Raw genomic sequence first — 279,481 nt, 5'->3', positions numbered from 1 at the left:
GCTCTTTCCTCCTGGGCCTTCTCAGTTCTGCTCTGCGGCCCTGCACACTCAGGTTGTGTCCAAATGTTCCTGCTTCTTCTGCCATATCATAGTGTAGCTCTGTCCTCTCCTTTCTGTCCAAACAGCCCAATTCTTGTCCAGATCTTTATCATCTCTTATTTACTCTTCCTTTTCAGCCTCTATAACACCAACATTCCCCCATGCCCATCCCAAGGTCCATACAGAACACAACTGCTGCGATCACCTTCCTTGGCTGTCAGTATAATCACATCACTGTCTCCTTGTTTCGCTGCTTCAAGTTCAAAATTCTTTTCTTTACCTTCCAGGGCCATCATAGTTCTGCCCCTCCCTCATCTCTTATCACAAGACCCTGCCTCTTCCAATGTGCCTATAATGTCAGCCTCCTTCACCTACTTTTCAATTTATGCAAATATCTCTGCTCTTCTTTAATGTCGCTCCTTATGCATGGAACATGGAAGTGATCGTTAAGGTCACTACCTTCTTTTCCTTCAAATTTCTGCTCAGGACCCACCTCTGGCACAACACCCATAAGAAATCCACAACATAACATTGGCTAGATTGAGCAGTGGGGGAGGGGGAGACAGCTGGTACTTACTGTAACTTTTTACAATAATTACACAAAGATAGTGCCAATGTAAATACATAAAGATTTTACATTTGATTTCCTTACTGGCTCACATTTGATTCCCTCACCCTCCTATATGGCTTGTCCTCTTCATTATTATTCTGATTCATAGTATAGTAGAGTCTACAGCTTCCAGCCAAGATCAGGGCCCCATTATTATGAATCATCATTATTTTTTTCATTGCTGTATCACTTAGGAGCTGTAGTCATGGATCAGGGTCCCACTGTGCTAGGTGCTGTACAAACAGTGAACCAATAGACAGTCCCTGCCCACCCTACAGAGCATGTGCTAGGCACTGTGCTATCAGCTAATGAGAGAGAAGAGGTTACCGTGTAAATAGACAAGACAGACACAAGGAGGGAAAGGAAGTGGGAGTACAGAGAGGTGAAAAGACTCTGCTACAATCACAGAGAAATGTAGTATCAGAACCCATATCTCCCAGCAGCTAGTCCAGACAGGACAGGTACTGTATATGGTGCCTAATACAATTGGACAACTATCCGGACAGGGGTGCCTGTGCCCGATGGAAATATAAATAGTAAAATAATCCCACTGTGTCCATCTGAATGTGGCGTTTTAAGAAAGAGCAAACACATTATTCAATGTTATTTACTCGGTAAAGTAAGTGAACATTTATTAAGTTACTCAGGGCAATATGTAACCAAAATCAGCTGAATCAATTTGAAAGAAAAAAATTATATAAACCCAAATAATTATACAACACAGTACTTAATATTATGTGTCCTTCATAGACCTGTCTCACAATGCACACAGACGCGGATCCTGAAGTCCATAGCCTTTATTTAGGCCATGTTCCTATTGAAGTAAATAGGAAAGAATAGATCTCAGTACTAGACCCAGTGTTTCGAACAATGGAAATGTTAAACTAAGGGGTCAAGGTGAATGGGGATAGCTGACAAGGAGAGGTGTGAAGAACTGATAATAGTGCTGGGGAAGGAATCTGTCCAATGAGAAAGAACAATAAATAGTTACTTTATAAATTTACATTTTCAGCTATTTTTTATTGTAAGTATTCAGCTTATGTATACTAGGCAAAATAATGTACATTTCATTTATTTTACACTGGTGAAACTGTAAATAAAGCCAACAAAACTCAAGAAAAGCATTTTGAAATGAAAACCAAACAAAATTTGAGGACAGATATATACTTGATGAGAATTACAGACTTTTGGAGTCGTTTTTACCATTAGTTCATGCACAGATCAGGACCCCATCCATTCAAATTCCCAGCATAGAATGGTAGTGCCTCAAGTTAAGGAAACTAAATGATCTGCGATATTATTATGCACTTTTTTAAAAGCATAGATTTGATATCAGTTACAAACATCAGAAGATCTGAAAACTAGGATGGCATTATTTCTAATAATCCAACTGTCTCAGAGAAATCTTACAACATACACATGCCAAAGTACAAACTCAACCATACATTACTCTGTCTAGGCTTGCAACCTCAGCAGGTAGAGCATGTAAGAAGCCTTTTAATTCAGAGTCTCAGAGGTAATATGCAAGTTAAACCTTCATTAACATTATCCAAGAATATCAAATGTAATAAGCTTTTAGAAAACAAAAAGCATTTCCCCTGTTTGCCTCCACTTTTTATGAAGCCCTTGTGTCCTGTGCTGCCACTGGTAGCCTGCTAACTATTTAACATCGCTGCTTCAGCTAAACTAATTAGAGTTTATATTTTGCAAATTACAACATGGGATTAATACGAAGCAACAGGAGCCCTGTTCACCAACAGCCTGATCCGGAGCAGTGCTGAACATCTGCAATTCCCATTAACATCAATGGGAACTGTGGGTCAGCACTTCTGAGGATCAGGCTATAAACCACTCCAGTTTTTCTATTTTTAAATTTCCCCATGGTAATTTCTCAATAAGGTTTCAGACTGGGAGAAAGGCTCTAGTCTGCTACTTAAATCATACACTGGAAAAATTGCTGTGTATCATAAGACTATATTTGAAATCTGCAGGAAATCCACTGCAGGGTAGAGTGAATTGCACAATAAAGTATCATTTTAAAATGTCCACCAAGTTAAATCTAGGAGGAGGTTTTGCCAACATGCAGCATTGTTTTTATACAAACATTTTGTAATTTGACAAGTTACTCACATGCTTAAAGTACAGCTACTTCTGCCGTTTACTAGTATTATTATTTTATTACAGGAGCACCTACAGGGCCCAGACAAGCATTGCAGTCCCACAGTACTAGGCACTATGTAAACATGCAGTTCCCACCCTATAGAGTTAAGCATGTGCTTAATTTATAAATATGTGTAGTCCCTTTGACTTCATTGCATTACTCACATGTCAAATTAAACACAATGTATAAGTGTTTGCAGGATTGGGGTCTACTTTAATTAGAAGACGCAACAAGTGCATGTACAAACAGTAATAGGAGTAGGTTTAGATGTACATTTAGGGGTGTGCAGGATGCACTCTTGCCACTTTTTAATAACCTGCTATTATACACTGGTTGCTTTCTTATATGAAGAATAGACAATGTGTACTAAGGTTTCAGTGAAACATTGACCTGGGTACGCATAGGTAGTTGAAGGGATGGTAGATACGATTATCGGGCACAGACCTGGCAAGGTTGCAAGCCATTTTCATTGCAAGCAGGACATCGGAGAGCCCGGTAGGACTCTCTAAATCTGTTAGCCAACATTGAAAACTTGCTTCCGTGGCACAGAGAGCAGGGGGCTGAGCCTGATCCTTTGCACTGAGAGCAATTGTGCTCAGTGTCGCCTTCCTGAAAGAAAAGAATCAAACAAATATCCTTTCTTTAACACCAGAAATCTAATTAGTAACACACAAAGTAGCAGAGAACTGTCACCAGAAGAGCCCAATTTAGGGAGAAATTCTCCTCAAATCAGTACAACAGCTCATGGCTTTGATACACTGCTCTCCCTCCTGCTACCTGCTTGGGTCTCCTATCCTTGTTCTGCCTATAGGGAGCTCTCCAAGGCAGGGACTGTGTCTTCCCATGTTTGTGGGACATGCCTGGCATATTATGATGCTACCACAAATAATAATTATGGGCTGTGTGGAATGCAATGAAGTTCAAGCTTCTTTCCTTCTCCCTCAAGGCTCTGCATAGCTCTCCATCTGTTTCTGCTGGCATTCCGCACCACTCCTCTTTCCTCTGTCTCTCCACCAGTGAATCTTGCCTCATCTGTTCTTTCATCTCCTTCTTTATCTTCCCCCCTCCACACACACCATCATGCCATCTTCCATGTTGCCCCATGCACCTGCAACTGCCTCTCCATCTGTGTGTGCCAGGCACACTCTTTCAAATCCCTCTCAAAATTCCCTGCGTCTGCAGATCCCAGAAGTTATTACATATCTTCACTGGGAAAATGCCTTACTGCAAAAAGGATGTCAATTTCAGGTATTTGCATCATTCATGGACTTCTACTTTGCATAGCATTACAGAGCAAATGGTGAAATTTGAGGGCCTAAGTTAAGGTGTAGTTTGGTGCCAGATACATGTTTTAGGTGCCTACCTGCTGAAAGTCCAAACTGGTGTATTTCAACTTGTAATGATAATACTAATAGGCACCTTCCAGGGCTCTGAGGTTGCACAATATCAAATACAATCTATCTATTCAAATAGACTGGCCCACAGTTACCCTCCAAAAAGAACCAGTCCTAATCATGGAAACCTCACCTTTTACCATATTCTCTTCATTCCAGGTGACCAGGAAAATTGATGGGCTTCGCTGAGCTTCTGCAAGGTTAGACTATTCAAGGACAACACCTTATGACAGCTCCCTCTGTCTGCATTGAGGGAGCTCCACCTTGAGCACCTCCACGGATTGCAACTATGAGAGTATCTTGTAGGGAAGGAGGTAGCCTCCCAAGTAATGAGATCCCAAACCCATTCAGAGCTTTGGAGGTTAAATGTTGGATTTGGATCCCTAAATTAGGTGACCACATTCAAAAACTGGTCTCCCCTTACCTGTTTTTAACCAAACCAAGATCCATGTTACTGTACATGCTACTGATTTGGATGATCAATTTTGGGTGATGATTTTGAGACACCTTAAGGACGCCCTGGTTTTGAGCACTCGCCCTCTGAAACTCAAGCCACTTTTAGGTGCCTCAAATTCAGCACTCAAAAACTGAGGCACCTGAATCCACGAGTCACTTTGGAAAACCTCTGCCATAAAACTTTCCAGAGAAGGTACAGCATTCAGTTTCCCTGTACATCATACATCTGAGCCACAAGCAGATTTTGTGTTTGGAGAATTTCTGTAAATAAAACTACACCAAGCATAAAAGGTCAGTTATTGATTTGCAAAAGTTGTAATTCTCAGGAGTGTCACTGCACAGCGGCACTACATTCTGGCAGCCCATTAAGGTCAGACTAATTGGAATCCTGATGAGGAAAGAATGACCTGTGCAAAAAAATGGAGGACCTGAATCAGAAATATTTCTGCTGATATTAAAGGACTTCTGTTACAACCTCAGGGCTGGCTCAGCCATTTAGTAATAGTGCTCTGCATGGGGAGATTCAAAGTCAGCTCTAAGGCCTGTTCTCTCGTTCTTCTGGGAGACAGGGACCAAGGGCCTGGTCTAACAGCCATAAAAGTCAATGGAAGACCGACTGACTTCACTAGGGAGAAGATTCAGGACAAACTAGCACTACAGAAGTATAGCCCCTATCCCCTGGGTGTCAGGGATGCCTTGCTGCATAAATAGTGATCTCCCACAGTCGATATAAGAACAACATTGATGCCAATTTCAGCTGAAGTAACTGGTGACCTTGCAGATGGGTGAGCTTTGAAGTGGGGCTGATGTGGGAATTCTCAGGGCCCTGACCAGGCTAGGAGGACACAGCAGGAGTGGGGACGAAGCACTGCAGCCCATCTTGCCTTACCTGCACATACTGGTTGTCAGCAAGTTGGTTTTCTGCATCTTTCACACGCCCATTGATTTGATGACCATCCCCTTCCTTCCCATCCTGGCACATGAAGGACCAGTCATCCGTGCCCTCGTTCTGGATGATTTTTCTCATCAGCTCTTTCTTGTCCATTGGTGTGCGGATGATTTTCAGGTTGCTCGTGTAGATGACAATCTTGCCAAAATCTAAAATGGGGGAGGGCTGTAAAAGGGACACATGAGTACCTCAGCTGTACAAAACCATCACACAGTACAAGGCTGAGGCAGCAGCAAACTCTGCTGCCCTGGTGATTTCCAGAGGAATAAGGCCCATAACGCTCACTGCAGTTCACCCAATAGGCTTGCTCTGCAGATTTTAAGAAGAGCTCAACACACTGAGTGCACACTGGGTGCTGAGCGCTGTTAAAAACTTGGGCCTCAATTCTGGCTGCTGAGCCCTTGAAAATCTAGCCCTGAACTCCTTTGAAAATCTGGTCCTATGGGCCTGATTCAAAACTCACTGAAGTCAATGAGAATCTTTCATTGACTTCAGTGGGCATTGGACAAGGCCCTATAAGCCTCATACACGAATTGCATCTTTGGGCAGGACAGCATCCTGGAGTCCATCTGTTTGTTTCAGCCCCACAGAAATAAAAATACCATGGTTTGAAATCAGCAGGGGAGGATTAGGGAGGAAAACCATCTCTGCATTAGGAAATGACCTGCACCTTTTGGCAGTTGAGAAGTTTGCAGAAATGTATCTCCCCATGATTTTTCATATTTCCAGGCGTGTCTTCACTTTCTGATCCTGCCCCAAAATGGAAGTGCCGAATGATGTCAGGAGAGTCCATAACATTTCCTAACTTAATTTTGCAGATTTAAAAAGGTACAGATGAGTAGACTAGAGTTTGGGGGCAGTCATCCAAACAAAGGCAAATGTCTTAGAAACTCACCCAGGAATAACTCGAGTCCTAGACAATACTCCCTCTCTTCAATGTAAATTCCAATATCTAAGGCTGTGCATGAACTATTACAGTTTGCATAATGGCTGCCATGTTTGCCTATACAGTTGATGCATTGCCAGAATCCAATTCATTATTGAACATTAAAGGTGCTAGAAAAGGGGCATAGTGTAGTGGATAAAGCGCAGGTTAGGCCACAAAGAGATCTAGGTTCCACCCCAACTTCGTGTGTGACTGTAGCTAAGTCACCTTGGGCCTCATTCTCAGATCTGCTGAGCACCTGCAATGCCCACTGAAGTCAAAGTTGATGTTTTCATTGCAGCCAGCAGGTATGCAACACCTTTGGAAATTGAGTATCAACCTTGCTATGCCTCACTTTCTCTATTTGTAAATGGGCATAAAAATACTTACCTCCCTCTTGGGGGAAGGAGGGGCTTCATTTATTAATGTTCGTAAAGTGTTTTGAGATCCTTGGATGGAAAAGAAACAAAACCAACTAAATCCAGAGTCTGTTGTATTCTATACCTAACAATGAAGAGAAGGACTAAACAAATGTTCTTGTGTTCCTTGAATTTATATTCTTTTCTACCAATTTTAAAGCTCACCTGGGGGCTGTCAAGCACTTCTAGTAAAACAGTAAGTTTGCTCACTTGGCCCAGTTCCTCTTCTCTCTCTACAAGTATCATGCAGTAGTTTCCATATCCTGTTATTTTACACATTGTGTTGACATTTTGCTCTATGCAAGTATTTGTGTCTTAATATCAAGCAATAGGAAATGTTACATTTTTAAGAGATACCATCTCAGGCCTTCAGCTGATGCAAATTGGCCAATGGAGCTACACTGATTCACAGCAGCCGATGTCCCGGCCCATCTTCTCCACTTCCAATAGAAGCACAACATTTTCAGATTAGTTTAAGCCCTTTCGTTTAGGTGAGGGATTTTTAAAGCTGCATATTTATGATGCAAGCATGGTAACTATATATTGAATGGATGTTGATAGAATACCAGTTGCATTTTGGATAGGAAGATTACTAATACTACTACTAATACTTACAGATGGGGAAACTGAGGCACGGACTTGCCTAAAGTTAGGTGACTTGCCTAAAGACACAGACCAAGGTAGTGGTTGCGATGGGTAGTACCCAAGTCTCCCAATACTCGTTCCAGTGCCCTATCCATTGGTCAAATATTCATGGTGGTTTGGCAATTATGCATTAGCTAAACACCTAGTACCTAGGTTAGTGGTTTTACACTGCTAGCCCTCTGGGGTTATACTGTGCTTATCTCACGGGTTTAGTTAGCAATGAGTGTTAATAGGTTCTTCTCTGAAGTATTCCTGATGGTGCATAGGAAACCATTTTACAATTTTCAACATCCTTAGAACATTTTTCCCACTGGTCCTCCGTTCCTTGTTAAATAGATTGTCAGCTCTGTAGTCAGACACTCCCCATTTATTCACAGAACAGCACAGGCAGCAACACAAGTTTCCCCCTACTGCAACTGTCTGTCAGAGTACCTCAGCTACCTCGAAGGGGTGACAAGGTATCTCTGTCTTGGGATCCACCAAATCCTTTGTTTCTCTGCTTGTATCTAAGGCTCAGATGCTAGTTACGTTGGGTTTGTGATGTCAGTCCAGTTTTTAGCAAGGAGTGCACACTGCCAAATCCCACCAGATACCCAACACTTGTCTGAGGTCAGTAACAGCTGGTTACCATCAACCTGAGCTGTATTTGAATCAGTAACCTACCAGTGAAAGGCTCTATATCATAATAGCAAACCATCAAATTAGATAGTCCCATTCACCTTTTCTGGTTATTCTTTTTTCTCCCCAGGGAATATACATCTTACTTTTTAGATATTTACTTGTTGTATCAAATACTCTACTCAGTCTTAGCATGCTTATTAGCTTAACATAGCTATGATATTACAAGTGTAACTACAGCATGATTCCTCATGTATTATTCATTAGTAGGCTTATCAGAATATGACAATATTTAGTTGCTAATAAAAATTAAGGAAAACAAACTGGTAATGAAAAGTTTGGCACATAAATAATTCATCAAGAGGAGATGTTTAACATAATCCCTGTATATTATTAATGAGTGTGTGTGTGTGTGTGTGTGTTCATTGTAATATTTAAAGGGACACATCTCTAGTAATTGCTTCATCCAGTCATATGCAGGGGTCAGGACACAGTATCCCCCAATCCCTCCCCATGCACAATTGGCCAGATGTAGTTTGGTTATGAAGTATCAGAGATTGGCCACAGCTGGAGATGGGACACCGACACAGTGAACCAGTGCTTTGTGGTGGTACAGAGAATCCTCGTTCTAGATGCTTGGCGGGGGTGTCTTGCTCACTTGCTCAGGGTCTAGCTGATCCCTAGATTTGGAGTAGGGAAGAAATTTTCCCCCAGATCAGATTGCCTGGGACCTAAGGGTTTTTTTGCCTTCCTCTGCAGCATGGGGCATTGTTTGCCTGCTTGGATCATCTGGGCATATCTCATCTAATCAATTCCCTGTCATTGCAGAGCCCTCGGGCATTGATGGCACCTTGGTCTCTCTCATTCTCTCTCTGTTGTACACAACAGTTTAGTTTCCTTAAGACTGAAATGTTTTTATCTAACTAAAGCCTTTGGACCTAATGTAGGAGTATTTGGGTTGTTCTGACCTTAAACTCTACAAAATGATGTTAATTAAATAGCTGGTGCAAACTAAGCCTGGGATTTTTAAAATAGCCTAAGAGAGTTTTAGGTTTCCAAAGCCTATTGAAATTCAACTCCCTTAGGTTCTTTGGAAAAGCTCAGTCTACACAGTTGTTAAACTTCCCCAAATCTATCAATCATTTGCTAATTAATTCATACACTGTTTTAAAAAGGGTTTCAATTTAGCCCAGTGTCACCTGCCATTTGCACCTAGTCACTTGGGCCTGCAATTTGGGTAGATAAACACACACTACCATGTAAATATTTATATAGTACCTTACCAAAACACACACAATTTCCCCACTGGAAAGAGGAGGAGAGAGAAAAGGAATCGCACATAACACACACAACAGATGTTAGTCACTACTGCAAGATCTGCAGACACTGTGGTGTAGAACCTTACCTATATGGAATGAAATAGGATAGAATAACTGGTACATATAACTTCTGTGTGCTAAACCAATCCTGCAAAGTTCGATGCAAATTTGTGAAAGCTATGGACAGTGTGACTTTATTTATTACATTTTGATTTGAGACACTTCAGGCAAAGACCCAGACTCCATAGTCTAAAAGTGGACCCATTTTAAAACCACTTTGCAGCCAGTGTGAAAACCTAGCGTGGACATTACTTACCCTGTGATGACTATCACTTGCTTGGTAATCACTGAAGAGTGGAGGGTTACTTGCTAGATTGTACTTGCTACCCTCTTTGAATACACTGATCCTTTGGGCAGTCAGTTTGGCTGATGAATAAAACCTGGATTCTGGTGCCTCTCCAACCCTGTTGAAATGGTCCCCTGACTCAAAGCTGTGGTGAAGAAAACGGTGAGGGGATTCTTCCTCTGGAGGCTCCAGTTCCTGGCCATCTTCATAGACCTGCTTTAACACCCGGCCACTGTATCCCGAAGAGATTTTGAACCTCACTTTGCGGGGTCTTGCCTCATACCTCTGGCTTAGTTTCTTCTGAACCTCGTCCATTGATATGGATTTCATGCAGTGTCTCCCAGAAATCGACTCAGCAAGGAGATCTTTGGGTTTACAAGAAAAGCCTCTTTATTTTCTCCTACCATGCAATGTATAATTCAGGGTTCCTATTAGGTCCTCTTGTGTTACAGTCAAGCTGACACCACTGTATTAAATATTGATTGATGCTCATGAAATGGAATGTAATTGTGGTGGTGAAATATAAGGAAAGTTTCACTGAGCTCCCCTGAATGATGGATGAGCTGGTTCACAAACACGAACAGGCGTTAACTTGGGAAGCATGAAATTAAACTGGGACACACCACACTCGGTCTATAGCCATGGGAACCCTCTCTCTGTATATTGTGATCAGAATCATCCCAAATATACCACACGAGCAGCTTTTAGTAGTTTTCTGAAAAGGCTGAAAGTTATGAGGACAAGTTCTCAGGAAAAGCAATCCATCTACTCAAATAGCATATGTAAATAGTTCTCCTCCCCATTCCTGCTCTGAAACCCTAGGAGTAAAAAGCTCTATTTCATTTTAATCCAAATGTGTTTCTCTACAGTTTGGTGGAGATCTAATTAAGATTGTCGCTTTCTTTAGCTTTAAATCCCTATTTGTAATTCTCGCTGACTTGCTGGGCTTTTTAACCATTCTGGTTTTGCTAGTCTATTTTTAAAGGCAACCTCCCCCCACCACAAGAAACCCAGGAGGCCTGATTCTCCACTGCCCTGCACCTTGTGTAGTCATTTATGCCTGTACAGTGGGTCTGATTTGGTGCACTCACTTTACGCTACACAAGGTGCAAGGCATTGGAGGATCAGGCCCAAGATCCTCACTGCCTGAACTTTTTTCTTCAATGCAGAAAAACAGCAATTACTACAGCTGTTATGCAGCTATTTTTTTACATGGCAGCTCCAACTGCAAGGCACTGGTAACTGTAGCAAATATCTACAGTATCTGATAGGAGTCCTAGTTTAGTCTCCAACTGAAGCACCTTAAATGTCCTGACACTCACAATGCCCCCCATCCATATTGCAGCTAGCAGCTCCTCAAGTCTCTTGCCTTTCAATACTAGGGCACTGTCAAGGATCTCTGCCTGTCTTAGTGGCATGCACTTTGCTGCCCTTGTAAAGTAGGTATTAGGCCTTACTGTTCCCATTCCCAGCTGTGCACTTCAGGCTTTTCTTTCATGTCCAGGGAGATGTACGCTAAGTAGCATAATGCATCAGCAGAATTACTGTCACCTGGCATTTAAAGATCCTATAACAATCTACTTACATGAAGTACATGGAGCAATAGCTGCAATCTCTGCCTTTTTGCTTAGAATCCCTGATATTACAGTAAACGGTCTTCATAATTAAATGTGATTTCATTGAGTGGTGCTTAAACTAAGCTTTCTGTCTGCATCCTTCCCAGACTATCTTCCTATGGCTGAAAAATAGAGCTTTTTACAGCAACATGTTCTCAATAGAGTCATTATATTATCATGACTACTTTATGAAACATTAGGAAGACAACCCAGGAGCCTACATATTAATGAATTACTAAGCATTCAAATGGTGCCTGGAGAAAAAATGTGCAGTAGAGACCTCCTAAAAGTATAACCCAGATGTATAGAAAGTGTCTTCCATTTTGACAAGTGCTGCTTTAGTGAGTTCCTTTGCACTTCTGGAGCATTGCAATAAGCAAATATCACCTTCACTAGAGGTTTAAATGGCAAGTATTCTGCCCACCGAATGTATGCATACACCCCATCCATTTCAAAGACACACCAAAAAGATTGTAATATTCATCTTCATCCCAACCTCCTACTTCACACAAAAATTAAAAATCCAACCTTTCTGCCTGGAATGAATGTGCTTTGTAATCATGAAGCTCAGAGCTTAGTGCATTTCTATTTCAAATTAGATGTCATCACCTACGTTTAAAACACATACCATATAAACTGAGCCTCAGTATTGTTCCATTTCTTTATACACAAAGACCAACTTACATTAATTTGATATGAATCTTACTTTACAAAGGCACTTTAGTCTGATGATTTTTATTTTAGATTAAGAGAACAGGAAACAAAAGTAAAGAATCCATGACTCAGTGCAGTGTGACCATCCCTTCTGTAACAATCTGTACTTGAACATAAAATGGTTGTTGATAAACTCCATAGTCATTTATAGGTGCTATCTGATTCATGACAGAGTCATCATTATTGTCTAGCTAAATACACCACATATTCATTTTGGCCCTATTATTTTAGGAATGGAATTATAACCTCATCCTCTCCATTACTACAGTTGTTCTCAAAAACCCCAATGAGGATCAGGGCCCTGTTGCACTTCGCATTTTATCCTATGCATAGCGGGTGCTATGAAGAAAGGCCTAAGATGGTTATGGGAGACGAGACAAATGGGGTATCTAGGCTGGCATCACTGACCCAGCAGAGGGGATAAAGGGTAATGTGATAAGAGACTAGGTCAGATACGTAGGAAGCAGCAAAGCTAGCTTGTAAGCAAGAACAAGAACGTTTAACTTGCCGCAGTGGGGAAGGAGGGACTAAAAGTGTTCAGATCAGGAAGTGCTCTGGAAGCTAATTTTAGCAGTCACCTGTCTGATGGATTGAAGGGCAGGAGGCTAGTGGGGGCATTGAGGAGGCCAGAAAGGAAAAGTTTAGAGTAACTGAGATAGAAGACACCATATCAAGGCATACATGAGAGTTTTAGCTGTCAGGCTCAAGAGGAAAGGATGAATCTTTGAAATGTGGAGAAAAAATGTCAATGTTTGGGTATAACCTGAATGTGTGGGGAGAAGGAAAGGAAGGAGTCAATGATTGGTTATGAGGCTGAAGGATAGGGTGGATGGGGTATTAACAGTGGCAGAGAATGTGGGAAATGCAAATACATTTGGGAAGAAATAGAAGGCACTCAGGTTTAACCACAGGAAATTTAAATTGTCAGTGGAGGAGGAGATGTAAGAGAAAGAGAGAGATTCCTCTACTGTTAGCTACCCCTCCGGGGTCCTCTGCCGTAGGGGACAATCCAGCCTAAGTTAGGGAAAGGTGTTTACTCAGCGAGGTGAAATTCACCCCTTAAGGTATAAGTGGGACATACAGTAGCAAACACAAGAAGAACGAGTGGATAACATTTCCAAATGCACCTAAGTGACTTTAAATGAGATTTTAGCTCCTAATTCACTTAGGTGCTTTTGAAAATTTTCCTTGAGCACTTTTGAAAACTCTACCCACTAAGCATATTTTAATACCCTACACTTAGATTTCAAATGCAATTCATTGATCGTACGTTATAAGAAATTTATTTTTATTGCCCTGCGTGGACTTTGTATACTTTGCTGAGCAAATTGGGTGCAGTTTCCCTCTATCATCCTTTTATTGTATTTGCTGTGTATTTAAGAACCTTCTAACAGTTAGGGTTTGAATTCTCAGAATTGGCCTTTTCAAATCACTCAGCTATCCTCACACTGGAACAATGGTGCATTATTCCATTTTATTCCTAGGATAATGTGCTTCCAAAAAGTGGTGTCAGAATGAAGATGAGCAAATTTGGGATGCTTTTAGTTTTGCACAATCAAAACGATGGTGATGTGTCTGGATCTGGGTCCCATCTTACCTAAAATCTCCAAGTTTGAAGGATGGAGGGTTGAATAAATGACACTGATTTTTGCCCAATTCTAGCCCTAGATACCTTATACTTAGCGTTCTCCCCAAACCCCAGGACTTTCTCACCATCACCACCTTTGCTTCTATGCCTGGTGGATACTAACCAACTTTTTAAGAGGCTTTTCTCTGCAGTCACTAAATTTTAAAGCATCTGATCTCTACCTCTTTCTGAATCCTTACCCTGTAAAAAGAAAATTCTCCAGCATTTCTGATCCCACAGGGATGACGACAAGAATTCAAGAAGAAACTTACTTCCTTTTTAAAGACAGCTACTGGCAAAATCTGACATCCTTAAACTGACCCCACTATTCAGCCCACGATGGCTGGCCTGTTGAGCCTGTGGACTATCAGATTTGACCATGTCATTATTTTGACACTCAGTGAATCAGAAACAGGAAAAGGTGACTTGTCTTTCAAACAGGAGGAGACAGTTTCACTTTATCCATTGAAGCTAATTTTGCTGAAGATATGCTGATTACAAGAATTTTGTATGATCTCATAATACCAGAGCATGTACTTAGGGAATGACTCATCTCAGACTTCCCTATACCCACCTGCCCGAGGAAGGCATAAGTGCAGCAGATGTCCGGGAACCATCTTCTCTGCCGAGGAAGGGGGTCTCCCATTATTATAGATGGGCTCAGACTTGAACCAGAAATCCAGCACATGTGCCAAAATGCTATACCAAGGAAAGTCATTTCCTAAACACAGTTTTCAGAGTGGTAGCCATGTTAGTCTGTATCAGCAAAAACAACGAGAAGTCTTTCCTAGGGCTCCTCATTGTTTTTCCTAAAACACAGTGATTCAGCATATTACATCTCTCTTTGGCGTCAGGGAAAACCCTGTAAAACATTTTCCCATTTCAGGCTAACCCAACAGACATTGTTCTGCGTTTTTTAGTAGTAGTTGAAGAAGCAAAATGTTCACTCTGGCTCCGGTTCTGCTTCCATTAGTCAATGGGAGCACTGCCATTGTTTTAATGGGTCGGATTTTACTCACGCTGAGTAGTGTTACTCTGCATTTATTTATATTGAAGAAAATGAGCCAACTGGGAGAGTACAGTACTCCTCTAAGTAAGGGTGGGCAACAGTTGGCCCAAAGAGAGATGGATCAGACCCTTTTTTTAGCTAAAGTAAAATGAACCAGAAGAAATTTGGATATTCATTATTAATTTCAGCAAACCTCAAACTGAGCCGGAACTCCACCACATGCTCCAGGAATGAGGCCCCATCAGCCTAGGTAGGTGAAACAATGTACATAATTTGTACACAATGTATCACAACTCAGACATCCTCCTAGTGCAATGAGATTGTGATGTTTACAGAATAAGCGCTGAACCTAAATCGTAATGTTAAATTGGGGTTTTTCCTACGTGAATACAACTGCTTTGAGTGGACTAGGTCTTCCTCTTAAAACATTTGGCCAGTGCTAGATTAGAGAGATGAGATGATAAATCAGCTTTGTTTCTATGGATCAGCTTATAGAATGCTGAATATAATCACTAACCCCACCAAGGCACACTTAGCTGTAGCCCCATGAAAATCACCTTTTAAATGTAGATAATGCCTTTCATCCAAATATGCTCCCCAAATAATATAGTATCAGTGAAATGCAGCCACTTCTGCCCTAGGAAGGAGGCGTGAAACAGTGCAAAGTACAGTGCAGAAGAGTGCAGGGAGAGGACATTTAGGCTAAGAACATCACTGCAAGCTTTACCCTTACACAGAGTGTCATGGGACCTTTAAATGTTCACACATCATGACTATAGATGAGCAAATAATTTATTCAAAAATTATTATTACTACTATTAAAGTAGCAACCAAGATCTGCATCCCTTTGTGCTAGGTGTTTTGCAGAGTCAAAGGGTATGTCTGTTTAAATCAAAGGGGTGATTGCAGCATATGTAGACATGCCTGAGCTACCAACAACATTGGCAGTGAAGCCAGGGCATGATGTGTGAACATTTAAAGATCCCATGACACTCTGTGTTAGGTCACAGCTGGAGTACATACCCAGGTTTCCAGGTCTGATGGTATAGCCCAGGCTCCTTGCTGTTTCTACTTCCTGCCTGGATAATTCCTTACGTCTTGGAATGAGTTTTCCCATGTGAATACTTAGACCTTCAACAGCTGGTGTCCCTGAATAGTCTCTAATATTTTGTTGGTTCCACAAACGTTCCTGCCAGCGAACTTATTCATTATCATTAACGGAGAGGGCGCACAAAAGTTGTGTGACTGGGTTGAAGTGAATTGATAATTGTGACACTGGTAAACCACATGCCAGCTCTGGCCAAGGCCATAGGCATTAGCTAAGAATTGACAAACTCATAGCTGGAAATCTAACCAGCTCACCTGTATGTTAGTTTTATTCAAAATAGGTATGAGTCTTATAAGAATATATGTAGTGTTTAGAGCAGTGGTGCCCAAACTTTTCCTATCACTCCCCTTCTTACTAGTAATGAAATCTGTCTGCACTCCCCCCAGCCCCCGCATTACTGCACAGTTGGCTCAGCAGAGGAGCCTGGGCTGAAGATGGAGTTGGAGGCAGAATTGGGGATGGGGGAGGAGCTGGGGCTTGAGGCAGAGCTGGCCTGGGGGCAGAGAGGGAATGAGGGCAGAGCTGTGCTGGGGGTGGAGCGGAGCTGCAGCTGTGGCTGGGGCCAGGACCAGAGTGGAGCTGGGGGCAGAGCAGAGCCACCTCTTTTGCGGGCTGGCCCGGACCCTGTCACATACCCCTCCTGAATGCTCCTTCCCACCCCCTTGGGGGGCACACCCTACAGTTTGGGGACCACTGGTTTAGACTCTCAGAAATGCTTGTATGTTGCTGCATGCATTAATCTCACTTGTCATGCTGGTATTCCATGCTATAAGGAAATAGGGAAGTTTTGCTTTATAACAACTTTGAACATGTTTGCTCTGATCTTGTGAACCCAGGCAGAGGAATCGTCCCCCCGCACTCACCCATTAAGGAGACCTATCCAGATTAAACGGGCCATTAAGAAACAGCACAGAACAAGGCTTGGTGAATGGGCCTATCGCACCTTGGAAATGCTACATGCAAGGAAGCTCATCTTGTGGCCTGGAAGGCCGAATGCAAACATAAAACAGAGTCACAAGACAGTGTGTTGTCTCTTTGCTGTTTGAACTCTCATAGGGGCAGAGACATTGAATGACGGCAGAGATCCCCCGAGGTTAGCCCTGGGTCTCCCCAGAAAGACATTCTGAATTGACAGATTGCCACCTATGTCATCTTTAGGAGTAATAGATGGTAACTCATTTGTGTGCGTATGTTTGCTTGCTTTAACCTGTAAATGATTCTCTTATTCCTGTTTCCTAGTTAATAAATCTTTAGGTAGTTTATTGCAGAATTGGCTGCAGGCATTGTCTTGGTTGTGTGATCTAAGACACAAACTGATCTGAGGTAAGTGACTGATCTCTTGGGACTGGAAGCAACCTGAATAGTTGTGATTTTTGGTTTAAGTGACCATTTATCACTAAGTCCAGCTTGCCGGGGTGGCAAGATAGACTGGAGAGTCTGTGACTCCATAGTAAGACTGTTATGTGATCCAGGAATTCACATTTGTTACTGGCTTGGTGAAATCTAATTATAGAACATATCACCAGTTTGGGGTGTCTGCCCTGTTTTTGACAGTCTGCCTGAGGTAGGCACTCACAGGTGTGAGTCACTCCAGACAGCGTGACAATAATTTTCCTGGAAAATTTGTTGCAGTATTTGCGCTGCTCCAGAAAGGAACTTGAGCCCAAATTTTCAAACCTGGGTGCTTAAAGTTAGGCACCTAAAGGTAGGCAGTGTGATTTTTGGATGCCCTGTCCCTAGGGAGGCGCGGGGCCCGGGACATAGGCGCTGAGTTTCTAATCTGCCGGGGGGAGCACCCAGGCCCTGCCCCCATTCCACCCCTTCCCCCAAGGCCCCACCCCTGCCCGGCTTCTTCCCATCCCTGCCCCGCCCCACCTCTTCCCGCCCCCACCCTGCCTCTTCCCCGCCCAGTTCTGTACCCCTCCCCCGAGCATGCTGTGCCCTTGCTCCTCTCACCTCCCTCCCCCCAGCATCTCCTGACACTGCAGGCAAAACATCTGATCCATGGTAGGCGCTGAGAGGGAGGGGGAGGCACTGATCCGGCAGGTGGGGCCCGCCGGTGGGCAGGAGACATTGGGGGAGGATCTGGTAGGGGGGGCTCCTCCTCACCCCCCCTGCCTGCCTGCCCCTCACCACCCCCCCTTCGCCTCCTCACCTCACTCGCTTGCCAGCCTCACCTCCCTGTCCGCCTCCTGCGGGCCCCCCCAAAGCACGGGGTGCCGTGATTCGCTGTACCCTAGGGACAGCTCTGTCCAAAGTCAATGGGAGATGCAGGCACTCTGCCCCTTTTGCAGACAGAAAATTGATCACTCTTCATAGTGCATTTCCGCACCTTTTCCCTATAAAAAGGGGGCTTCCCCCCTTTAAAGAAAAACATTATGTGGAATTTCAGAAGAGTAATTGCAAAAGGTCCAAAGCAGTGCACAAGAACCAAGGAAAACTGCGCAGAAAGTGGCACTTCAAAAAGGACACATTACACTTTTCTTTCTCCTGCATTAACGCCTAATAGCAATTGTATGTACTGCTGAAATTGACAGTCCACCCAAGCAAAAATATACATGCGCACCTCATGCTCCAACCAAAGCTTCCTAAAGAGCTAAAGGGGAGAGGGATAGCTCAGGGGTTTGAGCAGTGGCCTGCTAAACCCAGGGTTGTGAGTTCAATCCTTGAAGGGGATCCTGCTAGTGAAGGCAAGGGTCTGGACTCAATGACCTTTCAAGGTCCCTTCCAGCTCTAGGAGACAGGATCTCTTTATTTATTTTAGCACCTTCTGCTAAGATTTTTGAAAGTGTGGCTATTAGTCTCCTATTTTCCTGCCAAGTTTTTATGAAAACGTCTTACTATCTAGTGGTAGCTACTGATTAGATATATTCAGTTTCTCAAGAAATGCCCAATGAGTCCTGATGTCAATGAAAAAAAAAATCACTAAATGATTATCACTAGCTTTTTCTTTGATTTGCTTAAACACCTCAGATCCTTAGTATTCAAACTTTTTGTTCATGTCTGTTAGAAAAAGGGCCACATTCTGTTCCCATTATCCCCATGCAGCTTTATTAAAGGGCACGGGTGTAATCAAACGCAGAATCTGATCCAGTGAGACAACCAGAAAATAACTCCTTATCCTTGCTTGCTCATTGCCCTGGTTATGCATGTACAACAAGGGAACTGCAAGATGCTACCTGACATCAAAGGGAGTTGAGGGCACTCAGCAGCTAGCAGAATCAACCCCCTGATGAGAGACTCCAGTTCCCTCCGCAGAAACTGAAGGTATCTCTGGTGAAAATGAAACCCATCATGGTCTGAGAGGTCATGCTCATGACAGCAGAGAAGGGAGGAAAAAAAACACATTTGCAACTACAGCACATAGGCTTAAAGCCACTAAGAAACAGAAATCAGTGAAAATTACTTCAAAGTGGCAAGAAACCTAACTCAGAAAACACATCAGAGCTAGTTAAACAATAGTCAGAGAGATGAGGAAGTGTTGGGTCCTATTTGGGTGTTTCTGAGAACATGTCAATTCCTTTAGTGTACACAAGGAGGAGCAATGGAAGGAAAATGTAAACTGCTTCAGAGTTCAGCAATGACCAGCATGCAAGCATAGGGAGAATGTTGCCAGCTGGCTAGCAAGAGAAAATTCTGACATTCTTTATCTTTAAAAGAAATGCCTATAAAGAGACCTACCGTTCCCTCAGCATGAGAGTGGGCAGCTGTGAAAACCAAAATAAGCTCCATCCTTTGCAAACTGCTCCGTTTGTGTGTGAACTGAATGCACACTCCTGGGCTTTGATTGACCCTCCAGCATGATGGACCCTCTCCACCCTCTTGAGTAACTCTCTGCTTTTTCTATTTCTCTCCCCCCTGAACTCCTGATTCCAATAGCCTGGGGCAGCTGATTAGAGTAGCCAAACAAATAGTGTTTCTGCTGCTCTCTCAGCCATGCTATAAAAACCTGCCTTCCCTTTGTGTGCCTTTCAAGCTTAATTTTAATTTTGTTCTCACAATTTAGTTTTTAATGCAATCCTCAATCAGGGAGATGGACATCAAAGGGTATGTCTACCCCTTGCTATCAGAGGTGTCATTGCAGCTCAGGAAGGCATACCCACACTAGCTTTAATCTAGCTTGATATATTTAGCTATTCTAGCCAATAGTAATGAAACTGTGGTGGCACAGGCTTTGGTGTGGGCTGTACAAGGGAACTCTGGGTAGGTGGCTGAAGCCGACACCATCACATCTACACTGCTATTTTTAGCTATGCCAGATGAAAGCTAGCACAGAAAGGCCTACAATCACACTTCCGATTGCACAGATCCTGAGTGACATCAGTTGTGTTGGCATGTTACTGCAGCCACAAAAACAGGCATTAGGCTGAGGCCTGCTTTCAAAATCAGATACTCCAACCAATCATTTTCTCGATTTCCACGATCAGTAAATTGTGCTAGCAGAACAACCTGTTGTTAACAAGGTTCTAGAGCAGTTTCCCTTACCAGCCTGGACATCGATTTTTTTTCCAAGGACCAAGCCATGATATAGCCTAGCCCTTACATGGTGTGGGTTTAGGGCATGATTATCACATGATGTCCAGAAAATGTAACCTGTCTATGCCAGTCAGGGAAACTATGTTACAATCTTGCCAAATACAGTATATTTTTCAACCATATGAAAATCTCTCTCTCTCTCTCTCCTGTTTTTATTTATTAAACTGATATAAGATCATTTGTATCTAATTCTCCAAGACTCCCTAATTTGTAAGGATCAATTGTTGGAAAATTGAACTCAGACTCTGTCACTGTCCATAACAGTAGCAGGTTAAAAGAAACACTTAGGAAACAGATAGCTGAATCTCTGGTCTCTTAATGCAGTGGAATAAGGATACATTTGAGTCAGTTTAACTCCCATTATACTATAAACTGTACCTCAATGCTGATTTAGGGGGCTTTACCCTATTACAACACTCCCACTCAGAGCTTTTCCACTATGGGGTCAGGAACTGTACTTTTTCAGTCAACTTTTAAAAATATGCTTCCTTCAGTGGCCAATCTTCCATTTTAGACAGAAGCCTGAGCCATTAATATAAGAATTGTTGTGCTCCTGTTAGCTAGAAACACCTGGGAACCATAAGCGGTGATATATTGTTGCAAATAATGCTCTCATTTGCATCTGGGTTTAATTAGGTAACTGAAGTCTGTGGTCAGACCTGTGCAAAGAATTGCTGAGGAGAGCGGAGACCAGCTTGCAGAAGCTGGTTAGACAGCTGCTCGTGTCTGTTGCTGCTTGGAAACCTGTTCTTTTCCTAATAAAGGTTATTGGTATAGGTTAAGGCTTTGTTAGGCAATTCCAGAGGGATATTTTGTAATTCTTCTGTGCACAAAGGGGAAAAAATGACTGGAGGCAGAAAATAGAGAAAGAAATGGGGCCTTAACAGACAGGAAAAGGAAGAGGCTGGCAAGAAGAAAATCTAACAAGCCCCCTCATCTCTACTTCCTATCCCAAGCTTTGGGTATTAGTGCAATTAGTACAACCCATCCCCAGGCCTGATGGAAGGGCTGCAGTTCTGAAGATGACGTCCGAGAAAAGTTCACAACACAGCTGAAAACTGGACTGGGCGTGGGGGACAATAGGCACCTATATAAGAAAAAAACCCGAATATTGGGACTGTGCCTATAAAATTGGGACATCTGGTCACCCTATGCACAGAGCAGCAATGGCTTCAGTATAGTGTAAGAAATGTGAGGTAGACAGTTATGGACTACGCCAGAGATGTTTGCAGTGGATTGAGTTTAGACTGGGTTTACAGCCTAGGTGTGAGGCCAAATGACAGAGAGATTTCAGGGTTTGGGTTCAACAGTGAATAAACCTCATGAGCTGGTCTCTCTACATTTTAATTTAAATCACATTCAATCCCCTTCTTGACTGCGACAAGACTTTTAGGGATGGGAGAATGCATTGTGGCCCAGATCCCCAGAATTATGTGAGCAGTAGGGTTGCCAACTTTCTAATTGCACAAAACCGAACACACTTGCCCCACCCGTTTCTCTGCCTCTTCCCCGAGACCCTGGCTTTGCCCCGCCCCTTTCCTGAGGCTCCACCCCTACTCACTCCATCCCCCCTCCTTCTGTTGCTCACTCTCCCCACCCTCACTCACTCGCTCATTTTCACCAGGCTGGGAAAGGGGGTTGGAGTGCACGAGGGGGTGAGGGTGTCAATTGGGGGTGCAGGCTCTGGGGTAGGGCCAGGGATGAGGTGTTTGAGGTGTAGGAAGGGGCTCTGGGGTGGGCGAGTGGGGCCGAGGGGTTCGGAGTATGGGAAGGAGCTCCGGGCTGAGGCAGGGGATTGGGATGTGGGAGGAGGTATTGACTTTGGGCCGGGGTGTGGACTCTGGGGTTGGGCTGGGGCCAAGGAGTTTGGGGTGCAGGAGGAGGCTCCAGGCTGGGGCCGAGGGGTTTGAGTATGGGAGGGGGCTCCAGGCTGAGGCAGGGGGTTGGAGTGTGGGAGGGGTACAGGCTCTGAGCTGAGGGTGCAGGCTCTGGAATGGGGCCAGAATTGAGTGGTTTGGGTGCAGGAGGGTGCTCAGGGCTGGGGCAGAGGGTTGGGGCATGGGAGGGGGTGCAGGGTGCAGGCTCTGGGAGGGAGTTTGGATGTGGGACAGGGCTTGAGGCAGGGAGTTGGGTCATGGGAGGGGGTGCAGGCTCCAGGAGAGAGTTTGGGTGTGGGAGGGGACTCAGGGCTGGGGCGGGGAGGTGACATGAACCTCGGCTCCTAGGCAGAGGCACAGCCAGGAGGCTCTGTGCGCTGCCTCCACCCACAGGCACTGCCCCTGCAGCTCCCATTGGCTGTTGTTCCCAGACAATGGGAGCTGTGGAGCTGGCATTTGGGGCAGGGGCAGCGCACGGAGCCCCAGTGGTCATCCCTCTGCCTGGGACCCAAGAGACACATCAATGCTTCCGGAAGCCTCACAGAGCCAGGTAGGGAGCCTGCCAACCCCACGCCAACTGGACTTTTAACGCCCAGTCAGTGGTGCTGACCAGAGCTTCCAGGGTCCCTTTTCGAGCAGGTGTTCCGATCAAAAACCAGACACCTGGCAACCCTAGTAAGTAGGGGTTCTGGAACAATTTTTGTAGTAGGGGTGCTGATGATGAGCTTGTGAGGGGTTGCCTGCATTAAATTCTCCAGAAATGTTTTGAACAAAATCAGTTGCTTTTTTTCCCCCCTCTTTTTCCTGTGGGTAAACTTCCCTGCTAGTGAGGGGGATTTTTAAGGTTTGCCCAAACAAACCCCTCAAAAATAATTAAGAAATGATACAATCAAAGAAACAAAGTCAGCTTGTCATGCTAGTCATCTCCAGGGCCTGGTTAGAACTTGCTTTCTCAGGGAATGAAGGAAGAATGGCCAACAACTTATATTATTGAGAAGTCAAAAGAGTAGAAAGAGAAAAAAAGACATCTGGCACTGAAGTAGGAGCCTGACCTAGGTTTATCTGCTCCTAGGGTTCTTCCCCTCTCAATGTCCACCCCATCATCCTGGCCCATTGGCCTCTACATCTACTCCCTCCCTCAAGAGAGCTTCCCTACCATCCCCACCAAGAAGCCCCAACGTCCGTCATCCCAATCCCCACTCCTTACCCCTCCCTAATGGCAAGCTTCAAGTCCGTCTGTCTGTCCCACTTCCCAGTCTCTGGCATAGTGAAGAGCAGGAGCTTCAGCTGCTGCAGTTTCAGCACATTGAAGACCCAACACACAGAGCAGAACCCAGGTGCTACAACAGCAATGCTCTCAGCCACGTGACCTGCACCACTGGCCTTTCTCTTGCCAAATTAAGTACTTGAATGTGGAGGTGTGCACGCTGCCCTCTACTGACTGGAATGAGACCTGCTCAAATGAGTGGCATAGGCCCTCTATTGTTAACAACTAATAGAGACTCAGCATTGCCAACCCCAAGTGTTCAAAAATCGAGAGTCAGCCCCTCTACGCCCCCCCCCCAAAAAATCAAGAGATTGGCTTAAAAATTATGATATTTAAAAAATAATAAATTTGGTGTTCTTTTTATTTGCTTTAGAGTTCTGCTCTGCTGCTGTCATAAAGTCCCAAGAAGCCAAGCTATGCAGCATGTGGCAATATTGAAGCAACAGAGAGCCACTGGCTATGGATCTGTTGCAGTATATACATGTTACTTTAAATATCCAGAAGAAAATCAAGCTCACCTCTGCCCATCTTGACTGCACAATATCCTATTTTCGTTCCACTTTAACAATCTCCAACATGCTTTCTCAAGGGAGTATTATTTACATTTCATTTTACAATAATGCACTCCCTTCTGGACAGATGCCAACCTATACCAATTCTATTCTGAACTGACCTACATATGGTTTACATTACATTCCCAAATGTCCACTGACGATAGATTGAAAAGATTGTTGTTATTTTGTGTAACATACAATAGTTGATTATTAAAAAATTTGTGAGGTTCAATAACTCTTTAATACACACACACACACACACACACACCTGTCATCCAGCTGCTGCTAAGACTCATATATATATATATAGGAATCAATTGATATATGTTTAATATTAAGACTGGTCAATTTTTTTGTCAAAACAGCTTTTCAATTAAAAAATGACATTTTCATTGAAATAGAATCTTTTCAAAAAATGTCAATTTTGATAAAAAATTGTCAATTTTGAAATAAAATGAAGTCAAGCACTTTGATAATGTTTGGAATGGAAACATTTTGATTTTTTTGTTCCAAATCTAATTTTTTTAATTAAAAATATTTTTAAAGATCAAAATTGGAACTAATTGGATTTTAAATCAGAATAAAACAATTCAATCAAAATTATCAAAAATGGGGTTTTGGAATTTTCTTTCACCGGAAATTTTGTAATGTTTTGGACGACAAAAAATTTGGAAATCATGGAATTTCCCACAAGATGAAAAATCCGATTCCTGGCCAGATCTACTTAACATGCAGCATAAGCATTTTAGATTTAATAAAAATGAATACATACGTGCAAATCCTTATATTAAAGAACATAGCCAAGTGCTGATTTCTCCAACTATGCTTTATTCTGAAGAAGTCACCAATAGAGAGACCCAAGTCCCTGAACCCTAGTCACCAAAGAGTGGTCTCAAGACTTGACAGTGCAAAGTGGAAATATTTCTGAACCTTCTTTTCTTTGTGTTTAGCTTTACAACAGAAAGACAATGCACTATTAAGGAAAAATGCACCACTGTGAGGAGCTTACCTAAGATCCCTGTGCCACTTAAGTCCCCCTGGAGTCCTATTTTGACTTCAGTGGAACTATCAGATGAGCAAAGTTACACATATGCTTGTGCTTTGCATGATCGGGCCTTGATTAATCTGTGACTAATCACAGCTGCAGAAACAAAATTTTCTTTCTATGAACATTCACAGGAACAGAGCTTTGCTAGCAGAAAGGTTCACACTATATCACGGGGTTGGGGGAGGTGAAGCCAAAATTTTTGCTTACAATTTTTTTTGCTGTTTCCCCAATTCTGGACTGAAGCCACCACAATTAAACAGGCAGACAGTTTTGTGTTTGTCTGCGAGAATTATGATATACAATAAACTATGAAATATTGGTTTCTGATTTGGAAGATTTGTGGGATTTGGGAGTTTCTGTTCTCTTCTGTCCAGGTTCCTCTATTGTGTCCATTACTGTGGTTTCGTGTTGTCCTATTATGTTATTATAGCAAATGTAATGCATGTACTAGACATGCATGTTTTATAGTCAATGCTGAATGTCCGGTATCCATTGCCAGAATACAGCAGCTATGTACACTTGGTTGCACTGGCCACATTTCAGACCAGCATGACACATTGTCCTACCAGAAGCACAGAGTGAGCTCACCCAAATTACAGCTTCCAAGAGTGTGAGACGGCTACTAACACAGGCAACTCACCCCCAGCCTCCTCAGCCTAAGTATTAGTTTTGAACTTTGGAAACACAAGTAGGATCTTCGGTTGCTTGCCAGCCTTCAGAGACAACAACAATAGCAGGTCTGTGTGATGTGTTTGTGAGTGGGTAGGAGGACAAGTTGTTAGATCTATAATTTGTAGCAGTTTGGAAGTGGCACCCCCCACTCCCTGCCGTCCACAAGCTAAAAAAAGAGTCAGAGTTCTCTGATTTCCCCAGAGGAGGAGGAGTGTGACATCCATTTACAATACACAACGTAACAGCAGGCTTTTTCTATATTCCCAAGTGAAATGCTGTCATGCACATGCCCTCTGCCAGCTCTCACCACCACCACCCACCTCTTTCTGACACACACACTTTTAGTATATGACACCACCCATACATAGCTCCCTCGGTTACAGCCCCGTGTTGAGAGCTATGCAGAGGTATTCTGGAGCTCATGTTTATGCAGGGAGTGCAACATACATTCCCCTAATTAGCGAGCAAACTCTGTATCACCAGCTCTTTGGGTTGGCAACAGCCCAGAGGGCACAAGCAAGAAGTAGTCCCTGTGCTCGGGAGGGTCTGGGGACTGCTACTGTGGGCAGTCACTGCACAAGAGAGACAGGGGAGCATTGGTGGAGGCTCACTTTACTTATTCAAACCACTTGGCAAGCATCGTTGTCATTACAGGCAGAGTGCAGAGAGAGACTCCTCTGGGTTAATGCTCAAGCATTTCCTTTCCATATCTTTCTCAGACATTTCCATTTGGGGCTGAAATCATCCACATTTATGCTCGGCTGGAGAGCGAATTTTGGGGGGCAAGTTTGAGGAAAAAAATGGCACAGGCCTTATTGAGGACAACGAGTGGGCAGGGAAGGAATGGCCGAACAGTTTGGTTTTATTTTTAAATGTTTGCAACTTAAAAATAAAAAAAGAAAAGATGAAATTCTAGTGTCTGTAGTTTCAGTAGAACGCTGAAATATGAGGTCAAATCGATTTGAAATACCTATCTGTAGACACAGGGACATAGTCTCTGTATCTGCAGAACTCAGTGGGATGTGATCCTGAGAAAATTGGTTTTGATTTGGCCATGTACAAGGGCTTTAAAAAAAAAAAAAAGACTACTTTGCCTGTGTGCACTGATTGTTGTTTTACAATAGCAGGATTTTCACTAATCATCTCCCAGTGTTCCATTGACACTGAGCATGCAGGTGTATATACACTGAATGGAATTTCACATTTTATATGATCTCTCCATATTCTTTTAACTCTGCTTACACAAGCATAGGAAAGTTGAATGGAATTTTTGTTTTTAATATATATAGGAATGAATATATTTTATGATCTGTAAAGCTGCCAATGAGGCAAGGCTGAACACAAAGGGAGGTCAATTGATCTAGGTTCTATTCCTGCCACTGCTTCTGCCTGCCTGCATGACCTTGAAAAGGCACACAGCCTGTTTTCCCATTCTGTAAAATGGTATGATGATATCCATTAATATATTTTAAGTGCCGAGTATCACGATCTTTTACTGGACCAACTTCTGTTGGTGAGAGACACAAGTTGGTCCAATAAAAGCTATTACTTCACCCACCAATCTGGCTACAACAACACTTCACACAAGTATTATTATGTAAGACATTGTCTCATAATATCAGAACATGGGGATGGTCAATGAAAAGGTGGCAAATTCAAAATCCATAGAAGGATATGTATTTTTCACACAATGTGTGAATAAACTGTGGAACTCACTGCCACAAGATGTCATTGAAGCCTAAAACTCAGCAGGATGCAAAAAAGGACTGGATATTTATATGGATAACAAGAATATCCAGAGTTACAATAATTAATGTTGATGAATTTTGGAAGAGAGATATTAAACCTCATGCTTCAGGGTTTAAACACAAACTCCAATGCTTAGTGTCACCTAATCCTTAACCGGATGGCAGATTATCCCACACAGATTTAGTGCAAGATGGGTTTTTTGCACCTTCCTGTGATGCATCTGGTGCTGGCCACTGTTAGCAGTGGGATACTGGAAAGATGGACCTCGGCTCCGAATCAGTGTACCTGTTCCTATGTTATGGAACATACTCACAAGGATGTGCAGAAATCTTACAGAGTTCTTCAAGGAAAAACTTCACATAGGACTGCTTAAGGACATTTTGGGGTGTTGTAGTTTATCTTTACAAGACCCCAGTAAGGTAGACAGAGACCTAACATCCCAATGGCATTGACAGCCTAGAGAAAACAAAGGTGACGCCTGCTGCAATGACTGAGCTCATTAAGCCTTGACAGTCAGCAGGGCATTGTCCCGCTTACTAACAACAACAATCCTTTCTCCTTGTGGGAGTGGGAAGACAAATTCCTATGAAGCTGGGCATGTTCATTCTGTCCTCAGTAATTGATTTTTTAACTCTCCTCTCTGGGAGGGCAGAACCTTTCACTAGCGATGATGCATCTGGAGACACAGAAGGGACAAAACATGTATGTTTTGGGACTTGTTTATTTGATCTAGTTTCTGAAAAAGCCAGCTGAGTGCACTAGAGACAGAGGGGAAAGGCCAAAAGATTATGGCTTTCTGGCAGACAAGTTTGTGTGCAAAGCCTTGTGGCTACAGTAAATTGTGACAACCATCTGCTTGAGCTCTAGGTACATTGAAGCAAAATAGCGATTCCTGCCCTAACTGTGGTTTCCCAAAAAGGAAGTTTTACAACAGAGAAAGTTCAATGTAAAGAAGAACAAAGTTTGCTTTGACTTTAGGAATATATATTGTCCTTCAGTGGAAGGCACCCTTTGTAACATGGGAATTGAAAAATAGACAGAACAGGTGGGTACTGGGTGAAACAAGACCAGACTTTGTGATAACTACAGGTCATTTCTCCCACCTTCTTCTTGCCAGGATGCTGCCATGCCTTCAGCTCCTGTTAACTTCAATGGGAGCTGCAGCAGGGGCGGCTCTATTTTTTTTGCCGCCCCAAGCACAGCAGTCAGGCGGGCTTCGGTGGCATGCTTGTGGGTGGTCTGCGTTCCCGCGGATTCGGCGGCGTTTCTGCGGGTGGTCTGCCGGTCCTGCGGCTTTGGCGTACTTGCCGCCGAATTGCCGCTGAAACCGTGGGACCGGCCGCCAGAGGACCTCCCGCAGGCATGCCGCCGGAGGCCGCCTGATTGCCGCCTTCACAGCAACTGACACGCCGCCCCCCGCGGCTTGCCACCCCAGGCATGCACTTATGGCACTGGTGCCTGGAGCCGCCGCTAAGCTGCAGGCACGCAGCACCTCACAAGCACTAAGCACGTTGCAGGACCAGGACCATTGTTAATTATAACATAAGTATCAAATGGAAGATTTAAAATGAAAGGGAAGACCTGACAGATTTATAGCTCCAGACACATAATTATAAGAGGAACATTGCTAAATCAATGGGCAGGCAAGATGGTCTAGGCTAGTAGGCTGAGCATGGTGCTGGGAGCTAGTCAAATCTTGTGTTCTAATCCCAGATTGACACTGATTTGCTGTGTGACCTCATGCGAATGTATCCACATCTTCCTAGTTTCCCCAGATACAAAATGGGGATAATACTTACTTACCTCACAGGAATGCTACCAGCATTAAATACTGTTGGGAAAGAGCTTTGAAGATTAAAAGCATGATATAAAATGCAAAGTATTATTATTATTAATATTATGGTAGCACCTAGAGACTCCAGTTGAGATCAGGGCCCCATTAGGCAATTGACAAACTCTTGGTAAGAGAAAGTCCCTGCTTCTGAGAATTTACAGTCAAAATATACAAAACAGACAAAGGGTGGGAAAAATGATTTTATAGGTGGGGAACAGGGATATTATGTGACATGCCTAAAGCCTAAGTATATACTGTCATTCCCATGTGACTGCAATCTGTACAGGTGCTTCCAACAGCAGAAAGTTTAAAAGAAGAGATGGTTGAGTAGTCTGCATATTGCCACCGAACTGCAAAGAACACTTGCCATATTAAAGGGTCCAATCCTGCGAGATGTTGTGCTACTTTGCCTCCTGCATAAAGCAGTGGGAATTGTGGGTATTCAGCACCTTTCAGGATCAGACCCCACTTTCAGGTTAGCTTTTAAAACTTCAGAAACCTTCATTCCAATTGTTTGAACCAAATTAGAAAGATTTACAAAGGGAAAAAGTAGTAACTGGGTTGGGTTGGAGAGATAGAGTCTTTACAATCTAGATCCTTATTTCAGATGCTTTTATGTTCAGTCCTCGGTGCAATTTTACCAGTATAGCCAAAGCAGATGAGAGGTTACATGTGGCTTAAGAACAATTAAAATGGATTTATTAACAAAATCAAAATCTATGGGTGGGGGGGATTAGCACTATCCAGTGTGCATGCATGCGCTCCCCCCTCCTCCCTCCCCATCCCCCCCCACACCCTTCTTTTCAGAGGTGCTGAACACCTGAAGCTCTCATTAACCATACTGGACATGTGGGTGGTCAAACCCATATTATATACCCGTTTATACCTTTGGGGGGGGGGATATATGACTGGGGCATAAAGACTCACCAGAAGCACTGGATAGAACTGGAGTGAAAAGAAATCTCTAATGTTCATTTAGAAACATGCAATTGAGGTATGGCAGGAATTTGGGGGGCAGGGGGGAATCTATTTTGCTTTTCCTTGTATCTGGTTTCTTCAATACAGGGCAGGCTCTTATTCCCCTTGCTACAAAGGTGGCACATCAGGATATTAGAGCAAAGGCAGGCATCTAAAGAGAAGGTCAGCGGATAAAACAAGGGACACTGATGCCAACAGCACAAATTAAAAGGTACTATGAACTTCCTTCCCTTGCCTTCCTGTTCCACTTCCAGATAGGACATTTTGTTATGACTTAGAACTAGCAGATAATTAGGAGAGCACTCATTATTATATGATGCCTTATTGAACTGAAAAATGAGGAAGTGTTTACTTAAATGTTAGATGCTATTATTGTAGGGCTCGGTCTTCCCATGTACTGAGCCCCCACAAATCCCATTGAAGTAAAGGGAAGACAAGAGTGCTCACCTCCACAGGAACGCTCAGCACCTTGCAGGATAGAACCTTGCAAAGCAGCAAATCTGCTAAATGATCCCTAAGCATATTGGACCCAATCCTGCTCTTACTAGAGTTAATGGTAATATGCCCATTGACTTCAGTGGGAGTAGGAGCAGGCCCATTGGCTCATGGGAGAAGGCCACTAACAATTCTGAACCCAAGTATTGCTAGAAAAAGGAAGTGTGGGCTGAAGTAGTTCCTATGGAGCACCTCTGAAGTCACTGCAGTCTGGGATGAGGATAAAATGAAGAGTCATTCCCATCCAACCCACTTGCAGAGATACCTAGCACAGAGCTTGCTACCCCAGTTCCAAAACTCTCTGGGCTTGATTCTTCATTCTGTCCAATCTTCCGAGTTCAATCTCCGTTGGGACTACGATAATACAAATAATGATAATGTAAGAGAGCTCAGGTAAATTTGGGTCTAAAAATGAGTCATATAACCCTCCAAATGAGAACACGTGCAAAGTTAGTTATGAAACCTAGATTCAATTGGAAGTGACTAAAACATACCCTAATAACGATTTTTTTATTCCCGGTGACTACAATAGGATTTCCACATCCATAGCAACAACAGGATACGGCCCATTATTTTGCAATAAATGAGCACTAATTGAAGCGTAAAATGTATCTATTGAGCTAAATACCTTGGTCATATAAAATGTAATGTCTACCACACTGATAAAATAAGTTTTGAGAATTTAATAATTGATTAGTGTTTAACGTACCATAACTGTAATACCCAATCTAATTTAAATATGCATTTGGGAACCTTAAAAAGTGTTACCAGTATGTTCATAGATCCATTTCTTGTTTTGTTTTTAAACTATCCTATAATACCTTAAAGATGTGGAAACTGTATCCTTAATGCTTTATTCCCTTTGAAATAAACATGTCACAATGTTACCTTTTTCTCTTACTCTATGAATTTTAAACATTTAGAATGGTATAAATAAGCTTTTTTTAAAAGCAATATATCGTTTGTGGAACTCACTGACTTACGATGGGATGGAGGTAAATAGCTTACCAAGTTTCTTTAAAAGAATTATACATTGATCTGAACAACAATACCATCTGCAGTTACACTGACTGTGCCAGAGTCACAAAGGGACTTCAGCATTGCAAAGCAGAGCATCACACCGCCTACTGTTTAGAGACCTAGAAAATCACTGGGATTCACAGAGCCTGGAGCAGGCACAAGGCTCCCTGTGCAATGAATGGGGAAAGAGAGATGCCTAACACTGGGATTCACAAAAGCCAGCAGAGTGAGTTAGGAGCTGCCTAAGCTAGCCAATGGGAGATGCTGTGGCGAGAGGTACATCCTAAGCCCTGCTCCTCTCAGGGAGTTAGGTGTTTAAAGTTAGGTTCCTTTCTCCCCTCTGCTTGAAGGGGAGAAAGGATTTGAACATGGGTCTCCCACATCCTAAGTGAATGTCCTAACCACTGGGCTAAAAGTAGGCACCACCTCTGCCTCCTCTTGCAAAGGGATTTTGAATGGCATGCAATCTGGTAGGTAGCCTATGAACATGCCTGCAAAATTGAGCCCCACAGATGCCCTTCCTATCTTCCCCTGCTTTGTGAATCACACCGGGACTTAGACATCTTGGTGACTAGAGCGAGGCATCAGTGCAAATGCCCAGAGGCAGAAACATAGGCATCTAGGGAACTTTTAGCCTGAAAATGTAGGTGCCAAGTAGGTTTTTAGGTGCCTACTGGGTTAGGAGCAGGAGTTTTGTGAATGCCAGTGGCACCTAAATGTTGGACTTAGGTGTCTACGTCCCTCTGTGACTTTAGCCCCCTTGTATGTAAGTGATAAGATATCACAGTGCCTATGCTTGAAGACAAAGCTGATCACCAGAGCAGATCAGAAAGTGGATTCCCACTTCTGATAAAATATAACAAAGAGAGATGCCATTGGAGGGTCTGCTGCCTCCATAACCAGTGCTAGAAACAGGGTATTCGTCTATGGATCATTGGTCTTTTCCAGTATGACAAATCTAAACTCTTATAATGCTAAGTCTGACTGCTGCCTATTTCCGAGACTGCATCTATTTTTTTTTTTTTTGCTTTGCTTTGTTTTGATTAAAGTGTTTATACCAAGGAGGTTTTAAAATTGGTTCCTGCCTTTTCCCAGAAACAAGCACAGTTGCATAGACAAGAAAGAGGAAGATCCAAATTCCGATCTCATTTATGCAGTGCAAGTCCAGAATAAACTCCACTGAGATCAGAACATCAAATCAGGATCTGGCTCCTAACCAGAACCATGGTACAGGAATTTCTTTCTGAAACTTGCTTATGAGTAGCAGTCAGGCAGTCAGAGAGTTAACAGGGCTGGACACGTAAGTTGATCTGTCAGTGAGTAACATACATAGTTGTTATGTTAAAGTTTTCAACAGGATTGCAATTTGTGGAGAGAGAGAGAGCTCTTATCTCTTGAGCTGTGCAGAGCTGATTTTGCCTTGGAAGGGGCACAAAACGCAAGGTTAGTGGTACTTAAAGAATTAGCAACCTGCTCTAGTTTCCTTTTGGGGCAGACATCTTCAAACACAAGCTTAACAAATGAAGTTATGCTGTTTATAATGTTCCTTGTCCATGGAGAAATGTTCCGGTATATATTGATCAGGATTACTAGGCAAAGTATCCTACAAAATCTTTGTATTTAATGTGGCATGGGTACCACACTGGATTTTCAGAGAGCAGGTTTCAGGGTGGGCAATATTTGTTTCAGCATCGGAGGGGAAATGATTCCTGGTAAATAGGATCTTGTTAGGTTTCTTTTGCACACACACACACACACACACACACACACACACACTTACTTCTGTGTGTTACAGAACTGTACTTGTTTTCACAAGCCATAACTTGAATCCAAAATGTATCCATATTTCAGTGTAAACCAACATATAATTGTAAAAGGAGCTAAACAGGTTGAGTGACTTTACATTGTGGAAGGGAATAATGACTTCTCAGGCTGTTTTGGATAACCGAAGCAACTAGTCTAGGTGAAGGTGAAATTGCAGAGCTCCTTAACTAAAGTAATACTAAACTCCTTAACTAAAGTCTCTCTTCAAGGTACAAGAATAAGGTTTGTATTTGGGTGACTTTTTTTATATAGAATTGCTGCCAAAACTAGTAGAAAGAAAGCTAATTAGGAAAGATGTTAAAAATGAAACAGTGTGGGTGTGTGTGGGATTGTGTGTAACTAAACTGCTGTGTTAAGACTGAACATATTTACTCTCCACTCTATGGGATATTTACCAGAGGATCTCCGCTCCTGAGCTGGTTGAAGTATTGTTATACTATTCTTAATTAACATTAGAATAGACTGCAAGGCATTACAATAAAGTTTTCCTACAGTACATGTGAGAAGGAATGTTCCTGTCTTGATTGAGTTGCCCTGCTTTGGGTCACAGGCATGAATTAGTATGGTTGCTTCAATCTGAGCTACAGTTATTTATCTACCCTGACAAACAGAAGCTTGGTCTCTCCTGCAACAGACTTGAGCTTGAATACAATTCTTCTCACTAGTACTGAATCACAAATGACTCACTTCAAACTTGGATGTGAGAGCAAAGTATACATTTGCAAATTGGCTCGTGAGGCATTGCTTTGCAATGTAGGTGGGATAGGTTTCATACTGTAGCAGTCAAGTTCTGTTCTTTTTTTTCCCCTCCTCCTCTCTTTTCCTTCATGCAGGATGGTTTTCTGAGTTCAGGATTTCAGTGTCGTTTTTGAAGGTACTGAAGCAACTGCTACCCAATGCTCTAGTGAATGTATCATGTGGACTTTCCTGGCCTCACGTGAGACTGAAGTTCTTCACTAAAGATGGACGATTTTGCTTTACTTGACCTGTTGGAATGTCCTGTGTGCTTTGAAAAGCTAGATGTCACGGCCAAGGTGCTACCATGCCAGCATACCTTCTGCAAGCCTTGTCTACAGGGGATACTGAAATCCCAAAATGAGTTGAGGTGCCCAGAGTGCAGAACTCTAGTCTTCTGCAGTATTGAAGAGTTACCATCCAACTTGCTTCTAATTCGCTTACTGGACGGTGTCAGATATGGACAAAATGTTACGAGGTTTGGCTCAATCCAAAGATCTCGGGTCCTGACCTCTCCTGCCTCAATCAGGAGAGACAGGGGAGATCCAAGAGGTTTACAACTTAATCAGTACAGGCTGGCACCAAATCCCAGGATCCATATGGAAGGGGTAAGGAGAGTCCATGTTTCTTAATATCTTCATAGGCAGAAAAAGTTGCATCATTATGTGTCAAGAACTATGAAAACCTTCATGTTAGTAACACTGCAGAAATATTTAAAAATAGGAGAGATTTATTCACTTGATTACAAATCTGCCTGCTGTCTCCCTGTAATATTTGGCTATTTTGAGTTGATCTCTGCAGTAACAACATCAAATCTCAAGCTTATCAAAAAATAACTTGTCTTTCTGAAAATCAGGTTGCAAAAATTTCAAGAAAACAATTTTCATCGTGAGTTTTCTGGTGCTTGCTAGTTTCAGTTGGGCCAGAAATATTGTGTGCTCTGACTTGCAGATGATATTTTGGTACATATATCTCCCGTCCGAGATTAACTCGGGAAATGCAGAATCATGGAAGTTAAAGATTGAAACATTTTTTCATTTTATCCATTGACTGAGACTGGTCTTTTTTTCCTCTTCAGTGATTTTACCAGTCTAATTTTAGAAGTCCTAAGTGGCTTTTGCCATAAGAGCAGTTTTTTCTTATATATTCAACTCATGTTATTTGACCTTTTGAATAGGTTTGTTTCTGTCTGAATTTGGTGTAAAGGTTGACATTAGGTTTTATTTTATCTGCACAGGATTCCTGTCCCTAACTTGTCATCGCTTCGATTCTTAGGCACTCCTCATATAATGCTCATCTAAATTCTTTTCATAATACTCGAGAACAAAGAGTTGTGAAGGCAGAGGGTATCTGGGTAGAATGATTGTCAGAGATATGAATTTACAAATGTATATACAGTGAAGAAACACACACTTGCATGTGCATAGTGTTTATGTAACATTTATGTACAAGCATATTTCTGTATACATTTAGAACCGGGTACAGTTTGTTATACTCTACCCTATATAAGTACAATTTGGTAGATGCATCCCATTGAATCTCATAACCTCTATTGAGTTAGAAACTCTTCTTGCATGTGTGGCACTTTAAAAAATGATCTTTGGAGAATGAATCTCAGATTTTTCTCTTAGTGTGAGAAAATGTGACATTGTTGTCCAAGAAGTTTATGCACTGGACCTCCTCCTGATGTGGCCACCAAAGACCTGTGCTGTTCAGGGGAATGGATGGCTGTTGTTATCAGCCAATGGTTCAAATCCAGCACAGTTTGGTGGTAGTGATCCAGAATTCCTACACCCTGGCAGCTGTTGGGTGGTGTATGAGAAATATGTTGTATCTTCATTCCAATTTCCAATGGACTAATGTGGCACAGTGACATTAATGGCCTCCCGTTGCAGCCTTAACCAAGAGTCTGAATTTCCCTCAGTTATAGAAGTCTGATTCTTTAAGGTCAGGGTTGACATACATCACAGGGACAGGATGGGTAAGTGTGCATTACCGCTGTGTGTTCTTGACCTGGTCTGTAGTAAATGAAGGGCTAGTGGTTCCAAGACTGTCAATCCACAACCTTTCATCAGCCCTAAATTCATACGATAAATAAGTAAATAAATAAATACATACACACATACAGAGGAGGGAAATTAGAAGACTGGCCTCCATTATTATATTGTTACAGTCATCATGCGTGCTGCAGCAAATGAAATTTTACAATTGTTTGGTCACTTGCAATCTCCTTGTGTCAGTAAAAAGTGAAAGGTAAGGGTTGCTCAACACCAGATTCTTTGCAAAAAAAAGGGAAGACATTTTATAAGCTGCAAATCCCACTGGAGAGCATTAACAGACTTGGTAGCCTATCTTTGGATATTATTGTAATCCCAATGGGGTTATTAAGCGAGCACACTGGCCTTATCACTGCCAGTAGTCGTCTTTCATTTTCATTCTGTTAGGTCGCTGTCCAGATAAGAAACCAGAACCAGTCAGCATAGAGGAAATCAATCACCTAGTACTCTTGCACACATACCTGTTTTGCCACAAAATATATTTAACCCAGATCAGGCAAATTCTGGCTGCAACTCAAACCCAGTCCCAACCATCATAGACTAATCACAATCCAAAGGGCCCAAACTGCAATATTCATAGTGTGATTCATTAAGTGGAAGGTAAATACCATAAAAAAAAATCAATCTCTTGCTATTTACTTTATCATTTCATTCTGTAAATTATTGTATGAGTGAACGTAGAGCAAGAGTTAGTCTGTCTTAGGGACTCTAAGTTCTCTAGCCACGGAACAAATACATCAGATAGTGTATGTGCAAACTTCCTTTGACAATATCCAAATCTGTGTTCCTCACCCCAGAGAACACCGCATGGGTATTTTAGCCTCCATCACCATGTAACCCTTGGCTGCTGTATTAAAGCTGCCAATGAGAAAGACAATCAGTGGCATGGCCAATGATGGGTTTTCCAATATAAAATAGCTCCCCACTAGGAGCTGGAATTAATCACTAATTTATTTCAGAGAGGCTACTAGTCACTTATCAAATAGCAGTCGTTTTCAGTCACTATCACTATGGGCTGAATTTGCACCTTGAGGTGAAAAGTTTCATAATTTATCCTGTTCAGAACCCTTGTGTCATCCAGCCCCCATTCAAAAGCTTAATTCCTTTTTATGATCATCTTACTCTTTTTTCTCTGTGTGCTTTAGGTTTTACTTAGCATTCAGGACAAGTAAAAACTTGTTACTGATCTTGTGCAGTGGTGTCATTCAGCTATTTTCTGCTACCAAAAACAGTTAAGATCAAATTATCCTTGGGAATCAGAATAGCTGCTTAGACTATTTCCCTGCTGGCTAGAGAAGAGTCCTAGACAACAGGACTGTGATGTTCTGTACGTTGCTCTGGCACTGCCTCACTGAGTAAGACTGCGGAAGTCACCATGCCTTAGTCTACCCATCTGGGAAAAGGGTAGAACAACATATTATACCAGAGTGCTGTAAAGCTTAATTAATTCATATTATAAAGCACTTTGATATCCTCAGCAGCAATGTGCTACAGAATGCAACATGTTTTGGTAGCTCAGTATATATAGAGCAGTGACATATTTCCTTAGCTGCTGTATCGGGTCATTCACACACACACACACACACACACACACACACACACACACCCCTAATTGAACCAGCCCTTAGTGACAAGAAGCTGTTGCCTCTAAGATGGTAACAATTAACCTCAGGTGTGCTTATAGTGTAAAAATTCAAGACTAAGAAATGATGACTGATCTTCTGTCTACATCATGGGAGTATTTGAGTTTATGTCCTCTAATCACCAAGATATATCACACTAATCTGAGACCTCCATAAAAATGTATGTGAATGTTGCCCCTGTTGTGAACATAGCTATAGAGAGAGAAATGGTTTTCTGGTTAAGCAGATTGGGAGGAAGGATAATCTTCTGGCAACAGTACAGGAGTAGCAATCTGGAGGTAATTTCTGTTCTCCCATCTCTAGAATGGTGATACTTACCTAGCTCAGAGGTACTGTATATTGTGAAGCTAAAATTATTTGATGTTTGTAAAGCACTTTAAGACCTTGAGCTAGAACAGGGGTCGGCAACCTTTCAGAAGTGGTGTGCCGAGTCTTCATTTATTCACTCTGATTTAAGGTTTCGCGTGCCAGTAATACATTTTAACATTTTTAGAAGGTCTCTTTCTATAAGTCTATAATATATAACTAAACTATTGTTGTATGTAAAGTAAATAAGGTTTTTAAAATCTTTAAGGAGCTTAATTTAAAATTAAATTAAAATGCAGAGCCCCCCCGACCAGTGGCCAGGACCCAGGCAGTGTGAGTGCCACTGAAAATCAGCTCAGATGCCGCCTTCAGCATGCATGCCATAAGTTTCCTAACCCTGGGCTAGAAGTTGCTAAAGGAGCCTGTTCCAATGCCCACTGAAGTAACGGGGAGTCGTTCCATGGGCTTTGGATCAAGCCTTAGATGTGACTAGCATTATTATTATATAGCTAGGATGGAGGAATTTTGAAAGACAGTAGCCTGGTCTCTTGGGTATTTTTAGATCTCATAGCTGTAGAAGAACAAGTTTGAACTTCTGAGATGATTTCCCTCTCCCCTGACCCTCTCCAGCAGCTTTCCTAATGTTCTTGAAATGACTTGATTACAAAAAAATACCAGTTTAACGAAAAGTAGTGAAAACCTCTGGGAAGATGCAGAGAAATCTCTTGAAGCCTATTGATTTTTAGCTCATTGTTTGCATTCAGATGAACTGTAACAATGATTCAAACGGGTGACTCTTCTCAGTTTAAAATTGCTGAAAAACAAGCTATTGGAGCCTGTGATAAAGAGTAATCTAGTCCTAGGAGAAAACCCACCCACTACCTTCTCACCAGTGAAATTTCCCATTTGGTGCACAGTAACACGTGAGGCTGCCCTGGCCATTCTACAAGCTTTTTGTTTTTTTTAAAGAACTCCTAAAGAATCTTTATTAACATTTTAACCTTCCCCACCCCTCCTCTCTCCTGCCCCTGCCACATATACACAAGGAGAGAAACCACCCGCCTACACACCTCTTCTGTCATTCCATATCCTTCCCAACACCTCCCCAATCGTATTTAATCCTTTCCTCCATCAGCACCAGGCAGACTCGACACAGTCCTGCAGTATAATAAACAACTGTCTTCCAAGCAACCTGCTTATGGGCTGGAACTGTGAGAATAGTTTTGCACATGGTAAAATTAGAGGAATTCACCTCAGCGCTGTTTTTACAGTGGAGGTCGGGGTGAGCCAGACATCTTTGGGGCACATTCAGTAGGTGCAGTTAGTATTTCTGAGACGGTAGCTCTTGAGGGAGAGTGGAGAACATTATTTTATTTTAAAATGTTGCTCATTTGGGGCATGAGCCAAAGGCTCCCATCGAAATGAATGAGCTTGGGATCAGGCCCTGAGATAGGATCTCAATGAGCATCTCATTTTGGTGAGGATTTTAGTGGGGACAGCTACGATAGTTCATTACAAGGCTAACATCGGTCACTTGCTTGTGTGTGCACGGATGCAGTGTCTATGTATGACTGTAGTAGTGAAGATCGGTGATGCTCAATGGAAGTCGTCTCCCTTCCCCGCCATGGGAAGCTGTGCATCAGCCTCAAGCTACTTCCTCTTACAAGGCTAATAAAATAATCTACTCTGTTCCACGCCTCACTGCATCTGAGATGTGTCATGAAAGGCAGAATAGGGAACACATTTTTCTTCCACTTAGGAAGCCATCCTACAAACATACCCCCTTTAACACTATGGAGCTGAGAGAGATGGAAAGAGCTTAGAGCTGGGCACAAGACGACCGTTTGCTTGGATTCTCAACTCCTGGCAAAGAAGCCTCTTGTTGCCACTGATACTCAGCAAGCTGTTGCTCTTCAGCCTCTTGAGCTCAGGAGGAGGGTCCATGAAGCCAAAAAACTAAAACAAATCCCATCACCACAGAGCAAGCAAAGAATTCAAACCATTCCAAGCGCAAAGTGCATACGAGCCTCAGCAGAGCTGCTGAAATAATGTTATCTACAGACAGACCGTAGCCAAGAATTTCACAGCCAGAGCCAAACTCCTACAAAGGGAAAGGGTATTTTATAGTTCCAGCGCATCTCTACATATTTTTTACCTGGTGATACCTAAATCATTTTTATCCATGCTCTGCACATGTTAATACAATGTAGTATGTTGTATATTATATATATATATATATATATGACACACATATGTGAATCATTATACAAACACCATGGAAGTGCAGCCCACCACGGAAGTGCAGCCACTTCTGAAGTGGAGGACACAGGCAATTTAATAGTGCACCATTTACTGTTCAAGAGCCAAGGGCAGGAAGAATTTTTGCAAAGGAAACCAGGGCAAACCTCAACTGTTACAAAGAGTGCCATGAGATCTTTAATGCCTATGCAGAAGGCATAAGATTTTTGCTTTTAAAAGTGTTATCTGAAAGATCCCCACACAATGAACTGCATGGGACTCAATCTAACAGAGGGCTAAAGGATTTGCTGGGAACTGAATGCTAGGGAGTGTAAATAATTTAACCTGGATACTTTAGACTGTTAAAAACCATCCTCTCCATGTGCAATATAAGGTTACTTTCTAGGTGAGGGCATACTTCACAGCTCAGGGGGAAAGCTACAGTGTGGATACAAACTAAATAAAATACATTTTTGACAGTGGTGAGAAGCATGAAAAGTTTCTGCGTGGAGCACTATGCATGAAGCTTCCATGGTCCTCCAAAGTGTAGCAGGGCCAAACTGTACCCCAGACACAGATATCTTGTTCATGAATCATGCCACTAAACTGCTATTTGGGCGATGAACATTATAGTGCAAGGAAAGTACAGGGGAAAAAACAGAGCCAGGCAAAAATATCCAGAGAATATGAACATCTGCCCTTAGAAACAGAAAATACTAGTCCGCCTAAGGCCTATGTTCTTGTCTCAGTGCATGAACAGGAGGAGAACACACACACACACACACACACACACACACCCCACACACAACATTTTATGAGAGATAGACAGATGCCTCCTCTATTGAGATAAAAATACAATATACTCCAACGTCGCCACCTTCACACTGAGTCCTATATATAGTGACTATGCCTTGCTATTCTCTTCTCTTCTGAAATCATCTCCAACTCCTTTTTGAATTGACAGACAGGATTTACTTTGCCAGCTCTTTTAAAGCTATAATGTCCAACCTTCTTTGTATTGGCACCCAGAATTCCAGAAAGAGGAGACAAGTGCAGCAGGAAACAAATTATTGACCCATTGCACTACTTAGCTTTCCTCCCCTTACATTCTGCACCTTTCCAGTCTCAGGAATGACCTAACAATACGAGGCAAAATCCTGTCCCTACTAATTAGAGTCAGGTTGGGCTTGGAGGGGAAAGGAGTGGATAAATGCTGAGCATGCATTAGGAACAAGAGCTTTCCTACCAGTGCACACTGACTCAGGGTGAGGCACACACTGCTGTTTCTTTTAAATGAAGGACCATTTTCTCCATGGCTAGCAGCTACTGCAGGCAGTGGTATATGTGCTGCTCACTTGGGGGGCCTGTTCATGCCACGCTGGCTGCCATACCATGTCCCATTGTCCACCAGCTAGAGATGAAGTCAGTTCTCTTTCCATTCCTGGGGCTGGGCTATGCTGCTGGAAAAGGATGCAACCTATGCCCCAAGTCAGGATTTGGCTTATGGTGACCAGAACAGCCCTGGGTATCCTACGGTGTCATCAGTTAGGAGGTCCAGGGAGCCAACGTTCCTCCCCCATAGGGTGACCGGATGTCCCGATTTTATAGGGACAGTCCCAATATTTGTGGCTTTTTCTTATATAGGCTCCTACTACCCCCCACCTCTGTCCCGATTTTTCACACTTGCTGTCTGGTCACCCTACTCCCCCACAAGGCTTTTGCACTTCCTCAAAGTTCCATAGGCTGCTGAGCAGAGGGGCGGGGCACGGCCTGACACCTTTAAGCAGTGGTCCTGTAACAAATTAGTACAGCTGCTACTAGAGCCGTGTGATTTCAGCACCACTGACATTTGATCTGACCACCCCTCCATATGGATGGAGGGGCAGCGGGGCCAAATTTCATGGAGTGGTGTTGCCACCTCGCCCATGGGATCTGTTCCTGAATGGCAGAGCACAGAAGAGTCCATTGAGAACTTGACCCCTGGTAGCACCAGCTTATGCACAATGTGGTTAAGAGACGGGAGATTCCCCTACTGAGGGAGAACTGTGGTCCCTATAGGAGGTGGAGAGGAAACTGGAATTCCCCCACCCACCCCCAAAAAAAATCTGAATTGGCACCACTGGTATCCTACATGTGACTTGACTAATGATTTCCCTACTGCCAGAACAAATAATGCACTTTGCACTGTGCACCCTCTGTGCATCACAACATTGTTTGCCACCACCCCTCCTCAGATGGTCTTAGTGTGGTAATTACTGCCTATTGGAATTAGAAAGCAATTCACTGAAATGCAGAGAGCCTGACAATATGAACAGTAAAAGAGGCTAGCCCTAGAGACACAGCAGGCTTTCAAGAAGCAGCACTGCGTGCTACGTTTTAAGGTCTCTATATGCCTCCTGCTAGCCCATGAAAAATATAGTTACCAGTGTTTACAAGGGGACATCAAAACTTTCAGTCATTTTTATTAGAGGGGAGCACAAACCAAAACCACAGCTAAAAACACTCTCAGTGAAGAGGATTTTAGCTCTGAATTGTGCAGCATTAGGAACGCACTAAAAAGGCCACTCATGTAAGAACTTGAGAAGAAAATTTAATCTTGGAGCAGGAGAAAGGAAGAAGCACACAAATTCACCTAAAAATGTGAGTAGGGATTAGCGGGCTCAGTATGGGGGAACTGAATGAAATTTTCTGGCCTGTGTTATACAGAAAGTCAGACTAAATGATTTCATGGTCCCTTCTGGCCTTAAAAAAAAAAATCTATGAATCTACTAATCGCTTACCTAGTTAGAAACCTCTAATCCAGCTTTGCTGGGTGATGATGAGCAAGAACCACACTCGTGATGCAGAGAGTGAACCAAATAACTACAGGAGGAAAAAGGTCCCCCCACCTGAACCCATCTGTCAGTAACTTGGAAAGACTGCAGAGATATTTATCCCTGATCCATTACAGCTCACCCTACACGCTTGTTCAAGCAATTGGTAGGGGAACAAAAATGACTATACATGAGCCAATTTGTGCTTCATGCAAGCTCTCAGCTGTTTCCCATCCCACAGCATGAGTGCAGTTCTGACTTGGGCATGCGTGGAGAGAGCGACACATAGCATGCACGGGTTTGCAATAAATTAATCAGGTATAAGAAAGAAAAGAGGTTGGATTAGGGTAGGGCCGTGCACTGACAAATAGCAAAATGACCTGCCCTAAATCTCAGAAGCTGGTTTCCCTGGTTTTACAAAATTAGGTCCTGAATAGCAAAACACACCCCAAAAAAAGTGTTTTAATTTGTTACCAAGGCAATGAGTCAGACTCAGATGGCAAGTCAGGAATAGAATAATCCAGGCTTTCGGCAGTGTGCTATGTTCATCTATTAAATACTGCAGTTGGAGGCATGGATGGGGAAAATCTTAGACTCTTTTATTCTCCTATCAAATATTCCACACAGGTGGTTGGTTGGGTTTGTGATCACAGAGTTCAAGTCAAATGGATTGATTTTGTAATTTTCATTGCTGGAGGAAAGGGGAAAGAAAAGGCAGATTCATGGGTCAGTTTTGCTTTTAGCCTCGAGTTATTCTAAAAGATGATCTGAGAGGTCTGAGGCTAGTTCTTGACAGGAAGAACACTGATTCATTGCTACAATTTTAAACTCTTCTCTTGGTCTCCTTCAGTTCTCCTCCTCGCTAAGAAAACTATAGCATTTGCAGTTAAATGTTGGCTTTTGTTTTGTAGTTATTATTTATGAGGCATTCACACCAAAAGATGCTCCCTTAGCAGGCACTTTGAGTAGCATTGATACAGTCTTCCATATATATAGGTAGCAGAATGAGACAGCTACATACTATCCTTCCCCAGCATCAGACTGGCACACAAAGAATCTAGTGAGAGAAGAGAAGAACTTCGGAGAGTGATCTTGGCAGCAGTGTCAGGCTGCACACTCACCATCATTAGGGACCAAAATGATGGGCCTGGTCTCTTCTCCTTTAAGAGAGTTGGGAATGTCTTTGTGATCTTCCAAATGGTTCCATCGCTGCTTGACCTACTACATGCATTGGTTATCTAGACACATACTGCCATCTTTTTGGCAGCCCTACCTGTCTATGAGCAGTATCATCTTCCTTCCCTTGTTCAAGTACCATATAAGGCACAAACATGTCATCTAGATTATGCAGGCCACTCCGCTAGACTCAAAGTCTCTAGGCACCTACTCTGTGATGAAAATTCCCACCCAGCTTGTCACAGTACTTACTGAGGGCCTGGTCAAGTGTGCATGCAGCCAAGAGACCATGTAGAGCAGAGATAGTCAATTATTTTTTGCCAAGGTCCACATTTCTTGGTCAAGGTATAGCAACAGTCCAGACTCCACAGAAAATAATACAAAAAAACACAACAACAACGATGATAAGTAAATAAAAAGATTTTGGGGTCTATTTGAAAGCATCTGGTGGTCAGGATTTGGTCCGTGGTCTATCAGTTGACCACCCCTTATGTAGAGTATGAACATCAAGGTCTTCTTGTTGTTGTTGGGTCTGGGTCTGGTGGACCCAGTCATTCACATCAAAATGGCTGCCCTCCTGGAGTTCCAAGCTGATGGTTAGAAGCATGTGCCATCATTAACAATATTCTGCTCTGAATTAACTTGCAGAAATAAATCATGCTGCAGTTCCTATGAAGAGAGAGTTTGGGGCCCTATGCAATGATTCTTATAATGGTGACCAGAGACCTTTCAGATGATTCCCTTTTCCACTTGACCTCTCTGAACAAAATCTCTGGGGTTTTGCACGTTGGCCAATTTTCTACTCTGCAGAGGTTCTGAGTAGCCCATGCCGTGGGATTTCATACCTTCCATGGGCAAAGACCTGGACAAGAGGACCCAATAAATCTTTTCCATATGTAATTCCTATGACTACAAGGGTAACCAGCTTTCCTGCTAGTGGAGCATTAGTATATGATCACCTCTAGTGATTGCTGCTGCTATAAGCAAACTATCAAATGTCCAACCCCTAAAAGCCCAGTCACCCACTCAAACAGTTACTCAACACTGCTGCCCCTAACATTTTCCTTCCCTCGGTGATAGGCTCAATGATCAATTTGCCGTACTCTAGCAATTTAAGGATACTAATGGCTACAGAGCCAAGCAATCAGATTCTTAAATCAGAGGAACAGAAGCAAAATACAAATTTCCCATTGCTACTGACAATAATCCTGGGTGAGGATTAAACTGTGGTTCTAAAGTACAAAGAATCAGGATTGAACATGTTGAGTGAGGGCTGGCACATTTTATTTCTGATGCCATTTAAAAATCATGACACACTATTTAAACAATGTCCCAGATTGCTGACACATTGGTGGGGGGAAAAATCCAATAGCAAAAACCATGAATGGAACAGCTGTAAAAGGTTTGATGCAGAGGCTACAGCTCACACATGCCTGTTGTAGCTACCACCAGCAGCAAATATACTGTGCCTCCCATAAGCTACAGGACCAAGATGATACATACTGCTGACAAATTCTTCCCCCTACTTCCTCCCTCCACCTCCCCAAGAAAGAAGATAGGATGATTTCTTCAAACCTGTCCCTAATCCATCTTCACCTTTTCCTACCACCTACATAACATAGTATGCACAAAAGAATTTGTAACCATCAAATGAAGCCAAATTCCGATATAATCCCTGAATTATACTTTGTTTTGACATTAATTCTGCCTATCTCAAAATTTCAGATACAGTAATACTTAATATGGTAATGTCATCATCCTGACCTGTTGTGCGGTATTACTGTGCACTGTTAAATAGCTGATGTGTTCCACCCCCCAGGATGGGTGCATTTCAGTAGTGAGTCATGTAATTTCAGGGTGTAAAATGCTTTGAGATCCTTTGCAATAAAAGAGGCAAAGTATTATCTTTAATCATTTTTTTCTGCGCTGTTTCAGTCACGACCCCTCCCCAGTAAATAGTCACAACAATACACCCAATTCACAAAATGATGTACGTGTGGGTGTGGTTGTGTATCGAATGCAAATTAGGGAAGTTCTCTGATCTACATTGGTGAAGCACCACTGGCTGACGTGGAGGCACACAGCTGCAGCAGAGTAGAAATTAGCCCAGTGAGCATAATTTACATGCTCTTTACTTTACATGACATGCTTTTAGATACTACTTTTGGTTGCTTTCCTTGATATCTTTCTTCAGTCTGTTACACCCCCTTACACCTGGTTTCTGACCAATTTACACCCAATGGGTAAATTAGTCCAGTGTTTTCCATACTTTGCTAAATCTACATCACTTACATCACCAACTTCCACATGAGTTGCATCCACTCCCACCAGGTCTGAACATGGCTCATTCATTAACTTGAGCCACAAAGCAGCTTTCACCGAACGTCTAAAATGAATGAGGAGAAAAGAAGGCAGATTTGGTGAATGCTATGAAAGTACTTTCACAGGGCATGGTTTTATTCTCCCTGGTGTAAAAACAGGCTGCTGGGGAGATGCTAACATTCCTCCTGAGGGGAGAAGTAATGCAAAAACTACCCAACTATCTGAATTCACAGAACATAATTATATGAAGAGATTGAAATGACAAGTTTGATGGTTTTGTTCTATGTGACAAGGCTGACGTTAATGCTGTTAAAAAGAAGAAAAACAGAATTGTAATGGTAATGAACTTACCTTCAAATGGTTCCTTTCAACGAATTGGATCCAAAGAGCTCTGGAAACTTTGTGAAGTGATTGTACAAACTCTATAGATGTAGGAATCACTTCTCCCGCCTTTGAAATTCTGTCCCCTTTGGGACATACTATTAAATGGGGGTAGCAATGGAGATTTAAGTTAGTTATTGAAATGGAGTTTCTATTGCTTGTCTTTCTTCTCAGAAGGATGGAAGTCAATACAGCAATAAAAACCTGCCTTCTATTTCTATGTGGTTCTAGCACTATACGAGGATGCTAGAGACCTGGATTCAGTTCCCAGATCTGCTACAGGCTTCCTGTGTGACTTTAGGCAAGTCTGTTAATGTCTGTTCCCCATCTATAACAACACTTCTTCCCCCACCCCCTTTGTCTCACTTGCCTTTTCAGATTGTAACTTCTTCTGGGAAGCAACTTTCTGCTACCATGTGTTTGTACAGCACCTAGCCAATGAGACTGTGATATTGGTTGAGGCCTCTAGGTGCTACAGTAATATAAATCATAATAATGACTGATAGCAGCAAAGTCATTGTAAATGAGAATTGTTAGATTGGGTATTTGTTTCAGAGCTTAAGCTTCCAATTTTGGCACACATTCCACATGTATATTTGTATCTGATATTTTCATTTGCATAACAGAATAGTCTGTCTGCACACTGCCAGAATTCAAGTACACATAGTACAAGTACCATGTATGTTTCAAATCATGCCATGTCTTCACTTCTTACATGTAAGAGAAGCAAAATGATGTGCACTACCACTTGAACAGCAAAAAAATCCATAATAATAGTGAGGTGATTGAAGCAGTATGAAGCCATGTCTACACTAGGAGCAGAATAGAAATCCTGATACCAGCAGCATTCCTAGTGTGGATGCAGCTATAACAGCAAAGTTGCACTTTGTTCCAGAAGAGCAAAGCAACCCTTCACAAATGGAACAAGCTATTCCTGTAAAAGTGAAGTTTTGCTGGTACCTGTATAGCTGTGTCTACACTAGGGACCACACCTATGTCAGTCAGGGATAACAACACTTCATGCCCAACCAAAATAACTATGCTGGCAAAAGTCTGGAGTGTAGAGTTGGCCTAAGTAAACGTTTGCTATCAAAGAAGTGCAATAGTGGGAGAATTTAAGACAAAGGCTAGGGTAGACACAACCCAAGCCAGCAAGTTATCTATAATAAGCCTATAATCGTGCCAAGTTGCAGTCCTGAAACTTCAATGACAGCTTCACTTATCTGTTAAAAAGTTAAGTAGGTCCGGCAAGATATAATACGCTTCCCTGGTCTCAAACAATGGGAGTTTGTACGTTATTGCATAGCGTGCACAGTGATTCGGAATTGAGAAGTCTTCATGCTTGTGTGTGTCACAGAGGTTGAAAGGAAAGGGAATATGGCTAAAATGAGATACATTTATAAGGGAAAGGGTCAACAGATCATCCTATTCATATCTATACTGGCTACTCCTTGTCTTTTGTTTTAAAGGGGAACTTAGTGCAGGTGAGATACGATGGATTGACCAAACTAGAAACAGTTTAGCTAACTGAAATGGGTACAGCATGAGCACAGATTGTGTGCTTGAAATATAATCTACAGAAACCACTTCTAGAGATGAGTAGATAGCTCACTGTCTTGAGTCACCCTTTGTCTCGCTAATGAGACTGAAAACAATTCTGAAAACCTTTAACTCAGATAAACAGACCTTTGCAGTCAATAGGCCTACTCATCTGACTCAGGACTGCTCAGGTGATTACAGGTTGACAGGATTGAAACCAAGGCTGTGTCTACACTTAAAGTGCCACAGTGGCAAAGCTACAGTGCTGCAGCTGTAGCGCTTCAGTGTAGCCACTTACTACAGCAAGAGGAGGGGTTCTCCCATTGCCAGAGGTAATCCACCTCCCTGAGATGTGGTAGCTAGCTTGGCAGAAGAATTCTTCTGTTGACCTAGTGCTGTCTACACGAGCAGCTGGGTCAGCTTAACTATGTCACTCAGGGGTGTGGATTTTTCACACCCATGAGCAACGTAACTGGGTTGACTTACCTTTGAGTATCGACCTGGCCCAAGATTGTAAATTGTGGTGGTGGGTTAGTGATGGGGCCTCCTGTCTATTATGGTCAACCCATTCATTTCACATAGACCACCCAAAACCCGATAGCTGTCAGTGGCCTGTGGTCACTACTAAACTTCACTCAGACCAGCCCTCAAGGAGGTGAAAACTACTGAGCAAAACCATGCAAAGCAATCTTAATTGAAGGTGAAGTCAGGCAAAACTCACCCACTTGGTTGTATCTAGTTTCATGTTTAACTAAAAATGGAGTTTTGTTCACTGAAAGAGTAGTTGAGGGTTCAAGACCCCTCTGGTGTCTCTAGGCCTTTGGCAGGCCGTGGGCCTTATGAAATGCTCTGGTGGACCGTGTATGGCTGTACGTTGGGCACCACTGTCTTAGGCAATGAAGACAAGTCCTTTTTTTTCCCCAGAAATGTCACTTTTGCACCTTTTAAGAGTTTGCTTTTATGATAAGGAGAAGTAACTGGTGCAGCAGAGTTGCAGCTCCCCCTTTTTCACATGTTGACACTGATCCTCAGTCTTTACTCCTCTGTGGCTTTGCAGGGAGTGGGAGGAGGATGTTCTTTCAAAAACCTCAGTATAGTTTGAACACTTGACTAAACTTTGTTCAGACTTTCGATGGAGCACAAGGCACAGAACCCGTCTAGAGGAGTTAGGGACAAGTGGGCTTAAATTTCACATGCTTCCATTAGGAATGGGTCTGAACAGAAGCTATGGATCCAAACACTTCTGAACATTGGGGTGTTCAAAATACAGATCCGGATTATAGATTTTGGCCCATCTCTAACTGATGTCAGGGCCAAGGGGCAATGGCGCCAAAGAGAATTAAACAAATATTTACAAACTGAATCAAAAGCCTCCGGTGGGCAAGAAGTCAATTTGGAAGATCTCCAGATTTGGGTTTCTTTTTCCTAGCGATGAATACCTTGTTCCTAGAAATAAATCACTGCTCCAGAGCAGACCATAGTGAGGTACATAAACATCTACCAACAGGCCAGCCACTGCCTCAGTGTGCCATTGCCTTTAACCCCCCTCATGCTATTGTACAAATAATCCAGTATGTGAAGCAAAATAGAACTGCAAGCACAGCTTGGATCTGTGCAGCCGTTTACATTGACTCTCCGGTCCGTTCACTAGAGTGGCTATGCCTCTTCTCTGCAGCATCTCTGCTTCTCGATGTCCTGCCAAACCTTTTGGGTGGCACATCTGGGTCTAGATTTGTTTTTCACAGCTCATTTACAATGTTCCAGTTCTATTTCTGGTCATCTGTGTCTATCTAGCTGACAATGACTGCAGCCTGATTTCCCAACACCCACTGGACAGAACAGTTTCGAACGTGCTCTTGAGAGTCTCCCCGTCAGAGGCCAGCATTTCAAAGATACTTAGGGTCTGAATCTGCTCTCCATTGTGCCAGCGAGACTCAGAAGTAACTCCATTCCTGTCAGTGAAGTTACACCCATGAAACTGAGATCAGAATCTGGCTCCTGTTATTTAGTCCAGGGAAACTATGCCAGTCTGGGAGGAGACTACATGGTTTGGATGGTTTTCTGTATTCAAGTGGACAGGTGCAGGGAAGAGAGATTCCAGGGCATTTCCCGTGTAGAATTATCAACACCGCAGCTAGGAAAGTCACTTGAGTGAAAATCCAAATGTACCTGAACCAAGCCATGTTTGGGTCTGCCCAAATCATCCTAAGGACTGTGAATCTGACTCTAGCAATCAGAACAGTAATGTGCTGGAGGGGGACTCCGAGAGGCCTCTAATTAACATCCTGCCACTAAACTGAAAGGATTGTAGTGAACTTCCTACTTCAATTAAGCTCGCTTGCACACTGGATTCAACCAAAAGGCATTCTCTGAGGATCATAAATTCTGAACAGCATTTTTCCCCTTTGGAATGGGCCAAAACACACCAAATAGGAGGTATTTTCAAAAAATGTCCCAAGAGAAGGTATCAACAGACCTCTTTGCCCCACGTCTCGTCCAACACACATACATGGGGCCTGATGCTCTGGCACACTAAATCCTTTTAACATTGCCAGAGCATCAAAGTGGATGTAAAGGGGACAGCAATGGCCCCTGGGAATAGCTCCCATGCAGAGGGTCTCCCCAGTTGGCCTACAGCTGGTTTCTGTGGCATAGTTCTGTGCCAGCACTGATCCCATGTAAAGGGAGAGAAGGGGCATCGTGGGGGTAAGGGATTTGGCTGAAGCACACTCCTCTCTGGCTATTCCCTTTCTGGCGTAGCCCACAGATGGGACAGGAAAGCAGAAAGTAAGTTAGATCAACCCAAAGGCATTAAGTTCAGGACCACAGTGACCCTTCACACCACAATGTGAGATGGATTCAATATTGACGCAGAGGGAAGGATGCCACCTATTTAAACAAGGTCACTACTTCTTGCAACACTCTGTGTCATTCTTGAATGTCTCCTGTCCAAGCATGTAAGATCACCAACTGGTTGGAGGCCCTGCAGTAAGCAGACACTATGCAGTAATTAAGGACAACAAGCTGGAGAGAGAAGGAAGGTGCTGTTCATTTCTTTATGTTTACTTACATCGCTGTTGCCTTTTCCATGAATACAGTTGTTGGGAAAGAGGGGAAATCCACACTAGCGTCCTTAGTTTGGTTCCGCCTAAATCACTGGCAACGTGCACCCTTGCAAATGGGATTAAAGGGAAATTCTGTGGAAATGCATTGTTCTGATGCCTAAAACAACCACGTGTTCATCCTGATGTATCCCAGCCAGTTTGTTTGCTCCATTCATCCAGCTGGCAGGACACCACAAGTCAGATCACGCTGCTTGTCATGAATGGCATTCGACGGAATTGCCTGAAACTTGGTTTATCCAGAAATCTGTCTTCATCTGCCTCATTGTTCTTCCTTATTTGTCCTTATTTCTTGGCATTTTTAATGTGCCTTCCTCCCTCCTTTCTTTTAATTCCAATAATATGAGTTATGCAATCTTATAATAATCCAGCATCAATAATGGAGAAGTTATAACTAGCTCATTTCACATAATTATAGTGCACATTTATCCCAGCTATGAGGAGATGCTTTGAACTGCTTCCATATAGATAGATAGATATTAATTTGCCTCTCGGTTTTGTATGGCGGGAGATTCAGATGTTTGGGATGATTGCCACAGCTCCGCTAAAGCCAGATGCAAAACAAACAAAAAAAACCCAAATTCAGCCAGAAAGATTACTTCTCCCACTTCCCTCTCAAATGCACCAGTATTCTGGAAAGCACAAAGGGCCACATTCTGCCGTCACTTACACCCTGTACAACTCCCCTGGAGCCAGTGAGGTTGCACAGAGTACAAGTGAGGGCAGAAGCTTGCCCAGAGAGTTTATTGTGGTGATAAATCACGGAGCTCTTGAATCTCATAGCCTTTAGTTTTGGCCTGTTGCACTCTCTCTTCCCCATCTCCTGAAGTCTCAAAATAAATGCTTTACATTGGGACCAGACACTGACTGCATTAAAGACACCTGCCAGCCCGATATAACTGGACTAGCTCACTACAAGTGGTGGGCAAGCTCATTTGCCATAATTTCTACCCTTCAAACACTGTGATCTTAAAATACGCACTCAAATGTGAGTGCAGTATAAGGGTCACATTCCACTTAGGCAAGACAGAAAAAGGGAGCTTAGAGAGAGGAAAAATGGAAAAAAATAGAAAAAAGGGGGTGGGCATAAGGCAATGTTATGACAGACTGAAAAACAGAGAGATCGGGGAAGGGGGAGCCTCTAGCTAGCTTCTTTTGGGGGAGAGAGGGGAGTTCTCCCCTCAATGTCTACCACAGGTTCCCTGTAGCTTAACAAAAAGTGGTTTATAAAATTGAATCATACTTGGGGGAGGAGGGGGGGGGGAAAAACACACACACATACATATTATATCCATTGAAGTCTTGGGAAAATGAGTTTACAAACACAAACCATCATTGCACACCCCAAAAAGAACATGCAAGATTTGCAAGACATGACATTCATCCATTTCTACTTGGCGCCCTAAAAATGTGACCAAAGAGTTTAATATTCATACTTAATTACCCCCTTCTTCCACACAACCCTCTCCCCCTCCCCCGCAGTAACGATTGGGAGCATTCAAGTAGCAGAATGTGATCTGGCCCCAGGTTCCATGGCATGTTTACACTTTGTGCTTTATTTATTTTAAAGTTTTGAATCAAAAATATACATCTAGATAAATTTAAAAGGTACACGCAGCATAAGAAAAAAAGGTGCTCCTGCAGCCTGCATTCCTGTTTGATATCAAAGTTCAGGATCCTTAGAATGCGTATGTGTGTGTATACATAAGAGAGAGACACACAGAAAGGTACATTGAATGTAGGGGATTTTTCAAATGTATCGCCACTTCCAAAAAGTTATCTGGGTTAAACTTTCTGCCACTACTGATACTCTGTGAAAATTAACAGCCGTTCTCAGAGTATCTCAAACTAGGGAGCAGGGCCTCTGGCTGGAGACTCGGAGGTACCCACTAGGATACACAGGGGATGCTACTTCTACATGCATGTTCTTCATTACTTTGCGCTACCAATGACTTGATTTCTGCAGTTATACTTAATCCTTTTAAAAACAGGCTAAACAGGTTTATTTTCAGATGCTGCTGATACAATAAGAGCAGGCAGAAACCAAGCGACCGGTGAAGTGGTGTCTACACTGCAATTAAAAACCCATGGCTGGCCCGTGCCAGCTGATTCGGCCTTGCGGGGCTTGGGCTCACTGGGCTGTTTAATTGCAGTGTAGATATTCGGGCTCAGATTGGAGCCTGGGCTCTAGGACCCACAAAAGTGGGAGGGTCCCAGTACTCTCAGCAAAGAACATCTTATCACTGGTTCTATAAAGTCACCCTGAGCACTATTAGCTGCATTGTCCCAGAGACACAGAGCTGTCTCTGTGGGCCATGACTGGACAGGCAGTCTCTGATGTTGTACCACAGCCCACAGAGATCCTTAAAGGTTGACATAAGGGTGTTGATCTATGTCCTGAAGTGGAACCAGTGGAAGATGCAGAACTTTAGTACATGCTCTTAATGATTTTTCCAGCCAAGGAGAGGAGCTGCTGTGTTCTGCATGGGTTTGAGTTTCCATTGTACCTTCACGTTTAGCCCTGAGTACAGTGAGTATAAAGTCTGGAGGTGGCAGCCATTGATCACTGTGAAATCTACACATGAAAAGTGCTATGTTAGCCCTTGGGGTCATTATTATCATCATCATTTCCTGGTCAGATGGAGGTGAAGGAAGCTACTTCCCACAACTGTTGCTCTCGGGATGTTCAGGATGAGTACTGGGTCCTGTAAAATGCAGGTATTTGTCACTGTTTCAATGAATGGAAGGCAAATGCACTTCATCAGCGAGTCTCCTGATGTACTGTTAACCATAAACCCATGAATAGGTGAAAAATCCAGCTGTGGAGAGACGGGATCAAAGTACTGTGGATACTGAACTAAGCAGCACTTCAGCAGCATCATTAATTATTATTACCATAGAAGTCAATAAGAGTTTTGCAGCTAACATCAATAGGCATTTAATCTGGCCAGAAGGGCCATAGGTGTGCTCAGCTCTATAAAATCATGAGAGAGAGAGAGTCTCTGCCCCAAGGGGTTTACAGTCAGCATTAGATTCTCTACACCAATTAAGGAGCAACAGAGCCGGAGAAGAGATTAATGGAAGGGTAAGCAAAAGAAGAGGTCTAAAGAGGGATTTGAACAAGGGAGGCCACTAGGTCAGTGCTTCTCAAAGCCGGTCCACCGCTTGTTCAGGGAAAGCCCCTGGCAGTCCGGGCCGGTTTGTTTATCTGCCGCGTCCACAGGTTCGGCCGATCGCGGCTCCCACTGGCCGTGGTTTGCCGCTCCAGGCCAATGGGGGCTGCGGGAAGGGTGGCCAGCACATCCCTCAGCCTGCGCCACTTCCCGCAGCCCACATTGGCCTGGAGCGGCGAACCGTGGCCAGTGGGAGCCGTGATCGGCCGAACCTGTGGACGCGGCAGGTAAACAAACCGGCCCGGCCCGCCAGGGGCTTTCCCTGAACAAGCGGCGGCCCGACTTTGAGAAGCTCTGCACTAAGTGACACAATAAGAGGGAATCTGTTCCAGCCATAATGAAAAACGTGGTGTGGCAGAAAGGCACTGAATTTTGAGTGTCAGGAAAAAAAGGGGAACAGTAAGGACTGAGAAATGGGGGGAGGGGTTGAGTGTGAGACGAGGTGTAGGAGGAAAGGAGATCAACAATGTAAGTGGAGGCAAAGCTGTAGACACTGAAAAAGAAGGTGAAAATGAACATCTTAAACTTAGTCTGGAAAAAGAGAGAGAAAAAGCTAAAGAAGGGATTCAATGGGGAGAGATATAGTCAGAACATCAGGACAAGACGATACTTCATTTGTAATGTTTTGAGTAGACTGCGGAGCTGGGAAGGCCATAGAGATAGAGGTAATGGAACTAATCAATGTACATGCCAAAGTTAAACAATTTGGACAGAGAGGGGTGATTGTATTTTAGAGGCAGTGCAAAGAAAGAAGCAGCAAGATTTGACAGGAGCCTGGATATGAGGGTGAGGAAGGACAAAGAGGTGTTGAGGAAATGAAGCCTGGGATGCAGGAAGGACAATCCAGCATAATTCTTTTACACTGGGAGCTCTACAGAAACTGAAGTATATGGTCAGATCTACTGTATTCCTCAAAGACAAAGCCTTAGAGAGACCGTGTGATGATATTGACAAGGTTAGGGAGGGCATGTTGATCACAAGTGAAAGGAGTGGCTAGTATAGGAGGCGATGCCTGGAGATGGATTAAGAGCCATGGTAGTGATTAGCCAAAGAGTTCTTTCCCACGTGGCAGGCCTCAGCAGGTTTTTATATGCATTAACTTTAGAAACTAGACTGACTATGAGCAAAACAAATAGTGAGCTACACCCACGCCCCACTGGAAAGCCTCTATATCTAACTGAGCAGATGCCATTGCCAATCCACGCTACAGTCACAATCCATACAGTATGAAAATTCCAAACTCCTCCACTTCCTGGGGGTTGACTTTGTTCACAAAGAAAATAAGAATGAGGTAATATCAAGATACTCCCCAGGTTTAGCTGCTCCCGGAGTGCCTCCCTCCAGATTGCTCAACCCACTCCCTAGATCTTCTCTCCTAAGAGAGTCACTCTTGTCTCCCACATATCTAGGTGGGGTGATGAGTCGCCTGACTCAGCAAGTCAGCAGACCCTGCTTAACCCTTTTCTAGCAGGATCAACAGCTACTAACAAGGCCAGGGGTCTCACTCAAACATTGCCAGCCTGTTACACTATATTGAGTATTTCTAGAGGACTTGTTGGATTTAACAGAAGTGGTTAATGGGTTTGACCCATATCTTGTGTTCACGAGGTGCTAAGAGCAGCGGTTCTCAACCGGGGGTCTATGGCCCTCTGGGGGCCCGCGAGCCCTTTCAGGGGGGCCGTGGAGCCCCGTAGCTGAAACCCAGTGCCCCGAGCCCCAGCCCCGAAGCCGGGAGCACCACGGGGCTGAAGCCAGCAAACCTCCTACACCCAAGCCAGGAGCAGCGGGGGGCTGAAGCCGGGAGCCTCAGTGCCCCTCCATCCCCGCTGAAGCTGGGAGCTGCACTGGGAGCACCCCACCCCCACCCATACAAAGCCCCTAGCTACCCCCTGCCTGCACCCTGAGCTACTCCCCTGCCTGCACACTGAGCTACTCCCCTGCCTGCACACAGCCCCTAGCTACCTTCTGCCTGGTTTTCAAACTTTTTGAACTGAGTCCCCACTTTGAGTGATATTTTTGGTTGCATCCCCCCACAGCCCAGACAGGCTGGGTGGCTTCCTGAGTGAGTCAGGGGGTGGAGGTGGCGCTCCCTCCCTGGACCCTGCTATGCGGAGCTGGCATAAGCCCCACCAGCCCTTACCCCCACAAAAAATAGAAGTAAAACTGTGCCTATGCCCAAGCCCCGCTCTGATCCCCGCTGGACCCTGGTGTTTTTATAGCAAGTTGAGGGGGGCCTCAGCCAGAAAAAGGTTGAGAACCCCTGCTAAGAGGACCACAGTCATACAATGTTACTAGAGCTTTCTTCAGTACAGCACCACTAATGCTGTTCAGAAGAGAGTGGGAATTTCACCTGCTGACAGCAACCAAGAGAGTTGGTTTCCAGAGTGTGAAGGGAATAGGCTGGTATCAATACACACTTCACTATGAAGGTAACTAAACAGAGGTGCCAGTGAGAAGTCTGATGACATTCCTCAGTGAATAAACTAGATGATAGTTTTGATCCTTTCTTTCAGCCTGTTGACATTTAAAGCTGCATTGGCAGATACAACCCGGCCTGATCTGACTACTTCTGCAATCAGATTAAAATTTATTCTCTTTGTTAAGTACCACGGCATGTATAAAATAAGCTAACCTCATGTGGGCTCTGCACAAACAAATATCTCTATTTCTTTCAGATATTTCAGACCCTTTTTGTGTCCAGATTTGAATTTGGAGTGAACTGATAGGTTCTTCAAGCCACATCTACCAGGACCTTTGCAGCCGTGTATTATCTAAGGGAGACAGAAGTCACTTTTGGCTCTGGACAATTTGATATACCTTGAAAGTTAAATCTTCAGTTAACAAATGTCCCGCCTGCTTAGGTGTATTTAGTTCTTAAAATAGATCGAAATCAGAGCAAGCGCTATGCTTAAATTATGCACGTGAAACGAAGCACTGCGTGTCATTGCCACACATGCACAAAACTTCGTTTCAGCGAAGAACCCAACAGCAGCATTTCCATGTTTGCTTTTTAAAAATGACTCCAGGCTGGAGAGATTGAGCTGGACATTTCAACATGAAGTCTCTGGTTATCTCTAGAACCATTTTGCAGAGCTTTGTTGTGAGCATTTTCTTCCCGACAGCACCAGTGATATACGAGGTGCTCTAACGACAATAAGACAAGGTCCCAGCTCTCAAGAGCTTATGAACTTAAAGGCTTAGTTAGGTCCACTAAACAATGGCCGACTTTGTGGGGGGCGGAGGTGCCAAGCAGGTACATTGGTAGGCATTGTTTCTCAGGCAGTCACAATACCTCCCAGAGGTTCCCAGCACATAGAACATGTGTGTAACACATGGGGGAAAATGTGGGTCTTGTCTTTCTCTAAGTGATTCCACAACAATGGATTGTGACCCCAGTCATCAACGGATGGGGTCATGAACACATCTGAACTGCTCTACAAAATGGAATCCTCCAGTGGTGTGACCTTGCACGCACCATACGTGCAAAGTCACGTTGTACAGAGGTTGCCATTTTGCTCTACGGTCTAACCTTGAGGGCATCATACATATGAGATCACGTTGTAGGCCCAAGTTGCTCTGTTGCTGTCTGTGGTCACAGGAATCAATAAGTCCGAAATGGGGTCATGCAGGTAAAAAGTTTGGGAACAGCTAAGGCCTGGTCCATGTAAAACATAAGAGACGATTGCTACCAGCTAATGGAGTTATCCCTTTAGCTCAGTGGTGTCCAAACTTTTCCTGTCGTGTCCCTCCCTTACCAGCAATGGAATCTGTCCATGCCCCCCACCTCCACTACTGCACGGTTGGCTCAGCAGAAGAGTTTGGGCTGAAGGCAGAGCTGGGGACTGAACTGGGGATGGGGAGAAGAGCTAGGGCTAGAGGTGAAAGTAGACTGGGGGTGGAGAGGGAATGAGACTAGGGGTGGAGCAGGGGCGGAGTGGTGCTGTGGCCAGGGCTGGAACTGAGCTGGGGGTGGAGCAGGGGACAGACTAGAGCTGCGCATGGGTCCGGAGCTGAGCTGGGTGGTGCTCCCTCCCCACATCCCTCATGGTGGCTGGCCCCAGCCCTTCTGTACGCCCCCCTGCATGCCCCACAGTTTGGGGACCACTGGTTTGGTTAAGTGGTAGCAGCCTTGATCAAATTCCTGGGGTTGAATCCCCACTAATGACCCAAGCCCTCACTGAGCCCTCTTTAATAGATGCCACATGCATTTCCTACTGAGACCAACTAGTGAAAAATGGTGGCAAGGCTGCATGTGCATGGGACCCATCGACAGGTAGCATAGATATTTCTGGTTTCTCTCTATTTCAGGCCAGCTCTAGAAAAAGCAAGAATTACTGGGGACACCTGTGGCTGCAGCACCACAGTTGATTGTATTGGGCTCATCTGCTGTAATGCAGTGAAACTGTTGCAAGGCAGCCAGGCTTTCCACATCATGTTTGCATTGATCAAATTAGATTAACAGGGCAACTTACTGCTCAGTTCTTCATTCAGAGGGGCTAAAACAACAGTGCTTGGATCCAGGGTTAGGCTGGGTTGGGCAGATGAGGTTCTGGGATTCCAGGCAGAACCAGGGCTAGATTGTGCATTGGATGGTGCCAACATGAGTTTTTAATGCAATCTTGTGGACTCTCTTGGGTTTGCAAGGGCATAACTGAACATGGATTAGCCAAGTCAGAGAGAGCTCCTGGGCGGGAGGACAAAGGGAGACACAAAGTAAAGGGCACTGAGGCCTTCAGAACCTTCTAAAACTACAGGTCAGAATTTTATAGGCGCTCAGCACCTGCCACTGAAGCCAGTGACACCTGTGGGTACTCAGCACCTCTGACAAATGAAGTTTTGTAGTGTTGGGCTAACATAAGTCATTTAAGTTGCAGGTATAAGATTGTTTGGCCCTTACATCCTCAGAAAGAGAGAGAGACACTGTGCTCAGAAGATGAATATTAAAGCCACTTGTTTTGATGACAAATTCTTGTGATTGAAAAGAAACAGAGCTTGCAGAGTTTGGACTTTGTCAAAGAACTTTAAGGCTACACAGAGTTCTCTCATTGCCTTTCCTTTTGCACAGATGCACTTCAAGTATTACTAAGCCAGGTGCATGCATGTTTACCATTAGCACATTTTACAGTACAAAATGAATTACTTTTAATTAGCATTAAACATTAATATTAATTGCTTCATGTTTCAAAATACTTTGAAGGTGTAAAGAGCTATGAAGGTATTACAGGAATTTCTTCTTTTCCTGGTTCCCTTCTCTGTAGTAAGTAGCAATGATTACATAACTATTCTTGTAGAACATTCTCTTCCCAAGTTCTAGGTCACTTTCTGATCTTTCCCCAAGCTCTAATTAACTTGGAGTCTAATCTTTCTCTGGGATCTTACCTTCCTCCTAGAATACTGCTGGGATTGACGGGTTTGTGTACATGAACTGCTAGCCCAATCCTAAGCTTTGACATATCTTTGCTAGATTTGCGGTTGTGGAAACTTGTATTTCTCCACACACAAAAAGTAACCAAACACTTTCAGTCTGAATGACAAAAACAAGAACAAACATGAAATTGCAATAATGTGGGTGTGGGTGTGTTGCCTGTTATATGTTGGCTCAGTGCTGCCTCCCAACACCCATGGTACATTTAAAACCAGACCAGGAAAAGCACTAACAAATGTAGAGAGTAAGGAACACAATCCTGCAGTGACAGGAGCTAGTTGACTTAAAAAGTCTTTTCCATCTGCACATACACCATCTCCACAGACTAGTTTTCTACTATCACAAACCCAGTCGAGCCTCTCCTCTTGGCCACTCACCAGACTGCTCTGAGGGGACCCCGCCACTGGGTTCTACAACATTATTGCTATTTCTTTAATAGCACAAGTCTATACAAGAACAATAAAGGCTATACACACTTCCCTTCCCCAATTTCCTCACCTTTCTGGAGCATTCTTTGCACTGGGGTCAGAATCCTTTGGGGCTGTCCACCGTCCTTCTGTCTCAGTGCATGGTTGTATTTGGCTCTTCTTCTCCAACCTTGGTCTGTCCCATTCCTCTCTCCAGCTCAAACTTCCTGTGTGTGTCCCTGAGTCTTCCCCTTTCCACCTTCTCCAATTCCTCCCCTCCCTGTTGAGGGAATTTTGAGAGAACTGTGTTGCCCTAGGAAGCAGTAACTCTTCTGTTCTCCCCAGGCAAGGGCTATTGAGGTGCTGATAGTCCTGAACCAATTGGCTATTGCCCTGTTCTGGCAGGGCCAGAGACCCAGCCCCCACCCCCCAGCATATTTACATAGGGGAATTCAATGATACAGCAGTTTTCATAATAACAACTTAATAATCAACCAGAATTTCATACAGGTTCCCCAAACCCTCACACATACCAAGGGCCAAATTCTCCTCACATATTGGTCCTGATTCACCCAAGCTCTACAGCATGAGTTTTAGTCACATTGAAATCAATGGGACTTGAGGGTATACTTATGTACTTTCCTGAATTGGGATCACAGATCCCATTCCCCTCCACGGGAGCTCTTGGGCCTCAAGTTAGGAGGTGAGCTCAGAATATTTGCTTTGGAGCCACAGAAGCTTTCGGAAATGAAAGAACCAAGCTGGCCTTTTGGAAGCATTAGCGGTTGAGCTACGCTCTCAAGAGGGAGAGCGTTTTTTACAGCCGCGCGGAGCTTCAGTTTTGACAGACTGTGCTGGTGAAGGATGGTGGGAGAGCAATTTCATTAATCACTGGGGGAGCAGCTCAGCAGAATCTAAAAGGGAACACAATTGTCAGATAAAAACATTGTTTAAAATAACAGTTTAGCTCTGATTTGGGGGCGATAGCCACTTTCAGTGGAGAACAACACCACTAAGCACTTTCCACAGCAAGCAGTAACCAGCCTTAACTCCCCACCACCACCCCAGCGAGTGGTGATTCCTACATTACAGATGGCGAAGCTAAACAACAAAGATGTTAAGTGAGGCACTTCAGGCCAGCACAGCCAGTACTAGGACTCCAAAATTCCTGACTTCCAGGCCTGTGCTTGGCCCACTAGCCTGTGCTGCCTCTCCAATAAGATGATAATGATGATGATTTACTGTATATTGGTTATTATGTGAGAAGCAAGCCAGGATCTGGGAGCAGGAACCAGGGACTTAAATTTTTTCCATTCATACTAGAGTTTAGTTTAGGGCACATGAAGGTAAGTTGATTTAATAATAGTACTTAGCTCTTACATGGCACTTTTCATCCATAGATCTCAAAGTGAGGTCAGGATCATTATGCTCATTTTGCAGATGGGGAAACTGAGGCATGAGGAGGGACATGACTTGCTCAAGGTCACCCAGCAAACCAGTGGCAGAGCCAGGAATTAAACCCCAGTTTCCTGAGTCCTGGTGCAGTACCCTAGCCACTAGGACACACTGTCACCCAGCCCTTGACTGCCCTAGGGACTGAAATCCACAATTTATCCAAAGAATGGGCACAGCCTGAGCAGTAGCAGTGGAAGTTCCCCACTTCAATCCTCCCCACTGCCCAATTAACATGCCTTGCTCCTCACCTAGAAGTCCACTTCTAGATAGTGATATGAATTATTCAGTCTCTATGGACCAGACAATCCTTGGCCTCTCAACCTATGGCAGCAGATTGCTTTTGAACAGCTCATGTCAATACATTTAACAGTAGTGAATGCCACTTTAATAAACCAGGTCATGCTGCAAAAAGTACCTATAACGAATTAAACACATTTGCCAGCTGCTTTACACTTAATGTGCAGTTTCTCCCCCTACATAAAGTTGCAAAACCCAAAGAATGGGGAGAGTTAATCTAAGGCTCCAGAGACAAAGATAAAAGAGATGAAGAGGCATTTGCTGGTGCTATCTTTAGCATTAGCAGTTTCATTTAACTCTGATCTGGACCCTGGAGCCAAGGCGATGGGACGGCAGTTCCAGAATGTGGGCCTCCCTCAGAACGTTTGTTCTACAGCATGTGGGAGGTGACTACAGAACACCTGGGGCTTTATTGTGCCTGACAGGCCCAGCTCTGGGTAATTGTGGGGATTAGAGGTTGTGGAGCCTCAATAGAACAGGGGAACCCCAGACCATGTGCGGAGGGAGGTGCCTGTGACAACCTCCCTTGAGGGGAGGGAACAGCAATGCACCTTTCTTTCGCTCTTAGTTCTGCTATCAACGCAGAGGAGGAGGAATAGACCTTACCCATGCCTCCACCATGCCCACTTCAAGGCTCCCCATGGAAGCCCTAGAAGATGACATTTCCTGTGTCTGGGGAGCGTAAGGATGGCAGCTGTGCCCAGCCACTGTGAGGAAAGGGGCAGAAAAGTCCAAGTGGTGGAGCCTTCTGTGATGGGTTCCCCCCCCTTCTTCAGGGTGCCACTCGGAAGTGGGGTACCACTGAGCCCACCTGACCCACTAGCCTGGGCTCCCATGACACTGTATTGCTGACGCAAGCCAGCCAAGCCCTCCCCCTCAAGCTTCAGATTGCACTTTACCGGCACACATACAGGTAGGGACACACCCCAGCTGCAGCTTTACACACAGATGCTGAGATCAGCTCTGCATGGGAAGGCTCAGCTAAGGAATTTCCCAGTACTCAAGTGCATGCCCCCCACTCTAGAGGGTAGACCCAAATCTGTACCATCTTGTGCTGCACAGAGAATTGTACAGTGTAAACTCGTGAAATTCGCCCCCTCCCTCAATGTGGAGAGAGATATGCAACAGCTTTTTGCCCCTCAGTTATGAATTCCACACACTGGGTTTTAGACAAAACAAAACAAGTTTATTAACTATAAAAGATAGATTTAAAGTGATTATAAGGGATAGCAAACAGATCAAAGCAGATTACATAAAAAATAAAACAAAATGCAATCTAAGATTAATATACTAAAGAAATTGGTTACAAGTAGCAAATTCTCACCCTAAATGATGTTTTAGGCAGATTGCAGAGACTTGCTTGCAGCTTAAAACTCCAGAGATTCCTTTCACAAGCCAGACACCCTCTAGCCTGGGCTCAGCCCTCCCACCCTACCCCAGCTCAGTCTCTTTGTTTCTCAGGTGTTTCCAGCAGCCTTCTTTACTGGGCAGGGAGTTAGTGAAGAACGAATCATGATAATGTCACTCCCCTGCCTTAAATAGTTTTTGCATATGGCGGGAATCCTTTGTCTCCCAGTGTGGTTCCCACCCCTGGTTAGTGGAAAAATACTAGTATTTTAGAATCATAGAATATCAGGGTTGGAAGGGACATCAGGAGGTCATCTAGTCCAACCCCCTGCTCAGAGCAGGATCAATCCCCAGACAGATTTTTGCCCCAGATCCCTAAATATCCCCCTCAAGGATTGAACTCACAATGCTGGGTTTAGCAGGCCAATGCTCAAACCACTGAGCTATCCCTCCCCCCGGAAGTCTAGTACCAGGTGACTTGGTCACATGACCCTGCAGCCATAACTCATAGGCTGTTTGCAGGGTCCCCAGGAATGCTTTCCGATGGGAGATTAGCATCTGCAAAGACCTACTGTTTTCCCTAATGGTCCTTCCCAACCGGCCATCAGGACTGATTGTATTCTATCTGGTGAGCATTCCCCAGGTGTAAACACATTTGTAATAGATGCATAGTCAATATTCCTAACTTCAGATACAAAAATGATACATGCATACAAATAGGATAATCATATTCAGTAAATCATAAGCTTTCCAATGATATCTCACATGACCCATCTTGCATAAAATACATCTTAGTTATGCCATAATCATATCATAACCATATCTCCATGAAGAATATGGGGCGTAATGTCACACCTTCTTGCACAGATCTTCCCAATACTGGCACATCTGCTTGTCTGGAAACAACCCAGCCTTTGTAAAATGTATCCCAGGGTTGAACTTCCCTTGGGGGCTGGTGGTGTTCTTTGCACCTTCTTCTGAAGCACCTTGGTACTGACCACTAATGGAGACAGGATACCAAACTCCATGGATGATTAATCTGATCCAATGTGTCAATTCTAACCTTCCTAACTGATCAGACACTACGCAGTTTAGATTTCTTTCAGCATGAATGACTATGGAATGGATGATAGAATTTGCAAGTGGGAGGGGGGGATCTCTTTTCAAGTCCCTGCATCTCCCACATCCCAAGGGAGGGTCCTAAACACTAGGCTATAGAGTCTCTTTCTCTTTCTGACTCAGTGACTATTTAACTATTTATACAAAGTGGAACAGCTTTAACAGAAGAGAGACCCACCTCAGAAGAGCCAACAGCCAGGGCACTCTTCTGAATGTGGGAAACTGAAGTTCCAGTCCCTCCGCTGAACCGGGCAGAGAAGGGACTTGAACCAGGCTCTCATCTATCCCAGGTGAACACCCTAACTATTGGGCTATTGGCTATTCTGAGAGTCCCTCTCCCCAGCCACCATGAAAAACTTCAAAAGACCTCAGTTTCACCCTGATGCAGAGTGGGAACAACTTTCAAAAGCGCCAAAATATTTGCAGGGAAGAGAAAATTGCTTTCCACCCAGCTCTAATTTTTTTTTCTGGTCTTTAGACCTTGGCTTCAGCACTCTGGGCCACCATGGTATGTTGTATCTATAACCCACAATGGATCAGTGGGATATTTTTGACTTATACTTTTTCAATCTTTGCATTGGAGGAATCAGGATACCCCTAGAGCCCTCTCTCAAGTTCAGAGTTCTCAGTGAGTGATCTATATACTTCCACAGAGAATGGAGCAGCCATTATTTCAAGAGGCATAACAATTGCAGGGAAGGTACTTGAGCATATTCCACTAGGAACTGTATAATTGCAAATAAAAATGTATTAAAGGAAACCTATTTTAGAAGATGCATAGCCTGTGGAACCCATTGCTGCAAGATATTATGGAGGCAAACAATATTGTAGGATTCATGAAAGGATTAATAAGAGTAAGAAGAATAACATCTGCAGTTACACTAGCTAGGATAAACTTTATCAGCTATATCCACCCTCCTTCTTGACAGCATAAAACCAACAACTAACTGGCTCAGGTTAGAAAGAAACCTCTCCCACAGGCATACTATTGCAAAATTGTGCAGCATAAGGGTTTTTTCACGTACCTCTAAAGCATTTGGTTTCGGCCACCATTGCAAATTGGATACAAGACCAGACGGACTACTAGTCTGATACAGCATGGCAACTGCTGTATTAAATAGTACCAAGATGCTGTATTAAAATAGCATTATTAAATAAATAATGTTTAGCAAGCCAAAACAAGGATATTCAATAAGGCTGCTGCTTCTAATGTCTCTCTTCCCTCTGTGCTTAGAGATTGCAGAGGTCTATTGGCAGTGCTCTTTATTGTAGGCAATACAACTTTTTACAACACTCAGGCACCTGGAATGAAATTCACCCCTATTCAGAGAGCCTATACAGTACTTAAGTCAGCTGGCCCTCACACAGGGTTATTTTGTGGGTAGATTACAAGCCTTAACCCTTACTGCACTTCCAACTTTTTAGTTCGTTTTGCACTTCAACCAGAAGCATACGGTACAAATTACAGTAAATATAAGTGAAACCCAAAGTCCACCAGTGTTATGTGGAGTGTAGTAGGACAGTACACTATCTAATAAAGCTGCTCACCCAAGGTGTTTCCACCAGCCTGGAATACAAACCCCCCACCTCATTTTCTGAGCTGATGCAGACGTTTGTTCCCTGTGCTTGTCACACCAAGCGCTGCACACCTGGAAGCGCTGCATAGCAAGAAGCAGCCTTTGGCTTATCTGTACTCGTCTTCTTCCAGGAAAAAATCTGCAAGGTTGCTTTCAAACTGTAGCTCCTGAGCTCAGGGCAGCGAGGCCAGTGATGGCTCTGGGTTTGATTCAACCATCCAAACAATCCATTGCACTGTGTATTAAATTGAATTTTTGGAGTGGATAAAATATGATTCAGGTCAGTAAAGTGGATATTTTAAGTGAACTCTAGTTTTACTTAGGAGACTGTTGTAGGGAACAATGCGGGAAGGTTCCCTCATCTCTTCTAATTTCAGTACATGTCTCCCTCCTACCCAGATTGAACAGTTAAGAAACAATAATAATATTAATAATTATTATTAATAAAGTGCCCCCTCCTGAAATGCTGAGCAGGTAAAATATAAACTAAAGCCAACAGTTAAACCATAGTGCATAGGATACTGAATAAAAAACTAACTAATAAAAAGCCTAATGATGTGGGTTTATTAATATGAAAACATTGTGAGAGGATCACAAACTCACAGGAGACAATTAAGCCCCACAAGGAGGACAGTACAGAGAAAGCAATTGCTCATTTCATCAAATTCCTAAATATTGAACCTGATGTGTTAGCTGCACTGGTGTCAGTCAGGAGTTCTCCTTTGGGGCTTGTCTTCACTAGAAACTGACATCAATTAAGGATGCAAATGTGAGGAGTCATGTTAGCTTACACAACGATGAGCAGAACTTTGTGTCAGCAGGTCATGAGTAAAAGCTAATGTTTGTTTCTTATCCTGCAGGTTCCCAGGGCCAGAGCCCTGTACAGCTACAGAGGACAAAACCCTGGTGAACTGAGGTTCAATAAAGGGGACATCATCATATTGCACCGACAGCTGGATGAAAAATGGTACCTGGGAGAGATCAATGGGGTCAGTGGGGTTTTCCCAACCAGCTCAGTGCAGGTTATCAAACAACTTCCACTGCCACCACCCCTGTGCAGAGCACTTTACAACTTTGATCTGAAAGAGAGAGATAAAAATGAAAATAAGGACTGCCTGACATTTCATAAGGTAAGGTTGCCTTTCCACAAGTCAGGGGCAGGTGTTTTAACGGCTGGGTAGTTTCTCAACCCTGGGTCCTGTCGTCAGCACCATAGAATCTTGCAGGTCTATAGAACCTTTCATCTAAAGATCTCAAAGCTCTATACAAACAAGAATTACACTTCCCAGCACCTCAGTGGGGTAAGCATCATCTCCATTTTACACATAGATAAACCAAGATGGAGAGGTTGGGGGTAGAGTTTTCAGAAGTCCTTAGTGTTAACCCAACTCTAACCAAGCATTGAAGTCAATGGTTGAAAGTCCCAACTAAGTGACTTCCCCAAGGACACACACTGATATTTAGAAAATGAGTGGAAATTTGACAGAGGTGGAAACAGAACCCAGAAGCCTGATGTTCAGTCCTTTGTTTTAACTTCTCAACAATGCTCCTTTAGTCAATTAGCTAATAACCGATTAGCTGCATTATTCCCTCCCTAAAATGGGAGGGTTTGCCTTGAAAGATGTTTAGTTATATAATAAAAGGAGAATGACTTAATAGTCAGGGGACAGAGGTCATCTATGCACCATCAACATATTCAACCATTCCTTTAGGAACATACATTAGTGAAGCAACACCTGCATGGTTCTACAGACATTTGCCATCTGTCATGGTATTCTACTGAAATTACAGGACTTACATTTATTCCTTTTAGAGGAGATATTTTTCAAGGTAACTGTGCTTCACAGCAATGTCAACACTTCCTAGTATGTCAAAATTAGGTGAAGCATATTGAATCTAGCTGAGAAACCAACGCCTACGGGCTCTGATGTCCTAACAGAAAAGTCACCTGTTTTTCCTTTCACTTGGCAACTCAGCCCCTAGTGCTGTTGCTAATCAGTGACAAAAACAAGCAGTTCTCTAGAGTGGCTTAAGGACAAAATTAAGAGGCTTGATGGATAGGGCTGGGTGAGGGGAAGGCTGGGGGGAAGAAAGTTCAAATATCCAAAAACCAGCTGTTATCTCAAACTGGGATGAGGCGGAACCAGAAGAGAAAGTAAGTTTCACTGAAGCATCTGCTGCTGCTCACTTTGCATTGTCACTTTAAAGTGTGGTTTCTAATATTGCTAACAATAACACAGGGGACACGGGGAGCCAACAATATTTTTTAACTGCAGATGCTTTCCTCTCTTTCATGCCGTCTGGTTTTGTTTTCTTTTTTGCTTTATTTGTCTTTGTTTCACTGCTTACTCATTCTATTTATTTGCTTTTGGAGACAGCACTCCATTTCCACGCCTACAGCTCAGTTAGCACACGGAGCGTTATCGTACATATAAAACAGGCAGATGCTTCTTCGAGGAGGGGACAACACACTCACTCACTCACTCACATCCCCGTCCCTTGCAATGTTAGTCAGACAGCTCACATTGTATGTTCTCACCGAAGGATACCAGCTGCTGCAGTGATTCCCTTTAATATCACCCATCAGGCTGCACGAGGTCTAGGAAGCTCCCTCTGTGCACCCAACTGCAGCAGGAGGATTCAAAGCTCAGCATACACTGCATACCCTCCTCTCTGCTGCTCTATTCCCCTCCTGAGGTTATTTGCACCCCAGTGGGTGCTAGTAGTCAGCAGAACCCAGGCACTGCAGTTGTGACAAGACCCTTATGGGTGATGCAAGAAAGGAGTGGTTCTGTGCACCCATTCAGAGTGAACCACAATCTGGCCCTGGATGTTTATGCAGTGATTTAAGTCACAGTCCAGATGACAAGCGCTATCAAAGTGCAATGTATTATTATTAAAAGAAACATCTGGAAAGGGGGCCCGATTATCCCCTCTCCTTCATCTTGTGGAGTCATTTACACCTGCGCAAAAGGAAAGCAAAGTTCTACCAAACTGTAATGGAATCCTCATCTACCCACTTTGCATAGATGCAAGTGATGCAGGCCAGAGGGGAATTAGGCCAAGACCATTCTGCTCTCAATTGGAATTTGAGACTCAATCAACTTTTACTCTAAAACTTCAAATTCATTCAAAGGAAAGAAAAATATGAGTTTGGTCCCATGCATTTTTGGACTTTTTCTCCCAGCAGGTATTTTAAAAAGATCAAATACAAGTATATTAAAAATGAATAACATTTCATTTCTGCTGGGTTGCACAGAAAATGGATCTTTCCAAAGGATTTTTAGCCACCAGTCAATACAAAACTAGTTTTGCTCCAGAGTATTTGAAGTACTGCAGGTCCAATAATATTAAGATATTTCAACTCTTGAAATATTGGTTTATAGGAGTTTCTTAGCAGTACAGTGCCAGTTGCCTGGAAACTTATAATGGTTTATATTTGGTACATATCTGAAATGCCATTTTCCTTATTTTATTCATGCGTAGTAATTAAAGAAGAATTTCCACATGAAAGAAGTCTTTTTAAAACTCATAAGCTCACTTGCTTTTCATGCATTTTCCATTATTTTTGGTTTCATGGTCCTGATTTAGCAAAGCATTTAAAGTTAAGTTAAATGCACACTAAGCATAGAGCTGAATAGAGATGGTCTTAAACATGTACTTAAGGCTACGCATGTGCCAAAGAGCTTTGCTGAAGACCTGTGTTCTCTGAGGCTGCTTAATGATTTTTGCTTTGCAGCAATTACGGGTCAACCCCATCTTTACACATACTATCTGCCTATCCCAGATGGGAAGGTTGGTAACAATATGCTTCTGCATTTCAGGGTGATATCATCACAGTGATTAGCAGAGTTGATGAGAACTGGGCAGAGGGCAAGTTAGGTGATAAAATAGGGATCTTCCCCATCTTGTTTGTGGAGGTAAGTGAAGCACATTCAAAAATATTTATTCAATCCATTACCACAGTAAGTAGTTGACACGTGTATTCACTCCCACCATACTGAATGATGCTCCTCATGTGGTCCATGATCCTGGAGGGTATTCTCTGGTTTCTGTTACATCTCATTTAAGTGAAGAATGGTGGTTGGAAGCTAAGGAGATACTCTCAAACACTGCCCTGTCAATGTATCTCACCTCCTAACTGGAGGGACCACAACTACCAATGAAGGGGTAATTCAGTCTTCATGGCCTATTCAGTTCTTGGCATTTTGCTGACACTATGAATAAGGGTGAGGGTGACATGATGGGTTTTGTGATGTTAATAATTAGAAATAGTTGCGAAATTGAAATTGAAATTCTATTTTAAATGGGGGGACGCTTTCAACCAAACTGAACACTTTCATGGGGAAAAAAATCATTTTTTGATCAAAAAATGTTAAGTGAAAATTCTCAAAATTATTCATCCAAGTTCCATTTTGTTTTGTGTTGTTTATGGGGGGAGGGACATTTTCTTTCACGTTCACTCCCCCGCTACTCATCATTTCCAGTGGGAAAAAATGAAATAGGGTTGTTTTTCCCCATCAAAATAACATTTTTCAAATGTTTTTCAAAATTTTATTTCAAACAAATTTTTGGCAAAAAAAATAAATCCAAAAAATGTCATGGAAAATTTTCATTCCTTTCTAATTTTTTGACAAACTAGACTTGCCTTTTTTGATCAGCTCTATTAATACAGTTCCACTAGAAACTGTAATGAGATCAACCAACTGATTTTCCATAAAGCACAAAACATCTATCAGATAGTAACAGCCTTAAGTCACTACCAACCTGCCCCAAATTTGAAGCAGAGATTTAGAGAGAGAGATTTAGAGAGATTTAGTGCATTATCAATCTCCTTGGCCATCTAGTCTTTCCCCAGTCACAACATTTTTTGTTTAATACTGAATTGGTCATTAATGATCTCCCTAAATTTAGCTTGGGCTATAAACTGTAAATAGCACACAAACAAATCAAAATACCTAGACACAAATGGAGATATTATTAAATTAATTACAGAAAACATTTGTTACTTATTCCACAATTACTTTATAGACAGACACTAGTAAAAATATTACTTGAAGTTCTAATAGATTTTGTAAAATGTCTCTTCATTTCATGAAATAATTTTGACTCAGGTAATTACTTACTTAATCTGGCATTAGCTGGAATAAATTAATTACATCACTGGGGAATTAGACATTGATTATGGGAAGGGCAAACCTAGGGCTAGTTTGGGAGATACAGGACTTCTTTTGGCTTTGGCTTTACAGACAATAATCAGATCTGTATTCCACTTTAACCAAACACCTAGTGTTAGGGGAATTTCAGATAAATGGTTTTGGTTTTAGACTCATCTCTAATTACTTACAGAAATTACAATATTATACATAACACTTATTTCTGTAAGTACTTGGAGAGGAGTCTAATATATGTATAGCACATACACAGTACCTGTTTTAAATCTTGTTTTAAGAATGTGTCTTTGGGATTGAGGAGGAGGGAATATAAAAACAACCTAAATGATGATACTGTAGGGGCAATTACCTGTTCCATGCTAGATTGATTATTTTTCATCCTAGGCATTAGGCATACTGCTTCAAATGAGTGGGCGAGAATCTCAAAGTTTTGCAATTCTTTAATGTCAGCAGTAAATCATGATTAATTTCTTTGGCAGCCATTGTGGTAAGAAACATTGCCACCACATGCCCTTTGATATTAATATTGAGGTAATAAGCAGTTTCTAAGAAACCCTGTTGAAATACAGGCTATTTCTACACTAGTTTATGGTGGCGGAACTTACGTTGCTCAGGGGTGTGAATAAACCACCCCCTGAGTGATATAAGTTACACCGACATAAGTGCCGGTGTGGACAGGGCTATGTCGGTGGGAGAGCTTCTCCTGCTGACATAGCTTCTGCTGCTCACGGAGGTAGTTTTATTATGCCAACGAGAGAGCTCTCTCCCATCAGCACAGAGCGTCTTCACCGGTGCAGCGGCGCCGCTGCAGCACTGTACGTGTAGATATGCCTTAGTCTCTATGTAAACTGAGGGTCTGACTCTGCTCCCCTTAAAATCAGTGGTAAAAATCCTACTTCTTTCAATGGGAGCAGGATCATGCTGTGAATGTTTTGGTCTAAACCAGGGGTTCCCAAACTTGTTCCGCCGCTTGTGCAGGGAAAGCCCCTGGCGGGCCGGGCTGGGTTGTTTACCTGCCGCGTCCACAGGTTCAGCCGATCATGGCTCCCAGTGGCCATGGTTCACTGCTCCAGGCCAATGGGAGCTGCTGGAAGTGGCGTGGGCCAAGGGACATACTGGCCGCCGCTTCCAGCAGCTCCCACTGGCCAGGAGCAGCGAACCGCGGCCACTGGGAGCCGCGATCGGCCAAACCTGCAGACGCAGCAGGTAAACAACCCGGCCTAGCCTGCCAGGGGCTTTTCCTGCACAAGCGGCGGAACAAGTTTGGGAACCACTGGTCTAAACTGACCTAACTGAATGGAGACAACACAGCTCATAAAGCTAACTTCACTGAGGACTTCTCCATATGAAGGCCTTCATATCAGTTGGAGAGACGTGACCCCCTGCTGTGAAATGCGCCCAATCTTGCCAACACAAAGCAATTAAGGAAGATGTGCCCATTAGTCCATTGTAATTTGGTGTTCCATTTATCATGTGTACCGGAGCTGAGTGGAAGAAACCAGCTGAGATGCATTCTTATTCATCTCTGTGAGTCTCAAGTTTTGACAGGAAAGGAAGCCATACTTTTCTGTGAGACTCCAACTGGAGAGAGAACCAGACATCCAAGCTTAATCAGATGGTGTCTTGGTGACAGACTTCTTCCGATCCATTTTAATTTGGTGGTCAGCCTTGTGTTAGTAATTTTTCCTCTGGGATTTGTCACTGAAAATATGACAAAGCTGAGCCACTCAATTGCAAAGATTAACCATAATGTCATCTGAAGCCCAAACTCAGCTATGCTCCTTGTTAGGATGAGGTATAAAATGTGGGTCTATGCTCACTGGGTTTGGGGTCTATGCAAAGCTTAGCTTCTGAGATGGTGCCATAAAACTTCTCTTCTTTCTGTCCCAGCCAAACATGACTGCAAGACAACTCCTCCAGACAAAGAAAAGCCACCGATCCTCCCCGTTTAAATATTCATCACCCTTAAGGACAGCCTCTCCCAGAGCGAAAGGCACAGAGTCACCAACCTTCCGCAAGGTGTCAGAATCTAGGAGGAAGAGCCTGAAACCATTTTCTATCACGAATGCCTTGAATTCACTCAACAGGATGGTCCACTCACCCACAGAGCGGCAGACACTGGAAATCAGCTCACCAGTGCTCATCAGTTCCAGTAATCCGACAGTGGCAACCCAGAGCAGTGAGAAAGTAGAATTCCCATATGGCACCCCTGTCCAGGTAAATAAAAACTATTCATGTTGCTGATTGTTGAGCACACACATTGTTTGCTCTGCAAACAATAGGCTGAAAAGTAAATTCTAGGTGGAAACATTTTTCACTATGCAGATAGCAACTTGAAAAGCCAAAGCTCAAGTTAGAATTAAACAGCTCTTTTAGGCTTTTAAACATTTTTATATCTACAATGGTTTAAACTCTTTTCCACAGCTTAGTGCAGCTTTCTGTAAACACTACAGGAAGATGATAAAGGTAAAAGACTCCCTTTAAGGATTGCATGTTAAAAAAACGGGAGGGAGGGGAGATGGAATGCCAGTGCTAGAGACACCTACAAGACCATTTGTCATCCATAAAGTCAGGAAGTTTGGGACTTCTTCCCTCCTTTGGAAATGGAAAGCTCTTGAGTCACACATGCCAATGTGACTCATAAAAGGGGAGATTAAATTATCAGAATGACTACATTGTTTTGGTAAACTGCGGAGGCGGAGACTGAGAAGAAAGAGGGTTTTCTTATAAAAAATAAAAGACTTTCCAGTTTGGAAAATCTGGCATGGAATGTGCATTCCATGGGCAATTCACTGAGCCTCAGTTTATTTCCAGAGAAATGTGTACCACATAAACATGCATGTGGGGGCATACACACAGACACACACACACACACAACTATGGGTTTGCTTTATGTGAAGGTATAGTCCAAACAGACAAAAACAAACAATATCAACAAAATAGAAGGTAAAATTAAAAACACTGATAGGCCAAGTTCAGAGGTGCCACCTCACTGATGTTTCTAGCCACCCACACAGCCTCAGGTTGTAAATACTGGTACATGTTTGCGTAAGTGTTGCTGATGACGCATTTAAGAGACTGTTTTCTGCACTCCCTGTGCTGCCTGAACTCCTAGGGTGATATTCTGGCTCCATTGACGTCATTGGAAGTTTTGCCATTGACTTCAATGAGGCCAGGATTTCTCCCCTAATGACTTCAGCGTGAGGTTTGCCCCTGTGAGGAAGGACCTGCAAAGTCAGTTCTCAAGTTATCATGTTTAATGAGGAGTTGAAAGTCCAGCGAGGTTAATGAAAAAGCTGCAATTCCTTAGGGATCCTTTAGATGGCAGTTGTTTTAACGGGCTTCTCTCTTGTCTCTTTGCTTGAATGTCAAATGTATGTAAACCTTGGGTTTTTTTAATGTATTTATTTATTTAAATATCTCTGTCATCTTTCCAGAGTTCTAGGAAACTCCTGGCATCTAGGGTTATGTGTACACAGGGGTAAAAAACTTGCGGTTGGCCTGGGTCAGCTGACTCGGGGTCATAAGGCTCAGGCTCTAGGGCTGAAAAAGCGCTATATTGACAGGCTGCAGCCTGTGAGGGGGGAAGGTCCCAGAGCTCAGGTTCCAGCCCGAGCCTGAGAACACCTACACAATGATTTTTAGCCCTGCAGCCCGAGCCCCACAAGCCCAAGTCAGCTGATCCAGGCCAGCTGTGGCCATGCCGCAGATATTTTGTCCCTGTGTACACGTACTCTAAAGCACGCCATTAAAAATCCAAAATGTGCAATACAATATTTTAATGCAATAGCTTCTCCTAAAGGCAAATTTTCCACTTACAAGACTTGTCCACAAAAACTAAAAGACACTCTACTCAGTCATGTTACAACACCCTGCCCTCCCCCTACAGACTCAACCCTGAAATGCTGGCAAGGAAAGATGGGAGTTGCAGTATGCCTGCCTGCCTGCCTTGAAAAGTTACCAAATCAATTTTATCTGGTAGATTGCAGAAGCTGCAATGGCTAATTCCACTATGGAAGTCACAGGCTGTGAGAATGACCTCGAGTAGCAATTTTCAGCTATAAAAATCCACAATCTGCATAGGGGTATCTCTTTACCCACCATGGAAATGGACCAACTCATCTCCCACTGTAATCAATGGAAGTTGAGGGTGCTCAACACCTGAGAGGATTGGCTCTAATTTAGGAATACTATATCCAATTGAGAGTGCAGGTGAATTTAACTAAGAAGAATATGCTTTCCCAAACTTGAATTTGACCACAATCAATGGGGGTTGGGAGGTTGGTTGTTTTTATAAATACCCTACTTAAATACGCTGTCTAAGGGCTTGTCTGCCTGGTATGTTAGTTCGCAGCAAACCAGGGTGTGAATCTACAGCACACTCACTAACTCACCATGTGGCCACTGCTACTGCACACTAAAGGTTCTGTAGTGTGCTTTGACAAACTCCCCTTTGATATACTCCTGTTTGAATCAGGAGTGTGAAACAGGAGTACATTAAAACGCACAGTGGAACTTTTATGTGCAGTAGCAGTGTCTAGATAGCCAGTTAGTGCACCACAGGCTAGTGTGCATTGTAGATTCACACCCTGGCTTGTCACACACTGACTTGCTGTGTAGACAAGCCCTAAGATACCCTCTTTCAGTATATAATCTGGAGAAAGCAAGAAATGCTGTAACTTACCAGCTAAAAAGGGTGGAAACTATTACTTGAAAGCCAACATAGTGTTAATGGAAACCTGTCATCATTGAGGACCAAATACTGCAACACTGAATTAAATGGGAGTTTTGACACTGCCTTCAGTAGGCAGGGGATCAGGCCACAGGTGAGCCTGCTCTAATGATATAGTAAAAAGCACCTTCCAGAAAGTTAAGAGAGGTGGTACTAGAGTAATGAACTCAGACTTCGCTAGCAATAAACGTGATGCCCTCTGAAAGATGATCTTAGCCTATCAACCTTAATACAACTTAGTAAGGCTTGTCTTGTCTCTTGATTACACATGATGCCTGCTTTCCCCCCCTCACACACACGTATCTCGCACTCCTCCATTCCATGATTGTTATGAAGCCAGATAGCAAAGAAATCCGATCATCCAGACCAGAACCCATTTTCCTTTGGAAAGGAGCCCTGGTCTTTGCCCTTCCGCTACGTCACTCTGCTGCCTGCATCCCTTTACTTCCAAAAGAGGAATTTACCATGGCAGTAAATTCTCATGGCAGCCTAGGAATCCTTGCCTCCTTTCAAACCTTACCCCAAGATTGTCCCAAGACAGACTGAATTTGGGATTGTAATGGTGTAACAGTGTTATTAAAATAGACCTTTCAAAATAAGATCGCTCCTTTTCAGGGAAGCGAAAGGTCCCAAGATCCCCACTCTCTGAGCAGAGGTCTCCACCCTGTTTGTTTACTGATCATCTGAAAAGAAAAAGGGGTTGTTAAGATTTATTTGCCACCTTTCACACTCAAGGTAGTTCCAAAGGTTTTATAAGCAATAAGCGAGTTCTTGGTAGTGCAGTGGCTATGCAAGAAAACCCAGCAGGTATTTTGTATTCAGCAATACGTTGCACAGCGCGTTGGAGGCTAGATCCTGTTTTACTGTGAGTGAAAGTAAAGCTCTATAATGGGATCATAATTCAATTGAAATTGTATCATGGCTTATGAACCCAATGTCCTTTCACTGAAAAATATCTCTTGTGAACTACTGTCAACAGCATAAGCCATAGAGCAAGTATGTTACCTTGTTGCCTTATAATGGCTCTTAATTGGCTTTTTTTTCTAAGCCAACCTTGGCTGGTTGGTTTGCTTGGCTGGTGTTTGTTTTGGAGAGGGGACGTTGAGAGAGAGGTTATGTTTTTTTATCTCCTGTCTGGGTTTGGGGCTGTGATATTTGCACCTCAGGCTTGTTCTAATTAGCAAAGTTCAGATTTGAGAGTGGGTATAGATCTAAACTTCCCTCTCCCTCCCTGGTATTTATCTCTCTGATGTATTTATAGAGATCAATCATATCTCCCCTCAGTCTTCATTTGGTTAGGCTAAACAAGCCAAGCTCCTTAAGTCTCCTCTCATAAGGTAGGTTCTCTATTCCTCTGATCATCCTTCTTTGCACCTGTTCCAGTTTGAATTCATCTTTCTTAAACATAGGAGACCAGAACTGCACACAGTATTCCAGATGAGATCTCACCAGTGCCTTGTATAATGGCAATAACACTTCCCTATCTCTACTGGAAATAACTTGCCTAATGCATCCTAGGATTCCATTAGCTTTTTTCACTGCTGCATCACATTGGCAGCTCATAGTCAGCCTGTGATCCACCAATACACCCAGGTCTTTCTTCTCCTCTGCTGTTTCCAACTGATATATGTTCCCAGCTTATAACAAAAATTGTTGTTAGTCCCAAATATTGTTGGCTCCCCATGTCCCCTGTGTTATTGTTAGCAATATTAGAAACCACACTTTAAAGTGACAATGCAAAGTGAGCAGCAGCAGATGCTTCAATTAAACTTATTTTCTCTTCTGGTTCTGCCTCATCCAGTTTTGGGATATTTGTTAGTCCCAAAGTGCATGACCTTGCACTGTGCACTATTAAATTTCATCCCATTTCTATTACTCCCGTTTCAAGGTCCTCCAGATCTTCTTGTATGATAGTCCAGTCCTCCATATTGGCAATACCTCCCAACTTTGTGTCATCTGCAAATTTTATTAGCATATTCCCACTTTTTGTGCCAAGGTGATGAATGATGAGAGCCAAAGTTGTAGATAAAATTTGATGCTAGGTCATCATGTTAGGTAAACTCTTTTGAAAATCTGGCCTTGACTTAGGTGCTGAGAACTTTTGAAAATCTGGTCATCAGTGCATCGCCTAAAGTGTGATTGTATCCTGACAATTGTCTGTATACAAATAGCATTGCGTGGTAGAGAAAGGGTGTTCTGTGTTCAGATTTAATTACTCCAGATCAAACGTTCTCTATTTGCAAGTAAAGACATATGGGGGTGGGGGGTTCTTCTGCAAACTCAACCTGGGATCTGAGAGTCATGCAAGGTTCTTTCTTTCTTGCACATCATCATCAGTAATAAAAGTTCTGCAAGCCAATTAATTAATTAGCTCTGTGGCCTGCAGTAGGTTTGCAGAGGTGGAATTGACTGGAACTCAATAAGCCATTCTGTTGATGATGCACCAAAAGGAACCGAACCCACAGTTCAGTCTCTTTTGGGTGTGTCAGGCCTGCAGGCCTAAGAAGCATTAAAGAATAGTTGTATCACTAAAGTCAGCAGATAATACTCTGAATACACAGAGGGAGCAGATTGGTTGATTTAGAAGGAGCCAGTGTTTATGTCATCACTATTCAGAGCAGAATGGTACTTTAAACTTTCCTCTATACTTCACCTGACTCAGTAAGTATTCAACATTGAACCAAGAGGCTGAAGTCCAGAAGGAGCCTCTGAAAATCCCTTACCCCAAAGATATCACTGTGGAAGGCTACAGAGTAACCAAATAGCTAGAAATGCCAGTGATCTTGGACAACCGATTCCTATAGAACAACTTCTGCTAGGCACTGACCTCGAAAGAAAATACTAGGTACTCTGAATCGAACTCGAGCTGGGGTAGCAAAGACTGGTGACAATATGACCAAGTGGAATCTAAGGAACAACCCCAAATGTGAATGGGGAGAGCGTAGGCAAGCACTTGAACACTGCCTGATACAATGGTCCCTGTCAATACCCTGTATTCCCAGGGCACTATTTGAGATAAGTGACATCATTAGGTCTTGGCTGCCGCTTTGGAGTGACAAGTATGATGATGACCTGCCTCTGTAACAAGAGGCACAGGTTTACTGCAATTAGATCTGGCATTTTACCCAACCGTGTGATCCACTTTAAGTATAATTGGCTGCATTCTAATAGTATTAAAACAAAAAAATACCAACAATATTTTGTATGTTGCAATGTCATCTCTGTGCATGTTGCTGTGAAATAAAATCATGAGTACCTCAAGCAAATGCACACACACTATACAGCAACATGGGAGCTAAGATAAGTGCTGGGCTCCAGCAGTGCAAGGAGCCTAGGTACTTCCCCTAAGGGTAAGTCCAACTAAATTAAAATAGGTCCCACCTCCTTGTAATGCTCCTTTGTTATACCCTACTGGAAATTCCAGTAGATTTCTTTAGAATCCCTCACCTGTTCTCTATTGGCAGCCCCAGGCCCTAGTGGCCCAGGAGACTTTGCTTTGTTCTATTGCCTACTTGGCCAATTAGAACCAGCTGAAATTTCCACATGCCGAGACATGAAACAAAATAGGCCCCAACACCAAAGTCAAAATCTGAGACTGGATGCAAAACTTTGCACAAATTTGAGGCTGTTCAGATCCATCTTTATGTTGTAACTGACAGGTAACAGTGGAGGTGCTAAGCCCTGAAATTTATTCACTAGAGATGGGCCCAAACTCTTGCTCAGAATCCCCTTCCTCCCCTAAAACTTTAGGAAAGCTTGGATCACTCTCTGAAATGGAAGCATTAAGGAGGTGCATTCCTTGAAGCATTCCTGGGCTTAGGTGTGGGTTTTATTTGCTTTCCTAACTCAGTACGGAGCCTGTCAGTTTCTCCAATACCTTCTTAGAGACTGGTGATACCTCTGCCTTGGATGGTTGCCTGCAGGAAACTGGAGGGTTACATTGGCTTGTTCTGCTTGACTGCAAGCCTGGGGTCTACTGTCAAGACTTTCATTTGCAGCTTCAGAAGGTTTATTTGCAAGCAGGTTAGTTTTCCCTTTCACCAACTCTTTCTTTTATACAATCTAAACTGAAGCTTTGTCTCCAATGCAAAAATAGGTCTGTTTTTACATCAAGATAGGTAACTTGAGACAGCTATTTCACTGAAAAAAAATAAATCTAGTTTTGCAGTGAAGATATAATATAACCTTTTGCTTTGTTTGGAACAAAAGGATTATTGGGGCCATGGTCTTATTGTATATACTATATAAAATAGAGGAGAAAATATTAGGGGAACCATGTAATTATTGTATGCGTCATGTGTGAAAAATACTCCGATATTTTCAAAAAACCATGACTCAGTTTTGTTAGAAGAGCGTTGGGTTAGGTGCAATGGAGCTGAGACAGCCTCACAAAGATCAACATTTCCCACTATCACCAGGAAGGAGATGAGGCAGGCAGCAGCACCAATTTTCTTTTATTACTATATTGCTGATTGAGGTAATTTTTTTCCCCATGCTGGCCCAAGTGAATGGCTTCTCAAATGCACAGAGCAGGTCCAACACTGGGTATGGCAATGTAAGCTTCTCCCACACCACATCCTGCCAGGTGCCTGGCTTTCCTCACCTGTAAAATGAGGATAATAATGTCACCTTGCCTTGCATGGGTGCTGTGAGGGTCGGTTCAGGTTTGTGAGGCACTTTGAGGTCCTTAGAAGAAAGGTGCTTTAGAAATCCAGTCAGTGTGTGGTGCGTGGGGAGGTGAACTCACTCAGGATTATAACAAACTTTCTTTCAATCTAAGAGCCAAAGTCAAAGGTGACTTTAAGCTGACCAAACCTACACCTCCCCCAAACTTGCAAATTATACATCCTTTCTCATCACCTCTGGACTGGGATCACTGACTGTAAGGGAGACCAAGTTACACATCACTAATTGCCGAGTGCCTCAAGGAGGCCAATGTTACAGATGGGTGAAATTTTGGGGGCAAATAGCAAATTTGCCCAAAAATGCAGTTTGGGGGTGACTGAAACCATTCACAAATCTGTTCAAATCCAGCGAATCATTGTGGCTGAATAAAATATGAGGAAAGCAATTTCAAAAAAGTCAAAATGGTTCATTTTGACATTTTCTAAACTAACTGTATCAACATTTCATTTAGAAACACACTGTTTCATTTCAAAATGTCATTTCCTTCTACCCAAATGCTGGTCCTCCGAACACCATGTTTTCAGTTTTTCGTTTTGGTGAGAAAAAACAAAAAAAATTCAGATTTGGGTCAAAACAAATGGATTTTTGTTTACAGATTTTTCAGCTATCAATTATTTGATCAGCTCTGTCTACTGTATTGTAAATTAGCGTAACTTAAGAACATAGAAAAAAGTGTAAATTACACAGCTTAGATCTCCTTACCTCTCAGTTTGGCCTAGGAATCTCAAGTGTCATCTTGAAACAGCCATGTGCTTCCTGCGTATAAATCTCCGTGTAGTTCCATCAGCTGCCAAGTCTCTGCGCCCAATTACGCTGAGCCATAGATGGGGTTAGATGTGCTCTGAAAGAGTCACTTGACCTCCTATTGCAAACAATGAAGGCTTTCAGAGGGATTTTCCAGAGTTCTGCCATTAAGATCAGTTTGTTGTCTGGCTTTCTGGCAGGAAAGGCTTTAATAGAAGGTGAGGTCTGCCTAGAGTACAGTGCACAGAGAGGCTAACATGAGCTCATGAGTTGGAGCCTGGATGGAAGCTGTAGATCCTAAATGGGGGACAGACTGCACATGTAGTTGATAAACTAGATGTGTTGTGAGCAAGACACGAGAAGTCATTCTTCCGCTCTACTCTGCTCTGGTTAGGCCTCAGCTGGAGTATTGTGTCCAGTTCTGGGCACCGCATTTTAAAAAAGATGTGGAGAAATTGGAAAGGGTCCAGAGAAGAGCAACAAGAATGATTAAAGGTCTTGAGAACATGACCTATGAAGGAAGGCTGAAAGAATTGGGTTTGTTTAGTATGGAAAAGAGAAGACTGAGAGGGGACATGATAGCAGTTTTCAGGTATTTAAAAGGGTGTCATAAGGAGGAGGGAGAAAACTTGTTCACCTTAGCCTCTAAGGATAGAACAAGAAACAATGGGCTTAAACTGCAGCAAGGGAGGTCTAGGTTGGACATTAGGAAAAAGTTCCTAACTGTCAGGGTGGTTAAACACTGGAATAAATTGCCCAGGGAGGTTGTGGAATCTCCATCTCTGGAGATATTTAAGAGTAGGTTAGACAAATGTCTATCAGGGATGGTCTAGACAGTATTTGGTCCTGCCGTGTGGGCAGGGGACTGGACTCGATGACCTCTCGAGGTCCCTTCCAGTCCTAGAATCTATGAATCTATGGAGAAGGGATAGAAGATGGAACAATATTCACCTCTCCCTCTTTCATCCCCTAGTGGAAGTTTCTAGCTGTCCTAAGATGAGTGCAGGAAACATGCTTGTCTGCTATAAGGGAGGAAGGATGGGTTTATTTAGATGGAGCAAAAATTCATCACAGAATGAAAGACAATGAGTGAAAGCATTAGGATCACCAGGCACACTGGCGAATAGGCTGAGTCGCCTGCATGAGAGATATGCATCATGACAGACATACTCCCTTGCTGGGAGCGAGGGAAAGTCCTCACTCAGGTATCTGAGGCGTCCATTTGAAATACAAAGAGATCAGGAGCAGTCAGTGCCATGGGGCACCACACCTCAAAACAGGAAGCTTCTCTCCCTTCAATGAAAGAAACTGCCCCAGTCAGCATCCCTAAGACCTGTTGCTCACAGTTCTTCTCTGTCTGGGCTGCTGCTCAATCCTAGGCTGGAATAAGTTGTCCTGAGTATGATCTCTGGTGAATTTTGGCCTTTGAGGCAATACACTGTCTCAGGCAGGAGTCCAAGTAGTGGGTTTGTGAGACTCAAACAAAAAGACTAGATTGTGGGCAGGCTCACAGGTGTTGGGGTTAGCAGAAATTGGGATCACAGAGGGGGAAAGGTCTCAATCGCTATAGCAATTCTGGAGTGGGGCAAAGTAGAGGTGAAAAAAGAATCAGTTATTAGAAACTGAAAAAACAAAACCCTATTATATCTTTTCCCCCCCTCAAGGGGTTGCTGGCTGGAGGATTCTCAGCGATTTGAAGTCTTTAAATCATGATTTAGGGACTTCAACAGCTGAGTCAAGGGAGAGAATTCTTCCGGGAGTGGGTGGGTCAGCTTTTGAGGCCCGCATCACGCGGGAGGTCAGACTAGATGATCATAATGGTCCCTTCTGACCTTGGAGTCTATGAGTCTATGAGAATCTCCTAAATAAATGTTAAGATTATACATTTGGCCTCAGTCAAAAGGCCACTAGATTTATTACTACTCACAGGCCAGTTAGAACTTCAGTATGGTCCTGCAGGAAGCTGTCAGTAATCTCGTCCATGAAAAGACACCTCTTTCCTCCGCATCTTGATAAACAGATGGATTATGGAGGTGGAAGAGAATTCCAGTCCAAAATAAAGGCATGAGAAGAAAACCCTCTAGCATCCAGTCTGTCTCCATTATGGCCTCAGTGCCTCCAAGGGAGCTGATGATGCTAGAAGTGTGGGAAGAGGATCAATCCCTAATCCCAATCACTGTTAAGTAAATATGTGTATCTTTAAAGCAGAAGTGGGGTCTGGAGGGGGTGGGAGGGGTGGCACAACACAGCACATACCAGCAAAATAACTCATGTTAGAAAATCCCCACTGGATATCTCTAGTGTCTCCCAAAATCTGCTCTACCTTACTCCCTGGCACCTTTACTGTGAAGGATCATGTCAGACTCATTTCAGTCCATAAAAGGAAATGAACTGGGAGAGACTTCTCTTATCAGCCCTCCTCCCATTGCCCGTAATTGCTGGCACACTGCAACGCTCTCCCTTCCTTTTACTCTTGCCAAGCCACGCACCCTCTAGGAGCCAAAGCCAGTTCTAAAAGACTCTGGCCCACTTTGCCTGGGCATGCAGTGAGCAGCACTGCACGTTGTGAAATCGCCCAAACTGAAAAAAAGCCATTGTTCAGTTACTGATCTCAGTCCTTCCCCTCCAAATCCACAAGAAGGTAAAAAAAAAAAAAGCTACAGGGATCTCTTGTTAAACTACTACACTCATTTCCAGATCCAAACCAAGGCCATCCTGGCAAGTTGGGTGATAGCAAGGTCAGGGAGCACTTAGCTAGAGGCCACTGCTACTCTTCACCACTAGTCAAGTGGGTCAATGGAAGCAGAGGAGCTCAAGAAACGTGATGGCCAGCATCACATTTTATACCAGTCATTATACAAAACATGTAGGACTTGGGTTTCAGTTACACTATGGCCACTTTACACTGTAAATTGGCAGAAATGGCCCCCTGCAAGTATTCCCTTGCTAAGAAGGCTTCCTGGGCCAATGCGGAGCTGGTGTAAGGGCTTTACATCAGCACCCAGTGTAGACAGCATATTGCAGACAGATGGCAGGAGTTGAAGAGAGAGGGTGGGCCAAGGGCCAGCAGAGGACACAGTTATTCCCTGCTTCTGAGGGTGCACAGGGGGAATCCATGGGTAGTAGAGCACAAATGATTACAACAGCCCTGAGGTTGCTCTCGACCTACAGCTGGCTGGAAACTTTTTATTACACTTTTTTTTAATCAAAAGATGCCATTTTGTCAAAACCAAAATACTTTGCGAAACTATATTTAATTTAGATAGAGGTTTCTACAGGACAGTTTCTCAGGTCCAGGGTGGACTTGAGAAAGAGAGAGGAAAAAGATCAAAAACCTAATCTTTTCAGTCCAAAAATGGATGTTTTGACACAATTTTCCTTTCATTCCAGTGTGGACCTAAAACAAATTTCCAAACCTCAAAAATTGTCACAAAACAGAATTGTCATTAGAGATGGCTGGACACTTATACCAGAGGCTGGGCAGTTCCCCAAGGCCCAGAGAGAGAGAAGATTGCTTAAAGCTAGCTGTTTCCTTCCCACCTTCCCCCCCACCCACAACTCCTGAGCTTTGGGCATAACAGAGGAACTGAAAATCAGGGCTAATATTTTGCAGGGATTGGAGTTGGTAACTCAATAAGCAGTGTTTTCTTTTAAGTCAACAAATGCCCCAGGCATGGTATTAAGTGGGGGGTGGGCACTACTGCTGGAATTGTTAGCTTTAAGATGGGATAGGAAATTAAAGCTCTGACCATTTTCATCATTAAAGATCCTGTGGCCCTTTTCTCCAGAGTAGGAGGAGGAGTCCATGTGGCCTGGCAAATTCCAGCTTAAATGCCTTCTGCTGACCTAAACTTCCCCATGTTAACAGAATTGCAGAAGCTATTCTTCACTCCCCCTCCTGAGAAAAGCTATGCCACGTAAATGGTGCAATATGGCTTCTGTATTTCAGCTTGCAAGTGGCTGCATTTTAGTAGTGGATGAACTGATTCTTGTATTAGTTTCATCCCAGAGCAAATGTTTATGACCAAGTTATAAAGCTGCAAAAGGAGGCTATAATTAAAACCCTTTAATGAAGGTTGCCTATCACCTCCCTCAACTACGTGTGTCCTGACTTTGAAGACGTGCCAGTACACTGCCTGCTCTATGCCAGCTTGAGTACAAGAGCTCTGTCTCTGAGGCTGCGTTGCCAATATAAAGAGAGCAAGAGGAAAAACAAACTTGAACTTCATAAGTAGAAATTAGGAAAGTGGAAAAGGACATGAAATCACCTTTATAAAAGCCTTTGGTTTGCTGCTGTACTGCTGTTACACACAAGGACTGGATCACAAAAAACTGCCTGGGCGCCACCTTATAAGAATCCCAAGATGCACAGATGAGTCTTAAATTGTCTTAAATAAATGAGACCTTCATGAACCAGGGCTCAACAGCACAACCTGTTTGTTATTCTTTCTGAAGTGAATTTTTGTCCCTGTGAAAGACAGTGAGCGGATTGAGAGCCCAGGAGATTGCAACCCCCCAATGCACAGAGCAGGTCCAATGCTAGGTGGAGCAATGCTAGCTTCTCCCCCACCTCCCTATGCAATGGACCTCAGCCTCCCCATCTGTACAAGAGAGATAACAAAATCCCCTTGCCTCTCGGGGTGATGTGAGACTTCATTAATCTCTTTGTGTCTATAAAGCACTTGGAGAGCCTCCAAAGCAAGGTGTTATAGAAGTGCAAAGGGACCACCTTTGAAGGAGAGAGATTTCATTCTCCTTGTCTCATTTAATCCTTTGTCTCTCTGCTGAAGCTGCAAACAAGCCTAGCGCAACTGCAGCCGGTCAAAAAATTTCTGCTGAAATAGTTTTTCTCCTCCCAAAAAATTGGATTTTCAACTAAACAGAATGTTTCACAAAAAGTGTCTGCTTTCTGAGGAAAATTTTGATTTTTTTTTCATCAAAACAATCAAATGCCCAAAAATCTACAGTTTTCCATTTGTGTGCCAGGAAAACAAAATATTTCAATTAAGACATGCCACTGTGGTGCTGATGAGAGTTGTAGTTTGGTTGCCTTATGTCTCCATTCTCCCCTATGGGCTGGGCTCCATAGCCACACTACATCTCCCATGATGCACCAGAGGCAGGGAATCCCATGATCCATCAGCTCCCCTCACCAAGAAAGGAGACTATGGTGTACGGTGAGTGATGCTGTTTGGCAAAAGAATCCACTCTATAGAGGAAAATGGGAGCATGAGGCACCTGAACTACAAATTCCCATGAGACATTGCGGCAACATTTCTAAATTGAATTTTTTTTTTTTTTTTTTTTTTTGCCAAAAAGTCAAAAAATTCCTCAGGGGGCGGGAAAAATTCCCAACCAGCTCTAGTGCCAGCTCTGATGTCAATTCCACTAAGGGTTGGACTAACACCGCCAACTCATTTAATCAAACAGCTATTAGATGGCCACACCTTTAAATCACTATCAACCTTAACTGACATCAAACTGGCTACCTAGAGGTAAAAGCCTCTGATCGCATTAGCTGTACCCTGAGTCCCCACCCTATCCTTCAGTATACAGGTGCAACAGGCTTGGGTTTGTAGGTGTAGGTTTTATTTGATTGGTAGAGCCGATCCTATTTGCCTAAGTATAAACTTACGAAAGAAATGGCATCAGTTAATTAGCTGAATAATCACAGAGTCCTTTAGGTATTTGTTATGGGCAATAGTGGAAGTATCCTTGGGAGATCTGTACAACCCATCTTCCTAATTTCATTTCCTATAAGAGGTATATTTATGAGAGAGACCCTAACCTGACTGCTCCCATCCCCTTTCACTGGTCCAGCTGTGTTGCTCAGTGAAGATTTTTCTCTGAAGGCAACCAAGTGACATCAGTTATCTGCTTGTAGCTAATAAAGTACAGGCTGGTTTAGCAGACTGCACTGGCTCTGAGACAAACACTGATAAGAAAAATTAGTGACATAGCCTCTTGGGTTGATGACCCCCATCCACAGCCTGTTCCTTCCCAAATTAGAATTAATCGGCTCTGTTCTAAAGTTTCGTCTCCTCAGACCTGTTTATCAAGCAGCATGTGACAAATGGGAGCCCATGGAGGATATCCCAACACAGGCACACTAACAGACAGCTGGATATGAGTTACCTGCCAATAGCATACTAGCATACTCCTGCAGCTCATGCAAGCACAAGGTAACCAGGTTGAAACACCTTGGGGTTCAAGCAGACCCCAAGATTGAAGGTGAACAGGGCAGTAATAACCTGCTTTCTCCAGATTCCACTATTTCAACACCATTTCCTGCTTCCTCCTGTTAAGCACAGCGCTCTTAAAGGGTTAATATGTTTAAGCTCTGGGTTGTTACAAATAGCAGGCAAAATGCTGCTCTCAATTACAGGCAGGCAATGCCACAGTGTACTGGCACTTCTTAAGCCAATGGGGTATAACAGAGAATGGAATTTGCCCCCAAAACCCTTTCCCTCACACAAGTAAGTGTTTGCCTCTTACCCCTACATGAGAAAGGGAGTTTTGTCCACACCATTACCATTTAAGTGAGGCAGAGCTAAAAATTAAATACAAAATGCATACAGAACTTGGAAAAGGTGGAAATATGCAAATAAGTAAGAAGGAAATAAAAATTGCTTACATACAAGAAAGAAGTTTGGCTTATGAATGCTGAAAAATAGCCAGATGGTGAATCAGTACGTTTTTATTACTCCCTCAAAGGTGAACAGTTCTGAGGTTGGTTTCCTATTAGTCAGATCACATACGTAAGTTACTGCATCTTGACTAGCTGTGGCTTAGGGCAATGACAACTATTAAAGTCCTCTAACATATGCAAATATCTTACTTGCCAGCTATCAGCCGGTCTTGTTGGAGCAAGAATCTAGCCTACCAGTTAGAGCTGAATCTAGATGGAGTAGCTCCATTAACAAAGCCAAGGGTCATAGCCAGGAGTCAGAAACTAAAGCCTTAGCTCCAGGGTTAGCTGGAATCGCTGTCAGAAGATGGAGCCAAGGGTCTGAGGCGGGTGTCAGAGGTCAGGAAGGAGCTGAAGAGCTGGAGCAGGAGCAAGACTAGAGACAGTGGAAGCAGGGGCAGAACTGAGTGTAGCTGGAGGCTAGGAAAGCATTGAGCAGCCACTGGACTGCTGCTGCTGCTAGCAAGGCTTGGTATCACGCTGCAGGTGTCTGCAGCAAATCAGGTGGTACAGTCAGACTGTTTCTATCAGGACCAGCTGTGCTCACTGGGTTCCCAGGAGACTAGCTCTGCGGCAGGCTGGCCCCTGACAATACCCTCCCTCACTTCAAGGGTGTCTTCTGAGGACCATAGGACCTGGTTTTGGGGGGTATTTCTGATGGAAGGCACATATGAGTTCTGGAGCATGAACTTTTTCTACAGCTCCTATGACTCCCCTTTTGGCCCATAGCCATCCCAGTTCACCAAATAATGGAGTTTGTCTCAAACTCGCTAGAATTTACCAGCCCTTGTACTCCTCTTGGCCCTAGACATCTGTCAGGTGCTGGTGGAGCAGAACAGCCGGGAAAGGGATTTTCTACATAAGGATTCGAAAGGGACACATGGAAAACCGGGTGTACCTTCAAGGATTGCAGCAACTGGAGCCTAAATGCTATAGGGTTAATTTGTTCCAGGATCTTAAATGGGCCTGGGTATTAATGGTCCAATCTGGCTATGGGACTGGTGGATTTTAGGTGTTGGGAGGACAGCCAGACTTTATCTCCTACATATAGAGTTGGTGTGGCTTGGCATTTTCAATCAGCATGAGGTTTGTATGCCTCCTTGGAGGCTTCAAGGTATTCATTAAGCTCTTGGTGGACCTGGTGAAGGTGGGCAACTAGATCTGCTGCTGCAGCAACTTGGGACCCTGGGGGGGGTGCAGCTGAATGTAGTCAAGGGTGGAAACCATCGTTTGCATAGCCCGTTCTATGTCGGGTGGCTGCATGGGTGGAATTGTTGTACGCCAACTCTGCCTATGGGAAGAGGATGACCCTGTCATCTTAATGATAACTGAGAAAGTGACAGAGGTATTGCTCGAGGACCTGGTTCACTCGTTCTGTCTGCCCGTTGGTCTGCAGGTGATAGGCTGAGGAGGTAAGCAATTCCATTTCTAAGAGTTTGCAGAGTTTGTGCCAAAAATGGGAAGTGAATTGTGAACCTCGACCTGCCACTACTCAAGTTGGCAGCCCAAGGAGCTGAAAAACATGACCTAGAAAAAGGCAGGCTATTTCCTGGGCGGTTGGGAGGGAATGAACAGAAATAAAGTGTGCCATCTTGGTGAGGAGATCGACAGTGACAAGGGAGCAGGGTTGCTCTGTGATGAAGACCAAGGATATCAAGGACCAGGGTTGAAATGAGGTAGTCAAAGACTGAAGAAGGCTGAGTGGTTTGGCATATGGGCACTTGCTCTGACAGCACAGATCGTATGAATTAATGAACCTCTTATCAGTACTCAATCTTAGCCACCAGAAATTCCCTAACACTGGTCTCAGGTTTTGAAGTAGCCAAAATGGCCAGCAATTGGCATATCATGACACATCTTTAACACCTCGAGTCTGGGCTGGCCTTCTGAGATATAAAGGCACCTTCCTCAATAAAGCAAACCATCTTTCAAATGAAACCCTGAGCTGGGCACAAGGTTAGGTGCATCTAGGATCTGACAGATCTTAATAGCCTGGAGGTCATGGGGAAGCAGGGACCAGGTAAGGAATATCCAGTCCCTGGTTGCTGTCCCTGGAATAAAAATTTGACAGGTGTAAAATGGTAGCCAAGGGAGCTATGTATTTATCCTGGTAGGACAGGGCCTTCTCATTCTGTGATCCAGGATGGTAGGTGACAACAAAAATCAAATCTGGCAAAGAAAAGTGACCAGAAGATCTGTTGGTGGTTAAGGTTACAAGCAGTCTGAAGATATTTCAGATTCTTGTGGTCAGTAAGGACCTGAACTGAGCTCTTTCTAGGTGTCTCTACATTTCAAAAGCTGCCTTTATCACAAGTAACTCTTTGTCCCAGATATCAGAATTCTTCTCAGTGGAGGTTAGCTTTTGTGAATAAAAGATATGTGGGGGGAGGGGGTTGGTTATGAGAGCCAGTATGTTGCGACATAACAGCTCTGGTGGGAAAATTCAAAGCATCTACCTCAATGGTGAAGAACTTGGCATGATCTGGATGCACAAGAATGGTAGCAGAGGTAACAGATATTTGTGGCTGATCAAATGTGAACTTTGCCTCTGGTGACAAGATGAAGTGGACTCCCTTTGAAACGGCACAGTTATCGGGGCAAGTAGGTGAGAGAATCCTTTGGTAAAATGCCTATAAAAATTGGAAAACCCAAGAAATCACTGAACATCTCTTGTCGTTTGGAGCATTCCACCCAGAAATGGCAGATACCTTCTGTGGATCCATTGTTAGCCTTTTGGGGGAAATGATGTATCCACGGAACTCAACTGTGTCTTTGTCAAACTCACATTTCTCCAGTTTGGCATAAAGATGGTTTTGACAGAACGTGGCACACATTACTCATGCAGTGCCTGATTTTCAGAAAAAAAACCAATATCATCCAAATAAATAACCACAAACCGATCCAATATGTCACTGAGATATCTTTGATGAAGTGCTCAAATGTCACCGAACGGTTACATAACCCAAACGGCATAACTAAATAGTCAAAATGTCCATGTCAGGTGCAGGTATCAGTGCCTTCCCTGATTTGGATAAGGTTGTAGGTCCCATGAAGATCCAACTTAATAAAAATCTTGGTCAAGTGAAGCCTCTCAAAGAGTTTGTTAATGAGTGGCAGGGGGAAGCGTTTTCAGACTGTCATTTTGTTCAGAGCTTGAGAGTCAACACAAGAGCATAAGGAGCCAGCATTCTTTGCCACAGAGAAGATTGGCAGTCCCATCGGATAGGTGGAGGGGCGAATAAGCCCCTTCTCTAGGTTCTTGCAGCCGTACTCCTAGAGCATCTGGAGTTCAAGTTCTGTGAGGGAGTATATGTGGCCAAAGGGGATCTCAGCTCCAGATTGCAGGTCAGTTGGACAATCATAACTGTGATGGGGGCAGCAAAGTATCTGTCCTATTTTTTATCAAAAATAGAGTAATCTTGATATTTCACCAGGACTCTGGACGCTATCAAGGGGGTCACAGAGATGACAGCAGTCACTTTCAGTGTACCTCCTTCAGTCTCTGAATTCTCAGGTAGATGGCAAAGATTACTGGGGCTTCTGGTCCAGCACATGATTTTGGGAGGCAAAGTTGTCAGCAGAGTCTTGATGTGAAGCATACCGTGCCTGGCCCCCAATGGATGCATGGATTATGGGTGATGAGCCAGGGAATGTCAAGGATGACAGGGGAGTGAGGTGCACAGATCAGACCAAACTGTAAAACCTCCTGGTGACCCTAGAGCATGGTAACCATCAAGGGTGCTGTTTGATGAGTAACCAGGCAGAGGAGAAGAGGTATCCATCAACAGATTCCACCAAATCAGGGGTGCTCTTGCACTGAGTTGGAATGTTGTGATCCTGAGCAAAGTCTAAGTCCATGAAATTGTTGGAGGCCCCTGAAGTCCACAAGCCTCCTCAGCTCGACCTCGGATATGGTGGGATGTTGTAGCCAGAGAGGGAGTTGGAGGGCACTAGCATGGTGTCCCTCCACAGCTGGGGTACAAGTTCGTGGAGTGAGGGGGGAAGAGGGGGAAAACACAGGCTCAGCCAGACCCCCTTCTCAGGGCTGAGGCCTGGAGTCTTTCTAGTCAAGACACAGCTGGATTCCTAGCAGGGCATCCCGAAGTGTAGTGTTCAAATTCCCCACAGTACAGGCATAGCCCCAAGGCATGATGCCAGCCCTTCTCTGAATCAGAGGCAAGGCCAAACCCAGCTGATCTGCTGTAATGAGAACGTGAAAGGGGACTGGGAACTCGACTCTCTCTCCAGGAGATAGGTCAGGGGGTCATGGGTACCTTGACCAATCAACTTGACCAAGACATCCAGGATGGATGGTGGCTCCACCCATGCCAACTCAGCCTTGATTTGCTCACTTAGGGCATGTCGGAAATGATAGTGCTGTTCCACCTCATTCCATTTAGCGTTTGCTGCTAGAATTCTGCAACAAGCTTGGTGACCAACCTATTTTCCTGACGCAGCCCCCGAAGCAGGTTCTTGGTGGATCGTGTGCAATTTGGATCATCAAACACAATTGCCGTCGCTCAGACAAACACTTGAAACTGTCCCAGCAGGGGTCTCGAAGTCTCCAGGAGGGAAGACGCGCAGGCCAAGGCCTCCCCAGTTAGCAGACTAAGAATAAGTCCTACTCGGGTCTGGTCAGTGGAGAACAACTGGGGCGGAAGCATGAACAGGAGCCAGCATTGCACGGAACTTGTTATGGTACCCAGCAAACTTATCCGGGATTGGAATCTCTGACTCCCTAGAAGCCAGTATGGCTGCCACTGGCAGGATGACTTCAGCCCACAGGGCTGCAAGGCCATAACCTGGGCCTGTAGGGTCTGCAAGATCCCACAATGTTCAGCAGGAGCACAGTTGCCTCTTCAGAATCCATCTGAAGGGAAGTCCAGACACTTACCCACCTAGGGCCCACTAGGCGAACTAGGCAGCTGCCTAGGGTGCCAAGATTTGGGGGCACCAAAAAGTGGTGCCCACAAATTTTTTTTTTTTTACACTATTGCTCCCAGCGGGGGGATGGGCCGCTCGCAGCCGTGTTAGCACCTACCTCTGCAGGCATCCTCTGTAACTGCGGGCCCTGCCACTTCCCTCCGCCACGCCCCACATCACTGCCTGCCCACCACACCCCCGTCAGCCTGGAGCTGCCGCCTCCTCTCTGAGCCCCTGAGCTGCCGCATCGCTCTCTAACCCGCTCCCTCCGGCTCTGGCAATCCCGGACCCCCTGCCGCAGCAGTGGCTGCTGCCCAAGGGCTGCAGATCGGAGCAGGTGACATTACCCCGCCTGCAGCTGGCCCTATTGACAGCAATGCAGCGGCAGGAGGGGGGACGAGGGTGGGGGAAAGGAAGAGCAGACTGTGGCCACCAGTCCACCTGCAGGGGTGGATCATGGCCCTGTCAGAGGATACAGGGTTAAAGAGCTGCAAAAGTGTAACCGTCCTCAGCACGTGCCACCTTCCAAGGCTTCATCTCCATCCATTCCTGCAGCCCTGTGGAGCAGGTAAATAGAGCCCCATTTTGGGGGAAACTGAGGCAGAGAACAGGGACGTGACTTGCCCAAAGTCACCCGGGGAGTCATTGTCGGAGTCCTGCTTTGACAGGAGATCGAGGCTCCTTGTTCTGCACTGGCTCAGACCATTAGACCAGAGGCCTTCAAGCCCTGAGCTCTGCACCTGCCCACACAAGGTATCCGTCTGGGATTCAGCACACTGCAAGTTTTCAGTGAAGAAACACGGCTGTCTCAAGCCCTTATAAAAAGAACAGGAGTACTTGTGGCACCTTAGAGACTAACAGATTTATTAGAGCATAAGCGTTCGTGGACTACAGCCCACTTCTTCGGATGCATATGCATCACGAAAGCTTATGCTCTAATAAATCTGTTAGTCTCTAAGGTGCCACAAGTACTCCTGTTCTTTTTGCGGATACAGACTAACACGGCTGCTACTCTGAATCAAGCCCTTATGGCTACAAGGAAAATCTTCCAAAGGTGATGGGCGTCTAGCCGACACAGTTCTGTCTGCCTGAGTCTGCAGCCAGCCTGGGACAACAGCTCTAGGAAATGTGGCAGTAACTGTTAAGTCTAATTACAACACCGTCCGAGCCAGATTTTCATGTAATATGGGTGACCAGTTGCGTGGTGCACAACCACTGCAAGTGTGCGAGCAACTCAGGTTAAGTGCAGCTGAACCTGGGCAGGCTGCAGCACCCAAGAGATTTTAGTTCTCCCACTGAATGACAGCAGATGCACCAGTAACTTTACTAGGTAGAAGTTTAGTGACCACATTAGGGCCATATCCTCCCCATTCCCAGCATTGGGCCAACTGCCCCTCATCATTCTCCTGATTGCTTGTGTTGTTATTGATGGGAGGTCTGCTGTGGATTGAGGGGTGTATATAGACCTGCCTTTGCAGGCTCAGTCCTGGCCCAGCATTTGAAATAAATTGCCCTGAGTTTCAGAAGTACTGAGAACCCTGGAGTTCCCACAGACATTGGGGGAACCACAGGTGCTCAGCATCTCTGAAAATCAGGCCCAGAATGACACAGACACCTCTGCCCTGGGCCAGAGCTCTCTGAGTAAGGGGCTTCAGCAGTGATTGGCGTGGGGCAGAGTAAAGCAACCAGGACGGTCATGGCGGAGGCTGGAACTCTGTCCTCACCTCATACCTGTGGGGAAGACAGGCCTTCAGATACCCCCTCCCACCTGCATTGCACTTTCCAGCCCAGGAGCAAGGAACCATTTCATACCTTAGCGTTGGGGGGAGCTGAAGCCCAGAATGGGGAAGTAACTTGCCTGAAGTCATCCAGGGAGTTGGTGCCAGGGTGGAGAATAGAAGCCACTCCCAGCTCTGTGCTCTGATCCCCAAAACAGCCCTTTCCAGATCCATTGGGGGTGAGGGCAGGAGGGACTCTAGCCACATGCAGGAGACACAAGGCCATTTATTTTCATTAAATATGTAGACTAAATAATGAAATTAATAAATTTTCAAGCCGAACGTGTATTAATTCTAATGAACAATGCCACGTTATGCAGTATTCATTTTTGAAAGCTTATAATAAGCGATGCTCCGGGGGAAAGGGAGAGGAAGGGGGGTGCAAGGTGGAAGTTTCGCCTAGGGTGCAAAATATCCTTGCACCAGCCCTGTACCCCCCCTTGTTCAATCTTTTGAGCTTCTCAGACCGTCAGCAACCAAGTCATGGGCAGTCTGGCCTAGTGGCTGAAGCAAGAGTCCAGTCTGCCATTTATCATTGAAGCCATATGTGGCAGATTCTGGAGCGAAGCCAAGGGTCATAGCTGGGAGTCAGAGACTAAAGCCTAAGCCAAAGTCAGAGTCGCAGTCAGAAAATGGAGCCGAGGGTCTTGGCTGGGTATCAGAAGTCAGGAAGTTGCTGGGGGCTGGAGCAGGCACAGGCTGGAGCAAGGCTAGAGACAGTGGACCAAGTGCAGCTGTTGTCTAGGAATGTGTTGAGAAGCCACTGGACTCTGCTGCTCCTATTGGGTTCCAGGAAGCAGGCAGGCAAAAGCCCGCCCATTGCTAAAGAACCGGAACTCAAATAATTATGGGGGACAACCAAAAATGTAACAGAGGCAGGTGTGAAAGTCAAACAAACAAATGAAACCTGAAGGGGACACCAAGCATGGACTGCTGCTGCAGAGTTTAAATATCAGGTTGCAGGAATCAGCAGCCAATCAGGTAGCACAGTCCATCAGACAGCTTCCATCAGGGCCACCCGCACTCCTTTGGGTTGCCGGGAGGCTGGATCTGCTGCAGGCTGACACCTGACATTGCTCTTGACTGGCTTATCAGAAGCCAACTGTAGGGTTGTTGGTTTTTTTCCTGGCCCTGTAATTTCATCCTTTCTTAGCAAGTCACCTCAAAGAAAAAAAACAAAATGTTTACACTTTAAGAAATTCATGACCATAATAGGAGAGAGCTCTCTGGTGAAAATATTCAGAACATCTGGAACAAAACATCTGAGGACTAGCAAAATGCATTGTCCCTTGAGCGAACTTGGCTTAAATAAAATTAATGGAGATATCCTATCTCCTAGAACTGTAAGGGACCTTGAAAGGTCATTGAGTCCAGCCCCATGCCTTCACTAGCAGGACCAAGTACTGATTTTGCCCAAGCTCCCTAAGTAGCCCACTCAAGGGTTGAATTCACAACCCTGGGTTTAGCAGGCCAATGCTCAAACCACTGAGCTATCCCTCCCCCCTGTTAACTCTTCAGTCAATAAATCTTGACATTCTTCTCAAGAGGAGCCAATATCTGCCTATCTTTCTATATCATCCAAAACCCTCCCATGCAACATATGACACGACAAGATTACTCTGTTTTTACTGAATCATATTTAAAGGCAGGATATTGAGGGATTCAGAGCTGGGAGGAATGTGTCATTTTTGTAGCTGCTGTGTGGTGGCGTGAGGGTGGGAAGTTCAAGAATTACAGATAATGGATGTGTGGGAATATGCCTGCCTTAACCCATGTCGAATACAAAATGCTTCACACCAAGAGAAAATGTGGGCTGCTAAATACTGTGATAGTTTAAGGACCTAACCTCTACTGCGCTTGTTGAATCCCACTGTATTCCTTAGCATATGACAATCTCGGGATTTCTCACGTTGGCAGGTTAGGGGCATGGAAACAGGGAAGAACCAGAAATACTTTTCAATGCCATAAATATTAGGAGTGAGCCTAACACTGTTCAGGACTAGTGCTAAGAAAGATACAGCTCTACTCACCAAAGCGGCGAAGCTGAGAAAAGAGGAAAACAGATCATAAGTTACTTTATAAGATAATCTTTCTGGCTAACGGGCTTGTATCCCTTTAACCCATGACTTTTTTCTTCAAGGGGCATTGCAGGGAAGAGACAGTGACCCATTTATTGATAAAAGCTTCCTGAATGTCCACAGGCAAGTCACTAAGAGTATGTCAGCCCTGCAATTGGGGGATGTAATTGCAGCCCCTGTAGACATACCTGTGCTAGTTTTAATGTAGCTAGGTCAGGTACCAATAGCAGTGAAGAGGAAGCAGCATGGGCTATACTGTACTCAGGCAGCTAGCCTGTGCTGCTATGGGTTTACTGCTATTGCTATATGAGCTAGTTAAATTAAAGCTAGCTTGGTTATGTCTATACATACTGTAATCACACCTCTGACTGCAGTGCAGATGTACTGTTAGTTTCTCTGGGCTTCAGTTCCCCAGGAGAGGATAACAGCATAGCCCTAATATCACTGGGAAGTTGTAAGGATAAATACATTAAAGATTGAGAGGCACTCAGATCCTATGGTAATGGGGCTACATCAGTATGATTGATAGATAACTGGTGAAAGTTGGGATTTATAAAGGTTTCTTCTTTCCCTTCTCCTGGACTTTCTTTTCACTTACACTGTGAATAGTGGCCCATCTCCTAGCAGTCACTCTGTGGCAGCACAGCCTCCAGGAATGCTAGTCTTGTGGGAGATGAAACAGGCAGCCTGACATCAGTGGTGAAAGCAGCAGCAGTGTTTAGAAATCTCTAGGCAGGAACTTTTGCCCCAGCTCTGGCAGGGACTTGTATTAAACATGACCACCAATAATTGCTTTGACAACAGTCACAGATTCAGGCCCCTCGCCCCAACATGAGAATCACACAAGAAAAGTGCAAACTGGGTGTTAGGGTGATTGGTACAGTGGGAACGTGGCAGGAAGGAAGTGTTCCCTCAACAGTAGTCACATCGTTTGTGGAATTACGACCTCTGGAAGACCCCACTTCCCAAACTATTCTGCAGCTTGCTGTGTGCCACATAGTTATCACCTGCCACCCCAGAAGTGGCTGCATGTCAGTGGAGCTTTGTATTTGCATGAAATGCTTTTTGATCCCTTAGGATGATATGCAACCTATAAATACCAGATAATAATAATAATTTAATAAATACTGTTGTTATTGCTGCAAGCTCCCTGCCACAAGGACTGTCTCATTTGAGTATCATACAGAGCCAAACACTTGGTTGGAGTTTAGTAAATGAAATTATAATTATACAGTCCCACTCCCCTGACTGAGGTGACATTCTTCCCCCTGATTATCACACTTGTGATTTTAAATAACATTTTGTCAACCCCTGCCAGCTCCTCTTCCCTTCTAGGTTTCATGCCTGGAGTGCATATCAGTCCCAACAAATGAAGCAAGGACTCCCCCTGTTGTAGGACTAATCCAAAAGGAAAGAGGGGGAAAAAAACCCAAAAAGAGGAATGAACTCCACCGCCCTTGAGCGGATCTCATATTTATATGATCAGCCCTGATTACAGATTTAGGGCTCAGACATAACATTTGAAAGTCATGGCTGTTAGATGACGTTTATCCTGTTTAATCAGTGTGCTGAAAATCTCCACAAACACAAGATTAACCCTCTTTATAAGCCTGTAGCTTGGCACCTTGCCAGCAATGGGAAAGTATCTACCTGGCCATTTTTCTGTGCCATGCAGCAGTAGCACTAAGGGCAGAACTAGCGCCACCCATAAGCTGGAGAACTGAATAAAAAATGATGATGTATTGAATTCCGAAACTAGGCAAAATCCTACTATGCCTCCATTTTAAAGTATGTGGTGCTGATTATCCTCTTACTTACACCAGGGTAAATAAGGGGGAATAGCTCCCCTGAAGTCAGTGGAGTAACAGCTGTAAAACCAGTGTAAATCAGGGGAAAATCAGGCCCTGTGTGTGAGTGCAAGTCCAATAGGTGCTAGTGAAAGGTGCTGGGCTGACAACCCTTGAAATTAGACACCATTCTTTACTCACAGAATGGCATAGCATGCGCAGTGACAGTGCAACTTCCTCCTCACTGATCCACCTGTGTGCATCAGCGTCAGCGTTGATGTAGAAAGGCCACCTTGAGAGATGAAGGGGTAGTAGCTTAAGTTTCCATGACCCATGCAGCCTCTGGACTCTCTTCTGTGACTGGCAGCAAGGTTGCCCATGGGCATCTACTGTGGTGTAGACAAGAGGTCTGGAATGTAGATAACCTGTCCACTGGGAAATGAATTGAGACAACAGTCCACTGAAAAGATGGTAGCAATCACTACTGAACTGGGCTGGAATTCAATCTGTCCCCGCCCCTACACAAACCGTTCTGTGATATTCAAGGCCATCGGGATAATAAAGCAACAGAACACTTTTGTGGAACATGGCATGTTTCCTTGCTTTGGTGGCAAATGATTGTGGGGTCATTTCACACTCTTCACAGTGGGGTTCCGATGGCTGAGGGAGCCTAAACTCAAGGTCATATTATTCTACTTACTTTGGTTCCATTTTTCATTGTAGGTCAGCGCTTCTTATTATACTGCACCAGGATCCCTGGGGCACTCAACTGCCATCGTCACCCTTCCCCATCTTCAGCAACACATATCAGCTAATATGTACGTATGAGTATTGAAACTTTTTTGCTTTTGTTTCAGAGGGTGGCGTGGAGCTTGATCTGTGAAATCCCATCTTGATATATGGCGCCTCATTTTCAGTGGGGCTTCTGGGGGTTACCCAGCCAAGGCAGAATGGACACTAAGTGATTTCCTGAAGTCACATACCGATGAGGAGCTAAAACCCAATTAGAAGCTGCGATTCTTTGGAATCATAGTTCTTTCTTATGCATTCTAGCCATCAGATCACTGAGCCCTAGTAAAACTCTTGAACTCACAGCCTGACTCTTAGGGAAGTGAAAGGACATAGAGCAGTAGAAAAATATAGATAGAATATTGGCAGCACACAAGGGCTTTTCATAGATTCTGAGTGCTTTTGCTCAATTTAAATTAGTATGATCTTCAGATTTCAGTTACTACAATCCTCACACTGTTTTTTTCCTACCTTTCTGATTGTTTCTCTCTTTCCGATGCCCATTGAATTACTGATGTGTTTCTACATTTTCAAACCAAATTCTTTAAAAGTGAACTGAAATGCTCTTTAAATTTAACTAAGAAACTATTTAAAAGTTAATTGATTTTTAAAACAAATAATTCAAAGAAAAATACATGTAGAGTTAAAATTTGCAAATAAATATATTACAGTGTTTTGTTTGTCTGTCTCCTGGACAAGAATCAGCAGCCTAGCTCTCATGATAAGCAACCCTACAAGAACAAACGAGCATGAATGCAGTCTACTTCTCATGAGCACATCTATAATGAAAAAATCTAGATCCTGATCCTGCAAAGATAAATACATATTAGTAAGGTGTATAACTTGAGTTATTCTCATGCATAAACTTACATACACAGGCCCTGATCCTTCAAAGATTTACACACATGGCTTACTTTAGATCCATGAGTAATCCTAATGACCTGAAATGGGAGTATACAAGGGGTTGCAATTAAGCACATGTGGAAGAATTTGCAGAATTAGGGCCATTTTGAAGTGTTAGTAGGATTGGGTCCCTAATTTGGACAGTTCATTGCTCAGAACCTACAGTAACAAACTAGCATGAGTGCAAGCTACCACCTAAGAGCGGTACTTCAATTAAAAAAAATAATAAACCACTGGGGAGTTAGAGCAGGTCTGCACAAATAACAGAAAGAAAAATCCTCTTATAAGGAAAGACATTTCAATTTCAAACTTCCAAATGGTTGTTATGACCAACACAGAGAGAACAATTGCTTTTAAGAACTAGCAAAAAGTCCTTGACAGTCTCCTTTTTTCAGTAACACTTGGTTTTGAGGGGATGATAGTTGCTGTAGCATCTGCTACTCAGATTAATATTTGAGAACAGACATCCCACCTGGGAGAAAAAAAACCAATGCAATTAGATAAAATGTGTCTCCTTGGAGACAGACAAAAAAGTTCTTTTAAAATAAATAAATAAATAAATAAATAAAAGCCATAGGGCCCTGGGAAAGGGGTAAAATTGAAAAACAGGTGGATGAGATTTTTGATGTTTTGTTTTCCTTATTTTTTTTCCATTCTGTCTCATGAGGCCCCCTGCTGAGAACAAGCAATCTCATTACACAACTGGAATTGGGGGGGGGGGGTGTTTTGTTTTTTAAACACAGCTCTCTGACCAGGTTTGCTAAGCAGGAGAGACAGGGTGCAGGGAGCCCCCAAACACTTGTACAGGAGACAGCGATAACTCAGCAGTACATGCTGGAGAAAGCAAAGTAGATGGGGGGGGGTATCTGGCTAATGCTTTCTATGGAGCTCACAGTCCCTTTGGATGTGTCTGGGTGAGATTATAACCAACAAATGCTGGCAGGATGACCCAGGTTAGCAAGTCCTGCTGCTGACCACTTACTGATCCCATTGTACCTTTCAAAGATATAATGCCTCTTTGACACAGTCTTTTGGGTGGTGCACCTCACCTGCGCTCTAGTGCTGCTCTGCTTTGGAAGAGGCATAACTCAGTCCCTAATTGGTTATTTCAGTGGAGTATTCACGGTTTGAGAACAAAAACAGCCTCCCTCCCTCCCCAGTACTTGCTGGGCCCCTTTGGCTTAGACTGACAGGACTAGGTCAAAAAAAGTTGACAAAGACTGCTTCATTCTTCATTCCTGGCAGCTTTTCTTTTATTCAGATCCCCCCTGGCCTTAAGATGTAAGCAGTTTCCTTCCTACAAAGCCTTTCCACATTCATGACAGCACCCAGCTATATGATGCGAGTGCCATATGAAGATGCTTCAGGCAATAGGCTCTGCTCACATAGAACCAACAGCATCAGCTCCCAGAATGATTAGAAACAGGATTGTTGTGTCATCTCCTATCCTTACGGCATGCGGGGGAGGCTACTTTTCCATAGTGCGTGTCTGCGCTTCTCTAATTTCCTGTGTATCACCAGGTGCGTCGCTCTACACTCCTACACTGCTCATGGACCGGAGGAGCTGGATTTGCAGAAGGGAGAAGGTGTTCGTGTTTTCGGGAAGTACCACGAAGGCTGGCTCAGGGGGATGTCATTGGTCACTGGAAGAGTTGGGATCTTCCCCAGTAACTATGTCGTACCCCTTTTCAGGTCTGATTTCCTTATGTGAAATAACATATTTGTAGAGGGAGTGGTCTAGTGGGTAATCTGATATCTGCTCATCATGGGGGGGGGGGATATAATTGTTGTGGAAAATTATGTGTGTCTGTCAGCAAAAGGTTCAGATCCAGCGTGCAACTCACCCAACCCTGAGCCTACGGGCAGATCCTCCACCAAAACCCACTCCAGAGATTTCAAAAGGTCTCTTACCTCTCAGATGGGCCCTAGGTTTGGTGGGAGATTGCCCATGGTCCTCTGGTCTGGGGAAGTCTTCTGTGGATCCCGGACAAGCCCCCAAATTGTTGTCAAAAATTGTCCACACTGTTGATTTTGGATCAGACAGCTTGAGGCTCCTTTATTGATTAATCAAACATGCATGCATGGGGGAGTCAGCCAAGGCAGTCGAACCCCCCCGACAGATAAAATGCGAGAGATTATATAGGATAAAACCACAAAAATTACATATACTTCCTTAAAGTTTTACATCCATATAAGGAATAAAGCAAAACAAGTTTTCCTGTTTTTCTTAGTTTTGCCCTTTGTGGTTTCTTGCTCTGTCACCTGACATCTATTAATCATAATCTGTTACAAAGGTTAATTCTACTTTTATAATTTCTACAGTTAGTTCTGCTCTTATGATTTCTGTCTACCCTTCTCCTTTTACTCTCCCCCCCCCCTTTCTCCTTCCTCCAGGCCACACATACAGTTCACCTGACCCTACATACAGTTCACTTGACCAAAGTTTAGGCCTTAGACTATTTTTCCTCCACATAATGCAAGAAGCCCACTGCCTGGCTCCAGGGCAGTGAGATGTTCCCAGAATATTGATCATGGCTGTCAACACCCTGGGTATATGGAATGCTGTCCTGCTCCCACCCCTCCGGAATAACCAGATCTCACTTCACACTATGCCATTGGTCACATGCGCTATATGTGCTTTTACCTCCCTCTGAAGATCAGGCACTTGCCACCACTAGCTGAAAGATACCCATTGGATGGATCAGTGTTCTCTTAGGAATTGCCATAGGGTCCAGATAAGATGGACAGATGAGCAATATGGCGACATCCTTTATTCATCTCTTTTGAATCTGAAATTTCAACAGTGAAATGCAGTTAGAAGCCCTTTTCAATTCTGCTTAGTCCACTCCAGGATTTAAGGAAACCCTGTTTAATAACATGAGGCAACATCCTTAGTTATTTTGGGAGCTAAAGAGCCATCAGGAGCCAGAGGGTCTCTCCATGCCCAGTGGCCTCAATAAAGAATCCCCTTTATATTTGTTTCAAGACCCTACTGTAATCAAAGCACTGTCTTCAGAGCAGCTGTTTGCTCCAAACGTTGGAAAGTGTTGATCTAGCTATATAAATGTGCATTAGCAACCCCGTAAAGTAATAATTGGAAGCTTATAATCTGGGGGAGGCAGCATGGATGCACACTTAGTCCCCTCTGAGGTGCTTCAGGTTAAGTAGACAATCAAAAGGGACAAAGTAGAAAGATGATTAAATTGTTTCCACAAATCGATAGCTTACTCCCTGAACAGGGACAAGTCAGTACCTAGGCAACATCTTATAGGAACATCAAGGCTTTTTTTTTTTAAAGCAGAGATTCCACTGCTGAAAAATTCATTGTGGATTGCTACAGCTTCTTTTCTCTCATACAACAAGGCAGGGATGGACATCAGAGAAAAGTGGGAGAGCGATAAGCAGAGATGAACAGCAAAGGACTTGTGGGGATAATTTCCAAACCTACCCACTTTCCTTTCATATGTCATCACATCAAAGCATCACAGCCCTTTTTGCAGATGCAACAGCCTGTCACTCAAGGGTGTGAATGCCAAGGTGGGAGCGGAATTGTTTGGGCTGATCCAAGGAATAGGGAGATGAAGTAATGCATGTGAAAATGAAGTTTGAGTGTCAGAGAAGGGAGGGATTGCTAGAAGGGAGTCTATTAGTTTGCAGAACAGTCTGCTAAAGAGACTACTGCCTCCCTTTGGTTATTCAAAACTGGACTGGAGAAAGCACTGTAGCATGTACCTGCAGCCATAAAAACGTAGATAAATACTGCTTCCCTACTCCAGGGAGGTGGTGTGAGGATAAATGCGTGAAAGATTGCAAGGTGCTTGGTACTACTGTGATAGGTGCCAACAAATCCAATTGACTGATTTATAGATCTCAATAGATAGCACCTCGAAATGAGGTTGGCCAGCACTTAGAAAGGAGACTGTCAGAGGAGGGAGTGCCCCACACCAGCGCTAGGAATAGCTCCCCAAACAAAAGTTCTCCCCATCTTGATTTTCTATAAATGGGTCCAACGAGAAATCTCATCCTTTCTGGAGCATGAGCAGTGTAACACAGGGCCTGATTCTCCATTGCCCTGCACTGTGCACAGTCACTTACAAACTGCAAAGTGAAGTAAAACACTCCCATCCTGACCTAGGAGCATTTTACATTGGTGTAAACAGCCCTATCTGGTGCAGAGCAATGGGGAATGACCCTCTGTCCTCTAGACTTTCCCCCACTGTTGCCCCCACTTTTCAGATAACAGCAGCCAGGCCTGGAAGGTTCACAAGCCCCATCTGCATCTGCTTCCCAACTGCTTAAACCCTTCATGCCTCATTCAAAAACTCTGCACACATGACAGGGAAAATGAGGTCTGAGGACTTAATCCTAGCTAGGCAGCCACCCACCCAACTGCCCGGGACTTCCCAGTTCCAAAAAGATAGCATGCCCTATCTCAGAAACCTTGCCAGGAATAGAGTACCTCACCACTGAGGGAAGGTCAGACCAGCTCAAGGTGTGTATTGCCCTCTAGTGGCAGAGCAGAGATAAGCCAGAATTCGGATACACTGATAACCTGAGCTTCTCCTCTGGCTCCTGCCCAAGATGCCTGTGCTTTAACAACAGCAGAAGCTTAGGTCTATGCTAATCTGTGGCCATGAAGTCCTGTGCAGCTAGCATGCCCCAGAGACTGCGAAGTCCGGAAAGCCACAGACACATTACAACCTCTAGGGTGGTGTCAGAAGCGGGTACTGGGGGTTTGCAGGTGGCTCCCTACCCGGTGAGTCACTCCTGAGACAGTGCCCCAGGATGGGGCAAAGGGGTGCTGCCTTTTGGACGAAGGAGCGAGCAGCCACTCAGCTATGGAAGTGTGCCTCAGTTTGGACTGTGTGAAAACTTATCAAGGAACTCAGGCTTTGACCCACTGAAATAGCCTAATGGTGGCCTAACCCAACCCTCCCTCCCCCACCCCACTCTCTCTGACATTGACAGATAGACTCTAGCTCCTGTTTCTTTTCCTGCTTATATTTCACTGTGTTAAATTCTCACTTCAGACTGAAGGCGATGCTGCCGCTTTGATCCCAGCATTAGCCCTCCAAACATCCTCCCTGATTTAAAGGGAGCCAGTGATTATTCTTTGTCTCTCTGGCTCATTTCTCTGCGATACAGCCTCTGATAATGGCCCCACCTTCCCGCTAAACAGAACAAACAAACAATCCAACACAAACCCCAGCTACCCTAAAGTTGCCTCAGCCATAAGCTCCAATTTTGGAGCTACTCTTCTGTATCCTCCTTTGGACAGTTCATCATACTAAATTGACATGCCAGTTATTTTGATGAATCGCCTGTTATTAAACCATAAATCATTCTTCTACTGTCCGAGAAAGCCGCGGGAAGGGAAAGAGAAGAGTCAGAAGGAACAGTCTTTCCCCTTTCAGAGGAGTTAGACAGCCTTTACCCTGGCTGACTTTCCCATTGTATTGGAGCATTTGGGAGGGTTATTTAAGCATCACACTGATGTGGGAGATCGAAGGCCTTTATGGCAATGTAACGGATTTAGGTGAAAAAGCCAACATGCCCTCTCCAAGGAAAGCAGATGAGGAGAGGAATAATGGGAAGTGACAGCTGCTCGCAATGGGGCCCGAACAGCAACTAGGCAACTGGAGTCAGAAGGGCAAGGAGTGTGAAAGCCGCCACAGCCTTTTCCTTAAGGATCATTGCGCTCCCTTAGTGCTTTCTGGTGAGAGCTGTACCGAGAGCCAAGGTGTGATGTCAGCGAGCCAACGGGCTCACTTGCCCAGCTCATTCAGTGCAGGACAATGGGTCGGACACAGGCCGAATGAGCAAAACCAGCATCTTTTAGTGGCATGGAATTTTTACAGTAACACTGAAATGAAAATGGTTCCATTTCCCTTTGGAGAGGCACAGATCAGACCAGACCACCGGGTGAGGTTAATTCACCAAGCTAGCTTCAGAGCATCTTAAGCTAAATACAGCACAATAGCTTTCCTTCCCTAACTCCATGGGCGGAGTGCAAACCTAATGATGAGTATTTACATATGACTCCTGACCGCGTCTGTGAGATTTAGTGGGCATTCACCCACGAAAGCTTATGCGCCAATACACCTGTTAGTCTTTAAGGGGCCTCAGGCCTCTTTGTTGCTTTTTGCGAGATTTTGATGGCTTCTGTGCTGCCTAACACATTAGTAAGTGGGACAAATGCTGCAGCTCCACACAGTAATTACCTGGCATGTCCCCTGCTGGCATTATGGTAGAACACTGGCACCTAAAAGCCCCCCTTCCTTTTGGTCCCCCATGGGAACTGTTGCAAAGAAATCTAGGTCGTGTCTGAGAAGGCCCAGGTATAAAGTGGGCATGTGTGAGTGGTAAGAGCAATAGGGCTGAGAACGCTTGCTCTAATGGAACCAGAAAGTGAACTGCAGGGATTCCAGAAGGGTTTGTCTGTTTGAAAACCTGATGAACTCTAGGGAGGGGCTGTTAAAAATTCTGATCTGGCTCCACAGTTTTGCAAACAGTCCTTTTCTTTATAATGGGCTGAACCAAAAACAAACAAAACCTGTGTGTGTGTGTGAAGATTTGGATTTGAAGTGTGCCTCTCTGTAGCTAGATTTAATTAACTCTCTCTCTCTTTCTCCTCCTTCCCCCCACCCCTCCTTTTTTAATCTATACAAGCAGGAAGTCACCCAATTTCTCTGAATCCAGGATGCCTTCCCTGTATGCCACTTGGACATTATCCACTGCATCACTCTCCTCCCAGGGGAGCATCTCAGAGAATGGCCCAAGGCAGAGCAAGCCTTTGAAATCGGCCTTCATGCCCACGGTGCTGTCCTCGCCACTGAGAAATGTAGCTGTGCCAGCCACCTCAGGTCAAACATCACTGAGGCGAGGACGCGGCAGTACCAGGAAAAGTAAGTTCTGGTGGGAGGGTGAAAACAGGCCTGTGAGTGTGTTCCCAGGTGGACAAGTGGTACTGGGAGCCTTTAATTAACACACACACTCAGGAATGAGGTAATACTGGTAAGACATAACATGCTACAGCTCCTAGAGCTGGCCGCTTTACAGAACGCATCCAGCTGGGATGGAAGCCAATGGGGGCAATGTCTACATATAGCCACAGTGCTATAGCTATGCTGCTGCAATCCCGTAGTGTAGACACAACCTACAGCGATGGAAGTAGTTTTTCCCATTGCTGTAGGAACTCCACCTTCCCAAGTGACCGTAGCTAAGTCAACAGAAGCATTCGTCTGGTGACCAGCTGCACCTCCCCCAGGGGTTGGATCAGCAGAGCTCCGATGGTCTGGTAGGTGGATATTTCACATGCCTGAGCGCAAGCTCTGTCAGCTTAACCTTTACGTGTAGGCCAGGCCTTAGTCTTGTGTAAAACCTGCAGGTGGATGGACTGGGGGGTCTGTCAGGAGAGATGGTTTAACAGTCAAATACGTCCTGGTTAAAACATATAGACTGACTAGATCTGCACTGTCATTTCCCACTCTTCTTCTTCCTTGTTAAATTAAGTGATCTCCAGGCTGTTTAAAGTAAGAGGAGGTGGAGGTTTCAGGAGTCCTTAAATACGGAGATTGTAAGGCTGGAGTCCTGGGAGTTACAGAGGGATCAATTTGGCTCCTCCAGAATGTAAAGCTTTGATCTTTCAAAGAGCTTCAACATGGCCTCTGATTTTGTACCTGCAAAGAACTGCAGGTGAAATTTTGTGAACAGACATAATTGTAGGTGCATTTGACAGCACTTAGACATCTCACTACTGGATTTTTGGGTGCAAACAAGAGGTTAGATGTCACTTTCAGAGTCCAAGTATGTGCCTGTCCCATGTCCTTGACCCTAATCTTCCCTTACTGCTCTATATGTTGGTTGATTGCTGCCTTCTACTCCAGAAATGGCTGCATTTCAGTCCAGAGGGCATACTCACACTTCATCCGGATGAAGTGTAAGATCTATTTATTGGCATAACTGTAATAGCTGAGAACCTCAAATATCACCAAATCAGGCCTCAGAGAAGCCTGCACGAGATAGGAAAGTATTATTGCAGCCATTTTAAAGATGGGGAAACAAGCACAGAATGAATAAGGTCATCGTGGAAGTCTAAAGCAGAGCTGGCAATCAAACCCAAGGCTCCTGTTCTTAGTCCTGCCTTAACCACAAGACCATCCTTTCTCCCTGCTCCTGCTATTCCAAATTCCTGACTCAACACACAAAAGGATCCTTTCCAGGGGCTTATGCAGAGCTCAGCGTGCTGCATGCTTTCCATGAGGTTGGCAAGGTTTATTTCAGACAGCACAGACTGCCATGGAATAAATCTCCAGCTATATTTAAGCAACTAAGCAATGCATTTTTCAATTGTTTCAGCCTGAACTGCTACTTGAGTTGGGCAGAGTCACTGGCAGGGGGTGAGGTTCATTTGCAAAGGACACGGTCAATGTTTTTAGGCTCAAAATTGGATTTAATCTTAAAAGTTGTTTTACCTTAAAGGACTCGTTCCCCCACTGCGGTTCTGTTTAAAATCAATCTTTCAAGCAACGGGAAATTGCAAAAGGAATAAAGCATGCATCACCTGTAAAGTAAACATTCAAATGGAATAGGCTGTGATGTGCAAACAACAAATGTCACACAGCTGAGAGACCTGCTAGTGAGGGCTCATAGCAAGTGTCAAAAAAAAAAAAAATCGGGACAGGAGGTGGTGGGTAATAGGTGCCTATGTGAGAAAAAAGACCCAAAAATCAGGACTGTTCCTATAAAATCGGGACATCTGGTCACCATAAGTATAGGGCTCATGCTTGGGATTAGTAGCTGACTGGCAAAAAACAGCCCACCTCTGTGAAGTCAGTGGTAGTTGAGGGCACACAGCAAGCAAGGACCTTAGTACCTAGCACGATCAGATCCTTCTAGGTTAGGGTTCTACCCACCTACTTCAATTTGTCCGGGGTGGGGTGGGAGTAGAAGAATTTTGTGGCGAATCAGTGTGCGACGTATCATTGCCTCACCTGTTGATGCAAGAGTCCAACATGGAAATTCAATATTGTTATGCTGTGTTAACATGGCTCAAAGCCGGAGATAGCTGTAGTCTTTAAGGTGACCAGATGTCCTGATTTTATAAGGATAGTCCCGATTTTTGGGTCTTTTTCTTATATAGGCTCCTATTAACCTCCACCTCCATCCCGATTTTTCACATTTGCTGTCTGGTCACTCTAAGAGTCTTTAATGGTCCTGTAGCATACAGGCGGATTGAGGAACGTCAAGCTTGTCCTGCCCACTGCCATATACATTCCATGGATTGAGTTCAGCCTACATTAACTGACAAAGAGGAGGGGAGTAAAGCCCAGTGGTTAGAGCAGGGGACTCCAGACTCGGGCTCCTCAGTTCTATTCCTGACTCCATCACAGAGTCATTGCATTGCCAGTGCAAATCACATTGTCTCTGCGCCTCATTTCCTTACATTTGGAAAATGATGACAACAGTATTTATCTAGTACCACAACTTATTGTTTGTATTGCCCCTGCATACTGAGGCCCCAGTCAGACTGAGGCCCCATTGTGCTAGGTGCTGTACAAATACACAGAAGTGCTGGGAAAATGAATTCATTAAGCTTTGAGATTCTCAGATAAAAGGCACAATTTGTTACCTGCAAAGACTGCTTAGGGAACCCCTGTGGAATTGCAGGGAGTGGAAGAAGTCATTTTTGCTCATCTGTCATTTATATTTGGCCCCCAACCATGCAAAGGCCCCTGCAGACTTGTAGGAATTCAGTTAGACCTTTCCTCAGACAGCAGACAGGCTCAGCATCCAACAAGAGCTGGAGGAAGGGGATGAAACATGAGAGTTTTTCCTCTTTTCTGATTCTTTTTAAATTTTCATATTTGCCCATTGGTGCCTATTTATTTTAACCTTCATCACCTATTGACTTCAAAACGATCTTTCTTCCCAGATGGATCACTGCAGAGACCTGTGCAGCCCGGAGCTCTCACTCAGGTTGTCGGCTCCCTCAGTCGCACCCCAGCTGCCACGGTGCGGCCCCAGCAACTTCAGCTTTACCAGCATGTCTCCTCTCAGCCCCATGGCACTGCTGGCATGGTGGACCCAGGAGCCAGACCAAGCGCCTCCCACGATGCTTCATTGCTGCTTGTGCCGAGGGCGGGTGAAAGCAGATCTCCTTCTGTATGTAGCTCAATGATCCTGGATGCCAAAGAATCCCCAGCAAAAAGCGAACCTGCTCCAAAGCCACCTCCATCAGCTCCACCCTCCATCCTGGTGAAACCAGATACCTCCCGGAACAGCACCGAAAAGGTAGAGTAAGGCAGAGTCATTGCAAGGAGCGGTACACTGACCCTCCACCTCTGGAAAGTCCAGAAAATCCTGCTGGGACTGACCTTAAGTTTCAGCTGACTATTCACCATGGTTCAGATCCCAGGAGGTCCTTACTTCAGTGAGTCCATACTCAGGCAAGACTCCTAATGCGATTCATTGGGATTTGTGCCCGAGTAAAGTTCTCAGGATTTTGCCCCCTCTCCCACACCCAACCCCACCCCAAGTTTATTGTTGTTGGAATGAAACCATTCACAGGACGCAGATATTGTGGACTCCTTTGTCTGCAAAAGCCCCTGTTCACTTATGGCCAAATCCTCACATATTTACCCAGACCTTAACCCAGGCAAGAGTCCATGAGGGTTTGAGTGAGAAATGAGTAAGGAGCTCCGAATCTGGCTATTAGAACTCAGGATTGTCCAGCCAGGGCTTCTGAGACTCCTGGCTGGCTTCTTTTGCTTGCGTGTTAATTGCTTCTCTGCGGAATAGGTTGGGTGTTTTCTGGTGGACATCTGTAGTAAAAAACCACAAATGGTTCCATTCGAGGAGTGAAACTACCCTGGTGACAACTTTCCCCACAGGTGGCACCTGCAGAATAACTTTGTAAAAACCACACAAGTCCCACAAAATGAGGCCAGCCCAGAGGTTTCTGGTTAGCATATTAGCTAGAGCTTCATCTTTCCAGAGTCTGAGGTAAAAGCGAGCCAGAGGATGGAAATCAGGTTCTGAACACACCCATGTATCTGGGTGAATGGCACAGCAGGATAGGAGTCAGCCTCTCTCAGAGGTCTCCCCACCATTCCATAGTCTATGGTCTCCTCCATTTTAACTCATGCTGTATCCAATCCTGCCTCTCTAGGTTCTCATATCACCCCCATTGTGTAGTATCCAGTTATTCTGGTACCCGCTATGCTCTTCTGATGTTTCCCGCCTGGTACAGTACACATTGTAAAGCCTCTAACCACTCCATTGCTGCACACCATCCCAGGCGTGGGGCACTCCGACACTCCCTCTGTTGTGTACCTAGTCCTCTGCAGGGAAAGTATCTGTGCTCCATCCTAGCAGCACAATGCCACAGCAGATCAAAGCAAAAGGCAGAGACTCATTGTGTTTCTGCCATAGTAACTCTTGGTTCTGTTCACATTTCAGCAAGTGAAAACGGTGAGATTTCAGAACTACAGCCCGCCTCCGTCCAAGCGACACAGCTCACAGCCATCACCAAACCATCCAGGTGGCAAAACTGAGCAGGGAGCAGCCACAGAGGCAGCCCAGCCAGAAGCAAACACCCTGGGCCCTGACATGACAGCTCTCTATTCACACCGAATCAGCTCCAGCCCAGTGCATCTGAGGAGGACACTGCACCCAAAGACATCATCGCTGGATCTTTCTGCCCAGGCGGGGCAACTGACCTTCCCTACCAAAAAGAACTACAGCAGCATTTCCGAGAACTGACAGGTTTTTTCCATTTAATTGCTTTCCTTTTCAAATGGGGTTTTCTCCTCTGTGATAAAACAAGCTCGCCACAGACCTCAAACCAACCTGCCACCACTCCCGCTTCTCCTTACAAGAGCTAGAGATCCAGTCAGGAACTTACCAGACCTCAGTTCCATAGGGAGCAAGGCCTCCTTCAGGCACTCACGATATCTGCAGCTGCAGGTGGCCAGCCAGTAACTTGGGGGTCTCTGTGAAACTGGGATGGGGTCAGCACCCCTCTCTAATTTTATGGTAGAGTCTCATTTTAAATGCATATGACCCACATCCTGCAAGCCACATCTGTATGTCATGGCAATGCATCCAAAGTCATCAGCCCACACTGCCCCAATGAGTAGATGCAAGCACCACAGATCAACATGGAATGGGGTTTGTGGTCCCCTCAAAACCAGCATTCTCTGGTATCCTCCAATATCTTGCAGCCAGCCTTATAGAAAAGTGGAAGAGGGAAAAAGTGTGCATATATCAGAAATAGTTAAACCTTTTTTGGTCTCCTCTCTGCTATGAAAACCCATAGAGATCAAAACTCTGGTTCATTACCTTTCTCAGCTCTACAGGATAAAGAAACCATAAATCAAATTCAGGCAGTTCCTGGATGAATTTTCAAGTTCCCCTTTGATGGGTTTTTGCTTCAGTTTTTGAGCCTGAGAGTAGAGGTAATTTTCTGGGGAGATAACCCTGCCCTGCAATCAGTACTAAGCTGCAGCTGTTTATGACAGTCATTGAGTCCTTGCAGTCATGTGATTTGGATCTTGCTTCTGCTGATTGGTTGTTTTTTTTCTGATTTGTGCACAGTATAGGCAACACCAAAAAGAAGCCTGTGATGCAGCTGCAATGCTATTTCCCCCTATTTAAATCCTAAATGGATTTTTAAAAATCCGGGTCCATGTTGAGGTTCATGATGTCTAGGTATGCAGCAAAGACCCAAATGTGAAGGACTAGGTGGCTAAGGATATATATAATATATTTTGCAATACTTTCACAATAACAGGGTTTGGTATTAAACAGGAAGGTGGGTGTATTTTGTAGCTGGAAGGGGTTGGACAAAGACAACAGAACCAGTCTTTAGAGCTGTCACTTTAAAGTACATCCACCCCCACTTTGATCTCCTCACATCAGTATCTCTCTCTATATCTTGGGTATATTTAGGATACCTATCACCATGGCATCAAAGCACTGAAACACTGTGCGCAAAAACTCTGATTGAGATATCTCCTGGCCCAAAATAACTACATGCTATTTTACCAAAGTGCCAATTTCACTGTCAGTATTTCCTTTCCCTGTCACTGCTCAGGGCTCAAAGCATGTGTGTGTATGTAAGCAAAAAGCCCCCTCCTTTTTGATCAGCCTGATTCTGCTAGTGCTGTCACGATGCAATGGGAACAAGGTCCAAGTTCACAAGTGTTTCGATCACGTTGAATATGTGGCACTTGTTTGGGTGTATGCACCATTCCATATTCAGTATCATATAATGGACAGTTGTGTGGCTTTGCAAACTCGTGTGTCCACAGGTGATATGAAACCTCACTCATCTCACTGTATCTTATCATCCACATGGAGAGAGGTGGTTTTTTCATGAAAGGGAAGCTCCTGAACTGATGCTAATACAAGCTGGATCTGGCTAGTGTAGGTATGGGTTTGAGGAAGGACTTTAGTGGTTTATTCAATTGTAATGGTTTGATTTTCAGAAATGCTAAGCACCTGCAGTTCTCACTGATATATCCATGGGAGCTGCAGATGCTCCACGTCTCTGAAAAAACAGGCCACAAAAAAATTCATGTTACCAATTTTCATGCCTTTGCATGGATAGCAGGACTCAGGAAAGGGAGAAGGGAATATAGCTTCACCTCAATTGCACAGATTTCTAGCTGGGTACCTAACTTGGTATCCCCAGAATGAACGGCATTCTCTTATTAATAATTAATCATTCCCATAACCTCTTTCTGCCTGAATGGAGTCTCTTGTGGGAAAATCTGCCCCAGCTACAGATTAACCTTACAAGGTGACTTTACCTCTTTTCTATCTGAAGACACTGGTGAATTAGTGTGTTGCTTCCTTTCTGTTCTCTTTCTTTAAATCTCTCTTTGCATGCAGACAGTTCTAACGTGCCTGTTGAGTTTACAAAACTACTGATGGGCTCTCCTTTGCTCTTTCACCCTGCTCTTTTGAGGTTCTGAAGTTACAACACCATAGCCTTCTAAGCCAGGGGTTAATTGCCGGTAATCCGAGAGGATCTTTTTTGGAGCTGCCTGAGGCTTCCCAATCCATCACATCGGGCTTGGCTGTTGATGAATGTGGGGTGTCATGAATCATGCTCCAGGCAAAATTGGAATTGACAGCCTCAAACCCGACTGGGTTTTTTTAGCTGAAATGCCGGGAAATGCATCAGCCATCAGTAACATTCTATATAGAATCATTCTGTCCATCTAGTGCAGAGACATAATGTGTGTGTATGAGCAAAACACCTTGATCCCACTAGTTCATGATGCAACAAGCTTTTAAGTCTAAATAGAGAGTCTCCTTTACAATATTCCATTTTGTTCCAGCACTTACATTCAGCACCTTAGGAACCTAATCTCTCCATCTTCAGTGGACATAGCTGTCTCTCTCTCTCTTTAACTTCCTCCTATGGACTTGAGGAAGCGTAGAGTGAAATGCGTGCAGTGGAAGAGAACTGAAACGCCTGCTCCAAGTCCTGCCATACTGGCAAGGAAGCGGAAATTTAACTCCCCACCTTACAAAGAATAGCTGCCATTGAATATTGTTTCAGAGGGGTAGCCGTGTTAGTCTGTATCAGCAAAAAGAACGAGGAGTACTTGTGGCACCTTAGAGACTAACAAATGTATTTGGGCAGAAGCTTTCGTGGGCTAAAACCAACTTCATCAGATGCATGGAGTGGAAAATACAGTAGGAAGATAGATAGATATATAGTGAAAATCTTAACTTCTTAGGCTTAACTTCTTAGCTTTTGCTTCTTAATGGCAAGCGAGCGGTCACAGGGCTGTGTGACTTTAAGGTAAATGCTTTAGCTCACGCATGTCAGGCCCATGGGCCACATACAGTTCAGAGCAACTACACCTCTGGCTCTACAAATGGCCTAATCAAGACAATCACACTAGGCTTGGTTCTAGTGTGTTCATATGAATGGATAAAATGGCTTTTCCCCCCATAGCCTCTCTATTTTGAATCCAAGGTTCCACTTTCTACTGTTTTCCACACCTGCAGCATTTGCCAGTGACTCCATCTGTATAATTAATTCTCCTGGGTGGCTTCCCTCCCCTCCCCCCCCCCCCAGTGCTCTGACATAGCTGCTTTAGATGAGCCAGCTGTTGGTTAGTATATCAGCAAATTTCAGAGTGGGTCATAGAAAGCCACCTAGCCTTTCATCAGTATGCTGTAAATCGGAGGTAGGGCATGAGCAGGCAAACCTGCCCATCTATAGGTATCAACTACTAAAAGATCTGATCCAAGCCATGTCTGTTAGGCTTTTCTGTCTCCTTGAGCGCATTTGAGGAAATTTAGTGTTCATTAGTCATCGGAGTGACAGTTTTTAGCAAAACCAAACAACTTGATTTTTCCACTCGTTTGCACCTTGTGTTGTCATTTTTGTCTGTGCAAATTGAGAGTACATTGCTACTTCTCATTTGGTAGCGTTGTACCTCCCCTTTGCACAAGTCTTAGGCTATGTCGGCACTTTGTATGGGGAGTGCAATTCCCAGCTGAGGAACCTACCCACGCTAGCTCTGATGCAGATTGCATGTTAAAAACAGAACGTAGCCACAACAGCATGGGTGGCTGGAGCCATGTATGTGCCTACTGTCTCAGATGGGTACATACTTCAGGTGGCTAGCCCATGTCACCAATGTGGCTAGACTCTATTGTTTGTGTGGTAACTTGATCAGAGAGAGTGCATGTATGTCTCCACGAGCTGAGACTCACGCCCCCAGCTCCAAGAGTAGAGATACCCTAAATGACAGCACACAGTACAAGGCAGTGGAGAATCAGGCCTTTTGTCTATGCCATTGGTGGCCTCTGGCCACTGAATGGGTTTTTGTAAACCCAGATGCCAGCTGCTAGCACTTGTGCAGCATGATGATGAGCTACAAAACCCAAGGGAGCTGGAACAATTTTTATAGTGGGGGTGCTATAAAACCATTGAACCAAACCATAAACCCTGTAAATAATAGAAACCACTTCAAACCTGCAGGTGTGGCAGCACCCCCAGCACCCCTACTTCCAGCACCTATGACTAAACCTGGATTGTTCAAACAGATACACAACATTCCCATGTAGCCCTGCTATATACAATGATAGAGACATGATAATGAGTGCTTAAGCGCATAGGAAGAGAGAAACTCTCAAGTTTCAGTGCTTAGCCTCATCTCAAGTAATAGGGTTTAGGATGAGAGCTTCTGAGGGTGGGGTAGGGGAGGCAGATTATCTCGCCATGGGGTTTCTTGCTCCATTTTCTGAAGCATCTGGTGCGGTCATAGGCAGTATACTGGATGTAGGTGCACCACAACAGATCCCAGCTGGCAGTCCCTCATGTCGTCTCTGTAGCACTCAGTTCTTGCAAATTGAAATAGCAAGACCAAAACTTGCTATATTGATAATTCCGTTGTCTTCCATTTTGGTCACAGATTATCAGACAAAGTACAAGGTACAAAGAAAAAAAAAGTTAGCAACGTCAGAATATCATTCCAGATGCAGTGGAGCATAATGGGTTTGGATAATGAAAATATATTGCTCTCTACCTAACAAGCTGAAAGTAAAAGAGCAGACTGGTCACACAGAGCCTCCCACCATCAATAGAGTGCCTTGATTGTCTGAAGTGCATAGAAAGGAGCCCTGGGATAGTGAATAAAGTAGTACACTGGGGACAGAGGGACTGTTAATGAACCTCTCTCAAGTTTGTGAACAGGGCTTCTCCTCAGCTCACAGTATCAGCTCATTTTGTATGATTAGTTAATGAATTGGAGTTCCGATCAGATCATTCATCAGCCCTGTTTTAATTGCCTGCCTAGCTGCTCAAGGACCTGGAAGTCCTTCAGTAAGTAACCTAACCCCTTGAGCTTGAACTGCAGTCATGTTTCCTGATGAGAAAAGAAAAGAGAAGAGAGAGTAAAGGCGAGAACCAGAACATTTTAACCAATTGTTTCCACCAGTTTCTCTTGCAGAATACAACCAGCCAGAAGAGACTGCAGTCAGACTCACCAGAGAGGCAACCAAACAGCCTTGTAATACTAATGGGAGAATTTACCAGTCCAGGCCCAAAATCTGCTTTTCCATCTGTTACCACAAGGAGGAGAATAATGAAAAAAAGGAGTCTCTGACCCATCAAAAACAAAGGCATGCACAAAGAAGGGCAAACAGGGACACAGGCCCCCCACGCTAATCAGTGGAAGCACAGAACTCCTCCAGCCCAAGGGCCGTGGTGGGAGCTGACAGCTCCTCCAGCCCCGGGGCTCTGGCAGAGGTACAAAACGTGCCCCTCCAAAAGCGGTGAAATTTAAATTCCTGCACATGCTCCTGATCAAAAACATTGCCTGCCACATTTTGCAAGGCTACTTTAGAGGCAACCCCACCCTTATTCTGTTGCTGTCATGGTCCCTTCTAGTATGAGCTTGACAACTGTAGTTGGGACAAGGGGGAGAAGTTGCAGAGGGACAGTATCTGCCCCATGATGGGAGTGACTAATGGAGAGTTTTATCACTTGATGAGATGGATGGGCTGGGATTATAAATTGGTTACACTCAAGGAGGATGGCCAGTCATATGGAAAGTAGATTCAGAATCACATGTTTACTGGGAGCTGAGAAGAGCTGAGACATGCAAATGAGGTATATATGCAGATCACGGGCTACATAATTTGGGGTTCCTTTTATTTGCCTTCTTATTTTTGAGCCTTCAGTGTTCACATTTCCTCCACAACCAGTAGAGCTGGAAACTTTCTGTAAATGAAAGCTTAGTGTCACTTAATCACTTGACTCCAGAAGCTGGGGCTTTTTGAAAAAACACCAGATATCATAAATCTTGTGATAAACTAGTCAAAGTTGAGAATGAGGTGTACAATACCAAACCCTGGTTTCTTTCCTTCTCATGCTTGGTTCCTCCTTTCAGACACAATCCAGGTGTCTTGATACTGGAAAGACAGACTAGCATCTGGGAAAACAGTGTACAGAAGAAATAGCGTCAGATGCTAAGGAGAATTAGGTTGTGACTAGTGACCAATTTCCATGGTAGGTAGAGCTGTATTGTAAATATAGGAGGACATCAGGAAACGTTTGTTGGATATCCATCTCAAGAGTGCTCAGAGAAAAACCAGGAAGAATCTTCTGTTTGCATCAGAACAAGCAACGAAGTTTACAATCATTCCTCATCACTTAGCATAATATATCCACAGCAGTGATCTTACCTAACATGGGGCATACAGTCTATTTACATGTCATGATCAAATGACAAGCAATGCACCCTTCTTCTCCTGCTCCAAATATTTTGCCCTGAATTGGCAAGGTCATTTTCTAAAACTAGCATTAGGCAGAGCAATTCGCTTTAGTGCATTTAGACAACAACTCCATTCTGTATTTTTAGTCACGAGGTATTTTAAATAGGTCACTTGTTTCCCAGTGTTTCATGTTCTGCCCTGATCCTGTTAATTTTTCATAAACTACAAAAAAGAAGCTAAAACACTAACGGGTCTGACCTAAATCCACAAAATCCAGGTTAAAGGCTAAAAATCTGGGAGGATAGACAGCCCTTACCTTACATAGCAGTTATTTACTATATGGCAATAGAAAGAGGCATAATGCAAAATAAGACTGGTGTCCGCCTATGTTTTTCATTCTGACCTCTGAACTGTCATTGCTTTGAGGGGTTACTTCAACCTGGGGCTCTGTAGCTCTTTTTTGTTTGTTAGCTTTATAGCAAGTATTTTTTTTTAAATGAAAAACTCATCAGAGGCATCAAATATATAGTTGAAGAGTAAGAAGAAATAAGAGTGAGTATGAGCAGTGAGGCCAAATCAACACCACATGCCTATTGTATAAAATCTCTTGATGTTACTATAGGCAAATGTGTCACTGTAGTATTATAGATACCGGACCAGCTTCTTGAATCCACTGTGGCCCCTTTACTCTTCTAGGGTGGCACAAAGGGACTGTAAACTACTGAGACAACTGCTCCTGCCCTGGAAATACCCCCAAAATAAGGAGGATTTTCTGGTAGCACAGGACACACTACCTCTCCTCACAGATCCCACTGCGGAGGTGCAGGGGATGTGTCCACAGCATCCTGCCCTCCAGCTCTTCTCAGTGATGAAACCACCCACAGGAGTTACCACATGGAAAGCAATTGTAAAGAAGCCATTGGGCTGCTCTAAATTGCTCAAGGCCCAACTGGGCCCAGAATTTTGAGAGCATGATGGTGGGTTTTATGCTCCCCTCTCTCTCTCTCTCCCCCTACTCCGTGCCTAGTGCAGTAAAGCAGTAATGCAGGGTTTGGCCAACAGATTACACACACACACGTGATTTCATATGTATATTTATAATATTAATCATTTATTAAATAGAGTCATTACAGTTTATTGTGTAAATAAATATTTAAATGTAATAAAATCCATAGAAAGTGTTTTTTCCTTCATGCACAGTGGCTTTTTAAAATGTTTGTTTTCTATCATTATCTCAGCTGTTTAAAAAGTAACAGTTTAGAACACCCAAAGTAGTCCATGTTTAGGGCCTGATCCTGCCCAGCTAAAGACAATGAGAGTTTAGCCAGAAACTTCAGTGAGAACGTACACACAAGTCATTTACTCTGAATTTGTAAATGAGACTGGTTTTTTGTTTGGTTGGTTTTTAAATTTTACTGATGGCAGAAACCACTATTTGGACTGGCTCCTGATAACCATAAAAATGATCGAACTTGGTAAAAATATAAACATGGAAAAAATAATATATCTAGACCAAGTTTCAGCCCAAAATTCATATATTTTAAGGTCAAAAGGAACCATTAGATAATCTAGTCTGACCTCCTGCATAGCAGAGGCCAGAGAATTTCATCCAGTTGTTCCTGTATTGAACCCAACAGCAGTTAATATGGCTGTAATATTGCATTGTGTTATAAATTAATAGAATGGAAACTTTTTTTGTAATAGAGATAGTAGAATATATTTTCTTCCCTAATTTTGTGATGGGGGAGGGCTTTGGGGAGGTGGACAGAACATATCATTTTTGTCTATTGTTTAAAAATAACTGTTGTATAAATTCAGTTATGTGAAGTTCATTTTTAAAAGGTTTTTTGATTTAACTCACTTTCCTCAAGAGGAGGAAGTGAAAAGTTGATGAACAAAATGTATCTTCATCTTCTGTTTTGTATTAACCACTGAGGTATTTATTTTGTATTTCATCAGTTGAAAGGCTCTGGTTTTAGAATGCTCTAAGTTACTACAAATTTACTTGCTTACGTTTATAACTCTAATGTTTAGGTTTGTTGTCTATAGACCAATAAAAAAAAAAAAAAGTTACCTTGACTTGAGTGGACTACTGCACCTTATACACTGGAAATGTAATTGACAGACTGGGTTTCAGAATGAGTGCACTGCAAAAATTAGCTCATTAGCATGGTGAAGGTCAACAGATGGAAAGTATAGATGTTGGTCAAGTTTCCAATGCCAAATATGTATATGATTCCATTCTGTAAAATATTTTGTGTTGCCATGAAATTTGTTTTTGCATGAAACAATAAAACCATGTTTATTTTCATTTATTTGAACTTAATTCTACTTCTAGTCTTTCCAGTTGCCTGCATGAAAGGAATTACTTTGTACAGGAGAATTATTTTAGTGCTGGTTTCAGGGGACTTAGCAGATCTACTCCGAATTCAGCCATTCCTTTCCAGCTACTCTGGGACCGTGGTTTGAGTTTGGGACTCTAGCTAGGACTACCATGGCTGTCTCCCTCTACCCATCACCATTTTGACACCCGATTAAAGGGAGATCTATCTCCATTCTTTGCCTCCAACAAAACTGCAGTAATCTACAAAGGACTGTATTAATAATACATACTACTAAGAAAGTTTTCCTCCAAGGATCTCAAAGTGCATTTCAAAGGAGGGTGAGTACCATTAGTCTCATGTTTAGGAAATGGAATCAGATAGACTAAGTGAGCTGCTTAGGTCACACTGTGACTTGCTGGAGAAAGAATCCATTTCCTTCCACTTCCAGTTTCATGCCCTATTCATGGCACTGTGCTTCCTCCCTTAAATGTGCTATTTCTCTATAAGAACAGCCGTACCGGGTCAGACCAAAGGTCCATCTAGCCCAGTATCCTGTCTACCGGCAGTGGCCAATGCCAGGTGCCCCAGAGGGAGTGGACCTAACAGGCAATGATCAAGTGATCTCTCTCCTGCCATCCATCTCCACCGTCTGACAAACAGAGGCTAGGGACACCATTCCTTACCCATCCTGGCTAATAGCCATTAATGGACTCTATAGCCTTTTCAGTTGCAGTGATTTTGCCACTGCTGCTTTGCTACGGAATTGCATGCAAAATGCTTTGTATCAAGATTCCAGATCCCTGTGCCCAGAGAGAGAGAGAGAGAGAGAGAGAGGTCATCAACAGTGCCATACTTCAGAGCAGGCCCTAGATCATTGAACCACATAATATGGTTGCACTGTGGAAATTTGCAGCTGAGGCGGTTAGGTGTTATATCACAGTTTAACATATACAGCCTTGCAGGAGTATTAAAAAGCCTTTGCTGTAAGACACAAATGCATTTTATTTCTAAAAATAAGGTATTTTACATTGGCACGAGGGGAAGTATCACGAGTCAAGCTTTCTGGCTGGGAATTTTTAAACTAGGGTATCTTTAGCTGTAAGAGCAGTGTTTATTTCATAGATCTGGGTCGTAGCCCTCCTCTTCAGCTCTCGGGCCACTTGGCAAACAGCAAAAGGCCAGCAACAATGAACTGCCATCCAGTCTTCACACAGGGTTCCCTGGGGAAAGCAGGAAAATCATTTCACACAAATGGAATGATCGTGAAGCAGCTTTTCCGCCTCGCTGTGTGTTTCCTATTCTAATCACCCTACAGTCAGGACAAGTTGCTGGGCCTGATTCGGACCTAAATCAACAAGTTACCCTGGATTTACATTGGGGTAAATGAGATCTGATTTGGGCCCAGTGCCTAACAGGATCTTTTCTAATCTACTGGCCTACAGAAGACTTAGAATCTGTCTACACTGCAGTGTACCATTAATCCAGCTAGCTCACGTACTGGATAGCAGTGAAGCCACGGCAGCATAGACTTCAACACAGGCTAGCTGCCCGGGTAATTGCTGAGGGTCCTGGGCAGGCTTGTACAGCCCATATTGAAGCCCAGGCTGCTGCAGCTTCGCTGCGGTCAGTACCGGAGCTAACTAGACTGAAGCTAACTTGGGTATGTCTACACGAGCTGCAGTTACACCCCCACACTGCAGCACGGACATAACCTTAGGCTCTGATCTTGCAAGGTGCTGAGTGCCCATGACTCCCATTAAAGCCAATAAGATTTGAGGATATTCAGGACCTCATAAGCCTTTAAAGTGTCTCTACACATGGTTTGAACAATGTTCTTTGTTCCTTGCCATCCTGATTACATAGCAATGAATATTTTACAGCATCAGCTCTGGGCTATGTAAATGTACAGCAACAAAAACAACAATCCCCACCCACCTACCCCCACAGTTCTGTTCTTCCAAAGTACTTTAAAAAACATGAGTAGTTGCTTGGAGTTGGCATTCTATTATAAATCAAATGCTGCCTTTGCCTCTGTGCAAAGAGAAAGGGCATTCTTGAGGTTTAATGCATTAGTTCTGCTTTAAAAATGCATTAAAGCATCTAAACAACAGATTCTCAGATCACAGAGGAGTTTGGCTAGAGGACCCTGTTCAAACTAAGGGAGGAGGAAGGCCAGTGAGGTGCTGAGCTCCCTGTTCTCAGGATCAGGCCCCAAATGAACTTTTTACATTTGCATAATTTCTACATCATCAATATTCAATAGCACACTAATCCCATTTGACCACGTCTACAGATATTAAGCTTGTTCTGCAGTCTCTCTTTTGGGAACAGGAGGAACATGCCTCTTAGCATTATGTAAGCTGCACAAAAGAGCCTCCCGCCTCCACCCTCCCAAACACACACACACACACACACACACGCACGCACACAAAAAGACTTACTCGTATCTTGTATTTCTCTCTGGCGCCGACTCTCAACGCTAAGGTGGAACCTGGCAGCAATGGGAAACACAGGCACTCCCCATAGTGCCTTGCAAGGTCGCATTCTAGACATGGGCTACACAAGGCCCCACAGACACCTGCCAGTAACCACAATCACAGGAGTGCTGTAGGTTCACACTTATCAAGAGGCAAACGGCACTTTGAAAATAACCTGGGACATTAATTTTATTCTAATAACCTTGTCCCCTCGGGGATAAGAACGTTTTAAACTGGACTTCACAGAATTCTAGCAAACCCTACGCTAGCAGGGAGGTGGTGGCTTTCCAACATGTCCCATCTCCTCTTCCCAATCCCCTAGTGCTTAGTTCTCAACATGTAGCTTTCTACAGAACACCAGGTAGGGTTTCATAAGTTACAGTTTGATAACCACTACTCTACTTGGCGCAGCAGGTCATTTTTGGTTCTAATGTCTATGGATCTATGAACTATTCTATCTTCAACCAACCATTGCTAGCAGGATGCTGCTATGGTTTTGCTGATCAGTGTGGATAGGGATTTTAATCTTTCAGCTAAAACAACCAACACAGGTTTACAATGGATCACCCACCCCCACAAAAGTAGTCTATATAACACTTTTCTAACACTAACGGCCTTTTTATACTACTGTTCCAACCAAGTCAGAAGATACACTCCCCTGTAGTGCAAATGGGCCCTAAATCTCCAGAAGTGTGACTCTATGAACAACAAGGGGGATGAACTGACAGCAAAGCTTAAAATGCATTGTATTCAAAATATCTTTCCAGACAGCACTGAATCCCATTTGGCTTCATTTGTTTTTCTTTTTAAAAATTCTTGAAAAAGGTAAATTCAACAGCATTGTTATCACAGTTTCATGCAATTCATTTAAATGTCTTTTGTTCTCAGATCAGGAGTAAAAGCGCCTAGGATAGCATTTGTCTACAGCAGAATTATAGCACAAGTGCCCACCGCAGGGAATCATTCATTTAATTTCTTTGGTGACAACAGATACAGTATTTTTCAATAAAATATATTAGTTCCTGTTCTGTTAATTGTGGTCCATAGCCCCCTTTTGGGGAAATCTTCACATTAATCTCAGTGGAAGCCTAAATCTGTAATTACTTTAAATATTATGTTCTGAAGATGACAAAAGCTGAAAGAAATAGTAAAACCACAGCCCTCAACTCACCTAATCTGGGAGCAGGGGACTGGCTAAGACAACAAAGTCAATGCAAACGATCCCAGGTGACACAGCAGGAGAAACTAAACAGAGTTCTTCATCCAGTATTTCTCCACGTGGCGGAGAGCAAAATTTGAAAGCCAAAACTGAATCCCCAGTTCTATCTTCAGCTGAGTAGCGATGCCAACCAGGTCTTGCAACCTATTTTTATGGCCCAATCAACCCAGCCAGAAACTGGAATTAAAAAGCCCTGCCCCCTCCATGTAGAACTCCACTGATTTTAGTTTCAGAGTAGCAGCCGTGTTAGTCTGTATCCTCAAAAAGAACAGGAGTACTGGTGGCACCTTAGAGACTAACAAATTTATTAGAGCATAAGCTTTCGTGGGCTACAACCCACTTCGGAATCCACAGGTGTCAATGAGAGCATAGTTTGACCTCATACCTGCATCCAAAGCTCAGCTGAGCTACCTTCAGACAAATCAGGCAAAGCAGTAGCAGTTTTCTGAGAACATGCACATCAGCTGTATTGTTTCAGCTGCTCCACTGTGAATTTAAGTTCACTGATCTATTGAAAAATTGCAAACACATACATATGCCAGTTTATTCCTCCAACTGGCATTAAAAATACTTTTTCCATAAAATAAGCAGCCCTGGCCTTTAGAGTTGTGTTCAGAATAAAATTCAGAGAACTAGTTCACAATGAGCAATATGAAGCACCTTGTGCCTTCGAATCTGGCTTTGCTCCAGACTGTATTCTTATTGCAAATTAATAGTGATGATTTGCTATTGTTGACATATTATGAAAGAGATAAAAGGACAAAAGAAACCAGAAGAAAATAATAAGCGAGAGAAAATAAAGACAAGAAAACCTGAAGTGCTATTAAGGAAATAAAACATCAAAAGAAACAAAGAAAAAACATTGCTATTAGTTGTTTACCTTCTGTTTAAAGGATTAGAAATTTCCGCCACAATTTCTTTTCTTTTTTTCCCCTTTCTTTTTTAGTTAAGGCAAAGAAACAATTTCTTTTTAAAGATCAGAGGGAAAATAATGCATGTTTAGGATTCCATGGTGTGTCAGACTAAGATACAGAAGGCAGGTTCATTGCCTTTTTTAATTTTTAGCAACTGCTTATACACAAAAGAGTTTGGTTTTTAAAAAAAACTGTGTTTACGAACATACCGTCTCTCTCTTAGTCAGGGATGGCAGGAAGCCATTGATTAATGGCACCTAGTTAGTGCTATAAGCCATGGGGATAATGCAAACTCTCAGTGTAACACAGGAGATGAGGATGACAGAAGAACAACTAGCTGACCAAATCCCTTTTGATGCTGAGCATCCCTGACTCCAGCGGACTTCCATGGATGATGTCAGTGCTGAACACTATTCAGGGATCTAGCCCAACTAGATTTAAATGTTCCCACATGACGGCTAATAACTGTGACATTATGAGCGGCTGAAGCAAAAGGAGTTATTCGGCAGCCAAGATTTAACACAGCTGCAGTAGAGAGGGGCTTATGTACTCTATTGCTTGCTTAACATAATTTATGACCAAATTAAATAAGGGAGTAAAGAGAGTATATGTCTTCCACCCACCGCATGCAAGCCCATAGGCACACACAAATTACAGCTCTGGGTTATCCTGCCATTTTCCGGTTGGTTGGAAGGGGACTCAAGTCCAAAGAAAATGGAAAGTTGAAAAAAATGAGTTTTTACTTTTCTGTTATTTAATTAAACTGAAATATGGGAGGAGGAGGAAAGGGCCTGTATTTCTGGCATTAGCGCCTATCATTTCAACCCCTCGGTAGCAGCAGGTACTCCAAGCGCTATATGTGGATGTGCCACCATGTATGTAAATTTATTCTCTCTAATTGAAAAGAATGGCAGCATTAAGCTAATTTAATATTGGGCAAGTTCAAGGATCAGTTTTCAAATAGAAATTAATACTTTCCACTCCTCCTAAATGAGGACATTTAAGACCTTGATAGACATACAGGAATTTAGTCTAACATGAGACAAAGATATCATCCCCACTTTGCAAAAGGGGAACCTGAGGGACAGAATCATAGAATCATAGAATATCAGAGTTGGAAGGGACCTCAAGAGGCCATCTAGTCCAACCCCCTGCTCAAAGCAGGACCAATTCCCAGCTAAATCATCCCAGCCAGGGCTTTGTCAAGCCGGGCCTTAAAAACCTCCAAGGAAGGAGACTCCACCACCTCCCTAGGTAACGCATTCCAGTGTTTCACCACCCTCCTAGTGAAATAGTTTTTCCTGATATCCAACCTGGACCTCCCCCACTGCAACTTGAGACCATTGCTCCTTGTTCTGTCGTCTGCCACCACTGAGAACAGCCGAGCTCCATCCTCTTTGGAATCCCCCTTCAGGTAGTTGAAGGCTGCTATCAAATCCCCCCTCATTCTTCTCTTCTGGAGACTAAACAATCCCAGTTCCCTCAGCCTCTCCTCATAAGTCATGTGCTCCAGACCCCTAATCATTTTTGTTGCCCTCTGCTGGACTCTTTCCAATTTTTCCACATCCTTCTTGTAGTGTGGGGCCCAAAACTGGACACAGTATTCCAGATGAGGCCTCACCAATGTCGAATAAAGGGGAACGATCACGTCCCTCAATAAAGGGGGAAGCGACTTGCCCACTAGCTTACAATCATGCTACAGCATGTCTTTAGAAGAGCCAGGAGAAGAACTCATGATTCACAAGTGCTGCACCTTAACCACTCAACAGTCCCTGCTTCTTTCCTTCAGGGAAAATCACACAAACTAGCTTTTCAGCTCTGGAGAACTGACCTTTTTCAATTCATTTGTTTTTTTAAATCAAGTTCTGTCTAATTAAAGTACTTGTCTGGCCTCGATCACCGGAGTATCTGGGCACCTCACAGTTTGTAACGTATTTACCCTCCCAAGGAATGCACAGTTTGTAACATATTTACCCTCCCAAGGAATGGCAGTGCTATTATCCTCATTTTACAGATGGGGATCTGAGGCACAAAAGATATGTCTACACAGCAACTGGGAGCGTGTCCCCCAGCCAGGTAGACAGACAAGCTCCACTCAAGTTAGCATGCTAAAAAGAGCAGTGTGGACGTTGTGGCACAGGCAGCAGCTCGGGCTAGACACCTGAGCTTGGACCCAGGAATTCGGGTGAGCTTGGACTCTGGCAGCTGGCCCGAACTACTCCCCATGCTGCAACAGCCACTCTCCTATTTTCAGCGCACTAGCTCAACTGTCTACCTGGCTGGGAGACCTGCTCCCAACTGCAATGCAGACATACCCAGGGAGGCTAAGACCATGTCTACACTGCAACCCACAGCACGAAGTCTCAGAGCCCAGGCCAACTGACTTAGGCTTGCAGGACTCAAGCTAAAGTGCTCAAAATAGCGGTGTAGATGTTCAGGCTCAGGCTGGAGCCTAGGCTTTGAAACCTGGTGCGAGAGGAAGGTCTCAGAGCCCTGGCTCCAGCTCAAACATTTACACTTTTATTTTTAGCCCCACAACCTGAGTCAGAGTCTACTGACCCAAGGCTCCAGAATTCAGTGCCCTGGGTTTTTGTTTGTTTGTTTGCAGCACAGACATACACTGACTAGCTCAAGATCACACAGGAATGCAGGGGGGGGGAAGCTGGGACTTGAACTCAAGTCTCTGGCTAGTGCCTTAATCACTAGACCATCCTTCCTCTCTGAACGTCTGTTCAAAATGTGTTTAACACACAGGTAATCCAATAACATGCACCTCTCATAGTACATACTCTATCTTACAAAATGGGGCATTCTAGTCATCTGATGGAATATCATGCCTTCCTATTGGTGAGAGTAACTCCTCTGAAAATGATAACTTTCCGAATCAATTCTCTTTTGACAAGGATTGTTCTCAATATTCCAGAAACTAATCTTCAAGAACAGCTCCAATATTTAAAGCTATTTTGCAACTATGGAAGAAAAGTAGATGGGGGAGTTTTGGTTCGGAGGTCCTTTGGTACTGAGTGAGTTGGCACCAGAAACTACAAACTACTTCAACAAACAACATGGCTATAAGCAACTCACTAATGCACAAGAGCAAACTGATTTGGCTGGAGATATCTAGTCTTTCAGACCCATCTTCCCTGGTTCTCTCAAGTACTGATGTGGTTTAATTCAGCCCGCAGGAGAGGAAAATAGACAGAGCCTATTTAGCTCAAACCTGCTTCAGGACACCCATCCTTCTCTTCCTTCTGGCAACGGAAATAGTAGCAGCCATTCAAATTAGGGACCATTCCAGAATGCAGGGAAGTTGAGATAAACACTGTCACAAGTAAAATTCGCGTAGAGATCTCACTTTGATCCCATCATTCGCCCACACTATAAATCACCATGCAATATGAGAAGATGGGTATCCCCTGTTCAGGAAAGGCACAGAACTCGCAAATGTAAGTCAGCAATGGAGTTCATTAGCCGGGCTGTGTAGAGGAAGCTTACAAGACACACCAGATAAACCAAAGGGGAAAGTGTGTGTGTGAAAGATTCTTTGTAACTATTTGCAAAATCCTTAATGAGTTCCTGCATTACGCGGGCTAATACTTGGTTCTGTTAGCACTCACTTACATGGAGCACCCGAATGAAACAAAAACATGGAACAACTAAGGCCTCTGTGACAGGCATTCTACAGCTTTCAGCGCCTGAATTGGAGTCAGAAGAATTGGTCTATTCCTGACTTTACCACTGATTCACTGTGTTAGCTTCAGTAAGACACTTAATGGTCCGATGCCTCAGTTTCCCCACTGACAAAATGGGACAATAAAATACACCCAACCTTTAGAATCCATGAAAGAGGCTTCCACAAGTGTTATTTGTTTTTATGATTTGACTATTGATTTATTGGGAGTCTCGGTTATATTAATTTCATTACCCCTAAACCAGCCATGATGGATGGTCTGATCTTCAAGCTCCAGCGTCTGGTAACTGGTCTATAAAAGTCTCATTTTGTTTTCCTCCCCGTATTACTTGGATTCATCCCCAAAGGAGGAATTAAAGCAATGATAAAACACCGCAAACTCTTACAAACACTCTTGTCACTGCAGATACCAAAGAGGCCAGTGGTCCAATCTCCTCCGGTCTGTATGACTGTTGTGACGGTGGACGTGCCAACCCCACGAGTCGGCTGAGTTGTCACGGGCTCTGTTGGCTTTTTGTTCCTGATTGAAAAAAAAACAATAAAATATAAAAGGGAGGCTGGGCTTTTACCACCAAGGTTGCTCATAAACGAAGCAATCCTGAGTTTGACAGAAAAAAAAAGTGGAATTCATTATTTTAGTGCTACCAATTTGCTTTATGGCTATCCTCTTTTGCAGTTTCGTTTCTCTCTGATTCTGTTGCTGCTGCTCTCTATCCTCTCAGAGTGTGGCAGAAAATATAGCTGATCACCAGTGCCCTTCAGTCTCTAGCAAACAAAGAAATGATCAGAAACCAAGTACTTCAAGTGCAAATATACAATATCTATGCAAGTTTCAGCATCCACCAGCCAAATCACTGCAATTTACCTCTTGAATGTTAACGCTAGAAATCTGTTCCTAGCACAGACCTTTCATCCTTATGATGAATGTATCAAATCATTCATCATTTCACCAGAGGGGGTTTTCAAGGGCTGAGCTACTGATACTGATTTTTTTCTGAGTGGAACGATTTCATTTGCATGCTGAAATTGCATTCTTTCCTTTTCGGACATAGCATGAAACTTGGTTTCTGAGCCAGACCCAGCCTCTTTCTAAAGTAGTATTGTGAGCAACTCTTCTGGTGGAATATCTAAGGCTGCATTCGGTGCTGCATCTTCCAAGAGGTGCAGCCCAGAAGATGCCCCCAAGGGGTGTAGGGTGTGCCAAGGTACCTTTAATCCCCCTTTGTACCACCCAGACTGTGCCTGCAGCCAATGCTGCAAACCCCAAATTATGGCAGCATCTTCACCGTTATCTGCAGGGATCTTTGCAGCCTAGAATAGTAGAAGTGCTCAATGCTAGATCCACTCCCCTTCTTTTTGCCAACACCCTTGCCTCACCCATGCCATGTTCCCAGCCCTGCTTCTTACAGCAGGGAGGCTGAAATACAGGGAGAGGAGCAGAAAATCAGATCTCATGCGTCAGAGATTCATTCAATTGCCCGCAGGGTCAGGAAGGAATTTTTTCTCTGATACACAATTGGCCAGATGTATTCTAGGGTTGTTGAACATTTTTTATTTATTTATTTTTTTGCCCTCTTCTGAAGCACCAGAGACTGGCCACAGCTGGAGCCACGATGACAAATGGGGAGGAGCAGTGCTCTCAGGTGGCATGGAGAATCCTCTTTTTTAGATGCCTGGCTGGTGTTTCTTGCTGACATGCTCAGGCTCATACAGATCATCAGATTTGGAATCAGGAAGATTCCACACACCATGTCAGACTGGCTGGGACTTTGGGGAAGTTTTGCCTCTCTCTTCAGCAAGGGTCAAAGATCATCTGGGCATGTCTTACCTAATCTATTTCCTGCCATTGCAGGGGCCTCGGGCAGTGGTACCTCGGTCTCTCCTGTTCTCTGCCTATGGCACTCAATGGTTTTGTTTCCTGAGGACTGAAATGCTTTTGTCTAACTAAAATCATTGGGCTCAATCTGAATGCATCAAATCATAGAAATGTAGAGCTAGAATAGACCTGGAAAAGTCATCAAAGCCCAGCTCCAGCGCTGAAGCAGGGCCAAGTAAACCTAGACCATCCTTGACAGGTGTTTATCCAACCTGTTCTTAAAAAAAATCCCAACGGGGATTCCATAGCCTCCATTGAAAACCTAGGGTATGTCTTCACTACCCGCCGCATCGGCGGGTAGTAATCGATCTATCGGGGATCAATTTATCCCGTCTCGTCTAGACGCAATAAATCGATCCCCGAATGCGCTCCCCGTCGACTCCGGAACTCCACCAGGTCGAGAGGGGGAAGCAGAGTCGACAGGGGAGCTGCCGCCATCAATCCCACACCGTGAGGATGCGAGGTAAGTCGATCTAAGATACGTCGACTTCAGCTACGCTATTCTCGTAGCTGAAGTGCCGTACCTTAGATCGATTCCTTCCCCAGTGTAGACCAGCCCTTAGTCCAGAGCTTAACTACCCTTAGAGTTGGAATGTTTTTTCTAATATCTACCCTAAATCTCCCTTGCTAAAGATTATGCCCATTACTTATCTTATTTTCAGTGGACCTGGAGAATTGAGCACTGTCCTCCTTATAAAAGTCATTAACGTATCTGAAGACTGTTAGCAGGTCTCGCCTCAGTCTTCATTTCTCAAGACTAAACAGATCGAGTTTTTTTAACCTTTCCTCATAGGTAGGATTTTCTAAACCTTTTATCATTTTTGTTGCTCTCCTCTTTCCTAATGTGTGGTGCCCAGAATTGGACACAGGACTCTAGCTGAGGCCTCATCAGTGCCCAGTAGAGTGGGACAATTACCTCCCATGTCTTACATAAAACACTCCCCATTAATACTCCCCAAAATATTAGCCTTTATATAAAAGAGTATCTGGGTGAAAATTCATGGACTGTGTTAAACAAGAGGTGAGACTAGATGATCTATAATGGTCCTTTCTGGACGTAAACTCTATGAAATCAATGAAAATAGGACCATGTAAACTGGCATTAAGCAGCTCCAGCATTGGGGGAATTTGCCGTAGGGCTTAGGTGACATCTTTACAGCCCCAGCCTACATGGCATGGTAGCAGCACAAACAGAGGCCAGAGTGGGGACCAAAATCTAGCTCCCAGGTCTCAGGTTTATTTCATACAAATGGAGAGTCAAACCAGAGTGGTTCGATCCCCATTTAAAAACCAAGAGTTGGCAGCAACAGACCTGCATGGATTTTTTAAAATTATTTATTAAAATGCTCCACATAGTAATTACTGTATTTTCTGGCGTATAAGACTACTTTTTAACCCAGGAAAATCTTCTCAAAAGTCGGGGGTCGTCTTATACGCCGGGTGTCGTCTTATAGGGCGGGTGCTGAAACTTCCGAGCTGGACTGGAGAATCTGCGGTCGCCGCATATGGTGGGGGGAGCTCAAAAACGGCCGCGGCCGCATCCCCGCCCGATGACAAGGTGAGGGGGCGCCTCACCGGGAAGGTGTAAGTGAAGGGCGGAGCAAGCTGCAGGCGTCCGGGACGCCCGGGGTATGGAAAAAAGAGATAGAGCGGCACTGTGCCCAGAAAAACACGCCTCTTTCACCCGTCTGGCCCGCCCCTGTATCCTATTACCGTACTTCCTTCTCTGCCTCTCAGATCTCGCTCCTGAGGACTGCAGTGAAGCGGCGCAGGCACGCATGTGCGAGATCTGAGAGGCAGAGAAGGAGGTAATAGGATACAAGGGCGGGCCAGACGGGTGAAAGAGGCGTGTTTGCGCTACCGCTCTGATAGTCTTGGAGACAGGGAGGGCTGGGCAGGCAGGGAGAGCTGACCAATCCAAGCAGGCTTTGTATACAACAACCAGCCAATCGCCGGTAAGGTACATCGCTTGCCGTGATTGGCTGGTTGTTGTATACTGGGTACCACATACAGTACAGCACCAGTATCTGTACCTGTTCATACAGTATAGCACCAGTACATACAGTACAGTATACAAATGTCCAACAGTCAAAACCCCATCATGGCTCCACCAGCAAGAAGAAAGAAATATGAAGCCAGTTTCAAACTTAAAGTTGTAAACTTTGCCATGGAACATAATAACTGCGCTGCTGCAAGACAATATGGAGTAACAGAAAAGATGGTTCGGGACTGGAAAGCAAATGAAAAAGCATTAAAGAGTATGCCAAGGGGTAAGTGTGCATTAAGAAGAGGCACTCCACATTGGCCAGAACTCAAAAAACATGTAGCAGACATGGTGAATGAGCATCGCCAAAACGGTTATGTAGTGACACGAAATAAAATACATTTGTTTGCACTTCAGTGGGCCAAATCTAACCCAGATCACAGCAACAGATTTAAGGCCACTGTATCCTGGTGTACTAGATTCATGGGAAGGCATAATATGGTACTGAGGCAAAAGATGAAAATTGCCCCAAAATTACCTGCAGATCTTGATAGCAAAGTAAATAGTTTCCATCGATACGTAATACAACAGCACACTAAACATGGCTATGCGTTAAGTAGTATTGGAAATATGGATGAAACTCCAATGAATTTTGATATGGTTGGAAATAAAACTGTCCATCAAAAAGGTGAAAAAACAATTTTAATTAAAACAACAGGACATGAGAAGTCCAGTTTTACAGTGGTACTAGGATGCACAGCTGATGGCGCCAAACTGAGACCAATGATTATTTTTAAAAGAAAAACAATGCCGAAATTCAAGTTCCCTGTTGGTTGTTTTGTACATGTAAATGAAAAAGGCTGGATGGATGAAGAAGGGGTAAAGCTATGGCTTGATAATGTATGGAGCAGGCGACCAGGTGGACTTATTCAAAAATGTAGTCTACTGGTGTGGGATATGTTCAGGGCTCATTTAACTCCCAGCACCAAGCAAATGCTTGCAAGACTAAACACAGATGCGGCAGTTATTCCTGCAGGATTGACATCGTTGGTACAGCCACTGGATGTGTGCCTAAACAAGCCATTTAAAGATCGCATTCAAGAACAGTGGAATGAATGGATGGTTAGCGGCGAAAAGTCATTCACAAAAGGAGGAAACATGTGTGCTCCACAGTTGGATGTTTTGTGCAAGTTTGTCATAAAAGCCTGGAATGATATTGATGCAGAAACAGTAATCAAGTCTTTCAAGAAGTGTGGCATATCAAATTCATTAGATGGTATGGAGGATGACTACTTGTGGCAAGATGAAGAGGAAGCCGAAGCTGAGACCACACCATCTGATACGGAATTCGATCCATACGATGACTGCCTTACAAATGTATCACAAGATGTCATTGATGTACTTATGATATCAGATGACGAACAGGAGGATTTTGAAGGCTTTTAAAGGGAAACTGTCACGCCAGCAAAACCTGTAAAAATACCGTAGCTTGCAGTTATGATGGGCGTTGCTAACTCGCCAGGGACTTGCCCGGCACTTGCTCTCTCTCTCTTGTTTGTTATCTTCCTCCTATCATCATCAGTTCCAGTTTGGTTGACAGCTTAGAAAACAAACAGCATGGCAGCTCCCATGGGTTTATTGTCTTATCCTTCCTTTCAGCTTTAGAGTGAATTAGGAAAAGTTTAATCCACTTGCACTGTTTTATGTTTACATGTTTGATGACAAACAGCCTTATGTTTATAAGTGACAGTTTTCCTGCTAAGTACCTGCATGTCATAAGCATTTGAATTAAAATTACCATATTGAAATCAAATCTGATGTTTTTTTAATTTTTTTTTGGTGTGCGTTGGAAGAGGGGTAGTCTTATACGGCGAGTATATCCCAAACTCTATATTTTAACTGGAAAAGTTGGGGGTCGTCTTATATGCCCAGTCGTCTTATACGCCGGAAAATACGGTAATTTTCCCTAGGTTCAATAATGGTGTTCCACTTGCTTTGAAACTGAAACTGCAAGAACCTTAATAAAAAGGGATTGAGAGGTTGACTAGTTTCTCTGGACTTCTGGTGAAGTAATGCTGCTTTTTGCCGAACGATTTTTTTTTAATGCTTCTTGCAGCAATGCTACCTCAGTAAATCACAACAGTTAAATCTCCACTATAGTATCCTAGGGGAACTATTTTCTCCACCCCCTTTCTCCAGCAGTGGAAGAACACAGCAGTCTCGCTGCTGTGCTAAATCAGGGAAGCTGTCCTTCATGCCAATATCAATAGGTTCTGCTATTAAACTATATAACTCAGGAGGGAGCCTGTATCAATCCTCAGCATTTCTTAATGTTATTCTTTGAGAACACACAACAATCTGATGATGATTTGGTCAATATTTTGACCATATGGGACAACACGCACTTAAATTAGAAATGGCAGCAAGGTCTAGTTGACATGGACCTAAGAGCCAAGAACTCCTGGGGCCCAGCCACGCTCTTCTATAGAAAGTCCCACAGGAAGGTGTCCTGTGACAAGCCAAACTCTGTAAAAATCAGGGGTCTGCTGGAGAATGAGGTTCATCTGCATGGAGGCCCTGTGCCTCCACACTGGATTTGGGATCCACTCCTTCTATGCTGCCAGGGACTCTTGTACCTTGGGTCAGTACAGAGCAGCTCTGGTTCATGAGGTAATATAGATGTTGGCTATATCAGTGCTTGAGTAGTGAATTCTCTGCAGAGTTGCTGGAGGGAGGCCTGGGGGTTGTAGGGCTCTCTCAGCCTCATTCCCAGCCCCATGGAAGCACAAGGAAGGTGCTGTGGAAACAATTAACACACACATGCATACAAGGGGGAAGATCCTCTCCATGTGGGTTCAAGGAGGGCCAATCCAGGCCCTGAGCTGTAATCCCAGTTTTGTACTGATGCTTCTCAGGCAAGACTCAATCGCAGTGTATCATGCCATTGTTTCCTATGCTGTAAAATGGGGATAATCCTTATCTATCCCACACAGGCAATTTGAGAGTTGATCAATATTAACGTACAGCCACATGAAAGTGCACAGCACTAGATAAAAATTAAAAATGAGTATTTGCAAATGTGCTCACTCATGGCTGTTTCCTAAAGGGGATTCCTTTCCTACTCAGCAGCTGATTTGTGTGTCTCATTAACATTTAGTTGATGATTTCAGGTTGTTCCTAATCTCAGTGGAGAATAAATCCAGCAAAGGTCAAACTATCTTGCTAGCCCAATAAAACACTACTGAAATACATCCAGATGTGGTTTAATCAAAATTTGGATTCTGGGTGCTTTGTTGGTGCCCCATGCAGTCTCGCTTCATTGGTGCCCCATGGTTCTCGCTTCATTGGCCATGAAGGCCTAAAAGGACCAATCAGCTTCTCAGCTGAAATCCACACAAGACTGAATAACAAGGAATCATCTCTAAGACTTGTGCCAAACTGAATCCTGTACACAGCACTATATTGCAGCAAGCATACATTTCTGATCACCTGTAATACGTTTTTGTTTTTTTACACACCATTTATTTGTAATGCCAACTATGAAGTGAAAGGCAAGCGCCTCATTTTATTTCTTACCGTAGAGCAGAAAGAAAAAAGGTCCCATCTTCAGGTGTTGTTAGGGAAAGGATAAGCGGCGCTTGGATCTCAGGCAATGAGGCCTCCTCAGTCACACTGAAGCAGTGACTTCCCAACTGGTTCATTTGGTGTTGAGGGGAAGGAGAGAGGAAAATTCTCCTCTGTTGGATTCAGAAGTGCCTCAAGATTGCTCACAGCTGAATACTGACGACATCATTGCATGCTCAGGCCTGATGTCACAATAGGGTCCCAACAGCTGAAACAACCTCCAGATTAGAAAGTGAAACCCCCTCCTCCCCCAGAAATCTCTCTCTCTCACACACACACACACACACACACACTTACATTAAATCTGAAGATAGCCCTTCTGCCTCTAAAGCATGTCTGTTGTGGATGGGAGAGTCCTTTAAAATGATGAATGACTGGAGATACAGGCCTGAAATTTAAAGTGATGGAAGATAATCCAGTCCCCCTTGATTAAGAACTGCTAATCAGTGCCCATGTATTTTTTTGCCACAGACATGATCCAATGGCGAGTGGGCCTATAGCTCCAGCTAAGAAGTGTCTAATGGTATAAATATCAGATCCAGTAGTATTACCACGTTTCCCATAGCCAGGGGCGGCTCTATGTATTTTGCCGCCCCAAGCACGGCAGCGAGGCAGCCTTCGGCAGCATGCCTGCGGGAGGTCTGCCAGTCCCGTGCCTTCGGCATATCCGCTGCCGAATTGCCGCCAAAGCCGCAGGACTGGCAGACCTCCCGCAGGCACATGCCGCCGAAGGCAGCCTGACTGCCGCCCTCATGGAGACCGGCAGGCCCTCCCCCCCGTGGCTTGCCGCTCCAGGCACGCGCTTGGTGCGCTGGTGCCTGGAGCCACCCCTGCCCATAGCCTTTCAAACTAGAACTACTAACAGTTATAGTATACAACTAATTATATATTATTTCACAGTGTTTGAAGAAATCTTTCAACAATTTACCAAAAGCAATGTGAGAAGACAGTTGTCTACACTTAAACACTGCAGCTGTAGCACTTCGATAAAGATGCTACCTACGCCGACAGGAGGGTTTCTCCAAGAGGTGGCAGCTAGGTCAATGGGAGAATTCTCCCACAGGCCTAGCGCTGTCTACACCAGGGGTTAGGTTGGTTTAACTGCATGTCAGGGCTGTGGATTTTTCACACCCCTAAGCAACATAGTTATACTGCCCTAATTTCAAAGTGTAGACCAGGCCTAAGGCTGGAGGAGGGAGGGAAAGGAGTGGGGGGAGAGAGGGCAAAGAAACAGCTACAGTTTAATGCTGGCTGGCAGCTCTGAAAACAGAGCATTCTACCAAATCAAGTTTGAAAGACAGAGATAAACCAGGTACAGGAGGAATTAAGTGCAAACAGATTTAATGCAGTTGTAAGGCAGCAAGAAGTTCGTGCTCGTGATTTTGTTTAAGCTATTCCCTGTTAAAGCTTGCCTAACCCCCATTCTCCCGTAAGGCAAAGTCATCCCAAAGTTTTGCTGATAATACGGGGAATCTAACACATTAACAAATCTCTTTATCTTGTCACTAACTTTTATCAGACATAAATTGGTCAAGTACCCACATTACAGACCCAGAGTTCACATAGGAGGGATTGGTTTCTTGCCCCATTAGAGCAGGCTTCCCACACTGCCCCCAGGGAGGTTAACGTAGTTTTTGGCAGGACCCATGTAAAAGATTGTTGCTATTGGAGTTTTCCTTGAATCTTCTAAGATGGACACCTGATGAGGGAAAAATCAAGCCACATTTGTGTCACTTTGGAGAGGACTACAGAGAAAGAGGAAATCTATTTTCAGTGTTGAGTTTATTTTTAGATTGCTGAAATCTATGCACAATTTGGGATTTCACCCAATCTGTGATGGCTTTAGGTAATGCAGCCATAATAATTTGCACATTTATAGCACTTTTCAGGGGATCTCAAAGTTTTAGAAACACTAATGAAGCCTCACAAAACTCCTGAGAGAAGGGAAGATATTTTAATTCTACTTCTAAAGATAGGGAAACTGAGGCACAGATGAATTAACGGAATTTGCCCAAGGCCACATAAAGGGTTAATAGCAGAGCCTTGATAGTCATTCTGCTCCATACCACTGGACAACACTATACTTTAGCATGAGCAAAAAATTGCTCATCAATGTTTTTTAAAAGCAATTCCCTGTTAAAGCTTACCTAACCAAACTTTTTCCAGTAAGGCTGTGAAGAAGGGCCAGAGTTTTGCTACTAATAAGGAGAATCTAACACTAACAAATCTCTTTATATCGTCATTAGCTTTTATCAGACAGAAATTGCATGCGTAGCTGCATAACAGTGACATCTCCTGGAAACAAACAAACAAAACAAGACTAGGAAGAATAATCAGTTTAGTTTATCAGTTGCTTCTCATGCATTTAAAACAACTAGCTTGTCTGGACTGCAGGAACCTTGAGCAAATGTGAAGCATATTTGTCTTCGTTTTTTGCTTCACAATGAAAAGTACAAGATTTTCCTCCTAGATGCCTTCTTTAAAAAGCAAACCAAAACATTATTTCACTGTGCAACATCAATCTAAAAGCTTCTTTGTTCTTGAAATAAGCTTTAACACAATCTGTTAAATGAGGAGGGTCAAGAAGCAACCTTTGCTGTTAGAAGCTTTTGGATCAAGTCCAGCCTGCCCTGCTTATCTGGTTGTCAGTCCAAACTACTTCAGTCCACACTACTTCAGGATTATTTATTTGCTTGCTTGGTTTCCAATTTCTGGAGCCAGCCAGGGTGATTCCAGACAAGGAAAGCAGCTGTTTAAGAAATTTTTTTTGATCATCTCCATTCTACACTTTGGCCTGAAACTCAGCTGGGCTTTTTGGGGATTGTTGCCAATAACATCTGTACTTATTTGCAGCAGCACCTATTTGTTACTTCCACTTGGATATCCACCAAAGCTGGTGGAAAGGTTTTAGGCCTTATTCCAAAGGAGGAGACTTGTAATGTAACAACAACCTACTGGAACAGCATAGAAGGGTCAGCTTTAGTATATCGTCCCTTCCTGGGATAGCACCTAAACCTTTAGCATTCTGGCTTGAAGTTGGTGTCAGTGTTATGAACTGGGACCACGGCGGCACATCTGGAAATACTTACCCGTCCTTCACTCCTTCTCTGTTTGTTAAAAACTCAGTTTTCAGTATCAGACCCAAAGTTAGTGAGGGTTGCTTAAGGAAAGTCAAACAAGTTGTGACATTCAGAGCCCTGACAATCTGCTATAAACTATTTGCTAAAAATAGGTAAGAAAAAATAATACTGAGTCTAAAGAAGTGATTTTATTTGACAATTGAGCCTGAAAAACCTGAGGAGTAGGAGGAACCATTAACAACCTACAAAGGTTCTCCTAAAGCGGGATGTTTACCCAGAGACACCGGAGAGGAGAATGGGTGTATGGAGATCCTTTGAAAAAGATCCAGTGTCAGAGGTAACTCCTACAAAACACCGAATTGGTTGTGATGTGCAAGGTCTGTTTATTCAAGAGCCCTTTACATAGACTCAGAAGAATTCTTTGAAATGTATGAAAAGCCCATTGCACTGTTCAATATACACCTGTGTGAAACTAGGAGGCCATGAATTAAAGATTTCATGAGGATAATGAATTTAAAGCAAAGACTGGAATTTGAGAATGCAAGGTGCTGAGTCTTGAGCTAACAGAAGCAGCAAAGTGCACAATGCTAATCAAGACTTAACACCTTGAGCTGACCAAGACATTATAAATAGGGGTGAGGGGCAAAAAATGATCATTGCTCACACATGGAGACAGTGGCAATTAATGGAAGCTCACAGAGGGACTGACATGATGCTAGGGCATGACAAAAAGAGGATGAAATCATGCACTGTCAGTCTGAGTAGAGGGCATGAAAGTTATTCCTGCTTGATTGTAACTAAATAGTCAGACCTAGTTAGTTAAGTTTACTGCATCGTTTGTCTAACTCTAGGTTATAGGTGATGTTGGAGATTAGCACAGCGAGGCACTTCTGAGAGAAGGCAGGCAGAAGAAAAGCAGAAGTGTTAGCCTGAGCTACTGAGGGTGCCAGAAGTGGGTTTCATGTCAGCCTCATCAGGCCCAATGTAATCTCACCATCCAGATCTGTTTTCATTTTCCCTGGCTTCCTCACCATTTGTTATTCCCAACCTTTTTGCCTTTTAAGGCTCCTTATCTCGTTTCCCTCACTCTCTGATTTGTACTACTCTCTCTACCAGCAACACTCTGCTATATATACTGCCTTAAGTCACTAAACATGTTGAAAAAACAGGTAGAAAGGCGAGGATCTCAAACTCAGTGAGGTCACTTCAAGAAGAGGACAAGTGATAGTGTCAAAAGCAGCAAAGAAGATTGAGGAGGATGGGGATGATGTAGACGACCTCAGATTTGCTGATGAAGAGGTCACTGGAGATCTTATTCGGACAGTATACATATGTATTTACATACCTGTGCCTACAATTCTACCCACTTTTATGAACACACCTAACTATTTATTTCTCCTGAGTATAACTCCATCAAAAGCATGGAGTCTTCTGAACATTTATTTCCTTGGCTGGCCAAAAAATCCGAGTCTTATTGTCAGTGTTTTATATACTTACACAAACAGAGGGGGTTTGGTATGCGAGTCTCACTGCATATTTATAACTTCTGCCCTGGTTGCTGTAATTCCCTCTCAAACAGATATATACTTCAGAGCAGGTTCCTACCGCTGTGATGACAAGCATTCAGCAGGCACTGTAATTGCACAGTTAAAATAGCTCATTTTCTTACTGACAAGCCCTAGTTAAAGAGGCGTTAGGAGGCAGCTTGGATGTCTGAAGAGAAATAAATCAGAGCACAGAGAAAAAGGCAAGAGAAGGACCAGTGTCTTTCACCCTCAACCCCCTTTTCCACACTGGTTAATAAGTTATTGAAAAAGATGGTGGCTGCCACTCTGCCCAGGATATTGGACAGGAAATAGAAATGGCTTGGATTACTATTTATTTTTAAATACTTCAGATTTTTCTATGTGAGTTCTTGAAGACCTGTGGCACAGCAGCGGTAAAGCCCATACTTCTGGACATGACAGAGCATGTGAAGAAGAACGGTGCCAAGTACAACCGAGTGAAGTTTCTCAGCCATTTTCTGTTGCAAAAAAATGAAAAATTTGGGTCAACCTTTCGTGAATTCCTGAAGATTGTGCCAAATTGATTTGGCCGAAAGAGCCTTTAAACAATTCTGGTGGGGGGAGGGAGAATCAGAACATCTTGTTTAAACCTCTTTGAAACAAAAACAATTTGATTTTTCAATTCAAAATGGGTTGGGTTTTTTAAAGTAAAAAAAATGCTCGAAGTTGAAATAAAACATTTTGTTGCGGATCAAACAAGAGATTTCTTTTGACCCAAAACAAAGGTTTTCTTCAACTTTTCAATTCACCGAAAACTTTTCATTTTGGATCAAGCTGAAATGAAAAATTTTCAGAATTGCCAGAGAACCCCAAAAAACACTCAATGATTTGCACAGCTCTAGTTCTAAGCAGTTGACCATGGCTACCTCCCACTTGGAAACCATCTGATCTTCATACCATGAGGGATTTTCCAGGATAAGATTAACAGAGACTGGGACAGTCTCGCTGACTGAGGTTCTAGAGGATCTTTGCCAGTGACCTTACACGTTGGACTCACTCCCCCCTGCTGACTTGTAAAGAGGGGAGCTATAGAGTTCATCTATGATAGCTGAGATCATTAGTTACTCTCTGCTGCTATATCAGCTGGTGATAGATGGAGAGAACAAATGGCACCCGTTCTAAAACAACGGTATTGGCTACTGGGTTCAATTCAAGGCTTTGCCGGGTGTAGCTGAAGTAGAGCCTCTTCCTCAAATTCTGCAGTGGTAGCTGACTTCAAGCTAACAATCCCTGCGGGCCAGGCATGCTCAGTGGGTGGCCCTCGGCTATGGAACTTATTTTCCCCCACTGGTGTGAGGGTGGATCTTTAGGGATCAAGACAAGGCCTATTTCTCAAACATTTCTTGGTGAGGCTGTGGAAGGATTAGTGGCAAAGGAATGTTTGTTTATATTGGTGGAGGTTTATTGGTATTTTGCTTTAGTTCTCTCTATAGAGGCAAATAATGTAGGTCTAATTTCATTTGTATATGCACACTGCCTTGGTGAGAGGGCACATCATGTACATTAAAAATACACATCATAAGATGGGACAATGAAACGGGAGACGAGGAAAACGACATGGCAATATTTACAATCATAATGAGAGTTCTTAGCCTTGGTCTACACTGGGGGGGGGGGAAATCGATCTAAGATACACAACATCAGCTACGAGAATAGCATAGCTGAAGTCGACGTATCTTAGATCGACTTACCTCACGTCCTCACAGTGCGGGGTCGACTGCCGCCGCTCCCCTGTTGACTCTGCTTCCGCCTCTCGGCAGTGGTGGAGTTCCGAAGTCGACGGCACAGCGATCAGGGATCAATTTATCGCGTCTACACTAGATGTGATAAATCAATCCCTGATAGATCGATCACTACCCGCCAATCCGGCGGGTAGTGAAGACCTGCCCTTAGACTAATACACTATTCCCTTTATTTTCACCCCCATTATAAATTTGATCTTCCCTTGGTAACATGCTAAGCGAAGTGCAGTATCAGAAGTTGTGAAACTCAGTCAAAGACTGATTGTACAGAACAAACTATCCCAGTTCTGCCTGCCACCAGTGACCTTTATTTAAATATAAATCTGCATAGGCAAATTTTGTATGTGTAAGATTTCTGAAGCAGTGTGTGTTGATCCTCAAGTCAAATATAGACGTTTCTCTCTAGATGAGCTGAACATACTTTATAGTACTGTTGGTGCCTTATGTTAGAACAGCTCATTTTTTAAAAACAATTTGGTAGTCCTGGAATACCAAAAGCCAGGATAGTTCAAACTGAAACTGTTTAGGAAAAGGACACTTCATCTCTCCACTTAAAAACAGTTCTACAAACAATTTTAAGAACAGAGTAAAGTGGAAGGCCTCAACTAACAGCACCTTGCTTGAGGTACATCTCAATTCTTAGTATCAATGCTTGCCTATTATATTTTATATTCAATGAGGAAACTTCCATGTATGCTTTCATTGAGGGGTCCTCACTACGCAATTCCTTCTGAGCTACAGGTCTATATAAAAATCCATTGCATTATGCTTAAAGCCTGACCACAATCTTTGAAAGAGTCATCAGACAATGTAAGTAAATGCAATTTTTCCGCTTTCTATTATTTTTATCAATCTATCCATGAGAGAGCTGATCACCTTCTAGGTACAGAAATCAGTATCTAGCTGACAAGAATAATACCACGTAAAGCTTTGTCTAATACCAAAAAGCTAAGAAGCTCTTGAAAAAGGTGAATTTGCTGTCTCAGCATTTGGGGAAATTATTTCTTTCAAGAAGAGCCAAGGGGAAGGAAGAAAATGTTTATTATACCCATGTTTAAAAGATTTTGGGGACGTGCAACACATTTCTTTTAAGAAATGACAGTTATCTTGGTCCATTACAGATGTTTTCAAAGCCATTCTGGACTTTTAAAATATCATATTAACCCTGAATCAAGCTGGTGTAGTCCACAAATTAATGAATTAAATAGACAATTGTGTCGCCGATATCCGCTGTCAGCCCGTTCTCGGTTATGCGAACCCGTTTCTCAGCCAGGTCAAGGTGGAAGACAGCTTGCTCTAAAATGGGCGTTTTCTCTGCATCTTCTTTTCCAAGCACAGGAACACGACGGGGGCCCAGCACAGGATCATCAAATCGCATTAGTTTTACTTTAGAGAGCTCTACAAAAGAATTAACAATTCTCAGGTCACAGGAGTCTATACCCAGGTTTGGGTTTCACCCAAACTAACCAGAATGGAGGTCTTTAATTAATAATGGGCCCTTCTAAGGCACCTTTCTTCAAAGAAACGCACAACACTTTATAAACACCAATTAAGCCTCAAGCCATATGCGATATGTATTCTGACCATTTTACCAATGGGCACAGAGGTATACAATTTGGTCACAAAGCAAGTTGCTAGCAGAATTGGGAACAGAACCTAGGAGTCCCAATTCCTAAAGCTCAGCACTGAATGACACTAGCTGCTTTTTCAGCAGCTATTACAGACCACAAACAACAAATTCACATCTCAAGAGCTTTACTAACAAGCCCAGAAACTAATTGTCGAATAAAGCTCTCTCTCACCATTAGCCTTCATCAGATAGAAACTCCTCAGGTACTTGCTTAACAGTGATATCTCCTAGAAGCAACAAAGATCTGGAAGAGTCATTGATTTATTCTCTCTATTGTTTTCATTCATTTCAAACTGCTAGTCTGCAGAACTCTAGTTCAGTGGTTCTCAAACTAGGGCAGCTGCTTGTTCAGGGAAAGCCCAGGAGGGCTGGGCCAGTTTGTTTACCTGCTGTGTTCACAGGTTCAGCTGATCGCGGCTCCCACTGGCCGCGGTTTGCCGCTCCAGGCCAATGGGGGCTGCAGGAAGGGCGGCCAGCACGGCCCTCGGCCAAACCTGCGTACGTGGCAGGTAAACAAACTGGCCCGGCCCTCCAGGGGCTTTCCCTGAACAAGCGGCGGACCGGCTTTAAGAACCACTGCTCTAGTTAACGGTGTGTATGACAGTCCTTTCTGTTTGTGCTTTGCCATGCACATTACCATGTACTCCTTCCTTGGAGCATTTTTTTTTTTTGAAGTACTGTTTCCCTATGCATCACTATAAAATTGTCTCTTTGTTCTTGAGATAAGCATTACTACAAATGAAAGCTGTTAAATCACATGGAAACAAAAGCAGCCTTGGTGTTACAAGCTTGTAGACCAAGTCCAGTTTTCATTTCATATCTGGTTGCCAGTCTGCACTGCTTGAGGTTTCCTTGTCTGGCTCTGGAATTAGCGAAGTCTCCAGGCAAAGAAAAGCTGCTGTCCCTTTAAGAAAACTGTTACCCTTCAACATACTAGCCTGAAATGTAACATTTTTCCAACAATGTGTTTGATGGCCACAGTATTCTCCAGTAAGGCATTCTTTAGCAAGTGATTAAGGAGAAACTAGGAACTGCTAAACAAATCAATTTATTAATGTAAGCTGGAGAAAAATACTTGTTTTAGCTGAAAATGAAAAGGATAATGTAACCGCTAAAAAAATGGTGCCCACATGACCTCTGAAATTATGCTACTTACAAAGCACTTTCATTGTTAAGGCACTATAAAAATATTAATCAAATCAACCCTTACAGCACCAGTGAGAAACAGCTATTATCCCCATTGTACAGCTAGCCTCTCTGTACCTCAAATGTGCCAAGGAATTTGCTCAGGACCATACAGTAAGTCAATGGCAGAGTCGGCAGGAGAACACAGGGTTTCCTTTCCTCCATTTTATTTATGCATGCGGCCCCTCTGGCACTTACAATGGGGGGATGCTATATTGCAACATAAGGCAGGAGTCAAACAACAGGACACAAGGCTATAATGTCTGGAAAGCAAAGAAGCAAGAACAGACACTGACTCACATGAGTATCAGCAGCAACCTTGGAAGTCTCCAAGAGAAAGTTTGTGGAGGTTACTTTGGAGATAATTTCTCTAAATAGGAAACCACACAAGCATAGCACAATGGGAATTCGAGATGGGCACATTCATATTTGCATAGAGTCCATGGGTTTTTTGGTTTTGTTTAACACACATTAACTTTACCATGACCCAATTTTTCATTGTTGAAAACCACCTTGAGCTGCTACAGGAGGTTGCAGCACCTGCATATAACCTTTTGATGTTTATGTGACACAGCTACCTCTTCAGCTGTTCTAAGGGGGGTGGAACAGAATTTATAGCAGTTTACCTGCAGACTCTGGCTCCTGGGTGACAAAACGCATTTGTCTTAATGCCTTCACACTGCAGCTCATTACTGCCAATGAACTTTAAGTGCTTTCAGAAAGCTTCTGCTGGTACTTAGCCCCTATTTCTTTTAACACTAGAGAGTCTGAAATTTAAAACAAGGCATTCAGTGTATTAAGAAATGGGAGGGAATGGATGGCTCAGGGGACTCGTAATGGAATACTGAGCCTTTCACATTTAGGTCACTGGTTCCAATTTAGCAGAGGTCAATAGTGACTGATAGACCACTGGGGCAATTTTTCAGTGGTCCCTATTTGAAATGAACTAACGGCTTCTGTCTAGGTTCTTAGAGGACAAGTGTTCACATTATAAATCATGCTATTGTAGTTGGCACTGTTTGGCCTTCATGTCAACTGTCTTAAAAGAGTGGCTTAAGGAGGAGATGTACTGTGACAAAGAGCTCCCCCCCCTACAGATTATATCTGTAGATTGGGTATTGGTAAGGATATGGGGTGTAGAGAAGCTTTGCAGGATAAAGAAAAGCTTTGAAATGTCCATCTGGCACCTTCTCCGCAATGAATTCATTTTAAATGTCTAAACAGAAAATAAATTGCAATCCGGCAATTCTCTTCAGAGGGCTCTAACCTAAGAGGCCCTCACCCTCCTGGAAGAAGCTCCATATAGCAGACTATTGGACCATTAAACCCCCCTTTGGGAATCCCTGGCACAAGAACACATCCACTGTGCAAATCACTGAGAGAGAGAGTAAGTGGCTCTTTTGGTGGATAATAAAGGACTAACCAAGGGCTGGTCTACACGGGGGGGAGGGGGGGGCGATGTAAGATACGCAACTTCAGCTACGGGAATAGCGAAGCTGAAGTCGACATATCTTATTTCGACTTACCTCCCGTCCTCACGGCACGGGATCAACGGCTGCGGCTCCCCCGTCGACTCCGCTACCGCCGCTCGCCCTGGTGGAGTGGTGGAGTTCCGGAGTCGACGGGAGCGCGTTCGAGGATCGATCTATCACGTCTAGACAAGACGCGATAGATCGATAGCTACCCACCAAACCGGCAGGTAGTCTGGACGTACCCCAAGGAGGGAAGACAGTGCATATTAAGGGTTCATATCAGAGGCACACTCACTTGCTTCTCAATAATGCCTCAGCTTCTGTAATTTTACACCTCAAAAGGAGTGTGCACCATGCTTTATCCCGTATTCACATTCACTGAGCACAGAGCTCTTATAGACTCATAGACTTTAAGGTCAGAAGGGACCATTATGATCATCTGGTCTGACTCCCTGCATGCTGCAGGCCACAAAACCGTCCCTACCCTTTCCTTGACTCTGCTGATGAAGTCCCCAAATCCTGTGTCTTAGTGACTTCAATTGGCAGAGAACCCTCCTGCTAGAGATCCCTGCCCCATGCTGCGGAGGAAGGCGAAAAACCTCCAGGGCCTCAGCCAATCTACCCTGGAGGAAAATTCCTTCCCGATCCCAAATATGGCGATCAGTAAGACCCTGAGCATGTAGGCAAGAGTCTCCAGCCTGACCCTTGTTAGCCATTATACTGTTTACCTACCATTGCTTGGTATTCCTCAGCTAATATGTTTTACCATTAAACCATTCCCTCCATAAACTTGTCTAACTTAATCTTAAAACCAGACAGGTCCCTCGCCCCCACCGTTTCCCTCGGAAGGCCGTTCCAATATTTCACCCCTCTGACGGTCAGAAACCTTCGTCTAATTTCAAGCCTGAACTTCCCCACGGCCAGTTTATATCCATTCGTTCTCGTGTCCACATTAGTACTAAGCTGAAATAATTCCTCTCCCTCCCTTGTATTTATCCCTCTGATATATTTAAAGAGAGCAATCATATCCCCCCTCAACCTTCGTTTTGTCAGACTAAACAACCCGAGCTCCTCCAGTCTCCTTTCATACGACAGGTTTTCCATTCCTCTGATCATCCTAGTGGCCCTTCTCTGCACCCGTTCCAATTTAAGTTCATCTTTTTTAAACATGGGAGACCAGAACTGCACACAGTACTCCAAATGAGGTCTCACCAGCGCCTTATACAACGGAAGCAGCACCTCCTTATCCCTACTAGATATACCTCGCCTAATGCATCCCAAGACCGCATTGGCTTTTTTCACCGCCGCGTCACATTGTCGACTCATAGTCATCCTGCGGTCTACAAGAACCCCTAGGTCCTTCTCCTCTTCCGTTACTTCTAACCAATGCGTCCCCAGCTTGTAGCTAAAATTGTTGTTAGTCATCCCTAAATGCATCACCTTACACTTTTCACTATTAAATTTCATCCTATTGCTGATACTCCAATTCACAAGCTCATTCAAGTCTCCCTGCAGAATATCCCTATCCTCCTCCGAATTGGCAACGCCTCCCACCTTCGTATCATCCGCAAACTTTATCAGTCCACTCCTGCAATCGGTTCCGAGGTCAGTTATAAATAGATTAAATAAAATGGGTCCCAAAACCGATCCCTGAGGAACTCCACTGGTAACCTCCCTCCAACTTGACAGTTCACCCTTCAATACCACCCGCTGCATTCTCCCCATTAACCAATTCCTTATCCACCTCTGAATTTTCATATGGATCCCCATCTTTTCCAGTTTAACCAATAATTCCTCATGGGGTACAGTATCAAACGTTTTACTGAAATCCAGGTATATTAGGTCCACCGCATTTCCCTTATCTAATAAGTCCGTTACTTTCTCGAAGAAGGAGACCAGATTCGTTTGGCACAATCTGCCCTTCGTAAAACCATGTTGTAATTTATCGCACTTGCTATTAACCTCGAGGTCCTCAACTACTTTCTCTTTCAGAATTTTCTCCAGCACCTTGCACACTACAGATGTTAAACTAACAGGCCTGTAGTTACCCGGATCACTTTTCTTCCCTTTCTTGAAAATAGGAACCACATTAGCTATTCTCCAGTCTAATGGAACCACCCCCGAGTTTACAGATTCATTAAATATTATCGCTAATGGTCCTGCTATTTCCCGCGCCAATTCCTTCAATATTCTCGGATGAAGATCGTCCGGTCCTCCCGACTTAGCCCCATCAAGGCGTTCGAGTTTTGTTTCTACCTCGGAAACGGTAATCCCTCATTCTGTTTGCCCCTCTGTCACGGTGCTAGTATCCCTAATACCTTCATTGGCCTCATTAAACACCGATGCAAAATATTCGTTGAGATATTGCGCCATGCCTAGATTATCTTTAATCTCCTCTTGGCTTCTTACTAAGCAATTATTAAAACAGGCCAAATTTCAGAAAGAGATTCCTGTTGATAATGAAGACCTGCCAAGCTGCCTCCTGTTTCCCAATGTCTCCTGGGAATTCGAGAAACTGCACAATTGTTCAGAGACTGCCTGGTTGAAATGTGATATCTGTACTTCCAAACCAACGTTTACCTTTGATTCCTCTGTCCACCTTCATTAAACGCCTGATTATTGCATCTCTACCATCTCCTTGCCTGACCTCGATTTTTGTAGAGAAGTGGCCATTAGATGGTTGGGGGTTCACCAAAAATAGAGATATGCTGGGCTGTAAGAAATTAAGAATAAACAATTTTTTTTTAAATCATGCTTTTTGTGGGTAGAATTGCACTGGAAGCATGCAACCAGCAAGGGAACAAAGAGAAATGTCTGGCATCCAACTGCATTCTAGATGGACAAGAAAACCTTTTATTCAGAAATACTTAATACCAGTGGATGGAGGCAAGCACCATCACAGACCTAAAAAAATAAGCTACAGCATATGTATAACAATGCTTATTGTTTCTTTAAATACACTCAAGTGTTTTGCTTTTAAGATATCCAGATAGCCATATTAAATTATTATAACTAGCTGAAGGATTGGTACAAGGTAGCATTACGGTGAACTTCACTGAGCTCCATGCCTTATTATTCACTCTACCTCTCAAAGATTTCACTACAGAGAGGTGTAATGAGGTCTCAATTTACAGGCCTTTGTTAAGTTTTCACAAAATGCAATGCAAAACAGTAGTACATTATTGCAGTTATCATAATCAAAATCACAGCACATTTTGGGATGCATCAAATCAACAATAGCACTTTCCATGTGGGAGCTCAAATTCCTTTTTAGACCCTGAGCTTTGCAATACCCTCAATAGATAGGGTGAGTAATAGCTCCATTTTTCAGACAGAGAGAGGTGAAGCAAGACTTGCCCAAGCCCACACAGGATTTTCATGACAGAGCCAGGAATAGAACCCAGGGCTCTGTACTCCCAAGACTTGACCCTGTGCTTTAGCCACAAGATTATCCACCCCTCTCTAGCAAGCGTTATTCTTGTGCACTTGTGTGCGAGTGAGTGAGTGGGGGGGAGGGGAGGAGGGAGGGGAAGTTTCCTCCAAATTCAGTCATCTGTGATGAGTCTCCCAGTTAGTGTAAGTTAGAGAGGTTCTACTGAAAGTCAACTTAAGACACAATCACAGTCATGTTAAATTCTACATCTAAAGAACAAAACAAGCATCACTTCTTTAAGTTAATTCAGTGCTTGTGAAAGGTGTTGGATCGACAACAGGAGAGGTTTTTCTACTGATCACATAACTTGAAACCCCATCATTACCCTGTCAATGTGCTTTGGCCCTTAACCAGAGGGCTCACTTATAGACATGAAAAGGTAGTTTAGTCTCCACACACATCCAGTCTGTGGCTTTTTTCGGCAGAAACGCCGATCAAGGTGCAAGTAGGGGGATGGATATTTATGCTGTGCAATCATATCCACTGGGAACTGGACTGAGAACAAACTCGTATATCACAAGCTCCTGGATAGCAAGATAACAACAATTTAGTCCTTACCAATTTTAGCTTAACATGAACCAGCATGTCCTGTCACAAAGTGCCCTGAGCCATCTAGCCCTCCAGCGCATATATTTTTTGATGGGAACACATCCTCAAATTGAAAGTCATTTTATTTTTTAAATTAGTTAATGATGTACCCTGTATTTCCAATGCCTCTGGATTTCTGAACTTACTTCCATTCTGAACACAGAAAAAGGTTTTCCAGGACAGCAATCTTCTTTTATTTTATCGTCTGCTTCGGAAGCAAATTTCACTTCGATATGATCCAGCTTTGGTGCATTGGGAAAGAAGAAATAAAAGTACTATCATCCCCTCTGAATTAATGAGAGATACCAGGCCACTGAAGTAGATTTGTTTCTACAGTACAGAGGAAGGCAATCCCCATTGATAAAAGGCAAAACGAAGAACAACAGGAACAGCAAACTTAAAAGTTGATAGCATACTATTGCCAGCATGGTGATCTTGCTCAGAGGATTGAATTCAAAACGTAGCTACGCTCACCGACTGCATAGATTACAGAATAGAAAGTGAGGCATTCAATTGCTTTACATCTAAATATCATGAGATTAGAAATCCTGAAATAAGTTATTTTCTGTAACTGCGCCTAGGCTTTCCCCTTCAATTTCCCAAATTGGCATCTGCATGCACTGTAAAAGCAGCATGCACCATAGTCTAGCTCTAAATGCCCTGGCATGGAGATTGAGGAGATGACATATAGTTGCCATGGCAAGATCAAAAGCTATAACAGCATCAGAATTCTGACTATGCTCACTGGCATCCCTTGGAACAGCCCTCTATGGCTCTGCCCATGGAAGAGGCTGATTATCTGTAATTTTTGAGTAAGCCAGAATATTGTCTGACGTTTTCCACTGTTCACCGGCGAAGAGCCTTTTCCCACTGACTTTCTGTCAGACACAATTCCAGAGAGAACTGGCTCTTCAGAGCTGGGTTACCACTGAGGTCATCACTGTACATACGAAAAGAATCTCTCAATAAGAGCAAACTCTGCTTTTTGTGTTAGTGTGCGTGTCAGTGTTGATAAAAACATTAAACATTCATGGTCATCCCAAGTCAGAAATGAATTTAGATAGGCTTAAAATCTCAGCAAGTGTTGGGCTTCCAGATACTCCAATAAAGGTCAAATAAAATATGCCCCCAAATGAATACGAACCTCCAGGGAATTTGTCAAATAGACTATATTCTCCAGGAGCACGGCCCGTTCATCAAATTCCAGCTCCAGATCAAGAACACGTGGACCCTTCTTTTCCAGATTTTCCTGTCATGTCAAAAGAAGGCAAATTTGGATTAAAACTCTCCCAGGTTGTAAATGAAGAGAAAACTGGGAAGCTACACGCTCTAACTGCATCAGTCTTGAGTAGACCAGGCTATTCGCTGTTAGAGCTCTTTGCTGGCAACAATTTCACCACGCACTATAATACAGTAGTTATAATTGACAGTGAAATGGCTGTTTCTACAGCGAGATACTGACACTGATGGAAGGGGAAGCGAACCTCAGCTCCAGTATTTGTACAGCTAAATGTTCTTTTAAAAGCAAGAATGCGTTTTAACATAGAATTGGAAAAGTATATAGAAATAGCAGTGAACATTTCACTCTCTCTTTAAATGTGCAAACTGTAGGACACTCTCAGTAAGCTGCCATTTTTCTGCTGCTTCACAGTAGGAAGTCCAGTCTGATGACCTAGTTTGAGACAGGCAGGCAGAAATTGGACATAAGTTCTTCATAGAAAAAAAGTACTTTGTATATTAAAGCACAGTTACTCAAAATTCCAACATTTAATTTAATACACACAATGGGTGAAATCGGGGCCACGGTGAAATCAATGGGATTTTTTTCCATTGACTTCAAAAGGGGCCAGCATGTCATCTCCTATGTATGAAATCTCTAATGAGAACAAAACAGAACTTCCTTTTCAAAGCTAAGGCTCCAGCCCCTCTCTTTCTTTCACAAACTGAGCACTGTTCCCTTAACATCTAATGAGGTCAAATTTCAGGTGGTCGTGGCTTTCTGCTTCATTGAGAATTTGTTTTTATACATGTTTTTTTAATATCCAAGAATCTTAAAAAACTATCAGTAATTTGCTTCAGTTTGTAAATTAGAAAACCTTTCTTTAATGGAAAGAACAACATAAGAAATATCTTTTGTACAATGAAGTTGCTGAATAATCTACTTCTGAGCATAGCATGTTGGCCCAGTGGCTTTCAACCTTTCCAGACTACTGTATCCCATTCAGGATTCTGATTTGTCTTGCGTACCCCCAAATTTCACCTCACTTAAAAACTACTTGCTTACAAAATCAAACATAAAAATACAAAAGTGTCACTCTACACTACCACTGAAAAAATTGCTTACTTTCTAATTTTTGCCATATAATTATCAAATAAATCAATTGGAATATAAATATTGTACTTGCATTTCAGTGTATAGTTAGCATATAGAGCAGTATAAACAAGTCATTGTCAGTATGAAATTTTAGTTTGTACTGACTTCACTAGTGCTTTTTATGTAGCCTGTTGTAAAACTAGGCAAATATCTAGATGAGTTGATGTACCCCCAGAAGACATCGGTGTACGTGTACCGCTGGTTGAGAACCACTGGCCTAGGAAATTAAAAATCTGGGCTGGATGTTTCTAGGTCTCGTTATGTAACTGCTATCTACTGTTGCTTCAAAACATACATGCTGAGCCTGTCTGATAAGCCTTATGCGTAGGGAGGTGAAGTGGTAAGCATGACTAAAGCTCATGATGAAGGCAAGCCATCTAGTTTGTGCCAGCCTCCTTGCATCAGATAGGATCTTTAAATATAGGCTTGTTTCAGTATAGGAGACACATTTAACAGTTAAAACACTAAACAGCAGAACCTTGTGACTTTTTGGAGCCAAAGCAAGACAGACAACAGCTCCAGCATCTACATCAATGGAGTTCTGCAGCATCAAGAAAGCAGAACATTCCCTAACAAAATCTTCTCCCCTTAATCCCTAAAAGCCATATGGTGTGTTTTATATATGGGATGGAAGAATTAAACTAGTTTAATCTTAAAAGGATGCCATATCCCCTGGCATGTTTTAATGCAGCAGATACTGGCCCAGGAGAATAGTCAGCGGGGAGTGTTATAGCTGGTCTTACCCATTCTATTTCTCGGAACATTGTGTGCTTCAGCAGAAGGGGGTAATTAGATTAGTGCTGGATGCACAGGGAAAGAACGAGCCTGCATTTGTATGGTGCAATAAAACTCACTGCTCTAAGTGAATAACGTTGCTTACATGTGTTTAAAAAAAAAAAAAAGTTCACATCTTCTAGTTTATTTTAGAAAAAAATGTAACATTTTCACAAGCTCATGCCTTAGCCCCTTCTATTCACCATCAACATTCCCCATTCAAGCTTTCCAAAATCATGAGACAGGCCCCCAAAATCAGGACACTGGCTTTAAAAATCTCATGATTTTTAATATAACAAATGTTGGACTCTATTGATCTTTTGGTTTTTGAGCATTCCAAGTTCTTGTGTTCGAGCTTTTCTGTGCCACCATGCGGGATAGAAGCTTACTTTTCTGACTCTCATGAACATTACATGACAAGGAGCTGGGGCTTTAAGAAAATTCCTAAGTAACTTGAGACTCATGATACAATTGTGAGAGTTGGTTACATGACAAGGAGCTGGGGCTTTAAGAAAATTCCTAAGTAACTTGAGACTCATGATACAATTGTGAGAGTTGGTAACACTCCGTTACTAATAATCCAGATCAGCAATCCCCTGATGCACTCTTAAAAACTGAGTGCCCAGTAACTAACTCTAGATTTGTGCCAAATTTCTAAACTATACTAAGCATTCTGCTAAGACAATTTTTAATGTCCCCATAACACCACCTTGTTCCAGTTTTCATTCCGAGAACACAAACAAGAGATGATGCATTTGATGTATGCAGGAGGGATACACTTGAAGCAGTGTGGCACAAATCATATAAATTTTCTAGTTGCAAGCTACTGAGTGTCAACTAGTCCATAGTTCACTTAGGCCAATACATATTGGAGGCATTTACACAGCACCTTTTGTCCAAGAGTCTCAAAGTGCTTTATTAACAACAACAAAAAGCCCCATTTCTTCTTCTTGGGGATATATCATTTGTTTTACAGATAAGAAATTGAACAGAGAGGGATTAAATGATCTGCCCAAAATGGCAGAGTAAGGCAGAGCCAGGAATAGACTAGAGAGTCCTAACACCCAGGCCTATGCTCTAACCATTCGATAGCACTGCCTACATTTCAGATAATTCTCTTATTCCCGACTGAAAATTTGTCCTTATCTTGGTCCTGTTCTCTGACACCTACCTTAATCAAGGCAACAAAAGGCATAACCCTCTTCATAAATTTCTTCAGCTCCGGCAAGGTGTTCAATTCACCAGCAATTACTTTGTTATCTGGCAACTGTCCTCCATTGATCTACAACATGGAACAACAATCCATTAAAGACTGCACAGCAAATATCAACACACTCCACAGGGATTTACCATTTTCCTCCGCACCTTCTTTCACACTCCTCATATGCCTGTAATGTCCTCCCTCCACCTACAGTGCACACACCTCAAAATCCACCTGCTCCACAATCCCATGGGGAACGATCTTCCAAGTCCCTTTAAGTAACTTTTAAAAAGTAAACCTAAAAAAAGCTTGAAAAAAAACATGACTATATGCCACCCAGGCGACCAATTTGCTTATGATGTATATCCCTCACTCTCCTAACTCGGTGTTTCTCCAAGCATCCTGTCTATCCCAGCCACATAGATTTTAAGCTATTTGAGACTGGGACGAGGGATATTTTCAGAACACCTTAGTGACTTCAGAGTCTGAGTCCCATTGTCAAATCACTTCGAAAATGAGATTTAGGCACTTTTGAAAACGTTACCCAATGTCTTTGTTCACTATGTAAAGCAACACGCATAAACCTATAACATTAAGTATGCCTGGATTTTCGCCACATGTTTTAATCTTGTGTAATAAGACTCTCCTTCAAGCAGACATGAAGCAGCAGTATCTTAGGTCATTCTTTTTTTAAGGTTCAAATTCCACAATTAAATATTCGCTCTGCAACTTTCACTGGCAGCGGTGACCATTGCACCTCTGCATCTAATGGCAGACTTGGACCCTGATGTGAAGAAAATCCATACTTCACTCCAATTTGGTTTACCCTCAGAATACCAACATTTGTTCATTTCCAACCATATGTGAAATGTAACCATGGTATTACAGATGAGGGTGGAAAAACACGACTTTACAATCTATCAATTATGATAGTGACTTGTCAGGGCTGAGTAGAACAATTGTTCATGCACAATAACAATTACAGGATCAGTTCTAGCTGTTCAGCAAAGCAGGGTCTGCTGATTTTAAGCCAGATTTCCTTATACTGTATTACTTACAAGAGAGAAGAATTGATTGCATTTCAGCAAATTTCCTGCAAAGTTGCTGAATACCATACCCACCAAGTACCAGAACTGATGCTTCTAAACCTCCTTGCATAATAAGGCAGAATTAGTCTGACAATAGGCAATATTTCCTCAAAAACTTTATTGCGGGGGAGGGGAATATTTTACTAATCTATGCATGTGAAAAAGATTAAAAGTAATGGAATGCTGGCCAGTCTTTATTTTAAAAATGTCAAAAGTTATAGGTCATATTGTGGATTCAATCATGTACCAAAACCCATTTTTCCTGAACACTGTAATCCCCTTGTCGAGTTATAAGAGCATAATAAAGCAAGTTAAAACTATTTCTCCTTGCATTCAAATACCTCAATGCCAAGCTAACTTTTGTTTCATGGACAGAAAAATAGAGAGCAGATGAGGACTGCAACAAGTGTCAACAAAAGCAGATTACCTGGTAGTGCTTGCGCAGAACTGATAGGGTGGTATATTGCCAAAGTGGGTAGTTCTTTGCCACATAGATGGTGCAATGGGATGGCTTCTGGGGTAGCTCCTTACTACCCTTCTAAAGAAAGAAGAGGGAAAATATGTATCATCTCAGAAGAGTCCCTGAATCTGTTAACTTTCACATACATTTTTGGAGAAGGGACTTAGTGTATTTCACCTTTCCTTTCGGGGGTGCCATGTAGTTCTTGAGACGCAGTCGGAGATCATGGGCTGCTTCCATGAGGTATTGAGAAGATCGGATCAATACTTCATCCACTGGGCCTGCTACTGGCCATGAAGCTTTCATGATGGAGTCAGGCTGTCAACAAAGAAAATGACAGGCATTGGGATTAATGGACAAGAAATTCTGGTGACTTCTCTATCTATTGTATTTTAATTGGAAACTGAGCAGTCAGGAGATACATGAAGAGTTTAAATTTCGCAGTACACCAACTCACTAACCCTATAATTCAGCTGTGAAGTACAGAAATATACTCCTAATTAGCATGCATTTGTGAAAGTGCATTAATGCCCACACACACATGCTCATGTTTATACCATTACATAATTTTTCATATGCAAACTTGAAATTTACTTCTGTGGTTGTTAAATTACCTACACAAGGGTGGATATTGGCTATATGACTAAGTGAATGAACTCCACATTTTTATTTGGGTTAACTTTAGGTCACCTCATAACAATGAGGCATATGACTACATTAAAATTATGTATGTTAACACAACATCCTTGCAAACATAGCCGCATATACAAGGTTCACATTGTCATACTCCCTTGCTGTATGACATGCATTTACACAATTCCTCTATCTATATATGGAAGACATCCAGGTATTAAGCACAAACCTGATCTAAGACCCACTGAAATCAATACAAGTCTTTCTATTGAGTTCAACAGGCTTTGGATAAAGCCTTCATCTACAGATTATCAACTACAATTACATTTCTCACACCAATATTAATTTTATAGCAAATACGGCACTTTACACACACACACACACACACACACACACACACACACACACACACACACACACACACACACACACACACACACACACCCCCTCTGTAGCTCATAGGGCTAGCAGGGCGAAAACATGATTCACTGCCTTGCCTTTATTATATTCAGTAGTAATGCAAGGAACCTACAGGCTTGCATTCTGTAAGACATTGTCTTCAGCAGTTAGCACGAGGCTCGAGGCCTATGAACTTTGGCATAGATAAACGGCCCAACAGTAACCCCTATGTTTTGGGAAACTAGAAGTAGAGTGTAAGGGGGGATTTTGTCCATAATGACATCAGCCAACCACAGAAACATGAGCTAGCAACCAGGTTTTGGAAAGAACATTCTAACACAAGAGTGCCATGGCAACGAATTGACATATATGATAATGAGTTGAAAGCATTAATATACTAACCTATAGAAGAAGGATACCTCAACGTTAGTATGGGGAGGAAATACAAATAAGGAAGAGGGGAAAAACCCCTAATGAATATGCATTAGATATGGTAGCATCAGTGTAGCATATTATAAAAGTGGCATCCCTGCTGTGGGCAGGAGAAGAGAGAGAGAGAGATGTAGTTCTTGGGAGGTGACAGAATGATGGCCACTGGTGCAGATGAGGAAGGTGATGATTAAGAGGAAGATAATGGCTAAGATTTCCGGTTGTTCTGCAAGGAATGGTGTAAGTATGGATGTTCAGTTGTACTTTCTGTATTATCTCTATCTACCTTACTGAGTTAAAGTGTTTGTGACTGTGCTAAATGTATTAATAAACTATTTGTAAATATAGAAGAGTTCCTATAGTCTGAGTTGCAACTGTGTACATCGGGCTTCACAACTATATAGTAATTTTAACAATACTGGGTCTGATCTTGGGACAATAACCTGTCAACCCTCAAAGTGTAACTGGGAATTCTTATACATAATCTATAGATCAGGCTACATCTTGAACACTCCAGCATCAAATTTCTCACCTATTAAGTTCACATAACAAAAGTATCACAAATATACACTTCATATATACACCTCTACCTCGATATAACGCTACCTGATATAACACAAATTTAGCTATAACGCGGTAAAGCAGTGCTCCGGGGCGGCGGGGCTGCGCACTCCGGCGGATCAAAGCAAGTTCAATATAACGCGGTTTCACCTATAACGCGAGAAGGTTTTTTGGCTCCCGAGGACAGCGTTATATCGAGGTAGAGGTGTATATCATACATTGATAGAGGCCTAAAATTTTAAACACTAACAACCAAAACTGGGGCAGTCCCTTCAACTCAAATAGATTGATGATGCTGTCAAAGTTCAGTTATTCATGACGCATATTAATTTTTCTCTTGCCCCAGACTTTGGGCTGACTAAGCATGCATGCTTACTGTGACTAACCTGAGCCAAAAGTAGAGTCTCAAAGAAGCATTCTTGAGTTATATAATAGTACCTTTCCCAACAGTGTCCACACATGTTCGCAGAGATGAGGGCAGACTGGAGCCAGCAGCAGAGTCTGAGCTTCAATAAACTGGAAGACCAAGTCCCTGTGCATTCCTTCTATCGCTAGTTCTCGGTACTTATCTTTTGCCGCCTGAAACACAGCCAGCACAGCCACCATTAAACATTCCAGCTGTCATGGAGAAACATTTCTTAAAAAGCCAATTTCTTTGCTTTAACATGTCTTTAAAATGTAAACTACCTAGAATCCGATAATGGATTATTAAAAGAACTATATTTTCTTAAACAGCTGGGAATGGAAGAGTACGAACTTCTGCCAATTGGACATAGTCGTTTTACATTATTATGGCTCTTAAAAAAAAAAAAAAGACATCTATCGACACGGACATAAAAGTCAAAGATAACTGTAATTGTATATTAGGTGCTATCATTCTGGATGGCCCGTATAAAAGATGCCATTAAGTACTAAGAAAAAAGGCAATAAATATGATCTATCACAAGTCAATCACGTAAAGCAGTCTCTACAAGATATTATTAAGTGAAATCAGATGGTTCTGCAGACACTTTAGAGAAATGCTGACACCTTATGAAACATTTTGAAAAACATTCCATTTCCAAATAGTTCTGCTGATGTATTTTCTGTATTTCTCATGTATATTATTCTTGTTTAAAAAAAGCTGAAGCAAGGAAACACTTTGTAACCATTTGTGCTTTTTCTGCTGCATATTGCTCACCTAAGATCATAGGGCTCTATTTGCAATATCACAGCTGCTTCCTGTAGAAGTACTATGCCACAAACAGACCACCTTGACCTCAGATCCTTACTTAATTTAGTTATTCCTGTTTCTTAGCACAATACGGACCCTGATTCAACTGTATAATTAAATAGGAATCAGAGACATCAGTATCAAAAGAAAAAGCCACATGACGTAACAAATGTCAGTATTTGGTTTCTTGCCCCCTGAAGAGTAGGCCTCCTACCTGAAATTCAAAGAAGCCCGTTTTCAGAGCTTCCTTGAACATCATCTTCTCATAATTTTGATCTGTCTTTGTTATGCCTGCATTCATTTCGCTAGGAAGAAAAAAAGAGAAGAGAAAACATTCGCATCACACAGTCCAACTTACATAATAATGGCAATAATAATTAAAGATAATGGTAATGAGACCTTATAAATGACCCTGATCTGGCAGGATCACACAATAGTCTGACATTTGTTTGTTTTAAAGCATTCATTATTCTGTAGAAATCGCTTCATAAAACAAACAAATGTGAAAATTAGACTCACAATAAGAAGCTAAAAACTACAAAGCTATTTATTCTGAGAGGTACCTGGCAAAGACTCTGTCATTGAAGGTGCTGGGAGGCCCACTTCTTAAACTGTCCCTATTTGCAATCATTTCCTTCACCCACTCCACCCAGGTGTAGAGACGGAGAATACCAGCATCTGCCATGGCTTCCACGAAGTTGGCATCCTCAACTGTGTCGCCAGCATCAGCCAGTGCCAGACGCATGCCTAGAGGAATGAGAGACAGAATTAACTAACATGTCTGGCTCCACAGCCAACTAGTAAATGCGGTTGCCTGAATCCTAACTGGTCTTTTATGCAGAGGGCCAGCAAAATGCAGACAGAACACTCACCTATGAAGGACAAGCGTGTGTTGCATGTGATCAATGTGAGTGAAAGCAGTGCCTCAAAAGGGATCTGGTTGATTGGAGTGAGGAGGGCAGCGTACCGCCTTGTTACAGGAGTGAGGGGGACAAAAACCATTGTGTCCCAAGAGGCAGCAATGATCTTGGGTGGGGACATGTCCAAAAAGAGAGGGGTATGAGGGAGCAAAATAATGAGAGTCTAGCACAGCAGCACAATTCTGCACTTTTCTCATTCACTATCTGGGCCCTGGGCCTCAGCAGGGGACGTGCGACAGGAAAGGATGCCGAAAGGAGGTGCCAAAGAACCTTGCAGTTGATGGGAAAAAAAGATCCTTCCTACGGACCCAGAGTCCCTGATAACTAATGCCAGGATTAACATGTACTCTGCATTCCTACAGATACAAGAGCTCAGTGACTATTCACAGACAAGAGCAGCCAATAACCATTGTACTTTTTGCAATTCAAATATCAAAGCTGCAAATAACCCATTACTCCTTGGAAGATGGCACGACACACCCAAAAATTTAGCATCACTAAAACAAATGCAAGTTAACGGGCACTTACCATCTGCAGAAAACTTGTCAACAGCTTGGCTCAGTGTGAGGAAGTTGCCTGTAGACTTAGACATCTGAAAGAGAAGACAGACAAGAGAAATGCTGACATGTTCATGCTGCTCAGTGTGATAAACAAAGGGGGAAAGATGCAAATTAAACAAGCTGTCCCCACCTAAGAGGGTAGGATTGTGCATCATTGACAACCAAGATAGATGAGAGAGATTCCTGTGGCTTGCTCAGGACTTAGCTCTCTGCATTACCATGCAAGACACCCAAACTCAGTCCCTGATTCAGTCTCCTGTTTTCCATAATGGGCTTCTGTCAACATAACTACCATTGTTTGCACAGGTGGTGTTTCTACACTGGCAGGACTCCTCCATCTATCAGCATATGCTGCATCTACACTGGGGGGCTACACCCTCATAGGTTCTGTAGTGTAGGCTCAGCCTCAGTCTACACTGCAAACAGATGTGCCTGAAGCACATATAGACATGCTGAACTATCTTTAATCTAGCTAGCTCGAACAGCAGCAATGAAGCCAGGGCAGCAGCGAAGCCAGGGCAGCAGCACAGGCTAGCCACCTGAGTACATACCTAGGGACCTGGGTGGAGATGGACAGTCCTTGATACGGCCTGTACTGCTATTGTTAATCAAGTTTGCTAGACCAAAGTTAGCTCAAGTATTTCTACATGTGCTGCAGTCACAATTCTGACAGAAGTGTAGGCATTCCCTATGTCATTTAGGCATTTTTGACAATTATACCCTGAGGCTAAAGCACATTTAATTCACTTTGACAAAACACACTCAGTAAAGCAAATTTTGTCTGCATGAACTTTCCCCTTTTCCCCCCATTTTCACTTCAAAATGAAATGCACCTTTAAAGTACTGTAATTAAGATTCTGACATAAGAAACAGTCCCATAAAGGCAGGTAACCCTGAAACTCTGGGAGAATTAAGCAGATACCTCAGGTAAACTTACAAAGCATTATCGGATCAGGTACGCTGATGATCTATGCCAGGGGTCAGCAACCTTTCAGAAGTGGTGTGCTGAGTCTTCATTATTCACTCTAATTTAAGGTTTCGCGTGCCAGTCATACATTTTAACGTTTTTAGAAGGTCTCTTTCTATAGGTCTATAATATATAACTAAACTCTTGTTGTATGTAAAGTAAATGAGGTTTTTAAAATGTTTAAGAAGCTTCATTTAAAAATTAAACTAAAATGCAGAGCCCCCCCGACAAGTGGCCAGGACCCGGGCAGTGTGAGTGCCACTGAAAATCAGGATGCGTGCCGCCTTTGGCACACATGCCATAGGTTGCCTACCCCTGATCTATGCAGAACCATTCAGTGGTCAGACACTATAGTAGAAAACCTAGACAGATGGAATGGAAGAAAGGCAGGCTCCTGCTTTGGAAGATGGGTAACTGAGGCATTTAAAGGAAGGAAGTAATCAGCATGCTAAATGCTGCCCTGATTGATCTGCTGGAAGATATTTTTGAAGGGGGCCCAGGAGTTTCTAGCTGTCTTGACCATCACAAGAATATCACAGATGAAAAACTGCTGTACCTTCTCAGAATTCAGGAGGAGATGTCCATTTGCTCTCACAGCTACAGGCCATTTGTCTCTGCATTTGAAGACACAAAATATGGAGTATTTTTATTTTAAAAAGCAATTACATTTTTTCTTCAATAAAGAACAAAAGTCTAGTGATTTCAGTTAGGAATGGGCATGTTTTTAAGTGGAACCTTCAAAAAAGGCACCTACTGGGGATCTTGAGGATTAATGTTGTCACTTTGAAGACAACAGAGCTACAGTACATGTGCTAAGCCTTATTGCTACTACAATTCAAAACATGCACTACAGAGCTTTAAAAAAAAAAAAAAAAAAAAACACTATACTCCACTTACCCCCACACATTCTCCTCTCTTCAATTACATTTTTATTTTAAATTTAGTGCCAATGAAATTAGGGACCAGTAGCAATGGATAAAGCCAGTTGTTTCACACACCTTTGCTGATAGAAGAAGCTTATGAGCTCTAAGGATGCTTGAGAGAGGAAATTTGCCCCATTCCTGCTATGATCTTGATCAGCAGCTCCCAAACTTTATTGGTTCACATATCACTTTCTTAAGGAATTGTTGAGAAGTGAATGGATGGAACATTAAGCTCACATACCACAATATGGGAACCACTGGTCTTGATGGTATATACGCATACTTGCAAAGCAGCCCACTAATAAACACACATGCTATTACCCAGTCCCAAATACAGAACATTCTGTCAAGAGCCATTGATGGAGATACCAAGGCTGGAGCGTTCGTAGTTTTATCTCCACGCTTGCTTGACATTGCTTCCAAACTTACCTTTGATCTGGCCACATGGCTACGTGGTTGTAGAGATAATATGATAGATGGTTTGGGACAAGATCCTTGCCAGAGACTCTTAGATCCACAGGATACCAAAATTCAAACTCCTCCTTGAGTTTGTCTAACTTTTGCTTTGGAATCTGTGTCTTGGGAAATGGAGCAGTCCTGAAGAATATGTAATCCCAGACTTCTTTGGACATCTGATGCGCCCTGCGTAGAAATATTAACGTCTTAATAAAGAAGACACACACACACACACGGTTAGTTTTTCTTCAAAAATCAGGATGTTTTTAACAAAATCTGATTCTGAGGCCTATCACTACATAATTCAAAAATTAGCCCTTTACTAATTCAAAGTGATCTACAAACAATAACTAATGAATTCTCACAACAGTCCCTATGAGCTAGTTACTCTTATTGCTATTTTACAGGTGATGAAAGTGAGACACAGAGGGTACATCTACACTTTAAAAAAAAAAACAAAAAAACACCCCACTGCAACAGCAAGCGTCGGAGTCCAGGTCAGCTGACTCAGGTTCATACTATGGGACTGAAAATAGCAGCATAGACATTCCTGCTCAGACTGGAGCTTAATCTCTGACACCTGACGAGGGGAGGGTCATCTGACTCAGGCTCTGAGACTCAGTGCTGTGGAGAGGCTTTTTTTTGTTTGTTTTTTGGGTTTTTTTTTTTACAGTGCAGATGTACCTAGAGAGGACCTGCCCTTGGACACAGACAACTGAGTTGATGTCAGAGCAAGGCTCAGAACTCAGGATGTCCTGTCTCAGCCATACCCCTCTCTATTTGACAGTGTCCTTTGACTCCTGAAAAGTGAGGGGGATACAAACACTTTAATGCCCTGGAAACTTGATTTTATATCTCTTCCCCATTCCTGTCTGGGCATCCTTTGTGTCCTAAATACTATCCTGAAAACCCAGAACCAGAATTTAAGTCCTCCCCAAGCCTCTATGCCATGGGTCATTCACAAGTCATGCTACCATCTTTCTGGTGGAGGACAAGATTAAATCTCCTTCACGCCCTTCCCCTTAACTGTCACAGAGAGGGCAGGAAGAGAAGAGTGAGGGAATTACTTGTTCAACAACACAAGGCAACCTCCCATTTCAGAGAGTGAGTATTTCGTCCCCATAGCAAGCACTCCCAGACTCTTCCAACACAGGCCAAGAGACAGAATCCCCACACAATTAACATTTTCTGATTATGAAAGGCATATACTATAAAACATTAGAGGCAGAACGACAGTAGTTTTAGAACAAATGTGCTACCCTGAAGTGCGGTCTTAGAGATCACATACAAAGCCAAGGCTCCAGTCACCTGCAGTCATTCAAGATCCCATGGCACTTATTGTATGGGGGATTTCATCCCCCATTTCTTGTGGGGATTTCATTGAAGTTTATTAGACTCTACCTGCTCTTATTTCCCCAAAGTTTTTAAAATTTCTAGTTCTGGTTGATTATTGCTGAAAGGCTTTCAGTTACTGTCCTACCCTACAGGTTAGAGATGTGTGCTATTACTCAACTGCTATGTTTCATGCCAAAGATCGCATGCTATAGCAAAGGGTGAAGTGATCCCTAAACATCCCTTATTTACCACACAATAGTGTTAATCTCTGCAAAAAGTGCTTCGCAAACCTTGGATGTTTAGATGTTCTATATTAGGCAAAGCACACAATTTACAGGTGCATCTAAAATTCAATGCAATTCAGATTGCTCACTTCAAACCTTGTTTCCAGACATACCTAGTGCAAAAAATATCTTCTGTATGTAATTAGAGGTGTTCTTTGAGTCAGATGAAATTCCTGCCAGGCTTCTTAAGAATAGTTTTTGTTGCAGGTACCTTATGTTGGAATTCCTTTCCAGATTAACTAAAGCATCAAACGAGGCTCCAAAGCAGATGTGTACAGAAGTGACAGACCTGGGAGGCCAGAAAGGCTAGAGCCCCTGCAGTGGAAATATTGTGAGGGTTCTGCCCCCCCTTAAACTTGCACATGGGAGGTGTGAGAATGAGACCCAGAGGGACTGAAGCAGCTGCCACGGGGCCCAGGATCGGGCTTGGGGAGCAGGACCCAAAAAGGCCACTGCGAGGCCCAGGAACAGGTAGAAACCTCAAGGACCCTCCTTTTCAGCCATGAATGGGCTCAACTCCCCTCCCCCCACCAGCAGCGTCTGAATACCTCTCGTCACTCCCCTCCAATCCCTCCGTCCAACATTTGAAGGAAGTTTCCACCCCTTCCTCTATTCTCTCAGATGCATAAGTGAACTACTCTCCTGAACACATGAAATGCTAAACTAAAGCCCTAGCGTCAAAAGGGGAGAGTGGCAGTGGCAGGACAGTTGGCTGTTCTTGTCCTGAAGAGAAGACTGAACACAAACTATCAGTCACAGGTCACAGCCACCCAATCTGAGAGGTCATGGAGCAGACCAGGTAAACATCCGAGCACAACTGCTTTTCACAGGACACTTACCAAATGAGCCAGACCCCAAAAGTGAAACCTATCCTTGGTATGTCAAACATCCTTCAGATTCGAGAGAGGAGAAGAAGCTAGAAGCTTTCCAAATAAATATTGGCTGCAGCATAGTAAAAATCCCAGTTTCTTAGAAAACTGCCAGTTTCCAGTGTGGGTTCATTTGTGATTGAGAGCAAGACCTATCCTTGTCCACTCTGTCCCCAGAAGCAGGCATGTAGAAGGGGACCAGCTGCAATTTGCTGAGGTTGTAAGAAGTTACAAAGCAGATTTTTAGCAGCTACCACAGAAGTACTTGCAGGAGCCACAGTGAAACCAGTCAATCAGTTACCAAAATATCATGCAGTTTCCATTTGAAGGCAGCAAGTGCTGAGCAAAGAAGGTTACTTGCAAACAGACCTCCTTCAGCTGCCCTTGGAGGGACTCCCTTCTGTCCTTCCCAATTTCTCCAATACTACCAGTCTAAAAGCTTTGCTAAATCGGGGCTCTGCCTTTATCTATGCTACTATTTATATATAATGCTCTAAGCACAGATCTGAAGAGTCGGCCTACAAGTTATGCCTTTGGAAAGAGCCAGAGCGGAAATACATTGAAACATACCATTCCCCACCAACCTGTACCCCTTACCTGATGCCAAGTGGAGAATCTCCTTGTCCACGCAGATTATCTCCTTGCAGCAGATGAGCGACTGTGTAGAAGGCCATGTAGATAGTGGAATCGGAGAGAGATTCTATCAGCCACTGCTCATCCCAAGGCAAACGAGTACCTACAAGAAGACCCAAAAAAGATGGTCATTACCAGGCACAGGCCAGAATTTCCATTTGCAGAATTCACAACAGACGATGGGATTTTCAAAAGTGCCCGAGTGACTCAGGAGCACAAGCCCCACTGACTTCCAGTTGGACTTGCGCTTTTAAATCACTTCAGTGCTTCTGAAACTCTCACTCAGGAGAATGGGCCAGTTGTAGCTGGTTTTTTGTTCTTGAACATCTTGGCAGACAGAGGGAATCCTTTCAGGGGACTGTCCTTAGCTTTCCTAATGCAACGGTCAGCTCACTTCTAAATTCAACAAACTGAAGTGCCTGTTCACCTTATCGTTTGCTCTGCATGTTTCATAGAAAGAGATTATCCTGGCCTGCTGCCATACTGAGTCAGGTGGTATTGTATCAGGATCCTATTCTGTGAACTAAGAAGGATTGGGTCTGGATGGGAGACCTGCAAGGAAAACCCCCAGGCGCTGCAGGAAATGGTACTGGTTCCTTCCATGTCATCTCTGAACAAATGGGCCATGCATGGTGATGGGGGGGAGCTTTATTGCTGGCGGTATTTCCATACAAAAAATAAAACAGCTCCTGATTAACTCAGGTCATGTGGAAGGTGTCATCTTTTTGATGTCCCGGGTCAAATTCCAATTGGGGTAATTCTGTTCTGCCTACCTAATTCCTCCCACTAACCTCTCAATTAGATATTGGATTAGATTTAAAATGATCAGTATGTCTAGTGATTTTACATCTATTTGAAAGGTTAGTGCAGGGGAATTAGGTCCTCTCCAGGTGAGGGTGGAGCAGCTGCCTTTAGTAGAAGAGTTCAAGTGTCTAGGGGTCTTGTTCACAAGCAATGGTAAGCAGAAGCATGAGATCGACTGGCGGATTCATGGGGCGTCAACAGTGATGCGGGCGCCATACCGATCCATGGTGGTGAGGTGGGAGCTGAGTTCTTGGACGAAGCTCTTGGTCTACAGATTGATCTACGCCCCCATCCTCATCTATGGTCATGAACTTTGGGTAATGATTGAAAGGACAAGATCTTGGATACAAGCAGCGGAAATGAGGTTCCTTCACAGGGTGGCTGGGCTTACTCTCCAAGACAGGGTGAGGGGCTCGGCTACTCAGGAGAGCCTCAGAGTAGAGCCGCTACTCCTCTGGATCGAGAAGAGCCAGCTGAGGTGGTTCGGGCACCTGATAAGGATGCCCCCTGGGAGGCTCCCTTTGGAACTTTACCGGGCACGTCCCTCTGGAAGGAGGCCCTGCGGAGGAAAGGGAGAATAGGGAGGACCAGATCTCCCTTTCCTTCATGCTACTGCTGCAAGCCACACCAGGAAAAGCATGAATGGATGAAACAGTGAGAGTTACTCTCCTCAAGCAGCAAGTGAGGAAAAGCTGTGCGTTTTCCCTACCTAAGCCATACGTTCTTGAGCAGGCATGCTCCTGCAGCCAGCCCAGTGTAGCTTCAAAATTCCTTCTGGTCTCTTCACAAAACCTATGTGGAACAGACTACTATTAATCCTTGGTCTCCCTCAGGGTTACATTGTCAGCACATGCCACTTCCCAACCTACACTTTATCCATCTCTTTCCCAGAACTTACGTCTCTAGAACCATCAAGCAGTCAGATGCCTGCTTCTTCCAGTTTACTTCGCCATAATCTAGGTACCTTAAGATCAAGCAAAATAATTAGAATAAAGAAGTTCACATAAGGGTGTAACAGAGGCATGGGTTAAGTGATTTTACTTCACTCACCACTGGTCACAAAGAGCCACCACGCACTCATCCATGGACCTTGATATAACTTGTTTCTCAGGTTCCATATAAATCATTGCTTCACCCTGAGATAAAAGGGAAGAGGTATATTTATACCTTTAAAGAAGTTATAACACATCGGGCATTATATGAAAGGAGTTTACCAATAATAAACCCCCTATTATAATCCCAACTCAGCCAGCAATTTACTGTGATGTCTTGGACAAGCCCCAGCCTCTCTATGACTTGGTATTTGCAACTATAAAATAGAGAAAATACTATCAACTGTATCAGAGAGGGGACGCTGAGACTTATTTTATATAATGTTGTAAAGTGTGTGGAGATTCTCAGTTAAAAGGTGCTATAGAAGCACAAAGTCTTTACTGTTTAAAGCTATGTACATATGGTAAAAATGTGTATAACAAGGCTTTAAAATATGATGCACAAAATCCTCAAGAAAATGGGCAATGGGAGAGAAGGGAGTGATTAGCTTTAATTCTGCATCCATATTCTGTATCAGAAAAACGAGATAGAGCACCACACTACAGACTGAAGGGAACAATCCTGCACTGACAGAGAGATAGACTAAATAACCAAAGCCTTTTCCATATTATCACCATGATTCTGTGGGCTATGACTAGGCCATAAGACATGCCTCTATATAAGGCAAGACACACAAAGCTAAAAAAACCAGACATCTCTTTCTACTTGATCCATCAGGTACAATACATTTCTCTTTATCTAAGAATACCGTACTTTGTTTTAGCATCACTTTGTACTCTATTGCTACTGCTCTTTCCAAAGAACATCTAAGGCAATGCTTCTGTGGAAACAAGACAATATACTTTATTTAGTGACTATCCTGCTATGGGAAAGACCGAGGATCATCTTGGAAAGCAGTATCCAAACTACCACATACATTGCCCACCATCTTCTTCTGTATAAGCTTCTTGACATCCTGGACTTTTTGCCCCTTGTACTCATCCACCAACATTATCTGTAAGGGAGAGACCATTGCAGAAGTTAGTTTTTTTTAAAAGGATTAAAGTTTCAAGTATTATGTAAAAACAACCAGTTCTTTTGAGCTACAAGAAATACTGGTATTGTGACCTTTGATGTACCTTAAAAATTAGATGCTGAAAATCTGCCTTTAAAAGAAAAAAAAAAAAAAGATCTCTCCCTTAACTCCCACATATATATTTATACATTATATGTTTTACTTATGCACATTCAAACCAGCAGGGCTAGCTGGACATGCACAGTCCTGCCACACAGGAAATTGGTCTTTGAATTCCAAATAGTTTAGATGGGCCGAGGCTTAGGGCACTGTGACAGAAGCCCACTGAATGAGCAGAAATGGGGAAGAACCACCCTTCTGTCATTTTCTACCAGCCTCTTCAAGTCAAGGTTTGGAATGATGTTGACTGTTTCCTGAGAAAGGTGCATCAGTGGCCATACAGTGGGCCTCATCTTGAGACAGACACACCTCCAACCTCCCAACTGGGATTCTATACTATCCCCATAGCACATACAGAGGCTCACTTAAGGGGAAGTTCCTTAGAATGTGGGCCATGAAAAAATCCCATAGGATCCGACCCCCGTCCCCCAAAAAATCCATACACCTTCACCTTCCCAATTTATTAATCTATTACAAGGGTGGCCAACGTGAGCCTGAGAAGGAGCCAGGATTTACCAATGTACGTTGCCAAAGAGCCACAGTAATACATTAGCAGCCCCCCCATCAGCTCCTGCCTGCCTCCCCCCCGCCCCACTCCCAGCTCCCAGCGCCTCCCACCCGCCCTACCGGCAGCTCCGCAGATCAGCAACTCCCCCTCCCTCCCAATCAGCTGTTGTGACGGAGCAGGGGGATTTGACCTGGGAATGTTGCAGGGGAATTACATTGGGGATGGAAAGGAAGCTACCTGAGCTGTAACCTGAGCCAGGAGGGGGGTTGGGAGAAGTAACATCTTCTGGCCGGGAGACTGAACAAAGGAGAGGAGGAGCAGGGAGGGGGGGGGGAGAGAGCTGCTGGAGGAGTTTTTGTTTTCAGTGTGGGCTGGGTGGTGCAACACAGGGAACCCCAAGCTGGAGTCTAAGCTCCCTACACCCCCCAGAAGGACTTGATTGAGGGGTTCTGGCTGTACCTACATGCTCTGCTTGGGACTGTGTTCCTGTCATCTAATAAACCTTCTGTTTTACTGGCTGGCTGAGAGTCACGGTGAATCTCAGGAAGAGGGACGGATGCAGGGCCGTGACTCCCCCGCACTCCGTGACAGCTGTTTCATGGCGCGCAGGAGGCTGGGGGGGGGGGGGGGCATGGGAGGGGAGAGGAGCGAGGGTACAGCAGGCTCAGGGGAGGGGGCGGGAAGGGAGGAGTGGGGGCAGGGCCTGTGGCAGAGCCAGGGGTTGAGCAGTGAGCAACCCGCGGCACATTGGAAAGTTGCCACCTGTAGCTCCAGCCCCAGAGTCGGTGCCTATACAAGGAGCTGCATATTAACTCCTGAAGAGCCGCATGTGGCTTTGGAACCACACGTTGGCCACCCCCGATCTGCCTCCTTTCAAATGTTTCTCAACTTCAGTATAAAAAACAAAAACAAAAACAGTTTTCACAACACACCTAGGGAAGCCTAGTTACTTACTCCCTCATAAAATCCTTTCAGGTACACTCTCTCCTTAGCCTCTGTAAGTTTCTCTTTGTCATTCTGGCTCTGGATTTTCAACTCGTCACAGACCAATGGAGCAGAAAGGTTGCCATAGCCTGGGATTTCGATGATGGGCACCTGGGAATATCATGGTATTTTCAGGATTTGTTTCAAATTGTGTGAACGCAACACAGTCCCACAGGGAATTGTCTCTTGAATTTCGCAGCCTTCAGTGGAAATTGTACTCCGAAGAAAATGCAGAGCCAAGTGCATTTTTCTTCCATGTTCACAATCCAACAACCAACATGGGAATTGAAACCAGAGATTTGGAGGGGAGGAAGAAAGGCATATAGCTACCAATTGTGAAAATTCATGAGCGTTATACTTGTATGATTTGCACAGAACAAGTGATATTATAGAGAAAACACCTATTAAAAGCAGCTGTCAAAGTTACAGCAGTCTTTGAATTCCTGCTGTTTTATACATAATGTGCTGCTTTCCAGAATTTACTGTTAATCAAATTTGGTGGAATTTTACAAAAATTCAACACAATGCCACTAAGCTCATCAGGAATTTCTGGCACTCCCCAGAGTGATTGCACGTCTGCAAGCAATAACCCAATTTTTTCCCCTGCGCAGGAGACAGACAAGGAGTGCTGAGCAGCTAACTGAGAGGAGAGCTGGAGCAATGCAGAAAATCTGAGATGTATTTGGCTGTAACCTATACTCTCAAAATGACATAAATGGCTGAATCCCCATAAATTCCATTAGCAGTAACAGAAGTGACACAGATATAGCACTTTGCATGGAGCAGATAATATACTCTCCATTAAGTCAAGATTATCACAGAAAGTTTTAATCCACAAAGAGAGACTCAAACTCTAAACTGCAGCCTCAAAGTAGCACTTGCTACAAAAATAGTATTTTGTGTAAAAAAAAAAATTCGAAGTAATGGAGCTTTGCTCCTTCAAGTCCACAGTCTAACAACTGCAGTTTCACAACTATGGGGGCAAGTTCTTCTGATGCTTCAAGCTCTTTTGGCCAATAAAGGATTTTAAAACCAAAATTTCTGAAAGGTATGCAAGCTCCTAATCCAAGTAAAAATAGCCGTGTGTATTTGAGACACACACTTAGCTGCACTCACCGGTTCAAAAGGCAGGACCATTTCATCTTTAATTCCATACTTCACTCTTAGTGCCTACAGAAGATGTTAAAACAAAACAAAAAAGCACACTAAAAAAAAAAATCCCTCTGTTTTATTAACTTATTTTTTCATTATGTGTAATTCCTTAAAAAAAAGAATGTCCTGCTGAATGAACAATATATCATGTTCTCAGACATGCTGTCAACCCTATTTGCCCACCACTCCCTGGGAATTAAGAAATCTGGGTTCAGTCCCCCAATTTTGCCATCGATTTCCAGTTGGTCTCAGGCAACTCATTAATCCCTATGTGGCTCAATCTTCCCAGTTACAAAATGGGGAAAATACTACTTCTGTACCGCCCGGGGTGTTGTGAGGATAAATACATTAGCATTTGTTAGGTGCTCAGGTACCACACTACCTAGAAAATGTATATGTCTAGACTTTAAGCTCTTCAGGACAGGGACCAGTTTCATATATTTTTGAAACACCTAGCACGCTTTTGGTACTATATAATCAAACGGCTGCTACTTGGCTTATGTGAAATGAGTATAGTGGTCTCAACTTAGTAACCAAAGGCCAAGTGACCACACCAGAGAAATCCCTCTCACACCCAGTACTAATTTCCACCTTAATAGTCTTGTCAACCCCACCTATATAATATAAAAGTGATAAGGTTCTGGTAAAAAATCATTTCCAAAGTCTGCACGAAAACGATACTGAAGATCAGTTTTTTTAAAAATGTTATTTACAAGTGTATTCCAAACTAGAGTCTGCAACACCGTACACTTAGTTTGCACATAAGTTTAGAGGCCACTCATGGAAGTTTCCTCAATTAAAAAAAAAAGGTCCCCGTTTTATTTATCAATGTACTTGTTTTTGTCACTCAGAACACTCGAACTGTGAGCAATACAGATCTGAATGAAAGGCTGACCTGTTTTTTCTTCAAATCTCTCAGGGCTGCAATGTCATCAGGAGCATCAGATGGGACACTTGTGACCACTCCAGTGCCTTGCAAAAAATCAATCAGGTAACAAAAATCAATTAATATATACTATGAAACATGGGATGTAATGAACAGGCTCATGCAAGAAAATTACTTTTATCTTACCTTTATCTTCCTTAATTGTGAGCATAGGAAGAGCATAGATAACTTTGTAGGAAGTTAAAGGGGCAGAGAGTGCAGCTCCAAGAATCTCCTGTGCAAGAGAGGAATATTAGAACAAGGAGCACTGTCTTGGCCTGGCTCAGCAGGACCCTGCTGAGCTGATGTTCCTTTAAACCCAGCTGATCTTCCCCACATAGTGCAAATAGATAAATAAATTAAAAGGCCATGACACAATTCAAACTGCAGAAGCCCTTCTTCTGCAAAGTAACTAGATACCATGCATATCGCTTTGTGGGACAGTATAATGGACTGTTTTATTCATTACTAGGAAACGAAGTACCAGATTCTGGAAGGAATTCAGAGAAGCGCAACAAAAATTATTAGAATTGGAGAACAGTACAGAGGATTATACCCATTCTCCAGACACAGAAGAATTTTGATAAAGGGATGGTTGAGTGGGGAGAGACTGTCTCCAAATAACGGAAAAGTGTAAACAGCAAGGAGAGAATGGAATGGTTTAGTGTGATACATTTAGGTGAAAGAGGGTTAAAGGCCAAATATCAGGAAAAACTTCCAGAGGATTATTAGACTGAAAAATAGTCTCCCAAAGAAAATGGAGGAAGGAACTGAGAAATGTATAGCTAAATTGAATGAAGGACTGGAAAAGCACTCATATTGTGAGGACCACTCATGCATTGACAAAGGGTTGGAGTAGGTGTCCTAGCAGTCTTCCCCAACTCCAATTTATATGGATTCTATCTTTAACAAGATGGAATAGAATATTCCACTTTCTGTCCTTCATGTGACTTAGTAACACAAAGGACATTGTCAGGAGATCCAGTGCATCAAGTTTTAGCAGGTGGCATTCTAGTTAGACAGTGATGTAGAATGGCACACCCCATATTGCATTGTTATGTTGAATAAATGCCATTGGGTCAGCATTTTTATTCAATGTTTGAGAAGCTAAATATGCTGAACACCTGGCCCAAGCATTCGAAAGCATTAAAGACAGGGAGCAGTCAAAGGAAGTAGCTATTCTCACCCAGGGTGAACTGGGTATTTCAGTAGAGAATGGTCCTGGACTCATTTAACTCATTCTAACTAACTATTATTTCCCCTCCATTCTTTGTAGTAAAAATAACGAGTCACTGCTTTACATACTGCAACACACATTACTTGTGCCATTAGTTCTCAAATAAGATTGTGGCAACATTAACACATTTGTCCATAGATTAAAATCTGCACTAGTCTGGTAATCTCCTCCCCATTCTTTATTTGGCCACTTAACACTCACCAAAAAGCTACCAATATAGATTAAAGTGTCATCAAGTTTGGATGCCATAAATAGGCAAAGCACAACTCCTGCAGGAGTCCATAACTTGGCCTATAAGCTGCAAGATGCTCACCTCTCCCATCAGCTCCTTGACAACAGGTACCACTCCGTTATCTTTTGTAAAGCCCTGGTAGGACATGTTCCTGGCAGCTCTTTGGGTGCAGATAAAAATATCCCCATTCACAGTCTCAAAGCCAATGTACTTCATATCTGGGCGAACCCAACAGTTAGTCTGTCCAAACATGGTCTCTGGTCTGAGAGTAGCTGCCACCAAGAAGATATTTTTTCCTTTAAGGCCACTAAAATAAGATAGGGCACATTAAAATAAGAAAACTCGGATTATTACAGAGTCTAATTACTCACAAGCTAAACCTAGCCCTAAGGAAAGTTCTGTAAGGGATGAATCAGGATGGTGTATTAGGCTTTTTCACTTAATCTAATACTGTAGAATTTAGTGAGTCTTTATTTAGATTCATGAATACACTGTCTCAAGACAACAAACAAGACTTTCACAAGTTGGGTGCCCAACCTGAGACACTTTAAAGGAGCCCGATTTTCAAGTGATGGATGTTCAGCACTTTCTGAAAATCAGGCCCCTTTAAGGAGTCTCCAGTCATCACTTTTGAAAAATCTTAGCCAAAGCACTTTTCCCTTCCCAGTAAAGGTCACTATTGGCCAAGAGGAAGAAAGAGCAGTAAACTGTCAATTAAGTCACTAGATGTGAAACTGAGCACACACAGGGAGACATTCTGTCACGTATGAAAACAAATTTTGAAAGAGAAAGTAGTTAAGGACAGAGGTAAATGGTAATTGGGATAAAATACAACATAGTTTTACAAAAAGTAGATCGTGCCAGACCAACCTGATCTCTGAGAAAATAACTGATTTTTTAGACAAAGGAAATGCAGTAGATCTAATCTACTTGGATTTCAGTAAGACATCTGATACAGTTCTACCTGGGAAATTATTAGTTAAATTGGAGAAGATGGGGATTAATGTGAGAATTAAAAGCTGGATAAAGGGGAGACTACAACAGGTCATACTGAAAGGTGACCCATTAGGCAAGAGGGAAGTTACTAGTGGAGTTTCTCAGGGATCGGTCTTGGGACCAATCTTATTTAACATTTTCATTCATGACCGAGGCATAAGAAGTGGGAGTGTGCTAATAAAATTTGCGGATGACACAAAGTTGGGAGTAGAACTGAACTATCTCACAAGAGCTGGAGGATCTTGAAAACTGAAGTCATAGAAATGGGATGAAATTTAATAGTGCCAAGTGCAAGATCATGCACTTTGGGACTAACTACAAAAATGTTTTGCTATAAGCTTATCAGTTGGAAGTGACAGAGAAGGAGAAAGTTGATCATAGCATGAGCATGAGACGCCAATATGATGCAACCATGAAAAAGGCTAATGCAATCCTAGGATGCATCAGGCAAGATATTTCCAGTAGAGATAGAGATTGCCATTATACAAGGCATTGGTGAGACCTCATCCGGAATACTGTGTGCAGTTCTGGTCTCTTATGTTTAAGAAAGATTAATTTAAACTGGAAAAGGTGCAGAGAAGGGTTACTGGGATGATCAGAGGAATGGAAAACCTACCTTATGAGAGGAGACAAAGAACTTTGCTTGTTTAGCCTAACCAAACGAATATTGAGGGGAGATACGATTGCTCTCTATAAATACATCAGAGGGATAACTTAAATAAACACTAGAGAGGGAGAGAAGTTAAGCGTCAATGTTAACATAAGAACAAATGGATATAAACTGGCCATCAACAAGTTTAGGCTTGAAATTAGACGAAGGTTTCTAACCATCAGAGAAGTGAAGTTCTGGAACAGACTAGCAATGGGGGCAAAAAACCTAACTTGATTTAAGACTGAGCTTGATAACTTTATTGAGGGGATAAGTATGATGGTGCACATGCCATTGTATGCAATCTGTGACTGCGAGTAGCAAATATACACAACAGCCAGAGATGACATACTAGATGAGCAGGGCACTGAGTTAGAGAATTCTTTCCCAGGGGTCTAGTTGGTGGGTCTTGCCAACATGCTCAGGGTTTAACTGACTGCCGTATTTGGGGTCAGGAAGGAATTTTCCCCCAGGTCAGATTGGCAGAAACCCTGGTGGGTTTTCACTTCCTCTGCAGCATGGGGCACAGATCACTTGCTCGTTTAAACTAGAGTAAATGGTGGATTCTCTGTAACTTGAATTCTTTAAATTATGATTTGACAACTCCAGTAAGTCAGCCAGAGGTTGTGGGGTCTATTATTGGAGTGGGTGGATGAGGGTCTGTGGCCTGTGATTTGCAGGAAGTCAAACTAGATGATCACGATGGTCCCCACTGGCCTTAAAATTTGAGTCTATGGGAAGTGCATTTTAAATATTAATTACAAGAGAGAAAAAATCCAGGTGAATTTAAAGGTTGTCCTGACCAATTTTTTTTTTTTTTAATTAAGGAGACTGGATCCCTCTTAAATACATTTATAAAGGAGACTTGATGGCTTTCAGAAAGATATGTTTTAGTCAAATAAAGGTATTAGGCTCAATGCAGAGGTAATGGTTGAAATTCTGTGGTTTATATTATACAGGAGGTAACACTAGATGATCTAATGGTTCCTTCTGGCCAGAAAATCCATGAATCTATGAGACATACCTTAGCTTTGCAGGGTAAGGCTCTACCACCTTCATTTTTATTAACGTATATTCTTGAGGTCCAACACCCTAAGAGTCACACAAACAGACCAGTAAATATAAAAGTCCACTCATGCAGCAAAAGTACCATTTCCCAAAAATCAATTCTACATTTTGTAGTAGCACAATTCAAATACTATTTCAGGATCTTATATTGGAGTCCACTGATATCAATGGGAGCTTAGCAGCATACAGACTGCAGGACAGAGTCCTATTTATTCCTACTGATCAAACACCTTACTCATCTAGGCTATTATATTACACTACTAAAGTAAATGAATTGGACTTCAGGGGGCATTGAATCATGCTCTTGTGAAAGTCAGGACATCAACTGCCAGATTATCACTCAGAGAAAACTGGCTAAAGTTAACACTATCTATTGCATGTGTCACAACAATTATTATTTTTTCTAGAGACATCCAAGCTTCCCACGTATGACTAGCTTGAGATCAGATAAGTCAATATGAAAATATATTTAATAATCATTTTCAGCATAGAGCATACTTCTTCATTATTTAAAAGATACATACAATGTGCAAAGAACCTGTGTCAAATAAAATACATTACCTCTCCAGTTTGTCTGTCATGATCCATGCAAGGTTGTCCATCTTTTGGAGAATAAATTGTATACCTAGGAGACACAGTAAATTATTTCATTAAGGGGTATGCAGGCCAATCTACAGACAAGGAGGAGGAGAAGGTCCCTGGCACAAAGAACTTTGGGTGGGATTTTCAATAACACTCAATTTGCTAACTCTGCTACCATTAATGTCAATGAGATATCAATGGAAGCAAAGGTAGGTAAATATTGAAAGCTTTTAAAAACCTCACCCCTGAAGCCTAAGGACCAAATTGGACAGCTGGCTGAGCATAGTAGCCCCACTAACTTCGGTGGGACATCTGCATTCAGAGGGCTTGCTGGGGTGAGTCTGTATAAATTACAGAATGATTATAACTAAGTCACAGAGACACATAATATTATACCCAACTTTGTAAAGCAGTGCATGGGGGGAAATTTACATTTTTTGCTAGGTTCTTAATAGTACAGACTTAGTAAATTAAAGAGAGCATATTTACCGTTTCCCAAATTTAATTTTATTTCTTTCCTTCAGTGTTAAAAATTGCCACCGTACAAATGAGTCGTAATAAGGGTTAACATCAGTGGTAATGAAAGAACGCCTCCAATCCACCTGGAAAGATATGCAAATAACAAGTAAGCAAATCCAGCCAAAGATTTCTGTGAACATTCACACACAGAACACTTGTTTCATCTCACTCATTTGCTATGCTTATTCAAACCCTACAAGGTATCTGCTCCATGAAATTAAAAAAACAACAACCTTTGATTGTTTGATACTTGTATGTATATATAAAGTCTATGCAGTTGATTGCATGTGGGTCTTTCAGAAAAGACCTTCAAAAGCCTGGATTCTGTCTTCAGTTTGCTCCATGGCACTTTTTGTAAGACCAGGGTGGTGGGGACATATTTCTCTGATGTCCTTTATGGATTCTTTCTCCTCTGCATGTGTTTTGCATGTTATCTACCTGGAGGCTATGCTACACCCTAGAGGGGGCTGCCTGTAAATGGCATCGCATGTAAATGATCTGTAGCACCTTTCACCCCCAAATCTTCAAAAAAAAGTAAGGTATGATTATATAAAAAAAAAATCCCATCGTGTACACACACACACACACACACACACACACACACACACACCCCTTTATGGACAAGCAAACATCCATCACTGAAGCTCAGGGAGATGGCATTTTTTAAAATAAATAAATGAACAGACTCCCCTCAGTTATTTCTCTGTATTTAAATAAGTTTTTTGATGGTGAAAAGGGCCGGATTGAAAGAACTAAAAATCTGACATCCTCTCTATCCACAGAACAGGTGCAGCCACGAGTAACAAAGTGAAAGTTTCCCAACCAGTTAGAAAAACAGCGAGTCAACTGTAACGTGGAAGAGACTCCCTCGAGGGTTGTTGAGGCAGCTCTGTCTTCAATATACATTCAGTCCTTGGATTTTCTACAGAGACTGCCCAAAGGAACCACAGTAGTACTAATAACAAATCAATGCACAGACGTGAGACAGCAACAACTTTTGGCTATCAACCACCAGGGCAGGATCTGACGCAGCGGGAAGTCGTGGATAGCAGAAAAAAAACTATCAATTACTTGCACCACCATCAAGTCACTTGTAAACCAGGGTCCTAAAAATGAAGGAATTCCATCACTAGAAAGCAATTTGGCATTGAGAGTTTCCTGTGTGACGTGGAAGTAACTGCAGGGATAATTTGGCATTTGACATATCTTCTGGGGCAATACACAGTGGTTCTATTCCTGGGTTCTATTCCTGTCTTGCTATATGACCTTCCGTGTTTCAGGTAATCTTTGTGCATTAGCTGTAAAACTGAGATAATACTTACTGATCATACAAGGATATTGTGAAGCTTAATTAATGCTTTAAAGCACTTTGGATGTTCCAATACTTACTGCACTGCCACTAATGTTAGGCAAACACATCAAGGGGAGAAGAGATCTCAACATTAATTTAGTAAAATCAGTTAGAGAATTCATGTTTGTAACAGCATTTTAGATTTTAAACATGTACCTTCAGCCCCATGCTCTTTAGGTCCTGGAGAGCAAGGGGTGGGAAGTAATCAAGCCAATGCTCAGCCTCTGAAAACTTCACTATTTCTTCATCACAGAGACCCAAAGACTTCATGATCCCCCACTGGTACTTGGAAGAGCCCGTCTTGGCAGCAGCTTTACTCTAAAAAGACAAGTATAATGAACAAAAGAACATCCAAGCATGTCTCCCTGTTTCTTCTCCTGCAGGGAATCATTCAATCCTAACATAACACCTTCCAATCATTGAGATGCATACTAGTACTGCTATTTTGGTTGCCTTTCTGTGATTTAATGAGGATACACTGCGATGGGTGCTGGTATATACTCACCGTCTGCCTCACATTCACATGTGTCTACTCTAACATGCTGCAGCCATGAGAATGAAGTGCAGATCAGTCCTAATACTTTCAGAGATCAGGGCATGCTGTGGGGCAGTTAGCAAGCACTGCCTGGTACAGGCGAGGTCTTGGTCTAGTAAAAATACGTTTGCAGGAAAAGGTTAAGTAGCTCTGCTCTAGATCCTTCTGATTGATTGATAATCTCTTCTGCTCCTATTTTGCTTGCACATGCTAGGGACAAATAGCTGGAAATTAAGATTGAAGATTGTGGAGAAACAAAACAAAATATTCACTTGCCACAGGCCAAATTAGGCGTTGTCTATACTACGCACCTTTTAGCGACACGGTTGTGCCACTACAGCCGTGCCACTAAAAGGCACGCAGTGTAGACGATGTTTGAGAGAGGAGAGTTTTCTCCCGCTGACAAAAAAACATCCACCCCCAACGAGCGGCGGTAGCTTTGCTGGCAGGAGAGCGCTCCTGCCGACAAAGCGTTGTTCACACCAGCCCTTTTCGCAGAGAGAACTTTTGTCTTTCGCGGGTGTGGTTTTTTAACACCTCTGAACAACAAAAGTTCTGTCGTTCAGTTGCCAGTGTAGACAATGCCTTATGCAAAATCTGTTTTTCACACATATACGCACATGGAGAGAACAGACTGTGTCCAAAATCCTTTGCTCACAAATTATCTAACAAACCATAAATTAATCTGTGTGGAACAAGACTTAACCTCCCCAAAATTTAAGTTTTCCCTGGCACTAATATTTCTTGCATCTTCCCAAATTCATAAATCTCCTTAATAGTTTGTTTGATAAGCCACTCTTTTGAATATGGTTGTACTGGATACGTCTAGCCAGGGTTTGACTCTCAATTTAGCCCAGAGAGTCATGAGAAAATCTGGAGATGGAACTACCAATTAGGTCATCTAATCCATCACACTGACAGAGCAGGATTGTTTCCTTCAGTATGTTTTCAAGTGCTTTGTCCAGTGTCCTTTTCAACATCCCAAGCAAGGGGGCAGACTCCATTTCCCTCAGACTATTGAAGAGTCTAAGAAAGCTCATCATTAGAAAGTTTTTATGCATTAAAATGAGATTCTGAAGACCATGTAATTAAAGCATCTTTTCAAAGCCAACATTAAAGCACTACATTAAAGTGAAAAAATAGCTTTAACAAATGTACACTAAAAATCTCCATGTTTACATTTCACGTGCATAGGTATATATGCCATGTGCCCATATGTATTTATACAAATACTTTCAGAAAGGTTTGATACAAAATTTTACCTTTTTGCCTTTTGCCTTGTCTCTGATGACCACTTCCTCCTCTTTTCTAGCAGCCATTTCCTCCTCTTCCTCCTCCTCATCAGGGAACTCAGGTGGGCAGCCATATAATTCCATTTCTCTTTTCAGCTTATCTGCACATGCCTAAATAAAAAGTCATTGGTAACCTATCAGAACTGCTCAGTGGCTAAGGCTGGAACAATTATCAATGAGTGATTTTTATATCAATTATTTATGTACTTGAAAGACTATATTTATAATGTTTTTTATCTCAGGACTCAGCTTTTGACCTGCCTTTCCACTAGAGCAATTTAAACCACTTCTGGAGACTCATGATAAGTTGCAAGTGTCCTGGCTTGTAGTTCACTAATTCCCCCTAATTCACTACTAACCTGTCCATCTTTGACCACTGGCTAAGAATTGAAAAAATTCTCCTCCACTTCATATTTTAATTAGTGATGGAAATAGGAAAGCAATTATCAAGCCTCAGTTATAATCAGGACAGCTTATTAGCCATTAATCAATAAAAAATATTATTAGTCACTGCTCAATTTTATCATAGTCCTAGGTGCATAAGCAATGTTGGCTACGCAGGAACAAAGACATAATTTGCTTGTAAGTTTTGCAGCTATGAAGTAACTTTAGAACATGAAAATAGATTATTAAAAGGCCCTCGTGCACGGATAACATTGGATACACCCAAATGACTCAGATTGTAAGATCTTTGTAGTAAGTCATTCATTAGGTGTTTGTACATAATAAACCTGGTTGTGGCCTTTAGGTCCTATTGCAATATATATTTATTAATTAATAAATATATAAGGCATCAGAGCAGAGATGTACCCCACCCTGGGGTACATACAGATGTACCCTGGCTGCAAACACTGGAGAATAACATAGCAATCAATTCCATCCTATGCATGTCAGCTAGAATTACCATGGCAAGGATCTAATCCTATCCACTATAATCTAAAATACCATCCTCATCCTAGGAATTGTCCAAATCAAGTACTGTGGATTCTGTCTGTACCTATTATGACAGGGGATACCACACATCAGTGTGGGTGTGGAAAGGATGTAAATATGATCTAAACACTTTGGTTTGAGACAAGGGTGTTAACTTCCAGAAGTGCCCACAGGAGATACTTTTCAATTCAAATTCAGCCATGCCTTCACATTGTAAAAATCCTAAAAATTGACAGGTTTCAGTTCAAACTGCATCTATGCATTCTTCAATCAGTTAAATCAATACTTTGAATATGCAGTGTAGGCCTAACTGAAAACTTCACTTAAATACAGAACTATGCTGAAGAGACCTTAGTAACTCAGAGCAGTCTTACCTTAATAGGCATGCCAGTACAATGCAGACCAAATGGGAACAGGCAATTCTTTCCTTTTAGCCTTTGATACCCAACTGCAAACTACAGAAAAAAAATTTTTAAAAAAAAGGCATCCATCAGAAATATGAAGCAGTAACTGCAAAAAGCTATAACAGGTGACTTGACACATTAAGTCCTTAATTTCTGACTCAGATTCATTTTGCAGTCAAAATTACTAAAAATACACAAAGCAGTGAATACTGTCTAATGATCTGAGCGAAGGAATGGAAATCAGGACTATATTCCCAGTTCTGCCATTGACTTGCTGTGAAACCTTGAGCAATTCATTCAGTCTCTATCTCAGGTGCCCCATCTGAAAAGCGAAATCAATATTTACCTATATGACAGATCCCACAAGACTTGACTGACTAATGTTTGTAAAGCACTGAGTTTCCATGGATGAAAAGAGTGCACAGCAGTATCATAATTTTATATAAACTGTTCACTCCAAAACATGGTACATTAGGAAGGTGAGCATGAACTTAAGTATAACACCCATTGTACTTTCACTAAATAAGCAGTGAAATTCTATAAAATTATTCTAATGATCTAGACTAATACTCCTCTTCACAAATATTTATATTAAGAAAGGAAAGGGAATAGCAGTTCGCCTTATAATGTTCCTGTTCAATTGGCACAGATCAACAAAGAGGAAAAAACAGTGTCAAGTAGATAACAATGAACAATACATTAATGAATGATCATATGGTCTGTTCAGCCTCTATGAGTGCCAAAAAGACACTGCTAAACTGAAGGATCAAATGGTAGTTAAGATGTGATATCTCTGAACTTCAGGGATAGAATTCATGTTGTGCACCATTAGGAAAGTTGGAATTCTCATCTTTCCCATATTATGTATCATTCTTCTCTAGCCCAGCAAGTCACAAACATTGCACCTTGAAAAAATATTTCAGTTGTGATTATGGCGACTCTCTTATGCCATCCACGCTTCAAATCCAGTATGATTTCAGCAGACAGTACTATGAAAACCAGTACAACTAGAAATCACTGCTTTATACCGTCTCTCCAGTGGTAGAATTTCAGAAAATAGTCTACTTTTGGATACGAACAAGTGTGTGCACAAACACATATGCACACAGATGGCGGATTTTGTGCATGCGCAGCTGTTAGGATTTAAAAACACTTGGACGTGGGTGTTAGAGCTTGCACAAAAGAAAGATGTGTTGAGGTTTCTTTGGAAATCTCAGACCTTAATCTTCTAACTCATGCGAGAAAGCAGCTGTTAAAATCATGACGAATTTGAAATGGGAGTACAAAGAATACAAGACGGGATAATCAGAATGATCTGGCTTTAAGGTCCAACATCTCACAATCTGCTGGGATTAGAAACATTTTACTTTTTACTTACTGGATTACTTACTTATGTAAGGACAGAGACATTAAAATATAGAGAAAACAGAAAACTTGGCATCTTAAGTCTTTGTTATTACTAAGACAAGAGAATAATAAGTGAGACACTCTGGTGGCTCAACAACATTTGCTCTGAGGAGGCATTAAAATAAAAAGCTATTAGGAAAGAAAAATTCTTACCTCACATTTAGATAAAGAAAACGTGTGTCCCAGGTGAAGGCGACCATTCATATATGGGTATGGAAAGGTGACGAAGTACTTCCCTTTACTGAGGAAGGATTAAAAAGATGTTTAAAAAGCCACCATAACTAGTTTTTAAAGTGAATTTCAGAATAAGAGACTAGCACCACCTATTATTTTAAATGAATGAATCTATTAAACAAACAGGCTTAAATAAACGGTTTAGCTACCGTAGATCCACAACTACGATAACGTAAGAGTCCCCAGCAACATCTATTTGGTTATAAGCAAAATGTCTTCATAAATAAACTGAATACTGTTCTAACAAGATAGGTGGTAACTAGATGAAGCATCTTCCAGTGGACTAAGAACCAAGAAACACTTGAGTTCTAATCCAGATTCTGCCAGTGACTTGATGCGTAGCCTTGGATAAATCATTTACTTAACCTATCTATGCCTCAGATTCCCCACCTGCAACAATGGCACCAATGTTCTTTACAGAGCATGGTGTATGAGCCGATGAGTTCTTTGATGGCTGCCGAGTCCAATGCACAAGTGACAGTCCTGTCACACCCACACACTAGCAATGCTCTGAATCAGAGCAGCAGATCCTTTCCTCCTCTGATGCCGGTCATCACAAAGCTTGATCCAGGCCATCTCGCAATGCCCCACTCCATCTACAAACTGACTCCACCAACCAGAGTGGCATTCTGCACTCCTTTCCGATCATTCACAGAGATTCCAAAGGATACTAAATCATCTTTGCAAGCATTCCAAAATCTGTGCAGCAGTCTGCCTCTCTTTCCAGACCCTTTGCGAGCTTCAAAGTACAACATGCTCTTCAAGATCATGTAATCCAGCATTCACTTGACATGTCCACGCCACTTGAGTCTTTTCTTACTAATCAACATTCCAGGGAATGACATATCAGCACAATTTAACACTTGCACATTTGTCACCCTGTCTTGCCATCTTATTTGAAGAATTTTACGCAAGCATCGGATATGAAAACTGGTTAGTCTTTCGGTATGTGTGGCGTAAGTTGTCCGTGTTTTTGAGCCATATAGAAGAGTGATAAAAAATCTCTCTCATAAATACGGATTTTCACTTTAGTTGACAATTTATTATTGTTCCAGGCTCTGAACTGCAAAAGACCAAAGTTCCTGGCTGCTTTGCTGATTCTACTAGTGAGCTCAGCATCTAGATCTACATTGCTGGTAACAGTAGAGCCAAGGTAGCAAAATTGGTTAACATCATCAAGACAAATACCATCTAAGGTGATATCTGGAACTGGTGCATGACAACTGTCTTCTTCAAGCTTATTGCTAGCCCAAAGATTTTGTATGAATCAGAGAACTTGGTAATAAGACATTGTAGGGCAGTTTCCCCATCTGCATGATGAAGATAATACTGACCTACTTCACAGGAGCATTGGGTTGTTTGTATATTCAAAATGCTGTGCAAACATTAAAGTGCTATGTACTGCTACAATTATAGATTGGAATGTCAAAACTACCAAGATAATGTGTAAGCCCTGGGAACGTTAGAAAATTCTAGGCTCACCTCCCCACATCCATTCTCTGCCTTGCTTTCAATCCTCCTCCACCTATCATTCCACTCTCCCAGCATATGAACATGTATTATTATAAATATGTAATGCCTACAATGCTATTTAGAGTCTTACCCTCAAGCTTCATTAGCTATGGATTTCTGTTCTCAGATTGTCCAGTGTAGTTATTCTTACATTGATGGCTGTATGCATTAAATGAGTAAATACACAAAGCATCATTAAGGCAGTTTTCTGAAGGAAGGACAATCTAAAAGCCCTGGAAGAGCAGCTATTTCCTATCATATATCTAGGACAAGCTACTACCACAACTGTCGTTGCTTAGGGCTGATCTTGAAGACCACCCAGAAGCAGGGGTGCTGGAACAATTTTTATAGTGGGGATACTGAGAGCCATTGAACCAAACTCTAAACCCTGTATATAATGAAAACCACTTCAACCCAGTGAGCGCGGCAGCACCCCCAGCACCCAGGCCCAGAAGCTTCAGCTCGTGCAGAATGCAGCCACCCACCTTATGAGTCATATTATCAGTTTTTAAAAGTGTATTTATTTATACCCTCCTCATTGTCTGGGCACGTTTATGATAACTTGAAAACATTTAAACAAATAACAGGAAGACAACAAAACTGACTCCCTCCTCAGAACCACAAGAGAACAACCTACTCAAACCGCCTTATTCAAGCAAAAGTAAGGATGTTAATCCAATCACAATATTCTCTATCGTTCAGATGGGAGCCATCATGATTCTCACAGTAAATTTAAAGAACTAGGAGAGGTAAAAGTAGTGGTGCCTATTATAAACTGATAAGGTATGTTTCAAGATTTGAGAGTCAGCTAACAGGCTTTTTTGCACCAATGGACAGACAGGAAAGCAGATTCTAGACCTGAGGGACACACCCCACATCTCCCCCCATAAGCACATTCTGCTTCCATCCCACCCAGCTTCAAAACTAGCGACTCCTAGTAAGAGAGTCCCAGCTGATTTCAGCTATCAAATTGTATAACACACCTTACATGTTTATGGTGCTTTTCATCTGAGGATCTTAAAACACCTCAGACACTGAAGCCTCAGCAGCCCTGTGATGTGGGTATTTATCTCCATTTTTAAAGATGGTGACACTGAGACACAGAGATAAAAGCAAGGATTTCTCTCAACTGTCTAAGTAATTTAGGAGCATAAACCCCACTGCTTTTCAGTGGAATTGTGGCTCCTAAGTCACTTAAGCACTTTTGAAAATCCTACCCTGAGTCAGAAGCGGAGCTGGAAATACAACTCAATATCTCCAGACCACCCTGTTTTCGCCAACAGAATGGTGTTCCTCCCAGAAGCACAAACATATTCTGCTGATATGCATCCAGTGCTTATAGGTACAATTCAAATTGTTGGTTATAGTTAGAGCCCTACCAAACTCACAGTCATGAAAAATGCATCATGGACAGTTAAATCTGGTCTCCCCCTGTAAAATCTGGTCTTTTCTGTGCTTTTACCCTATACTAAACAGATTTCATGGGGGAAACCAATGTTTCTCAAATTGGGGGTCCTGACCCAAAAGGCAGTTGTGTGGAGGTCACAAGGTTATTTTAAGGGGGTCGCAGTATTGCCACCCTTATTTCTGCACTGCCTTCAGAGAGCGGTGGCCAGAGAGCGGCAGCTGTGAGCCAGGCACCCAGCTCTGAAGGCAGCATCCCATCAGCAGCAGCACAGAAGTAAGGGTGGCAATACCATACCACACCACCCTTACTTCTGCAATGCTGCCTTCAGAGATGGGCGGCCAGAGAGTGGCAGCTGCTGACTGAGGCAGCTGCTCAGAAGGGTGCCAATACCATACTATGCCATCTTTACTTCTGCAGTGCTGCTGGCGGTGGCTTCTGCCTTCAGAGCTGAGCTCCCGGCCAGCAGCCGCCGCTCTCCAGCTGCCCAGCTCTGAAGGCAGCGCCGCCACCAGCAGCAGTGCAGAAGTAAGGGTAGCAGTACCCCAACCCCTCACCCCACAATAACCTTGTGTGACACCCACACACACACACACACAACTCCTTTTTGGGTCAGGACCCCTACATTTACAACACCATGAAATTTCAGATTTAAATAGCTGAAATCATGAAATTTACAATTTTTAAAATCCTATGACCATGAAATTGACCAAAATGGACCATAAATTTGGTAGGATCCTAATTATAGTCTTTAGAGTTCTGAATATTTTGGGACTAAGGTAACGTGGAGGTGGTCTCTCACCTAACTCAAAAAATATTGCATTCAGCAGGGGGAATTCTATAATTAGACCTCATCTTGGCAGATAAAGAGGAATTGATTACAGAACTAAAAATTAGTGGTTGCATAGGTACAAGCAATCAAGACTTGATTTTTTTCTGTGCAAACAGAATAAAAGGCCAAACTAGTATTTTATATACTGGGTGCTTTAAAAAAGTCAGTTTCACAAAGCTGAAAACAATTACGAGCCAAATTGGCTGTGGGAAAGAATTTAAACACAATATATATATGATAATTGGGAACTGTTTAAGAACATTTTAATGAGTGGCCATGAAGCCAGTCAAGAAATAAGGCTACCCTGGTTAAAAAACCAACCTGGCTTAGAGGGGAAGTGAAAACAACTTTAAAAAAATAAAAATACAACATATAACAAAAGGAAGAAATGGAGCACTGATAACAACAAAGATAGATTATAAATTAGGCATCGTATAAATTTAATAAGGGAGCCAGAAGGGCACAATGAAAAATGTATGGTCAGCAGAATTAAGGACAATAAGGAATTTTTCTAATTATATTAAGGACAATGGTATTGGTCCATTACCATATGGAAATGACAGAATTGTCAACAATAAAGAAGAAAAAGCAGAAGTATTCAATAAATATTTCTGTTCTGTATTTGGAAAAAAGCCTGATGATGTAGTCATATCACTTTCCATTCCAACAATAACTCAGGAGCATGTTAAACAGCAGCTGTTAAAGTTAGAGATTTTTAAATCAGCATGTGCAGATAACTTGCATTCAAGTTTTAAGAGAGCTGGCTGACAGACTCTCTGGACTGTTAATGTTCATTTTCAATATTTTCAAATCAAGACTGGAATTTTTTAAACAGGAATTAATTCAGGGAAGTCATATGGCCTGTGTTATGCAGCAAGTCAGATTGTATGATCACAATGGTTCATTCTGGCCTTACAATCTATTAATGTGAATCTATGAAACCTTATATCTCATTGTAGCATTTAAGACTGACAGGGATGTTCCTGCTGTCAGTTTCTAGGACTGAATCCAGGAATGGCAGCAGAGCTCTCAGCAAGAGGCCCTCACTTTCATAACTTGCTCCCCCTGCTGATCTAGAAGAGCTCAGGCTCAGTACAATGTAAGACATACCCTATTTGGTGACTTGGTTGACTCCTAATTAGACTATTCAAGGACAAGCTGTTTGCAGAGGGCAGCTGCACCAGTGACTTGGAAACTCTCTGTTTTGGGGTAGTTCTAGCCAGTTTCACCTATTTTAACTTTTACAAATAGTGCCAAGAGTTTAAAGCCATAGGACCTTAAACCCCAAAATAAATAGAACTGCATGCTAACTAGAAGTATAAACAGCTTAATTTAGCAAAGCAGCTTTTATTCCATTTATGAATAGAATGATTGTTTGTTACCATAGTGCCCCGTGGAATTCCAGATAAAAGGATTTATTACTGTAAAATTGTCTATGGAGTGCTGACCTGTAGCTTTCCTTTGCAGTCTGAAACTTTCAAAAACATTAATAGTTCTGGATTTAAATCCATGACCTTTGGGGAGGATAACATCATGAACATTAAAGATAGGGGATTGCAGCTGCCCCATGTATCCTCCTGAAATCTGAACAAGGAAAATAACCACACATGGTTTGTTGCACTAGTTCTCTTAGCATTCAGAGATTGTTTGCCCCTTTTGGGTCACCAATTATCTGATTTGCAGGAACTGCAGACTGCCCCATATTGAAATATTAAGACCAACACATCTTTACCAGGACCACAAAGTATAGGAAATCATCTGGTCACAGAGGGGATCTCAGAAACATCCTCACTCACTGTCAGCAGCACCTGCTGCTACAAAGGAAATGGAAGAAATCTCTTTCAGCTCATTGGTATTTCAGCCAACATACATGCGTCACCACTTTACAAACTGTCAGCAACGGGGATTCCCACATAATGTAGAAACAGAAAAATATTTCGGATTATGTAAAAACAGAGTGGTTGAAAAATGGGGGGGCAGGAGGAGTTTTTGACCGAAAAAAATTTCCATCAAAGAAATTCCAACCAGCTCTATTTAGAAGCTTTCCCTCCCCACACAAAAGTGTTACCTTGTCCGGCTCCCAATATCAGATGCGTTAACCTCAAACACTCGCGCATCATCCCACTTCCGCTGGATTTCTTTTTCAATTTTCTTCAGGAAGTCCACTTTTGCTGTCCCTTTCCGTTCCTATTCAACACAAGAGAAAAAAAATGTAGCCAGTTAGCCAACCATTTACCATATTTCTGCACTCATTATACCACAGAACAGTTCTGCATTCATTTTGTAATTGGACATTAGAACTGTATCTCAGATTTCCAATCATCATTCTGGAGTACACAAAACTGGAGCACTCTGCCATCTATCAAAATGTTAATATGTCTCCTATTCTCCTAAGATTTTTTTTTAAGGTTAAAACTAGTGTCATCTGGTTAAAATTCAGTGAATATTGTAAAATGTTTAGGACTCAGATAATGCTGCATATCTACAAAGCACTACTGTAAATATTAATGAATTCTCATAGTACTTCATTTAGGTAGCGAGTGTATTAACTTTTCTATCTCAGTTTCCATGATAGCAAATAGGGATGCGTGATTTGCATTAGGTTAGAACTCCTAAATTCCTAACGCACTCCCATGTGCTCAGATAACTAAACCATGCTCCCTCCATATTAGCTCCAAGTCAGTTTTAGGAAGCCACTTGCAATTAAGCCTCCTGTCCTGGAGCCCTATTGCTAAATGATCTGTCTTTCCTTCACAATTAAATTACCATGGACTTGTGCATTACAGAGTTCCCATCCCTGACATTAGGGAAAAAAACAAAGCTAACTATAAGTAGTTTGGTTCAATTTGTGCCCCTAAAGACCAAGGAGTTAGGAAGTTTAAAAATAAAAATACAGGTTAGTTTATTTTGCATAGTTTTAAAAGAATGGCAAGGCTTTCAGTACATAGTCTTTGGCAGAGAGCGTTGTTGCAGGAGTGATAAAGTACCAAGAGGCTATACTGCATGCTTTGTTATCATCAGCATGAATTCTAAAACATGAAAGCACTGGCACAAAAGGTCCACTTGGACAATAAATTGTAACAGTTAATTCAAAACCACTAATGTTCTTTCCAAACTGATTGAACTTGATCTCCACTTTATGCCACAGACAGGCATTAGCCCTTGCTGATTGATCTCACCAGCCTTGTACCACCATACTTATAACTTAACTTTGGTTTTCCATTGAATTTAAAATATTACTGCTCTTCACTATTGCTCTGACCTCACCTTAAGGAGTGACAATACTTGAACACACTGTTCCCTGCCACCATAGTGCCTGAACGAGCTTCAGGACATTGATATTGTGATGAGGACTGACCCACAGACGGCTGTAGCCCTAAGATTTAATCATGTGATAAGACCAAAAATCTCAAAGGAAGTAATTAATACTCTTCTTCCAAGACAGAAGGCTTGATGTAGCCAACAGTAGCATACAAAGGGCCTTGCAAATGTGCCTCAAAGAAAGCCTTATAAGCACATCATGGCTATAGCCTATACCTGGGCAGTTACTGTGTTGTCAAGTAATGAGTTAGATATTGGCAAACAGCTCGGATCTAGTGGGAAGTAGCATGAGTAGCGGTTAGAACAAGGAATGACAAGTCATGCATCTCTATTCCTATTTCTCTCACTACCTCACTGTGTAATGCTGGACAAATCTCCAGACTTAACTGTGCTTCAATTTTCCCCCTACAGGAAATGGAAATAATACTTCCTACAAGTGCAAGAGAGCAGAGTCTGCTTGCATTATTGCACGTGAAGTATAAGATCTTTGACTAAAAGGTTTTAATAAATTAAGTTGCATTATTTTATAAGCAACGAACATTGATACATTTTAAAAATGCATTCATATACATATACTTCCCCACAAAACACAACTACTGGAACCATCAAGACCAACATAACGTGAGGAAACCACATGATCTTATTCCTTCTCCCTATTCTGTATACTCATTGTTTGTTACTAGCACTCATTGTGTATTGTCCAACATTATGAATATTGAAGTCAGACTACTAACATGCATAAAGTTTGATGTATATATAGAGAGACAAGATGGGTGAGGTAATATCTTTTATTAGCTCAACTTTTGTTGGTGAGAGAGACAAGCTTTCAAGCTACACAGAGCTCTTCCTCAGGTCTGAGAAAGGTACTCACAGTGTCACAGTTAAATACAAGGTTGAACAGATAGTTTAGCATAAGCAGTTAGCACATATCCCAAGGGACCATTCAAGGGGAACATCTGAACTAAAATTCCACCCACCGAGAGGTGGAGGCGGCCCAGAGGCAGACCCCCTATTATAAGGGTGCATCAAGTGACTTCTGACATTGGACTTTCAACCCATCAAGTGCTTGCAGTCCCACACTGGAACAGACCAAATGGCGAACAATCTCTATGGTCGACCAGCAAAGCGTTGAAGAAGAAGATTAAAGGGGAACTGGTTTCAGGACAGGGACTTGATTGTAAGCAATTTGTGGTTTGGATTGTGTCTACCTTTACCTGTCTGTAAATTACCCAATACACTTGTGAGCACAGACTTAAATAAAGCAGTGGTCCCCAAACTTTTCAGGGTCACACCCCCTCTTACCCTTGTCGGTGCCCCTCCCCCCCAGGAGCTGGGCCGGGGTTTCCAGGAGGGAGGGAAATGCAGACGGGGTAAGGGGGCAGGTCTGGGGCCAGGGCCTGAACCGCAGCCAGGGGCCAAAGCTGGGGGGCGGGGCTGCAGCCAGGTGCTGAGGCTAGGGCAGGGCCAGGCAAGGGGCTGAGAGCTGGGGGTGGAACAGGGCTGGATAGCGCTCCCTCCCCAAGCCCTCGTGGGGGGCTGACCCATCCCCCCAAAACATTCCTCTGCACCCCCCCTAGTGGGGGCACCCCACAGTTTGGGGACCTCTGAAATAAAAGGGTGCCATTGAAAGGCACAGAATGACTCTAAACCATACAAAAGGCATTACATAACCTGATGAAATGTTTCGAATCTACCCCATCTACTGACATCTTCTTGTTCTCCTATGCTTGATATAGAATTATCCCTATATTTGAGATTAAAATGGATACTCATAATCTCTTAACAATATTTTTTTCACTGTCTGTGCAATAGACAGGGATATCCCAAACATCTTATTAGTGTATGGACCTTACACCAGTGATTCTTAACCAGAGGTCCAGGGCCATGAGCTGGTTTCAGGGGGTCCACCAAGCAGGGCCACTCACTGGGGCCCAGGGCAGAAAGCTGAAGCGCCACCAAATGAGGCTGAAGCCCAGGACCCTGATCCCCACCACCCGGGGTGACGCCAAAGCCTGAGCAATGTAGCTTCGCAGGGGCCCCTGTGGCATGGGGCCCCAGGCAATTTGCCCTGGTTGCTACCCCCTTATGCCAGCGTTGACTTTTATACACAGAAAACCAGTTATTATGGCACATGTGGGCCATGGAGTTTTTATAGCATGTTAGAGAAGGCCTCAGAAACAAAAGTGCTGAGAACACTTGCCTTACACAATGAGAAGAGATGAAGCAAGTTCTTATTTTTAACTTTTGTTATAAACATTTTTATAATTGCCAAAATTTAAGTCTAAGTAAACTTGCCTGTTCTTTCAAGGGAAAGTGCCAATTTTCACTGGAGCAGTCCTGCATTTTACAAGACACTGACCAATCCTGGATAGCTTTGGGTATGTTTCAACACAATGGTATAATTGTCACTACACTGTAAAACAAAAATCCTCTGACAGGACAGCCTAAAAAGGAAGAACCCCTTAAGTGCACGTGCCATATTGACAGGCCAAAGTCGAGCAAGAGCACACATGCCATATGCTAGTTAAAGCACAGCACTTGGCGTCAACATAGGTTCTTTCCCAAGCTCTGCTACCATCCCACTCTGTAACCTTGGGCAAGTCACTTTACCTTTCAGCGCCTCAGCTTCCCCTTTTCTAAGGGAGAGAACAACAGCTTCACAAGGCATTGTGAAGTTCAGTGAATCCATGGTAGAAAATTGTTTTGAGATCCTTTGACAGAAGGCATGACAGGAAATGGATCCAGCCCCTCACCCTATGGGACAATGCACAGCCCCCACCACCACAGCCCCAGCCTCTCGCCCTGTGGGATAATGCACAGCCCCCTAGTCCCCCCAGCCCCTCACCCTGTGGGACAATGCACAGCCCCCACCGCCACAGCCTCTCGCCCTGTGGGATAATGCACAGCCCCCCAGTCCCCCCAGCCCCTCACCCTGTGGGACAATGCACAGCCCCCACCACCACAGCCACAGCCTCTCGCCCTGTGGGACAATGCACAGCCCCCCCCACCACCACAGCCACAGCCTCTCGCCCTGTGGGACAATGCACAGCCCCCACCACCACAGCCACAGCCTCTCGCCCTGTGGGACAATGCACACACACCCCCAACCTCTCGCTCTCTCACCAGCTGTCCGGGGTGCCCCCGGGACACAGCCCCATACTCACCATTATCCTATCCTTTGCGACCGGAGTCCCGAGTCCCCAGCTGGCCTCCGCAGCCTTCTCCACGCTGTACCGGCTGCCAGGCACACTCCGGCAAGCGCAAGGCCAGAACGCTACCGCAAGGCCTCGCGGGAAATGTAGTTCTCCACGCTGCTAGTCTAATGCTGAAGGATGGGCTGGAACACTACAGGTCCCAGAAATCTCCGCGCCGCCGGGCGCATGGCTGGCCGACGTGTAGCTCCCAGAAGCCTCGCAGTGGTACTACAAGTCCCATCATGCTCATCATTGGGCTATACCAACCCTCAAAGATAGGGGAGTATCAAGTTTCTCCTCCTTAGTCGTTGGGGCTAGGAGAAGCGCTCTGGCCGGCCGGGAAGAGCGGGGCCGCGGCCAGGCTCACCGCCCTCCCCCTGGCGCTCAGGCCAGCCGGGAAGAGCGGGGCCACCCTCCCCCGGCGCTCTGGCCGGTCGGGGACAGCGGGGCCGCGGCCGGGCTCACCGCCCTCCCCTGCCGCGCTCCCGGCGGGGGGGCGTCGGGAGGCTTTTTTGCCTCAGGCAGCAAAAAAGCCAGAGCTGGCCCTGGATCCATTGGATATAGTGTACTTAGATTTTCAGAAAGCCTTTGACAAGGTCCCTCACCAAAGGTTCTTAAGAAAAGTAAGCTGTCATGGGATAAGAGGGAAGGTCCTCTCATGGATTGTTAACTGGTTAAAAGATAGGAAACAAAGGGTTGGAAAAAATGGTCAGTTTTCAGAGTGGAGAGAGGTAAATAGTGGTGTCCCCCAAGGGTCTGTACTGGGACCAGTCCTATTCAACATATTCATAAATGATCTGGAAAAACGGGTAAACAGTGAGGTGGCAAAATTTGCAGATGATACAAAACTACTCAAGATAGTTAAGTCCGAAGCAGATTGCGAAGAGCTACAAAAGGATCTCACAAAACTGGATGATGAGACAACAAAATATCTTATCTCTGTCTCCTTGATTTCGGGGTTGCTGCATGCCTAGGCTTTTCTGTCTCTGCACACAGACTCTCTACCTCAGTCTCACCATGAGAAGTAAATGTTGGCCCTGTCTGAATCCTCTTGCTGGCTTGTTTAACGGAGAGAGTCCAGCCTGGGTCCCTATGACACCTTGTTGAATTTGGGACTCTGTTTGGGTCTCCACGGTATCCTGTTCAGTTTTCCTTATCTGGGCCCAGACCAGTTCTTCCTGCAGGACTAGACATTGTTGCTTTTCCTCCTAGCCCACATCCAAACGTCGTCTCTTGTTCTAACATGACTAGTTGGTTGATGATTTTCCCCTGTGTGGAGCTTATGTTGTCCAACTCTTGTTGGTATTTTCTAGGCTGATCCCTCAGTCCTTGGGGAGGTTGTGATCTCTCTTTCAGTCTCCCTTTGCTGTTCTTACTCCAGCCTCTAGCCCTCCTACTTCCTTTTCTACTTGACCTCAAACCATTCTGGCGCTGGGTTGTTCTAGCCCCTGCTGTATGAGGGCTGAGAAACCAAACTAGTCTCTCCCCTGAAGTATCAGCCAAGGCAGAACCTTGACCATCCAGAACACAGTGAAAATCTCCAACCCTGAACCTCCAGCTCAACTTCTGCAGTAGGGTTACTATAACAGGGTTCAAAAAATAACTAGATAAATTCATGGATAGGTCTTTCAATGGCTATTAGCCAGGATGGATAGGGATGGTGTCCCTAGCCTCGATTTTGCCAGAAGCTGGGAATGGGTGACAGGAGATGGATCACTTGATGATTACCTGTTCTATTCATTCCCTCTGAAGCACCTGCCATTGACCACTGCCGGAAGACAGAATACTGGTCCAGATGGACCTTTGGTCTGACCCAGTATGGCCATTCTTATGTTAGGGTAAATATGGGTCTCGCCAAGGATACAGAAGATGTACTCGAGAAATGTTAATCCAGGTTATTTATTCTCACCCAATCTTCCCAGACCAGAGTGCACCCACAACCCGTGGGAAAGGACAAAAAGCATTGTAAATACTTTGCTGCATGAGACTGCATTGGTGATGGCAATGTAAATAAATTCACATAAAGTTGCCACTTACTAGACAGACTGAGGTTTCTGGGGCATCAGAGGATGAGGATAGAGCATGTCCTATTACACTGGTCTATATTTTTTGAGAAGTCGTCTGCTTCAGAGATAAAATGTGCTATTTATTATGTATTTTGATGTGCTGAATTCAAATATGACAATTAAAACAACTGATTGGCTACTGTTTCTACGATATTTAAGTTTTTACATTTTATGTCTATGTATATTGTGTAGATAGTAGAGTTTTAATCATAAATTGTAAACCTAGGTCTTTTCATGTGTTTATGGTTGCTTTACATGATAATATTTCACCTGTCCTGTTTATGTAACACTTTAAAAATCAGCAAAAGGGTTATATAAATAAAATTTATTATGAAACAAAAGACAAAAAACTATTATGTACATAATTTAGACCTATTCAGTGTCTACTCGGCGCTTCTTGGCTTGTCTCTTGTATTCATTAAATGGAGCATCTCTTGTCACTGTCCAGCAATAGTCTGCAAGCATTGATGGGCTCCATTTGCCCTGATAGCGTTTCTCCATTGTTGCAATGTCCTGGTGAAATCGCTCGCCGTGCTCGTCGCTCACTGCTCCGCAGTTCGGTGGAAAAAAATCTAGATGAGAGTGCAAAAAATGTATCTTTAGTGACATGTTGCAACCAAGACTTTTGTATGCCTTGAGGAGGTTTTCCACCAACAACCTATAGTTGTCTGCCTTGTTGTTTCCGAGAAAATTTATTGCCACTAACTGGAAGGCTTTCCATGCCGTCTTTTCCTTGCCAACACAGTGCATGGTCAAATGCATCATCTCATGAAGAAGTTTACGAATCTGAGGACCAACAAAGACACCTTCCTTTATCTTAGCTTCACTTAACCTTGGAAATTTTCCATGGAGGCACTTGAAAGCAGCTTGTGTTTTGTCAATGACCTTGACAAAGTTCTTCATCAGACCCAGCTGGATGTGTATGGATGGTAACAAAATCTTCCTTGATTCAACAAGTGGTGGATGCTGAACACTTTTCCTCCCAGGCTCCAATTACTGTCGGAGTGGCCAATCTTTCTTGATGTAGTGGGAATCTCTTGCACGACTATCCCATTTGCAGAGAAAACAGCAGTACTTTGTGTATCCAGTCTGCAGACCAAGCAAGAGAGCAACAACCTTCAAATCGCCACAGAACTGCCAATGATGTTGGTCATAGTTTATGCACCTCAAAAGTTGTTTCATGTTGTCATAGGTTTCCTTCATATGGACTGCATGACCAACTGGAATTGATGGCAAAACATTGCCATTATGCAGTAAAACAGCTTTAAGTCTCGTCTTCGATGAATCAATGAACAGTCTCCACTCATCTGGATCGTGAACGATGTTGAGGGCTGCCATCACACCATCGATGTTGTTACAAGCTACAAGATCACCTTCCATGAAGAAGAATGGGACAAGATCCTTTGACGGTCACGGAACATGGAAACCCTAACATCACCTGCCAGGAGATTCCACTGCTGTAGTCTGGAGCCCAACAGCTCTGCCTTACTCTTGGGTAGTTCCAAATCCCTGACAAGGTCATTCAGTTCACCTTGTGTTATGAGGTGTGGTTCAGAGGAGGAGGATGGGAGAAAATGTGGGTCCTGTGACATTGATGGTTCAGGACCAGAAGTTTCATCCTCTTCCTCGTCTGACTCAAGTGAGAATGATTCTGGTGCATCAGGAACCGGCAGTCCTTCTCCGTGGGGTACTGGGCGTATAGCTGATGGAATGTTTGGATAATGCACAGTCCACTTTTTCTTCTTTGACACACCTTTCCCAACTGGAGGCACCATGCAGAAGTAACAATTGCTGGTATGATCTGTTGGCTCTCTCCAAATCATTGGCACTGCAAAAGGCATAGATTTCCTTTTCCTGTTCAACCACTGGCGAAGATTTGTTGCACAAGTGTTGCAGCATATGTGTGGGGCCCACCTCTTGTCCTGATCTCCAATTTTGCAGCCAAAATAAAGGTGATAGGCTTTCTTAACCATAGTGGTTATACTGCGCTTTTGTGATGCAAAAGTCACTTCACCACAAACATAGCAGAAGTTATCTGCGCTGTTCACACAAGTACGAGGCATCTGTGCTCACTTTGGCTAAACAGAAATGTGTCCCTTTGCAAAATCAAACACTGACAAATAAGAGAGCACAACACTGTATGATTTCTAGAGCTGATATAGGGCAATTTGTTCAGCAGAGTGATGTAAGCTTCGTTATGATTGCATCATCCATGACTTCTAGGAATAACATGATGCAATTCATATCATGTATGACACAATACCAGCTTCAGATTGCATCATTCATTGTTTTGCCTAAAAAGCAAGTACTGTCCAAACCCAGTCATAGATTTATTCATAGAGCCAGTCAAAGATGTAAAAGTTTAGAAAACACTGACCTAGATATCTGACTGCAACTGCATGCAAGATTCCATTACAGCCCTTAAGCAACTCTGTCTGGCACAGCTAAACACAGTGCCTGGGATCATGTTGGTATGTGGGTTACAGAGGATACCAGCACATATAACAGATAGAGACAAGAATAAGAAGTCTGATGCAAAGCCCATTGAAGTCAATGGAAAGATACTCCATGACTTCAAAGGGGCTTGGGCTTGTGTTGGGTCTGTTTTTTAGGCCTGGTCTACACTAGAAAATTAGGTTGTTTAACTGCATTAGTCAGAGGTTTAAAAAAGCCACACCCCCTGAGCAATGTTGTTAAACTGATCCAGGTACACAGCGCTAGACTCTCAGGGAGGTGGATTACCTACGCCGACAGAAGAACCCCTCCTGTCAGCATAGGTGGTGTCTACACCAAAGCGCTACAGCGGCACAACTATGCCGCTGTAGCATTTTGAGGGTGGACAATCCCTTATTTACACTAAGACCCCCCAATGCCACTCTGGCAGTCGAAGGGGGCTTTAAAGTGAAACAGCTCCCTGATAATACTGCCTGTGCAGGGGTCCTTCCTGGTCAGTGGACAGCTGGAGTAAAGGCTCTAAACTGGTCTTGCTCCAAGCACTGGTGAAGGGGCATGTCAGAAACAAGGCTGGAGCATTCTGCACTACATATAGTCTCTTTTCCCAAACTGTTTTAATTTCCACTGAGATCTGGGCAAGCCCTTGCATGGCCACTGAATTCAAGGAACCTATGCCCTCAAATACCATTCCTGCCTGAAGGTTAGGCAAGGAACAAATAAGAATCAAGTTTGCTAACTCAAAGGCATAAATCATCAGACCGTAAGACCAGATAAATTCATACACCATTGATTAGTTTTGCTTAGTGAAACTCTCAAGGCTGAAAGATCCAAACCTGAAGGGAATGGCATGACGAGATATTCAATTGTTGCTGAAGTTAATACATCCAGTGTCTGTTTACAGGTCTGGTTTCCCAAAGATAATGTGGTAAATGGATATTATATGTGTCCATGTGAGGTTTAGTGTCATTTTGAAACTGACAAAGTCACCAGAAAAATTACCGGCTGCAAGTTTAGTCACAGACTAGCAGCATAAAATTAAAGTCTTAAAATTTAAAAAATTTAAAAAACCAAGAAGTCAACTTAACAAAAAAATAAGATAGCATAACTTGGGAAGAAAAAGAACAGCACAAATAAGTCTCACATTCTATAGCCAGCCTCTGAATAAGAAATAATACAACTTAGCACTTATATTACACTTTAAATGTTCAAAGTTCTGCTCAAACAAAATCTAAAAGGACAAAAAAGTTGTTTGTAGACAGACTTGAACATTTAAAATGCAACATAAGGGCTAAGTTTTATTTTTTAGTATTTCTGATTCAAAGGCTGCTTCTGCTTTCTCTTTTCTTCCACAGTTATGCCTGTTTTTTCTTTCTTGTTTTTTTAGCTAGAAGTCATTTACTATAGCCAGTAGTTTGAGGAAGCACAATATCTTTCTGGTACTACTTTATATTTTGTAAGGCGAAGTAGAAAACAGCTTTCATTTTCATTGACTTCTCCAGCACACCCGTTACAAAGTCAGGGCTCATTGGTGGTTGGCTGTTTTTGTTGTTGTTTTGGGGGAGATGTAAAACATCAGGCTTATATCACATGGCTTCTATTTCTAGGTTGCAATGTGGACCAATTCTTTGTTTGTAAAAATGGGTGCAGCTGCATCACCTTCAGCAGCAAAGAATTTGAATTCTGTATTTGATAAGAATCTGCCTGTGTTTTTTGCTTTATTAATATTATTTATTATTTTTATTATCGTAGCATCTAGGAGTCCCAGTCCTGGATCAAGACCCCATTGTGCTAGGCATTGTACAAACACAAAACAGACAGCCCTTGCACTAAAGAGTTTACAATCTAAGTATTTCTCTCCCCTTCTGGCTCCTACAAATAGTTAATACTGTAATTCTGTGTGAGCTGTATTGATAGGCTCCAATAATTAATTATTACTTGTATCCATTAACGAGAGTTGGGGTCTGATTCTCCACTGTCTGGTACGGTGTCAACATTTAAATCTGTGATATTGATAATGATATTGATTTGATTTGATAATTGATATCAAAATGATATTTTGATTTAGTAACAGTTTATCTCCTATTTACAGAGGTGTAACGGAATACACAAGGTGTAAGGCAGAGGAGACTCTGGACTTCTGTGTTTTTAAAGCTACAGTACCAGTAGCTTATTATATTAGCTTTACAATTTTCAATTCTTCTAACCGCTATTCTTATTTTAAAAGTGATCTCCAAAGGACTTTAAAACAACTGTGCTTGTTCTTTTTATGTTTCTTTATGATGTATAAAGGCCTAAACTCTTTCATTTTTCCTGCTAGTATTTTTTAATCTTAGAAATATCAGGAATATAACATCTAATCTTCCCTGGTTTTGTTGGAGGACTAGTAGGAGGTATAAGGCATGTACATGGAAACCTCTTAATGTCTTAATTGAAGGTATGAGGGTGTTGCATGTCTAACAAATGCTTCTTTTATTCAAACTGTTAATTAGTCACTGAAGTTGGAAAAGTGTTTTGTCCGACTAATTCCTTGCCTAACTCCTCAACTTTTTCTTGTTTAGTGCTAGTGAAATCATCATTTTACCAGGTGTCCACGGAGTCTTCCAGACTAAAGAGGATCTGAATCTCTAATATAAAAAGAACAATCAGACCTTCTTTATTAGTCATAAGTGGGGGGAGCACAGACCCAGTATTTTCTTCCTCTAAATGTCATTTTTGATAGGGTTTAAGTACTCAAAGACAACTAGAACATAGGATGACATTAAGAATTGATAATTTGATTAACTGAAATGCATCACATCCTGGATACATGTCTCCAACAGCTTAGTTTCATCTTAAAATGTTTTAATACCTTTTAAAACATAGTTTTGAAGCTGCATCAAACAACTGACATTTTAGTCTCTCCTGCACCAAACAGAGAGAGAATTTTAAATCTTCTGACATTAGATTGTTCATTTAAAAAGCTACGTTTATAGAAAAATATGGCAAGAGCCGCTCTGTATTCACTTATCTACTGTTTCAAGAGTATACACTGAAAACCCAGTAGAGCTTAGCTGAGACATTTGAAAAATATTTCTATCTTGCTGAGCATAAATACTCAGTGAAAACAAGCCTAATGATCTTTTTGACACCGATGCAACATTCATATAGTCTTACTATTTACCATTTTCCCTGTTTCTCTTTCTCAGAATCTCCCTTACTCCAGGGTATTTCAGTGACGTTAAGGTGTAGTAGTGTCCCTATTCATCTCCTCACATTTATATTTCAGACATCGTCAGCTAGTGTGCCCATGAACAAACAAGTGAATGAAAACACTGTAGACTAATGAAAATGATGGAAGATGTAACTATTCCATTGCCACCCTGGGTTTCACAGTCACCATTTGTATTGCAGACTTCATAGCTGTCAGCAAGGATTAAAACTCAGGACCTTTCTTCCTACAATCAAGGTCATTACCACTAAAGTAACTACTTCTATTGCTGTTCGTTCCAGGACTTCACTGAGTGATGTTCAGATGCCTATTTGGTAACATTGGTTGTGCTCTAGCCCATAATAGGACAGACCATGAGAAGGTGATCATCACCTGCTCCAGCATTTCATCTAATCAATCGAAAGGGTAGGGCAAAGCTTCTCATGGACTTTTGTGGCCACCAGATAAGAAACAATCCTATCCTGAATTATGTTAGTGTGACATTAGACCTAAACCTCACGTATCGACAGCCCCTGAAAAATATACATGGCAAAATAAAGATGTGGTTAAATCTCATCCAGAAACTGGCAGGAATCACCTAGAGAGCTAATGTGAAAACTCTATGGACCTCTTTACACATCCTTGTCCACTCTTCCACAGAATACTGTTCACCCATCTGGATGGGTGAACAGTCCCATACATCACTTTTCAATTCTCAACTTAACACTATCATGCAGTTCATTACAGGTATAGTAAAATCAATTCCAAAATTGTGGATTCCTGTACTGGTGCAAATCTATCCACCTTAAGTTCTTCACAAAATGAGAATCCTGTGGGAGTTCCATTGTATTCAAGGGAACAAATATCTTCCAATACATGAAGACCTAAACAATAAACAGATTATTATTTAAATCCAGAAAACCTTTTTGGCTTGCAGTGCAAGCATTCAAACACTCAGGGTTCTCCCCCAAAGATCAATGGCGAACAATGTGGAAGGATGCAAATGTCCCAAAGAAACAATTCATTGAGGATCAACCAAAGAACTCAGTCGCTTTACACTCCCATAAAAAAATACAGTCTATTCTGAACCACATCTGCAAATCACATGGCAGTTGAACCTACCTCCACCGTAATCGGGGACTGAGACACAATTGTATTTGTGACTGTGGAAACGGACTTCAGATTACAGCACCCCTCAGCAATCAACATCCCAAAGAGTTATAGCCCAGTAATATTTTTTCCATCCACACCATGTCACCTGAAGCAATCAACTGGATCGCTAGTCTAGACTTAGATATCTAACACTGCTGAAAGAAGATCAGCACTAGAGCTGCAAGAAAATCTGCAGTATATGTATTTTATTATGGTTTGTAATTCTTTTTTGGGACACCAACTACAGGGCAATATAATCACAAATATTTGAGAAGGTCTGTATGTATTCACACTTGTAAAACTCTCAGGGAGGTGGATTACCTACACTGACAGAAGAACCCCTCCTGTCAGCATAGGTGGTGTCTACACCAAAGCGCTACAGCAGCACAACTATGCCGCTGTAGCATTTTGAGTGTGGACAATCCCTTATTTATACTGAGACCCCCCCCAATGCCACTCTAGCAGTGGAAGGGGGCTTTAAAGTGAAACAGCTCCCTGATAATACTGCCTGTGCAGAGGTCCTTCCTGGTCCATGGACAGCTGGAGAAAAGGCTCTAAACTGGTCTTGTTCCAAGCACTGGTGAAGGGGCATGTCAAAAGCACGGCTGGAGCATGCTGCACTATATATAGTCTCTTTGTAAGACAAATGTATTTATTTGGCATAAGCAATCCGGTAAGACAAATGTGACTCATAAACATCAGCCAGTACAACAACAACATTTCATTCCCTCCTTCCCCCCACATTCAAGTGATTTGTAACCCAACCCCAGCCAAAATCTATCACTTGGTCAACACAGCTCTGTTTGCTGGATACCTAGATTAGGTGTGAATGTAATTGAAGCCTTTCCCCCCTACCCCAGCTCATCACTAGCTGTCAGGGACAGCTCATTTAGACTTTGCTTACAAATCATCATTTGAAATTATTAGGTTGGCCAACATCACCGAAATGAATGCACTGACGTTATAAAAAACAACAGCTGTATAAGGAAGCTAGTCTATGTTCATACTTTTCAAATCTATTATACTTTTTCAGATACATGTATTTTATCATACACTGTATATGCTTTTAAAGTGTGTACTGATGTTTCAATTTCAATTCAAATTTCCAGTCACTAAATTGGCATGTAACTAGTTCACAAAACTGGGGGGTGGGTGGGGGTTGGGGAAATTCAGGGGAGCTGTAGGGAAATCACTGAGCCAGGTCGTACAAAATCCTCTTAAATATAGCATCAGAGTATGAGTCTTTGTTTTATGCTTTAATTAATTTAAGATAACACAGTCATTCATAAAAGGATGGACTTGTGGGGATTTCTTCCAGAGAAAACAGAAGCAAGTGAAGCTGGAAGTATTTTAAACTGTAAGTGGCACCCTAGCTGCAAGTGTACTTGCTGGTTTTATAAATTTAATTCCCCCTGGAGGCCAATAGCTGAGGAATCAATCCCCTGCCCCCTGCAGGTCCTACCCTGAACGCCATGTGTGTGACTGGTGACAGTAGCGGCCTATTAAAAATAAGATCGTGAAAGCCATTTTGTGCAGGATTCACAGTAGAACAGTGTGCACAGGATTGCAGTGCAAGTGTGAAGATGCATTGTAAGGTGCTCAGTCCCTAGGGCTCTGGCCGTGACAATAGGGAGCTCTCACTCCATGGGGGTGAGGAGGGGGCTGGGAGGAATGTGGAATGCTTTCCCCATGGGGTGCTCCCCAGTGGGGGGTTGGCTGGAAGGTGGGATGCCCACCCCATAGGCAAGGGGATGAGGAATGGGGAGGTTCATCCCGCAATGGGCCGGGGAGCTCGGCTGGGAATGAGGAGCTCGCCCCAGGGGGCAGGGCTGGGTGAGGGCACTACGGCTGTTGCTCACCCATTTGGGACGGGGGTGAGTGGAAAATAGAAGTGCCTGGCCCTTTAAGAACGCCTCCTCTACCCATGTTGCACCAAGAGTTCACGTGCTAGTTCGACCTAACCTGCTGCCTGCCTAGTGACCCCCGGGCCGAGCAGCTTTGCGCGGCTACGATTGGCTGGCTTCGCGCTTACCCGCCCATGTGATTGGTGGCCGTGAACGGGGTCCCGCCCCTGCTGGCAACCAGCAGTTTACGTTGTGTGCGGGTGGTTAGTTCCTGTACTAGGCCCTGGCGGGGGGGAGGGGGCTGCTGGCGAGTAACTGCCCTGGGGGAGGCGGGGTCCGAGCCGGCGCTGAAGGCCTGGGGCCATGGTGTCCGGGGTGTAACGGAGGCGCCGGGCGGAGCAGCGGGGGGCACCATGATCATTGAGAACGTGGACGCCCTCAAGACCTGGCTGGCCAAGTTACTGGAGCCGATGTGAGTGAGGGGAGGGGGCGGCGGCCCGGGAGGGCAGCGGGGGGGTGGGCGCTGGCGGGGGGCACTGGGAAGGCTGGGGGCGTGTGTGGGCCGGTGGCCCCAGGATGCGAGGGGTCTGTGTGGCGATGGGGGGGGGCTGCCTTGTTGCTGGCGCGGGAGACAATGGGGGTGCCGTGGGGGGCGAGGGTGTTCATGGGGGGCGGGAAACTCGGGGGTTGAAATGTGTTGCCCGCTGAAAACGGCTTGGCTGTCTCTAAAACGGATACTCCACCACTGGCCCCCACTCGGGCTCGCAAATAAACTTCTGGGCTCGGCCAGCGAGTTCCCAGGCTCCTGCGAGGCAATGTCCATATTCCCCCTGTCCGAAAGGTGCCCTGGACTCTGCGCCTGGTATGCGGGCTGGGGGGGTAGGCCAAGGGGACAGAGGCGTGAATGTCCATGCACTGGGTTAGTGGCAGGGCCTAGTAGCTAACAAGTTGATGCGGCAGCTTCTGTATTGTCACACTCCTATGCTGGCTCATACTTTTCAGTAAGCAGAGCGTCTCCTAGAGACTGTCCTTTTTAAATGGTCTGAGTGCAGGACTGGGGTCCAGGGACCTTCTGTGGTCTAATCATAGCTCTGCTACTGATGCCCTCTTTGGCCTTGGGGAAGTTATTTAAATCTCCCTGGTCCTCTTGTAAAATGGGAATAATACTTGTTTTCCTACTTCACAGGAGTGTGAAGGATTAATTAGTTAACACTTGCACTGGGCTTTGCAGACAGAATATGTGGCACTTGCACCATATTTTGAGGGTTTGGGAGTTTTTGGCTTCAGCGTGCATTTAAACTTCAACTGTGCAACATGAGTTCAATCCCTCCTCCCCCACACACAATATATATAAAATAGTTCATAAAAATAAATCTTTAGTCACATTGAAAAGGTGGCAGAAGTTAACACTCAAATCCACTCTTGAGGATCTGCAGGAAACTTTCCAGTCAAACTTCTGAAGGATTTTGATAATGTGCCATTTTTCTGTAATTACAAAGAAATGTCGTTCTAAAAGAGTCCCTGATGTACTGGGTAAATATTTGTAAAATACACCTTTACCTCGATATGACGGGAGCCAAAAAATCTTACTGTGTTATAGGTGAAACCACGTTATATTGAACGTGCTTTGATCCACCAGAGTGCGCAGCCCTGACCCCCCGGAGCACTGCTTTACCGCGTTATATCCGAATTCATGTTATATCGGCTAGCTTTATATTGAGGTAGAGGTCTATGTATAAATGCACACTCACTTCATAAAAGTTTGCCAGAAACAGGGCTTTCCTATAATGAAAGCTGTGGGACAGGATTGTTGGGGGGGGTGGAATTATCTGAATTTTTAGTTTTTATACAGAGGAAAATAGAGGCCTATGTGAATTCACAGTTGTGTAATTTATAAGCTATTAGTAATCTACTTTTTATCACTGACTATATTCTGTATTTGTGTTTTTTCCATTTGAAAATTTGGGGAGGTCCTACAACGAGACTGGCTACAATCTGTTAAATAGCACAGTTTTGTAAAATAATTGTCTGTATACGGATACACGATAAAAGTTATTGCAGACTAGTTTTGTTACATATTTACATGAGGAGTTAGTAAAGTCTTTAACAACTTGTATGTAATTATTAAAAGAAATAAACATTGATATTACTCTCCACTTTGCTATAACAATATTAGGGGTCTGTCCTAAACCTATAATAGCAAAGAAATAGAGACTGGCTGAAACTTTCCCCATTTCCTATTACCAATGGATGTTTGAACATTTAAAGTATAATGTTTGTACTTACAATGTGGTTCTTTTCCTCTGAATACTTTAACTTTTCGCGTGCATTAATTTTGATACAAAAGCTTAAATTGAGAATTACAGTATCATGTCTTTATTTAAAAAAAAAAAAAAAGCCTCCAGGGGTCGGCAACCTTTCAGAAGTGGTGTGCCGAGTCTTCATTTATTCACTCTAATTTAAGGTTTCACGTGCATGTAATACATTTTAACGTTTTTAGAAGGTCTCTTTCTATAAGTCTGTAATATATAACTAAACTATTGTTGTATGTAAAGTAAATAACATTTTTAAAATGTTTAAGAAGATTCCTTTAAAATTAAATTAAAATTCAGAGCCCCCTAGACCGGTGGCCAGGACTCGGGCAGTGTGAGTGCAACTGAAAATCAGCTCGCATGCTGCCTTTGGCACTTATGCCATAGGTTGCTTACCCCTGATCTAGCATATTACTGTCTACAATCTCTATTAAATCATCTGTCTTCATTATCGATTCTGATAGTCCTTCTAACCTGAGCACTTTCAGACTTCTGGTACCAAAACTATACTCTGAATGAATTTCAGCTGGAGACCAGGGTTCTTGGCAAACAGTGTTAGAATTTTTTTGTGGTAGTGGTTGTGCATTTGAGATCAATGAGGAGTGCAGCACAGATCCTTTTCGGGGTATAATAAGCACTTTATGCAAGTTTCTGTTATGTAATAAGCAAGTGCTAGAATATCCCAGTGGGTCATCCTGAGAGAAATTGGGATGCTAAAGAAGGAGGGGGAAAGTTTAAAATAAAAAAACATGTTTTGAAGGGATGGAAGCGCTCCCTCTTTTTGCAACCCCTGAAGCTTTTTCTTTTCATTAAATTGTACATGGGGACTGGCATGGAACATATCAACCGCACTTTTACAAACATTATAATCTTCCACTTTTTTTTGGATTAACCCTTTTCATTACTGTATTTCTGTACGTCCTTTTGAAACATAAAATATTTTTTCCTGAAACCATCAAACACTGGAAATAAGTGAGCAAATTAATAGGGTGTAGAGGTGATTTAATATTTAATTGTGAAGTTTTGCATTTTTCAACAAATAATTTGTTACAAGTTTGAGGCTCTAAACTGTTTACTATGTCTAGTATGCTTTATGTTGACAATTCCAAAAGCAAGCAAATGTTGACAGTCAAAGGTTATTTAGAATCTTTGCTTTTTTTTTTTTTTTTTAATATATAATGAACTTAGAATAAATACAAATACATACCCCTGGCATTTAGGGGTCCTATGCATCTATTCACCTAGCTGCTACATTTGTTGTGTTGTATAATGCTTCACTATTGGCAAGTAGGTTCTCATTTTTGAACGTTTTCTGATGGCTGAACAGTGTACGATATAAACCAACCTTCAGTTTAACCAGTGGTACCAGAGCATTGTAGTACAAAGGGAGGATGTGTTTCTAGTGATCTTCACATAGCCAAATAAAGGCTGTTGGGCTGTGAGTGTAATATAATTAGTTTGTGATGATAAAGGCACTTTTAGATAGTGAAATCTCTACCTTGAGAGTACTGTGGAAGAAAAGAAAGAAGGTTTGCATGTTGGCTTCATTCTTTTCACTTGTGCTGCTGTGTGACGAAACTGTGTACGTAATACACATTTTTCAGATCTCTTCCTGGTGAGATGTGTTTGGTTAGTCTGTTCTGGTTGTTAAGACATCATACAACATTTCTACTGTGGAACAATCTTCCAGGTCATTTTTCTGTAAGTTTCTCTCATTAATGGTGGGGCACAGTTGTTTTGGGTGTGCTTTGGTAAGGGGGAGTTGGCCAGAAATGGTAGCATCTGCTTGATTGACCTAAGAATTGTATTATGGTGTTTTTCACAAGCAAAGCCAAAGAATAAGCACAAGGCATGGAAGCTTTTTCTGACATTGTTAGTGGAGCACAAAATAAAATCGAAACAGCTCACTGGTGTGGAACAATGGCAGAAACTGCTCTGTGACACTGGAGCCAGGTGCAACTGTGATGTTACTGGATTGCACGATATTATCCTAAAGGTCCAACAACATGCATTGCCAGAAGATTGTCTTGATGATGCCTCTATAACTACTGTGATTGTCCAGAATGTAATTTCTAGTGATTTTCAACATTGTTTAACAAAATCAATTTGTATGTTGCTAAGAATTTTTTTCCTCTCCTCGTCAGATGTGATGCAGACCCTTCAGCCTTAGCTAACTACGTTGTGGCATTAGTCAAGAAAGACAAACCAGAGAAAGAGCTGAAGGCTTTCTGTGCTGATCAGCTAGACGTCTTTCTGCAGAAAGGTACTTGTTCTGCTTTCTTTGTAACTATGTAGCTTAATATTCAACATAATTTATAAAATTTAAATGCAATTATTAAATTGTGATTAGTGGTTTAGAGTTGGAAGGTTGTTGTTCTGTAACATCATAGTTAAAGTTTAGAAAGGATTGTATAAAGTTTGTCATGTTGGGGCCTACTCTTTTCTTCCCATAATACAAGTATATTGCATTCATAATGAGATTTAGCATTTTTTGCCAGGAAATGAAGGTTCCAAGATCTGATTTTTAAACAATTTCAATTGAGTTAAAGCCTGTTAAGCAAAAATTAACACTTAATTTCCTTAAACACTAGTGGCCAGGTTTACAAAACAAAATTGGGCCATACATAAGTTTCACAATAGGAGCTATCAGATGTAGAGTACTTCTGAAAATCTGGCCCTTATTTAAGTGCCAAAATGGAAGCTCAGTTCCAATTGAAAATCTGGCCCCAAATATGGGTGCTGAGAACTTGGAAATCTGACCATTAGTGGGTATGGTGGGATGAGATTGCTTTTAAACATGAGCAATGAAGATGACGAACTTTCACAACACCGAGGATTTGAGGTATTTCCTGGGTGCCTGTTTCTCACCAGCTCCTCAACAGGATGGAACCATTTTATTATAATAGATGGAAACTTCAGGGCTCAAAGGTGCTACTTCACTCCTGTGCCTAACTAAATCCTCCTTCTCATTGCTGGTAGGGAACCCAATGCCATCTTTGTAATGTCAGATCAGAGACTTGATATTCTGGGACAAATTTATCTCAGGTGTAACTCCATTGACTTCAGCAGAGTTATACTAAGACTTATATTGTCCTTTAAAGTACAAATGCCCACTTGCAAATGTCTCTAAAATAACTAAGGTTGAGTGTGATAGGAAGTGAAATTCAAACAGCCTTTGAATTTTGACTAAAAAGGGGCTCTTCTTATAGAAAAAAGTCATTTTGTAAGAACCCCCTTTTTATTGAAAACTGGAGAGCAGTTTGATCTCCCTTCTCCATTTCTGATTTTTGTGAGGAGCCCTTCCTATTCATGCAGCCAGAATTGAAATGCCATTAAAACCCTTATCTCTTGTCTATGCTTTGAATTTTAAGCAAGTTGAGCACAAGCACAGCTCCTCCTGTGTTAACAATGGTGAAAGCTGCAGCGTAGACAGCACACCATTATTTTTGTCATCTAGACTTGCTTTGAGCATCTTTCGATGATTTGATGATAAAAATGTCAGTGTGTCTACACTATTGCTTCCACCCTGAAAGCGTTACTGTATCTAGACCAAAAATTGCCTAAAACTCTCAGTGCAGGCATGAACTCTGTTTACTATAAGTGTTTTAATTAACTAGGTTAAAGAAAACTGACTCTCAAGATAGGCCTACTAGATATCTCACAAAGAATTCAGCAGTTGAAGTCAAATGATTCTATAAGGGTTATCCCTTGTGCACAGAATGTGAAAAGTTAATGTATCTCACACAGCTTGCATGCATGCAGTAGTTACAGTATAGAAGCTCTGGTAAGAAGAATAAATAAACCAGAGGTTAGGACTCAATTGCTAAGGACAAGTTGATGGAATTAAAACTTCAGGGATTTTGAAATAGTAAACTTTCACTTGCTAATAAATGTAGATTGGTGGGTTGTATTTTTGCATTTTTTTTTTTTAAGCCTGTATTGAATGGACTGTATTGTCCAGGAAGTGGCAATGGAGATACAGAACCTCTCGTTTCTAAGCCACTGGTTCAAGTGAAGACCAATTTAATAGAGACGGTAACTTCTCAATGGCCTTTTGGGATCCAGTGTGAAATTTTGTCTTGTTTCCTGTGGATGAGTGTCTACGTCACAAAAATTGCTGCAGTCGGCAATCTTATTACAGAGAGAAAAATCGAATGAGCAATTGAGATAGTGGTGTATTCAGTCCTAAAAGTGGTCCCTTCACCACAAATTAAGATGTATTAGCAAGGCTATGTGGCGTTGTCCACGCTGCTTCCTATTGTGTACCTACGTCTATAGCTGTATGGAAAACATCATTTTTTAGGGCTGTCATTCCAGTACCTAACACCACTAAAATTCACACAAATTTAAGATAAGGATTTTTTTTTCAAAGTAATACTATTTTGTGGTTGGATTTTGGGGAATTGTCTTATCAACATAGTCCTTCCTGACAATAGACTTAAGTCAAGATGTATAATCAAGTTTTGTGTGCATCTTTCTCCTCAGAAACTTCAGGTTTTGTAGATAAACTATTTGAAAGTCTGTACACAAAGAACTACCTTCCTTCCCTTGAACCAGCAAAACTAGAACCGAAGCCTGCAGGTCAGGAAAAAGAAGAAATCAAAGAGGAGGTAATATTAACTTCCCATCCACCTGCTGCTGTGAGCTTCTCAAACTAGTCCCTCCACCATCCGCTTTTGTAGGAAGTTGTTATAAAAACAAAACATGCTCTGAACAGGCTCTTTTGTGGCTAATGGTCTGTGCTACCATCTCTGAGCTTGCATGAATACTGTAAAGGTGGTGTGGTCTGTCCATTGGGTAAGGGAGCATTTTGTGTCCTTTTGCAGACACCTCCCTTTGATCAATGTGGGAGTAGCATTCCGAACTCTCATTCGGCCCTCCTTGGCAGTGAGGAATGACTCTACAATGGACAGATTTAAGGAATGGGGAATGATGTAAGGGTCTTGTTAGCTACCTCAAAAGATGCATGTAGATTTCCAAAAGACCACTACTCTAGGTGTAGCTATTGTGTATGCAGTATTAAATGCATAACAAATGGGTTTTTTAGAAAAGTTGTTACCAATTAAACATGTTAGCAAGCTTTTTTTTTTTTTAAGGAATTATCCTGGATATAATACAGCTTTCTTTCCACAGCAGCTGCTTTTTATACTTGTATTCATTGTTGCCCACAATAATAAAAATGTTTAAAAATGGAGGCGCCAAAGTGTGTGCCCATCATCAGCCTTGGTCACTTCATTTGTATATTGTACCCCTTTCCACTACCTTTTTTTATTATAGTTGTCTTTTTAGGTTGTGTATTCCCCAGCACAGGGAACCTCTTTCTACAAGTTTGTAAAACACCTAGCATAGTGGTGCCCTGATCCTGATTGGAGTGTTTAATAGAGAATGCAATAGAAATAATTCTCTGTTCTCTGGATGTAGTCATCATGGTTCAGTGAGATTCACAAGCCTGATTTAAGTGATGTAGTTATTACAGAAAAGAGCTGGCTATATTTAGATAAGGTCAGATGGGATATATGATATTCTGACCCCCTTCTCCCGCTTCATGTGCATGTATATCATGTACTCTTAGAACTACTAGAAGTTTCCCTTCTAAAATCTCTCCTTGGTAAGTGAACAGTTGGGAAACACGGCTTAAGACAAGTGCCTCTAAATGGATTTTTCATATATCCACTGCTGTCTGAGAGTCTACATATAGATATTGGAAATATCTTACTATACTTTTGTGGTCCCGTCTGCAATGTCAGCAATCAGCCGAAGGTCATGGAGGCAGTAAATGATCACGCATTGCGAACTGTCAGTCAGGCCTCCAAAGAATAGTCATGTAACCTTGGGTTTTGGAAAGGGAGACATTTCTCTGCTAAAAGTGTAACTTAGTGTAGATTTACATCTACACTGTTCAATCTAGCTATTTCTAGGTTGCCCTTCATTGTATCTAAGGACCATCTCTTCATACCAAAATTCTAATTCTGAAATACCATTTGATCCTGAGTGAAAGTTTATCATACTGCATCCTTATAAGTCTATCACTTCTTTTGATGCCATAACACTTGTATTTAGCTATGATCGTTCATGTTAGAACAGATCTTAAAACTGTCATTGTTCTCTTGATTTAGAATTGGGTATTTGGGTTTCTTATGTATGGTTGCATGGGATCAGGACATAATATAGCCAGTCCTAGACCAGAATGTCTTTTAAACTCATTGTAAAACGTCATTTGCTGTACATCTAGAGATGTTTTGGGATTCCTGTAAATGGAATGACACAAGCTAAAATAATGCAGACAAAGGAAGAATCTTATAAAATATAGTTACCTCGACGCTTTTATAGAAGAACATTGCTGTTGCCATCAAAATTATTAATAATTTAGAAGTGATGCACTGTTTGGAACAAAATGGCTACAAATAAACTTTGAAAAAGATCCTTGTACTGTTTCTAACAGACCAAGTTATGGTGGAGCTGAGTAAAAACACCAGTGAAATTGTTTTTGGCTTTTGTTAATTTTTGTAAGAGGTATGACCTGTACAGTACTATCCAAATATATGAATAATTTACCACATCCAGAATTCATATTAATGATGCAACTACATATGAAAGAAGGCCTGCAAAGCTGCATAGTTTTAAGTTCCCGTTGTCTGGGAAATCGTATGTAGGAGATCCTATTTGCTTACAGTAAGGAACCCTGCAACCAATTAGAGGATGACACACTGTTTTTCTTTAACTTCAGCACCACCTGTATAATGTAAATTTAACCCAAAAATAGTCTTCTAATTTTGGAAAGCTTTACTGACAAAGGGAAACTAAAAGCTTTTAAAAAGACATGAAGATTTACAACCCTGCTGCTTTGTTACACACACATTTAGCATAGGTGTCCTGTTGTCTTAAACAGCTGCTAGCTGTGGTTTGAACTAAATCTAGGTTTATTTCTTTGTATTTTTTAAAGCTGTTTGTTTAATGATGTGGTGTTTGTTAAATAGATATTTCAAGAGTCGTTTGAGGAAGAACGAGATGGCAGGAAAAAAAAGTATCCTAGCCCACAGAGAAACCGTTTAGATTCTAATGAACAAAGGTTAGTATTGCCGTTTAATCACAAGATGTTCATCTCTTTCCCTTTCCTTGCTGGCCAGACTCTTTTAACTGTGGATTTTCACCTCTTGAGGCTGTAATTTTACCAGAATGCCTACTCAGTCCTCCCTCCCCTTCTGCCATCAACCTCCAGTAGCTCTTTGATAGAATATGTTCTCCTCTGAGAACACCACAAAGTGTCCCACGGGCTGGTGCTTAGGGATATTTAAGAGTTCCATCTATTCACCCACATTTCAGAAAGGAGAGAGAGAGAGTAGAAGAACATTGGGGTTTTTTTTATGCACAATATTAACAGCAGCTGATGATGTTGGCCATTCCAGGAACCTGTTCATTCTTGTGAGACAGCATGGCAATAGAGGCACATGTGGGTGCCACTGTCTGAGTAGAGTAAGGAGGGAAGAACATTTACCATTTGTGACTCCAAACTTGTTCCGTGGCTTTGTTTCTCTCAATATATGTGGCTTATACATACATGACTTACAGAACCAGAGAGAAAAAGAGAGATGATGGCAAATGGAGAGACTATGACAGATACTATGATCGGAATGATTTATATAGAGACAAATACGACTGGCGAAGAGGCAGGAGTAAAAGTCGTAGTAAAAGCAGAGGGTTAAGCCGAAGTCGTAGCCGCAGCGGGGGTAGAAGCAAAGACCGGGATCTGAACAGAAATATTGGTGAGTAGCCAAAAAGTTGCACTGGAAGAACATCTGACTCATTGTAGTGATTAATGCAAAATGTATAAACAGAAGTTGGATGCCTGTGAGTTGTTTAAGAACACTAGCTATGGAACTGGCTTGGAGAAGTACATGCTGCTGACATAATTAAACCAATTAAGACGCTGTTCTGTAGTGTAGTATAGTTAGGGGAATTAGGGTTTTTTTTTTTTTTTTAAACTCCATTTTAATTTATTCATAAGTGTATTCCAGTGGATGTATGCTTCTGGTATTGTGCTGTCTGTTGATAAAACATATTATTGTTCCAAAATGCTGGTATCTTTTTATGCAGAAGTTGATTTATTCCTATAAAATTGTTTCAATTTTAGGAGATGGGTTTTTTTTTAATACTTAAATGGAATGATGGCATTGTGTTCTATTGGTCTTGTATAGGGAATCCAGGAACTGAAGCGATTGGCAGAATAAAGTGTTGTGTATTTCAGGATATGTTAAGGAGTGTTTGTCATTCATTCAACATCAGAGGGAAAAGTTGCTTTCATTTTCAAGAAAGGAAAATGGATGAATGTGAGCTTTGTGAGAGTAATGATCAGTTTCTGAGGTGGAAACTTCTTCGATGTCTTGGGTCTACAGTTCTAGCATTTTAAGAAAAGTAATTTTACACAAACAGTATAAACACTCTACATTCTGCATGGTGAATACGTGAGTTTGTATTACTGTGTAATGTCCACTAACCATCTATGCATTCCATTTCTCCAGGACTTTGATATACCTAACAAAAGCATGAAAACTTACCTGGTTTATTTTGCTAATTTTTTTTAAAGCGGAACACAAAGAGAGAGCAAAATTCAAGAGTGAAAGGAATGACATGGAGAGCTCATATAACCCAGTGTCTTTGTCATCCAGTAATTCTACTGAACAGTATTCCTCTGCGCAGTCTATTCCCAGTGCTGTTACTGTGATTGCACCTGCTCACCATCCCGAGAACACCACAGAGAGTTGGTCAAATTATTATAACAATCATAGTGTTCCCAATTCATTTGGCAGAAACCCTCCTCCTAAAAGACGATGTCGAGATTATGATGGTAAGGAAGCTATTGTTTTCTCTCCAACTTCTTCCCTAGTGTCTTATTTCTTACCTCTCACACATTCTTTTATTTTTAAATATATCTACTAAGTTCTTCACTAAATGCAAGCAGTAAATGAAGATTAAGTGGTAGGTAGATTCTTTTTAATGTAAGGATGCATATGAGCCTGCAGTTTGCTTGGATAAGATTTAATCTTGCTGGAAGTGGTTTACTTGAAATCTGACAATTCTTGGCACTGGCAGGAATGTATTAAGTTCATAATTCTACGGGCGTGCCTTCGCAAATACTTCAGCCAGTAGCAGTCTTCAGTAAGATTATAGGGTTTGACATAAAACAGGTGGTGATTCTGTCTCCCCTACCTACCCATCCCCCATGTTGCTGTTGAAGTTTGTACACTGTTGTGGAAACAGTTCAGATTCTTTGACGCTAAACTAATATTCCAACTGGAATTCTAGTTTGAAGTTTTATTTAATGGTGGGAAATGTTAGATCAGAATATGCTGAACTTCTTAAATGCATCTATTTGTTCTTTAGTGAGAAAGCACAGAAATAGTGATACTTGATTAAATCTTATAGTCATCACTTTTGAAGTTCTTGAAACATCACTTTTGAAGTTAATGAAATTGTCTGTCTGTCTGACTTTGCAGAGCGAGGATTTTGTGTCCTTGGCGACCTTTGCCAATTTGATCATGGAAATGACCCTTTAGTAGTAGATGAAGTTTCATTGCCAAGCATGATTCCTTTTCCACCACCACCCCCAGGACTCCCTCCTCCTCCTCCTCCTGGTATGCTAATGCCTCCAATGCCAGGTCCAGCTCACAATATGAGAATGCCAGGCCCACAAATACATCCTCGGCCACCACCTCCTGTCGTGCTTCCTGTATCAAGTAAGTTAAAATATTGCAGTAGGTTATTTTGTAGTCCTAGTATGAATTACTTGGCTCCTGTTAAAAGAGAGACTTTTATTTACCCAAAGTAACACATTGTTCTAGCTTCTTAGCTATCTGTATGCTGTACAAAACATTTACTAAAATGAAACTTGGAGGGCAGTTTTAAAAATGTAGTGTTCACAGCACTATAAATGACTAATATAGAAACTAGAGACACGGTGGGGAATCTAACCATCCCCCATCCATCAGTGTAGGATTGAGCATTTAGATTCATGCACTTAGCACTTCAGTCTCCAATAAGTCTCACTATAGATTCAGTATAATAAATCCCTTTGATTAGTAGATACTCAGGACTCATATGTTAAATACAAAGGAATAGATGCAGCTATTCATATACATGGGGCTGATTATTGCTGACAATTAGTTTAGATGACCTTTTTAGGTTAGTCTAGTCAAAAGATTCTCACATTAGTTTGAAACTCCTTACCAATCATATAATATTCAAATAACTAATTTTAAGGAAAACGTGTGCTGTCATCAAAACTGAACTAGCTTACAGGCAGAGGTTCAAGTTCTGTAGTTGTCCTACTAGACTTGGTAATAAAGCATATCATACTTAATAATATTTTTCAAAATTTCCTCTCTTAGCTGTAGAATGTCCAAAATAAAGAGGATGCATTCTAGCACATCTAACATTTCTGGTTGATTAGGGTTTTTTGGCTTGTCAGTGGTGGCTGAGTTTCCCTAGCCACTTCTCTACTATATCCCAATGTATTTTGCTGGTTCTGAGAAATGTTGGGGCATAAATTGTGCCTGTGAGAAGAATTTTGCAGAATACTGGAAACATGTACACTGTGTTCCAGCACTGTTTTATTCATTACATCAACACAGTACATGTGGCATTCTGTGGACTAGTCAGAACTCTCCAAGCATTCAGCATTTGGGCCTCCTGTAAATTTTTCAGATAAGTGATACTCAGAAAAATGTGTGAATATGAGGTTTAATAATTCATACAGTCTTTTTTTGAGGATTGAGTTTGCTAGCCTTCCCCCCAAAAATAGTGCTATTGACCAACTTGTGTGCAAAACTTCTAAAGACTTCTGAAATGGCTTCAGGATTTAAGAACTGTGTGGCGATACATTTAACTTTTATGTTTGTATTAAAAATATAAGAAAATGAAATTAAAATCATTTGGATATGGAAAAACATACTCTCTCTCTCCTCCCTCTTTCCCCGCTCCTCCCCCCCAAAAACGAGTACATCTGATCAGCAGAAAAACTACTTGGAGCTGCTTACCACCTTTTTTGCTCAATAGGAAACAGACTGTAGTGCTGTCTGATCATGGTTGAAACCTTATTAATTGGATGCATATCATGATTAAGCCACTGTTCTGTGGACCTTTAAAATATGAATAAAAATCAAAGCTGTTCTCAGTTTTGTACTGGACTTAAGTAGAAAAGAACATAGTAAAATAACTCTGAGCTTGAACACAAAAATGCTTCTGTCCACAAAAGGATTAATTCTTGTCCTTGCAGTTCTTCTTTTAGACCTGTAGTCTAAACCTGGGGTTCTCACAACAAAATTTTTGGTGGCCTCAGAGTGTGGTGGCCACTATGATGATTTTTCCTAAAATACTTAATTAACTTTAGGAAAAATGAATATATATATATGCACATGTACATGTCCAAATCATAGTAATTTATTTATGCAAGGTTTTTTTTGCAAGCTCAATAATAAAAATAGCATACAGTTGTCTCTATCCTTTACTGGACCTAAACAGAATAGAAACACAAATAAGGTGCTTTGCATGTTCTTGTCTTTTTTGTTTTGTTTTGTGGTGTTAAGCTAGCTGGGAGGCTGTGAAAAGTGATATTAACAAACATGCAAATATCACTTTTCACAGCAGACTTACTCAGCCCTGGCAAGCCGGGAGACAAATTAAGCCTTGGAGGGGATGTGGGTAGGGAGGCAGTGGGAGCTGGGGGTGATGTAGTGGATGGGTGAGTGGACGGAGGATCCAGCGAGGACTGGGGGTGGTGCACGAGGGGCCGAGGGACAGCCCAAGGCCAAAGCCCACTGCCGCATGGCCGGAACCCGCCACCCTGCAGGGGTGAAGCTGAAAGCCTGAACCCCACCGCCATGGAGAAGATGGGGAACTCACAGCAGCTGTCTGCTCGTCTGGCGTTTGTGGCTCCAGGGGAGGGTCACTGCTTTGTGCCCGCCCCTCAATCACCATCCGGAAGGCTGCGGCCACAAGAAAAGCCACTGGTGGCCACATTTGAGAAATGCTGGCTAAACAGCGCTATTGTGATCTCTTGCTCTCAATGAGATTTTATTCCCCTGGTGGAAGTGAGGGAGGATTTGTTCTAGCAAATGTAAGCCCTAACAATAATAGTTATTGTCTCCAAGGGAAGAGAGAGTGCCTTTTAGTTTAAAGCTTTATTCTTTCTGATAAAATATCATTGAGTAAATAACCCAAATCACGTTTCATATACAGAATGTTTTTATTGCTCAGATTAGAAAATATTGCAGTCTCAAGAAACTTGGTTATAGTAAAGGCTGAGTATAAATGTACAAACAGTTCAGTCCAAACTTGTTCAGTATCTGTAGGGCTATGAAGTCAGTGATCTATTTCATGTTGTCATTATAGGACCACCTTTAACACAGTCAAGTTTGATGAATAACCGTGACCAGCCTCGGACAAGTGCGGTGCCCAATCTTGCACCCGTGGGAGCAAGACTACCTCCTCCTTTACCCCAGAACCTACTGTATACAGTATCAGAACGTAAGCAAATGTATTTTAATCTGCCTGGGCTAAAATAGAGTTAAAACTACTTCTGCTAATGTTGTATAATATAAATGGTGATTACTTTTACTTGCAGTGCATACAAATCCAAAAACATTCAGTCTGGTGGCTTTCCTTTGATTAATGCTCCATTTGTTGGAGGAGAGGGGGGCAAGAGGGAGGAGAAGATAGTTTCACATTTAAATGGAATTTCATCCAGGCATCATCTCCTTAAAGCAGTATGACTGTGGCATAGGATCTCTGCAGCCTCAGGGAATGTGGAGGATCCTGGGGTGAACTGGATTTGTTAGTCTCGTCTAAAACTATCAGCTTAATCCTCAGTATTTACACTTAAACTTGTAACCTTGTGTACGCTTAAACCTCTAAGTAGCTTTCCCACCCCCCCACCCCCAGTCATTCGCTCAGCCATATTTTTATTTTTGGCCAGTTTTAAGGCTTCTATTCTTGATTACAGTAACATCTTTTAATTTTCTATTAAAAAAAATATATATGCAGCTACCAAAATAGACTGCACCTCCAAGTATGTTGTTACCAGAAAAGCAAGCTATAAAGATAAAACTTTGTTTATGTTGCGACTTCATTGTAATTATCCAAAAGATGAATGTGTCCCTCTTTACTATGGAAAATGAAGATTTTATATAAAACATAATTGAAAGCAGTAACTGAATATATCTGGTCACTGGATAACCTTAAATGGTTAACTTAAATCCAACAATATCTTTAGTGCTACACTACTGTTGCCTGTAATGAAGAGTCGATTGGCATTTGTTTTCCTTATTCTGAAGGGCAGTGTTGCTTTAGCTCACTCAGTTATCTTGCTGAAATCTTTGTTCATTTATCCCAAATACTTCCAGTCCATGTTGTCCCCACATGATTGTCCTTCAATTGCAGGGTTTTTCTTCGTGATTGATTAATCTGTCTTAATTCTTAGGATGTTACTGATGCTTTGACACTACATACATTCTCACTATTGCCATCGGAACATTCAGTGACTGTGCCCTTGAAATCAGATGAGATACAACAGAGGAGCAACTAGAGGACAATTTACATATGCTTAACAGAAGTCCTCAGCAGAATCCAGAGCTAAACTGCTTTTAAAAAATATCCAAGATCAAGCATTTTTTCACTCTTGCTTTTTCTGAAAGAATACATTTTAAAACTTACAGTATGTATTGGGGAAACTTCAATGGCCTCTTGGCAATGTGAAAGGCTGGTTTGGTGGATTTTTGATACTTTGTGTCAGATGAATCTCTCTATTCAGTCATTCACCTTCCAGGCCATGCAATATTTACTTGGAGGCTTTCCACAAATTTTAACAAACTCCGGGTTTTGTGTGGTTTTTTTTCCTTATACGTTTGACAGAAGGAGACATCCTTGATGTGGCATTTAGAAAGACCCCACACTTGCTCTGTTTCTCCAACCTAGCTTCTCTTGTGTTCTTGGATCTTAATCGCTATCAGACCTAGGATAAATCGCCCTATTAAACAATAATAGAATATCATTTATAGAATTATGTAAAAAAAACTGCATTTAAAAATTAAACAATGTGAAATTTTAGAGTCTGCAAGTCCACTCAGTCCTTCTTCTTGTTCAGACAATCGCTCAGACAAACAAGTTTGTTTACATTTGCAGGAAATAATGCTGCCTGCTTCTGGTTTACAATGTCACCTGAAAGTGAGAACAGGCATTCTCATGGCACAGTTGTAGCCGGCATTGCAAGATATTTATGTGCCAGATGCGCTAAAGATTGATATGTCCCTTCATGCTTCAACCACCATTCCAGGGACGTGCGTCCATGCTGATGACGGGTTCTGCTCGATAACAGTCCAAAGCAGTGTGGACTGACTTATATTCATTTTTGTTATCTGAATCAGATGCCACCAGAAGAAGGTTGATTTTCTTTTTTGATGATTCGAGTTCTGTAGTTTCCACATTGGGGTGTTGCTCTTTTAAGACTTCTGAAAGCATGCTCAACACCTCGTCCCTCTCAGATTTAGGAAGGCACTTCAGATTCTTAAACCTTGGGTCAAGTGCGGTAGCTATCTTTAGAAATCTTACATTGGTACCTTCTTTGCGTTTTGTCAGATCTGCAGTGAAAGTGTTCTTAAAATGAACAACGTGCTTGGTCATCATCCGAGACTTCTATAACATGAAATATATGGCAGAAGGCGGGTAAAACAGAACAGGAGACATACAATACTCCCCCAAGGAGTTCAATCACAAATTTAATTAATGCATTTTTTTTTTTAACAAACGTCATAAGCATGGAAGCATGTCCTCTGGAATGGTGGCTGAAGCATGAAGGGGCATACGAATGTTTAGCATATCTGGCATGTAAATACCTTGCAATGCCGGTTACAAAAGTGCCATGCAAATGCCTGGTCTCACTTTCTGCTGACACTGTAAATAAGAAGAGGGCAGCATTATCTCCTGTAAATATCAACAAATTTGTTTGTCTGAGGTATTGGTTGAACAAGAAGTAGGACTGAGTGGACTTGTAGGCTCTGAAGTTTTACATTGTTTTATTTTTGAGTGCAGTTATGTAACACACACAAAATCTACATTTGTAAGTTGCACTTTCATGACAGAGAGCACTACAGTACTTGTATGAGATGAGTTGAAAAATACTATTTCTTTTGTTTATCATTTTTAGAGTGCAAATATTTGTAATAAAAATATACACTTTGATTTCAGTTACAAAACAGAATACAATATATATGAAAATGTAGAAAAATATCCAACATATTTAATAAATTTCAATTGGTATTTTATTGTTTAACAGTGCGATTCAAACTGCGATTAATTTTTTGAGTTAACTGCAATTAATCAACAGCCCTACTTTATCCCTTTTTGATTACTGTGATCCTTAATGTCTAATTGGAGAGACAAGGTCGGTGAGGTAATATCTTGGACCAACTTCTGTTGTGAGACAGACAAGCTTTCAAGCTTACACAGAGTTCTTCTTTCTGGTCTTGGAGTCAGATAGCTAAATTCTGTTTGTTGGCTCATTTAGTGGGTAAATATTTTTGATCAAATGATTGCCCGGTATTTCAGCTGTCTTAGAATTATTTGAATGTAGAACATGTCTTGCGTACTACACTGAGCACATAGCCCTTTTCTCAAGGAAAAGAGATTGCACAACAGAGTTCAGCTATATCATCCTGAAGGTCCGTCTCCCTACCCACCCTGTTCTGCAAAATACATGGGTGTCTGCTTTGCTTCCCCTCAGGCACTGGAATATAATTAGATTTAGTGAAGAGTGCCTACTACTTCTGCCTGGCGTATTTATTAAAAATAACCTACATGGCTTAAATCTCCCTTCATTTCTGAATTGAGGACCAGCATGAAAAAGGTTGAAGTATTAACACACCTCAAACTAGCAACAGTGACAAACTAAGTAGAGCACGGGTTTACTACAGAGTTCAATAATATTACTCAAGTGTTTTAGATTGCAAGCTACGTGTATTTCTATGCCCTATTTTACTCCCATCTCTTCTCCCACCCAAACCAGGCTCTAATTCTTGGACCTCAGCATGGTTTTGCAGGTCATGGTGGGTAGGGAGATGACCTTCAGGATGATATAGCTGAATGCTATTTTGCAATTTCTTTTCCTTGAGACAAGGGCTATGTGCTCAGTGTAGTACATCAGACGTGTTACATTCAAATCATCTTCCTCAAGGCAACTAACCTGAAATTTTGGAATTATTTAGAAATCCCTCCCATTTCTTTTTCTGTCTCTTGATAGATACGTATGAGCCAGATGGTTATAACCCTGAAGCACCTAGTATTACCAGTGCTGGTAGATCTCAATACCGACAGTTCTTTACTAGAACACAGACACAGCGTCCAAATCTGATTGGCCTAACGTCTGGGGAGATGGATACAAATCCAAGAGGTAAGAAAGGTATCTTGACACTGCTGTAACTGTTCTTATGAGCAGAGTTGAGTCTGTCATCACTTGGTTTTTCTTAGCTTCAGCCTGGAACAAAGAAAAACCAATAGAGCCTTTGAACTAACTTTCAGGCATAACTTTCACACACTTTAAATGTCAAAGTTCTTATTAAAGTAGAAGATAATTTTGAATGCTAACGTGATCATCTAAATGTTTTTTTTTTAACTTATTACTTAAAACTGATTTGCTACTGTGCAGACTAGTGCAAAATACAAATCACTTTCCCTCTAATTTTCAAAAGCACTCAAGCTCTTAGTGCAGCTGGGAGGTGAGACGGGGCAAAAAGCTTTAAACTACCTAATCCCAAAATCGTACCCATTATAACATAAGCAGCCTGAACACTGCTTTAATGTAACAAAGGTTCATTCTGGTAACAGGGGGCACAAGAATGCCCACCCACACCATCTTCTCTCCATATACTCCCTGTGTCAGCTGAAGTGAGGGTGGTGGCAAAGGAGCTGCTGTGGCAGGTCTTGGCCACATGAGGATCTGGCTTATTTTAAGCAAGGTATCTTAATTTAAACAGACTATCACACATGAAATCTTATATCTTTTTGCGTGTGGAACTATTGCATTTATTCAGTTGAGCTGGTGTAGTTTAAATGAAGGGTTAATTCTCATGTATAAAAAAAAAAAACTTTAGCTTGCACATAACACCTGTAAGGCTTTTTAAAAAAAAAAAAAAAGTTGTTGGGGCTCAGAACAGTATTAAAGAAGCTCCCAGAGGTGTGGAGGAGGGTGGGGCAGAGGATCTAGTAGTGAAGTATTATTGTGGAATCTGATATGCCATTTCCATAGCATAGGATTGTTATGCCATAAACACAAGATTTACTTCACTGCAAGCTCTAAGAGACTGCGCTCTGAGAATGCATTTCAGTAACGGGGAAAATCCAGAACACTATAGGCAAATTTGTTTCAATCCCTTATATTCAAGTTTTTCAAGGCTAAGAGAGGTGCACTTACTTTGGAAGCTGTTTTTATATTTAAAATGAAAAAATCTGTGCATCCTATACCCTTCATTCTCACCAGTGTAACTAGTGTTACCGAAGTCTCTGGTACTTAAACAAACCGTATAAAATGATGTATAGTTAAACAAGCTTCTTTTTAGGGGAATGAGTATTTGGCATGTGGGAAGTGAAAGACTAATGGCAATAGCAGCATCTAAGCAGGATGCAAGCAAGTACTAGGCAAATATTCCTCACCTCCCTAGTTCTCTTAATTGCATCCAATTCTAAACTGCAGCTTCCCAGCACTTCTGCAGCCTCTCACCTCTGTCTTGATCTTCAGCCCAAGAAAGAAAGTCATGCTAAAAAATGACAGGTTTCAGAGTAGCAGCCGTGTTAGTCTGTATCCGCAAAAAGAACAAGAGTACTTGTGGCACCTTAGAGACTAACAAATTTATTAGAGCATAAGCTTTCGTGGACTACAGCCCACTTCTTCGGATGCATATAGAGTGAAACATATATTGAGGAGATATAGATATAGATATAGATATATATACATATACATACACACATACAGAGAGCATGAATAGGTGGGAGTTGTCTTACCAACTCTGAGAGGCCAATTAAGTAAGAGAAAAAAACTTTTGAAGTGATAATCAAGATAGCCCAGTACCGGCAGTTTGATAAGAAGTGTGAGAATACTTACAAGGGGAGACAGATTCAATGTTTGTAATGGCTCAGCCATTCCCAGTCCTTATTCAATCCTGAGTTGATTGTATCTAGTTTGCATATCAATTCCAGCTCAGCAGTCTCTCGTTGGAGTCTGTTTTTGAAGTTTTTCTGTTGTAAGATAGCCACCCACAGGTCTGTCATTGAATGGCTAGACAGGTTAAAGTGTTCTCCCACTGGTTTTTGAGTATTATGATTCCTGATGTCAGATTTGTGTCCATTAATTCTTTTGCGTAGAGACTGTCCGGTTTGGCCAATGTACATGGCAGAGGGGCATTGCTGGCACATGATGGCATATATCACATTGGTAGATGTGCAGGTGAACGAGCCCCTGATGGTATGGCTGATGTGAATAGGTCCTATGATGATGTCACTTGAATAGATATGTGGACAGAGTTGGCATCGGGCTTTGTTACAAGGATAGGTTCCTGGGTCAGTGGTTTTGTTCAGTGATGTGTGGTTGCTGGTGAGTATTTGCTTTAGGTTGGGGGGTTGTCTGTAAGCGAGGACAGGTCTGTCTCCCAAGATCTGTGAGAGTAAAGGATCATCTTTCAGGATAGGTTGTAGATCTCTGATGATGCGCTGGAGAGGTTTTAGTTGGGGGCTGAAGGTGACAGCTAGTGGTGTTCTGTTATTTTCTTTGTTGGGCCTGTCTTGTGGGAGGTGACTTCTGGGTACTCGTCTGGCTCTGTCAATCTGTTTTTTCACTTCAGCAGGTGAGTATTGTAGTTTTAAGAATGCTTGATAGAGATCTTGTAGGTGCTTGTCTCTATCCGAGGGATTGGAGCAAATGCGGTTATATCTTAGAGCTTGGCTGTAGACAATGGATCGTGTGGTGTGTCCTGGATGGAAGCCGGAGGCATGTAGGTAAGTGTAGCGGTCAGTAGGTTTCCAGTATAGGGTGGTATTTATGTGACCATCGCTTATTAGCACAGTAGTGTCCAGGAAATGGACCGCTTGTGTGGATTGATCTAGGCTGAGGTTGATGGTATGATGGAAATTATTGAAATCATGGTGGAATTCCTCAAGGGCTTCTTTTCAATGGGTCCAGATGATGATGATGTCATCAATGTAGCGCAAGTAGAGTAGGGGCGTTAGGGGACGAGAGCTAAGGAAACGTTGTTCTAAGTCAGCCATAAAAATGTTGGCATACTGTGGGGCCATGCGGGTACCCATAGCAGTGCCGCTGACTTGAAGGTATATATTGTCCCCAAATGTGAAATAGTTGTGGGTGAGGACAAAGTCACAGAGTTCAGCCACCAGGTTAGCTGTGACATTATCGGGGATACTGTTCCTGATAGCTTGTAGTCCATCTTTGTGTGAAATATTGGCGTAGAGGGCTTCTATGTCCATAGTGGCCAGGATGGTGTTTTCTGGAAGATCACCGATGAATTGTAGTTTCCTCAGGAAGTCAGTGGACTGGGAATGGCTGAGCCATTACAAACATTGAATCTATCTCCCCTTGTAAGTATTCTCACACTTCTTATCAAACTGTCTGTACTGAGCTATCTTGATTATCACTTCAGAAGTTTTTTTTCTTACTTAATTGGCCTCTCAGAGTTGGTAAGACAACTCCCACCTGTTCATGCTCTCTGTATATGTGTATATATATCTCCTCAATATATGTTTCACTCTATATGCATCCGAAGAAGTGGGCTGTAGTCCATGAAAGCTTATGCTCTAATAAATTTGTTAGTCTCTAAGATGCTAAAAAATGTTAATTGTGGTCTGAACAGATAGGCTTCAGCCTATATTTGTGGCTTTCTTAAGGCTTTCATACTTTCTTAAATGAGTTAAATAGGCTGACACTTACTTTGGAAATTAAAGTATGAAGTTTAATTTGAGGCTTTTTCTCTAATTTTAATATGGTGCTTGTCCAAAGTCCTTTTTAAGAGAGATTCTTACCCTCCACTACTCAGCTTATTGTTAAGCTACTTACTTCCATTCCCTGAAGTAATTCCATAAACAAGATTGATCAGCTTGTCAAAACCTTTGATTTTTAGTATTAACAGCTGAACATACCCATCTGTAGTATGTATACTTGTGCTTTTCTTTAAACAAAAGTCTGCTTTTTAAACTTTAAATGCTAATTATGGGGATGTCTCGGTTAAAGCACTTTAAATAATATGCTTCTTTTTCCTCCAGCGGCCAACATTGTCATCCAGACTGAAACTCCCATTTCCATTGCAAATAACAGCAGCAATGTAACCAGAGTGGTGCTTGAGCCAGACAACAGGAAAAGACCTCCAAGTAGTATGGAAGGCCCATCTGTAAAGAAACCCTGGATGGGAAAGTAAGAACTAATAAGTCAGAGTATAAGGCCATAAGGGACGATGAGATTATCTAAATGCAGCTGACTAATCAGTAATGTAAAATGTATCAGAGGAGTAGCCGTGTTAGTCTGAATCTGTAAAAAGCAACAGAGGGTCCTGTGGCACCTTTAAGACTAACAGAAGTATTGGGAGCATAAGCTTTCGTGGGTAAGAACCTCACTTCTTCAGATGCAAGTAATGGAAATTTCCAGAGGCAGGTATAAATCAGTATGGAGATAACGAGGTTAGTTCAATCAGGGAGGGTGAGGTGCTCTGCTAGCAGTTGAGGTGTGAACACCAAGGGAGTAAAATGGATTTCTTTCAGTGTTCTGAATATAATTGTCTGAGCCAGAGCGCTCTCAAGACTCTGGGGCTTAGTGAACAGACTCCTGCCATTTGAGACTACAGATGTTAAATGCTACATATACCACAGTCTCATTAAATCTTGAGTTTGTCATTATTATACCCTTATTATAGAAGAATAAACCTAAGTAATGAACAGTAGGCTATTAAGTAATTAGTATGCAATATGTTTCCCATAAATGTTAGCTCACTCTTGCTTTTTCTAGGCAAGCCAATAACCAGAATAAACCAGGATTTCTGAAAAAGAATCAGTACACTAACACCAAGCTGGAAGTTCGAAAAATCCCACCTGAGTTGAATAATATTACACGACTCAATGAACATTTCAGCAAATTTGGAACTATTGTTAACATTCAGGTAAAATCAAGATTATTTTTTTCAGATGTCTCTCTTCAATAACTTTGTCAAAAAAACATACTGTATCATTTGGGAAATCAGGATAGTTAGTGGGGAGGGCAAAGGACTGAATCAGAAGCCTCTTGTGCTTGGTCCACTCTGCATTACTCTCTCCACTCTGTTAAAAATTAATACAGTAGCTTCTAGCTGCACAGGTGCATTTTAAACTCTCAAAGCTGGGGGTGAAGCAAGGGGGCTAAGCATTGGGTCTGAAACCCCAACATTCACTGAGCACCCTACACTTGATTTTTGGAAGAGACCTGGTAAACAAAAATCCTTCGTGTTTTTGTATGGGAATTGAAGATCCCATAGTATTTTTCATAAGGTCAGGGCTTTATCCAATCTTTCACCAAAAGTCTGAGTAGCAATTTACTGCCATTTTCCACCACAGAGGTGACTGCAATTCAGGTGATGGTGCTTGGGATTGTCTGGCATGGAACTATATAAACAAAATATTTCTAGTTCTATGGCTAAAATCTTAGTCAACTGTTTCCCACTGTTTGGCTGGGAAAGTAGCTTGGCTTCCTTTAGGCCTTTGATAAGAAAACTGAATAAAAAGTGGGACCTATGAAAATCTACCTATGTTTTGAGTTTGATATGAGTAAAGACATTTTTAGTCCAAAACTATCTAGCTTTCTCTATTAAGAATGACTTGCTCTATTGGTAGTAGTCTATCTTCCTCCAAAATAGTGTATTTAAAAAATGTAATTACCTTTTTCGTACTGGAAAATAAAATTGGTCTTTGATACTGACATTGAATAAAACATTTTTTCCCTCAAATGTATCACATGGAATTAGGAGGCTTTTCTCCTAAAAGTGGAGCAAACCTTTGTGGCTTGCATTGTAGTGACTTTGTTGGGCCTTTGGGCGGAATTCTCCTTGCTTCTGTAACCCAAATGCCTAATACAGTGGATATTTAGTCTTGTATGGATTCGAATCCTGCCCTTCCACAGGCGCTTTAAAAGGAAGAACTGGAGATGCAGAGCACAGCTGTGATAGGAGCAGCAATGGTTGTTTCTGTCTCACTTCATAGTGAATATTTAATAGTGATGATAGCAGATAACACAATGGTAGTGTATTTTACTACATACATAAAACCTATTGTCTGTGCCGTGTAAAGTATGTCAGAGGACATTTGGCTTTGATTTCATCAGTGTGTCATTTTTGTGTAATCGATACTTGAAAAATACAACTCCCTCCTTTCTGGCGAACATTTGTCAAATACAGTTTTACATGACATTTCAGATGCTTTGTTTCCTGTGAAATATGAATCAGTGGCAATTGTTCATATATGCCGAACTTCTGTTTTAGGTTGCTTTCAAGAATGATCCTGAAGCTGCTCTAATTCAGTATTTAACTAACGATGAGGCCAGAAAGGCCATTTCCAGCACAGAGGCAGTTTTAAACAATCGATTTATAAGGGTGCTGTGGCATAGGGAAAATGAGCAGCAGCCACCACTGCTGCAGCAACACCTGCACCATCACCAGCAGCCACCACCACAATCTCTGCATCACCAGCTTCATCTTCAACAACAAACACTGACTGCCCAACCTCCAGCTGCAACGGTACATAGCAATGTGTCAAAGGTATACTGCCCTCATGCAAAATGAGGCTGCTTTGTCAAACTGGTCAGAGCATTGAAGATCAGTGATGCTTCAAAGTGGATAGTGCTTTAAAGATGCAACTATATAATCTTTCCTTTTTATGTGTACTCATATGCAGGTGATAACTAAACCACTGGCATCGGGTGCCTATGTCCTTAATAAGGTTTCAGTTAAACGTCGCCTTGGAGCAGCAGGTGGAAACCAGACCGATGCAGCACATTTGTTAAACCAGTCCACTGCTACTGCAGAGGATTCTCAGGTATGTTTGACAAAGATTAGTCCCTGTGAATCTCAAAATTTAATATTTTCACTATTGGTTAGATCAGAGGATGACTAAATAGGATTTGTGGGTTCTGTTTGTGGTTGTTTCATTAACGTTCTGTGTGACCTCAGCAAGTCATTTAATCTCTGTAGCTCCAATTTCCTATCTGCAGAGTAACGTCTGTGGGAAATAATTGCTGAATCTTGGTTTAAAATATAGGTATGATTGGAAAAATAAATATTCAAAAGGTATTGCTTAGCTAACAAATCTCATCCCTCAGTATAGTCAGTCAGATCTCTAGTGACAAGATTTCACTTCTTATTCCTGTAAACTTACTCTTCATGTGCACTGATCTGCATGGATAGGTACTTTGCTGTAGAACCATATAAATCTTCATACAGTTCAGAATAATGCAGATTGAGTTGCACTGATGCTGTGGTGCAAAACAGCCCTGGTAACCAAAAGATATGCTTGTAGTGGAAAGGAATCGTGCAAGGTTTAGGCTGAACAACTATTGCTCTTTTAATGGGAATCACGTTTCTAAAATTCTGAGCAGAAAGCATAATGTTGGCGTGTGAATGCTAACCTTTATAGAATGCAGAAGTAATACACTTAGTCTCCATAGTGGTTAGCAAAGATAAATTTGATCCTGATGTGGTTTGTGTAACTGGCAGCATCAGCTTGTTATGGCCTCACTGGCTCTTATCTTTCCCTGTATTATTCTCTAAATAAGAACTTTAGTAAGGGAGAGGTTTTCTTTTGTCAAATGCCTTTGACAAGCATTCAGGCTTTACTCTTCTGGGCAGAATTATGCTGTTAATATATACGCATGTATACGGGAATCAATAAGTTTGCAGTGTAGTTGTAGTGTGTTGCTCACAGGATATTAAAGAGGCAAGGTGGGCAAGGTAGTATCTTTTATTGGACCAACTTCTGTTGGTAAGAGACAAGTTTTTGAGCTTGTCCAATAAAAGATATTACTTCACCCATCTTGTCTCTCTATATTAAGTTGTCATGCATCACCTAAATACCAAATAGCTTTTTTTTTTTAAAGACATCTTTAACCTAATTCATTTTAGTGTTCTATTATTTCAGACATTTCCTACTTCTACAAGCCATACAAAAATGGTGTACAATTCCCCAAACTTAAAGACATCTGTGAAATCTGGCACAGGATCTAAATCCCATGACGTTCAAGAGGCCCTTAAAAAGAAACAGGTAATTGTATATATGTTTGGATATTCTAGAAGTCAAGATCCTTGTAAAGAAATTACCTCTTACGTCACTGTGCCCCTGGTTGAGTGCGTGTGCCTGCAGTTTTTTCTCAAGGTCTCCACTTACAGTGCCCACTGTCAGCCACTGTGCTTGTCAGGCAGGTCTCCAGTGACTCAGCTCTCCGGCCAAATCTCTCTCTCTCACTCACACTCTCACTCACACACACCACCACCCCCCACCTTGTGGGATGCACCGGTCTACAGAGCCTATCTCGAGGCCCTCAAAGTCCTGCAGCCTTCTCCGGGCTCAGTCCTTAGTCAGTCCATCCAACAGGGGCTCATCATGGTATCCTCAATTGGGGCCGGACTACCTTGCAAAGATTCCTGCTCTGGAGTAGAGCAGTGCCCCCAGGGCTTCCTCCCTAGCGACTTTTGCCTTCTCTTGAGTCCTCAGTGACTCCAGCTCTCCAACTCAGCCACTTTTCTTGAACTCAGTTCACTGACCCCAGCTCTCCAGCAGAGTCAGGGCTGGCCTACACTGGGAGGGAGGGGGATCGATCTAAGATGCACAACTTCAGCTATGCTGTTCGCGTAGTTGAAGTATCTTAGTTCGACTTACCTGGCCGTCCTCACGGCAGCAAGTCGACTGTGGCTCCCCTGTCGACTCCGCTTACTCCTCCTACCAAGGTGGAGTACGGGCGTCGATTCGGGGATCAGTTTATCGCGTCTCATCTAGATAAATCGAACCCCGATAGATTACTACCCGCCAATCCGGCGGGTAGTGTAGACATGGCCTTAGTCTCAGTTCGGCCCCTTCTGGTCATGGTAACACCGTTCCAAATGCAGCCCTTCACTGGGCCTGTTTAAACTCTCTTGCTCAGGGCTTAGCCACTTCCCCAGTGGCAGTTGGGGGGGGACCCGGGCTCGCCCACTACTCCAGGTCCTAACCCATGGACACTCTTAAGTAGCAGCCGCGTCCCTTTAACTTACTGTGTTTCTCTGGGCCACTTCCCTGTGGCCCTTGTCTTACTCATGTCCCAGCAGCCAGCCAGGAGCACTTTCCCTGCTCCCCCAGTCCCTGCCAGTAACTGCTCACTTTGGCCCTTGCACCTCCTGCAGACAGCCAGGAGCACCTTCCTTGTTTCCCCAGACCCTGCCAGCAGACTGAACTCACTCTGGCTCTGTAGCTCCTTTTATATGAGTCTTTTGGGCCCTGGTTGGCTGATCCTTGCAGCCTCTCTAAGTAGCTTGGAGGACAATCCTCTTCTACTCTTTTTTGGATAAGACTGTGAGGTCTCCAGCATGGGGCTTCCGGGCCTAATATACCTGGTCACATAGCTTTAACTCCAACTTTTCCTGTAGAGCAGTGATCTGTTCTGAGACAACATGCCTCTTACAGTGATCCCACTTTTTTTTTTTTTTTTTTCAGTACAGCCTGTGGGCTGTCTGGATATTTTGCAGAGAGGCAGTGTGGCTAAGCAGGGTCAGGAGCAGCCCTTTTGGCCACTTTCCTCTTCCTGGTGGGCCCAGTGGCTTTCAATAGTTGTTCCCCCTTGCAGTAAAGGGAGCGTATGGTGTTAAGTGTATTATATCTCTTTGTCTTTACTGGAAATGCTCTTACTGTGTGGCTGATGTGTTCTGTATCAGAGGATGTTTCCTCTATCTCTAAAGTTCTCAGGCACTTAAATTTATCCTACTTGACCAAGAAAGTGTTTGTAAAAAGATGAAGGGAAATTGGGAGAGACAAATGTTTTCATTTAAGTGGTCTGTGCTGTCCCTTGTTTTGTGTGCATGTTGCAGCATTAGCTTGGAGCATTTAGTGTTACTGTGATATAGTGAATCAGGAACAGAGCCTCTTTACGTTTGTGCAGCACACACACCTTTAATCTTCATTAGTGCTTTCATTTTTATTATTTTTAAAAGAAAAAGTATAACACCTAAGCAGTTGGCAGGAGGAGTGTTAGAAAAGTTGTTATTATTATTGGCTTTCTTGGCTATATATGGGATAATCAGAAAATTATAGATTAAAGACTTATTGACTCCATCCCCCGTCCAGTGTAGCATTGTGTGTCACTGCAGGACAAATTTAATACTTAATGGATGTTACTCTAGATCTCAGCCAAGAAAAAGTAGTGTGATTTTAATCTAGTTCTTTCTAATCATAGTAACTTGTATTTGCCCAATAACTGACTGAAAGTATGTCCTTCTCACTTAGGAGGCAATGAAGCTACAACAAGATATGAGAAAAAAGAAGCAGGAGATGTTAGAAAAACAAATAGAATGCCAAAAGGTAAGTCTGGAATGTATTCCAGCTGTTGCATTCTGATTCCAGTGGGCACCAAAATTATTCAATGTGGTTGCTTGTCTAAATTGTATCTTCTTACTCAGTTGTTGTTTTTTTTTAAACATTACATAGATGTTGATATCTAAGCTGGAGAAAAATAAGGCCACGAAACCAGAGGAGAGGGCAGAAATAATGAAGACCTTGAAAGAACTAACAGGAAAAATCTCTCAATTAAAGGATGAATTGAAAACTTCTTCTGTAGCCTCCACACCATCAAAACTGAAGTCCAAGACAGAGGTGTGTGCATTGTCCTACCTCTATGCATGCATACATACAATCTTCTGAAATAAATCATTACTAGGATTTTTAGCAAACAGGCAATAGCAGTCTTCAGGTTTACTTTCTCACCTCATCTTTTAGAGTGGACAATGAAACATGGGGATAGAACAAAGTGGAAAGCTAATACACTTTAGGACACTGGTACACAGGGAACTGGTATACCTAGTTGTTATAGTAATCTGAGCATATCTCAAACCTTAAGTTGATTAGACATTGCTTGAATGTCAACTTTCTAAAGTAAAATGTATCACACTAGTTCTGAGAAGAAATCAAACTGAGTAATAATTTGATAATTTAGTTTTTCTTGCCAATCCTGTTCTTTGGGTCCTGAATGTGAACTGTCATGTTACCCAGTACAGTAACTCCTCACTTAACGTTGTAGTTATGTTCCTGAAAAATGTGACTTTAAGTGAAACGATGTTAAGTGAATCCAATTTCCCCATAAGAATGAATGTAAATGGGAGGGTAAAGTTCCAGGGAAATGTTTTTTGCCATACAGTACAGTACTATAGTTGGGAGGTGCCCCCGCCTTACCCCGCACAGGCACCGCCCACTGGCACTGGAGACAATGAGGCCGGCAAGGAGGCTAAGGGTGCTGTAGGCTAGGAGAAGCATGTTGCGCAGCACCAGCTTCCCCTACTCTGCAAGCACCAGGTGCGGGGGGTCTCAATCCTTGGCCCACCCACGCCAGCCCTCCCCCCCCCCCCCCCCAAGACCCCACCTGTAACCCGCCTTTCCTCTCCCCCCCACTCCGCACGCCACGTCCTCGCTCCTTCCCCGCCTCCTGCCCACAGCAATCAACTGGCTTGCAACGCTCAGGAGGGAGGGGGGGAGGAGCGAGGACACAGCATGCAGGCTCCCCCTGCCTCCTGAACACCGCAAGCCAGCTGATCGCCGCGGGCAGGCGGCAGGGGAGGGACGGGGGAAGTGCACCGTGTCCTTGTTCTCCAACCCCAACCCCCCAGCGGCCATCAGCTGGCTTGTGACATTCAGGGAGCAAGAAGGAGGGGGGAGGAGCGAGGACTCAGCGCGCAGGTTCCACTCCTCCCTCCCCTGCCCGCAGCAATCAGCTGGCTCGCAGGCAGGAGGTTGGTGGAGGAGGGGGAAGGCGCTGGTCCGTGGGGTCTGCAGCCAAATGTCATTATAGCAAAGCATTGCACAACTTTAAATGAAGCATGTTCTGTAATTGAGCAGGGACGTAAGATCAAAACAACGTTAAGCAAGAGGACATTAAGTGGGGAGTTACTGTACATGCTGGTTTGTACTTCATGAATGATACAGGAAGGTATTGATTATTTTTCTAATTCAATAACTTGTAACAGTGTTTACAGTAATACAGCTATTTAAAAAGCATTAGGGATACTGTTTTTAATTGCTGCGACTTGTTTGAACTTTCCATATTGGAAAGGTATAAGCAAAAGCTTTAGATGCAATGACAAAGCAAGTTCTACCAGCATTTAAAGGCCAAGATAGATTAGTGGGAATATAAATGACTACTAACTGGCACTCCACAAGCAGTAAAGTTGTCCTCCTGCAGCATTTAGTATAAAATCCTTTCATACCTGTGAAAACCTCAGAAATTACTTCACTGTGATCCTTATAACCAAATACCTACTGATAAGTATAAGCATGGGCAAATACATCAACTCCAATAGAAAATAACTTTTTGAAAGTTACTTTTGATCCATATAGTTCAATGATCAACCTGAGAAGAGATCACTGAAATCATAGTTTGCTTGTCCAAAGGAACTTGACCAGCCTGGCATTGTACGTATTTCAACACAGGAATTCAAATTGTCTTCCCTTCAGAGTTGAACATCATTTTCTTCTACTGGGCATGAACCACTGGGCTTAGGGAAGAATATGGATACTGGGCGATTTTTCTAAAGTTTGTGGCTAAAGAAAATGGAATAAGGTGTTCAGAGGATAAGTACTAATATCCCCATTTTTTTTTTTAAGGCACAAAAGGAGCTTTTAGATGCAGAACTGGACTTTCATAAAAGATTGTCTTCTGGAGAAGATACAACAGAGTTGCGGAAAAAACTCAGTCAACTACAGGTTGAGGTGAGTTTGTAAGGAGTGCTGCCCCACTGCTTCATGTCTGTTACATGAAGCTTTCAACTCCCCTGAAAGCTGAAAATAGCTTTGCCCACTATGTGCCTTTCTTTTTAACAGGCTGCCCGTTTAGGTATCTTGCCTGTAGGTCGAGGAAAGGCGATATCTGCTCAGGGCAGAGGAAGAGGACGAGGTCGTGGTGGGAGAGGAAGGGGCACATTGAATCATATGGTGGTGGATCACCGCCCCAAAGCTCTAACTGTTGGTGGCTTCGTAGAAGAGGAGAAAGATGAATTATTACAACATTTCTCTGTAAGTCAGCTCTGGATAGTTAAACTGGAAAAAAATGTAGTCATGATTCTGTACTGCAGATACAAGACTTGGTGTTTCTTTAGCATCTTCCAGTGGAGGAACTCAAGCAACTTCATGTGCAAACCTTACCCCCTCCCCCTCCATCTTGAAGATGTGAGAATCTGTATTCATATTTCCATAATACAGATAAGTCATATCACTATCCCAATATCCTAGAACAAGTTAAGTATATAATTTTGCTTTCCAAAATTGGGATTTGGATTATTACATGTAACGAGGCTTTGCAAAATTCAATTTTTATTTTTTATAATTTCAGTGGATATTGATGTTGAAGGGGGGGGGGGGGGGGTTGTTTATCAATTTTATATTTTCACAGTTCCAGGAAATTATGGAGGGGCAGACTGTTAATGACACTAGATGTTGACATTCAAAAATTTAAATCTTTATAACCCATTAAAACAGAAATTGTCAACGTCACATGTCAAAATAAACAAAGTGAATGTCCTTAAATCAACAAATCATACCTACTTTTATTCATTTGCTAGTCCATTTGGCACAAGCCTAATTCAAAAGTATACATCACTAGATTTTTACTTTAAAAAGTTCTCAAGCAGCATTTTTCTTAATTACCTATCTGTAAATTTTTTTTATCAAGGAAAATCTTTTTTTATTGGTTTGTGTGTGTATGGTGAAATTGACGTTGACTGATAAAAATGTAATCCTGGCAAGCCCGAATATAATACTTACCATATCTGGTATATCTGCACTGCAGTCTCTATGGATGTCCAGGTGCCTAGATTTGAGTGCGTACTCAAACACTTGAAATGCATGTCTTGTGGTGAGTAGATCCCAAGCTAACTAGTGGAGCCCTCTTTGGTCCCCGGACCTTGGGCACCAACAGTGAGATTTGAGACATATTTCACCAGTAGCCTGGTGCAGACTCACTGAGGCATGCACCTCCCCGGCAGGAGCACTGAGACCAACCCCTCATGTCACCAAGAGCTCAGTACAAATCCTGGGACTGATTGGGGCATCGAAGCCACCGGTCACCAGCCTCCTGTCATTGGTCTCCGAGATGGGGATCGCCTTATTTGGGAAGATCCTCCCCGCAACCAGCCCATGATAGCTCCCGGTCCCGCTTGACGTCCCGGTACCAGTCAGGTAGCGTAAGGCATAGATTGCCAGGTTTCCGATGCCAATCCGCTGAATACCATCAGTCCCCGACCAAGACATTCGTCTCGTTTGGATAGGTCTACCTCTGGGTGCAGCGACCGGCACCGGTCAGATAAGAGCCACCGCTCCGTCCAATCCTGGTCGCCAGGTGGTCTCTGGCTATAGCTTTGGCACGGAGCAGGCTTCCCGAACTGCTGGGCAGCCTCCAATGCCTGCGGTGCTGCCTACATCATCAGCATCGATACCTGTCCCATGGCCCCAAGCGCAGTAGCCAGTGCCATGGAACTCTTGGGGGTTCTCCCAGCCTTCCCAGGCTGCCGGTTCAGTGTTGGGAGCCTCAGACAGGCCAGCAGCCTCGACATCCTGACCCCCTCAAGACTTTGGGGGGGAAGGACCCCACAGGTCCAGGAGGACCTAGGGGAGCAGCCTGCTGGACCACCATTGGACGTTGAGGATCCCGCGGTACCGGCATCGTCCTCATCATTGCCAGACGAGGCTATCCCGGAGCCACCTCACCCAGTTCCTCAGGATTACACCAAGGCTCACCAGGAACTATCGAAGAGGGTCACATCTAACTTGGGGCTTCAGGCCGAGGAATTGGAGGAGCCTTTGGACTCCCTGTTTGATGTCTTCTGCTCCTCGGCCCCTGCCAGGGTGGCTTTACCCCTTCATGAGGGGGTATCTAAGATTGCTAATGCCCTGTGGCAGACTCCCTCCTCCTTGCCCCCCATCTCCACAAGGGCCGAGTGCAAGTACTTACTGTCAACCAAGGGGCATGAGTACTTATTTTCCCATCCGGCCCCCAATTCCCTGGCGGTTGAGGCAGTTAACCACACGGAGAGGCAAACTCAACCTGGGGCTACACCCAAAAACAAAGACTCAAGGAGGCTGGATCTCTTTGGACGCAAAATTTATTAGTCTTCCAGCCTGCAATTGAGTGGCCAGTCACCAAGCCCTCCATGGCCACTATGATTACAGCATGTGGCGGGCCATGGCCAAGTTCGAGGCTTTGCTTCCCAAGGGGTCCGGGAAGGAATTCTGAGCGATCCTCAACGAGGGTATGGATGTGGCCAGAGCAGCCCTCCAGGCAGCTTTAGATGTGGCGGACTCCGCCGCCCACACCATGGTCTCTGCCATCTCCATGCAGCGAGCTTCCTGGCTGCTCCTCTCAGGCTTGTCCACTGAGTCTCAGCAGTTGATGCAGGACCTTCCCTTTGACGGCGAGGCCCTATTTGCAGAGCAGACAAACGGCAAGCTGCACGGTTTAAAGGACTCCCATACCACCCTGAAAACTCTGAGGCTTTACGTCCCAGGCCCGGCACGTAAGCAGTTCAAACCACAACATCCTCAGGGACAAGGGAGCCAGGCTCGGCAGGACCCGCTTCACAAGAAGGCCAAGGGCTAGAAACGCCACCCGAGCAACCCTCCTCCACCCTCGGCTCAGTCAGGCTCCACCCAAAACGAGCAATCTTTTTGAGGGTGTGCCCAAGGATGACCTACCAGACTATTCCCCGGATCCATCTTCCCCGTTTTTTCCCAACTGCCTTTACTTTTTCCTCCCTATGGTCTGCTATAACCTTGTGTTCAGGACTCAGTGGTGCAGAGCTATGCCCTTCAGTTTCTCTTCCCCCCCCCCCGCACCTTCCCTGTCTCACAAGAATCTCCTCGTGCAGGAGGTTCAAGGGTTACTGCAGCTGGGTGCAGTTGAGGAGGTTCCTCTCAAGTACAGGAACAAGGGGTTTTATTCCTGATACTTTTTTATCCCAAAGGCCAAGGGTGCTCTATGTTCCATTCTGGACCTGCGAGACCTCAACAAGTACCTAAAGAAGCTGAAGTTCCGCATGGTCTCCCTGGTCTCTATCATCCCCTTCCTGGATCTGGGAGACTGGTACGCCGCCCTCGACCTAAAGGACACAAACTTCCACATAGCGATCTTCCAAGGACACAGACGTTTTCTCCGATTCACCAATTTACAGTCCTCCCGTTTGACCTAGCGACAGCACTGAGGGTGTTTACCAAGTGCATGTTGGTGGTGGCGGCTTACCTCAGATGCCGGGGTATCCAGATCTACCCATACCTCGACGACTGAATGGTCAAAGGCAGCTCCAGGTCTCATGTCCAAAAGGATGTCATGGTGCTGCTAGCCACGTGCCACTCCCTGGGCCTACTGGTGAACAACAACAAAATCTACGTTCGTTCCAGTGCAAAGGATAGAATTCATTGGAGTGGTGCTCAACTTGACCTGTGGAAGGGCATTCCTGCCTCTAGAAAAGTTTCGGACATTGACAAACCTTATCACGGAGGTGTCCGTGTTCCCCCTAACTACAGCCTGTGTCTGCTGGGTCACATGGCAGCGTGCACATACGTTGTCCGCTATGCCAGGCTCCGGATGCGGTCCCTGCAGCAATGGTTGGCGATGGTCTATTCCCAGTCCAAAGATCACCTGGAAAAGATGGTTACCCTCCCTCTGGCAATATTCACCTCGCTGTGATGGTGGACCGATCGCAAGACAGTCCTAGAGGGAGTTCCATTCAACAACCCCCCTCACTCCGTCAAGTTGGTTTCGGATGCCTCGGACCTCGGCTGGGGTGCACACCTCGGAGATCTCCAGACCCAGGGTATGTGGTCCGCAAAGGAGAGGACACTACACATAAACGTCGAAGAACTCAGAGTGGTCCGCTTGGCATGCAGAGTCTTCCTGCCTCACCTGTCTGGCAAGATGGTTAGAGTTCTAACTGACAACACAGCCTCAATGTTCTATATCAACAGGCAAGGGGGAGCATGTTCGTCAACTCTCTGCTAAGAGGCACTCTGTCTCTGGAACTTCTGCATCAATCACGAGATCCACCTGGAGGTTTGTCACCTCCCTGGCATCAAGAACACACTAGTGGATCACCTCAGCAGGGCCTTCTCCTCTCACCACAAGTGGTCACTCCACCTGGAGGTAGCCTACATGATCTTCCAGCGGTGGGGAACTCCCCAAGTGGACCTATTCGCTACCAGGCAAAATAGAAAATGTCATCAGTTTTGTTCTTGGCAAGGACTCCATCTCCAATGTCTTACTCCTGTCATGATTGGGGAGCCTAATGTATGCGTTCCCTCCAATTCCTCTCATCAGCAGGGTCCTGGCAAAGATCAAGAGAGACAAGGCAAAGGTTATCATGATTGCCCCGGAGTGACTTTGCCAGCACGGGTTCGACACGCTCGTGAACCTGACAGCGGTCCCTCCCTGGCCCCTGCCCAGTCAACCGGACCTGCTGTCACAGGACCACGGTTGGCTCTTACACCCAAACCTTACATCCCGCCACCTCTCCGCGTGGATGCTGCATGGCTGAACCCGGAGGAGCGGACCTGTTTGGAGGATGTCCAACAGGTTCTCCTGGGAGTAGGAAGCCCTCAACCAGACTGACTTACCTGGCCAAGCAGACACGGTTTTCCCGCTGGGCATCCGAGCGAGGTATCTCTCCCTCACGTTCTTCCATACAGCCTGTCTTAGACTACCAGCTTCATTTGAGGAACCAGGACCTGGCACACTTTTCCATTAGAGTGCATCTTGCAGCCATTTCCGCTTTTCACCTGCCGATCCAGGGCCAGACGGTGTTTTCTCATGACAATGACGGTCAGATTCTTCCTGCAGGTACGGACCCCTATTCTGCAGTGGGATCTTAACTTGGCCCTCTCTAGGCTCAGAGGCCCGCCCTTTGAGCCGCTGGGCTCCTGATCCCTTTCCCTGTCATGGAAGGTCACTTTCCTGGTGGCAGTGACATCAGCGAGATGAGTCTCTGAGATTAAAGCCTTGACCTCAGAACGTCTGTACACGGTCTTCTACAAAGACAAAGTTAAGCTGCGGCCCCACCCAGCCTTCCTGCTGAAGGTGGTGTCTCCCTTCCATATTAACCAGGACATCTTCCTCCCGATGTTCTGTCCCAAACCGCACAAGACCAGATGAGAGGTGTCTTCATGTGCTGGACATCCGAAGGGGCTTGGCTTTTTACCTAGAACGCACCAAGCTTTTCCATAAATCAACTCAGCTCTTCAGCACTACAGTGGATAGGCTGAAGGGCCTTCTGGTATCCTCACAGAGGATTCCCAACTGAATCACCTCTTGCATAAGGAGCTGTTACGACCTGGCAGGGGTCCCACCACCACCAATTGTCAGAGCCCACTCGACTAGAGCTCAGGCATCCTCTGTGGCCTTCCTGGCTCACATCCCTATCCAGGACATCTGTAGCGCAATGTCGTGGTCCTCTGTTCACATGCTCACAGCACATTATGCCATCAGTCAGCAGGCCAAAGACGACGCTGGGTTCGGAAGAGCTGTGTTGCTATCTACGCGTCCATGAACTCCTACCCGCCTCTGATGGTATTGCTTGGGAGTCACCTAATATGGAATGAGCTTGAGCAAGCACTTGAAGAAGAAAAGACAGTTCTTTTCCGTAAATGGTGTTCTTCAAGATGTGTTGCTCATGTCCATTCCATGACCCGCCTCCTTCCCCACTGTCGAAGTTTCGGGCAAGAAGGAACTGAGGGTGGGCGGCGCCCCTTGTACCATGCCATACGGGCGCCACTCTAGAGGGTGCCAGAGCCGGTCCCTTACAGATACTGATGAGGGAAAAACTTCTGGTACTAGTGCATGTGGTGAGTACACACACCTAATATGGAATGGATATAAGCAACACATCTCGAACACTAGTTATGAAAAAGGTAACTGTCTGTCTCTTTTCCAAGCAAAGCAGCAATTTCACAAATTTAACTTTGTAGGAAGTTCATATTGCAGCTTTCAGGTCCCTTTGTTGGGTTGTGAACTGTTCCATCCAATGTCGGTATGGGACACAACTAAATTTAATACCAGTTTATCATGTTAAATTTTCCTAAATGTCTTCTGCATCCTGGCACTTCTTAATCGAGAAGCCGATTAACTTTTTGAGCAATTGAAACACATGCCGTGTTTGTGAAATATGGCATTGAACCTTGACCAAGTTAATGCAAAGAATACCTAAACTTTTGCAAAGAGAAAGTGGTGATATGGAAAAACTGGGCAATATTAAGAACCATTTATTAGAGTTGAGTAGAGAAAGGTAGTTCATTTCACAGAGAATTTTCATATTTCAGAAACTGATTTTATTCCAAATTGGAACTAAAACCAAAAATTTCAAAGTTCTCTGTAGAAGGGAATGGAATCCTGGCTGTGTCCCATATGTTGGGTTAACCCAGAGCTGCAAACCCTGGTAGACCTAGGGTTCAGGACTCTGAGGCAGTCCTCCTGCCAACTTGCCTGCCTGCCATGTGACCAGGGCGGGTTCTCTTGGTCTCCTGAAATAAGGGCAGGGCCAGCTCTAGGCACCAGCAAACCAAGCACGTGCTTGGGGCAGCAAATTTTCAAGGGTGGCATTCTGGCAATTTTTTGCTTCCGGCGGCAAAAGCCTAGAGCCGTCCCTGGCAGCAGCAGCGCGTCGCGCCCTGGGGCCGCTGCAGTTCACGCCGTGGACTGGGCTGGGCAGGTTCCGAGCAGGGGACACTCGGGCTGGGGGCCACCCCACGGGGCACATGGAGCCGCCTGCAGGTGCCACAGCGCTGCTGCCCCCCAGCGCCGCAACCAGCCCGAGCTGCCCAGGGACTGCGGCAGGGCGGCCAGAAGAAGCAGCAGGAGGGCCATAGAGGGCAGGGCGCTGCTGTGCGGGGCCCGCGTCCAGCTCTCCAGGGCTCCGCTCCCTCTGGGGCTACCCTGCCCCAGCTCCTCAGCCCCCTGCCGGGTGGTCCCCCAGCTCTGCCCTCCCGGGTCCCAGCCGGTCCTAGAGGCAGGAACCCTGGCAGGAGGGACCCTGGGCTGAGGTGCGGCCCAGGAGCCCCGCTGCTTACCCCGACCCTGCCAGCGCCGGACCGGCTGGATGCGAGGGGGGAGCGAGTGGAGTCAGCACTGGTGTGGGGGGAGCCCAAGGCTGGGGTGGCAGGGGGTGCGAGTGGGGTGGGGGGGGGGGAATAGAGCCCAGGCCTGGAGTGGTCGGGGGGGGGGAGGGGGAAGAGAGCCTAGAAATAGAACTATATCTGCAAAACACTTTAGATTTCAATGGACTGGTAAATTCTGATGAAAAAATGTTTTGTTTTGGAATTCTTTTCAACCAGCTCTAGTACTTTTTAGCTGAACGTGAAGTACTGCACTATAGTGCCCATCCTCTAGGAATTCTCCCCATTTTCTAAGTGACTTACATTCTTATGAAAATGTTCTCTGCTAGTTCAGCAGCATCAGCTGTTAGACCTGCAGTGTAAGATTTGGCATACCATCGTTTCTATTACCTGAGTTAATAAAGTGTTTCCAAGAAGCTTAGTAGTTTTCTACATAAAATTAAGGTAGAAGACAAGAATAATTTTCATTCTCCTACTCAGACTACGATTCAAGAAATGCTTTCACTGACAACAAATCCTTTTTGTATTGAAGACAAATACAGTATGAAAGTTTGTAAGTTGCTCTCATTTCAGCAAGATTGGCTTTAGTGTACAATCTAGTTCTCTAGTATTGTGATCCAGTGTTATTGCCACTCTAATACTCAGATTAAAGGGAGTTGGTTAGTTGTAAAATGTAAACATCTGATTGATCTAGTGATAGTGGATTGATCAAGCTTCTGTTTTCTGGCAGAGTGCTATGGTTCTCTTGCTGAACAGTTTCCCTTTTGCAAATTAATGAGCTCCAAAGGAACTACTTCATGGGACTAGAGAAGTTATGTGATGGGGGAGGGGTGTGTATGTGTGTGGAGGAGCGGATTAAGGGGGAAAAAAGAATTCTTAACACGCTGGTAAGTGAAGGCCCCTTTTTGTAGGGGGGCGGATGTGTGTTCCTAGTTGAGCAGTGAATTTTAATTGCAAGTAATTTAAATCTGTTTCTTGGGAGACAGGCTCGAGGCTATACAGTGCTGCTGGATGGTACAAGCTGTGGCACCTTTCTAGCCTCAGGCTCTCTCTTCCTTCCACCAAAAAAGCCATATTTAAATTTCAGCTTTGAATAGGCCTGTGTTACAATATGATGGTTTGTCCGACTAGAACACCTGTTTAATGATGATTTTTCTTATTGTACATCTGTTTCTCAGAAATTTGGAGATATTGAAGACCTCCAAGAAGAGGATTCTCCTTTAAGTGTCGTTCTGACTTTTAAGTCTCGCTCAGAAGCTGAAAATGTAAGTTCAGTAAGGGAACTCTTCCTGTAATTTGAGGGTAAGAATCCTACTCTTTGGTACAATGTACTAGTTGAACTTTCTTCGGGGTGCTTTGTTCCATACCAGTCTGGTATGGACAGCGTGGATATTTGTTGCCATTAGTTAAACGGTTGGTGAACTCAGTATTGACGGAGCTTCAACGCTGGAGTCTTCCAGCCAAGCTATCTTTGAGCCCTGTCGCTGTTCCCAGAATGCCAATGTACATACAGTGACCCCGCCAATTAGGAGCTGTGTTGAAGTTGCTGCTCAGAAATATCCTTATGGGAGTGGGAGGTGGTAGTTGTGTAGCATAGATTTGGGAGATGTACACTGACACTTCTTAAGGGGATAACCTCTTCTGATTAAAGTATCTAGCTCACTATTGGTTACCTTGTTTCTTTACTCTTATGAACTATGTTTTTAATTCCTTTTAAAAACACATCTAAAATAAAACCCAGGCTGCTAACCAAGGATCAAGATTCAAAGACCGAAGACTTCAGATATCCTGGCACAAACCTAAGGTACCGTCTGTGTCCACAGAAATTGAGGAAGAGGAGTCCAAGGAAGAGGTACTGTAGTGCATTGGAATAGTGGCTTATCCATTTTCACAGGATTCCTAACAGTGTAGGGATTTTTGGTTGTGTAGAATGTTTTCTCTCTGTTTGCTGTGGAAATTGTCTTAAGATATTGTGTCAAAGTTCACAGTAATTCTTACAAGATAGAAATGTTGAAACCTTACTTGGATATTGTACCTGCACGTGCATCTTTAAGAGAGCAATATGTATTTTTGAGTAAAATATGCATACCTGTATAAACTATCAGGACCAAACATTTGAGTTCTGTGTGCTGATTGTTAAAGATGCACATCAGCAGTTCTAATATGGGGTAAAATCCTTCATTTCTAGTACCTGATTTTTATTTATTTTTTTCCCCCCTGATTTGGGCACTTATAAATGATTGATGGATAAACAAACTTGCCTTAGCCTGGTCTGCAAAGGAAAGTACTAATTTCTGAGAACCAACTACAGTTAATAAAGACTGCTCAGAAGCAGCATAGTACAGTATTTGATTTGTCGACTGGTAGCTGTTTCCTTCCTACCCTTTTCCCTCCCTTATGATGGGGGCAAAATAGTATTTTTTTATAAATTTTGGTAGAAATAATTATTCACCTCTCAAGATAAGATTATCCCTTTGACTTGTAAACTACTAGATATTTGCAAGAGACTCTAATTCAACATTAACAATCTAATATTTACTTTACAATTTAGTAAGAAGGTGAAATTATTAGTCTTAATTATTGGTACTAGATGATACATTTTGTATTATTAATCCTGGCCAGATGGTGCAAAACCCCTTTAGAGCAACAAAAATGTGCAAAGTACATAATCTTTAAGTTTAAACTATGTATTGCTTCCTCAAATCACATGCCATCCTGAACCAAGCAATGTTTAAGTTGGATAATTGTTTCCCTCCCTTGACATGGAGGGATATGGATATATTGTTAACCAGAACTTAATAGGAATGTTGCAAATTATTCTCCCCTTAGTAAAGAATTTTATTTCACTTAATTGAAAAAGATCCTACTATTTTTGCAACATGCTGTGCCATTGAGGAGGGGACATGGCTCCTTCTTTTAGAGCCAACACATTGTGTATGCATATTATATGGGGAATCCTTTCAAATAGTATCTAGAAGCCATTGTGTAAACCAACCCTAAAATAATATCAAGATGCTGCTGCTGCTTTATATAGTATGTTGCCTCTTGCATATAGAAGTGCATTGGCGTGTCAGCTCTAAAACCAGACTACAATTTTGTCTTTATCCAGGAGACTGAAACCTCAGATTTATTTTTGCACGAAGATGATGACGATGATGATGAAGATGAAGATGAATCCCGTTCTTGGAGAAGATGAAACTTGATTTGGAATTGTATAGTTTTAGGAATATAGTTTGAACTACAACTTTTAAAAATTTATTTAAGAAAGTTGATGAGCCAAAAATTTTTATTTTATTTTACTTTTCAAAACACACAGTAGATTTCAAGTGAGAACAAGTTTGTGATATGAACATGTCAGATACTTAGCTGTGATACTAGGTCAGCCAAAGGCCCAATGACTTTTTACAGAGTTATAAAGATCATCAGTGGTGGTAGTCCTCCCATAAAGAAGAAACTTATCAATATTGTCAAGCCCTTTTTTCACACCACCTGTATTATCTTGTTTTTTAATGCTTTGATTTATTAGATATAAATGAAAAAATGTTACAGGTTTTATTTAGTAATATTATAGGGTTGCAGGAGAGAGCTGCAGACACATTTTCATTAAATGTCAATTGCTTCATGTTTGCTAACTCAAAAAGGGTAGCATTTTATTACATGTGAAGTCAGCTATTGTAGGAAATGTGTCTGAATTCATTTTTTGCTTCAAGACCTGTCTTGAGAGCCACACACAACTTCAGTGTAGAAGACCCCAACTTTTCTGCATTCTAGTGTTTTGTCTTCTGTTTCCTCTTGCATACTTTAACAGGGTATTAGTATGATACTGCCTGGTACTAGTTCACTGTAAATTGCTTTAAATCCTGTTTCACTGTGAAACATTAGCAGTGACACTGATATGTGTCCATTCTTTCACTGTCAGTGTCAATTCCTTCTTACAGTTTGGATACAAGATTCAAGCTTAATCCAGGCTGTTGATTTATTGCATTGTCAGTATTGGTAAATGTCAATCCTGTTAAACTGTGTAGAGTTCTAAAACAATCAACCATGAGAACCCTCTTCTCCCACCTCCGCAATGTGACCAAGTCTGTCACTTTTATTAATATTCGGGCCAAACCCATACAGTGTTCAGAGCAAGTTTTATTGTTTTTTGGCCCACGGAAGGTCGATATCCTATTATACTAAACCAGCACTTTAAGTGATATGATTCTTAAGACTAGTGTTTAAAACTCACTTTAGGAAAACTATTTGTATTTATATCTTAAAGTGCAGTTTAGTTTAAAAGCAGGTAAGACAGACACTATGAAATTTTCAATTGCCTTTGTCTTTATACCACTTTAAAACAAAAAAGCACCAAAAAAGAAATGATGGTGATTTTGGTAAAAATGGGGCTAAGAAGTTTAGACCCTCAAGAGCCATAGATCTTCATAACTCTGTTATGTGGGTCTTGCTGTTCGTGAGCATAAATACATTATCCAGTAGGCTTTCCTTCACTCTGTAGGCATCTGTACTGTACGCTTTGTACAGTTGGAGTTATCTGTTATGTAAGTAGTCATGTAAAATAGTGTCTTTGCATTCTGAATGTCAGTTTGAAGGAGCAGAGCAAACACTCTTACCAACTGCTGGGATTCTAAACAACTTGTTATATACATGTACCAAATGCATACATTCTTGGCTTTAGAAATCATATATTGCTTTCAGATATTTAGCACACCAGAGTATTTGGCAACTGGTTCCTGATTCAAAATAAATACAACATGTACCAGAAATCTTAATTTAGGCTGAACATAGCTAGTTACTTGAAGTCATGTTCTTTCAAGTTGCCCCTTGTACTCTTCCTCTCCATTTGAATATCCTTTTGCTGTGGTAATATGTAAAAGAAGCCAAAACTTTATCGCTTTAAGTTTCGGTGTCAGTTGGAGGGAATATGTCCTTCAATATTTTCCCCCTTCATATTAAGACTTCCATTTTCTAGTTAAATACTGCATTCCTACTAATGCTGAGTTTAAATTAAATTTATGAAGGAATGATGAAAAAACATTAATACTTTGAACCTAGAAGAATAATCCTTGCTCTTCTCCCACCATCTCTAATATTTTCTTAATGTCTGTGGCTCAGTGTATATTTTGAAAGATCCATTACAGCAGATGTTTGAGTCCTGATGGTTTAAAAAATGATAGAGGGAACAAAGGATTTATATATTTTTTTTGTACAGAGTTTTTTCTTAAACTGTATAATTTTGTAAATATTTTGCTTTTTGTGTACTAAAACTACCAGCGTATAGATTTCAATAAGAATTGTTGTATTTTTGTATTTGGAAACTGAAGATTACAGTGAACGAATGAAGCTGTAAGAGAAATTTCAGTAGCCTTTGACACAGTTAAACAGAATGGGGTTTCCTTTTCATATGGTTTTAGCTCTAAAAGGACACACCTTATCGGCACACTTCGTTGAGAGACACTTTTGCCCTTGCTCATATGTATTGGCTTTTTTAGTTGGGTGAGATAGGCGAGAGGCAAGGGAGGAAGATTTATTTAATGGGCTTTGGAGAGATTTATATAACATTTTCTTTTGGTATACACATTGGTAGCCTTACATAAATCCTCAAGTGACATCCCAAACATGATTTCTAAGCATTGAAGCACAAAAGTGAGTTGTGCCTCTGAACTTAGCTTGTGTATTTAAAACATGCTATTATGCTGCCTATCACTTATATTACCAATAATATAACAGTAATTGACTTAATTCTGGTATTTAAGGAGTGGGAAAGCTGTTTGAAAGTGACCTTCATTTTGCCAAAGCTAGAGGATTTCCCTGTGTTGTATTTTAGGGCTTAGTAGGTAATACTAAATTGTTTATTTTTAAGTAGGTAACTGAGAATGCCCATTTTATTTTTTTATGGTAACATTTTATTTTTATTATGAAATTATAATGTACACCTTCAGAAAGTACAGTTGACTTAATTCCTAATCAGTACTATATCTATATATAAATACGAAGCAACATATGTATAGGAAATTTAAAATAAAATGTTACCAAACTAAAGCCTAGTTTACAGACAATACAACTGTATATGCTAAACGTTAAACCTTGGTATGAAGAATTATTCTTCATTTCTTTATCATCAAATTAAGTTCTTAAGCATAACAAAGCCCATGAGCTGAAAAGATTCATTTGAAAACACTTGCCCATTTATGATGAAAATGTTTCAACAGTTTTTAACAAAATCATGTGAAAAGGAATATAAGTTCCTCTTGATGTATAGTAAACTTGTACTATAGTTTTTACAAAATTGTGAACTTGTGTAATAGTATAATAGGAGATATTGTTGAATTTCTAACTGTTTATACATTTAAATTCATATATGTAATGTTTGTTTTATTGATTACAATCTGAATTTCTAAGATGCATGTTGACTTTTTGCAATAAAGATATAATATGGAATGGTTCAAAATTTAAAAAAAGAAAAAAGAAAAAGCTACAAATAACTCTAACTTAAAAAAATTGGAAAACTGAAGAACCATTCCAAAAAATTACAACCATCACAAAAAGAGCTGTATCACTTTTCTTCTGAAAAATGTGTGTGTGTGTGCGTGTGTCCCTGTATGTGCAGGCTTTTGCTTGCCTTATAGTTAACAAATATTGCTGAAGCAGCTGGAGAGAAGATACAGTTTCTCTGTGGAGAGCATTACAGTTCTGTAAGAGCCAGTATGAAGTAATGTGGTCAGCAAACTGTGAGTATATCTGTGTTTTGCAGAAAATGGCAAAGCATTTCATATCTTTTTATTTAAAGGGTAAACTAATTATTTTAATGCACCTTTGCCAGTGCACTGAACAAAATGAATTCCAGTCCATCGACCTTTTGAAACAATTTGAAACAATAAAACTGCAATGTGCCAATTGTAAAACCAAGTTAAGAGTGATCTAATGCAAAGTGAGAACCAGTGTTGGTCCCATATTTATACTAAATCTTTAGAGCTTCTTTCCTTTCTAAAGTTCTATTTAAAAGTAGCAATGAATGGAGAATTATTTTAGACTAGGAGTGAGTTACACACCCTACAGCCCCTTAAAGCAAATGCATATCACCTGATGATCTCTAAGGCGGGATGGTATCAGAGTATAAATAAGATTAAAGTTTGTCACAACATAGCATGCCCCCCCCCATTGATCCAATCTGTTAATCAGAACTTCTACCACTGCCACTGTTTCTAGCCTTTAATGTCCACCAATCAGTTCCTTAAATGCCTCTGCATTTTCTTCCGTGTTGTCCCTTATGCATGGGGGGGGGGGGGGGGGGGGAGGGAATCATCCAGTCTCATCCTTATCCTTCTTCAAATTACTCCTTAGAATTTGCTCTATCACGATGCCTACAAAACCTTGCTTACTGATCATGGCCAGGCAGGTGACAAGCTGTGACTTTTTCTCTTCCCTTTTTTTACTTCTAGTCTCAGTTTAAAAAAAAAAAAAAGGCTATGCTACATGTAACAGTGGTGTCATTTCTTCACCATGCTCATTCACTGGTGTGTTGTATCCCTATTACCCGACCCTTCATCTGTCTGTCATTAGATTGTAAGTACTTCAAGGCGGGAATTGGCTTTTCTGTATTTTACAGTGTTCTCCACAATGGGTCCCAACCCCAATTGGGGGCCTTAGGCAGTACCATAATGGAAATAAAAAAAGGTTTTCATTTTTGGAGCTTGTTTCCTTTGCCTAAAATATAAAGTCTTGGTGCAATATCTGCCTTACGAGATAAGGGCTTTTGAAGGAAAGAGACCTTGAAATGGGGATGTTTAGGGTGTGAGATTTGGAATAGAGAATAAATAGTTGCCCCAAAAACCACTAATTGAACATGTTTTCTAAGCAAGAAAAGGTAATAGAAATCATCCTGTGTGTATTTCAGAACTCTTATTTTTTTCTCTCATGTTTTTGCAGATCTTTTGTATGGGAATATAGCTGTCTTGCACCTGAATTTTATAAATGCCTTTTTACTGGTATGTGGCAGTTACACTTATGGTAAAGAAGAAAGTATTCTTTAAAACCATTTATGGTCAAAACAAGACTTATTAAGGAATCTATTAACAGAACAAATTGAAGGTAAATGCATTTAACTCAAAGATTTTTACATTATACTTCAACCATTGCTAATTAGGAAACCAACATGCCTGTCCTATATGCAGGACTCCTGTGGAGTTGATTGGCATTTCTATGCATAGAATTTCCTCAGAGGCGGGACTAGAACTTGCTAATAACTGATTTTTTATTTTTTTTTACTTTTTAAATATACAAGATCAGATTGTAGCTTGTGTAAATAATTAAATAAAATGTATACTAGGAAATACTTGTCAGAATTTTGATAACCGTTACCCATTTAAACATTGTTGACCCAAGCACGTGATGTGATAACATGAAGTTCCTTAAACTAAAATTATGTTCTTAAGTCTTATTCTTCACAGTTTATAAAAAATTTTTTTTTTATAAATGTATTGTTGATTCACCCAGTTGGGTAGGCTTGTATTTGTCTATCCAGCAAGATGTTAGGATAGATAAAGAATGGGGTGGAGAACAGGGAGAATATTATGCCATCATATAACTCAGTGATGTGGCCTTGTCTAGAGCTTGTGTAGGACTGGTCGCCCCACTTTTTTTTTTTTTAATGACAAGTTTGGTTGCTAATGGTAATGGCTGATGTAATGTATTACGACTTCTTTAAGGCATTTGATTTGGTACTGCATGATGTTTTGATTAAAAAAACTAGAAGGATATAAAATGAACATGGTACACATTCAGTGGATCAACAGCAGGCTAACTGCTAGGTCTCAAAATAGAATTCTAAATGAGGAATCCTCATAAAGCAGGGGTGTTTCATGTCACGTCCTGCAGGGATTTGTTCTTGGCCCCATGTTGTTTAACGTTATCAGTGACCTGTAAGAAAACATAAAATCATCACTGTAGTTCACAATTTGAGGAGTGGCAAATAATGAAGTGGGCAGGGCATTAATACAGAGTAATCTGGTTGACTTGGGTATCTGTGCGCAAGCACGCCAAAGGTAAGGTCATTCATCTAGGAACAAAGAATTTAGGCCATATTTATAGGATGCGGGACTCTATCCTTGGAAGCAATGACTCTGAAGAAGATTTGAGGGGTCATCTGAGATAATCCAATAGAACGTGAGCTCCCAGTGCAAAGCTGTGGCCAAAAGAGCCAAATGTGACCTTAGATGCATAATTGGGAATCTCAAGTAGGAGGGAGGTTATTTTATCTCCTGTATTTGGCACTGACATGACCACTGCTGGAATACTGTGTCCAGTTCTGGTGCCACAATTCAAGAAGGATGTTGAAAAATTAGAGAGGATTCAGAGAAGAGCCACAACAATAATTGGCAGATTAAAAAAACATGCTTATTGTGATAGACTCAAGGAGGTCAATCTGTTTTGCTTAACAAAGAGAAGGATAAGGGGTGATTTAATTGCAGTCTGTAAGTATCTATATGGGTAACAAATACTTGATAATGGGCTCTTCGATCTGTCAGAGAAAGGTACAACACAATCAAATGGCTGGAAATTTAAGCTAGACAAATTCAGATTGGAAATAAGACATATATTAACAGTGAGAGCAATTAACCATTGGAACAATTTACCAAGTGTCATGGTGGGTTGTCCATCACTGACCATTTTTAAATCCTGATTGAATGCTTTTCTAAAAGATCTGCTCTAGGAATTGTTTTGTGGAAATTCTGTGGCCTGTATTATATAAGAGGTCAGCCTACATGATGACAGTGGTCCCTTCTGGTCTTGGAATCAATCTCAAAAAGGCTATTTCAGAATTAGGGGGTGGTCAGAGAAGGGAGATGAAAACGATTAGTTGCTTCAAAAAACGCTTGTATGAGGAGATTGAAAGGATTGGGATTTACCTTGGAAAAGACTAGATAAAAGGAGGCATGAGAGAAGTATATAAAAAGAATGGTATTAGACGGTAGATCAGGAGCTTCTGCTTTATTTCATAGAAACAAAGACTTTCAGTGAAATTAAAATGTGGTAAATTCAAAACCTACAAAAGGAAATACTCTTCACACAATGTATAATTAGACTGTGGAACTCATTGCCACAGGATGCCATTGACCAAAAAAAGTAGCAAGATTCGAAAAGGGATTAGATATTAATGGACAAGAATATCCGAAGTTTTAATGGATAATGCGATCAAATTTTGTAAGAGATGTTAACCTTCATGCTTCAGAATTTGAACCAATCTTGAACTACTAGCTATTAGGAGGGTTTTTTTTGCATCTTCCTCTGAAGCATCTAGCGTTGGCTCCTGTCTGAGCCACAATGTTACACTTAATGCATGATGGGTCTGGTCTGGTATGACAATTCCTTTGTAATTACGAACACATCCTGGTATATCGAATAAGGGAGGAGGATTTCAGCCTGTCCTTAAAATTGACATAAAAGTGGCAACTAACTGACGGTCTTGTTGTCAGTTGTAAGATTTTCATAACAGGGGGCCGGGGTGGGGAGTGGAAGCCAATTGAACAGTGCATGTCAGTTATATTTAACTCACTAAAGCCTACATACATATCGTTATACTACTTTTTGCACAGTAAAGCTATAGCTGTGGAACAATTCACTTGAGGCAAAATGCAAACAGATTAATTGTAGATTTATTTATTTTTCTACAGGATCTGCCATTGACGCACATTTCTGCAGTCCATTGAAGGTTAACCAACCAGTCCAGGTTTTGGAGTTGGCTACTTGATATAGGTAGGACTATGGTAAGTAACTGTTAGACGTCTATAGTGGTCTTGCGTGTAGTACAGCCTGGTATTTTGATAGTAACCATTGATCTGTAGCTATTTTATCAAAGATTAAAATGATTAAATACTGAAGATAAAAAATAAGTTGGTGGGTGACAAGTTTTGTTTTTTTCAGATGAGCGTAATAAAGCATAGGGTTAAACTAGAAAACAAGTGATAAAAGGTATTTCACTGAGACCAACATCTGCTAAAGGAACCTTTTGTAGAAGTGTTGCTAGCAGAGGCGACGCATTGGGGAGGGGCACATGTGGGGTCACGTGCCCCCTAAATTTGCTGCTTGTCTACATTGCTGAAGCCAACTGCCCTCACTCTGCCCCTCCTCCCCCACTATCAGCAGGCCTGGATCGTCTCTGATTGCTAGGTCAGTGCTTTCTCACAATACATCTTGGTTCTCTTGTCTGTCTTCTCCTACATCACCTTTTTTGCCCATTCACAGCTTTAAAAATCTGTATTTGAAGAGAATATCTGTATAGAAAATGAATTGCGCTAACTATTCAAATAATTGTAGTATGCTTATTTGGAAAGTGTTTAGCGAGTTTTAGGTGCTACCACAATTTAAATAGTTACTATTAAACTATAAAGTTTAAGATGGGTGAGGCATTATCTTTTACTGGACCAACTTCTGTTGTTGAGAGAGACAAGCTTTCGAGCTATATGGATCTGGGAAAGGTAGAGTATCACAGCTAAATACAAGGTGGAACAGTTTGTTTAGCGTAGGTAGTTAACACACATTCTAAGGGCTAATCTACGCTACCAGGCAACATCAGCACAGATGAACTGATGCTTATGGAGAGTGTTCTCCTGTCAGCATAATTACTCCAGCTCAGTGAGAGGCAGAAGCTATTCTGACGGAAGAGCGTTTCCTACCGACATAGCACAGTGTAGACACGACTTGAAGTCGATGTAACTTACGTCGCTCAGGGGGGTGACTTTTTTTCACACCCATGAGCGACATAAGTTGCATCGATTTGGGGCTTGTCTACATGACTGCCTAAGAGACCGGTGAAGTGGCCTGTTAACACCTCTGCAGTCGTAGGACAAAAAAGGAGGGTTAGTGGGTTACAGATTGGAGTAATAAGCCATAAATCCAGTGTCTTTCTGAAGATCTCAATGGAAACCTCCACAACACTTTCAAAAGATGAGTGTGGGAGCTTACATTCATAACTCTACTGGACATAAGGCTTAAGGTAAAGTGCTCAAACCTCCTGACAAGTGTGTGGTTATACCTGATCTTCTGAAACTCGTTGGGTTTTGATGCATTTTTTGGTTACAATTACATTGACATCTCTAACTTGTAGTAATGCTTTATTTCTCATGTTTCCATTTAATTCAGTTTTGTACGCTGAAAACCTTGTGGGTTGAAATAAGAATTGGTGAGAAATTGAGGCTGTAGGAAGTTTATCCTGTAGAGGGCACAAGAATACGGAGATCTTACACTTACACCACAAACTCTGACTGTGACTGTCTGCTCTTAAACCCACTTTCATACATCTGTGGCATCACAAGTTGCTAAAGCTTGTCAGAAGAGTACCTCTGTATTTGCTGCCAGAACTTTAAAGGTGTTTAGGTGCTTAAAGATGTAGATAGGTGGAGAGTTAGACATGTAGGTACTTTTGAAAATCACATAATGGATGTCGTGGGTCTTAACATTGTAAGACTAAAGCCCTCAGCTAGGCACGAAGAACCAGATTTTTTAAGTTAGTGTGATAAGTTTATCATTCAGAATAAAGCACTCTACACCTAAAGCTTGTCATTTCCAGAGCCAAAGTTAAACAAATTGCCTCTCTGTAGCAGCCAACATCTCCACTATTCGTTGCAACTAAGGCTTTGTCTACATGAGCACTTTTGTTGGTAAAACTTCTGTCGCTCAGGGGTGTGGAAAAAAAACACCCCCCGACGGACAAAAGCGCCGGTGTGTACAGCGTTATGTCCATGGGAGATGCTCTCCTGCTGACATAGCTACCGCTGCTCATTGGGGTGGTTTAATTATGCAGGAGAGCTCTCTCCCATCACCATACAGTGGCTATACGGGAGACCTTACAGCGGCATAGCTGCTGTAAGGTCCATAGTGTAGATATAGCCTCAGTAAAGAAATTCCTGCTCCATAGGTTTGTACTGACCTTTATCCATGCCAGTTGTTTTTAAGGAATAACTTGGCATTTTAAGCTGGATACCAGTCTAAACATTCACACTCCAGTACCACTAACCCTTTTTTGTAAGGGAAAAGGCAAGTTTGAATAGCTTTGATTTCCAGAGGAAAGATTTCTAGCTTCAGATATTTAGGGTGACCATATTTCCCAAAGGGAAAATGGGACAGGGCGTGGGGCTAACCCAAGCCCTCTCCCTTGCTCCCCCATCATGGGGCTAGCCCGAGCCCTCCCCCCCACGCAGGGCTGGCCCGAACCGCTCGCCTGAGCCACCTCACCGTGTGGGGCTGGCGTCCGGAGCCCTCACTACTCCCTTTGCGAGGCTGGGGTGGCGTTGCTGCTTGCTCAAGCTCTGCCTGCCCGCCACCCGAGCCCTGCCTCCCCCCACATAGGGCTGGCATCACCGCTCACCCTCCCCCCCCCCGCCCCCCCCCCCCGCATGTTCCTCCACATCCACTTTTTTACTTTTGCCAAGAAAGTCAGGATGGCAGGGACAGGGCTTAAAAAAGGGGCCTGTCCTCATCAAAACGGGGTGTATGGTCACCCTAAGTATTAAGAGTCCAAAAAAACAGCCATCAGGGTCCAACAGATAAGGTGCCTGCAGGCTTTTTCAGGAGTTTTAATAGGACACAATAATAATAATATAAGGTGAAATACTGGTGGAAGGGATGTTGGAGAGTAAGTGATAGTGAATATTTATCATAAAAACCTACTGGAGTCACCTATCTCTGCACCTAGAAAATGTTTCCGGTAACACCCCACCATACTTGAAGTGTGGCTAGTCCTTTGTGGATGTTTATTTGGGGGTAAAATAGATGAGAAATGAATACAAGTACAAAATATTTGCCATACCAGGTCAGGCCAATAGTTCATCTAGTCAGTGTCCTGTCTTCAACAGTGACTAGTACTTCATGCTTCGGAGGAAGGGGTATGAATCACCATAAAAAACAAACTTTTTTGAACAGTTTCAGTAGACATGAGTTTTTAGCAATGCATAATAAAGCTCAGTTCACTGCCTGACCTGACAGACATAGAGGCTTCTGTACTCAAGCTGCTTTCTTGGACAGTTTGAACAAAAGAAATGCTGAGAGTGTGAATTTTCAAAAGCGCTTAGTATTATCCTAATTTTATTTCCAGGAAAATCAATGGTAAAACTCCCTTTACTTCAGTTGAAGCCGTGATAGGCCAACGTTATGCACTTTTAAATATCTGGCATTAAATGTTTTGTTGAAATAACCAACACAAACTTTTTTTGAAAAAACCTTTTCAGGGATAATGTGAAAATTGAGCGTCTTATGACTTTAAAAGTTTCTCAGCAATTTTTTCTGCATTGTTAAAATTTTAAATGTTTTTTTTTTTAATCACACTTCCTTTTGCAAAAGTAAACCGTGTCAGCCCAGTATGCCAAATCAGTTTTGGGGCTTGTCAACATTGCAGTGTTTGAACACCACTGTGAAGAATCATGTTAGCTGACATGATGGCAACCACAAATCAGTTAATCAAAATCCTGTTCAAATACGAAACTTTGTGTAGACAAGTCCTTGCAGAAAACCTGTCTCCAGCAAAAGGCGATTAATAGCACCTAAACCTGAGCACACATAACAGTAATAGGGACATTTGCTCTCCATCCCTCTTCATATCAAGGAGGTGTGACCTTCTGTTTGAATGCTAACATTATTAAGCAAAGGCAGGTCCCTTTTTCTGAAAGGAAATTAAATGTAAAAATCTTTAATGTGGCAATATGAATTTAAGCATACAGATCAGGCAATGAAAAGTGAGGTCTTCAATGTGAGCGAGTTAATCATGTTTTCATTTCCTGACTTCTGTTTAAACTTCTAACCTGCAATTAACTTTTGCATTTATTAGTATCACTTTACATTTATATAGAACTCTACATCTCCAAAGCATTTTACACACTGTAGCAAATCCTTGTAATAAGGGAGGTAAGCACTATTCTCATTATGCAGAGGGGCTCATCTCTCTAGTCTGAAATGGCTGTTTGGATTGTGGCTCTCAAAATGCCCATCAGAGTTGACCATGTGTACAGGTTAGGAAAGGAACAGGAGTGCTTGATTTTTACCAGGAACTGGAGCCCCTTCTTCCCTTTAGCAATATATAGGAAGGACGGGGTGGTCATAATTCCTTAACACCTATTCACAACACCCAGACAGAAAAAGCCATGGTCTCCAGCTGAGTGATTTAGTTGTGTGTTACCTTATTCAAAATAAGGTACTATGGATTATCTGGGAGGCCTCCTCAGGAATTGGATTGTTTATCAGCTGTGGTCGCCAAGTTGTCTGGAGCGACTCAAAAGCATGAGTTCTATACTTCGATTTCTCTAATCAAATATCAAGTGTAAATTCCTCAGGTATTATAACAGCATAACCATGGAGTCATGGACAGTCTCCTTGGGTGCTCCGGTCTATCTTGCCACTGAGGCAAACTTGCCTTTGTGGTTGATGGCCCCTTACATCAAAAATCACAACAATATTCAGGTTATTTCCAATCTCAAAGGACCAATCACTTACCCCAGGTCAATTGCACTTTAGATTTTACACCGTAGACCATGCTTGTAGCCAATCCTATAATTTAACTAAAGATATATTAACTAAGAAAAGGAAATGAGTTATTTACAAGGTTAAAGCAGATAAACATAAACATACAAATGAGTTAGTCTTCAGTTTCAAAAGATGATAGAAGCTACTGTAATATGCAAGCTTTAGGGTTAATCCAGGGTAAGCAGCTGGGGATCCCTTGCTTGTGCTTAGAAATCTTGCCCTCCCAAAGTCAAAGCAGCATAGAGGTAGTTTCTTCTTGTCAGGGATTTTTATTCCCTTCCTCCAGAGTTCAAGCATCTACTCATCATGGGTGGGGAAGAACAATTAAGTCTTTGTTCTTTGATGTTTCACAGTGGCTCATTTGGTTTCAATGGGCCTTTTTGTTGACAGGAGGTAACACCTTCTGTAGGAAGCCAGCATTTTATGTGAGTTAATGCTTCTTTCCTGTTAGGTGAGTTAGGGCAGTGATTCTCAACCTCTCCAGACTGCTGTACCCCTTTCAGGAGTCTGATTTACCTAGCATACCCCAAGTTTCACCACCACCCCCCTTAAAAACTACTTGCTTACACAATCAAACATAAAAATAGTGTCACAGCACACTATTACTGAAAAATGTACTTTCTCATTTTTACCATATAATTATAAAATAAATCAATTGGAATGTAAATATTGTACTTAAATTTCAGTGTGGTACTGGAGCCTGTTTTCACTTGTGAGCCTTGTCATTCTGGGAAGCAGTGAAGCATAGCAGCAGTTAAATTTTTCTCCACATTGAGTCTATTCCTACTCTTTGTCTTGATGGCAGTCTTAGTAGAAAATGAGACTTTACAAAGAGATGTTGACCCGAAAGCCAAAACATAGTTCCTAAAGTCAGTGTATTCTCTCTGTACTCAGGGACAGCTTTACGGGTTTGCAAGCAGGGCAATTGCCGTAGGCTCCGCAAAGCTACACTACTCAGGCTTCAGCTCCAGCTCCATCCAGCGGGGCTCGGACTTTGGCTTCAACTTCAGCCCGAGGGGGTGGCGCTCAGCCTTTGCCTTTCTGCCTTGGGCCTCAGCGAGTCTAACCCTGGCCCTGGCACCCCCATTAAAATAAACTCACAACCCACTTTGTGGTTGCAACCCAAGTTTGAGAACTGCTGATTGTAGTATATAGAGCAATATAAACAAGACATTGTACAAACTTACATTTCATATACACAGACTTCGCTAGTGCTGTTTATGTAGCCTGTTGTCAAACTAGGCAAATATCTAGATGAGTTGATGTACCCATTGGCAGACCTATCAGCTTGAGCCCCACGCGGGGTTCATAGAATAGAGCCATCCAGCCTTTCTTGTCAGTTTCAGGGCTGCTGCCAGTCTCAGAGCCAGGGGCTCACAACTGAAGCTGTGAAATTGACAAGAAAGGCTGGTAGGCTCCTCCTGTGAAATTGAGCCCAGCACGGGGCTCACAGCTGAGGCTGTCACCCCCGGGGTGGGGATGAGGGCTCCAGCTATGAGCCCAGCACCTGGCTGACAGCTGCGGGGAGAGGGGGCAGCTGTCAGCTTGGTCCCTGGCTCAGTTTCATAGTAGGGAGCCTACCAGCCTTGTCAGTTTCGTGGCTCCAGCTCTGAGCCCCCTGCCAGAGAGGGGAGCTATAAAATTGGTAAGAATTTCAGCCAACAGTTGATGTAAGTAACGCAGTGTCTACATGGACACTGCATCACCCTAATTACACCGACATACGTGCTACACCTCTCATGGAGGTGCAGACATGTCGGTGTAGTAGGGCCCTTACATCAACAGGAGCAAGGCTGTAGTGTAGACCGACATCATTAGGTCAACATAAACTACCTTACATTGACCTAACTTTGCAGTATGGACCAGGCAATGCAAACACTCAGTATTACCTTATGACATAAGGTACTGAGTTGTAAGTGAGATTACTACATGCAGCATCCTATAAGCATTTCATAAAACCTTAACACTAAACACATTTGTATAAACTTAACATCTATTTAAACAATACTAACACACTGGTTTCCAGTTATGTATTGGTCAGTGCCCTGTTGAGGCCTAGGGGCCTGGGCATGAGCTGGCAACTTGTCTGACAGCGTCATAATGGTATTAAGTCAGACCATGTAAAATGCAAACTGCGGCCACTGGGAGCTGCGAGTGGCCGTACCTGTGGATGCTCAGGTAAACAAAGCGTCTCGCAGCCCACCAGGGGCTTACCCTGAACAAGTCGCGAACCAAGTTTGGGAATCCCTGTGTTAGATTAATGTATTGACCCGTCACACAACACTGCATGAGCATGTCTTAGAAAATGAGCATAGCTGCATTTGACTTTTCCCTCCATTTGGCTTATTGCAGGCTTATGTAGAGGTAAGTATAGTAACGCTGTCAGCAGGCCATTTTATTTGTGTCTGTCAAGTGTCAGTGTCCTAGCTTCATCTGTCGCCATCTGCAAGTTGTATGAGTATTGTATCCCTTGGGAAGAGCAGCACAGAAAAGTTTATTGGAAACCATATAGAACAGGATTATGCTAATCTGTAGATAAACATATTTTAAAGCAATATCTTTTGTGACCCTAGCAATGTTTATCCAGGAAATATGAAGCATTTTGCAGTAATTTGGCTGCTTCTTTTATTTTCAATTTAATCTTAAATGTGCCTTCACAATAGCAAACTGGATTATGATGATCTTTCAGTTTTTATATGGTGCCTCAGTATGTTTTTTTCCAATATTTTTGTGAGTTTGATGCCTTTTCTTTTAACCTTAGCTTAAAATGAAAGTTTATAAACTTATTTAGCTATGTTCTTGCAGTTTTCATATGTTTTGTAAAATTGTATTGATAGAAAGAGCTGATGTAGTATTTTTAGTTTGCGATTGCATGCATAAAGTAGGATCTTGTCAATGTACAAGAAATTATGACCCTCCATTCTTCCAACAGTGGTACATTCATTTTTATTATACTTTCAATCCTATGTTAAACGTTTGGATTTTTCACTTTCATTCAGTGATGTCATGACCATAAAAGGCTTTGGCATTACATACCAGATGGATGGATGTGTGATATGCAGCTAATTGGAAAGAGTTTGAGATAACAATTACTCATGGCTGTGCCATTTGTATGTTCTGCAGATCATTTCAAAATGCCAATAAAAATGCAACACATAAAAATATGGTGTGATATAGACACTATGGAGTAGCTATGTTTTAATTTTGTTTTGTTCTTCTATTGCTCCCCTGTAAACTCTGATTGTTTTCTTCAGTATAATACAGTAACTAAAGTGTTACACTCACTACAGGATAGAAAAATTAGTACTAATTAGTTCCTGTAAAGTCTAGAATTGAAGCAAACCGATTAGTTCAAGGCAAAACAGTATTTTCTTTTATAGTTTTGAACAGCCAGGATTCCTAGAACACCTGTAACATGAAACATTTGTGTTTAGCACTGACACCTCAAGAGATACTGAACTGTGTAAAGCTTGCAGTGCTATTGAAAAGTAGCAGTGGTATTTTTGTGTGTTTTTGTTTTTTTTAGCATCTGTTTAGGACTGACTGTAACAGACAAGTCTCATTGTAACCTTCAGTCCCTGCTCTTACCTGATACAGGTTGTGAGGCAGCACCCTTTGCTAGATGTGGATCCCACCAGGATGATCTATGCTTTCTTCAGTCAACTTCAGGCTGGGCATGCACACTTTCTAGAAAGAGGTGAGGGTCACGGAAGCTTCGCTTGGGTGTCGTGGCAGCCTGTAGTTTAAAGCAATACAGATGAGCACATCAAACTAATTCTTCCTGTTCTACGCTGTTTCCCTGTCATATTGGATCCACTTCAACCTTATGACATTTCATCTAGACCTTGGACTGCAGGCATGACAGTTGGTCTGCCTCTCTTCCAGAGACTTGCCTCAACAGCTTCAGTCAGTAGCAATGCTCAAGCTAACAGCCAGCAGTGCAACTTTGGGGGCACACCTCTATCGCCAAAGGCCATATCCATTGAACTTTCTTCCTCAGGACATCAGGATGAGCCAGACTTGCAAGACAGGGGTTTTCACAGATATTCCCCCAACCACCACCAAATGAACTCTTCCCATGGGGTAGCAACCCTGCAGAAGCAGCTAAATCAGTGGTGGAATGGGAATAGGATCTTTTCAGATTGTTTAAATTGTGCGTATGGTGATTAAAACCATGGAGTTGCCTGTATTAAATGTATAAGTTAGGTAGCTAGTTTTTTAACTAGTGCATTTTTTTAAAACCAGGTACTGTATTTATGATCATTCAGTGTGTTTAAAAGACAGATCCCCTCTTTTCTTTTCAATATTTGTCTTGCCTTGTTCATGTAAAATTATGACACAATTGGGTCTATTGTACTTGATAACCTTTTTTGGTAATTATAATTTGGTATTCTGTGCATCTCACACTGATAACCTTAAAGCGCTTCTACTCCATGTGATTTATTTAAATGTTAATAAATTATACATTTCTGGCACTTTAGTAATTCATGTGAAAATTATTTGGAGTCAGCTCAATATAATGTACTTCTGTGTGGTCTCTTGTGGCCAAAAATATGTCAAACAACAATTTCATCCACTCTTAAGTTTCACATTTTAAAGTGACTGGATTATCTGTGGGTCAGAAAAAATTAAGGAACAGTTTTTAACAGAACACATCTCAAAAATCCATTTTATTAAAGGGGGATAGAACTTGTTTTTGTATTATTACATGGACTGTATTTCTATACTAAGCTTAATATTATAGGTCTTGAAGGTTTTTTTGACTTTGTGTATTGTATAATGGAAGTTTTAACAGGAGTGCAGGAGGATTGACCTAAGTGAGAAACTTCTCCTTACCAAATCTTAATGCAATTTTGGTGTTGTCTTAAGTATATTTATGAACATACAGTATTTGCCTCTTGGTACAAGGTACAGATTCTTGGAAAGGCATGCAACACTCATTTGGAACTGACGGTTCATTTCATTGCTGCGAGTCACAGGCAGACAAGCACTCATCGGTGGCAGTGAATGCAGTGAATTATAGATTCTACCCTCTCTCTCCCAGACGGATGAGTACAGATTGCTTTACCCCGGGCGCAGCTGTGCTGATTTCACTCTTCATGACATAAAGCTTTATGCATCTCGGATAGTGTGTAACTTAAGTCCAGACTGACTTGCTGCAGTAACAAGCTTCAGTTCTTCATCTTCATCTTATATAGTCACCAATGCTTAGTACGGAATTCCTTCTTTGTGACACTAACAGAGCAAAAGGCGATAGCAGATAAGTAGGATCCTACCATGCTTCTCCATCAAGAGAAATTCCTGGTAAATGGAGGATAGTTTCAATAGCAATGCTCTTTTCCTGCAAGTGGACCTAATCCTGTCAATAGTGGCCACAGAATTGGGGTGGAACTTTGTTTGCCCTGAAAAAAGAACTGTTGCTGCTTCCTGCCCAGCTCCAGCAAAAGTGGCACGCTCTACCCTTACTAAATCATCTAAACACGTCACTATTCAGTGGTATCAATGGACGCCATGTGTCGCTGGAGTGGGATGTGTCCCAGGGAGCAGCATTTAAGTTAAACAGGCTTCTTAAGGAAGTCCAATCTCAGTGGTATGTGCTGTATGGCTACTGGGACACCCTCCTACGTGTATTCAACTCATAGCTAGCCAGGAAAAAGAGCCCCTCACCTCAGTTCCTTTAATCCCCCTTTAAGCAGAAGAGGGGTAAATTGCACCAGTAGAGAGAGTGCTGCTTGTGGAAGACAAATGTCAGTGCTGCTACTTAATTGCTTGTACTTAATCTGCATTCAAATAAGGGTCCTCTGCCACCCTCCCCCAGTGTTTTACAAATAATATTGTTTTAAAATAAAATGCTGCACACTGCCCCAGGCATGCTTCTTACTCTGCTATGGTTCAGTGAGCTGACATGCTATTAATGGTTCACTTAGTTGCCTGAGTGTGTAGTAGGTTGGAGAAGGCTGATATTTTCTGAGAGTTCCATAACTAGCGTGCATCTGCCAGGACCCAAATACAAAGAACCTAAAATGAGTGCATGAAGCTTAACAATTTTCCTGTCAGATAACATGGTAGCTCCAGTCAACCAGGAGTCTGTCTGTTTCAAAGTATAAAAAACAGTCCTTTATACTTCTGGGTATAGCCTGATTGCCTGTGGGGACTGGAAGTATGATAGCACCTACAGTTGGGTATTTTATTTTTTTAGGGGCGTTGTATATTTTTTAAAGTTACCAGGGCCGGCTCCAGGCACCAGCGCAGTAAGCAGGTGCTTGGGGTGGCTAATTGAAAGGGGCAGCACGTCCAGGTCTTCGGCGGTAATTCGGCGGCGGGACCCTCGGTCCCTTTGGGAGGGAAGACCAGTTGCCGAATTGCCGCCAAAGAATGAAGTGCTGCCGATCGCGGCTTTATCTTTTTTTTTGCCCCCCCCCCCCCCCCCCCGTCCTTTCGCCGCTTGGGGCAGCAAAAAAGCTGGAGCCGGCCCTGAAAGTGACATTGCAAAAATTTGTGCACCTTAGTTGAAGAGGCCTGCTCCTTGCATGTGTTAAGGTCCTGTGTTTTATTACCACTATGCCCACTGAGCCCAAATAACTACATGAGCAAACAGGAGTCTGTTCTAACTTGTGCATCCCCAAACAAATAATTAGCATGTTCTTGCTTCAAAATCCTGTACTTCAGGTGGTTCAGAGGTCATCACAAAGACAGCTTTTATCTAGAGTCCAGGAGAGCTGATCGGAGGATGGCAATTCCATCTCTCAACAACTGTTGAGTCTTTGATGTTTTTCATTCCTCATTGGAACAAAACCAGAATCTTTCAAATGTTTTCGCAAAAAATGAATTGTCAAAATGGTCAGGTTTTTTATTCTCCCCTGGACGAAAACTCCATTGAGGTGGGTACGTCTCCACAAGATCACAGTCCGTCAAAAATGTTCCAGCCAGCTCTAGATTCCAGATTGCATTTGCAGACCTGACAGTAAAAACAATTTTCTTGTAAACAGGATATTCTGTCTGAAAGCCATTGATTTGATAAACATGAAAACTTCTGCTTTTTTAGTCATGTCTATCTTCACAACAGGAATCTCATTTTAAATATTGTTAAAGAGACACTATCAGCCTGTTGCATGATAGATCAGGAACGTGACTTTATTCCCCAATCTTTGATCTCTGGATTCAGAGTACACTATTTTCAGACAAAACGGTAATCCATGGAGTCAAGCACAGTAGCTGTAAATATTCCTGGCTAAATTCTGCTCTAACTTCACTGGGGTTCTATAGGGTAGAAATGGAATATGATTTTGTCCCATGTGTCCTTTTTTGGTTTTTGGGATTTTTGTTCTTGTCTTGTCTCTGGCTTGTACTTGCTGATCCTGGCTTTGTTAGCGCATTCCCTTGTCCACACATTCTAGTTCAATTAATGGACGGAACTATTCTTACTTGGATAGAAAGAAAATGGCTTGCCAGTAGATCCAGTCAACTTTTCACGTTTGGGATTGGGAGGGACGGTGGGATTGAAAGGTAACTAACTTTCAAGAATTTCTACCTTCTTATGATGCTCAATACAAAATCAGAACAGCACCTGCTCTGATCTTTACCCAGGGCAATGTGATTGTCAGTTCAGTTCTCATAAAGATTCCCTTTCCGGCTGGACATGTATGAAGTAAGAATTGAATGGAAGTGAGCCCTCCTACCTAGGCAGTATTTGTATCTCTTCACTGGAAAAAGTGTAAATGAAACCTAATGGGACACTTTAGGCTGAGCTGGTTGTGCTATCTGTAGGTAACACACACTTTCCATTGTAAGTCCCTGGTTTCAGTTGCCTACAACTTTGCCAAGCGTAAGTTATTCAGGCAGAAATTGTCCATGGTGGATGTCTGCCTGTTCTGGGAAAAGTTAAAGGAAAAATATTGTTTTGCACATGAGCTCCTTAGCACAGTTTCATTGAAAAGCTCTAGCACCTCCATGCTTTGAAGCAGGGGACTTGAAATGTGGCAGGGAGGTCACCCCCATGTTAGGGATGTGCCCTCTGCCATTCATGTAAAAATCTATCCAAGTTTGGCCAATTTATAAGCCTCTGAAAGTTGCAGTTCATACATGCTCAGAAGTTGGTTAGAAGCTGGCAACTAAATTCTCCCAAGAGATTGAATAACTGGGCATGCTCCACATCCCCAAACATACTAACTGCATTGAGCGTGCACCATCCTCTCAGAATGACTGAGCATGCTCCATCCCAAGGCTACTGCAAGGGCTGAGCTGGACTTGCCCTCTAATTGCTCTTCCTGTCTGCTGGTGCTCTGTGGTGCCAGGTACTGGAACTGAGAACAGGGAGACTCTGTGCTCCCCTTGCCGGTGACTAGGTAGCAATCGACCTAAAACCTCCCTTCCTATCATCCCTCTGCATTTGAGAGGGGGCCAGGCAGGAGTCGGAGGTAAGGAGGGGAATAATAGGAGCAGGGAGGCACAGGACATAAAGGAACTGAGAGGGACAGGATGAGAAGTGTTTAGTACCACTAGAGGGCACTCCCCTCTAGAACTCGAAATTGAACCCAGGACACTCAAGTCTCAGCATTTCTGTGTTTTCAGCAAAGGATGGAAGACCACTGGCAAAGTATTTGGACTAGCCCCTTAGAGGGGGATGAAACAGAGGATAATTGCCTACTACTGCTGCCAGTTACTCTATCAGCTCAAATGGTAGAAGTCTGTTCTATGGATCTAGAGGCTTCAGTCCTGGTGATGATCCATGTTAGGGAGGGGGTCAGTACCAACTTAATGGCATTTTTTTGTTTGCTTAAAAAAAAAAAAACACTTTAATATGGTTGCAAAGTCCAGCAAAAATTAGGAAGTGACCGAATTAATTCTGCTTGTCAACTGTAATTTGCCATGCATTATGATGATCAGTTATGATAGCTTATTATTTTTTACACTTTTGCAATAGTAAGATTCTTTTAGGATAGTATTTTTAATGTGATTATTTATAAACTGCCATAAGTACGCATGACTCCTTGTAGACAAAATTCCTTGCAGCTTACAGTATCACAGATTGACTGTCGCCTTTATTCAGAGTAGTCATGCTGAAATCAAATTGCAGAATGAAGTACTACTCAATATGACAGGTTTCAGAGTAGCAGCCTTGTTAGTCTGTATCCGCAAAAAGAACAGGAGTACTTGTGGCATCTTGGAGACTAACAAATTTATTAGAGCATAAGCTTTCGTGGGCTACAGCCCACTTCTTCGGATGCATATAAAGTGGAACATATATTGAGGAGATATATATACACACATACAGAGAGCATGAACAGGTGGGAGTTGTCTTACCAACTCTGAGAGGCCAATTAAGTAAGAGGGGGGGGGGGGAACTTTTTTTGAAGTGATAATCAAGCTAGCCCAGTACAGACAATTTGATAAGAAGTGTGAGAATACTTACAAGGGGAGATAGATTCAATGTTTGTAATGGCTCAGCCATGCCCAGTCCTTATTCAATCCTAAATTGATTGTATCTAGTTTGCATATCAATTCCAGCTCAGCAGTCTCTCGTTGGAGTCTGTTTTTGAAGCTTTTCTGTTGTAAAATAGCCACCTGCAGGTCTGTCATTCAATGACCTGACAGGTTAAAGTGTTCTCCCACTGGTTTTTGAGTATTCTGATTCCTGATGTCAGATTTGTGTCCATTAATTCTTTTGCGTAGAGACTGTCGGATTTGGCCAGTGTACATGGCAGAGGGGCATTGCTGGCACATGATGGCATATATCATATTGGTATATGAATAATGTGGTCAAAATCAGGACCTCTAGCTTTAGCTAGAACTCCAGTGATAGGAGCAAGGTGGGGGAAATAGGACACAGATCATAGTAATAAGATCTTATCACTGCTTTAGTTTACACAGCTTGAGGTTTCAGCATTTTTAATGTTTAAGGTTAAAGTTCTGTTTTATGTGGGGAGTGAGGAAGGTTGGCAAGACTGGTTCACTTGTGACCACCTGTAGAACAAGGTAAATGTACTAACCTCTCTAAGGCCTGGTCTACACTACGGGTTTAGGTCGACTTTAGCAGCGTTAAACCGAATTAAGCCTGGACACGTCCACACAACGAAGCCCTTTCTTTCGACTTAAAGGGTCCTTTAAACCGGTTTCTTTACACCACCTCCGACGAGGGGATTAGCGATAAAACCGGCCTTTGCGGGTCGGAATTGGGGTAGTGTGAACGGAATTAGACGTTATTGGCCTCCGGGAGCTATCCCACAGTGCTTCATTGTGACCGCTCTGGACAGCACTCTCAACTCAGATGCACTGACCAGGTAGACAGGAAAAGACCCGCGAATGTTTGAATTTCATTTCCTGTTTGCTCAGCGTGGAGAGCACAGGTGACCACGCAGAGCTCATCAGCAAAGGTAACCGTGATGGAGTCCCAGGATCGCAAAAGAGCTCCAGCATGGACCGAACGGGAGGTACGAGATCTGCTCGCCATATGGGGAGATGAAGCAGTGATAGCTGAACTCCGTAGCAGTAAAAGAAATGGAAAAGTATTAGAAAGATCTCCAAGGCCATGAAGGACCGAGGCCATAACGGACACACAGCAGTGCCGCGTGAAAATTAAGGAGCTACGGCAAGCTTACCACAAAGCCAGAGAAGCAAATGGAAGGTCCGGGGCAGAGCCGCAAACTTGCCGCTACTACGCGGAGCTGCATGCGATCCTAGGGGGTGCAGCCACCACTACCCCAACCGTGTGCTATGACTCTCTCACTGGAGAAACACACAGGGAAGACGGTTCGGGGAACGAGGAAGATGAGGATGGAGGTACTGTAGGTAGCTCACAGCAGCAAGGAAGCGGAGAAACCGGTTTCCCCAACAGCCAGGATCTGTTTGTGAACCTGGACCTGGAACCAGTAACCCCCGAACTCACCCAAGACCCTCAGGGCACACAGGAGACCTCTGGTGAATGTAACTTTGTAAATATTTGTAAACATTACAAAAAAAAAAAAGCAAGCGTGTTTAATGATTAATTTGCCCTGGCAATCGCGGCCAGTACATCTACTGCAAAAGTCTGTTAACGTGTATGGGGATGGAGCGGAAATCCTCCAGGGACATCTCCAGAAAGCTCTCCTGGTTGAAATGGGGTGATTTTATTAAGGGGACATTCAGAGGCGCCCGTTCCTGCTCTTCTGACCAGAAATGTTCCCCGCTGTTAACCACGCGGTGGAGGGGAGGGGTGAAGTGATCATCCCAGAGAATCGTGTGTGTGTGCGGGGGGGGGGGGGGGTTTACTTGTGTTTGTGCCGCATGTTAACCGGGAAACCGCAGCCCCTCCTTTTACATTGAAAACCCATTTTAAATGGACAACCCAATTCATCCTTGATATGGGAAATGCGCTGCTGTTTGCAACCTTTCCCGCATGTTAAGGTTAAAAAAGCCAAAACACTGTGGCCTACCATGGCTGCCTGCAAGCCGAAATATGCGACCTTGTAATGAAAGAGTGTACCCATTGTTCTCTAAAATGTCTTTTTTAACCACCTCTCCCTTCTCCTCCACCAGCTGCAAATGTTTCTCCTTTGCAGAGGCTCGTGAACATTAGAAAGAGAAAACATAGGACGAGGGACGATATGTTCACGGAGCTGCAGATGTCCTCCCACGCTGATAGAGCACAGCAGAATGCGTGGAGGCAGTCAATGTCGGAGATGAGAAAAGCCCAATATGAACGAGAGGAGAGGTGGCGGGCTGAATCGCGGGATGAACAGAGCAAGTGGTGGGCTGAAGATGATAGGTGGCGTCAGCTTGCAGACAGACGGCAAGAGGCAATGCTCCGTCTGCTGGAGCATCAAACTGATATGCTCGAGCGTATGGTTGAGTTGCAGGAAAGGCAGCAGGAGCAGAGACCGCTGCTACAGCCCCTGTGTAACCAACAGCCCTCCTCCCCAAGTTCCATAGCCTCCTCACCAAGACGCCCAAGAACACGGTGGGGGGGCCTCCGTCCACCCAGTCACTCCACCCCAGATGATCGCCCAAGCATCAGAAGGCTGGCCTTCAATAAGAGTTAAAGTTTTAAAATGCAGTGTGTCCTTTTCCATCCCTCCTCCCCCACCCATCCCAGGCTACCTTGGCAATTATCCCCCTACTTCTGTGAGGAACTAATAAAGAATGCATGAATGTGAAAAAACAATGACTTTATTGCCTCTGCAAGCGGGAGGGGAGGGTGGGGTGGTTGGTTTACAGGGAAGTAGAGTGAACCGGGTGGGGGGGGGTGGTTTGGAGGGTTCATCAAGGAGAAACAAACAGAAGTTTCACACAGTAGCCTGGCCAGTCACAAAACTCGTTTTCAAAGCTTCTCTGATGCGCACCGCGCCCTGCTGTGCTCCTCTAACCGCCCTGGTGTCTGGCTGCGCGTAATCAGCTCAGTTGCCTCAACCTCCCACCCCGCCATAAAGGTCTCCCCCTTACTCTCACAGATATTGTGGAGCGCACAGCAAGCAGCAATAACAATGGGGATATTCTTTTCGCTGAGGTCTGAGCGAGTCAGTAAGCTGCGCCAGCGCGCTTTTAAACGTCCAAATGCACATTCCACCACCATTCGGCACTTGCTCAGCCTGTAGTTGAACAGGTCCTGACTCCTGTCCAGGCTGCCTGTGTACGGCTTCATGAGCCATGGCATTAAGGGGTAGGCTGGGTCCCCAAGGATCACGATAGGCATTTCAACATCCCCAATGGTCACTTTCTGGTCCGGGAAGAAAGTCCCTTCCTCCAGCTTTCGAAACAGAGCAGAGTTCCTGAAGACGCGAGCATCATGTACCTTTCCCGGCCATCCCACGTTGATGTTGGTGAAACGTCCCTTGTGATCCACCAGGGCTTGCAGCAGCATTGAAAAGTACCCCTTGCAGTTTACGTAGTCGATGGCTTGGTGCTACGGTGACAAGATAGGGATATGGGTTCCGTCTATGGCCCCGCCACAGTTTGGGAATCCCATTTCAGCAAAACCATCCACTATTGACTGCACGTTGCCCAGAGTCACTACCCTTGCTATCACCAGGTCTTTCATTGCCCTGGCAAATTGGATCACAGCAGCCCCCACCGTAGATTTGCCCACTCCAAATTGATTCCCGACTGACCGGTAGCTGTCTGGCGTTGCAAGCTTCCACAGGGCTATCGCCACTCGCTTCTCAACTGTGAGGGCTGCTCTCATCTTGGTATCCTGGCGTTTCAGGGCAGGGGAAAGCAAGTCACAAAGTTCCATGAAAGTGCCCTTACGCATGCGAAAGTTTCGCAGCCACTGGGAATCGTCCCATACCTGCAGCACGATGCGGTCCCACCAGTCTGTGCTTGTTTCCCGGGCCCAGAATCGGCGTTCCACGGCATGAACCTGCCCCAGTGACACCATGATTTCCACATTGCTGGGGCCTGTGCCTTGTGAGAGGTCTATGTCCATGTCAATTTCCTCATCACTCTCATCGCCGCGCTGCAATCGCCTCCTCGGCTGGTCCGGGTTTCGCCTTGGCATGTCCTGGCTCTGCATATACTCCAGGACAATGCACGTGGTGGTCATAGTGCTCATAATTGCCGCGGTGATCTGAGCGGGCTCCATGATCCCAGTGCTAGCTATGGCGCCTGGTCAGAAAAAAGGCGCGAAAGTAGTATCTGATGGACCAGGAGAAGGAGGGAGGGAGGGAGGGAGGGCCGAGTGACGACATGGCGTACAGGTACAGGAACAGGGAGAAACACAAACAACTGTCACACAGAATGGTCCCCCCAAAGATTAAACTGAAAACCCTGGGCTTAGCAGGCCATTGATTTCACGGAGGAAGGGGAAGCAAATGAATACAGAACAAATCTATTTTTTACATCTTAAGCTGGCAGCAGACGGTGCAGCATGAGTGATAGCCTCTCCAGTATGACGATGACGGATACCAGTCATAATATACCATCGTCTGCCAAAAGGCAAGGGGCTGCTGCTGTATAGCAATGCCAGCCCCACGTCCGCCAGCACCCAGCATCGCCCTCGGCCTCTTCTGGGTGCTTAGCAGACAATACTGGGCAATTGGCAGAAAATAGTATATTATGATTGGTAACCATCATCATCGAAACATGTCTGCCCAGGTGGCCATGATTGACAGCCACTCCAGTACGACGATGATGGGTACCAATCATAATATACCATCGCCTACCAAAGGGCAAGGGGCTGGTGCAATGCAGCCCTACGGCTGCCAGCCCCATGGCTATCACTCATGCTACACCGTCTACTGCCAAAAGGCAGTTAGCAGCTGCTGCTGTGTAGCAATGCAGTCCCACGTCTGCCGGCACCCAGAGGACATATGGTGACGGTGAGCTCAGCTGAGCTGAGCGGGCTCCATGCTTGCCGTGGTATGTTGTCTGCACAGGTAACCCAGGTAAAAAGGCGCGAATCTATTGTCTGCCATTGCTGTGACGAGGGGGGAGGGGCCTGACGACATGTACCCAGAACCGCCCGCGACACTGTTTTGCATCATCCGGGCATTGGGATCTCAACCCAGAATTCAAAGAAAAGGCGCGAAAGTTGTATCTGACGGACTAGGGGAAGGAGGGAGGGCGGGCCGAGTGACGACATGGCGTACACGTACAGGGAATTAAAATCAAGAACAGTGGCTGTGCATCAGGGAGAAACACAAACAACTGTCACACAGAATGGTCCCCCCCAAAGATTAAACTGAAAACCCTGGGTTTAGCAGGCCGTTGATTTGACGGAGGGAGGGGGAAGCAAATGAATACAGAGCAAATCTATTTTTTACATCTTAAGACGACGGTGCAGCGTGACTGATAGCCCTCGGCATCTTTCTGGGTGCTTGGCAGCAAATACGGGGCGGTGTATGACGATGGTCTTCAGGCCTATTGCACGATCGGCTGCTCGGGGAAGACTCTGCTAACGTGCGATGACCCGACTTGTAATAGGCCGGTTAACAGTCGTAATACACCATCTACTGCCAAAAGGCAAGCCCCACGGCTGCCAGCACCCAGATCGCCGATGAAGGCTACCAGTCTACTGCACCGTCTACCGCCAAAAGGCAGTTAGCAGCTGCTGCTGTGTAGCAATGCAGTCCCACGTCTGCCGGCACCCAGAGGACATATGGTGACGGTGAGCTCAGCTGAACTGAGCGGGCTCCATGTTGTCTGCACAGGTAACCCAGGTAAAAAGGCGCGAATCTATTGTCTGCCGTTGCTGTGACGGGGGAGGGAGGGGCCTGACGACATGTACCCAGAACCGCCCGCGACACTGTTTTGCATCATCCGGGCATTGGGATCTCAACCCAGAATTCTAAGGGGCGGCGGAGACTGCGGGAACTGTGGGATAGCTGTCGGATAGCTACCCATAGTGCAATGCTCCGACGCTAGCCTCGTACTGTGGACGCGGTCCGCCGACTAGAGCACCTAGAGCATTTTATGTGTGGACACACACAATCAGCTGTATACAACCGATTTCAATAAAACCGGCTTCTATAAATTCGAACTAATTTCGTAGTGTAGACATACCCTAAGAGAAGCCACTGGAGGGCAGCCTCTTTTCTCAGCCTGCCTTGAGAGTGTGACATTTCGACACAAACCTCAAGAGCTCTTTCTAAAGATGTGCTCACTGGCCTATTCACTCCCATGCCTGGTCTCCAGCAAGCCAGAGAATTGTTTTATTTGGGTGACTGCTACCTTTACGACATGTAAAACAACAAGAGGAAAGCAAGCGTGAACAGGGGCTGCAGGTGAGTACACTTGAAGGTAAGCACAAGCTGTCTGCACTGAATTGTGCAGAGTCTGAATTCCTCTTCCCTTACAGAAAAATGGCTGCATCTAATACAAACACTTATACCCCATGTTCATCAAGTTGTTGATGGACTTACTCGTGTGTTGCTGCCTTAGGCCTTGCTCTGCTACTAGGCAGCAGTAAGCCAGACATAAAGCAATGCAGGATTAGCATCCTCTGTGCTTACCTATCTTGAACATCATTTTTTCACCTTGCACATATGCACAGACCTCTTCCCCATGCAACATCACTACTGAGGGCAGGAGAATAATGCCAAGGGACAAAAAGCGGCAATATATGTTGGCAGCACAAGTGTCAAGCTAGAAGAATGCAAGTGAAAGTGTGTGTGAAGGTGGGGGCAAGGGGAGAAGTACTGTCGTCCTAGTACAGTATTCAACAGGAGGGAGTGTAGATAAATCTCTGATAATTTTCATATAACTTTACACTGTGCCTCTTCATATAACCTTGTGGTGGGTCTACCCACGTGTGACCTCTGTTTTCATGGAACTTTGTATCAAAGCCTCATTTAGAAACTTTGCATTGCCCTTGGTATAATATTATAGCCCCTAAGGATAGAATAAGATAGAAGAAAAATTTCTTTTTGCTAGCAGTAGAACAAGAGCTCTCCCCCCCCCCCCCCCCCCCCCCCCCCCCCCCCCCCACTCTTAATCAATTGCCCTGTTGAATGAATGAGGTGTGGATAAGCAAGGCATGGAAGGCAGCACCTCCAGACAGCCTCAACCCTTGGAGAGGGGCTGGGAGCCAGACCCAAGGACAATAAAACGTGTCAAGTGGGCTCATTAAAGACAAGCAGACATACCGACGACCTCGGGGGTTAGAAGCAAGCACCTTCTTTTGGAAACACCCTCTTTGCAGCATTGGGACAACACTCAAAAGAAAGCAGCACAAAGGACCAATAGACACAGACACAGAGTTTGAATCTGGTATAGATTTGCATAAAAGGAAAGCTGCTATAAAAGTGAGGTGTCTTGCAGAGGACCCCGGGTCTCGTCTTGTCAACATGGGAGCATCGATCCGGATCGGCAGAAGCCCGGCTTCACCCCCTCCCCCATCTAACTCACCTGGCCAGTGAAGTTAAGGGGAGCAACTAATTGGTAACAACAAGACGGTTTGTGTGTGTGAGTGTAAGTGTAATATATGCATATAATACAGTGTTAATGAATACATGTATTACTAATAAATGTGGCGTTTTGTCTTATTCCCCCTGAAAAGATCCTGTGCAGTACTTGAAGTACAACAGGAGAAGCTTGGAAGGCCGAAATGGGAGTGGGGGAAAGCCATGCACCTACTCTGTTTGCTGCACAAATGACAGCACATAGATTGAAAAAGTGCTAGTCTCCCTGTATACAGCACTGATACAACCACTCTGGGCTAATCGGTGCAATTGTGGGCACCTCCCCAACACAGGTTGACAACTGGAAGGATTGCAACAACCATGTGGAAAGTTCTGGAAGGACTGGTCTGTGAGGGCAGACTTGTATTGAAGGGCAGCTGGGCTAAAGGATGACTGGGAAAGCCAGCACTTAAAAGGCTGTATGTAAGTATAGTGGTGTATTGACCAGGCCGGCTTGAAACTCATTTGTGAACCTAAAGCCCAAATTTGAGTTTCTGGCTTGACCAAGGTGGGGAAAGAATAGGTGTGGTAGGAGGTTGGGGGTGGGAAGAGCAGGTAAACTAATGAGGTCAAAATAATCAAAGGAAAATAACGGGGATGGAAAGAGTGCATGACAGTGATGTCTGGCTAAAATAATCTTATGGGAAGTGCCAGAAGCCCTGTTGGCTGACCCTGACTGGGCAAAATGTTAGAAGGAACAAGGGGGAAGAGACCAAATAATTGAGGGGTGTGAGGTGGGATTTTTCTAAAGTGCATAAGGGATTTAGGAGCATATGACCCATTGAAAATCATTGAATGTGAATGTCAATTGGGCCTATGCTCCTAAATCCCCTGGGAGTTTTTCCAAAGCACCTATCTGCTATTCATGAGCTATAAACCTTTGGCTGCTGTGGAAAGGTTCCATTGCATTAATGCAGCTCTGTAACCAACATAATGTTGTTTAAGACCTTTAGGCTTTCAGGAGGATTGTTGTGCTCAGGAAAGGAAAGGATAGGTGTGTTTGACAGGTGAAAAACAGTGGTAAGAATCAGGGATGTTTT

The 279,481-nt window shown here is 42.9% G+C and overlaps 5 protein-coding genes and 1 long non-coding RNA gene across 13 annotated transcripts; 3 read left to right on the top strand and 3 right to left on the bottom strand.

Annotated features, from left to right (window-relative positions):
• Positions 1 to 1,648: 1,648 nt before the first annotated feature.
• On the bottom strand, positions 1,649 to 10,266 carry GRXCR2 (glutaredoxin and cysteine rich domain containing 2). Its single transcript, XM_005310455.4, has 3 exons — positions 9,852 to 10,266; positions 5,550 to 5,774; positions 1,649 to 3,419 (listed from the first exon to the last, which is right to left on the bottom strand). Exons 1-3 carry the CDS (start codon positions 10,209 to 10,211, stop codon positions 3,240 to 3,242), a joined length of 765 nt encoding a protein of 254 aa, XP_005310512.2. The 5' UTR covers positions 10,212 to 10,266; the 3' UTR covers positions 1,649 to 3,239.
• A 22,900-nt stretch (positions 10,267 to 33,166) lies between these two features.
• On the top strand, positions 33,167 to 118,135 carry SH3RF2 (SH3 domain containing ring finger 2). 4 transcript variants are annotated; one of them, XM_042850859.2, is made up of 10 exons: positions 33,167 to 33,285; positions 34,643 to 35,152; positions 67,802 to 68,071; positions 70,766 to 70,861; positions 74,006 to 74,332; positions 100,255 to 100,349; positions 102,745 to 102,915; positions 107,896 to 108,128; positions 111,158 to 111,516; positions 112,684 to 117,734. In XM_042850859.2, the coding sequence occupies exons 2-10, from the start codon at positions 34,772 to 34,774 to the stop codon at positions 112,984 to 112,986; spliced, it is 2,235 nt and encodes a 744-aa protein (XP_042706793.2). In that variant the 5' UTR covers positions 33,167 to 33,285; positions 34,643 to 34,771; the 3' UTR covers positions 112,987 to 117,734. The 4 variants fall into 4 exon arrangements, with proteins under 4 accessions (XP_042706793.2, XP_005310508.2, XP_005310511.2 ...); XM_005310451.5 differs by lacking the exon at positions 33,167 to 33,285 and adding an exon at positions 33,290 to 33,428 and having other exon boundaries at positions 112,684 to 118,135; XM_005310454.5 differs by lacking the exon at positions 33,167 to 33,285 and adding an exon at positions 33,290 to 33,428 and having other exon boundaries at positions 112,657 to 117,734.
• A 4,640-nt stretch (positions 118,136 to 122,775) lies between these two features.
• Positions 122,776 to 137,790, bottom strand: PLAC8L1 (PLAC8 like 1). The gene is made up of 4 exons (XM_005310460.4): positions 137,531 to 137,790; positions 130,481 to 130,614; positions 124,235 to 124,371; positions 122,776 to 123,013 (listed from the first exon to the last, which is right to left on the bottom strand). The coding sequence occupies exons 1-4, from the start codon at positions 137,653 to 137,655 to the stop codon at positions 122,870 to 122,872; spliced, it is 540 nt and encodes a 179-aa protein (XP_005310517.2). The 5' UTR covers positions 137,656 to 137,790; the 3' UTR covers positions 122,776 to 122,869.
• Positions 137,791 to 144,989: 7,199 nt separating this feature from the next.
• On the bottom strand, positions 144,990 to 196,760 carry LARS1 (leucyl-tRNA synthetase 1). Of its 4 annotated transcripts, none has more exons than XM_005310449.4 (32): positions 196,626 to 196,760; positions 192,209 to 192,327; positions 186,311 to 186,398; positions 184,721 to 184,801; positions 183,384 to 183,524; positions 181,743 to 181,904; positions 180,206 to 180,318; positions 179,696 to 179,759; positions 179,091 to 179,158; positions 176,503 to 176,728; positions 175,100 to 175,187; positions 174,923 to 174,999; positions 173,992 to 174,045; positions 172,846 to 172,986; positions 171,126 to 171,203; positions 170,207 to 170,292; positions 170,055 to 170,120; positions 169,866 to 169,948; positions 168,317 to 168,455; positions 165,205 to 165,417; positions 164,409 to 164,466; positions 162,854 to 162,917; positions 161,969 to 162,152; positions 161,620 to 161,710; positions 160,631 to 160,771; positions 158,348 to 158,488; positions 158,138 to 158,248; positions 156,593 to 156,703; positions 153,418 to 153,522; positions 152,420 to 152,515; positions 150,833 to 150,965; positions 144,990 to 145,363 (listed from the first exon to the last, which is right to left on the bottom strand). In XM_005310449.4, exons 1-32 carry the CDS (start codon positions 196,626 to 196,628, stop codon positions 145,158 to 145,160), a joined length of 3,531 nt encoding a protein of 1,176 aa, XP_005310506.2. In that variant the 5' UTR covers positions 196,629 to 196,760; the 3' UTR covers positions 144,990 to 145,157. The 4 variants fall into 4 exon arrangements, with proteins under 4 accessions (XP_005310506.2, XP_065411043.1, XP_042706792.2 ...); XM_065554971.1 differs by lacking the exon at positions 196,626 to 196,760 and adding an exon at positions 195,757 to 195,900; XM_042850858.2 differs by lacking the exon at positions 153,418 to 153,522.
• Positions 196,761 to 207,562: 10,802 nt separating this feature from the next.
• RBM27 (RNA binding motif protein 27) lies at positions 207,563 to 251,342 on the top strand. 2 transcript variants are annotated; one of them, XM_008175026.4, is made up of 21 exons: positions 207,563 to 207,830; positions 211,815 to 211,933; positions 214,156 to 214,280; positions 216,648 to 216,739; positions 217,240 to 217,433; positions 218,255 to 218,515; positions 219,165 to 219,404; positions 222,058 to 222,192; positions 225,959 to 226,108; positions 229,984 to 230,131; positions 230,720 to 230,870; positions 232,221 to 232,475; positions 232,633 to 232,773; positions 233,872 to 233,994; positions 236,206 to 236,280; positions 236,407 to 236,571; positions 238,573 to 238,677; positions 238,789 to 238,980; positions 247,236 to 247,322; positions 247,799 to 247,909; positions 249,167 to 251,342. In XM_008175026.4, exons 1-21 carry the CDS (start codon positions 207,772 to 207,774, stop codon positions 249,251 to 249,253), a joined length of 3,015 nt encoding a protein of 1,004 aa, XP_008173248.2. In that variant the 5' UTR covers positions 207,563 to 207,771; the 3' UTR covers positions 249,254 to 251,342. The 2 variants fall into 2 exon arrangements, with proteins under 2 accessions (XP_008173248.2, XP_008173247.2); XM_008175025.4 differs by having other exon boundaries at positions 207,600 to 207,830; positions 232,221 to 232,496.
• A 2,006-nt stretch (positions 251,343 to 253,348) lies between these two features.
• Positions 253,349 to 266,045, top strand: LOC122173770 (uncharacterized). Its single transcript, XR_010589889.1, has 3 exons — positions 253,349 to 254,148; positions 256,731 to 256,823; positions 265,168 to 266,045. It is a non-coding gene; the product is annotated as an uncharacterized LOC122173770 (long non-coding RNA).
• Positions 266,046 to 279,481: the final 13,436 nt, after the last annotated feature.

This window comes from Chrysemys picta, chromosome 8, assembly GCF_011386835.1.
Source record: "Chrysemys picta bellii isolate R12L10 chromosome 8, ASM1138683v2, whole genome shotgun sequence".
Lineage (NCBI taxonomy): Eukaryota > Metazoa > Chordata > Testudines > Emydidae > Chrysemys > Chrysemys picta.
The sequence above is the reverse complement of the archived record's forward strand: the minus strand, read 5'-3'. Positions and strand labels throughout refer to the sequence as shown.

Coding starts and splice junctions, on each gene's coding strand:
- LARS1 (XM_065554971.1), bottom strand. CDS start 195,804: ATGCAGGACTGCTCCAGTGAAAATTGGCACTTTCCCTTGAAAGAACAG. Junction 181,905..183,383: donor ACAAGGCAAAAGGCAAAAAG/GTAAAATTTTGT, acceptor TTGTCTTTTTAG/AGTAAAGCTGCTGCCAAGAC. Junction 152,516..153,417: donor ATTTGACAAATTCCCTGGAG/GTTCGTATTCAT, acceptor AATGCACCAAAG/CTGGATCATATCGAAGTGAA.
- GRXCR2 (XM_005310455.4), bottom strand. CDS start 10,211: ATGAAATCCATATCAATGGACGAGGTTCAGAAGAAACTAAGCCAGAGG. Junction 5,775..9,851: donor CAAGTGATAGTCATCACAGG/GTAAGTAATGTC, acceptor TCCCTTTTACAG/CCCTCCCCCATTTTAGATTT. Junction 3,420..5,549: donor CTGACAACCAGTATGTGCAG/GTAAGGCAAGAT, acceptor CTTTTCTTTCAG/GAAGGCGACACTGAGCACAA.
- RBM27 (XM_008175025.4), top strand. CDS start 207,772: ATGATCATTGAGAACGTGGACGCCCTCAAGACCTGGCTGGCCAAGTTA. Junction 236,572..238,572: donor AACTGAAGTCCAAGACAGAG/GTGTGTGCATTG, acceptor TTTTTTTTTAAG/GCACAAAAGGAGCTTTTAGA. Junction 247,323..247,798: donor CTCGCTCAGAAGCTGAAAAT/GTAAGTTCAGTA, acceptor AATAAAACCCAG/GCTGCTAACCAAGGATCAAG.
- SH3RF2 (XM_005310451.5), top strand. CDS start 34,772: ATGGACGATTTTGCTTTACTTGACCTGTTGGAATGTCCTGTGTGCTTT. Junction 70,862..74,005: donor TCCCCATCTTGTTTGTGGAG/GTAAGTGAAGCA, acceptor TTTCTGTCCCAG/CCAAACATGACTGCAAGACA. Junction 74,333..100,254: donor CATATGGCACCCCTGTCCAG/GTAAATAAAAAC, acceptor TTTTCATTGTAG/GTCAGCGCTTCTTATTATAC.
- PLAC8L1 (XM_005310460.4), bottom strand. CDS start 137,655: ATGAACCAGTTGGGAAGTCACTGCTTCAGTGTGACTGAGGAGGCCTCA. Junction 124,372..130,480: donor CTGCAGTGACAAGAGTGTTT/GTAAGAGTTTGC, acceptor GGTTACTGGCAG/GTGTCTGTGGGGCCTTGTGT. Junction 123,014..124,234: donor GAGAGAAATACAAGATACGA/GTAAGTCTTTTT, acceptor TGCTTTCCCCAG/GGAACCCTGTGTGAAGACTG.